General features: G+C 45.6%; 3 protein-coding genes across 6 annotated transcripts in view; all 3 read left to right on the plus strand.

Annotated features, from left to right (window-relative positions):
* Positions 1 to 2836: 2836 nt before the first annotated feature.
* Positions 2837 to 123412, plus strand: GAB3 (GRB2 associated binding protein 3). The gene is made up of 10 exons (XM_056859661.1): positions 2837 to 2908; positions 75567 to 75870; positions 98091 to 98307; positions 99672 to 100144; positions 107096 to 107151; positions 112433 to 112688; positions 113682 to 113763; positions 116982 to 117084; positions 121899 to 122012; positions 123292 to 123412. Exons 1-10 carry the CDS (start codon positions 2837 to 2839, stop codon positions 123406 to 123408), a joined length of 1794 nt encoding a protein of 597 aa, XP_056715639.1. The 3' UTR covers positions 123409 to 123412.
* Positions 123413 to 174045: 50633 nt separating this feature from the next.
* Positions 174046 to 259243, plus strand: LOC130486577 (phosphatidylinositol-binding clathrin assembly protein-like). 4 transcript variants are annotated; one of them, XM_056859878.1, is made up of 20 exons: positions 174046 to 174184; positions 206500 to 206642; positions 211557 to 211632; positions 215685 to 215787; positions 217133 to 217226; positions 217358 to 217469; positions 218630 to 218736; positions 219282 to 219323; positions 230291 to 230376; positions 231189 to 231312; positions 234499 to 234635; positions 236869 to 236972; positions 239397 to 239543; positions 239932 to 240042; positions 249587 to 249718; positions 249820 to 249850; positions 251451 to 251571; positions 256585 to 256641; positions 257909 to 258016; positions 259105 to 259243. In XM_056859878.1, exons 1-20 carry the CDS (start codon positions 174052 to 174054, stop codon positions 259117 to 259119), a joined length of 1983 nt encoding a protein of 660 aa, XP_056715856.1. In that variant the 5' UTR covers positions 174046 to 174051; the 3' UTR covers positions 259120 to 259243. The 4 variants fall into 4 exon arrangements, with proteins under 4 accessions (XP_056715856.1, XP_056715857.1, XP_056715858.1 ...); XM_056859879.1 differs by having other exon boundaries at positions 249602 to 249718; XM_056859880.1 differs by lacking the exon at positions 239397 to 239543.
* A 12661-nt stretch (positions 259244 to 271904) lies between these two features.
* The window catches only part of VBP1 (VHL binding protein 1), a 17684-nt gene continuing 1230 nt past the window's right edge, over positions 271905 to 288358 (plus strand). The window contains exons 1-5 of the mRNA XM_056858956.1: positions 271905 to 272087; positions 278742 to 278866; positions 281105 to 281171; positions 281533 to 281631; positions 287325 to 287463. Of these exons, the coding sequence (XP_056714934.1) occupies positions 271905 to 272087; positions 278742 to 278866; positions 281105 to 281171; positions 281533 to 281631; positions 287325 to 287463 (613 nt within the window). The remainder of the gene's footprint in view (positions 272088 to 278741; positions 278867 to 281104; positions 281172 to 281532; positions 281632 to 287324; positions 287464 to 288358) is intronic.

Consider the following 288358-nt stretch of genomic DNA (forward strand, 5'->3'; position numbering starts at 1 on the left):
GTTAAGATCCTTGTGCTATGGTGGCAGCTGCTACAAAGGAATTAAAAAAAAAATCTGTACGACCAATTGAATCTACAATAGCCAATCAGAAGCCTTGCTGGGCAAAAGCTCTACCTGGCTCCACCCACTTTCTAAAAACACTTGGCAGAGACAAGGAAAGGTGTTGAAAGGCATCATGTTGGGGACCCCTGCTCTAGACCTCTGATCGGTCTCTGCTATTGTAACCTGTCAAAACCTTCTGAATAAATGCAATGCATGGATGTGCCATTTTAAAGGAAGGAGGTCACATTTAACGGAGTTGGGACTCAGAGGTCAAATTCCATACCGAATCAATTCCTCCGGATAAAACACATAATTTCCACCTCCCCAAAATATATAAACTTAAGCCAAGTTCAATACTAAGCTGTCCATCCCTGTAGAGAGGAACAATCGAAAGTTAGATATTTCGTCTGAAGTTCCGACAAGAAACGTGTTAAACATTTATAGTACGCATGAAATGACAAAATATTATGTGCCCACACATTTGATTGCGTCTGGAGTGTTTGCGTTGCCCAAAAGCTGGCTAGCAAGACATACCTGAAGGCCACCTGACATGCATGGAATTGAACCAGTGAGGAGTCACCCCACCCAAACATCCCCCTTCTGGGGCAAAGCCATCCATCAATGCATGAGGCACGCAGCACTCCATAGCTTACCCTCTCGGAGATATAATCATGGTACAATTTCACTACACGCCTTTAGTTACAAGAATTTTTTGGTTAATGTACAGAATTTAGGCGGCATAAAAGCTGTGGCTGATTGTGTGTGATACGTGCGGTCAAGTCACTACTGACTTATGGTGACCCTACAAACTAATGACCTCCATGATGTAGGTTAGGTTAATGACTGGGCAAAGATCATTCAACGATCTTCTTGATGGAGTGTAGATTTTGAACGTGGGTCCAGCCTAACATTATAATCAGCACACCAGTTGCTCTAGAATATTTATAGGTCTTGATGTGTGTGCCTTGGGGGAGTTGTACAATAGTATTTCCTTTTCAAACTGCTTTCTGGACCTGCCACACCAAGATGCTTAAAATAGATAAATGTAAATTCATCAGTGAATTGCCATCCAATTTATGGCCGGCCACCTGAACTTGCCCAGACTAGGCAGATGGTGGCCATTACCCAGGATCATTTAACCCCTACCTGGAACAAATCCTGGACTTTTGCACCTTGGCTCCTAAATGCTGGGCCAATTTCTTGTGGATCACGGTTTTTAAAAAACGTGCAACCAGACACTTAAAAAATAAGTATTCTGCAGTGCAAAAATTCCTGCTGTCTGCATTAGTGCTCTGTAGGCTTTGAAATGGCACGGAACGTGACTTCAAGCAACAAAACATTTCCACACACACACCCCGGGCAAATAGACAGGCGCGTCGCGACAGCACTTTCCCATGCCATTTGTGCGGCTCCAAATTTGCTTTAAAAATATTTTTTAAAAGCCCTGCGGTGAAGGCACCTGCCGCCTTTGCCTGGCCAGTCCAGCCTTCTCTCTCTCTCCACCCCCCCCCCGTTCCTTCTCGACAACTCGCTTGTGTTCTGATGAAAGCATGCATGTAACACGGATCAGTTATTCCTCCTTCCCTTGGAAGAAGGACATTGCAGCGGCTCCGGCTCCCCCCCCCTTCCAAGGAAGAAAATGTTTGTGTTCTGATGAAAGCATGCATTGAACACGGATCAGTATACTGATCTGTGTTAAATGCATGCTTTTGTCAGAACACAAGTATACTGATCCGTGTTAAATGCATTCTTTCGTCGAAGCACAAGTATACTAATCAGTGTTAAATGCGTGCTTTCGTCAGAACACAAGTATACGGATCCGTGTTAAATGCATTCTTTCGTCTAAGCACAAGTATACGGATCTGTGTTAAATGAGTGCTTTCGTCAGAACACAAACTGATCCGTGTTAAATGCATTCTTTCGTCTAAGCACAAGTATACTGATCCGTGTCAAATGCGTGCTTTCGTCAGAACACGTATACGGATCTGTGTTAAATGCATGCTTTCATCAAAGCACAAGTATACGGATCCGTGTCAAATGCGTGCTTTCGCCAGAACACAAGTATACGGATCCGTGTGAAATGCGTGCTTTAGTCAGAACACGTATACGGATCTGTGTTAAATGCATGCTTTCATCAAAGCACAAGTATACGGATCCGTGTCAAATGCGTGCTTTCGCCAGAACACAAGCATACGGATCCGTGTGAAATGCGTGCTTTAGTCAGAACACGTATACGGATCTGTGTTAAATGCATGCTTTCATCAAAGCACAAGTATACGGACCCGTGTCAAATGCGTGCTTTCGCCAGAACACAAGCATTTTCTTCCTTGGAAGGGGGGGGGGGAAGCCGGAGCCGCTGCAATTTTGCAAATGTGCACACCTATCCAATTGGGGGGGAGGGGAGGAAAGTCAACCCCCCCCCGCCCGCCTGCTCTAGAGGAGCCCCCGTCTGCTGCTCAGCCGGCGGCGGGGGGTGGGGTGGGGGCCCCGGCGGCGGGGGGTGGGGTCTCTCCCGCACGTGCTTGCTTTTGTTTACGGGGCCGGGCCGGGCGTCACGTGCCTGGGCGGGCGGGGCGGGGGGGTGGTGGGGGGCGCCGCCCCTGCGTGTCACCCGTCAATGTCAGGACTTCCTCCGCGGGCGGCGGCGGCAGCAGCAGCAGCAGCAGCAGCGGGACCCGGCTGCGGGCGAGCTGGCCGAGCAGCTGCGGGGAGAAGGGGGCAGCCCCGCCGCCCAGCCCCCCTGCCCTGCCCTGCCCCTGCCGGGGGTGGGGGTGTCCCGGGGGGGGGGCCCACGATGAGCGCCGGGCACGTCGTCTGCACGGGCTGGCTCATCAAATCGCCCCCGGAGAAGAAGCTCAAGAGATACGTGAGTAGCCGTCGTGGTGCTGAATGATAGTGCAACGATGATATTGCAACAGCCCTGAGCCTGGCGAGGGTTGCCTTTTCTTCCTCGGAGGGGCGGCGGTTTGCAGCTGCAGAGGGGGAAATATTGGTCGAAGGCTTTCACGGCCAGAGTTCATGGGTTCTGGTAGGCTATCCGGGCTGTATGACCCTGGTCTTGGTCTTTTCTTTCCTGCAGAAGTAGCAAAGGTAATGTGTTAAACCTTGTCCTGTAATCTGTTCTTGTAGGCTATTCGGGTTGTGGGACCGTGGCCTTGGTCTTTTCTTTCCTGGTGTTTCGCCCGCAGCTGTGGCGGGCATCTTCAGAGGAGGAACACTGAAGGACAGTGTCAAGTGTGTAGGAAGAGTAATCTATATAGTCAGAAGGGTTTGAGCTGAGTCATTGTCCTGCAAAAGTAGCAAAGGTAATGTGTTAGTCATTGTCCTGTAATCGGTTCTTGTGGGCTATCCGGGCTGTGTGGCTGTGGTCTTAGTATTTTCTTTACTGACGTTTGGCAGCAGCTGTGGCCGGCATCTTCAGAAGAGGAACACTGCAGGACAGTGTCAAGGGTGTAGGAAGAGTAATCTATATAGTCAGAAGGGGGTTGGGTTTGAGGTGAGTCATTGTCCTGCAAAAGTAGCAAAGGTAATGTGTTAGTCGTTGTCCTGTCATCAGTTCTTGTAGGCTATCCGGGCTGTGCGGCCGTGGCCTTGGTCTTTTCTTTCCTGACGTTTGGCCAGCAGCTGTGGCGGGCATCTTCAGAGGAGGGACACTGAAGGACAGTGTCGAAGACACTTTCCTTCAGTGTTCCTCCTCTGAAGACGCCCGCCACAGCTGCTGGCCAAACGTCAGGAAAGAAAAGGCCACGGTCGCACACTGTCCTTCAGTGTTCCTCCTCTGAAGATGCCTGGCACAGCTGCTGGCGAAACGTCAGGAAAGAAAAGACCAAGGCCACGGCCACACAGCCCGGATAACCTACCAGAACCAATGCAGAGGGGAAGCTTGCGTGGTGCGCGCGCGGGTGCGCGTTTGTGTGCAGCCGGTGCGCGCAGCCCTGCCCCGGCCCTGCCAGCCTTGGCGCAGGCGGCGAGCCGTCCCAGGCTTCCCTGGACCACCCCGGCCCCACACCCTCTTGCTGTCTGGTGGCACTTATGCAACCGGCCTCGGTGCAGAAAACCACATTTTCTGTTTCAGTTACAAGGTGCCTCTTTTGCAACCGAAATGCGTCTCCTCTCGGCGCTGGGTGGCTTGCAAAGAACTTCTTCCCCGGGGGGAGGGGGAGGCGGCGACAGCCCACCACGACTGGGGGCTTCCCCCCCCCCCCGCGCAGCTGCAGCAATTGAGGCTCCTGCCCCTGGGTCTGGGATGGAAGGCTGCTGCATCCTCTCTTGGTGCATCTGTCGGAATGAGCCGCTGCCGCCGGGCCACAAAGTTCAGCGGGGCGGTGGGAAGGTTGGCGCAGACGAGGCTGGCAGCCGGCCTTCCCCGTCGTGTGGGCCGCACCGCTGTTTTGCACTGTGGGGAACTCTTCTCCTCTCCCCCAAGTACCTTTGCCTTTGCAAAAGTGTTTGCAAAAAACAAAACAAAAAACCAACCCTGCAGGGTTGCACGGAAGCCGTAGCATGAGGCAGAGAACGCGACTTCCCTTTGGCCTTCCTGAAACCTGGGCAGATGCTCCCTAATGGCCCTAAACCCGCCCTGAGCCGGCTTGCTGGTGAGGGAGGGCTACAAATGTGAAAATAAATAAATAAAATAAATAAAGACACACACACACCCCGCGTGCGCGCCAGGCTTCTCCATCAAGCCTGTTCTTCTCCAGGTTTGTCCGGTTTTGCCTCATTTGCCTGTCAGTGCCCTGGGCGGAGGCCATGCAACTTTGGTGCCCTGGGAGTAGGGTTGCCAGCTCGGGGTTGGGAAATACCTGGAGGTTTTGGGGGCGGAGCCTGAGGGGGTGGGGTTTGGAGAGGGACTTCAATGACAGAGTACAATGGTCAACGCGGCCATTTTCTCCAGGGGAACTGATCTCTATCTGCTGGAGATCAGTTGCAATAGCAGGAGGTCTCCAGCCACCACCTGATATGTGAATGACATGTGCAGTGGGATGGGGCTGAGGGACTCCCTAGGGCAGAACACAAGTCTTTCTCCTGGCTGCGTAGTTGTCTGATGAGTTTTGACAGGGGGAGGCGGATGGAAGGCATACATTTTGTCCCTTTCCAAAAATGGGTGCCCCCAGACTTGGCTCTCCCCGCCTTCCCTGTCGCCTCCTCCCTGGGCATGTTGATATTTGTTTCTTGTGCACGCACACCTCTTGTGCAATGCGTTCCCCTTCCTCCCCCCCCCAAAATAAACACACATCATTAACTCTGTGTGTGTTGGGGGGGGGCATCTGAGAATGGTCCTTCTAAGCATTACTCCTTTGCATCTCACCGGGTTGGCTGGGAGGGGGGGGGTGAACATTTCCCTTGGTGAAGCTTTTTTCCTGACTTTAAATAACTGTTCCATCCAGTCTCCAGGGAGCTACGTATAAATAGCAATCTGTAGTGGCTTTGGATTTGATTTCCTAGCTCGCAGAGACATCGGTGGGCCTATTTGGAGTAAGAAATGCAGCATAGAACGATTATGTAGAAGCTCACACACACACATACACACAGAGTATAAAATCACCCTGCTGGTATTGTTAGCAACTCTTCACAGTGAAACCATTTGGATGACTCAGAACGTGATCCACGCACTTTTTTTCATGCTTGCTTTGCATTTCAGACAGCCTGCATGGCTGGGCCCAGTGAGTGATAAACGGGAAGGTTTTCTTCTCCCATTGCTCCACAGCATTGCCTTCTGTGGGTTTCTGGCACCAGAGTTCTGTCCTCTGCAGCTGGACATGCGTGCATTTGCAGCATCCATGTGCATCTAATGATGAGTTTGTCACATTCAGATCCTGTCCTCCCTCTAAAGAGCTCAGGCATCCCATTTTGTCCTCTTCATAACCTTTGGAGATTGAGGCCGCATCGCACAGTCTTGGCTATTGCAGCCACTATTGCACTTGACTATTGCGCAACCAGTTTTTTGCAACTGGATAGTCGTGTCCACACTAGGCAACCCAGTTGCCAGCGACTGCTGTAGTGTACTGACAGTGGCGTATCTGACAATTTGCGAATGCAGCCCTGAGAGAGTGGTTTGTCCAAGTGAGCATCATAGCCAAGCTGGATTTGAATTCACGTCTCTCCTGGCTGACTCGCACATAACAATGATTGCCTGGACTGTGTTATGAGGAAACGCTGAACATAAACAGCAGCTGGGTTTGCTTTTTATCACACAGTCTTGCCCTTGGTTTCCGAAGTTCCTGTGTTCCCAAATGGAATATTTATTTGGAAGGCACATGATCCAGGCATCTTGCAGAAGACCCAGGTTCGAATCCCCACTCTGCTATGGAAGCTGGTTGGGGGATCTTGGGCCAGTCCCTCTCTCAGGGTTGTTGTTGTGAGGCTAAAATGGAGGAGGGGAAAATAATGTTGTAAGCCGCTTAGCATGCCTGTTGGGGTGAAAAGTGGGGTACAATTATCTAAATAAGGCAAATAAAATAAATATGGAGGGACAGTTTCTCAGTCGAAACTCTCCAAGGAATTCTGTGTATGCTCCCTTGAGTCTCATGATGGAGGGAAAGCAGAATGGGTGTTTACTTGACAGCAACTAATGAATGAATTCGCTCATTTCTGTGTGGTTTGGGAGAGAGCATTCGTTTTAGTTCTGCCAGACCTTGGTTCAAATCCCACCTCAGCCCTGAGAATGGACTTTGCAACTTCTTGTCTTTCCTTCTCAGACCCACCATCTGTAGATTAGGTACAATGAAAGAATTAACACACACACACACCACTGCTTTGAGGATGAAAAACATGCAGGAGGGATGCCCTATGATCTGGTAACAACACTTGAGTTAAATTTTGTTGAAGTAAATTACTTGCAAGATAACTTCTGCAGTTAATTGCTTGGATTTCAGTGGCTTTAGCGCTAACTTTTTGGTAAATTGTCCTTGCATATATTTAAAAATTATAACCCTAATCCTGAGTGTGTACTGTTCTCGCGCTGGTGAAAAATGTGTGTGTTTCTGTCGGTTTGCGCAAGCGTACAAAATGGGGCCGCAGGTTTTGTTTTCGTCTCTGATGTGCACTGGTGGTTAACTTCCAACAACAGCCGTCATTGGAGGAAATTCTCGGTTTTTGTGAAAGCAGAAACACTTCTGAGATAAGGAGATGACAGACGGTTGCAAAATTATTCTTTTGGAGCCAAAGTTAATTTCTTGCCCCAGTGGTACCTTAGGCCCGCCGGCAAGATACAAGATACAAGCCGAGGCTGGATTTGGCTTCGCCTCCAGGCTGGCAGTTGGAAGCCAGCGAGGAACAGAATTGTAGCTCCAGAACATTTATTTTTGGGCTGCGCATCCAGCGGGTCGTAGAAGTTGGCTTCTGAGAATCTTATCGGGGCTGAACAAAAGGAGCTAGCGTTGGAAAGCGCGGGATACGCCCACAGGATTGCTTGCATGTTGCTCTGCCAAAACCAGACCCTAGCGTGGAACGGTGATGCAGCCGAATCGCGATATTTCCTTAAATGATATCTCAGTGGATTCACATATCGGTTTTTGATTAAGGGTTATTGATATTGAAGGGTTTTTTTTAATTAACTGGTTCATTTCTGTGCTTTCCACAGATGAGAGGTGTTGCTAATGTTTACCAATGCTCAGGGAAGGTATTAATATATTATAATCACCGCTACTGTTCAGATGGTTAGAAATCAGCTCCTCCATGTTTTGTTTTGTTTTACCTATCCAGAGCTGAGAATTAGGGAGCTAAGCTCTAGCACTCTAGAACCTCTGTTCCTAGTAAGGGAGACAGAGAAGGGCTAGCAAAGGATCTTTGGGGTTCGTGTGGAACCTCTGGGGGTTCAGTGGTTGCTGCTGGAATAGTCTTCATCTGTTGTGGTTGTGTTTTTAAGAATTTGTTTCCTTGATACTTACTACACCAGAACAGCATGATGAAGGAATGGTTCGCAGGTATACACGTTTTTCTTTCGCTGGAAAAATGTGTGGCCAAAATATTGTCGAAGGCTTTCACGGTCAGAGTTCATTGGTTCTCGTAGGTTATCCGGGCTGTGTAACCGTGGTCTTGGTATTTTCTTTCCTGACGTTTCGCCAGCAGCTAGTTTAAGAATGAATAAGGCTTGGCTTCCTGTCTTGAAAACCTCCAAACTAACAAAGACTACAGTCAACAATAGCCATTCAGATTAGCTTTGGATTTCACACGTTAACAGATCACTTCAGGATACAATGGTTCCATATTAACATACCACACCCTCATTAGCACATTATCTTGATACTTACAGGACAATGGTTAGCACATTACCTTTGTTACTTTTTGCAGGACAATGATTCAGCTCAAACCCAACCCCTTTCTGACTATATATTACTCTTCCTACACACTTGACACTGAGAGACCCTGTCCTTCAGTGTTACTCCTCTGAAGATGCCTGCCACAGCTGCTGGCGAAACGTCAGGAAAGAAAATACCAAGACCACGGTTACACAGCCCGGATAACCTACAAGAACCAATGTGGCCAAAATGTTTTGCCGGCTAAAGCTGTACCTGACACATGCACACGTCATGCACAAATAATGCTGTATTTGTAGAAAGTGAAATCTATGGAACGTCCCTTATCACTTTGCCTAAGGTTCAGTCACTGAGCATGCTCCGCTTCTTTGGATTCTTTTGAGAATAGCTGAAATTTGTAGAATGCTATGGAACAGAAAGCCGTTCTGGAAGTATTCTGACAAAGTTGTTGTATCCATGAGTTTCTTTTGACTCTGAGTGCCTGATCCAGCCTAGCTTCCAAGTGAAATTACGGAGAGGAGGGCAAATCTAACCCATCCTGGTTTATGCTCTTCATGGCAGACAAATTTTCCGCTTGTCCTCCGTATGTTTCCTTGTAAACATCCCTCATTTATTTATGTGACTGCCCTTCCCCCACCCCCCAAATTTCAGGTAGCATATATATCAGGTTAGATCCCATAGATCTGTTATGTGAGTGGAGGTGTTTTCATCCGGTGGAAAGAGTTTACCCCTGCAGAAGGCATTGAGTGTGTTGTGTCGGAAGAAGGCTCCTTCCACCAGAGGCGGGTGCTTCCGCTAGTGGAATGATTGCATTCAGCTTTTATCACGTGAGATTGCAATACACCACTGGCATGAACACACATGAAGCTGTCTAATGTGGAATCAGACCATTGGTCCATCAAGATCAGTATTGTCTACTCAGGCTGGCAGCGGCTCTTCAGGGTCTCACATAGAGGTCTTTCATATCAAAGCTGGAATAAAACGGCTATACATTTGGTTAGTGCTTAAGTCTCCTCTGGACTTCTGCTGTGGTTACAGACTAACAAAGCTAACCATCTGGAATCCCCATTTCTAGGAAGAGCCAGGGGCCACGGTGGCCCTTCTCCTCTGTCGGTGCCTCCTGGGTTCCACATTCTTCATTATCTTGGCATAAGCAAGGCTGGAATCATCCATTTGCCAATGTACTGTTTCGCCCCTAAGTCTGAGGAAGTTGGGGTTATGAATTCTTTTGGGCTCAGAAGGTTACAGAGCTTGGCTGGGCAATGGAAGATGCAACCTCAGCTACCCCAATTTGCATTCTAAAAACCAAATACAGGTGCAACCTCCTTTTTTTAATGTTCTGAAATAGCAACTCCAGAAGGACTAGGTCGTTGATACAGTCCAGCCTTCAGCGAATCTACAGTCGAGAAGGAAATATATGCTGCGCTAATTAGCCTAATAATATGCTCAAACATTAGTGAGGGACGCTGTTAATAGACTAGCAAGCAGAAATGGGTGAAAAAGTATGATGGCATTTCCAGTTGTTCTTTGAACCCACCATATACTAGGAATCTACTGTTTATAAACTTCAAACTGCCGGCTTTTCCTGTTGCTGAGGGAATTGTCGTTTTGTACTCTATAAAGCCCTGAGCACATTGATGGGGCCAGGTAAATAATAATTGATAACTGGCTTGTATGCTCACTCAGACAAGCTTTATTAGGATTAAGGGGAAAAATAGTCTCCAGCTCAACTCCTTCTGTAATAGGCAGGAAGCCTTGCTTAGTATGTTGTTTTTGAGGTGCCTTTATAGGACCTGAGTTCAAATCCATTCTTAGCCACAGACCTCAGGGATATCCATATTAGAGATGACTACGGTTGCCAGCTCCGGGTTGGGAAATACCTGGAGTTTTTTTGGGTGTAGCCTGAGGAGGGTGTGGTTTGGAGAGGGGAGGGACTTCAATGCCATAGAGTCCAACTTCCAAAGCATGCATTTTCTCCAGGTGAACTGATCTCGATTGGCTGGAGATCAGTTGTAATAGTGGGAGATCTCCAGCCACCACCTGGAGGTTGGCAACCCTTGATATGATGGCATCCATGGAACTGACCTATGGGCACCATCATGCCTAGTTTGGTCCTCAGCTCTTCATATGTAAAATGAGGATAGTAATAAGCGACCAGGCAAGATTTTTAGGGGGAAAGGGGTTTTATTTTTTTTAATGGACGGAACTTGGTTAATCGAAAGTGTTTTGGGAACCTCTGTTCCAAGGAAATTGTCTTTCAACTGTCAAGAGTCTCAAAGTAAACTCTCCACGTGGCAAGCCCACATAAATCCTGTGAATGACCCATATGCCATTGCTCATGTCTTCTATAAACTCCTCTGGATTAGCCAAGGTTATACAAACCCCATCTAGAATCACGATTAGTGTAAACTGCAGAATCTGCTCGGCTCATCAAACAGCTGTTTCTGCATTCAAAACTGTTGCAGACTCTGGAGTTTATAGATGGAAGAGTCTACAGATGTGGCAGTCTGCTGCCAGGATGCCACAACCTCTCCCTTTCCCACAATCTCAACAAGGCGAGTGCACATAGAAAGCAGCAACTGTACAGCTACAGGCGAGTCATGCTGTGAAAACTGGTATAAAGTTTGTGATATCATAATATCTGCTGCTTGGACTGCTGGAAAAGCTTGTGAAAACTAAGCATTGGTGTTCCAGACAGACACTGTGGGTATCACTGAGCATGTAGTTGAACTTCATGGTAATGAAATTACCAGGTGAGCTGTTACCCAGTGGTCTTTTGGAAGACGCTAAAATCTATAGACTCCTTTTCTACTAATATCGATTGTCCTCAGATGGCTGTATGTCTGTTTCTTCCACCAATGGGTGTTCTTTGGCCATTGCATAGATCCAGTTGGAGGGTATGTTTTGTGGGTTGCCCTGTTCAGAAGTCTGTCCCACTGGACCACTGACTTTCACTAGTACGTGTTTTACCCTGCCACAGTAAATGCTAAATACAATGCCAGTTTAAAACCATACTCTTTTTGGTCTAAGCTGTTAATTACTTTGCAGCCCTAGTAACACGTTCTGCTCTTGGAGAGAAATGATTCTTAACTTTCCTTGGTGTCTTGTGGGAGGAGGTGGTTTATACCTACACAAGGGACTTGTGTGGGCACAAGAGAAATGTAAGATCGTAGTAGTTCAAAATTCCTTCCCAGTTTCTCTTAAGAAAAGAAATGAGCTGAAGTTGCCCACTCTCTCTGTGTCAGCTGCGTCTTGCGTGAGGAGAAAGGAGCCAGTTCTCAGAAAAGGGAAGGCAGGAGATTCTGGCCTGTCATCTCCATGCTCAACATATCATGGAATTGTAGAATTCACTGCTGGTGGACTTAGGGGTGTTCACAAGCATGGATGACTTTAAAAAGGGGTTAGGTTCCCAACCTTTTTTTGACCAGGGACCACTAGGATTTTTTTGTTTGGTGCAGGGACCCCAAGGTTCAAAATAAAAATTCCGAGAATTTGAAAATAAACTTTAATCATAACTGTTAGTTAAACATTAAACTTAGAATAATATTTGAATATATATTTTTATAATAGAGAACTTTTAATTGAAATATTAATTTATTATGGGTTTATAACTTTGTTTCGCGGACCTTAATTTAGTTCTCGCGGACCCTAGGGGGTCCATGGACCCCCGGTTGGGAACCAGTGGGTTAGACAGATTTCACGGAGGATAGGTTCATCAGTGGCTACTAGCAGTAAACCTCTGCAACCCAGTACAAGGAGGCAGCATGGGGGGGGGGTGGACTTTGGCCGCTGCGCCCTGTTCGTTGACTTTCCAGGACAATGGGTTGGTTGCCAAGTGAAACAGCATGCTGGACCAGATGGGTAGGGTTGCTAGGCCAAGCCTGGCAAGTAGTGTGTGTGTTTGGGGTTAGACATAAGGAGGATGTGCCGTGTCCCCAACATTGCTATGCCACTTCCAGTGAAACCCCCAGAAGTGATGCAGGTTAGTGCCAGGAATTTTACCATAGAGATTCCAGTGATTCCTTGAACTGCCCTACATAGGGACATTGGCGACTTCACTGTTTTTTTTAAAAAAAAATTCTCAGAGGGCAAAGAAGGCTACCAGTGTGTAGTTTAGTTTAGTCTACACCATAGTGTAGTTTAGTTTAGTCAATTTTTAGTCTGCCCTTTCCCTGCCGAAGCCAGTCTCAGAGCAGTTAACAACAGTCTAACAACCATATATTACATAGACATTTACAATAAAAAAGGAACAATACAATAAAAAAATCCGTAACATTGCTAGTATCATGGGAGGCCTGGCAGCTCTATAGATGGGCCCCTGATCTGATCCAGCAGGGCTCTTCTTATGCTCTTATGCTTCTGAATTTCTTTGAATTTGCTGGCCATTTTTTGAACCTCCTTTGTCCCCTCTTCACCCCGCACCCAAAACCGGCTGTTTGTTGAAGTGTGTCGGGACTCCTGTGTGCGCTTGCATGCAGCCTGCAACAACAACAACAAGAAGAAGAGTTGGTTTTTATATGCTGATTTCCTGTACCTTTTAGGGAGTCTCAAACCAGTTTACAATCTCCTTCCCTTCCTCTCCCCGCAACAGACACCTTGTGAGGTAGGTGAGGCTGAGAGAGCTTGAAGAGGACTGTGAGTAGCCCAAGGTCACCCAACTGGCTTCATGTGGAGGAATGGGGAAACCAACCTGGTTGTCCAGATTAGAGTCCGCTGCTCTTAACCACTACACCACACTGGCTCTTAACCACTATACCACGTTGGAATAGAACAAGCTCTTTCTTGAGAGTTTTTAGGTTGAATGATGGGGCATAAATATAACAAATAAATAAAATTCTCCTCCCCACCCCGAACAACTACACAGGAGGCTGTCCATAGAAAAAAGGGCCGCCTCTTCAGGCATTTCCTCTTCCCAACTGAATACTTGAGATGAGTTCTTAACATTGATAGGCTGTCTGTCCTTCTTAACATGGATGGAGCCCCGTTGGCGCCGTCGATTTCATTTGTCTGCCGCTTGAGTATATTTCCACTGCTTCTCTGTGCACCGATGGCATTGCAGATTTTCTTTTGCTGCTCTCGTCCAAATGCGTTCTTACTTCCGTCTCCTCCTTCCAGGTTTAATGAATCAAGTGCTTCAACCCCTCTTCACCTGCTCTAATGAAAAGAGAATCCAGGAGAAACACTCCTGCTTGGAGAAATTAATTTTATCCGTGACTTAGAAAGGCACTTAAGAACACAGAAGCTGTTTCTTTTTCTTTGAGAGAACTAGGTTAACACCAGACAGTTCCCACCAAACTCCCCTTAATAGTCTACTTCTGCCTTCAGCTTCTTGGAATTCATTTATTTTGAATTCTGAGGTGTGTTAGGTAACTGTGAACCAGAACTTCCCAAAAGAAAGAGAGAGAATGTAAACTTCAACTGAGGCATTTTGGGGTCCCCCCGCCTCATCTTTGTGTTACTCCCTTTGGATTCCAAATTTCACAGATGAATGATATGTTCAGATCAAGTCTGAAATGTCAGATATGGGGAAGGGTCTAAGAACAGTGCTGAAAGGATGGTGCCGTGCTCCTGAGCTGCTTAACAGAGGGTGGCTTCAATGTGTGTGTTTGGATGGTTTGGACTGGCAGAAGACCAGTCTAGACTGCTTCTGCCTGAGTTTGACCTGGGGAGCTCAAGATGGCGGAGTAAGTCCAGTGTAAAGCCTGAGGTTCCATTTCCTGGCCCGATTAGGCTTGCCAGATGCCCACCTCCCACCGATGCTCAGCTGGCCAGTGGGTGGAAACATCCTGACCAAAGGGGCATCAGCGATTGGCGCCATTGCTCAATGACATCACTTCCAGCGCAACCTGGAAGTGCCGGCATCATGCTGGGGTGACACTCTAGCACAGGGGTGTCGAACTCAATTGTTAACGAGGGCCGGATATGACAGAAATGTCACCAAGCCATGCCTCGCCAGCCCAGGTTGAGGGGGAAGAGTGGCTGGCTCGCGGGCCGGATAAGAGTTCTCATGGGGCCGGATCCAGCCCATGGGCCTTATGTTTGACACCCCTGCTCTAGCACTTGCCACTGTGGTTTCCTGGGATGCTCCTAGGTTGGCAGTCTTAAACCTTTCCAGACCTAGGACTCATCTTTAACCCCCCCCCCCCCATGGCAGCATGGCGCCTCTGAGCTGTAAGCATGTGACACCAGACTTGCATGACAGGAAGAGGAGCTAGAGTATCTGAACTTCCCTGTGCTATAAAGGGATCCTCTTTCCCACTGAGTGGCCTCACCTGGCTGTCCTACTGCTTTGCCTAATGTGTTTGCAATGAGAGATAGGAAGTGTGGCACTCTTTCAGCACATGCAAAGAGCACAGGGCACTTGCCAGCTTTAGGAATGGGGGAAGATGCTTTGTGCTGCTTTGTGATAGCTTGGTGGTCCTGCAACTGGGTGTCTTGGGCGGAGGGGTGACAGTGGGCTGTTTGGGGGTGGTGGCAGCCATCACTGACAGCTGGCAGTAAAAGAGAAAGAAATGGGATAGGTTGGAAATGTGATCTGAGAAATTAGGAGGAAGCAGGAGTATAGGATCTGCTCTGAACGTAAAAAGCTGCCTTGTATTGAGTCAAACCATTGATCTGTCAAGGTCAGAATTGTCTACTCTGACTGGCAGCAGCTCTCCAAGGTCAGAATTGTCTACTCTGACTGGCAGCAGCTCTCCAGGGTTTGAGGCAGAGGCCTTTCATATTACTTTTTAGGTGGAGAAGCTGGGGCTTCAACCTGGGATTTTCTGCGTGCAGAGCAGAGGCTCTCCCACTGAGCCACACGGCCCCTCCCCACTTAAAACAAGAATGAGGATCTGAATGGGAGGTCCTTTAAAGAGGTCCCACCAATCCCTTCAAAGAAGAATCTGTACTTCGAACTACTTGTTTATGTCATTGTTGATAAAGTTAAGGGCCCTATGCATGCCTTCCAGGATTCTTCCAGGAATGGGGCTGAAGTGGATGTAATAGATACATAAATAATGTTGGAACCATTCAAAGGCAAAAGTGGGAAGCTCCTGAATAGTTCGAGAGTAATCACCGTGCATCATGTAGCATGTTTATTTAAAGCATATGGGAGTTAATGCATGTTTAATTGTCAACTGTGCTCTGTACATTCTCGGTGCTTAAGTGTGGACTTAAATCCCATCGATGTCCACCACAGGTGGATGCGCTCGGTATTTTCTGAATTGTATCCAGTGTCAGCAAAAACTCACATCGGGCTCCACTGATGTCCAGCCATGCGGCCATGAGTCATGTTCTCCACCTGTGAATCCTTGTATTGTCTCACAGGGCAGGTGTTGGTTTTTTCCATACAGGTGTCAGTTCTGTGTCTGAAACTGCATGTTGCACCTCGTGTATGTTCCTTTGGGTGTCAACTGTATATGCATGTGCCTATTTAGCAGCAAGTGTGTTTGCTTACATGGTTTTGTACCCGGTTTTCGATGCCATTTCCCTAGAAGTGATGTCTGTGCAGGAAGTGGCGGACGTATTTTGCTTTGTCCTGACAGTGCCCTTTATTAATAAACCATGAGCGTAGTTAGCTAGTCTTTTCTGTCTTTGTGGATAATTGATTGAACTTGGTTGATTAGCGAGCCTGTGCCAGAGGCTCGCGCCTTAATACGAGACTTGCGTCTCGTACTACTAAGATGAAACATCTCTGGCGCCCTTAAAATCCAAATGACTGATGTGTTTGTCACTTTCAGAACCACTTAGAGTAGACAGAATGAAGGTAGAATCTCCCAGCAAGTGGGCAGCAAGGGCCTCCTGAAGATGCTTTCCCTTTCTTATTTAACTCAGCTTTCTTATTTAAGGTGGATTTCTAATCAAATTGTTTACTGCTCCTTATACTATGACTGGTTCCAGACAGAATGAGGCTTATGTGAATTCTGGCGCTTCTGAAGAATCCAAGAGGAAAACAAATGAACCACGTTTCAGTTCACCTCAGCTTCTCTTCCACACACACCCATGCTTCCACCACCCCCCTGCTAGGAATCCCACCTCAGCCCCACATTGCCCTCGATTGCAGGGTCATGAGACTGACTGACTGACTTAGAATCATAGAGTTGGAAGGGACCACCAGGGTCGTCTTGTTTCCTTTGGCTCCAGCTTTTGGTGCATACTAACAGTGGGACGCAGAAGAGGGATGGGTTCCAAGCATTGCAAGGAGCATCACATAATACGGTTGGTAACCATTAGCTTAGAAGCACCTTAGGGCTTGTCGGTTGCACCTTGTGCCTACTGCATTATTTGTTGCTCCTTGCACTGCTTGGAACACGTATCCCTTCTGTGTCCCTCTGTTGGTATGTACTGATCCTCCAGGAATACTTACAGAAGAAAAGACCGAGAACTGGTATCCATTTCTTTCTAAATCTGTCTAGAAAACATAACTCTTTTTCCTAATGCATGTTTATAGGCCAAAATGGAGACCTTTACAGTTTAGGGTAGGTTTTAATTATTATTGTGTTTAAAGAACATTGGGAGGGAAGGCAGCATGGTATATCCCAATTTTGTCAGGTCTTGGAAGCTAAACAGGGTCGGTACTTGGAAGGCAAGGAAAACTCTGCAGAGGAAGGCAATGGCAAATCACCTCTGCTTCTCACTTGCTTTGAAAGCCTCTTGCTGGGGTTGCCAAAAGTTGGCTGCATCTTAACGGCATTTTAAACACACGCAAAGGCCGTTTATGCACGGGTTGTTTTTGTGGCGATCCCCCCCCCCCCCCGACTACTTCAGGGCTTCGTTTTCATTATGCACGTCTTTTCCAACCTTTAGAAGTGACGTCACTTCGCTCTTTCCCTGCGTTTTCTCCTTGTTTTCTGGCAGCCGCCAGAAGCAGCATCCAGGGGAAATGCAGGGAGAGAGCGAAGTGACTTCTAAAGGTAGGAAAAGACGTGAATAATGAAAATGAAGCCCTGAACTAGTCGGGGTGGGGTGGGGGAGTGATCGCCACGAGAACAACCCATGCATTAAAGGCCAAAGAACCATTGAGGTTTAGTTTCAGAGGATACAGTCTGCTGTTTCACAGATCCAAATTGAAATTGGGAGTGGCTGGTTAGATGCAGCTCTTTCTCTGGCAAGCACAGCCACCCCCCCCCAGTGTGGGGGACGTGGGTGCCATGGCACCCGCCGACACCTTTCCTGGTGCCCACCAAGTGTTTTTAGGAAGTGGGCGGGGCCCGGTGGGGCTTTTGCTCGGCAAAGCTTCTGATTGGCCTCTGGCGATTTAAATGACTTGCAGATTTTTAAAAACTCTGCTTGGACAGAAGCTGCCACCACAGCTCAAAGATCTTTTGTGGCCAGCTCCACCTCATGCTGCAGACATTTTGTGGAGGACATTTTGTGTGGTTGCACCTACCATACTGTGTCAAATCCCAAAAGTGTCCACAGGCTGGAAAAGGTAGGGGACCCCAGGGTTAGAGCTTCTGTTACCATTTTTTTTGCTTTGTGTGGTGTATTTATTTGCTGCTGATGTATTTATTTGCTTATCTCATGTACGTCTGCATTAAAAGTAATTGCTTTTCCAAACATATTGGTCCTTGAGGCAGGTAAGAGATAAGAATTGTGAAGGTACCCCGAATGTAGCACAACCTCCTGAAAAAATATGCACAAAAAAGCTGTATGCAAATCTAAGACAGCCCCTCCCCTTTTAATTACATATCTGATGAAAAACCTGGTCTGCCTTCTAGGTAAATATAGAATACAACAAATTGCAAGTATATCGCCAATAAAAATTCTGTAAAACCATAAAAGCAGTGCCAAGACTTTTGGGAGGTAAAAGAGCAAATACCGTCCATTTGTTTATTCTGGTTTCAGAGATCTTCTGGAGTAAGACAGTTGTCCATTTACATTGGAAGGCTTATAGGGACATCATTAATATCACCTTCCGGGAGAGCGAATTCCAGAAATTGGAACTGATTGCTGGAAAAACTCTTGTCCTAGTTTCAGCTAGTCTAATCTTAGATAAGGCCTGTGGCGCAGAGTGGTAAGCTGCAATACTGCAGTCAAAAGCTCTGTTCACAACCTGAGTTCGATCCCGATGGAAGTTGGTTTCAGGTAGCCGGCTCAAGGTTGACTCAGCCTTTCATCCTTCCGAGGTCGGTAAAATGAGCACCCAGCTTGCAAAGTGTAGACGACTGGGTAAGGCAATGGCAAACCACCCCATAAACATAGTAAATGTCGGGATGTGACGTCACCCCATGGGTTGGTAATGACCGGTGCTTGCACAGGGGGCTACCTTTAATCTTAGATAAGGTCCATTTCTGTGGGACGGCACGATCCATTGACTTCAGGTCAAAACTGAATTGGAAGCCAGTGCACTGAAGCAGCTCTGGTTTTATATAGTCGTAACAGGTGCATCCCAGGGAGGACTTGCTTGTTCCAACTGATGATGAAATACAATCCTCATCACAATCACGAGACAGTCACAGCATTTTAAATCTTCCACTCTGTTTTCTGGGGGTGGGGGGTTTGGCCAAGTTTAACAATGCTGCGGCTTGACTGCACAGGCAGTTATTTCTCTGTCATTAATGGACTATTTAGAAGTCTGATCTTGTGCTAGGCTTCTCCTCTCCTACGGCAATACCCTAGATCTTTTCTCCCTTTAAATGTAATGTTTTATTTACCAGAATGTGCACCACACCCAGTATATGGTGGCTTTAGGGAGTGAACGAGTATATCTAATAAATAGATAAATGTGTCCAATAAACATCTGTGCCCTACTGAGATTTTTGTGGGGCTTCCTATTGTGCGTTGTGGTAATTTCATGGATGCCAGCTACAGGAGCTAAACGAATACGGTCCCCACTTTTGAAGACTTCCCAGTTAAATGCTATCTTGGGAGCTCTCACAAAACTAGAGTGGCGAATCATTGAACTTAGTTAAGGCTGCAAAAAATCCATCCTCCCCCCTTTCCCTCTAGTATTACACAAATTTCAGAGTCCACCTAAAATCCTTATTTAAAATCCTATTTCCCCCCCCCTTGCTTCTAGTGAATCGTAATATAATAATATGCACAGTGTCAGAATGAAACTAGGGTTGCCAACAGCTTGAAGAAAGATTTCCTATCCCTTTAATGGAGGCCTAATTCTCTCTCAAGAGCCCCGTGGCGCAGAGTGGTGAGCTGCAGTACTGCAGTCCAAGCTCTGCTCACGACCTGAGTTCGATCCCGACGGAAGTCGATTTCAGGTAGCCGGCTCAAGGTTGACTCAGCCTTCCATCCTTCCGAGGTCAGTAAAATGGATACCCAGACTACTGGGGAAGGCACTGGCAAACCACCCCGTAAACAAAGTCTGCCTAGAAAATGGCGGGATGAGACATCACCCCATGGGTCAGGAATGACCCGGTGCTTGCACAGGGGACCTTTACCTTTTTTTAATTCTCTCAGAACTCTCTCAGCCCACGCGGAGGCAGTCAAAGGCAAACCATCTCTGAACGTCTCTTGCCTCGGGGTCACCATAAGACAGATGTGACTTGATGGCACACACCCACACAATGTATGGAAATAGGCACCTGAAGCTTTCATGGTGTGGAGGTAAATAATGTCACCCGGTCAGTAACACCTCTTTAAGCTTCTGTTCTCCAAGCCTGTTGACAATCCTAGAATGTAATTCCTTAAAACTAACAACCTGAGCATATGTACTTTTTACTCAGGAGTAAGTGCGGTGTTTAGTGGGGCTTTTTCTTTTTGCCATCAAGTCACAGGTGATTTACGGCGACCCCCGTACGGTTTTCAAGGGAAAGAGATGTTCAGAGGTGGTTTGCCATTGCCTGCCTCCGCATCACGCCCCTGGTATTCCTTGGTGGTCTCCCTTCCAAATATTAGCCAGGGCTGACCCTGCTTAGCTTCCGATATCAGGCTAGCTTGTCCTGTCCTGGTCAGGGCTTAGTGGGGCTTAATCCAAGGTAAAGGTGCATAAGAACCTGTTTGTATGGGCATGAGAGGGGACTTGCTAGACTGTAGTAACCCCACCCAGTGCTTCAGCCCCACGAAAGCTTTGTGCTAAGTGCTGTTCCTCTTTTTTTTTTTTTTTTTTGAGCTTCCTGGTATTGAGCTGGTTTGGGGTGTTTTGAACCATTGTAAATTTACCGCGAGTTGTTTACTCATTAGCTGCTGAAGTACCAATGGTATCTTAATTTTATTGAGGGCTTTTATGTATCTCCTCTCTACATAAGAACATACCAGGAGCCCTGCTGGATCAGACAAATGGTCCATCTAATCCAGCATCCTTTCTTGCACAGTGAAAAACCAGTTACTCTGGAGTGCCAACAGCAGGGCTTAGAGGCCGAGGACTTCCCCTGATAACTGCCTCCTGGCCCTGTTATTCAGACTTTTACTGCCTCTGAACATGGAGGTTCTCTTTAGTCACCATGGCTAGTAGCCACTGATAGACCTATCCTCCATGAATCTGTCTAATCCCTTCTCTCTAGAGATCTACCCAAGGCAGCTCTCAGAGTAGAAACAGTACTATAAAACCATAAAACAACATGAATTATCAGTGTTAAAACAAGCCATGGGACACAAAAACAGCATAAAACAACCACTGAGCACCCCGTAGGGCAAAAATGCTGATTAAGGCATTCTCCTTTCAGCTTCGGACCAACTGGCACTCCTAATTTACTCAGCAAATACCCAAGGTACAGTTTGAGGCGTTCTGCAACATGTCAGCCGGCCACTTACGAATCCAGTTATTCCAGTAAGATTGGGTAATTGCTCAGCAGAGCAGAGGATTCTTGTGGCCTCATGGTGCTCCATTCCCCCCTCCCCTTCGCTGGATTCAAAACTTAGAGAGGGCAGAGCAATAGTTTAATTTTCAAATTGACCATAGATGAAGTTGTGACAATGCCTTTCAAGAAGCCGTGCTAGTTTTGCCTAGCTATTTTAATGGAGATGGGAAAGGCTTGTGAAGGAAACACGGGGTCTGCTGGTGGAGTTCCATGTTGTGAGGGAAGCTGCTTATTCCCATCTCCTTTCTGCCTTCAAAATGTACATGAACATAAAAAGTTGTTTGCATACATATGGATTCTTTTAACATTTTATACACCCACAGACACATGCTAATATGCATGTTTCACGGGGCTGGGATTTTGCTCTTGCTGTTCTTTAAGGTAGAACATAAGAAAGGCCCTGCTGGATCAGACCAGGGTCCATCAAGTCCAGCAGTCTGTTCACACAGTGACCAGCCAGGTGCCTCTAGGTAGCCCACAAACAAGAAGATTCTGTTCCACAGCACCTCCACATAACATGACGACTCAAGTCAAGAGTGAGTCAAGATAAGGAATTGGCAGCCGTGCGCCCAATGCACATCAATACATGAAGCTGCCTAATACTGAATCATTGGTCCATCAAGGCCAGTATTGTCTATTCAGACTGGCAGCAGCTCTCCAGGGCAGTGGTCTTTCACATCACCGACTACTTAGTCTTTTCAACTAGAAATGCCGGGGATTGAACCTGGGACCTTCTGCATGCCAAGCAGACACTCTACCGCTGAGTCGAAGCCCTTACCCTATGGCAAGGAATATAAGAGTCAGGCGGATTTCTAGAAGAATGACTCAGTTTCCATGCTCACTTCTCACATGTGAAGTGGCATTAAACCTAAAGCAACCTGGAGCACACACACAATGAATTTTCCATACAGCCTGCCATGTACAATATCATAACCAATTTCGCACCCTGGGTCTGGTAGAAGTTTGTAAGATGCTTTCCTTCCCGGTCCCATCCAATGATACTGTCTCATGAGCCATTTCTCGGACCTGAGCTAGCCCTAGGGAGTGCTGTTTGCCCCATAGGAGAAGCCTAGGTGTACCCCGTAAATCCAGGCAGAGCAAATAGTTGGTTTTCATTTTGTGAGTGTGTTTGTATATCGTGTTTACAACGTGTTTAATACAATATTGCATTGGCTGTATATTTGAGCTTTGTGCTGTTCCTTTGGATTTCAAGTGTGTAATCAAAGGCAGCTCCTAGATAATCATTATGCAAATAAGCATTTAGATGCACAAGGATCAGCCGTATCGTCTGAATTGCTTTGCTGTAGATGGCCAATGGTCTAGGCTTCCGTTGTTCAGTGGAAGTCAACAAGTAGGGCATGATTCTTGTTTGCTCCCAGTGTTTGTCTCTAAATATGGAGGCTCCATTTTGCGAAGGATCAGAATGTTGGCTATATTTTGCTGCTTCATTGGGGGAACCCCCAAATGTTTTATGATTGGTACCACCCTGTGGTACCCACAACGTGTTTTTCCAAATTCCAAAAGTGCTGACAGGCTCAACGAGGTTGGGGACTCATGGGATGTTGCCAAAAATGTCTTTTTCATGGTGACTCTCTGTCTTGCCCTCAGGACCCTAAGCACATGGAACAGAAATTTGGAAATGTGCAGTGCCCCCACTTGTTGGTGGTACCGGAAAGTGCCATCATGTCACAGCTGACTTATGGCGACCCCGTAGGGCTTTCAAGACAAGAGACATTCAGAGGTGGTTTGCCATTGCCTTCTTCTTTGTAACTTAGGTCGTGAGCAGAGTTGGACTGCAGTACTGCAGCTTACCACTCTGTGCCACGGAGCTCTTCCCAACGAAGTTGGTTTCAGGTAGCCGGCTCAAGGTTGACTCAGCCTTCCATCCTTCCGAGGTCGGTAAAATGAGTACCCAGCTTGCTGGGGGTAAAGGGAAGATGACTGGGGAAGGCACTGGCAAACCACCCCGTAAACAAAGTCTGCCTTGGAAACATTGGGATGTGACATCACCCCATGGGTCAGGAATGACCCGGTGCTTGCACAGGGGACCTTTACCTCTTTGTAACAACCTTGGACTTCCTTGGTGGCCTCCCCGCCAAATACTAACCAGGGCCGACACTGCTTAGCTTCTGAGATCTGACGACATCGGTCCATTCCTGGGCCATCCAGGTCAGGGCAACATCATTGTAGACTGGTCTTTTTCAAGAGCTTTTATACTCTTCCTTGCTTTTATTGGCTATGTTTTTATTGGTACTGATTCTGTTTTAATTTGTTCTTATTGATATGAGGGTTTTTGTTTTGTTATTACTCTTTTAATTATGAGCCGTCTCTTGTAGTTGTGTAGAGGCAGCATACACAGTTTTCCTAGATAAATAAATACATTATTGTTATCTCTCCCTGATGACTATTGCCTTATTTTGCTTTTGGGGGGGGGCTACGTTGCTGACATTTTGTTAGTGTGGGCTGCTAGCATTGTTCTTCAGGGTTCTATTGCTTCATCAAGGCTCTAGAAATTGAACATCTGCATTTGTAGATGGGTTAACATCAAGGGCCAACCATGGCTTAGTGTTAGAGCATCTGCTTGGCATGCAGAAGATCCAAGGTCCAATCCCCGGCATCTCCAGTTAAAAGAACCAGGCAGTAAGTGATGTGACCTCTGCCTGAGACCCTGGAGAGCTGCTGCCAGTCTGAGTAGGCAATACTGACTTTGATGGACCAAGGGTCTGATTCAGTATAAGGCAGCTTCATGTGTTTATCTCTAGTGTGCATACGTAGTAATGCGCATGGATGAACTCTTAAGGCGCCATGTAGCACAGCCTGCCATTTTTATACTCTGTAACTGTCAAAGTATGTTTTGAATTAGTGATGATGTATTGTTGAACAGTTACGTTTTGCTGTTTAACCCGAAAGAGCAAATACCATCTTGGCTTTTTAAATCCATCCAAATAAAAGCTATCAACAGGCAGAGTAGAGGCTTCAAGCCGTGCATAATTTTGGAGGGCTGAAGCCACAGTCTTTGGCTTGAGAATCGGGTGTTAAAAGAGTGTCTCTGTATTTTCCTCTCTGACATATTGAGGCCCCTTTGGGGAGTAGGTAATGGCGTACGTATACAGTGTGCACCACTTACCTTCCTCTTTGTAAATAACAAGGAAATATTTGTGACTTTTTTTCCAGGAAAGCACTTGGACAAAAGTATCAGTAAGACCAGACACTCTGAAAGCAGCCAAGTGAAGAAGTAATCTATGAAAAATCTTGTGGCTTTTCATTTTTCTAGTAAATCAGATAGAATGGGTGGAAACATTTCTCAGTATTTGGTGTTCTGATGTCACCTATCATGACAGACCCTCCGCTGGAAGGGAGAAAAGGCACGAAAGCGGTTAAATCCTTGCCCTGAAAGCCACAAGTACATTATTTTTAAAAATTCATAACATGCAAACTTCAGAACCAGCTTTCTATTTCAGGAAGGGGGAAGAAAAAAAAATCCCCAAATTTTAATATACGCTGAAGCGTAATGCTGCCTCAACTGGAAGATGATCCAGGCGAAAGCCTTTAATGTGGTAACATTCAAAGCAGGAGGCTGCTGTAGTGATTATACCAGTGTGAAGCTTTGTTAAACATTCACAAAGTAGAACTCACAGCTAGGTGAGAACTCTTGGTTTGGTGTGTTAGGTGATTTTTTAAAGACCAGGGAGTTAATAGGAAAAGAACCTTGGTAATATTTTGTATACAAAAATGGATCCAAATTTTATTAGTTTTTTTTAATAATGTTTTACTCATTTGTCTTAAAAGATCTCCAACAGTGCTATTCATTTGTTTGTTTCATTTAAACCCTGCCTTTCTCTCCAGTGGGAACCCGAAGTGGCCTATATTAAAGTCAGCGGACTTAGAACGGTATAAGTGTGTTTTGGATGGCACTGCTAGATGCTTTTCTGTGTAAAAAGTGTTTGAAGCAGTGCAAAGTTTGAAAAGAGCATTAAAAGACAGGAAGACAAGTCAAGCTTAGACTTACAGATGAAATATATTTGATTGAGATATTTATTCCCCACTTTTCTCCATAATGGGATCCCCAAGCAGCTTGCAATATCATTCTCCTCTCCTCCATTTTATCCTCACGACAACAATCTTGTGATGTAGGTTAGGCTGAGAGGAGAGTGACGGGGCCAAAGTCACCCAGTGAGGAGTAGTGATTCGAACCTAAGTGACTCAGATTCTGGTCTGAGTACAGCAGAATAATTATATACAACAAAGTACTGGGTGATGTTTTTTGGTAACATTCCATCGTGATCCCTATATTATTAACTTTGAAGCATCTGACTTAAAATGGTTCCTTCACAACCTTTACCAAATTAAAGGAAGGGGTAGCTGCATTTGTCTGCTTTCCCCTTCCCAGCAACGGGCAGAAGTAGCCAACGCCAGAGAAGAAAGGAAATCAGCTGGGTATTTTCTAACAAGAAAAAATGGATGGTGGGCAGCGGGGTTGGATCCTTCCCGCTTTGCTGCTTTAGCTCTTCTGGTTTTCCTTGTCATTTTAGCCACTGTCCCATATGGCTTTTGTTCACATGGGTCCCACAATCCTTGGCACAGCCTTCTTCATACCCTTCTCCCTCTTCAGTGGGGCACATTACAGTGTGGGGGAGAGGGCAGTGGTGGTCTCTGCTCCAGAGAGTATTTGAAAGAGAGCAGGAAGGGAGGTGCTTCGTCCTCAAGGTGCCTGTAGTGTTCTTTGGAAGCGGCAGCTACTGTGGGTGAACGGAGGCTTCAGGACCTATAATACTTCATGAAGTGGTAATATGTGAACCAGATACCGGTACATTCGCTCAGCCTCTGAACGGTCCAGATTCTGTCCTGTGTGTACTAAGGAAGTGATGCTTGCATTTATACTTAGAATAATAGAATCAAAGAGTTGGAAGGGGCCACCACGGTCATCTATTCCAGCCCCCAGCACAATGCAGGAAATTCACAACTACCTCCCCCCCACACCCGCAGTGACCCCTACTCCATGTCTAGAAGATGACCGAGATGCCTTCCCTCTCATCATCTGCTTAAGGTCACAGAATCAGCATTGCTGACCGATGGCCATCTAAACCTCTTCTTAAAAACCTCCAGGGAAGGAGAGCTTACCACCTCCCGAGGAAGCCTGTTCCATTGAGGAACCGCTCTAACGGTTAGAAAATTCTTCCTAATGTCTAGACGGAAACATTTTGATTTAATTTCAACCCGTTGGTTCTGGTCTGACCTTCTGGGGCAACAGAAAACAACTCGGCACCGTCCTCTATATGACTTACTGAAATGAAAACTTTGCTGAGTTTTGTTTCATTTTTGTTCCTGAATCTTCATTAGCGTCATCTTCAGATCCCCCTGAGTCACTCTTTCATTATGTTTGTGTCCTGGTTACTTTAGCAGAAATTTACCTACTTCATTAAACGTCTTCGATTTCATCTCACAAGTTTTTGCATATGCTTTTTCAACTTTTTTCTCATTTGTAGCCAGTATTTTGCTTTTCCAACCGCAGACGTTGCTGTTCAGCTGGTTTCTTTTGATGGTTGTGGTTGCATACGACAAGCATTTTGTTCTGTTGTGGTTTGTTTAAACACGATCCTGTCAGTGCACGAATTTTCCATTTATTGAGTGTAAAGCAAACTTTGCCATTGACTGCATGTGAAGCAGGCTTGGAGGACTTCCATGTTGCTGGTTAAGTTCTTACCCAGAATGAGAGACCATGGGTTGGATCCTGACTACTATCAACAGAAGGAATATGAATCCTTTCTGCTCCTACAGGCCCGACCAACCACCAGGAGGTAGATTTCTGGGACTGCAGGACCCATACGGGTTAACAACCACGTGAGTCGGGGGGGGGGGCCACCAGTGATGAGGGGGTTGGCAGTGAAATTGCCCTCCCTTCCATTATTTATTTATTTTGATTTGTATCCTGCCCTCTTTCCTTGCCGAGGCCAGGCTCAGGGCAGCTCAAGAATTAATACCCATTAGGTACCACTGTTCACATTTGCAACCCTCCCCCCCCCCCGACAATCTGTGTGTGAGTGAGTTCTCGCACTGGGGCCATGACACTCCCACGGCTCATCAGTGGAGCAGCAGAAGCAAAAAGACGAGGGAGCAGGAATCAACATCCTGCTGACACCACGGCATCCCTTCTGGCATGAACCCAGAAGGGATTTCACCACGTTGGCGTGGCGTGTGCCTCAATGCAATGTTCTAGGATTCACCCGAAACCATTAACAAGTTTCTGGTGAATCTTACAACATTGGGCTGACACTGTGATGCTACTTCGGGGTTTGCTGTTCATCGCAAGTCCATCTAATGAGGCAGTCCTTTGGGTGAGCAATCGGCCAGCTGAGGATAACGCTGGACCATGTGGGCTGCAGCCCATAGAATATTCTGGCAAATGGGGTAAAGCCTTAGACTTTGTTGACTTAAGGATGTAAGGTCTAAGCTGTATAAATATCTGTAAAACAAGTAGCTCCCTTCCTCAAGCAAACAACAATATGGGCATTGACATGTTCTGACGGACAACCGTGTATAGCTTAGTAGTTTTTGAGGGTCAGTACAAGAAGAAGATGCCAGAAGGTCTGTGAACCGATCTTCAGTGTGTTTTGTGCTGGTCGTAGCAGCTGTGCCTGAGTAAAGCATCCAGGCAGCCTATTTCTCCCAGTGGGACAAATAGCCAGTGAGAGCCATGTGCTGTTGGAAAAGCAGTGTAGAGAAAATGGTTAGACTCCTCAGCTGTGTGCCATGGCCTCGACCTAAATTAGAGGATCCCACAGTGGCTGTATCCCCCCCTCCAAAAAACAAAACAAAAACCTGCACTGAAGTTCTGGATCTTCCAGCATTTCTTTTGGTTTGACCAGGACATTTCTATGTAAAACCTAGCTGTATTGTGTATATAGTAGAAAAGAGCAAGAGTCTAGTAGCACCTTAAAGACTAACAAAATTTCTGGTAGGGTTTGAGCCTTTGTGAGTCACAGCTCACTTCTTTATATACTTCTTAAGAAGTGAGCTGTGACTCACAAAAGCTCATACCTTACTGGAAGTTTTGTTAGTCTTTAAGGTGATACTGGACTCTTGCTCTTTTCTGCTGCTACAGACAGTCTAACACGGCTACCCATCATATTCTGTATATGAGAAGCACAGTGACCGTTTGCATCAGTAGTCTGAGACAACCCCAGTCTTCCCAATTTTTCTCTGCCATAGTGGTGGAGAAATCTGTGATTTTGTTGTTGTTGGTTTTGCTGTAACAGATGTATCATGCTAGATTCAAGTCCCATTAGCTCCTGAGAGACCAACAAGGTTTGTAGGGTATAAGCTTTCGAGAGTCAAAGTTCCCTTTGTTAGACACGTCAGATGTAACATGGATACTTTCTTTGGAACATTGCAGCCAGCTATAGAAAAAAACTCAAAAACAACCATTGTGCAATATGTCTAATGAAGATCAACAACAGCATCACAGAATAGCGAGCGAGTTTTCAAATTCCCCAGCACTTTCCTGTAAAAGAAAACAAGAACTGGGTGGGGGCAGGGGAGAAAAAGGTATTTTAGGGCATGATGTCAAAACCCTGTGTCCAGCCCAGCTGGCTGCAGTTTTTGTTTGCTGCAAACAGAAGATTTGGGGGTTTTCCATCATGCTCTGAAGCACTTTTCTTTCGTCCATTCCTTTTTACATTGTGTGTGTGTGTGTGTATTAAACATTGGGTTAAAGCAGAACTCTGGGCAACTTGTAGCTCATTTCTTTGTGACATTTTAGTCGGTTCTCTAGTATGTGTTTCAGATGAGGCAGTGGGAATTGTAGAGAACTGAGCAAAGATGCAGAGAGGGTTGGGTTAAAAAAAGGGCTCTGGTTCTGTAATAAACTGTATTTGATAATACAATTAATCTCTTACCTCCTGATACATTCTGGCAAACAGGGACACAATCCCATCTCCCCACTCCTGTTCTGGGTTGGGCACCAAGCTCAGTGGTAGAGCACACACTTTGCCTTCAGGAACGTTTGGTCCCCAGTTGCCTCCGTTAAACGACCTTCAGCAGCTGGACTCAGACAGATTAGAGAATACTGCCCATTTCCTTATGAACCTGCCTGACCTCTGCAGTCATCTTTGGAGGCCCCGCTTTGGGTGCCCCACCTTCTGAGATTAAGTGGGTGGCAACCTGAGGGAAGGGCCTTCTCAGTCATGGCACCAAAACTGTCTCCCCAGGGAGATTGGTTTCCCCTTCTGTTGCCATCTTCCACCAGCAAGTGAAGACTTTTGTTTTGTTTTGTTTAGCATTCCCTCAACGATCCCTCCTTCCTAACCAGTGTTTTAATTGCTGTTTTTATGTTTTGCATGTATTTTAACTTGTATTTAAATTGTTTTAGGGCTGTATATTTGGGAGGGGGGATTGATTGTTATGGTTTTAAAAAGTGATTTTATCATGTTGTGTTTAAATTGTCTGCCTTGGTGGCCCTGGTAAGGGCAAAAAGGCGGGATACTAATTTTGAAAGAAAATAAATACTGAATATGATGGACCAATGGTGTAGCTTGGAAAATGCACCTTTGTGTACTCATAGACGTCCTGCCCCAGACTTTTTATGCAGCGCTGGTAGTATCTTACTCCTGCTTGGAAGACATGAGAACAAGGAGAGCAAGAGGGATTTAAGCAAAGTCAGCAAAATCTTTCCATTGTCTTCACAGGGCGAAAGCAGAAACGAGGATGTCAAAAGAGTCTGGGTTGGAGACTGGTGGGGGGAAGCAGGCCAGAGGATATTGTGTAGCAGGGTAGGCAACCTTTTGGAACCCGCTGCCAAAAAACCCCACAGCTCCTACCTATGAAGGTATTGAGGGGCTAGCAAATAAAGGCAGGAAGGAGGGGGAGAGATGAGGGATGCTCTTGGCCAGGCACAAAGGGGAGCAGTGGTGGTGTCAGCGATTTGGGGGCTCACTTCTGACCCAGGGGGTGGCTGCCCACGTCTGTAAGCCACACCTGTCACCATCCCCCACACTGCCAGCAGTTCTACCAGCGTCGCAGGGGCTCTCCTCCGTTGCTTGGGCACATTGCTCTTTGACATGAGTGCTGGGGCGTTGCCCATCCCTGTTGGAAAGTTCAGAGCCGCACAACTTGATGTAAACAACCTGAACATAGCCTTCTCCGGGCATTTATTGTGGCCTGCCAGGCACTGAACGACCACATTTTCCTGTCCCAGGCAGACAACAAAATCAGCAGATTCATCAAGTTGGACCATTTTCAAGTTGCTGCGTTAATGATTGTTGTTGCCGAAGGTAACGAAAGAACAGATGCCGTATCTTGAATCGGTGTGAGAGATGGAATCCTCCGCATTAGTGCACCGGGGCCGATATTGCTGTGCTATCCGGAACATAAAGTTTTACCCTGAACGTGGTTCCAAAAGCCCCCTCCCCTTCTGCCTGCTGCCAGCTCCAAAGCCACTCTGCCTGGTTTCTGCAGGGAAGCCAGGAATCAGGCGTGGCAAAGCAAGAGTGAACAGAAAAGTGGTATGGGGGGGGGAGAAATGGGGGGCAGAGAGTTGCTTACTGAACATTCTCCCCGCTCAGCCCTCTCTTAACTGCCCATGTTGCTATTGCTGGCAAAGGAGCAGGACTGCTGTTTTTTGACCTTTTGCTCTTCTAGAGATAGAAAGGGGAATTGTCTGAGCCGTGGAATAACTTCCTGCCATTGTGTTGGCCAGGGCTGGCCTGACTGGTTAGATAGCTGTGTCTGTTAAGGCTCGCCGTTGAGGAGAGAAAGTACTTGCTGTGTGACTAAATGGAAAGAAACGTAGGGTGGCCCGAAGAGGACAAATGTATTATCAGGAGCCTGTTGATAAAAGTTCTTCAAGGTGCCTCCATTTCCATACAGAGGTGCATAAGAACTTGGCTATGTGGACACTGCACCAACTATATTACAAGTCTATATTTCAAAACAATACTTAGCATTCCTATAACACATTCAGGGTTCAAAGTACTTCACATACATTATCTCAGTACAACAACCCTACGAGTTAGGCCATTATTATGATAATGCTCGTGCTGATTGGGAACTGGGGACATGGAGAGAATGTGCCTTACCTAAAGCACCATTGGCTTTAGCCTCATTTTCATTTCCTGTTACTGGTGTGGCCCTTTTATTTCTTTTTCCTTACCTAAAGCCACCTGCTGAGTTCATGGCAAACATACATACGTAAGTGCTGTCACGTCTCACCCAACTTATGATCCCAGCAAAGGGCTTTCGAGGCAAGTAAGAAGCAGAGGTGGTTTGCCATTGCCTTCCTCTGCAGAGTCTTCCTTGGTGGTCTTCCTTCCAAGTACTGACCCTACGTAGCTTCCACGATCTGACCTGGATTGGGCTATACCATGTGGCCTTCCCTCCCAGAAGAACATTGTGTGTGTGTGAAGTGCTGTCAAGTCGCAACCAACTTCTGGTAAAACCACCAAGGGGCTTTCAAGGCAAGTGAGAAGCAGAGGTGGTTTGCCATTGCCTCCCTCTGCAGAGTCTTCCTTGGTGGCCTCCCTTCCAAGTATTGACCCTGCTTAGCTTCTGAGATCTGACGAGATTGGGCTGTATCATGCCTACCCTCCTGTTCATGGCAACAATGAGATTTAATTCCCTCCAGGACTGCCGCTCATTTTGTAGATGTTACACTATCCTAATTCCCCACAAGAGAAAGTAACAACAATTTTTTTCAGAATCTTTTTTGGCTGCTTCCCAGTAACTTTTAAGATTTTTTTTTAACTCAGAGTAAAAGAGAAAGTGAGAGAACATTTCCTCACATTTATGGCACTTTTAAAATAGTTTAAAATAAGTTGTCTTAAAGAGTGACAACCGGTTGTCAAACTGCGGCCTCAGCTAACCTCACTTCAGGGGCTGCTATAAGCACGTCTGCAGCTATGGTCAGCTGTAATGTGAGTCTACATGGAGAGGCATTTTATACCACACCCCTGCTTTCCCACTGTTTTACAGCTATTCATGGGACCTAGTAAATGTCCTTGCCCTTAAGCCGGCAACGGGACCCCCCCCCCCCAAGTGGCTATAGCCGCCCTCCAGTGAGTGTGTATTTATTTGTTTAAAATGTTGTTATTCCACCCTTCTCCTAAAAAGGACTCAGGGCAGTTCATTTACTAAGTGTTCTCCTCATTTTATAGTTCCTTTTTATCCACACACAGGCTCGGTTCAGACATGGCACAAACCCACAGTTTAATTAAACTAAATCTAGTTACCAAGATTGTCTAAATGTGGGCCCCTCTACTCTGGTTAGTTTGAGTCTGTCAAACCAGAATCTGAAACTGTGGTTTGAAGTTGGTGTATTAACCACGGTTAGTCTTAACTATGGTTTCATGTGGTGTGTGAATGGCTGTTACCGCACTTTGTATTCCCAGTGATGCATTAAAAGTTTGAAAATGTTATAAAAAACATCGCTTTAAAAGGGTTTTTGGATATCACGGCTAATAAATGGTTGGAAGAAGTCTTCACAGCTAAAGGGGCCAAACAAAGTGCGAACAGTATTTTTTATAACGTTTTCAAACTCTTAATACATCGCTGGGAATACAAAGTGCGGTAACCCCCAATGTGTCTTAGCTTAATCCAGGCTTCTTCTCTGGCACTGCCCTCCCTGGCTGCAGAGTACAGGTGATAAAATGGGCATTTTTCAAGGCCAGTCAGGATATGAATGATCATCTGCAAACTGAATTCTGGTTTCACAAACAAAACATAGTTAAAATAAACCGTGGTTTCATATTTTATTTCTGAAGTGATCAAATTCTAGCAGTGTTTCTATCTGCAGTTGATCTTTTGAGACCACTTCTACTCCAATGTTTTTCTGGTAGCCAATTTTTAGTCTGCTTTTTCTACTGCATAATGTTTCTGGCTGTTACCGCACTAGGTATTCCCAGCAATGTATCAAGAGTTTGAAAATGTTATAAAAAACATCGCTTTAAAAGGGTTTTCGTCTGCCACTGCTAAAAAATGGTTGGAAGATGTCTTCACAGCTAAAGGGGCCAAACAAAGTGCGAACAGAATTTTTTATAACAGTTTCAAACTCTTAATACATCGGTGGGAATACATTGAAAGTGCGAACAGAAATTTTGATAACATGTCCAAACTCTTGATACATAGCTGGGAATACCTAGTGCGCTAACAGCCTGTCAGTTTTCTTTGTCCCATCCACCTCCAGCCTACTTTTCAAAGACTGAAGTGTCGTCATCGTTAAACCACTCCCCCCATGACAAGTGATTTCAGGTTTTTTTTTACAAAAAAATCGGCCCTAAAATATCAGTATATCGCTGTAGTGTTGTAATGATAGTTTAATCAGGTCCCTAGAATCCCCAGATTTCATTTTTTTAAAAATCTCTATCCTATTCCCTCACAGAGATGTGCCTTTCCCCTTATATTTCCTCAAGGGAAGGTGTTAGAGATGTACTTTTTTTTCTTAGCTGTGCTCCCAGGGGAGGGGGGAAGGGAGTGTGCAAACCCAACAATAAAGCACAACGTTTGGTTTGCATGTGGCATCTTACTTGATCCTGTGTCTTCAGGTGCCCTTCATCTTAACTCAGAAAATCCAAATCTACCAGTGAATCCTCAGCGTAGTTGCACCCTCCTAAATGCATGGATTACAATGGATTTAGAAGAGTAAGTCTTTTTTGGTTGTCACTGTTGGAATAGATGTGTATCTCTATAGCACAAAATTCGAGTCCAGTAGCATCTTAAAGACCAACAAAAGTTTCCAGGCTATAAGCTCTTGTGAATCAGAGCTCATTTCATCAGATACAAACAATGTTTTTTTGTATCTGATAAACACATGAAGCTGTGTTGTACTGAATCAGACTAACAGTCCATCAAGGTCAGTATTGTCTACTCAGACTAGCAGCGTCTGTCAGGTAGAGGTGTTTTACATCACCTGCTGCCTAGTCCTTTTTTTTAAACCGGAGATGCTGGGAATTGAACTCGGGACCTTCTGCATGAAAAACAGAGGCTCTATCCACAGAGGCACAGCCCTCCCTTAGTGAGGTTTGACTCACAAAAGCTTATACTCTGGAACTTTTTATTGGTCTTTAAGGTGCTACTGCACTTGATTTTTGCTCTGCTATTAGAGACTAACATGGCTACCCTCCTGAAACTATAGCTTTCTTCTTTCAACAAACATGGATTTCTGACAGGAAAGATTTAGGTCATGAAGAAACAAAACGAAACACATACATTATACAGAAGAAGAATTAACTGTTCGCGATAAGAAGCCAAGGTTCTTCTTTTGTCTCCTATCCTTTACATTACAGTGCTAACCACTGTTGAGTAATCTGCATACCTTATCTGGCTGAGCTGGTTATTTTTCAAGAGTGCTGTCCTCTCTGGCTCACTACAACTGTATGAGGAAAGGACAGGTGAGCCTTTTCTTTCCTTTCCCTTTCAGCTCTTTCTCTCTTGCAAAGACCCGTCCACTCATTGCATCTGAAGAAGGGGGCTCTCATCCACGAAAAGTTATGCTGGAATAAAACACTGTTAGTGTTTAACGTGCCACTGGACTCCTGTTGATTTGTATTGCAGGTGACTTCCCTTTGAGAGCACCTAGATGGCTGCAGTTACTCTTTACTCTTCAGTAGATATGCAGTAGAGGTTTTGGGTGCATTACTCCCACGATAAACATAGGGCATAGTCTTGCACAGCCAGACATTTGTCTGTCTTGCTTTGTACTGTCTACTCTGACCTAAAGAATCTTGCTTCAGCCTCAGGTAGAGGCTTTGCGATCTTTACCTGCTACCTTGAAACACGTTAATTGGAAGTGCCGTGGGTAGAATGCTGGGCCGTATGCATTCCTGCACTCGGACACTGATCTATGGCCCTTCCCCATTGGCTCATGTGGGACTCGAAATCACAGTTTTTGAGCGCCTCGGTAGTTCTGTGGACAGAGCTACTCGGGCCTCTGAAGAGCCTCATGCACTATTATGATCCCATACATATCAGAGTCCCCAAAAGGGGACGTATGCAAAGAAAAGAAACCACATTTAAAGCCTAAATAAGGGCCAAACCAGATCCACGATTGGGTGCAGTAGAAGGGGGAGTTCAGATCTTTCCCAGTGCTGGTTGTCTGAGTTTAGAAAGCCCTCTAAATCTAACAAATGAACCACTGAGATAAACATAAAGTGAGGGAGGGTTGATTAGTGGTTAGGGTTTCGGACGAGGACCAAAGAGACCTGAGTCCCCATCTCTCCTCAAATGTGAAGCTTGCCAGTTGATCTTGGGCCAGCCACTCTCAGCCTAACCTACCTCACGAGGTAATTGGGAGGATAAAATGGAGGAGAGGCAGCCTATGTACAGAGTGGAAGGATGGAATAAAATGTTATGAAAGAAGTGTACAAGCACCATACCGGCAACCTGTAGGTCTAGAACTGCATTTGCAGTTGGGGGCGGGGGGACAACACAGGGGCTTCTGTCATCCATACACTCCACATCCTCTTTCTGAATTATGGCTCTGAATTTTTAACAACAAAAAGTATTGGCAGTCTTATCACAGAGCTTGTACCATCTCATCTGGCCCTAAGTACTAATTATTTAATGGTTATGGCCAATCCACAAGGCATTTTGACATGGTGGAACTATCCACATCATAACAGGAATTTGTTAAGACACATTGGTGCCAAACTGCAAGATGGTAAACAAAGATGTACATATATCCTGTTCCATAGCAATGATTTATCAGATGCAATAAATCTTCACAATCCTTTCAGTGAAGGAGAACCACTGGGCAGTAAGCAATTAAATTTGTAATCTTTTAGGATAAGACGGGCTGCTGGCTCTATCCCTGTTTCGATATTGTCTTCCTCAGGCTTAATCCTTGCATATCCCAGATAAAGTACATCAACAAATTTCAAGCTTCAAATAAGCAACCATAGAGTTTTTGGCAAATCTTAGAGCATTCCCCCTTCCATTATTCTGTCACTTCTGGTTATTGCCCTATTCGGCTGCCATTTTTCTCCTACTGGCTTTTCAGGTGCTGGCGGTCAACATCAGGGTTTGCCAGGAGGACTCCTATCACAGTGGGAGACCTGGCAAGCCTCACAACAATCCTGGATTAAAGCTGGAATTCTGGATAAAGGAATTATCATAGAACCATAGAGTTGGAATCATAGAGTTGGAAGGGACCATACAGGCCATCTAGTCCAACCCCCTGCTCAATACAGGATCAGTCTAAAGCAGTGGTTCCCAACCTTTTTTTGGCCATGCCCCACCTAAGCATCTCTAAAATCCTGATGCCTCCCCCCCGCCCCGTGACATTGTCACCAGCTGGCCGCCGTGTACATTCTGATTTTAATTTTAAAAATGTGTATGTCACAATATATATTTATATACTGTATATGAGGCCCCTAGAACCATAAGAAATGCAAAACCATTCACTGTTAATAACTCATTCTCAAAATGCCCCCCTTAAAAATCAAATTGCCCCCCTGTGGGGCGTGTGCCCCATGTTGGGAACCACTGGTCTAAAGCATCCCTGGCAAGTGTTCGTCCAGCTGCTGCTTGAAGACTGCCAGCGAGGGGGAGCTCACCACCTCCCTAGGCAGCCGATTCCACTGCTGAACAACTCTTACTGTAAAAGTTTTTTTTCTAGTATCCAGCCGATACCATTCCACCCATAATTTAAACCCATTACTGCAAGTCGTATCCTCTATTGCCAACAGGAACAGTTCCCTGCCTTCCTCTAAGTGACATCCTTTCAAATACTTAAAGAGAGCAATCATGTTGTGAGCTCTAGCCCTGCAGCAAACCATAAACAGATTCCAGCAGATGGCAAATCCACGAAAGCAGTTTTATTGGTTATCATCGACAGGTTTCAGAAGCCATATTCAGAAGAACACTAGTTAGGGGCAAAAGGCAAGGGGCATAGCATATATGGAAAAGCAAAAGGAGATAACTGGTAAACTAGGCAACCCCCCTCCCAGAGGCAGGAAGGAGCACTTGGCGATTCCCACACTATGGGAATCTATGAAGACTAAACCCGGGGCACAGACTGGCCTTGGACAGAACAATACAACAGCACCTGGAGGCAGCTCAATCGCACTACCGCATACCATCCTTATGGCATGCTCCTGACACATGTCCCCCTCTCAGCCTTCTCCAGACTGAACATTGCAGGTCCCTCAGCCTTTCCTCATCAGGCCCCTGATCACCCTGGCCACTCCATTCTGCCCACGTCCTTTTTGAAGTGAGATCTCCAGAAGTGCACACAGTACTCCAGGTGCGACCTGACCAGTGCGGTGTACAGCAGGACTATGGCATTTCTTCGGTCATAACCTCTTTTATTCACGAGCTTTTACATATTTGAGCCACATTTCAAGTCCATAATGTAGATCCCTTTTCTGACTTTTGCGTGTCATTGACAGCTTGCTGGCAAAGTTTTGACTAAAGGGAGTAAGAACTGAGTGAGGGTTTGGCCCAGAGGAACTTGCTTGAATGTTGCCATTTTCTCTCATTTCAGAGAAAAATGTATTCAAGAAAGGGCAAACAGTTACATATTAGCTAAAGCTACATGTAAAACAAAACGAAACACTTCCTGTTATTGAAAAGCTCTTCCAAGCCAATGGCCAGAGAAAATAATATGAAACTTGCCAGAGGTGTATGCTACACATCCTCTTCTATATAAGAGCCAAGACGACATGGGAAAGAATATATTAATATGTACTTATATTGAAAAATGTATGTTTCTGCCAGACTGCCTCACAACTGGCTTAATATTATCTGAAAGTTGAGAGTACTCCAAATCCACGTTCTTTTGGATTTCATGCTCAAGGTGAGGCAATTTGTGCCTGTTTTATACATTGCCTGGTGTACTTTTCTCAGAAAGAAATGTTGATTTTTTTTCAGTACTAAAAATAAAATGTCTCACTCCCTGGTCTGCTTTTGCACAGATGTGCCAGTCCTGATGGTAGCCGTCCTGGTATGCATTACAGAGAAATGTAGACATTGTGCACTGGTGTGTCCTTAAAGCATGTTTTATCGCGAGACTAAGTAAATTTCCTTGCCTCATCTCTACCCTCCACCTCTAGCCGTGGCCTGAACAAGTCAGAAAACCCCAGCACAAACGCCCATCTTTATGGCTACGAGACATCTCCCAAACATGACCCATAACCTTGAGGCTTTGAGCAATAACTTGCTTGTTGGGTGAAAGTTTTGTGTCCTCCCACACAACATTCTTTCCCTGCCTCTGAGGCCTGTCTGACCTCCAACTGCCTGCAGAGGCTAAATAATAGCCGTCACCCTGCTACTCTAGCTTCGGCAGGAAAATGACTCATTTGACTCCGAGTTTGGCAAACAAAGTGATTTCAAACTTAGGATCCTCAGTGGCAATTTGTGTATGTGTGCGTGCAGATCATGGGCCCTCTCTTCGCTGACTTCTTACCACTCGCACCGTGTTTTTTATAGACAAACAACACCACCTGTGGCAAGAAGATGGCTGTAAGAAAGTCTCTGCTGGAGCTATTTCTCAACTTAAAAAAAAAAATCTGAGGCAGAATCTGCTTTAGAACATAAGAAAGGTCCATCGAGTCCAGCAGTCTGTTCACCCAGTGGCCAACCGGGTGCTTTTGTACTCCACAAGCCCCACAGTCTGCACATTTATACAAATTAAAGCCTAAAGCGGGCTAAAAGATACAGATCAGCAGAAAGAAGGATAACATCTTCTCAGCGGTGAGGCCTAGCTCCAACCATTCAACTTTGATAAGTTTGACCTTGTTCCCACCCCCAAGTCTGCAGTAACCCTGCTGCCCTTTCCCGGTTGTTCCCTTTCTCAACCCCTTCTCATTCCACCTCTTTCGGGCGACAGATAAGTCCTTGTGCCTAAGGAACCATGTCAGCTTCTGGCTCTCAATGAAAATGTAAAAGATAAACCCTGAAGTACAGTCAATGCCATCTTGCCGCTGCTGTCGCAGCCAGAGTGATCATGACTCATGTCTAGAGCCGCCCGCTATTAACACTTTGCTCTGGCTAGCTATTTCGGGAATTCAGGGGCCCGAATACAAAAAACAGCGCAAACTGCCAGTGTCACTATAGAAATGAGAACAACAAACAACAGCAGGCCGTTCTTGAGGTCAAGGAAATAACAAGCTTGAAATAACTGACCCCCCCCCCTCATTATTCTTCATTGTGTAAAAGTCACAAGGAAAAGAGGAATCCCACAATAATACCAATTACATGAAAGGCATTTCAGCTGTCTACTCCATGCAGTGTGGGCATTCTTTTTGGGCTCATATTGGCCCCCGAAATACCTCAGATTCTGCAACTGAGAGTATCTTCCTTCTCTGTGGTTAAGTAATGTGAAGTTTGCACCCAACGTTAACCAATATGCCCTGCATCTCTTGTTTAATCCAGTCAAAAACACTTAAGCTCAAATTTTAACTAGAGTGACAGTGACAGAAAGTTTGATTGACTTTGTTTTAAAAAGCTGCTCAATGCTTGTTTCAGTCAAGTCTAGGAAATGCTTAGTCTGGTATAATGGTCTTTTCATGGGGCTGCATTGGGAACTGTAAATAGCCTTCAGGTGGTTAGGACAGCAGCAGCTTTCCTTCTGATGGTGGGTAGAAGCCATTAAACATTTGATGGAGCACTCCTATGGAGGTCTGCGCAGGAGTGAGTCTCATTTTCTTCAGTAGGGCTTTAGTGTTCCTAGAACTGTAGCCTGTTTTACCCTAAAGTTTGTACTACCTTCAAAGTAGCTTCAGGGCCCAGTTCTAGCCTTGAGCAACTTTTGCCTTGCATACTTTAGAGACAGTGGGAGAGCTTTGATTTAGCCACTGATAAAATGCTAAAACAGACCAAAAATCACAGGTAGACTTGTTGGTTTATGACTGTGTGTGAGTGTAATAGCAATGTACTGCTTTATAATTTATGACCAACCCAGATGCGATGAAGTATTGACCAAGATTTTGAGCTCCACAGAACTCCTAATCATGCTGGAGGTTTAGTCCAAAAAGGGGAGTGGGGAGGGAAGTAAAAAAGTTGTATTAAGACTTGAAGCCCTTCCATCAAACATCGTTGCCCCTTCCACCATTTTTTAAAAATCGAGCATCCCTTTTCAGGAAAAGTTCTGTAGAATCTGGAAGGTTGCTCAGTGTTATGTAGTTGGTAGAGTATTGGTCTAGAATCTGGGAGACCTGTGTTCGAATCCACATTCTGCCATGGAAGCTTGCTGAGTGACCATGGGCCAGTCACACACTCTCATCCTAACCTACTTCACAAGGGTGGTTGATTTGAGGATAAAATGGAGTGGAGAACAATGTAAGCTGATTGGGTTCTTATTGAGGGAATATGTGGGGTATAAATATCTAAATAAATAAATGAAATGGTTTCTAATCCTAACATGGAAGTCCATGTTGACACTGATATTTTTTTAATTAGGTCATATGGTTCTGTGTTTTTTAAAAAAATATGTCCTTGCAATCCAGATGGACATGTGGGATGCAGTCTCTTATCTTTCCAAAAGATTCCAGCACTGCTTAACTCTTTTCCTTCCCCCTAGTGGATAGCTCTTCATTCTGCTTTGCTTAAGCCAGTATGAGAATAGTTTCTTTGGACCAGTGTTTGAAATAACAAGTTTCTTAGTTTTCAGACTTCACTGGATGTATGTATGACAAAATACTATAGGGAATGCTGTGCTTAAATACTGATATGGTGCATTTTAGGTGTGGAAAGGTTTTGTTCCCCCCCCCCCCCTCTAATAATTTAAATGTTATTTTGTCTTCCTTGGAAACGTCAGAGAACTCTAACTGAAGATAAAATGGTTATCAGAGGTTTTTTTTTTAAAGCAGCCAAAGTAAAGCATAATCAAATCGTATTGATTTCAGCAGGAGAATTAAGCATTTGCTTAAACCTGTTCCACTGAAATCTATATAAAGTTGTCCTAAGTAGATTATTAGCCCATTTTGGGGGAGGAAGAAAATGAGCACCAGGAAACTTATTGGTGGGCACCATGATGCCAGTGTGGATTTCCTGGTGCTCATTTATACTATGTCATGATGGCACCTAATCCCAGAATTCCAGAAGTGCCCACAGGTTCAACAAGATTGAATGCCCTGTGGTATCAACACTGGTCTATAGAACATTGGTCTATATACGTGAGGGGCTCGGGGAGATTGAGGATGAGATTCCAGGGGGGCCTCTTCACTGTGGAGGTCCATATACCCATACTAGTCATGTGACTTGTTTTCATATGATGTTTGGGTTGGGTTGAATGGTGATGGAAGAAGGAGGTAGAATCTTTTGGGGGGACCTGTGATGGGTTTTGGCCATCTCGTATATATGCAGCTTTTTGGTTCTTGTTTTGTTGGGGCTGGTGAGAGCGGGGAAGGATAGGGATGAGAGCTGGAGAGCTTCCCAAGTTGGTCACAGGCTCTCGTAGGATGCAAACCGGCCCCCACTCAGATTAGGTAGCATGACATATTGGCACAGGAAAGGACCTGGGTCCCACACAAGTCCATGTTGAATCAATGGGCTTTTTGGCAGTCTTCAGAAGGTAACCCTTTTGATGAAAGAGCCTGAGGAGACCAACAGATGATACACACAGCTGATTTAAAGGATTGGCCAGTAAAACAAATAGCGCTCATATGGATATTCACACACTGTGTGTTTTTCACAAAAGAATACGACATTTCACAGAGGAATTATACACACACATACACACATTCCCATTTGAAGAATGCGCGAAAAATATGGTGGAAAAGAGACCAATGCCATTTTAAGTGTAGGGAATAAAATTACAGCTAAGAAAAAAATTAAGTTTGTTGAATTCTACTTTTATGCAGGAAATAGATCTCATATTAATAATATATTGATTATATTAATATTAATAATAGATCTCATAGTAATAATTAATATGTAATTCTTACATATTATTTGGTTTACATAGATGATTATCAGTGCGGTTGTAGTGGTTTGTGTATTAGATTAGGACAATTTGATTGCTAACTGTGAAGTCCACCATGATGAGTTGTACTTTCTCTCAGCCTAACTACCTAACAGGGTTGTTGTGATGATAAAATGGAAGAAGTCCATGAGTTTCTTGGAGGAAGAGCAAAATAAAAATGCAGTTGGTTAGATAAATGGCTTAAATACATTTTTGTTCCTTTGTGCCTTGTGTTTTTGCATTTTTAAAAATTAACTTTGTCAAATCAGTGTGGAGTCTATTCTAAGACAGTCTTACAGTTTATAAAGCCCCACCTCCCAGCTGTGCGAGGATAAGATCTCTGTGAAACCTTTACACTAAAGTAGCTACAAGTTACAATTGGAAAATCTTGCCTGTATAAGCTCTTGTTTTTTTAGGTTGAATCCTAATATTACCCGCCCTCTGAGACAGTCTCTCCAGCATGTGTTAGTTTGTAATATACCGGTAGTCTTGTGTTTGTAAATTAAATTAAGTTACAAGCTCTTTACTGTACTTAAGAGCATCAGCTGATCTTTGGTAAGTTTTTTTTTTAATTTAAAAAGATAGTCAGAACTCATTCCTTATTTAAGTATCATAATTAGTGTTACAATTGCAAAAGGAAAAAAAAATCACAGATAATCGTCCTGTGTATTTTTTCTTATGAAGAATCCTACATATGTACTTTTTAGGAAGCAATGCAGTTTATGGCTCTTTGGACGGGAGTTCTGCTTCATTTATATTTGATGGATGCAAGTAAGGCTGAAATCCTGAAGGGGAGGCGAAGCTCCTTAGGAGCCGGCGTGGCCCTGCGCCAGTGTAAGTGCCCCTTTAACCCAGGACAAGGGGCACTTACGCTGTCCCGGGGGCAAACACGCTGGCGTCGGGGAGCCATGGAGCTGCACCAGCAGGGAATTCCTGGCTGGGAAAGCCCATGCCAGCATTGGGGAGGGGCATTCCAAGGGGTGGAGCTGACGTCAGTCAGCTTCCAAACCCCTTTTGCCCTGGGAACACCCCCTCGAGCTGTGGTGTTATGTGTGTGCGTGTTAAGGGCCTTCAAGTTACTTCCGACTCATGGCGACCCTATGAATCAATGTCCTCCAAAATGTCCTATCTTTGACAGCCTTGCTCAGATCTTGCAAACTGAGGGATGTGGCTTCCTTTATTGAATCCATCCATCTGTTGTTGGGTCTTCCTCTTTTCCTGGTGCCTTCAACTTTTCCTAGCGTAATTGTCTTTTCCAGTGACTCTTGTCTTCTCATAATGTGACCAAAATACGATAGCCTCAGTTTAGTCATTTTTGCTTCTAGGGTCAGTGTTTTTATGCCACCTTTTTGGGTGGCGTAGCCTCACTTTGCTCAATGGGGCATTTTTTTCTTTCCTTTTGACGGCCAGGAGCAGCACAGCTGTGCCACCTCTACAGAGGCTTCCTGGATTTACCTCCCCACTCAGGAATGGGCTGTAAATATAAATCTATTGCAAGGCACAAGTCAATATCACAGTAAAACCATAGAAAATACATCTAGAATTCATCAAATCATAATATCACTCAGTATGAAAGTATTCAGCAGCAGGATCTGATTGAGATTTTTGATGTGTACTTTGGCTGTTCTGTTATAAACATGTCTGTTTTAGCATTACTTATTGTAAAACACTTGTTTACTTTCTTGGTGTGGATCCTCACACAAACCTATGAAGCTGTCATAAGTCAGAACAATGGTCCATCTAGATCACTGTTGTCTAGTCTGGCCTGGTAGCAGCTATCTGTTACTGAAAGGCCTCTCCTAGGGGGTGTACAAATATGCCCTTTTTTGATTCTTTGAGTATGTTCTTATTTTTGTTTCAACCATTGTCATTGCTGGTAGCAATGATTTGTTTCTTTTATGGCATTTCCCCCCATTTTTATGCGATTTATATGCAGTCAGCCCAAAAATAAACATTAAAAATGGTGTAAATTTAATGGGAAATTTTAATGTAAATAGTGTAAATTTAACAGGAAACATTTGGCACAAGGAAACAAAATGTGGGGGGGAAGGATAAATGACTCCACGGCTTGGTTTGCACAAGGGAAAAACAAAAATGAAACGTGGATTTTTGAGTTGAAAACACTGGGACTTCAAAAATCAGTTGCACCAGTGGTCTTGCCCTAGTACCTGCTCCTGGAGATCCTTTAAATCAGGGCTCCCCAACCTTTATGAGCCTGTGGGCACCTTTGAAATTCTGACACAGCATGGTGGGCATAGCCACAAAATGGCTGCTTCAGGAGGTGGAGCCAGCTACAAAATGATTGCCCCAGCTTACTTTCAGTCATGTAGTGAAGGTCCTTGTGCTGTGGTGACAGCTGCTGTCAAATCTTTTTTAAAAATCTGCCCAACCAAAGTGGCCCAACCCACGTTCTAAAAACACTTGGCGGGCGCCAGAAAAGGTGTTGGCAGGTGCCGTGGCACCCACAGGCACCAGGTTGGGGACCCCTTCCTTAAATGGTAGAATGGTGCCAGGGTTGAACCGAGAATTGCCTGCATGCAAAGCCTCTCAGCCACAGGCCCGCCTCGCAGGCTCTGCAAACCAGTTTGTTCTTAAATAAGAGTCATGTGGATCTGCCGTGCTCTGATTTATGAGACATTTGCTTTTTTAACAAAAAAGTAAATATACATGCCCTAACACAGAGACACCTAGCTTTCACTTAGCTACAAGCTGTATTCAATAGACGTTACACTCCAACAGTAGGCCAGAACAGAATCCCAAATAAAACAATAGAAAAGCAACAACTTAAAGATAGACTGTCAAAAGGTGTTTAATGTCTTATTGCAGAAGAGTGACATCTAAACATCATAAATAAGCACTAAGTGACATGGGGGGGGGGGTTCTACGTAGATGAGATCCTGCTGTTTCCAGCTCAGTAACAAGTTTCTAGGAAAGCTATATGCGAGTCCAGTAGCACCTTAGAAACCAACAAAACTTTCAAGAGTCACAGTTCCCTTTGTGGTATCTGACGAAAATTTGACTCTCAAAAGTTTATACCCCGCAAATCTTGTTTTTCACTAAGGTGCTTCTGGACTCGAATCTAGCTGTTCTACTGTTGACCAACACGGACCACCCTCTGAAACAAGTTCCTTGGGCCTATATCATATGGTAAGGACACCATCCAGTTTAGAACACACCGGGTTTAAAATAAGTGACTCCATAGAAGAAGAGTTGGTATTTATATGCTCATTTTCTCTACCTTTCAAGGAGAATCAAACTGGCTTACAATCTCCTTCCCTTCCTCTCCCCACAAGAAACACCTTGTGAGGTAGGTGAGGATGACAGAGCTCTAAGAGAGCTGTGACTAGCCCAAGGTCACCCAGCTGGCTGCGTCTGTAGGAGTGGGGATACCATCCCGGTTCACACATTACGGTTCACGCCCGTAACCACCACACCATGCTGGCTCTCATAGAGTGGAAGTGGTGGGGTGCAGGAACTGCTGTCAGAAGGATTATCATATTAGGACCCACACATCTGTCTAGAGAAACCTTGGAGGAATGAGTGGGTGGCAGAGTAAAAATCAGCTTGACAGCAGGATCTTGTTAAGGTCACTCACTGTTCTTCTACCGTTTTTCTTTTTTAAGAATAGTATTTTGGGGCTCCTACTGACAGAATCTCTTTGCCCAATTTCCTGTTTATGTTCCTTTTTGTTCGGCACTTTTGCATCATGTGAGATGAGACAGTTAAAATGATGAGCTGTATGTATGGCCGTTGATAACCTTACACCCCATGCTCATTTAGGGTGGTAAAACGGTAAAAATGTGTTTTGTTTGAAGGGAATCAAGTGTGGGAATGCTGGAACAAAGCGAAACTAAAAGCGAGAGAGCCTGATTAGGGGTGTGCATATCAATATGCCAAACCAAAAAAACCCAAAAGTACCTTTTTGGTATTTGGGGGGATTTTTTCCCCCTGTACAAAAATGGCGGCAATTAAAGGGAGTGAAAAGTGGATCCCCGAATAATGCCAAACTTATTGGAGTTTGGCTGGGGGGTGGAGAACTTAAGCTCTCGCTATAGCAGGGGATGAGGAGCTAAGCTCCGGGCTGCAGCTCGAGGCTTAGTTCCCCCTCTCCTGCGTCCTCCATGATTGGAGGATGCAGGGGATGGGATCTAAGTGCCAGACTGCAGATCCCCCATTGCCCCCCCCCTGCTCCAGACTAGGGGGCAGCATGGATCTGAAACAAATCCATGCCGCCCCCCTGCTCCAGAGTCTGGAGAAGGCAGGCAGCATGGATTTCTTTCAGATCCACACTGCTGGCCTTCTCCGAAGTAGAGTAGGCAGGTGGGACACAGCGTGATCTTAAGTTGTCATCCCCCCCCCCCCCAGCCAAACTCCATGTGGCGTTTGCTTGGGAGGAGGAGAACTTAAGATTGTGCTGACACGGGAGGGGGAGCTAAACCCTGGCTGCAATCCAGCGCTTAGATCCTTCCCATCCCCTCTGCCTCCATGATTGGAGAACGCAGGGGACGGGATCCAAGTGCCAGGCTGCAGATCCACGCCACTCCCCTTCTTTGGACTCTGGAGAAGGGGGGGCGTCGTGGATCTGAAACAAATCCATGCTACCTGCCTTCTCCAGGGTGTTGTGTTTTAAGTGGCAAAAACTGTAGCCAGTAAGACACATCTTTACAGGAAAATGAACGTTAACCAAAACATTTCAGTTAAGAGTGTGCCCAGACGGGCAGTTTTTCTCTGAAGCTGCTGCTGATGCATTAGGAAGCTTCACTGCATTCTGGGATCTATTCTTATTTTTGCTCCACTTCCTACTTTTTATTGCTCAGAATCTTGTACCCCGTTAGGAAACCAAGCAACTGTTTTTCTTCTGCTATTCCTACCTCCTCTCCCTGAGAACAGTCAAGTAATTGGATCCAGGGGCTCGTTCATCTAGACAACTTGATAGTAAATGCTAGGATCCAAAGAAATATGACAGTAGTCTGTACACAATGTGGGGTCTTTGGACATCAGTTTCACAAGCGACTTAGGAGATGTGGTGTGGAAATCCACAGAGTTCAGTTCTAAAGAAACCGTTGGGTGTTGCCTTAGATTAGCACCAACTGAAAATCAGACATTGATGAGCAAGCATTTGAATTCCCTAGAACTCTTAGGCTGAATATTACGCAAAATGGGACTGGGTCGGTGGGAGGGAAGAGAAAAAAAGATAGAGAATGTTGCCTAACTTTTGGAAGAACATGAATTAGCTATTGCTGTGGTGCACATTGCTCTGCTGGAATCAATGCGTCTCTCTTCTTGAACCTGAAAAGCAGGTTGTGTCAGCGGTGGGGAGTGATGTGTGTACCTTTATTTTATAGGGCTCCTGCACCCTTTTGCAGATAAGGAGGACCTCAGAACAGTTATCCATGCTTTTGTAACTCCAGGGATTGAGTACTACAACACATTCTAAGTGGGATTGCCCTTGAAGATGGTTTGGAAGCTGCAGCCCATTCTGTTGATATGTAGAAGCAAGAGTTAACACCCGCAGCACCCCCTTAAGAATTTTGAAAGCAATTCACAATCATAGTCAGAAAAGGCCCCGGGCTCAGGTTGATGCCAGGCAGGCCATCTTGTAGCTGGCGCATAGGGACATATGGAAAGATGTGATAGGATGTGTTGCTTTGCCATTATAGTGCAGCAGCTAAAAACTGTGATCTTGTGTGAAGTCACTTGGGGATAAATCCCATTAAATTCAGTGTTTGTAAAGGAGACATGGGTGATTTGAGTATGAATCAGGAAGTCTCTGGTTCAGCCCTGGTTTTACTAGGGTGTTTTATACACGGGCGCTTAACCCTCCTTTATTCCCTGTTTCAGCCAGGATCAAATTTTTGGGAATGCAATTTCCCTCATTCCTTGGAAGCTCAATGCAAAATGAACCCGGCTTTTCCCGCTCTGAAGGAAAGGCATCTTGATCTTTGGGTGTTTTTCGCCCATTGCTAGGGGTAGGCAGGACTAAACTAACAACTTCCTGTCTCCTGGCGAGGAACACCTCCCCTTCCAGTTCTTCTCCTACCTTCGCTGGGGTGAGAGCATTGCAGCCATAGCTGCTGTCTAGGTCTAGTGAAATTAGGTTAGAATAGATTCTTTTCCTTACCTTGCCATATCCAATTGTTTTCCCTCCCTACCCTCCCTCTCGTTTGGGTACGTTTTTTTTTTTTTTATTTAAGCTCCCGGCTTTGCCGACCATCAGCTGAGCTGCGGGAGAACCAGCTAAGACGCGGGAAAGACGCGGCAAACAAAATGGCTGCTGGAGAAGCTGCATCGGAGGACGTCGAGCTCCTTTCCAATGCAGATCAAGAATTGGCCTTAAAATCGGCTCCCGCCGTTAGCCGCCCTGGCGGACTATCGGAGAGGGAGACCAGAAAGTCGCCGCTGCCATCTACTTGGGCTGGAAAATCGCTGAAGAAAAACAAGTCTAATGGCGGGGAAAAAGGCAGCAGCTGCAAGCGCCAGCTTAAGCAGAGTTCCGCTTCGACCTCTAAGGTCCCCGCCGGATCCTCTGCGGTGCCTTTGGATGTGGAGCCCAGGATACCTACAGAGGGTAAAACCCACTCTTCTGAGGAAGGGGGATCCCCCAAGAACCCCATGTTTGAACAGGTACATAATATGATAGAAGGCTCCATGGAAAGACATTTTCAGAGGCTCCAATCTCTTATCCTACCCTTCCAGCAGGGTTACCCTCCTCAAAGACTCCCTCAGCCACTTCCTCAAGGGTTTTCATATAGTTGGACATCTTCCCCTGGGTCTTCAGTCATATTTGAACCCATGCAGGAGGAGCCTGGCTACAGCCAAAGTGCACCCTCTAGGCAGTGGCCCAGTAAGGCAGCTATGAAAGCCGTGCCAATTATCCAAGAGCAGAGAAATGAAACCTACCAAGAGCAGAGAAATGAAACCTACCCTGTGGATAGGGATTCTGGGGCTGATGATAAGGAGGAAGGAGAGTTCATTTCAGACGAAGAACTCCCCATTGTTCAAGAAAAGCAGCCTTGGCTGTTCTGTTCTCATGATTTCCAGCCTCTTTTGGCCAAGGTACTTTTTGCTTTAAACCTATCTGATGAAGCTGAAGCTCCTGAGAAATCTAAGCCTATACCCAGATGTAAAGGTTCCAAGGAATATTTCCCACAATGTGAGGCCCAGACTATTAAGGTCCCCTTACCTGAATACTTTGAGAAAGTTATTAGAGCTGAATGGGACAAACCCCTACATAATAAACAGTTCTCTGGCAATGCCAAGAAACTATATGATATGGCCTCATATGCACTGGATATGATGGAATTGCCTGTGGTAGATGCTCCTATCTCTGCCCTTCAATCCTCTGACTTCCTGGCGGAGGATGGAGTGGGCTTTATTAAAGATCAGCTCAATAGGAAAATGGAATTTCTTTCCAGAAAGGTGCATGAGGCAGCTGCACTGTCTATTCGGGCCAATACCACAATAGCACTGATGGCTAGGGCTTCAAATGCCTGGATAAAAAAGCTCACTCAGCGTCTACCCATCGCAGATTAAAAAAATAGCCGAGGGCCTGTCTCGAGTGCTAAAGGCGTCCTCCTTTATGGCAGATGCCTCCTTGGACGCAGTGATCTTCGCTGCTAGAGCGGTCGCCTCCAATACGGCCATTCGCAGGGCCCTATGGGTAAGGCCATGGTCGGCTGAGTACAGGTCCAAGACCATGTTAATGGGTCACCCATACAAGGGTGGAAAGTTATTTGGAGAGAGACTAGATAAGATCCTAATGAGGACTCAGGAGGCAGGGCTTGGGGGGATGGGCCAAGAGCCAGGCCTACAAAAAGGCCAGTGGAGCGAAGGCCGGGGAAGAGAGCAGACCTAGGTCTCACGTCTGTGTAAATAACAGGATAGAGACCTGGCTGCATCCAAGGGAAAGGTTGACTCTGACTCCCTCGGAATGGTCTGAGGCCGAGGAGGCTCCTTTGGCTCGGCCCCTACGGACATCAGAGGAGATAGGGGTGGTCGCCGCCAAGCTCCCAACCCTTACTGATTCCACCACCAATTCAGTATTCCTCCCAACAGACAAGGCCCACAAAATTGCGGTGGTGGCCAAGTCCACTGTAAAATCGTCACAACATCGACTGATGGCTCTGACAAGGCTCCTAGGCCTCATGGTATCATGTCATGGCCTGATTCCTTGGGCTCGCTTCCACTCGTTACCACTTCAAGCAGCGCTGCGTCCATTCCAGCTGTTCATCACACACAAGATAGACAAGACCCTCTCCCTCAATCCGGTGGCCAGGATGAGGCTCTTATGGTGGACCAAAGTCGACAATCTAACAGTCGGACAACCGTATCTACATGAACAGCCAGTCCAGGTGTTTACAGATGCCAGCCTCGAGGGATGGGGAGCCACTGTGGCAGACTCCTTTGCTCAGGGCATATGGAGCCAGTCAGAAACATCTCTCCACATCAATCTCCTCGAACTCAGGGCAGTACACATAGCCCTCATCAAATTCCACAACCTTGTCAGAAACAAACATGTGCTAATCAGGACAGACAATGTGGCGACCAAGGCCCACATCAACAAGCAGGGTGGGTCTCGCTCCTCTCGCCTGCACCAGGAGTCATCGGCCATCATGATCTGGGCAGAAAAACACCTTTTGTCTCTGAGGGCAGAACATGTACATCCACAGGCAGATTGGTTAAGCCATCAGACCCTCCAGGAAGGGGAATGGATGCTGAATCCTCAAGTCTTTCAAGCCATCACCAGCTGGTTTGGAATGCCCACGGTGGATCTGTTCGCCTCAGTCCAGAATCGTCAGGTGGATAGGTTCTTCTCCCGGTTCTACCATCCGGAAGCACAGCAAGTGGACGCTCTTCTGACTCAGTGGCCTCCGGGTCTCCTATACGCCTTTCCACCACTGCCTATCCTTCCGAAAGTCATCAGGAAGATAAGGGCGGAGAGAACAGAAGTCATCCTGATCGCTCCCAATTGGTCACGCTGGCTGTGGTTTCCGGCACTCACGGAGCTCTCCACCAGGGCACTTTGGCAGATTCCGACATCCTCAGATCTCCTTCAACAGGGACCAATGATTCATCAAGATCCTGGATGGTTTCAATTGACCGCTTGGAGGTTGAAAGGGCAAGGCTCTTAGCCCTTGGGCTTTCCGTGGAGGTGGTGGGGACCATCCTTAAAGCCAGACGTCCTTCTACTACAAGTATATATCAATACACCTGGAAAGCCTTCTTCAGGTGGTGTCACCGGAAGATGATCAACCCTATCTCTCCTAAGCTACCTCAGTTACTGGACTTTTTACAGAACGGTGCGCAGCAGGGCCTTAGAGTGGCAACCTTACGAAAGTAAGTGTCTGCTATTTCTTTAGTCTGTCCGGATATTGATGGGATTCCTCTGTCATCACACCCTCAGGTTAAGTCTTTTATTAAAGGAGTAGCTCAGTATACCCCTCCGGTGACTCACCGCTTCCCTACCTGGAGACTGAACACTGTACTTTCTGCTCTAACCAAAAGTCCCTTCGAACCTATGAGAGAAGTTCCCTTACGATTAGTAAGGATGAAGACCTTATTTTTAGTTGCCATAACCTCTGCCAGGAGGGTTTCAGAACTGGGTGCCCTCTCTATTCGCAAAGACTTATGTATCTTTCACAAAGATAAAGCTGCGGCCGCAGCTCAGCTGAGAGAGAGGGAGGGGCTTGCCCCGGGTGCAAGGAGAGGGAGGGCACCAGCGCAGGCTTGGGGAGCATGGGCTTGGGAAGTAGGAGCACCGCCCTTAGCACCCTCACCACGGCAACACGGCACAGCCCTAGGCAGACGCGACGGGTCCGCGAGTGCCCACAGAGAGGGCTCGGCGTGCCGGCTGCGGCACGCATGCCATAGGTTCGCCAACACGGCACTAGGAGAAACGGAATTTATCTCCATTTCTGCACCCAACAAGGGACTTCGCATGTCCCGACATGCACAAACATTAGACAATGCATCAGAGAAGCCTACCTAGCCAGTGGTCTCCAAGTTCCCAATGGGATCACAGCCCATTCACTGCGAAGCGCAGCCACGTCGGCCGCATTTTTCAAACAAGCCTCGACTGAAGAGATCTGTAAAGCGGCTACTTGGTCCAACCTGAATACCTTCATTAGACATTATCGAATCAATACTATGGCATCCGCCAAAGCGGCATTCGGCAGACGTATTTTACAGCACGTGGTGGAAGATGAGAGGACTAAGTTCCCACCCGTTATTTCATTGCTCTTGGAGATCCCAAAGATCATGATGCCCTTCCTTCAGAGCGGGAAAGGTACATTGTTTACTCACTGAGAAGGTCCTTTCTGCTCTGAAGTAGAAGGGCATCTTGCCCACCCAGAGATGGCAACATCATTTTACAAGGGTGGACTGAAGCACACCAAACTGGCCTACGGATTCGATCGGCCTAATAATATTGTAGCAATACATATAGAATGGTTCTAAGTTTATCGTTCAGTTTATTGTTGTTTGTACTCCTTGTTTGTGAGTGTCTTTCCCTGTTTCTTGAGCTTGCTGTAGAATAACTGGAAGGGGAGGTGTTCCTCGCCAGGAGACAGGAAGTTGTTAGTTTAGTCCTGCCTACCCCTAGCAATGGGCGAGAAACACCCAAAGATCAAGATGCCCTTCTACTTCAGAGCGGAAAGGACCTTCTCGGTGAGTAAACAATGTACCTTTCCCATTCCTCTTCTGGACCGAGTCAAACCTTTCTTCCTGGCTCATTCCAGAGCCACAGAGCGAGCGTACACCTGTCTGGGGTTGAGCTTCGCCCCACCCTTTTCCAAACCCTTCTTCAAGGCAGTCAAATGGGAAGCTCAGAAGATTGGCTTCTCTCACAGCCAATCACAAAGCAGTGTGTGAAGAGGCAGGGATTCAAGTGCTTCCTGCTACCTCGGAGCTCTTTCTGAGCAAAAGAAAGGCTTTTTAAAAACGAGGCTTGGATTTCTCCCCCCCCTTCTTTCGGATTGTGTCGTTATTTGTTTTCGGTTCTTAAAATGCTTTTTTATACGACAGTTGGGTTTGGGGGGAAGGAAATTTTCTCTCGTGAGGTGAGCCAATTACAGAGCAGCATTTAAAGGGGTGGGACTTGATTTGAACTTGGAAGCCTGCTTTTCTGTATTCATGCCTCCATTAGCACACAGTTTCATCCCTGATCATTCCAGCCAATGCATGCAGTTTACCCCAACCTGGGTTACTTTGATCCTGGCTGAATGGGGGGATAAAGGAGGTTAAAGCGACCATGCATAAATTACCATAGTATCCTTAAGCAAGCTGCTGTTTCTCAGCTATAGCGCCCCCTCCCAAATGTGGATTGATAAGAGGACTGATTAAGAAATTTGTTTGAAAGATTACTAAAATATATCATTTGAATAGATATTTTGCATGACTGTGCTCTTCATGTTGGATCTGAATCAAAAAACCACCCAGTGGACTTCTTCAGGGGTGGCCCCACCCTGGTCTTTGCCAGCTATTTGATGCAGGCAAATCTAGGAGAATCTGAATAAATTCACCCAAAACAGGGACCTTAGGGGAGGGACAATTTCTAAATATTCTCATTTTGGGGGATCCTTCAAGATCAGTAAGTAATAGCACAGAGCCCACATTTTAAAATCGTGATTAGTTCATTAAGGGAATTGAAGAGTGCTTTCGATCTGTGCATCCATCTGTATGGGAGGAATGTATGTATACACATATATTTCCTTCTCTGCGACAGCTTGATGTGTGCTTTTCTAAATAGCCTTTTCAAAAACAAAGACTCGAACCGCTTTCAAATCCATTTGAGTAAGATGTGCCCAAAGGAATCCATTAGCCTAACAGCGAATTTGCAAGTTTATTAAATAGCAGCAGTGACTCATCTGCTTGCAGCTGTTCCTAAGTGTGCATAAATATACATACACTGCTATAGATTAGGGTCTGCAATTTGTGATGGAAATTTGTTGGGGCGGTGAGGGGGGGGAGACATTCAGTTCGCTACAATTTTATTCAAAGCGTGGCATTTTTCTTTTCTTTTTTTTACTGTGTAGATGCGATCTTTGTGCGAAGAGCAATGGGAAAGAGACCCTGCTGTTTTTGAAAAATGTCTGCCTCCATGTGCTTTTCTATAAAACATTCATCACACAGCTAGCACAAGACATTTCGGGTCAATTCTCTTAGCTAATAATGTATGTGTATCAATTGCCTGGAACAGGGTGAGGTATTTTCCCCACTGATAAATTTACTGCCCGGTAAACATAAAACTGCCCTGTAAAATTAAATGCTTGAGTTCTTGGAATAAACCAGTGACATGGTTTGTTCCTTTGGGTGGTAAAGGAGAGCACTGCTGCTGCATTGAAGGCAAATCCCTGGGATTTTTTTTAAAAATTATTAAGAGGACTTTGGAAAAACTGCTCTGGTAGAGATACTTAATCACACCTTTTAAAAAAATAAAGGAATAAATACAAGAGACTGAGAAAGAAGTGCTAGTCTGTCACAGCAAGAGCAAACAGGAGTCTTCTGGCAACATAAATACTAGTATGGTTTTATAAAGGGCCTTATTAATCACATTGTGTTTCTGCTGTTAGTATATTCAGACTTGTTGGTTAAGGTTTGGGTCCTGTGGTCAAATGTGTGAAAGGATGCACTTTTGATCTCACATGTGGTGTGTGATCTTTCCCCTCCCCATGTGCAGAATTTGGACTACAGACCAATCCTCAAAACCTTTCTAGGGTTAAGGGACACTCCAAAGCTGGTAGTGATACAGTGTGGGAGGGGGGGCTAGTTACGCAAATGGAAGCAGTGCATGAAGAAGCCAGGGGTGAGCCAGCACCCCTCCACAGCACTGCAGACTAGGTCTGAACTAAGTTGTCCCTGCAGAGCTAGTTTGTAATGCTGCGGGGGTCACTGCAGAGCGAGTTTGTAATGCTGTGGGGGCCATTCAGCCTGTCTTGTTCCTGAACCATTTTAACTTCCCAGCCCACCCCTGGAAGGAATTGTCAACAAATTCCCTCTGGCATTTTTTAATAAACCAAATTGGGTTGTAGGAGCTTTCCTTCATCATAATGAATATGTTAACGTTCCTTCACAGGTCAGTTTCCTAAGAAATGAAGCTATTTCCTCAAGGACCTTTGAATACAAATGCTCTTGTTCTGGCACTGGAGCAGTGTCGTTAAGCACACAAAGCTGCCTGATACCGAGTCCTCTGGTACATCAAGTCCACTGTTTTCTACTTTGCCTGACAGTGGCTGTTCAGGATCCAGGTCTTTCATGTCACCTGCTACCTGACTTTTAAAATGAGAGATATTATGTATTGAGCCAGCACAGCTCTGCCGCTGACCTGTAGTCCCTCATAGGTCTCTTGTCTCTGATATGGCAGAGGAGCAAGCTTAATAAATCAAGCTAAATGGTTCTTTAACTAGCTTATAAAGCCGTGCATTGAAAACGCTGCCCCTCCTAACAGCTTCAGGTTGTTTCCTGCTTTTGTTGACATGAAATTCCTACCATGCCAAGTGCTGTAGAGTGATGCAGCATTTTAAGCATGGAAGAAGCTTTGGTTTGAACACAGACTTGCTGCATTCTTGGCTTTCTGGGTAGTAAATGTGTGTTCAAGTCACTTCCATCACAATTGCTGCATCTAAGGGCTAAAATACATGTTATGTTTGACGTATGTCAGGACGTGGGTCCCCGACATGACTCATACTCAAATGTTAGAGTGGGTAGTAACCTTTAAAATCCCCTTTGTTGCCCTGTGTGGTCCCAAATGCTACAAGGGGGAAGGAGGGGCTTCAGGCATTCCTCCCGTGATATTTTCTCCAGCGGAAACAGCCTGGGGGGCAGGGGCTGCTTGGCCCTTCCTCTGGCTCCATGAGTCCATTCTGCTCTGAGGCTCCGGCATCTTGAGCTGTGGGTTATTTCCTTCCATCTTCAGGGTAGGCAGGACTAATATTTATTTATTTTTGCTAACTTCCTGTCTACCCTTGGCGGGAAATAGCCTGCAGACCTCAGTTACAGTTCCGTCCTGCCTCTAGGGGGTAGCAGGTCGCAAAGAAGAAAGCTCCGTGCTTCTGTGTTAGGAATTAGGATTTGTCTTACGTGTGTGTCCAGTAAGCGTTCTTACCTTGTGTCCTTGTTCCGTCCTCCGTTTTTACCCTTCCCAGTCGCCAGTCCTGTGTATACTGTCTGCTGTAGTGAATTGTTTTTTGTCTTTCCCTGGAGTCTCCTCCGGAGGGTTTTCAAAATGGCGGATGCCATCTTAAAAAGGGAGGATGACCTCCTCTCCGAACAGGACTACCACCGGGGGCTGGTCGCACCCGCCCTGAAGGAGCCCGCTTCCCCCAATGACCGCAATTGCGGATCATTAGGGGGAAAGCAGCAGGAGGGCTCTCCTCAGAACGCGGGGAAGGCGCCGGCAGCACCGAAGACAAAAAAGGCGCGAAAAACCGCGGCGCCATTCCTGACCGCAAAAAAAGCAAAAAAGCGCCTCAAAACCTGGAGCAGGGCGAGAGCTGGGAAGAAACCACCTGCCTCCTCGCCAAAGGTTCGTAGCGTGCCGCAGGCGGCCCCCACGGTTCCATCCATGGAGGTCAATACGTCTCTCCCAGCGGGAGCTGGTAACTACCCCCCCTTTGTCGTCGGCAGGCAGGAGGCTTTTAACACAGGAGGAGGCCGACGGCTGGGTTAACCTAGCCCTCCAGTGCCAATGGCAGGCCTTTCAGGCCTTTCAGATGAGAATTCCACCCTTTCCCTGGGCGGGCCCTACAGAGTCCCCCCACTCCTCCTCAGCCCATTCCAATACCTTTGAAGAAGGAGTAAGTTCCCCAGTAATGCAGGGACCTTCTACTTTGGCCAATGGCCCACCAAGGCGGCATTAAAGGCGAACACTGGGGAGACCCTTCCCAATGAATCACATGAGTCCACTATGGATTCTGAGGATGAAAGGGAGGAAGGCGAGTTCGACTCAGAAGATGAGTCACCTCCTCCTGAGGAATCTCAGAACTGCCTGTTTAGTGGGGAAGATTACTAAGGCCTCCTAGCTAAAGCTATTCTGGCCCTTGACCTGAATGAAGAGGATAGTGAACCCACTGATGTTCCTACTCCTAAACTGAAACAAGGGGTGGCAGAGTGTTTTCCTAGGAGGCACTCTCACAACCACCTGGTTCCCTTTCCATAATTCTTTCTAAGGGCAGTTCCTGAGGAATGGGACAACCCGGCCTTTAATAGACAAATGCCACCTAACGTTAAAAAGTTGTACAACCTAGCCCCCCATGCCATGTCTTTACTCAAAACACCACTAGTGGATGCCCCAGTAGTGGATATACAGACCCCAGGCCTCATACCTGAGGATAGGAAGGGATCTCTGAGAGATCAATTAGATTGAAAATGTGAAGCTTGGACCAGAAAGGCCCATGAGTCTTCAGCACTAGCCATTCAGGCTAGCGCAACCAAGTCCATATTTGCCAGAGCTTCGTACTTGTGGATAAAGAAGCTTATCCAGTTGATACCACCAGAGAATTGTAGAGTGGTAGGAGGCCTAGACAGAGTCCTGAGTGCCGTCACCCTGATGGCGGACACTTCATTGGACACTATGTCCCTGGTGGCACGATCCATGGCCCTTGGTTACATCCGTAAGAAGGGGATTATGGCTGAGAGCATGGCCTGTGGATTTTAGGGCAAAAACCACACTGATGTCCTACCCCATTTAGGAGGGCAGACTTTTTGGTGAAAAATTGGACAAAATTCTTATCGAAACCAAGGATAAGAAACAAGCCCTGCCCAAACAGATCAAAAAGGAGTCACGACCCCCGTCATACCAGTCCTTTCGGACATCAAGGGCCCCATTCAGAAACCGATCAGAGTGTAGAAGGGGATCATGGAATTCCTCATGGCCCTTTCGGTGGGGAGGGGGCTGTAGATTCCAAAGATCAACAAACCAACTGTCCCTCCCCGATAAAGGGGACAAATTTCCCAAGAATAATCCCCAATGACAACTGCACACTAGAAGTGGGAGGAAGGCTTCAATACTTCCAGGAACAATGGGCCTCCTCATGTCAGGACCAGTGGGTGCAAAAAATCATATCACAGGGATACCTACTGGAATTCACATCTCAACCAAGAGACCGATTCATTCGATCTCCCATCTCCTTCAAAAAGGAGAAACAGACCAGGACAATCAGTGCAATCCAGCACCTGCTAACAATCAAAGCCATAGAGCCAGTTCCCAAATTAGAAAGACAACAGGGAACATATTCAGTTTTCTTCACAGTCCCAAAAAAGAACGGGGACTGGAGGGCCATTCTCAACTTAAAATACCTAAACAGACGGATGGCCCGCAAACATTTTCGCATAGAAACCATCAAGTCCATTGTGGAATCACTCCGTCCAAATACATTAATGACGGCAGTGGATTTGACGGAGGCATACCTCCATGTGCCCATCCATCCCTCACACAGGCGTTTTCTTAGCTTCGCATATGGCCACTCACATTTCCAATTCAGGGCCCTACCCTTCGGTTTAACATAGACACCGAGGGTGTTCACAAAAATTCTGGTGTCAGTCATCACATCTCTCGGACAAGAATGTGTCCAGGTACACCCGTACCTGGACGACAACTTGATCTGTGCAAAATCCAAACAACAATCCGATCAGCACACAACATGGATAATCCAAGTTCTCCAGGAACACGGCTACTTAATCAACTACAACAAAAGCAATCTCAGACCTTCTCAGTCCATGATTCATCTGGGGGTCAGGATAGACTCAAGACACAATTCACTATCCCTACCCTCAGAACGCATACAAAAAATTATAGGCTTAGCATCAACCATAGCCAAATCACGAATATCCAAGCTCATGACATTAGCAAGACTGTTAGGACTCATGATCGCATGCATAACCGTGGTTCCCTGGGCCTGTTTCCGATCCAGACCACTTCAGTGGCAACTCCGACCTTTTCAAAAGGATATACGAAGAAGAGGGACAGGGTTGTCACACTCTCCCTCGAAACCAGGAAGAGTTTGCGCTGGTGGTCTCTGCAGTCAAACCTTACCAAACCCACTCAATACATTCACCAGGAACCGGTACAAATCTTTACAGACACCAGTCTGGAAGGGTGGGGAGCCTCCCTCAACTCACACATGACACAGGGTCGCTGGTCAACACAGGATACCTCTCTACACATCAATCTATTAGAGTTGAAAGTGGTAAAACTCGCTCTACGAGCCTTTGTTCCGCTACTCCAAGGTTCACACATTCTTGTGAGAATGGACAATATTTCCACCAAGGCTCACATAAACAAGCAGGGAGGGTCCAGATCGTCAGCCCTCCACCGTGAGTCAAAGCAGATTTTCCTGTGGGCCCAAACCAATTTGAAATCTATCAACATGTCATCTCCTTTTTAAAAGGGATCAAACAAAGTCAACCTCCTGTCATACATCGCTTCCCATCCTGGAATCTCACCTTAGTGCTCAAGGCTCTTACAAAACCACCGTTCAAGGCACTTCACTCGGTTTCCCTAAAATACCTTCGCATGAAGGTCCTTTTCCTAATTGCAATTATATTGGCCAGACGGGTTTCCGAATTAAGGGCTTTGTCTATACGTAAGGGGCTTTGTGTGTTTCACAAAGATAAAGTGGTCCTGACACCTGATCCCACATTCACTCCAAAGGTAAATTCACCTTTCCACAGATCACAGGAAATCAATCTCCCATCATTTTGTCCAAGGCCATCCTGCCCCAAGGAGTGTTCCTGGCATTCCTTAGATTTGCGCAGAGCCCTACGCATTTTTGTTAACAGAACAGAAAAAATCAGAAAAACGGATTTCATGTTCATTGGGATAACTAACCCCAACAAAGGGGAAAGAATGACTACCACAACGATTAGTGCTACTCTTAAACTCTGTATCTCCAAAGCCTATAAGGCATCGGGAGTTCCTGTCCCTGAGGGTATCACCGCTCATTCGCTGCGTAGTGCGGCCACCACAGCAGCTTTTGATAGACAGGCTCCAGTAGAGGAAATCTGCCGTGCTGCAACCTGGGCATCAGTGTCGACCTTTATAAAGCACTATCGAATAAATACTTGGTCATCTGCCCAAGGGAAGCCCCTTTTAAACAGATCTGAGCCTCCCGGCTGGGAGGCACAGATCTGTTTAAAGGCCCCCCCGCACACCTTCAGGGAAGCCCCCTGAAGCTGGGCGGGGGGCTCTTGAAACAGATCTGCACCTCCCAGCTGGGAGGCTCAGATCTGTTTAAAAGGCCCCCGCGCGCCTTCAGCGAAGCCCCGTGAAGGCGCGGGGGGGGGGGAGCCGAACCCCAAATTTGCCGAATTTCTTTCCCAAACACCCCAAAATTCGGCTCCCCCCGTTTCCCACCTTTTTTAAATTTGGTTCATCCCGAACCGGAAACCGCCGAATCGGGGGAAATTCGGTGGTTTTTCGGTTCGGGACGAACCGAATCAACAGCCCCAGTAGACAGGAAGTTAGCAAAAATAAATAAATATTAGTCCTGCCTACCCTGAAGATGGAAGGAAATAACCCACAGCTCAAGACGCCTACGCCTCAGAAGAGAAGGAGCCGTCATGGTAAGTAATCAAGGCTCCATTCTCAGGGCATGTGGAGCCAGAGGAAGGGGCAAACGGCACCGGCAGCTTTTTCTGCTGTCAAAAACAGTGTGGAAGTTGGAGGGAAATTTCTGAGAATGTTCCCAGGGCCTAAAATCTGTTGGGATCTGATTTATCACAGGGGTCCCCAGTGTTTTCCAGTCAACAGGCACCTTTGGACTTCTGACACAGCATGGTGGGTGCAGCCACAAAATGGCTGCCACAGAATGTGGAGCCAGCCACAAAACGAGTTATCTTCTGTTACACAGTGAAGATCCTTGCGCAGTGGCAGTAGCCACTCCCATAGCAGTGTTTTTAAAAATCTGCACAGCCAATCAAATTTCCAAAGGCCAATCAGAAGCCTTGCTAAGGCAAAAGAAACATCTGGCCTTGTCTAATCTCTAAAACACTTGGTGGGCGCCAGGAAATGTGTCAGTGGGCACCACGGCACCCTTGGGTACCCCGATTTACCATGTTTATTTACCATGTTTAGTAAAGTACAAAAAAGCACACTGTCTTAATTTTGCATGCCAAATAAATATCTCAAATGGGTTTTTCCTCCAATAACCACAGGGAGCGGAACTGAAATATTTTAGGAAACATAATGAAAGCTCACTTAATGTGGCTTAAAGGTTAGTTTGAGGCCACATTAAGTGAGCTTTCATTATGTTTCCTGAGAGCACCGTGGCTGAATGTGTTGTGATGACAAATCTGCTTCTAGCAACACTCACCTGAAAAAAGGTAATTGCAACTTTGAAACTGCCCAATTTCACTGGCTTTGTAAGTGTTCACTAGGGTAGTAATTAATTTTATGAAACAATGCATTTGCAGAAATGAAAGGCTTTCCATGGAAAAATACATTAGCACAACATTTTCCATCATGGACAAATTTCCATCCAGTCTTCACCCTAGTGGTCCTCATTTTGTTTTCACAAAATTACTATGAGATCATCAGATTGGGGAGGGGTGGAGCATGGTGGAAGTAATAGTCCTCCCCCCCTTCCATACCACATTCTAGAAAATGATCTTTCTTTTCAGCAAAACTTGGGCCTTTGTAATTGTCAGTAGCAGTGGGTTAGGTGACAACAGCAGAACCCGCAGATAATGACCTGCAAAATGTTTGGTGGGCTGGGTTCACACCTCTGTCACTCTGTTTATTCCTCCTGGGCATGTGGTTGTGAAGCTGCCAAGGGGCTCAGTCTACTGTTTGCAAGATGGAAACTTCACTTCTGCAGAGACCAGCCAGACTATAGAAAGCACAGTAGAGCTGCAGCAGAGGACATGGGCCTTCTTTAATCTTCTATGGTTTCTTACTGCTTGGCTGCTTCAAACCAGCCCTTTGGTTTATTTAGTAGCCCCAGATACACAGAGCTTCATGTTTTCCTCCTGCTGTTTATGCTCTTGGTTTTATCTGCTCTTGGAGTGTTGGCCTTCCTGGAAGAGTCCTGGGCCTCCAGTTCTTGTGCACTACATTCCTATTTCACATGCACGTGGCTTTGCATTACATTTGCATTATTTCCCCCTATTAACTGGTCAGCAGCATCCTTCCTCATTGCTGCTGGCGAACCCTATAGATGACTGGTACTCCAGTCTGCAGCTTGTGGAGAGCCGCTTTCATGATTACCCTCAACCAAAAGAGCCACATTTCCTTCCATCCCTGGTCTGAGGTCTGCACCTCTGGGAAGTTCACAGCTTACCTATCCCTCTGGCAGCGGGAGCCATTTTCCAACCACAAGCTCCCCCCCCCCCGGTCAAGGTGCTTGCCAACTTTCCTGAAACGTGACAGGTGCCATATGGGGGAACAGTGCTCAGAAGAGCCACAGATGGCATGTCAAAGAGCCATGCATGGCTCTCAAGCCGTTGAGGGAGCATCACAGCCATAGATTATCGCTCCAGGTTGAGTTGAACACATGAAGCTGCCTTATACTGAACCAGACCCTTGGTCCAACAAAGTCAGTATTGTCTACTCAGACCGGCAGCGGCTCTCCAGAGTCTCACACTGAGGTATCTCACATCACCTATTTGCCTAGTCCCTTTAACTGGAGATGCCGGGGATTGAACCTGGGACCTTCTGCATGCCAAGCAGATGCTCTGCCACTGAGCTACAGCCCCTCCCAAATTTTGAGAGTTTTGGAATCTCTCTCAAGCTCTCACCACACTACCAGTGTTGGGGCATTAGAAGATGCTTGGAAAGTTTGCAAAATCTCAGAAAGTTGCAAATATAAGAATATATAAACAAAGCTACCCTCCATAGGTCTGATGTCTGTTCTTTCAGTTGGGTCTGGCTGCACAATACATTTTTTCCAGGTGCGTGCCTGGGTCTGAAAGACAGACTTGATACGGGAGTTCTACACTTGGGATTTCCATGCTCTGAGCTGAACTTCCAGGTGCATAGAGGCACAATTTGGATTGGGACGGTAGTGCACGCTACTTGCCCCAACCTGAAATAGACCCAGTGGATCATAAGTTGTCCTGTTGGGGAAACCACATGGATTGATGGGCTACATTTCAGCTTTCCCAGAGGTGCAAATATTGCTACCCCCCCAATATCTGAAGAAGTGAGCTGTGACTCACGTAAGCTCATACCCTACCAGAAATTTTGTTAGTATTTAAGGTGCTACTGGACTTTTGCTCTTTTTGCTGCTCCACCTCGTGCTATTTCAGGGTGGGGTGGGGCTTAACCCCCCTGTCCCCTTATGCTGTGGTCCTGATCTCAGTTGGGCCCATGCATGCCAGGGAATTAAGTTCCCAGCCCAGAACTTGCAGTGCACCTCTGATCGCCTGGGCCCAGGGAGGTTGCAAGGAAAGCATAGTGCGTTGCTAGGCTCCCAAGGTGGCAAGAATTGCAAATGTTTATGATGTGCAGAAATTTTAACTGCCTTATGCTGTAGATTGCCTTGCACTGATATTCACTTACAGTGAGGGAAAAAAGTATTTGATCCCCTGCTAAATTTGCCCGTTTGCTCTCTGACGAAGAAATGACCAGTCCATAATTTTAATGGTAGGTTTATTGTAGCTGTGAGAGACAGAACAACAACAGGAAAAACCCCAGAAACCCAGAAGACAAAAGTCAGAGATTGATGTGCATTATAATGAGTGAAATAAGTATTTGATCCCCTATCAACCAGCCAGGTTAGGGTTAGGGTTAGGGTTAGGGTTCTGCTGTCAACAGAAGCATTCAATCCATCAGATTCCAAACTAGCCACCATGACCAAGACCAAAGAGCTGTCCAAGGATGTCCAAGGATGCACAAGGCTGGACTGGGCTACAAGACTATTGCCAAGCAGCTTGGTGAGAAGGTGACAACCCTAACCCTAACTCTAACTGTCAACCTCCCTCGGTCTGGGGCTCCCTGAAAGATCTCATCTCGTGGAGTTGCAATGATCATGAGAACGGTGATGAAGCAGCCCAGAACTACACGGGGGGAAGTTGTCAATGATCTCAGGGCTGGGACCATAGTCACCATGAAAACAGTTGGTAACACACTACGCCATGAAGGACTGAGATCTTGCAGAGCCCGAAATGTCCTCTTGCTCAAGACAGCACATGTACAGCCCGTCTGCAGTTTGCCAATGCACATCTGAATGACCCAAAGGAGAACTGGGTGAAAGTGTTGTGGTCAGATGAGACCAAAATCGAGCTCTTTGGCATCAACTCAACTCTCTGTGTTTGGAGGAGGAGGAATGCTGCCTACGACCCAAGAACTCCATCCCCACCGTCAAACATGGAGGGGGACATGTTATGCTTTGGGGGTGTTTTTCTGCTAAGGGGACAGGACACCTTCACCGCATCGAAGAGACGATGGACAGGACCATGTATCGTCAAATCTTGGGTGAGCACCTCCTTCCCTCAACCAGGGCATTGAAAATGGGTTGAGGATGGGTATTCCAGCATGACAATGACCCAAAACACACGGCCAAGGCAACTAAGGAGTGGCTCAAGAAGAAGCACATTAAGGTCCTGGAGTGGCCTAGCCAGTCTCCAGACCTTAATCCCATCGAAAATCTGTGGAGGGAGCTGAAGGTTCGAGTAGCTACACATCAGCCTCGAAATCTTACTGACTTGGAAAGGATCTGCGGAGAGGAGTGGGACAAAATACCTCCTGAGATGTGTGCAAACCTGGTGGCCACCTACAAGAAAGGTCTGACCTCTGTAATTGCCAACAAGGGTTTTGCCACCAAGTACTAAGTCATCTTTTGCAAAGGGATCAAATACTTATTTCACTCATTATAATGCACATCAATCTCTGACTTTTGTCTTCTGGGTTTCTGGGGGTTTTCCTGTTATTATTCTGTCTCTCACAGCTACAATAGACCTACCATTAAAATTATGGACTGGTCATTTCTTCGTCAGAGGGCAAACGGGCAAATTCAGCAGGAGATCAAATACTTTTTCCCCTCACTGTAGGTATTAGAGAGACATTTTCACACATCATTCTAAAGGAGACAATCTCCCCCCCCCCCAACAGGCCTTCTGATCTTTAGTAGCTGCTTTGTCATGCGGGTCCGATAACAGCCCTCCCCACCAGAATCCCCTTGTCTGCTTCACTATTCTAGGCATGCTGGCATTTGGTCATGCAACCAGAGTTTTGTTCTAAGCTACAGTCTATGGCAGGGGTGTTAAACTCATTTGTTACAAGGGCCGGATATGGCATAAATGTCACTTAGTGGGGGCCGAGCCGTCTCTCGCCAGCCCAGATCGAGAGTGTGGGGTGGCTGCCTCGGCTGGCTTGCGGGCCGGATAAGAGCTCTCAAGGGGCCGGATCCGGCTTGCGGGCCTCACGTTTGACACCCTTACACCAGGCATCCCCAACCTTGCTGAGCCTGTGGTCAGTTTTGGAATTTTGAGTACAGTGAGTCAATGCGAAATGGCTTCTGGGGGTTCAAGTCCAGTCACCATGCATCAGTAGGTCCCAAGATGAGCACACTCGTGTGATAAAAATTTCTGTTTCTGGATGAGTGCCCCCTGCAGACATAAAAATGATGCCTCCTGGACTCTTCTGAAGCACCTTTGGCTCTGAAGAGATGAAGGAAAGCCAGGATTCATGCCTTTGCGTTGGGGGAAATGTGCTTTGGGGAAGAAGGAAGTGGGCCCCAGGAAACATGAGGGGACGTGGCTAAGTGGCAGAGCATCTTCTTGGCATGCAGAAGTTCCCAGGTTCAGTCCCCAGCATCTCCAGTTAAAAGGGACTAAGCAGGTAAGTGATGGGAAAGACCTCTGCCTGAGACCCTGGAGAGCCGCTGCCAGTCAAAGTAGACAATACTGACTTTGATGGACCGAGGGTCTGATTCAGTATCAGGCAGCTTCATGTGTTCATGTGATGGTGACCATGGGGCACCACTTTTGGGATCACTGGTTTACACCCTGCAGTATGACCCTAGTGGATGAGTGTCGTGTAAAGTGTATGTGCTACTGTGTATGTTCTACTGAGATCATTGAGTCTCCCTGATCCCTTGTGCATTTGATGATGTGCACTCTAGTGCACAAAAGCCTGTGCCAGGATAAAAACTGGGTCGTCTTTAAGGTGCCCACAAGACCCCTGTTTATTTTTGCTCCTTCTTGCCGCATTGCATGATATTAGTTGCAAGCATCCAGGATCCTAGGGGGAGGGGGTAGCGGATGCATTGCTCCGAGCAGGCGAGAACTGCAAACCGTATAGCCGCTGCCGTCTGTTTCAAACAGCCTTGCAGTTGTGTGGGTTGGGGCTTGGGGCCACGAGCTGATTTCAGAGGCCTCCCCTCCCCTTGGCGAGTCTTTTAACTGAGCTTTATTGCCTGGCTTTTCCTCTTCTTGGTGTGGGGGGGGGCGCTTTGCATTTTAGCGGAGCTTTCTTTAAAGCACAGAGCGCTTGAGGTTTCTGTGCCCCTTAGCAAAAGCATTCCTTGTGGGCATCTCCTTCCCGAAACCTTTGGGTTCTGGAAAATAAATTGTGTTGTGGGGTTGGGGGGAGAAGAGCTACTTTGAGTAGCCTTTTCTTACAAAGCTGACACATCCCCTGCTTTTAAAGAGGTTGAAATTTAAACTTCCTCTTTCTTCAGACATTTATAGGAAATGCCAATAAGTTCCTCTTAATAGTCTCCCCCCACCCCGCCCCACCAACAATGGGCCTTTTGAAAAACAGTCACGCCTTCTTCTTAGTGTCGAAAGCATCCCTCTCCAGTGTCGATTCAAACACAGGCCGGCCAGTGTGTGCCCGGGGTCCTCAGAGCAGTGCAGAGCTGGCCGTGAATGACAGAAAGTCTGTTCCAATCTTGCCTTTCAGTCAAGCTCACCAGGCAGCTTTGGGCAGGTTGATTTCTCTCAGTCTAGCGTACTTATCAGGTTTGTTGACTGGCTAAAGCTGCCCAAAGCTTCTTAGCGGATGGAGAGAATGCCAGCAGAACAAGTAGAGCATTGGATAAATGTCCTCCTATCACTTTGTTCATTTGCTCCCTGGCATCTGAAATAGTAATCTTTATTTATTTACAGAACTCATACCCTGCCCCTCTGCCCAGTTATTTCATTTATACCAGGGGTGTCAAACATAAGGCCCACAGGCGGGATCCGGCCCCTTGAGAGCCCTTATCTGGTCCGCAAGGCAGCCACTCCCCCACTCTCAATCTGGGCTGGCGAGGCATGGCCCGGCCTGACCAAGTGACATTTATGTCATATCCGGCCCTCATAACAATTGAGTTTGACACCCCTGATTTATACTCTAACTTTTACCACGGAACTCGGAAGCATTCATGGATTTTGTAGGAGGTCTTCCATCCATTTATGGTCCAGACCTAATCCATTGATAATAACAACAGTTGTAGTAGTAGGTTAGGCTGGATTAAAGGGAGCTGCAGATACAAGGAAGGAGAGACTTCTACCTCCGTTGTACATGTCTGAACTATTCATTTTGTCCTCTGCTCGTGCTGGAATGTGAGTTTTGCGGTGTAAGCATATTGGACCAGGATTTGGAAGGCCCAGGCTCAAATGCTCACTGGGCCCACCTGTCTCAGTCATAGGGTTGTTAGGGTAAAATGGAAGAGGGGAGAAGTGAGTATGCCACCTTGGAGGAAGGGCAGGATAAAAATGTGCAAGTAAATAAAAATTAAATAAACTTTCAGCATGTGGCAGGATGGTCATCTGTTTCGTTCATCACTGTGCTGGTTTGCTTCATGTCATCAGCTGAGTTAAGGAGTTCCTCCCAGAATGGTAACGTTGGCGCATTGCTTGACACCGGGTGCTGAGTGCTAGAGTTAATCCACGTGGCTCAGGGCATGGCCTGAAGGCACATGATGCAGCAGCCTTGCTGAAGCCAAGCTGATTTGGGCCTGTTCAGTGCCTAGATGAGAAGCTGCCGGAGAACTCTGCCTGTCTTTCTAAACCCTCTATTAACTGCCTTGATTCTATCAAAGGAATTTGAGATGTCAATGAAATAGACTGTATATAACTTGACTCAAAAAGAGGATTGTGTGGGGAGCCTCCAGGAAGGCCCATCTGACAGTTTGCATACACCAGTAGTAGATATAAACTAGCTCAGGGTTCCCCAGTGTGGTGCCCGGGGCACCACAGTGCCCACCAGTACTTCCCTTGGTGCCCACCAAGCGTTTCAGAAAGTGGGCGGAGCCATTGTAAGGCATGGTTTCTTATTGGCCCCCCCTCATTCAGATGAAAGAGTGCCCCGTGGCTGCAAAGTGGGGAGGGAGGTGTGGCAGCCATTCTAGTATTTGGCTCTGACTCCTGCGGCAGCCGTTTTGGGGTGGTGCGCTCCACTCCCTCTCAAAATGCCACTGGTGCTCCCAGGCTGAAAAAGGTTTATATGCAGTCTGGATCTCCAGACTCCTTCTGAAGGCAGCTTACAAGTCAAAACACCTTAAAATCATAAAATCATATTAAATTATCCATATAACAAACCAACCAAGACGTTAAGCATGCTTTTATTACATCCCCGTAATATGTATGGCCTGACATTGTGCTTCCCATGCCGGTGCAAAAATTCACAGAGATTTTGCACAAGGTAGGGTTAAGGTTCATCCGTATTCAGTGGGAATCGAGAGAGAGGGGTGTCTGTCTGTGAGAACATGGGTTATTTTAATAAGAGCTCTATTGTAAGGGAAATGGCAGATGGCCTCATAAATGAAAAATGCTGAGGCTGATAAGGAAGCATGAAGGGATCAAGTTGCCCTAGCGCATCTGCCCAGGAATAAAATTCTAGCTCTCTGGCCATGGCTTCGTAGAGGACGAAGGGAAAGATGAACAGTAATACCGCGACTCTTCATCTGGGCGCGACCATGGTTTGTTGTAGAAGACTGTTCCCGTGCTAATAGAAGCGAGCACCAGAAAGCAGATAAACATCAGAGAGTATATAAATGTACAGCAAGAGTCCCCGAGCAATTAGGAACTCGTTTCCAGGAACCCAAAAATAAATGTCATGTTTCTCTTAGCAGTCAGCTAAACTGAGCTCAAATTGATGTGTTTATCTGGGTGGCTTTGACAGTGAGACACAATCTAAACACTCGCACGCACACACCCCTCCGCTGAAGATAAATTTGAAATATTTTCAGATGGATTTCAGTTTTTGTGTTGACAAAATAGAGCAGGGTCATTTCTCACGCTGTCCATCTGCTGATTCTTAGTCTTTCTCTCATATAGTATCTCTAGCTTATCAAGGTCTCTTGAAGAATGGGCATACTCTGACTTCACAGTGTTGTTCAAAAGACTGTTCAGCTGCTAACTGTTTTAGGAGACTGGATTTTTTAAAGGTTTTTTTACTTTTTTTCAAGATGTTCAGATCCCAAGCTTCGTTAGAAGTCCACGGGAAATAGGGGTCTTTGAGCAATACCACATTCACAAGGAAGTGTGTTAGTTGGGTGACAGCCTGAGCATGCAACAATACTTGTGTATATAGTGCAAATGGACGTGCTTGAAGCTGCCTTATACAGGCCATGAGTCTATCCATTATTTATAACCTGCTTTTCTCCTGATCAACAGGAGTTGCTATCAAGGTCAGTGTGTGGTGTGCTCTGGCTGGCAGGAGCCCTCTAGGGTTTCAGGTGGGAGGTCTTTCACATCACCTGCTACCATGTCCTTTTAACTGGAGATGCCAGGGATTGAATCTTCAATCTTCTGCACGCAAAGCAGAGGCTCTTCCACTGAGACACAGCCCCTCCCTACCTCTCTATACAGGGGAGATGCCCGAGTCTCAAACGCTCAAAATCAAGGAGTGCAAGTTGTTTCTACTTTCTCTCCCCTTCCCACCGCTTGTTGTAGTGTCTGAATCCACCTGTCTGCGAGCTCTGATTCTGTCTTTCCAGATAGATCCGGAGCCACTGGCTCAATTCAGGCTTCACACCAAACCATGGTTTGCTCTAACCATAGTTTAGAACCCAAGCTATGGTTGGAACTTCTACATGACAACAGGCAACCCATGGTTTAAGACCCACATGTCTGCTTTCACTTTCCACCTTCTCAGAGTTCAGTTTCGTAATATCCATTCTGTCATAGTAGCCACTAACTTACATGATGCATCTCTTAAACATATGCTTGGCCCTGTATGGTTATTTGTCTTTTTAGGAGGAAGCAATTTCTCATATCAGTTTTGTGTTAGAATATCCACTGATCTTAGAGGATGCTTATGTCCTTTAAACTATTTGCCTGGAGGCTAACTGATGGTCAGTGAAAATGAAGCCTCCATGCCCTTACTGTTGTTAAGACTTATATTACAACACTGGACAAATGCCCATCTCCTGTAATACAGTGGAGTGAGGTTCTTGCAGCTTTGTCAACATTTATGGCTCTTAGACAGCAATTGTGTATGGCTATACGTTTAGGTATTTGGAAACCTTTTATAGATAATTATGTGTAGACTTGCTACCACTGTTTTTATATTGTCTATTTCTTTTCTGTTTGGGGATTGTAATTATTAAAAAAAATTAAACATTAAAAAGCAGCAGCAATTAGAGTGACAGCTGTCTCTTTGGTCTGTAGATTCATGCAATGTGCCAAATCATTGTTTGCAAACCCAACTTCTGATTGGTTTGCTGGCTTATTAATAGCCCATGCTTCGTTAGTTTGGACATCACACCACGTGGACCTAGATGGGCCAGTGGTTTGACTTGGATAGGGTAGCTTCATATATGATACATAATGCAGCATGGTACCCTCATTCCACCCCCTCCACTGAGCAAAGGTCAGCTCTAATAATGTGGTTTAGAGCAAAGCTTCTTAAACTGTGGGTCACAACCCCATATGTGGGGTCATGTAACTAAATGTGGGGGTTGTGGGATTTTTTTAAATTTTAAAATAAATTTCTTTATGATTTATTATTAGTAAATGTTTGATTTGTAAACCTATTTTATTTGCCTACGTACCTGGGGTCGCGTAAAAATTTCTCAGGCGAAAAGGGGTCGTGATTGGAAAAAGTTTAGAGCAGGGCTGTTTGTTGTTTTTTTAACTTTTGGTGATTGGCAGACCATCACATACAGATTTGGATATCGCATTTGTTTTTCCCTTCCTAGAAAGTGTGTAGAGAGGACCTGATTTTGAAGGACTAAGAGGATGACTTGGCTAATTGGGAATTCTAACGATTCTGCCTGAATAACAACCAGCTGGCACTACCCTGACATTTTTAGGGGAAGGGCAGTGCTCATCGGTAAGAGTGTCTGCCTGGCATGCAGAAGGTCCCAAGTTTGATCCCTAGTCTGTCCAGTTAAAAAAATCTAGTAGTTGATGTGAAAGAGCTCTCTAATGTGAAAGAACTCTGGAGAGCCTGCTAGTCAAGAATAAATACTGACCTTGATAAACCAGCTAGTTTTGTGTGTTCATGGCAAGATTGTGTTGTAGGAATCTTAAGGAGCCAGTGTGGTGTAGTGGTTAAGGGCAGTGGTTTGGAGTGGTGGACTCTGATCTGGAAAACCACATTTGATTCCCACCTCCTCCACATGAGCGGCGGAGGCTAATCCTCCTTGGGCAAGTTACAGTTCTATTAAGAGCTCTCTCAGCCCCACCTACCTCACAGGGTGTCTGTTGTGGGGAGGGGAAGGGAAGGTGATTGTAAGCCGGTTTGAGTCTCCCTTAAGTGGTAGAGAAAGTCGGCATATAAAAACCAACTCTTCTTCTTCTTCTTCTTAAGCTTTCTAGAGCATGAGGCAAGAACATCGTGTGCACAGCCCTGTGTAGGAAACTTGGGCAGCCAGGGATGAGAAGCTGATAGCAACGGAAGAGAGGAGAGATGGCCAGTAAGTCCCTGGACAACCAGGGTCCAGGACAGCAACTTGTGAGAGGAGGAGAATTAGATGAAGTTGATAATTATTCCCCCACCTCCGCTCAAAAAGTGCCTTAAAGATTTGCTGGTGGGAGCGATATAATTGCCAGCGTGTGCCACATGAATTCAATTTCTTCGCCAGCTGGATCTGTGGGGTTTTTACTAAGACAAAATGATTACAGAAGAAAATCCATTTTGAGGTGGTAATAGCTGCTTTCTGCTCCTGTTATTTACTGCAAATGCACCATTAGTGCGTATTATGAATTTAGTAATCTCTTTGATTGACAGGGCTGGGATTAGTAGGAAACAAAGGCCGGATTGCTTTTTTGCTGTGTTTGCTTCACACAATTTTCAAGAGCTGAGGTCTGGAGCCAGGATTTTAGGGCCCCTCTTAACCACCAAAGGGCAAAATGGGAAAATAATATGCAAATAGAGCAAGTGCAACCATAGAGAGCAAAGAAGTCCCATGATATTCAATACAGCTTACTTCCAGGATAGTATCTTTAGGATTACAGCCCTAGTTTGCTACTTCTCAGGTAATGATAAATCCAATTTGCACTGACCAGGAGGTAACAAAGTGAATCATAAGGTGTAAGGCAGGGGTGTCAAACATGAGGCCTGTAGGATCCGCCTCCTTGAGAGCTCTTATCCGGCCCGTGAGCCAGTTGAGGCAGCCACCCCCTCCAGTCCCAATCTGGGCTGGCGAGGCATTTGAACACATGAAGCTCCCTTACACTGAATCAGACCCTTGGTCTATCAAAGTCAGTATTGTCTACTCAGACCAGTAGCGGCTCTTCAGGGTCTCAGGCTGAGGTCTTTCACATCACCTACTTGCCTAGCCCCTTTAACTGGAGATGCTGCTGGGGATTGAACCTGGGACCTTCTGCATGCCAAGCAGATGCTCTACCACTGAGCCTCAGCCCCTTGTATCCTCTCCTTGTAACAAATGAGTTCAACCCTTTGTTACCCGAAATGCTCTTTGGATGGGGAATTAGCTAACCAAATCGGTAACTTTAATATTTTTATAGCGAGATCAACCAACTATACCAGAGCCCATTAGCTGTGACCTTAAGAATCAAGACAGACAAGGGAATTCCAAATTAAGAGAGTTTATGTCATTTTCTTTCAAATCAGTGATGCATACACACATTCAGAGAAATCTAAGAAATGCCAAGAGAGTAGTACAAGCACAGGTCCCAACGTGGCAGGGATCGTTGATGGGGGGATATTTACCGTTCTTGAAGAGGAGTTGTCCAAGTTCACGTAGACTAAGATAGAAGAAATTAAGAGCAAAGGCGGGGGCAAGGGGTTCCCGTAGACTTGGCCAGCAAGGCGGGAGGGAGTGTGGTCAGGCTGCGCAAAACCAAACCAGCAGAGTAACGGCAAAGATCCCAGGAAAGACCTAAGGTAACATTGTGGGCTGGGGGCACACCAGATATACTGTTTTTCTGGGGGCGGGGAGAGGGGATTTACCCCTCCTAGGTTCCCAGGTGACAAAAGGTGACAAAAGGATTAATCTTCGGCTGCCGGGGTGGTGTGGTGAAAATTTGGAACTCTATTCTGATTCCAATAGCTTTTGCAACCCGGGAGGAACCGGGAGATCTCTGCTGAAGTGATTAATGTTCTGGAACAATAGGTGCGATCTCTGCAAACGTCTGGGGATCGCTGCTGCATAGCTGGAGGAATGACTCATCGCTAATATCAGGATCGCTGCTGATTGCCCATTAAGCTGCTGATGTTGCAATGGGAAAGGGGGGGTGTTGGCTCTGACTACGTGACTGTCTGCTTTCCACAACATGGCTGCGGCTGGAACAGAGTTTGCACAGGAACATGGAGTCTCTCAGGTTCACTGGAGGTGGCCCTTGCTTCTGTTTCCTAGCTGGCTGCACGGAGCTCGCAGGAGCGGCCGTGTCAGTTTCAACGGAGCGCGCAGCTGCCGTCCTGTAGTGTTTGGAGCGGGCGCGCCGCTGGGACAGTAGTCGTGTGCCTGCATATCGGGTTGCCAGGTCCAGTCCGGGAGTTTAGGCGGCCCGTATGCTTACACCTCCGATCTAAGGTGAGGAAACTGAGAACAAGGCCTATCCACACAGTGCCATGGTACTCCTTGCTGTGCCACAGAACATAGTTATTTTTTTATAGGTCGATGAGGCTTGTGGAAAAATAACATTTGTGTGACTAACAGGGCCATCCTAAGCAGAGTTACACTCTTCTGAGGCTGTTGGAATTAGAAGGCTATAACTCTGCTTCAGATGGCACTGTAAAGAAGACCGCGTTCTCACTGAGGTAGTAATCTTGACTGCAGTTGGGGGCCAAAAATAACTAGGGCTGCCAGGCCTGGCCTGGTAACCGGCTAGAGATGTTGGGCGGTGGGTACTTACCATTGCAGAGGGCAGCGACCTGCGTGATAGTGTGATGATGTCACTTCCAGTGCAGTGCAGAAGCTCCGGCATCGCACCAGGGGGATATGCTCTAGCTCTTGTCCCCAAACCATAAAGTTTTTGAGAGAGTGAAAGAACGTCCCCCCGGTGCAATGCTGGTGCTTCTGCATTGCGCCAGAACGGATGACATCATGCGATGATGCAGATCGCTTTTAGCTGAGTGTTGGTGGGCAGCAGCCGAAATCACCGGGAGATTGCCCACCATTAGCAGGCACCCAGTAACTATACAATCAATCAATCAATCTTTAATTTACGGTCATTTGACCAAATCAAAATAACATACGATCACCATAAAACAATATTAATTGCTCCCGGTAACTATACAGATAACTGAATGTCCCTCTGAGTCTAAAAAAAAAACTTCAGTGAAGTCAAAACCATGTGTGTAACAAAGATCTCTTGTCTCTGTGAGTTCTTTATGCGGTGGTTATTTTTTGGTATGGAAAACCTTCTGTCATGTGAATCCCACCTGCATTCTGCAGTATCACATCTCAGAAATGTGTTTACCGCCTCAGGGCAAATTCTAACATTTTGGTTATATGCAAAGGCAAAGTAGGAATGGGCTGCACTGGTTCACATCTGGCTAAAAAGATCTAAAATCAAAGGTGACGAAACTTCTTTAGACAGTTGTCTCAGCAGAAAAGAGCACGAGTCCAGTAGCACCTTAAAGACTAACCAAATTTCTGGCAGGGTATGAGCTTTTGTGAGCCACAGCTCAGGTATTTGAAGAAGTGAGCTGCGGCTCACAAAAGCCAGAAATTTGGTTAGTCTTTAAGGTGCTACTGGACTCTTACAGCGCATTCCTGAGATTTGGCGTGGGGGAATGACGGGGAGGAGGCGCAACCTCCTAAAGCCATTCCCCGCACGCTGAAAAATTAAAAAAGCCTTTAAACTGTTTTTTTCTTTTTGTAAAACAGGGCCTTTTCGCTCCGTAGAGAAAAGCGAGGCTGTGCCTGCAAAAAAACAGGCGTAGCCTCGCTCTTCTCCGTGCCAGCGTTCACGGCAGCTCCTCCCCCCGGCTTGCCCCGGGAACGCCTTCCGGGACCCTGAAACGCCTCCCGGGATGCCGGTGCAGCCTTCTACGCCTTCCTGGCCTCCTAATTATTCTGATTTACTTATTGCAATCTTCAGGTAGTCTTATGGCAGTAAGTTCTCCCCTTTTCCATGTTATCCTCACAGTTGTCCTGTGAGGTTCGTATGCTGATAGACCCGAGATCATTTGAGCCCAAGCCTCCCCAGTCCTCCTTGACAACAACCTCTACAACACTCTGGTTTTCTAGAGCTGTAATATACAATCTTGCAGGTGAAATTTTGGTTCACCTCTTTCACTACAACACAGATAGGTGACCTCTTTTGCTGTCAGTAATGTCAAATGTATTATTTCCTCAGGCTTGGCGAAAACGCTGGTTCGTCTTGCGCCAAGGTCGAATGAGCGGGAACCCCGACGTCCTGGAATATTATCGCAACAGCCATTCCAAGAAGCCCATCCGGGTGATAGACCTGAATGAATGCGAGGTAGGGAAGCACTCGGGGTCTAACGTCATCAAGAAAGAGTTCCAGAACAACTTTGTCTTCATTGTGAAAACGACGTACCGCACCTTCTATCTGGTGGCCAAATCCGAGGAGGAAATGCAAGTGTGGGTACACCACATCACCCAGATCTGTAACTTCGGACATTTGGAAGATGGAACAGGTAGGAATGTAAAGAATGACAATGAAGATATTTGTGTCCCATTCTTGGATTAATCCGCAAAGTGGCAAATAAACAATTGTAAAAGCCAAACTGCAAATTAAAACAAAAATTAGAAATGTAAAACAACTTTGTAGACAAATAAAACATAGACCAAACAGTCCTCAGATCCAGTACCTCCCAAAGCCCTGTGAAATAAAACCATCATGGAGAGCCAGCATGGTGTAGTGGTTAAAGTGTCGTAGCAGGACCTGGGAAACCTCGGTTCAGATCCCCACTCTGCCATGGAAGCTCGCTGGGTGACCTTGGGCCAGTCACACACTCTTAGCCTAACCTACCTCACAGGGTTGTTGTGAGGACAGAACGGAAGAGAGGAGAATGATATAAGCCGCTTTGGGTTCCCATTGGGGAGAAAGGCAGGATATAAATAAAGTAAATGGTGCCAAGTTGTTTTCTGTTGCCCAAGAAGGTCGGACCAGAACCAACGGGTTGAAATTAAATCAAAAGAGTTTCCGTATAGACTTTAGGAAGAATTTTCTAACAGAGCTATTGCTTAAGTGGAACAGGCTTCCTCGGGAGGTGGTAAGCTCTCCTTCCCTGGAGGTTTTTAAGAAGAGGTTAGATGGCCATCTGTCAGCAATGCTGATTCTGTGACATTAGGCAGATGATGAGAGGGAGGGCATCTTGGCCATCTTCTGGTCACTGGGGGTGTGGGGGCGAAGTAGTTGTGAATTTCCTGCATTGTGCAGGGGGTTGGACTAGATGACCCTGATGGTCCCTTCCAACTCTATCATTCTGTGATTCTAAATAATAATAATAACCATGTCCGAGTAACTGAAAGCCATTGACAGTTCACTGTCTCAGTGAGGATGCCCTGAGTAACTGACCCCTCTACCTCAGGTGGTGAGGAAAAGTGGAGCAGAGCTTCTGAGGAGGATCTAAACATGTAGGTCTGTTCCTGTGAGTGAAGGGTATTGTCGATTGATCAGATGGTGTGACGTAGTTAATGCCTTACGTGGGCAATGCTTGGGGTGAGTAATGGCCTGTCACAAAATCCATTAGCATACTAGTGACTTCCTCCCCCTCCTCCGTCCCTCCAGGCCCTCAGATGACACAACCACCTGCCAAAAGGCATCTTATGTCCTGTTGGGTCCCGTGGGGGGCTTATGTCATCATGCCCCCCGCTAGAGAGTTTCATCCTGTAACTCAGAGGGCTTTTTTAGTCCTGACTCCCATCACTGATGATGACAAATTCAGGGTTTATGAGCTGTTTTGAGCAATTTATTGGAAATCTTTAGAGGCAAAGATTATCGTGGATTTCAGCAGCCGTGGCTTAGTAGCAGAACATCTACATCATATACTCAGCTCTCACTTTTTAAAAAGAAATTTCTACCCCTGATCATTATGGATAAAAATCTAGTTGAGGACTGCCATGTTGCATCGAACCAGCGGCCTGCCTGGCCGAACGTACCAGCAGCTATCGCAAGTAGGGTGTGATAGTCACACGTATCCCCTAATTCTGATCCTGGTGTCTAGTCAAGCTCTTTCAGTCAGCCCAGAATGCTTGTTCATGCCCTTGTGGCAGAAACAGCATCCTGAAGAGCATTTTGAGCTGTAAAAGAGGCGGGGGGGGGGGATCCTGCTGTGAAAGTGAGGATGAAAACCTGGTGCATGAACATACGAAGCTCCCTTATATTGAAGCAGACTCTTAGTTCACTGAACTCAGTCATGTCTGTTTTGAAGAGCTCTTCAGGGTCTCAGGATGCTTCTGCCCAGTGGTGGTTCTCTATGCAGCGGCAGCAAAGCGACCACGTGGTGGTTTTTCCTGCACTTCCCCCAGCCCACGGTGGCTGCCATTTCCAGCCCTCCAAAGGTGCTACCGGAAAGCAGCTTCAGGCTTACAAAAACACCCAAAAACTCAGTTATTGACATATTCCGACCTATAGCATTCTATAGCAATAAGTCCATTGCTTTTTTTAAAGCCCTCAAGAGGTTCAGAGAAGGGGAATGGCAGCTGCAGGAGATGGGGGGGGGGAGGATAATGGGTGGGATCTGAAGCATGGATTGGCTGAAATCTTTCAAAAAAAGATTGGTCCAAAGCAGGTTTAGGCAAGATTGGGGGGCAGAAAGGGCACAGGTGCAGCATGATGGTTGTGTGGCCACTGGGAAAAAATTGCTCTTATTTTAAGAGCTGCCAGCATGGTGTATTGGTTAAGAGCGGTGGGCTCTATTCTGGAGAATTGGGTTTGATTCCCCACTCCTCCACATGAGCGGCAGACTCTAATCTGGTGAACTGGATTTGTTTCCCTACTCCTACACATGAAGCCAGCTGGGTGACCTTGGGCTAGTCACAGTTCAAACTCTCTCAGCCTCACCTACCTCACAAGGTGTCTGTTGTGGGGAGAGGAAGGGAAGGAGATTGTAAGCCGGTTTGGTTGTCCTTAAAAGATAAAGTTGGCATTAAAAAAAAACACTTCTTCATGGAGGATGTCTTGTGGAAGCAGCCACAGGGAAAGAAAGGCCTTGTCCAACACAGTTGGAGATGATGGAGTGTTAGCATGGGATATTCAGCATACATGTACCTGGAGGACCACAGTTTCTCTTTGCATTTCTATCTTGTAATGTAAAATTTTGCATGCCCACTTCTAGTAGGTCTTTCCTGATCATCAGCTTTTGATTCATTGACTGAAAAAGCTATAGGCAGGAAGGCAAGGATGAAATTTCCAACAGGAACGAGAAATTTGATTCCCATCTAACTCCACTTAGAATAAGCTATAGTTTTTCAAATAAACAAACTGACTCAGAAAATCAATATTTAATGGGCCCGGTATTTCTCTTTGTCAGCTGGGTGATCTGCAGAGGACTAAAGAAGGTGGGGAAATACAGGGGCTCGATTTTGGAGCCTGTATTTTGGAACTGGGTCATAAAGCTGCACAAACTCTTTTCAAACACCATCTGATGGTTTCTGCTGTTGAGATGCCCCTAAATTCTGCAAGTGGCCCAGGTTTAAAAAAGATTTCCCATTTAAAATGTAGCCGCACGTGCATCTTTGTTTTTATCTGCGTTAAAATTAGTTCAGTAATGAGTCGTCTTGCACAAAACTTGACAGTTAGGACAAATGGTTGTGTCCCGCTTCCCCGGGCCTCCGGGCCCCTTGGAGTCTCTGCCCTGGGGAGGGTCTGGGCCAAGGGATCCTCCTCAGCCTCAGACCAGTCCGAGGGAGAGTCAGAACCTCCCTCGGATGCAGCCAGATTGTCACAATTTCAGCTCCTACAAACAGCTTGCTGCCGGTAGCCCCCACCTCCTTCCCTGGGGTAAGTGACTCGGTCATGGGTAGGGCCCAGGTGGGCAGTGAGGAGGCCCGCTCCAGGACAGGTTCAGTGTCTTTAAAAAAGGAATTCTAAAAGCCAATTTTCTGATGTTTTGAACTGATCATACCAAATCCATGTACTGCTTTAATTTGGTTTTAAAGTTTGGAGGTACAGCATTATGCCCAACTCATGTTGCCCGCTGCATTTGTTTATAAATCAGCACTTGAGAAGCTTTTCCCTTGGTCGGTGAAATACAGCTACGAATGGAGGAGGGGATGGGTTGTTACAAAGACTTTTTTTGCAGATATCTGTGTTAAAGAATCACCGAACTGGCAGCAGGTGGTCTAGCTGTACCTGGATCGGATGCTGACTTGGGTCCTATGCTTTTATTTCACCTGTGCTTCTCTGTAATCCTGGGGTCCCCAACGCCATGCCTATGGGCATCATGGTGCCTGCCAACACCTTTCGTGGTGCCCACCAAGTGTTTTTAGAAAGTGGGTAAGGCCAGGCGGGCCTTTCACCCATTAGTGTTTCTGATTGGCCGCTGAAGTTCTGATTGGCCATGCAGATTAAAATAACATTTTTTCAGTGGCAGCTGACTCCGCCTCCTGCAGCAGCCATTTTGTGGCTGTGCCCACCACACTGAGTCAGAATTCCCAATGTGCCGACAGGCTCAGAAAGGTTGGGGACCCCTGCTTTAGTCCATTGTCAAGGCAGTAGTCAGTGCAGAGCAAACTTCCTCTGGTATCAGGGTCATCAGCTTGTGCAAGATGGATGTTTTTCAAGGAGTGGAAAAGTGCGTCGTGCGAGAGCTATGTGCTCTGCAGTGTGGAGGGGGACCTGCCTCTCGAACAGACAAAGAGGAGCACACACAGAACAAGGTAGTAGGTTTTACTGGCTTTGCCCATGGAGAGCAAAGCCAGTAAAACACAAAGCCATTTAATGGACAGGTCTCAGGTCTTTTATGCATGGTTGTTTCACTCTCCGTCACCCCGCTTCAGATCTTTGTGTTGATTATGCATGCCGTTTCCGACCATCAGAGGTCACCTCGCCCTCCCCCTGCATTTCCCCCGCGTTTGACCTGCGTTTTGAGGGACCTGTTTTATCTCTAGTTTGAAAACGCGGGCAAAACGTGGGGAGACGCAGGGGGAGAGCGAGGCGGACCTCTGACGGTCGGAACCGGCAGACATAATCCAAACAAAGATCTGAAGGGGTGACGGCAAGTGAAACAGCCATGCCTAAAAAACCTCAGTTTGTCTTGCAGATCTTTTTAAGCAAATGAATGGGATGTGAGAATACATTTTTGTTCTTTTGTTTATTATTTGTGCATAATTAGGGAGACCATTTTCATGCTGCCTATGCTTGGTTGGCCGATATCCTGTTTTCATTTACTTCTTACAGGGCATTTTAAGCCATTTGTACCATATAAACTAGACAGGGATATACAATGGATACAAAAACTGGTGTCAATTTTAATGGCAATATTTCGATTACCTGTCATTAATTCGGTTGAGGGGGAAAGGGTGAGTGCAGTTTTGTCCTCTGTGAGGAGAAACCAAAAAAGAACCTTGGACTGACAAATCAAACTGGAGTTCACATAAAATTTGGTTAACAACCAACATATAATCAAAGGCATCTGCCTTTTAGAAAAAAAAACCCAAAAACCTCTGTTGTATACAGTTCAGTAGCTTTTTGGATCCTGGCCTAAGTATCCACAATTCTTTCAAAAGCAGGAGCTGGTGAAAACAAATTCCAGAGGGGTCACTGGGTTTGTCTCTTGGAGCAAAACATAAGCGATTCTTGTGGCATCATTATAGCATAGGTTTTGCTAGAGCTCAGAGAAAGAAAAAAAAACACACACACACACACACACACATACTTGCTGTCAAGTCACAGCTGACTTATGGTAACCCCATAGGGAGACGTTGGGAGATGGTTTGCCATTGCCTGCCTCCACGTCACACTCCTGGTATTCCTTGGAGGACTCCCATCCAAATACTAGCCAGGGTCAGGGCTGAGCATGTGTGACTGGCCCAAGGTCATCCAGCAAGCTCCCAGTGGGGATTTGAACCTGAGTATCCCAGGCCCTAGTCTGACACCTTAACCACTATACCACGTTGGCTCTCTCTCTCTCACACACACACATGTAGCAGGTAGAAATGGGGGGAAGTGTTCTTCAGAGGACATGAAATGGAAGAGGTTCAGTCTGTGACATCTCTGTGCAAAATCTAAAAATATGCAGATGACAATACACAGCATCAGTAGCTGGGAATATAACACAGTCTTCCAAGACACAGTGAGCTAATTTAACACTGCATTCATAATAGGGTTTCTTGGAAAGCAAATACCCATGCCGTTTGGTTGGCGTAGTCATCAATATTCATACTTTGCCATAATAAATACAGTACACAAGGTCACATATGATGACTATGACAGGTAAAATCAGATGTTTCTCCACCCACAATGGACACTGGTTTGATGAGATTATTAGTTAGAATTATACTAAGTTGCTTTTCAATTCAAGTTTCATTTTAAACCAGGTTATTTTTAAAAAGTGATGCTTGATATAATTGCTTTTAAATATATATATATAAAAATATGTATATTGGTGTCAGCCCTTGGCCCACAGAACCAGAAATCACCACAAAGTCATATAGAGTCCAAACAGATGGCTTTTACTGATCAAATAGGCATACAGTGCAAACGAATAAAATGACAGCTATGAGAGGCTCACTAGCTGGGAGATATTATAAGGCAGGAAAGGCGGGAGATTACACGCATGAATACAGTTTCCCAGGAGCTGAGTTCCCAGGCCTAGGTATGCGACCTTGGGGGGCAGACAATACAGCACAGAGACAGAGGCAATAACGAAACCGAGATAGCGGCCTGACATTCTGCTCCCCTCAAGGCCCCCTCCCAGTTCGCAAGGGGGCTGGCCTGTCCGGGTAAGCAATGTGAAAGGCGTCGACGAGGTCGGGGGCGGAGACATCCCGTGCGCGCACCCATTCGTCATAGGCAGGGGGGAAATGTTTCCAACGAACTAGATATTGCAGATTGCCATGGTGAATACGGGAGTCAAGGATCTTGGAGACTTCGAAGTGTTCTTCCCCCCCCACCATGATGGGTTGCGCAGGCGGTGGGTCCGGATGCCACCGTGGAGAAGCAACATGGGGTTTGAGGAGGCTTATGTGGAAAACAGGATGCACACGCCTCAAGGATTTGGGGAGAGCCAGTTCCACTGTGACAGGGTTTATGACCCGAGTAATGGGGAAAGGGCCAATGAATTTGGCGCTGAGCTTATGGCACGGTTGGGTGGAACGGAGATTTTTGGTGGAAAGGTAAACCAAAGCACCCACTTGCAGATCACCCCCGGGGGAGCGATGTTTGTCAGCTTGCGCTTTGTATTTACGTTTGGCCCGGTCGAGGTTGCTAACGAGCCAGGGCCAAGTGGTACGGAGGGCGTGTGCCCAGGAGGCAATGTCGGGGTTCCCCTCCCCCTCTACATCATCTGTAGGAGCGATGGGACTGAAATCTTGTCCATACACAGCAAAAAACGGGCTAAAACCTGTGGATTGATGCATGGCATTATTGTAGGCATATTCTGCTAAAGGCAACAGTTCCACCCAGTTATCCTGGTGGTAGTTAACATAACAACGCAAATAACATTCAAGTACAGCATTGACACGTTCAGTTTGACCATCAGTTTGAGGATGGTATGCACTAGACAATCCCTGTTCCACCCCCACCAACTTGAGGAAAGCTTTCCAAAACTTAGAAACGAAACCACTTCCGCGGTCACAAATTATTTTACGCGGAAACGAATGTAAACGAAAGATATGCGTCACGAAGAGGCGGGCCAGTTTCTGAGCAGAGGGGATCCCTGCGCATGGAATCAAATGTATTTGCTTAGAAAACAAATCAGTAACAACCCACAACACAGTTTTACCCCCACTGAGAGGGAGATCAGTCATGAAGTCCATAGCAATCACTTCCCAAGGTCTGCTGGGCGTTTCAAGAGGTTGTAGCAGTCCCGGGGGTTTGCCCTGCGATCGTTTCGCAGCGGCACAAACGGGACAGCTGCGGATGAAGGAGTCAATGTCGGAACGCATTCCCCCCCACCAGAACTGTCTGCGCAATAAGTGAAGGGTCTTCAGAAACCCAAAGTGCCCAGCTGTTTTGGCTCCATGAGCTAAATGTAAAACGTCCTTCCGGAGAGCTTTGGGTACATACAATTTTGAGTCTTTGTACCAGGACCCCCCTTGTTCCAAAACACCAGGAGGTAGGGTATGAGCGGAACGTTCTAAAAGGCACTGGTCCCGAAGGACAGTTAAAAAGGATTCGGAGATGGGGATTTTGGAGGGAGCCCCCCCGTCGGTCATGGAGATCTGAGAAACAGTTATAGGGCTAGTGCTTACGTGCGGCGGCGCGCAGACTGCAGGCGGCTGAGCGGTCGGAGGGGTAGGAGGGGCGGGAACTCCGGTCTGTTGCGGTGGCGGCTGGGCAGCCGGTTGGGCTGGCGGAGCTTGCGAGTTAGGGAAGGTGTGCTGATGCTGGGATCGGGTTTGCACAGCCAGCATAGGTAGGGCCCCACGTTGCATAGGGGTGAACAGAGAGTTGGTGGGTCTTTCGAGTTTTACCGGATATTGTGGTAAACGGGAGAGGGCATCCGCGAGAACGTTCTGCTTCCCAGGGACGTGCTTCAGGGTGAAACGGAACTGAGCAAAGAACTCCGCCCACCGTTGTTGTTTCGCCGATAGCTTATGGGACCCCGTGAGGGCAGCTAGATTTTTGTGATCGGTCCAAACTTCAAAGGGTACTTTAGACCCTTCCAAGAATTGCCGCCATAAAGTCAGTGCATGATGAACTGCAGAGGCCTCTTTCTCCCAGATGGGCCAGTTTAATTGAGCGTGCGCAAATTTTTTTGAAAAGTAAGCGCAAGGGTGAAGAAGACCGTCCGGTCCTTGCTGGAGGAGAGCCCCTCCCATGGCTACATCGGAAGCATCGACTTGCACAATGAACATTTGATTTGGGTCTGGGTGCCGTAGCACCGGCTCCGAAGTGAAGAGGCGTTTGAGGGCCAGAAAGGCGGCTTGGCATTGCTCAGTCCATAGGATTTTTGCGGAGGGCAAGGCAGCCGAGCTTACTTTTCCCTTAGTTTTCAGCAGGTCCGTAATGGGTAGAGCCACTTGGGCGAAGTTAGGGATGAATCCCCGATAGAAGTTTGCAAATCCCAGAAATTGCTGTACTTGCTTACGGTTGGTGGGGGGAGTCCAATCGAGGACGGCTTGGACTTTGGCGGGGTCCATGCGAAGACCTTGGTGGGAGATGATGTATCCCAAAAACGTGAGTTTGCTTTGGTGAAATTCACACTTAGCTAGTTTAGCGAACAGTTGATGGTTACGCAGGCGTTGTAGAACTTCCCTGACCAGAGTCACATGCTCGTCCACAGTTTTCGAATAAATGAGAATGTCATCTAAGTAGACCACCACCCCACGATATAGAAGGTCATGTAGGATTTCATTGATGAGTTGCATGAAGACCCCCGGGGCCCCTTTTAATCCGAATGGCATTACAAGGAATTCATACATTCCGAAACAGCTAGAGAAGGCAGTGAGGTGTTCATCTCCTTCGCGGATACGGACTCGGTAGTAGGCTTCCACCAAGTCTAATTTAGAGAACACACGGCCTTCCTGTAATTGTCCCAAAATATCCGATATTAATGGGATAGGATAGGCGTTGGTCTGGGTAACCGCATTGAGCTTTCTGAAGTCAATGCACAGGCGAAGGTCGCCCTCTTTTTTCCGGACGAAAAACGCGGGGGCCGAGTTTGGGGCATTCGAAGGGCGAATGAACCCTCTGGCGAGGTTTTTGTCCAAAAAGTCCCGGAGGACAGTGCGCTCGGAAGCGCTCATAGGGTAAATCTTACTTTTGGTTAATGTGCAGTCCTTTACTACTTCAATCGCACAGTCTGAGGCCCGGTGGGGGGGTAAGGCATCACATTCCCTAAGGTCGAAGACATCTTCAAAGTCCCGGTATACAGCGGGTAGAGCCGGTGGTACTGGGGCAGTAGAGGTTAATGCTGGAACGGGCGGAAATGGCAGAGCAAAGTTTTGCCGATGCTGGTCGCAGGTGGGACTAGCGAAAGAGATAGTGTTTGTTTCCCAATCAATACTGGGACTATGTCCTTTAATCCAGTTAATTCCCAAGACCACTTCAAATCGGATAGGGGCTATAGTGAAGTCTATTTGTTCCCAGTGGGAACCAATTCCCATTGCCACCCCTATGGTGCGGTGATCAACTGGACCCCCCTGGAATTGGCTCCCGTCCATTTGAGCAAATTGGACGGGGGCGGGTAAAGCCTCTGAGTCGGCTCTGAGTGCAGCAAACGTGGCTTCGCTTATGAGAGTGCGACAGCAACCGGAGTCAATTAGTGCTTTGACGGGGATTTGTGGACCTCCGTTAAGTTGTTGTAAAACTGCATCCACGTAGACGGTGGAGTCCACTTCTTTGATTTTGGTAGGAGCATTCGGTTTGATAGGAAGATCCTGAGAGGTCTGTGGAGATGCTCCATTCACCACAGACCGGAGCCGTTTTTTGACAAGTCGAGGGGAGATTCCAGGTTTAAGGCTGGAGAAATCCAAGGGTTTTCCTCATCCGAAGAGGGAAAGCTGTCCCCCAATGGGGCACTTGTAATCCGAGACCCGGCGGGGTCGTTGGAAGCAGGCAGGGAGGCTGGGTCCCCGGCATGGAGTGCAGAGGGTGTGGGCCTTCCCGGAGCTGCGCTGCGGGTGGCCGCGGTGCCTCTGCGTGGTGGACGACCTCGGGCGCGGGTTGTCGTGCTGGGACGAAATAATTCCTGGCGGCGTGGGCAAACGGCTGCAAAGTGGCCCATTTCTCCGCATGTAAGACAGGCACCCCTCTGAAATCGGGCTTCACGTTCCTGGAGCGGACGTGGGGGATTTCGTGGGACGAGCAGTGGTGCCTTGGGTTGAGGCTTTTGGGTGCCCTTCTCCTTGTGCTTTTGACGGACGAGAGAAATAAAGCGGCGGCGGCTTTCCACTTCCTCGGCTAATAGGATCCAGCCTTCGAGGGTATCGGGATCGCCCCGCATGTAAGACCAGTTCAGAATGTCAGGATGCAAGGCTTCCCTGAAATGATGGATTAGGGTGGTCTCGGGCCAACCTACAATTTTACTTGCCAGTCGCTGAAATTCATCGGCAAATTCCCGAACTGTAGCAGAGCCTTGTTTTAATTGTAAGAGTTCCGTTTTGGCTCTTTCCCCCAGGAAGGGGTCCTCAAACCTCCTTCTCAGGGCAGTCATGAAGTTGTTGAGGGAACGAATCGCACGAGAGCGGGTGTCAAACTGGAGGACCATCCAGTCAGCCGCTTTGCCTGTCAGGAGGGAAGCTACGTACCGTACCCGGCTATCTTCCGTGGGGAAAAGTTGACCTTGTTCTCGCATATAACTGTCCACTTGATGCAAGAAACAAGGCAAAGTCTCAAGAGATCCGTCATACGTAGTCCTCAATTTGAGTTGCTTCCAAGGGCCGGGCGCGGGTTGACCCGGTTGCACGGGTGGTCCGGGCGGAGGAGCAACAGGAGCTCCAGGAGGCAAGGGTGGAGCAGGCACATTAGCAGGTGGTTGCACGGGTGGTCCGGGCGGAGGAGCAACAGGAGCTCCAGGAGGTAAGGGTGGAGCAGGCACATTAGCGGGTGGTTGTACGGGTACCCCCTGACCCGGTATCGGAACGGGCTGTCTCTGAGCTATCAGGGTTTGTTGTAATTGCCTGTTCTCTTGAAGCATAAGTTCCATTACTTCCTGGAGTTGATCAACACGGTCGGAGAGCTCCCGATTCTGGGCTCGTAAAAGATGAACCTCCTCACTTGGGCCACCGGTAAGATGAGGCTTACTGGTTCGGAAGCTCGTGGCCCATTGAGAGCTATCCCCATAAAAATCCTCGTCTTCAGACTCATCTGAGTCTCGACGTCGGTCAGCCAAACGGCGTGCGCGTTGGGTCGCACGCGATGGGACAAACGCCGGGGAAAAAGTTAGACCTGATAGTCCCAGTACATAGTCCTTGGGGCGCGTGTCCACGTTCGCCTGATTCCTAATCCTTGCTGCAGCCGCCCTGGCTGCTTCCGCCGCCTCTCTCTCTCTTGCGACCCTAGCCGCTTCGGCGGCTTGCTGATCCGCAAGAACTTTGGCGTTCTCAAGTCTTAGGGCAGTCTCTGCCGTAATGCGCGGCAAAAGTTCTGTCTCGAGGAGCAAGAGTATGGGGTCAGGTTCCCCGCCCAGCAGAGGTTGTACTCGAACCGCCAGTGCGGATGCCTCGGCTCCAAACGTCGGGGTCAAAACTTGAGCCAAGGTGGCTACCGGGGTGTCCTTTGTACATTCCACAAGGAGAAGAGCGGTGCTAATAGCGACTCGCTTGGCCTCAGCCTGGCAGCTGGCCGCATCCGGGATCAGGGAAAAACCCTCCGGCGGGGCTCCCGCCATGGTAGAAAGAGTTTGTCGAGAAATAAGATTATCCAAAAGTCCAGTTAATATTTGTAAATCCTCAGTCGCCAATCGGGCATCGTCCAGTAATTGATCCAAGTCCTGAAGATCTAAACGAGCATCAGTATCCTCCGATGTTAACATCCAGAGACGTCCTGTAAGAGATTGCCACTGCGCCTGTACCAGTCCCCTCAAGCGGCAAACCTCTCGGGTCGTCCGGAAAAGTTCAGCGATTAAGTCTTGTAACAGAGTAGGGTCCTCTGAGAAGGGTTCCAGGGTAGTAGATCACCTGGAGAGCTGCACAGCTCCCATCCAAGTGGCAGGCGAACCCCCCTGGGCTCCAGCCTGGCTAGGAGAACGGTGAAGATGAGTCATAGCTGTCATAATGTCAGCCCTTGGCCCACAGAACCAGAAATCACCACAAAGTCATATAGAGTCCAAACAGATGGCTTTTACTGATCAAATAGGCATACAGTGCAAACGAATAAAATGACAGCTATGAGAGGCTCACTAGCTGGGAGATATTATAAGGCAGGAAAGGCGGGAGATTACACGCATGAATACAGTTTCCCAGGAGCTGAGTTCCCAGGCCTAGGTATGCGACCTTGGGGGGCAGACAATACAGCACAGAGACAGAGGCAATAACGAAACCGAGATAGCGGCCTGACAATTGGATGTAAATACATCTTTATTTTAAAATCCACCCTGAGCAGCAGCTTCATTTCCAGATCCACATTTCCAGTATATTGTGCCAAAAGCAGACTGGGGACTGGGCTCAGTGGTAAAGATCATGCCTTGTGTGCTGAAATCCCAAGTTTAGTTCCCAGCATTTTTATCTTTTCCTTCCACCTAGGGTACATTTTACCTTAACAACAGCCCTTTGAGGTAGATTAGGCTGGAACGTATGCCTAGCTCATGTTTACCCTGGGAATGTTATGACTCTGTTGAACCCGTTTCTCCCTAGTCACAATTGAGCATTCTAGCCACTACACCCCAGTCTCTCCAGAATTGCTAGTTAAAGGAGGTCAGGTAACATGGGCAGGAGAGACTTCTGCCTGAAAGCCATTGCTGGTCAAAGTAGACAATGATGGCTTAGGTGGACCTATGGTTGCAGCAGTACAACTAATCTCCTGACTTTTTTTCTGGAGAAAATGGCAGCTTCAGAGGACAGACTCTACGGCATCACATTCCTGCATCACATTCCTCCTCCCGCCTCAAACTTCACCCTTCCCAGGTTCCACCCGCAAATCTCCAGGACCATATTGTCCAGTCTTCTCCCATACGTTCCTGCCCATGAACTAAGATCATGTCCCATCGACCAAAAAAGCTCATCTAGTGGGTACACAAGAGAGAGCCTTTTCAGTGGCAGCCCCACAACCATAGAACAACAACCTCCCCAGGAAGATGTGCTTGGCTCCCTCACACTTGACCTTTAGGAGGCAGCCGAAGACGGTTTTATTTACAATGACATCTGATTAGTTTTCGCTCTTCTGAATTGTTGATGGGAGCCAGCGTGGTGTAGTGGCTAAGAGCGGTGGTTTGGAGCGGTGGACCTTAATCTGGGGAATCGTGTTTGAGTCCCCACTCCTCCACATGAAGCCAGCTGGGTAACCTTGGGCTAGTCACAGCTCTCTCAGCCCCACCTACCTCACAGGGTGTCTGTTGTGGGGAAGGGAAGGTGATTGTAAGCTGGTTTGACTCTCCCTTAAGTGGTAGAGAAAGTCAGCATATAAAAACCAACTCCTCCTCCTCCTCCTCCTTCTTCTTGATTTTAATTTGTTGTCTTTATGTATTTTTATGTTCGTTGGCACTGTAAGCTGCATTGAGTTCCAGTAAGATAGAATGGTGGATGATGATGATGATGATGATAATTTCCCATCCCGGAGTTGGCAACCCTAGGTGGACCAATGACTTGATTTTATGGATTAGATCCGGCGCTTTTCCACTGCCAAACGAGGTTTCCTTGGTTGTGGAGAAAATAGCCCACAGATCGCTTTTTGGCTCGGCGGTGCTTCTATTGGCAGCATTTATTTACCAAATGACACTGTATCCTGATAGTGAAGGCAGACTGCTGTCTTGGTGGGTGGAGGGTGGGGGGAAGCGGGCCCATCTTTGCTCTTTCAGGCATGCATAATTCATCGCCTGCCGCTCCTGCAGGACACTTTTAATGGACGCCACGCTCACAAGGAAATCTGCCAAAGATGCCTGCCTTCTGTCCTCGGGGCCCGGCTGCAGATGTCGGGCGCACCGTTTTTGCTATCAGTCCAGCAGCGTCACTAAGCAGAACATTTGCTAATGGGATGGAGAGAGTGCCAGGAAGGATGAGTGCTTGTCAGCCTCTGCAGGCAACCCCTCTGCCCGTTCCCTTCCTCCGTACACCGTGTGTGACGGAGTTGTGGGGTTGAAACCCCCAACGTGTCCAGAAAGGAGCCACAAAGAGAGAAGGGATCAGTGTGGATGCTGAGGAAGGCAACTAAAGGGAACCTCCACATTCAGAGGCAGTCTACCTCTGAATGCCAGTACCAGCAGGAGACCTCAGGGAAAGGCCTCGGCCTCTGTGCCCTGTTGTTGGCCCTCCAGAGGAATTGGTTGGCCGCTGTGTGAGACACGATGCTGGACTAGCTGGAGCACTGGTCTGATCCAGCAGGGCTCTTTTTATGTTCTTGTTAACCCCTCCCTCTGTGCTGTTTCCCAGATTGCAAGTGTCCCCACCCCAACAGCTTTTAGTCTTTGTAGTTCTTCCCTAAAGGTGCAAGCACCGGTTCGTTACTGACCCATGGGGTGACATCACATCCCGACGTTTCCTAGGCAGACTATGTTTACTGGGTGGTTTGCCACTGCCTTCCCCAGTCATCTACACATTAAACCCAGCAGCAAGCTGGCTACTTTCTTTACCAACCTCGGAAGGGTGGAAGGTTGAGTCAACCTTGAACTAGCTACTTGAAACCGACTTCCATCGGGATCAAACTCAGGTTGTGAGCAGAGCTTTCGACTGCAGTACTGCAGCTTAACACTCTGCACCACGGTGCTCGGTAGTTCATCCCTGCAGGGGCTTAAAAAAGCCCCGTGGGGGGGACGGGGACATTTTCAACCAGGGAAAGATCACAGTGGAAGGGGTGTAAACCCCCAAGCTTTCCCAAGCATCACATCACATCTGCCTCAGTGGGGGGGGGGGTGCTCCTGCTAGGGCCACAAAAAGACCTTGGGAGTAGGCCAGCATAAATAGGAAACGGGAGGGGCCGTGGCTCAGTGGTAAAGCCTCTGCTTGGCATGCAGAAGGTCCCAGGTTCAGTCCCTGACATCTCCAGTTCAAGGAACCAGGCAAGTAGGTGATGAGAAAGACCTCAGCCCGAGACCCTGGATCCCGTTGCCAGTATGAGTAGACACTACTGACTTTGATGGACCGAGGGTCTGATTCAGTATAAGGCAGCTTCAAGTGACCAAACCCTTCCACTGAGAATTGAAGAAACAAATAATAGGAAATTGAAGGGAGATGGATGTCCTTTTCCAGGGCTACATTCCTGCCCGTTTCTGCTCTTGAACAACATTTGTAAAACGCTCGTTCTTGACAGCAAAGCTTGAGCTCATGTCCCCCTCCATGGCCATCTGGCAATCACTCAGAAGTCAGCACCTCTGGAGTTAGGCCCCTTCTGAAGGCTTAGACTTGTTAAGCACTTAACACCTCAGTTTGGCTTGTGCTGGTGACGAGCCAGCCCTAAACATCTGCTCAAGCAGACCCTGGTCTTTGGTAAGAGGGTCGTGACTGTTTGCAGCCATGGAGGCACCCCAACGTTAAGCGTTTCCTGTTATTTTGTTATTGTTAAGGTTTTCAAGGCTCTGACCTGGATGGCCCAGGCTTAGCCTGACCACTGCAGCGCAGGGGGGCATTCCCAGGGCGAAAGGGGTGAGGAAGCTGGCTAACAGCAGCTTCTCCCCTGTGAACACCCCTGGAATGCCCCCCCCCTTGTCAGTGCGGGCTTTCCCTTTTGGGAAAGCCCTGCCGGCATGGCTATGCTGGTGGTAGGGGCCGGCGGCAGCCAGATGCTGCCGTGTTTGCCTCTGTGCTGGGGTAGGTGCCGCCTTATTCTGTGATAAAGTGGTACCTATGCCGGCACTGGGTCACGCCGGCTCCAAAGGAGCTTTGCCTTCCCCTTCAGGAATGGGCTCTGAGGCTGCAGGTTTTAGGTGTATTTAAGAGCCCATTCCACTTCCAGAGTGTTGGTATTGACATAGAAAGCCTTTCACGTTCCTGCGAAGGCCTCTCCCATAGGAGCCTCTGCCCATCCTTTCTGATACTCAATGCCTTGCTGGGGTGGGGGGGAGAGGCAGTGGGCCAGGGCTGGCGGAGGTGTGGCAGTGTACCCGGCTGTCGTTGTGGCTTCACTTCCATCCCTGAAGGGGCACCGCCAAGAGGAGATGAGCCCCGACTTGGATGCGGATTCCAGCCGACTCTCCATTCTGTGTCTCCCGTCCAAACTCCTCTCCTGCTCGGCCGTCCCTCTCCGCTCCCCTTCCGTTCGGTGTCTGGCCATTTATTCATGGAAGGTTTTGCATTGGATTTGTCACTCTATAGATGTACATTTTCCCCATCTGAATTCTCAAAACTCTGCATGGCGGCTTATTGTTGAGTTTCGAGAATATGGATGGGGAAAAAGTGCATCTAAAGAGTGGCAAATCCAATGCAAAACCTTCCATGAATAAATGGTCTGTTAATATGCAAGTCTTGAGTCTTTTTTCCCATTGATGTGCTGCACCTGCCAGCAGCATTGTGTCTTGAATTTTAATCATTCTGGCCCATGTTCAGGGACAGTTTGTTAGTTTGTCGTCTGAAAAATGAGATTTAAATTTTTTTTAGCCCCACCCATCCTCCAAGGATCTTGGGATGGTGTGCAGGGTTTTTCCTCCTCCCTTTTTGTCCTCGCAACAACCCTGTGAGGTTGATTAGGCTCAGAGGGAGCCGCTGGCCCAAGGTCACCTGATGAATTTTATGGCTAGCATAACCACTACGTCACACAGGCTCCGCAACGGAAAGGAGCCAGATCAGGGGTCCCCGGCCTTTCCGAACCTGCGGTCACCTTTGAAATTCTGACACACTGTGGTGGGCGCAGCCACAAAATGGCATCCACAAAATAGCTATAACAGGAGCCAGAGCCAGCCACAAAACGGCTACTGCAGCTTACCTCAGTCACAAAGGGAAGATCCCTGTGTTGTGGTGGCAGCTGCTGCCAAAGCAATGTTTCTAAAAATCTGCACAGCCACTCAAAAGCCTTGCTGGTCAAAAGCCCCACCTAGCCCCACTCACTTTCTAAAAGCACTTGGTGGGCACTAGGAAAGGTGTTGGGGGTGCCATGGTACCCATGGGCACCATGTTGGATACCCCTTGGCTAGAGGCTTCCTTTACAAAAAGTCAAGGTCAGAGGATCATGGCCACAGATTGCAATAGCCGTTACCTTTTTTTAATCCCCTGGTGGCATGGCGGGGGAAAATGCAGAGAAAATGGTAGCCGGCAGAGTAAAACGCTCACAAAAGAACGACTTGTGTCATTCGTGGCGGTGAGGACAGGGAAACAGAATCCTTGCTGTGTTCGTGTGGCCTAACTCTGATATGGTTGCAGAGCGTAAGGGTTGCTTATGGTTTCCTGGTTCTGTGAGTTCCTTTTGTTGCTTGCGTGATAAATTTATGTGAGTAATCTAATCAGATTTGGAAGGGTTTCAATATTTGTCTCTTGGCACCTGATCTGACCCACTGCATATAAAGGAAGACTGGCCCTGGCACTTGGAGTCTCCCAGACCCTAGTCTGATCCTCTAACCACTGCACCACACTGGTTCTCTAGCAAGCACATTCCAGGACAGTGACCATAGAGCCTGGCCTGATAAGAGGTCATTTCCTGTTTCCATGGATTGGTCATAATCTTGGAGCTCCCTTGAGACAAAAACATCGCCTGTAGAGAGCTACCCCTGTCACCCAGTTGCAGAATATCTGAAATATGAGATTTTAATCTTTTAGCCTTGGAAATAGCAGCATAAAAGGAAGCACCAGAACTCAGAACTTGAAAAGCCATCATGTTTAGGGTTGAGTCAGAAACTAATCAGTCACTTGACTGGTCAAATATTATCATGTAATGATCAAGTACTTTTAAAGCATGTTGTTCATTTAGAACAACAAAGAAAAATACCATTGACACTTATGCTAATGACCAAAACGGTAATTGAGAAACAATGACATTGCATGTTAAAAATATTGTGAATTATTAGAAATGTTAGCAATGCTAGACAAAGTTTCCATAAATATTATTTAAACTGTGCTTCCCTTTTGGTGTTTATACAGTTACATAGAGGTTTGGGGTTGTGTGTGTGTGTGTGTGTTTTAGAAAAATGTAATTAAAACAGAAATAATAACAATAACAAAACTCAGCTTTTAAAGGCAGCTGTTTTTGCTAAAAAAAAAAACAGCATCATGATGAAATTTAAAAAGGAAATGCCACCGAAACAGTGGCATTCTTGGCTTTGTAGAATAGTTGCCAATATCTGATCTCAGTCAAATAAGAATCAATCAACAGTATTTTGCCTGCATCTCAGCCCTAGGTTTAATTGGCTCGCATTTATGAAATGCGCAGTCTTTAAATGGCCCTGATCTTGTCGATGCATACCAGATATTTTCTTTGTTGGAATCAATAATGCATAGTGAAAGCCTTTTTTAAAACGTGAAGGCTTTAGGCAGACACCTTGTGGGCAGTAGACGCTTGACGCCAGTATCCCGAGAACTTATCATCCGTAACCGCATACGGTACTTTGGCTGTGGAACAAGACTACTGCCACCTGCTGGTTGGTTGTGAGTTGTACAGCCTTGTTTAACTTGCTATTATGTTAAGATTGAGAACCTGGCAGGAAAGAGGAATGCGTTGCGCTCAAAAAAAAAAAAAGATTGAGAACCTGGTTTTAAATTCCGAATATGTTGTTTTATATGGTGTATTTTAAATTGTTGGAAGCCGCCCTGAACCCTGCCTGGGGGGGAAAGGTGGTTGGGGTAGAAGTTGCATAAAAGAAATAAATATCCTTCCTTTAATGGTATAGCTCCTAGCCAATAGGCTGTGAGCTAACCACACTAAACTGCTGGGCAGGGTTTTCAAAGTTATTTTATTTTATATAATTTATTTAATTGTATATATGTTCTTTAAATTCTCCTTGTGTCCCTTAAGTTCAAATAAACTCAAAATAAATTTTACTACTGGAACTGTGATTGCTGGATCACAACCACCCAGAAGAAAATATTGCTTATTAGCCACAGGCATGTCTATATCATGAATTGCTCGTTATAGGAAAATAAATAAATAAACAATAGAGTTAATTTCTCAGGTGAAAGTCAGTTCTAAAACTGAAGTTAAAAGCATGTATTCATAGGTTTAATAGTTTAACGGGGAGGGGCCGTGGCTCAGTGGTAGAGCCTCTGCTTGGCATGCAGAAGGTCCCAGATTTAATCTCCAGCATCTCCAGTTAAAGGGACTAGGCAAGTAGTTGATGTGAAAGACTTTTGCCTGAGACCCTGGAGAGCCGCTGCCGGTCTGAGTAAATATTGACTTTGATGGACCAAGGGTCTGATTCAGTAGAAGGCAGCTTCACGTGTTCAAGGTTCCATAAATCAGCTAGTCTGTCTGTGTCCTTTATTTTCCTTTTACAGTCCATTTCCCTAATTTGGATTTGGGGGAAGAGAGGCTGCATTGTCTGGATACTGTAAGAGCAAAGATGACGTGACCGGGCAGGGGGACGGCCTCCGTGAGACAAATGTCTGGCCATTCACATTTAACTCAGAGGGTGGGAAACAGTCTGCATTTTAAACAAAAATGGATCTCCTGAAGAGGAGAGCTGAATCCTACCCTCACCTTGCCTCGGTGCTCTGTGCGGCTTCGATCAATTTACGTCTAACATGGCTGCCTTCTGATGTCAGAGTCAGTCTTGAAGAAGGGCAGAAGGCAGCGAGTGCAGTGAGATAAGAAGTGGGAAGGTGCAGGGTTTTAGTTCCCTTCATCCATATGCTCTGTTCTTGGTAAAAATAAAAGTAGGCCAACTCCCCTGCTTTTGATGTGAAAGCAAAGTACGTGATGTGAAAGACCTCTGCCTGAGGCCCTGGAGAGCTGCTGCCAGTCAGAGTAGACAGTGCTGACCTTGATGGACCAAGGAGCTGATTCATTAGAAGGCAGCTTCATAGATGTTCAAAGAGGTAGCCTTGTTAGTCTGTTACAGCAGTATATTAAAAGTCCCAAAGCCCCTTAAAGACTAACTACACTTCTTTTAATATGAGCTTTTGTGAGTTATGGCTCACTTCTTCAGATATGTGAAGGGAGAGTTTTACGGATACCGTGTACTGCCAGAAAGACAACTAAGTGAGTTCTAGATCATATCAAGCCCAAATTCTCCCTAGAAGCTAAAATGACTAAATTGAGGCTATCCTACTTTTGGTCACATTATGGGAAGACAAGAGTCACACTGGAAAAGACAATAACGCTAGGAATAGTTGAAGGCAGCAGGAAAAGAGGAAGACCCAACATGAGATGAATTGACTTAATCAAGGAAGCCATGGCTCTCAGTCTACAAGACATGAGCAAAGCTGTTAACAATAGGACGTTTATAGGACGATCACCCCTTTACACAATCTGAAGTAAGCTGTGACTCACGAAAGCTCCTATTGAAATAAATGTGGTTAGTCTTTAAGGGGCTGCTGGACTTTTGTCTTATTTTGATGTGAATGGGCAGACACGTGTCTGTCCGTCCCCCATCCTTACATCTAGATTAGCCTTCCGTGTGGTTTTCAAAGAGCTGTGCAGAACACCTGTGGGAAAGAGAATTTGGCTCCACATTTTGCAGACTGCGACATCGTCTCACTGTATAAACATTTTACTTCTTGGGAACGTTGCTTGAATTAATATCTTGGCTGTCTTTCCTTGATATTGTTTATGGGTTAGGGAAGTACTCAGTATAAACACCTGGTGCTCTCCAGAACTGGAACGTGATGTTAATTTTATTGTCAGTCTGATTGCTGGGCATTGCAGATAAAGTAGCTTTTTGTTCAATTTATTTTGTAAAAAAAATCCAAAAATGGAAGGCATGCAACAGCTTCCGTAAGATTAACCAAAACAAAAAATGCAGCGTGGCAGCTTTCGAGTTCTCCAGAACTCTGCATAAGGCTGGGTGCGGTTTTTTTGTAAAGGGGAGAAAGAAGATCTCTCAGGTCATGGATGTGAAGACCTATTTCTCACCATCCTTTATAGACTGTTCGGTTGACTTCCGTGGCCACATGATGCACGCTCGGCATGCTGGGAACGAGAGGCAAAATAAAAAGGGAAGCCATCCAACTGGAAACATAACCAGTAGTTGCTTAAACTTCTCTCCCACGTCAAGCAAGACATAAAAGTCCCTTAAAAAGACAAAAGCAAAGAAAAAAAACTAGTAGCTCTTACATGAACATTTCTGAAGATTACTTTTAGCCTGGTTTCATGTGGGTTTTTTCCTCTGCGTGGAAAGCAGGAAGCTTCTCCCCCCACCCCACCAAGTTAAAGGGGAAAATGTCCACATGACACTGTGTTCATTTCCAGCCTGACTCACGGCTAAATTGGGGGATTCCCAAAGTAGATAAAAAAGTGAACAGCTGCATTGGTACACAGCAAAATAAAGGCCACATAATACCTCTTATTACATGAGGCTACATGTCTTTTTGCTGTGGACCAATGCAGTGCCTACTTTGGGGTAGATTTTTTTAAAAATATTTCCCATAAAGGAAATGACACACAAGCACAAACTCAGCTCTAGCACTAACTGTTTTGACCCATTTGGCCTGGGTGGTTTTGGATCAGCTGTTTTCCAGCACTGACCTTGTGGTTTTTGCTGTTCGGGCAGCCCTGAATAAGCAGGTAGCAGCTGTAAGTGATAAGGAATGCCCTGGAGGCTGCACATTGCTGTCACATTTTTGGGCAGAATCAGCCCTTTGGAGAATCAAGGCCCTGAAGAGCCCTGTCGAGGTCTTAGGCCATTTTTGCATGGTAATTAGCAGCACGTTCCAGGCTGAATTGCTCCACATGTTTTCTTGAATTTTTCATGCTGAACTGTCATTCTGGAAGTGATTGCGAAGCCGGCGCATACCTGCCTCGCATTACTAAAGAGCCCATTTAACGTGACCTTTGGTGATTGCCGCGAAGAACCCCCCTGAACCATGCAAAATAACAGCGGCGGGTTAGCTATGCACATGCTAATTGCTGTGCAAACAGGAACAAAGGAGCAGGCGAGTGGGGGTGGAATTTCTCCTTTTGCTTCGGGATCATGAATAGACATTTTTAAAGTCGCATTTTAAAAAAGAGCTTTGAGCGAGCATGAAAATTGACTGTGCATAAATGGCCTTAATGTTTTCCTTCTGTTTGTTGCAGATTCAGGGGACAGCCTGTCCCACACCACTTCATCCCCGCAGCCCTCGCCAGCCGCTTCTGCCCACGCCTTGAGGATCACAGACCCATCTTCATCTGCCGATCAGGCCGCCACCGACACCTCTGCAGCGGAGGAGACTGCCAGCGAGTCCGAGTCTGTCTTCCTGCCAGACTATCTCTTCTTGTCCAACTGTGAGACTGGCAAACTCAGCCACGTCAGGTATTCTAAACCTGTGTGTCCCGAGACGGCGGTAGCCAGCCCTGCCTTGGGACTTCCCCACCCAAGCACACTCACCCAGAGCTGGCTTGAGATGGTCAAGATGGGTGGGAGAAGGATGCCTGGTTCCCTGGCGGGTGCGCGGGAGCAGGCCCATGAGAGCTGGGAAACCATGAGGCCGGCCCCAGCAGCCTCTCGCTGAGACACAGCAGGGAGAAATGCTGCTGCTGCTGCCCAAAATAAGCAGCCCCAGTTCCTCGCCACCTCTCAGCTGTTGGGCGGCGAGAGGAGGGGGAAGACGCTCCCGCAGAAGCATACATGTGGAGGTCTTTTATAGGTTAGGCCTTTTATAGACTTTGGGGTTGGGGACTGGAAGGGCGCGGCTAGAGGGGCCTGGCTGCTCTATATAAAGGCCATAAATGCTGAGGCCAGGGAGGAGGAAGGCTGCTGAGGTTGGAGCAGAACCAACAACCTCTCAGCCAAGGGATCAAGGCAGGAGCTCTGGAACTGCCTGCTGCCTGATTCTGAGAAAGCACCGGCCCAGAGCGTCAGGGGGAAGGTGGAGGGGCAACGGCCAGGTACCCTGGGGTCATATCCGCACACTGTAACACTGCACCATCTTTTGAACAGTCTTGCATAACGGACAGCCTTGAGATGAAATGCAACCTTGCTTGTTTGATTTTAGAGCCAAGATGGTATATTGGTGAGAGTGTTGGAATAGTATCTGGGAAACCCAGGTTCAAATCTCCATGTTGCTATGGAAGCTTGCTGGGTGACCTTAGGCTAGTCCTCTATCTCTTAGCCTAACCTACCTCACAGGGTTGTTGTGAGGATAAAATGGAGAAGGGGAGAGTTGTAAGCAACTTTGGGTCCCCACAGGGGAGAAAAGTAGGGTATAAATTAAGTAAGTAAGTAGAGCCTGCAAGAGAGTTCTTCTGGACCACCACCGCCAGTTATTTATGTCTCACTTTCATTTTTTTTGCACTCCTGGCACTGTACGTAACCAGAGGTACAACCAGCACTGCTGGTAATATTGCCGGGGATATGGGACATGCCTACAGGCTGGCATGCAGATTTGTTTCCCAGCTGCTGCTAAGTCATAACAGGAAAACGGACGTTTCCAGATGCTGAGCACATACACACACACACCTCCCAGCTTCTGGATCAGCTGTCCAATTAAAAAAAAAAAACACCCTGAAAGAAACTTCTATTTGATGTTGCTTTGAAGTAAAGCGAGAACAAAATGTGATAATACAATAAAATGGCGTAGAGTCATTCTGCCAGTGTGAGTGTGTAAGTCCTCCAACTGTCACTGTCCCAGAACAGCAGCAAGAGGCAGATGACGAACCTCTTTGTCTTCCTTCCAGATGCCACAGTTGGTCCAATTCTGATCGATCATTGGATCAGACTTCATCGGATGATGTCTTTGTTGACTTTGTGGCCTCTCAGCCCTCGCTGTATTTGCAGCCATCGGGTAGCCTGCTGCAGGAGATGGCCCCGCCAGCCAGTCAAGGGGTCCTTTCCAGGAGCACAGACACAAACAGGCCTCCTTCCAGCGACTTCTCCTCTTCCTCTCCCTTGTCAGGACCTCCCTTAACACCGACCCTTCTAGGTGACAAAAGCCAGACCGCCCTTTCTTGTGGCATGCCTGAACTCGACGTTCTGGCCAACACTCCACCACCGAGGCCTCCGAAGCCGACACACTTCTCAGACAGAAGGGCTGAAGAGCTGGCCAGTGGGTTTCTTCACAACGGACACGTGAGGATCTGTGGAGCTCAGGGGGCCTTGGTGCCAAGGCGGATCTCCTTGTCTGGTTTGGACGCCGTGCGGAATTGGAGAGGTAAGGATGGTTATGCTGCTATCATACGGCCCTTGCACAAATCTATGGTGAGACCACACTTGGAATCCTGTGTACAGTTCTGGTCACCACATCTTAAAAAAAAAAGGATATTGCAGAGCTTGAGAAGGTGCAGAAAAGAACAACCAAAATGATCAGGGGGCTAGAGCAACTGGCCTATGAGGAGCGGTTAAAACACTTAGGGCTGTTTAGCTTGGAAAGAAGACGGTTAAGGGGAGACATGATCAGGGCTGGATTTAGGTTTGATGAGGCCCTAAGCTATTGAAGGTAATGGGGCCCTTTATATGTCCAGCTGTCCTTTGTCAACAACAAATTGTCGCTGTTTTTTTGTGTTGAATATATGCTATATGGTAATTTATGGACCTAATAGGTATCTAAAGCCATTTGCACATAACAAAATATGTATTTTATCAAAGTAATTGTTAAACTGAAATACAATTTAGATAACCAGTGATATTTTAGGGAGCAAACCAGTGATATTTTAGGGAGCAGGCTAGCAGGCGGGGCCCATTACTTACATTATAGGAGCCTACACAACACAAAACACTGTTGCTGTATGTAGGTTTTATTTTATTTGTTTTTTATCTTATATTTTGGAAATGTACATCCAGTTTTTTTTTCCTTTAAATTTTTTTTTGGGGGGGGCCAAGAGAGTGGGGCCCTAAGCTATAGCTTGTTTAGCTTATACGTAAATCCGGCACTGGACATGATAGAGGTCTATAAAATTATGCATGGTATGGAGAGAGTGGACAGGGAGAAACTTTTCTCCCTCTCTCATAATACGAGAACATGGGGTCATCTGCTGAAGCTGGATGGTGAGGGATTCAAAACAAATAAAAGGAAGTATTCACACAACGCATAGTTAAATTGTGGAATTCCCTGCCCCAGGATGTGGTGATGGCTGCCAATTTGGAAGGCTTTAAGAGGGGAGTGGACATGTTCATGGAGGAGAGGGCTATTAATGGCTACTATTAAAAATGGATACTAATCAAGATGCATACCTATTCTCTCCAGGACCAGAGGGGCATGCCTATTATATTAGGTGCTGTGGAACACAGGCAGGATAATGCTGCTGCAGTCATCTTGTTTGGGGGCTTCCTAGAAGCAACTGGTTGGCCAGTGTGTGAACGGACTGCTGGACTTGATGGGCCTTGGTCTGATCCAGCAGGGCGTTTCCTATGTTCTAGTATGTTAGAGTTGGTCCCTCTTGTCCAATTCCAGATTTGGAAGGCCCTCATTTGAGACACACACAAACACATATCCAAAAGATTATGCCCAAGTAGGATAATGTGCCAGATTGTTGTACGTTATCTCTCAAGCCTACCAGCCTGCCCACTCAGGCAACATCAAACATTTCTTGTAGCAGTTCCACACATGCTTGCCCTTTATCCATCTCCATATGAAGCTGCCTTATACTGAGCCAGAGCATTGGTCTGTCAAGGCCAGTATTGTCTACTCTGACATCTAGTGGCTCTCCAGGGTCTCAGGGAGAGGTCTTTTCTGTCACCTACTACTGATCCTTTTAACTGAAGAATCCCTGGGATGGAGCCTGGGACCTTCTGCATGCAAAGCTAGTGGTCCACCACTGAGCCACAGCCACAAGCCCAGGTAACCTCATAGACATGGGATAGCCTAGTAACAGTTTGTACTAGTTTGTTTGTTAGTTAGTTTGTTTTGCATTGCATTTCTAGTTTAAAGGTAAAGGTAGTCCCCTGTGCAAGCACCAGGTCATTACTGACCCATGGGGTGATGTCACATCCCGACTTTGCTAGGCAGACTATGTTTGCCATTGCCTTCCCCAGTCATCTACACTTTACCCCCAGCAAGCTGGGTACTCATTTTACCAACCTCGGAAGGATGGAAGGCTGAGTCAACCTTGAGCTGGCTACCTGAAACCAACTTCCGTCGGGATCGAACTCAGGTCGTGAGTAGAGTTTTTGACTGCAGTACTGCAGCTTACCACTCTGCACCACAGGGCTTCTTACTGTTTACTGTTCCATTAACCAACTTTCAACAGTTGTTTTCAGGGTAGTTTACAGCAAATAATTTTTTATATCCCTGGTAATAAAATTCTAAAAAAGATTAGATACAAATATTAAAAATCAGTAGTGAAACAAACCAGCAGAAGGCCTCTAGTAGACAACCCCTGGTTCTCCCATCATCCCTTTTGACTGATACAGCTGTTTTCCTAAATCCACCTTAGTGGAAAAGCTCAAGCGTGCCCATGGAATCGGAACAGTTGTATTCTGGCAACAGCAGTGGCAGCCTAAGGAGCTTGATTTGTTAGTTTTTTCTGGTTGCCTCTCAGCTTTCTGGCTCAGATAATTGTGACGATTGTTATTGAAAATGCCTGCCTCCTGGTGCTTCCATATCAGTTCTTTAATGAGAACTGCTTCTGAGTAATCAAAAGCCCGCCCCATCACCCTTCAAGGAAGGGAGAGGAGGGATGTGGTTTGGCTGCTAACGCAGAAAGAAAGGCAGCTCAAGGAAAGGGCATATAGGAGTCTGCGTCAGGCTGACCCTCCTGATCCCGCCTCTGTGGCAGGAGCAGTGCTGGAAAATATGACCTCAGTGGTACCCGGTACAACACAGGTGAGCACCCTGAGGCATCAGTTTGGAAGATGAAGGGGTAACCCTCAGACCAGAAGCCAGGGCCTCTGTGCCTTGAAGTGACTTGGGACAGGAACCCCTTGAGGGATATCCTTGATCTATAGATTTTGCGGCTTGGGGAATTAGATGTGGCACACCTCCCTCAAGTATTAAAGGCTTGGCAAGGAGGAGCATGAGCCGTACCCCATGTGATGGCTCAGAGCTCCGAGCCAGGGTGGCCTCACCCTAACATTTGGGGTGCACATCTGCAGACAAGGCTTTTGGATTGGCCCTTGGATTATCCCAGCTCTGGTGTTGGCTCTCTTCATTCCACATTTGCGGACAAATATCCCAAACTACATCCACCCTCCCAAAGTTGGAGGGCCTGTTGAAATGAGCACTCCGCAGCGATGGATGCTCTCTTGGAGGAACAGAACATAGATTAGGAAGAGTACCAGAAAGGAAACTACCAGATAAGCACCACAGAAAAAAAATCTTATAAAAGAAAAGCTTCTTTAAAAAAAATTCCAGAGCAGATATTTTTGCAGTGTTTTCCTGGGTCTTCTTGGGGTCGCACAAACTACTCTGCGAACAGCTGGCAACTGCCTTGTAGCTCATGAGCTCCCTGTTGGAGACCCTTGGCCAAGATGTGCATCATTTGCACAGGGGGCAGCTGCTGGAGCACATGGCTCTCTGAAGCATTTTTAACCTATTAAAAATGTGATGGGCTTTAAAAGATAATGGTTTAAAATATAATGGTTTAAGGGTGCCTGGATTTTTAGGTTAGGTAATAGAGTTAATTGTAAATTATGGTTTATTTTAATTGTGTTGAAAGAGTTGTGAGCCGCTTTGAGCCTGACTTGGTCAGGAAAGGGCAGCATAAAAGTCCAATAAATAAATAAATCCTAGCGGAAGTGTTTTCCTCCACTCTGAGCCTCTTGCGTCAGGATAAGGCACTGTCCACTGGAGAAAAGTCACCTTGACAATGAGCAAGAAAATGGGGAGGCATGGGAGGGCATCAGACAGATGACGTGATGTCACTTCCAGAGAAAACCTGGAAGTGATGTCAAGCCTCTCTAGGAATCACTCTCTAGGAAAACTTGAATTGTTTAGCTTCTGTCGCAAATGACATTTTTTCCCCAGAAGTGTCTTTTTGTTATAAAGCCAATGAGGTGCATCAATCAACAGCAGTCAGAAGTTTCCAGAAGCGGTCAGAGTTTCCATAAGCACGCGTTCCGTAAAGGATTTCAGGTCTCAGGGCTTGGAAAGACTCTGGAGAATTCTTGGGAAAGATCTAGGAGAACAGACTGGGCTGAGCTTGATGGACCAGTGGGTTGACTTGGCCTGAAGTGGCTTCGTATGTAAAGGGACCATGATTCAGCAGTAGAACGCCCACAAAAGGACCACGGTTTTATCTCTGGCACTACCAACCCAAAGCTCTCAGGCTGCTGGTGCTGGGAAAGACCTTTCTCCGACTGAGATGCTGGAGAGCTGCTGCTGATCAGATCGCACAATGCAAAGGGATAAGGCAACTTCAATCAGCTTCTCAGTAACTGGGAGGCATAGGTTTTCTGTGCCACATGAGCGCTAAGAGAACCCCGTCTTCAAGGCTGTTGCTTTCAATGTTTTGACACAAACATAGGTCCAAGGATATCATTTTAATGGTTGTGTGAATGCAATACTGTCTAGCACTCTAATTCCGCATGTGATGTACCTGCAAAAAAGAAAAGGCATGGATCCTCAAAGAAACCTGTGTAACAAGGCTGAGAGCAAAAGGACCCTAAATCGAATATGTGTTCTTGAGAATCAACCACTGTACAAAAATGTTCACTATTTAATAACTTGTATGTGTACAAGCCACAATAGTAAATAACAAAGTGAGTCATTTATACAAGCCAGATTAGTCAATAACAAAGTACATTATGGCCATTTATGCAGGGTCAGTTTTGATGCTTGCTCAAAGCTGTTTTTCTAAATGCGACCTTTAAAATGCTTATTCACGGCCCCGATGCAAAAGGAGAAATTCCACCACCCCACACTCACCTGCGCCCTTGTTCCTTCCATTAGCAACCTCCGTTTGCATAGCTAACCCCGTGGCTGTGAATTTTGTTTGCTGCTTTGAGGGGATTCTTCAAGGTGAGGGCAGAGCAAACACAAAAGGTTGCGTTAATGGGGCTCTTAAGAAATGCGAAGTAAGTATGTGCCGGCTTTGCAGTCACTTCCTAAATGACGGTTCAGCGTGCAAAACTCAAAAAAAGCTGCGGGGCACTTCAGCCTGGAACGAGCTGCTAATTACCAAGCATAAATGGCCTAAGAATTCTGCAGGTTTGTGCCTTTCATTTAGATCGAAGGTATAAACATTGAATGTCCATGATGGACAAATAAAATCTGATGAAGGTCAGGAAATTAGTTTTTGATCCTGGGTTACGCATATTGTAATTGCTATCCACTGTGTGGGTTTAGCGTCCTTTTGTTGTTGGTTTTGTTACACAGGCATCTGATCAACAGCATTATCGAGAGAGTGGTGTTGTGCAAATATCCCCGAAGTCAACAAGAACAGGTTTTAGAATGTACAAATTATGACCACTGCAGCCAGCGGCAAAGGGTGGCAAAGTTGGTCATCTGTTGTTCTCCTCTCCTCCATTTTCTCCTCACAACAACCCTGTGAGGCAGGTTAAACTGAGAGTGTGTGACTGGCCCATGGTTACCAAAGGAAGAAGGGGCCCCAGTTATACCTGTGGCGCAGGGCCCACAAATACCTGGAACCGGCCCTGATGATTACTACAAGGCCATTTCTGCACAGGCTGTCTGCCCTAGGTACAGAGCTCCTGGGAAACAGTTCCTCCCCCCACCTGCTTCCCCACAGTATCATGGTGCATTTGTGAACCCCCTGGGGTTTTTCTAGCTCTTCTCCAACCTGGTTTATTAGGACTAAACAAAAACATCATAAAACAGTGAGTGGCTTGCTTACTGTCAAGTCAAGTTTATTAATACAGTCGACTGACCAATCACGTGCCAACACATCAAAATTTCCAGACACAATAGTTTTGTACCGCAGAATCACAGATGATATAAAAGGTGTAAGGCCAATAAAAGCAACCCCTGGTTAAAATTATCACATTAAAATTGTAAAATATTCTAACATTCTCTAATAAAGCTATGCGTATTTTAATAGCAACAGCGCAGAACTTGGCAGTTTGGAGCATAAGCCAAGGGTCTTCTCCTAATAGGAGCTTCTTTGCCAAAAGCTCAACTGACTCCTCAGGGAATTTACCAAGTAGGGGGGAAATAAGCATGCTTCGTGGTAGAATGGGCAACATATCAGTGCATGTTTGATGGTTTCAATGTCCCCTGTTCCACATGGACATAACCTCTCTGATCTAGGAATCTTCTTATATTTCCCCTCTAAAAGAGCCAATGGTAGGGCCTGGCATCTGGCAAGGGTAAAGATAAAGACCTTCCTATAATTAATAGACTCAAGGTGATTAAAAATAAGCTGCAGGTAAGACCCAAGTATGTAGATTTATCAGGTACTAGGAAAAATGGTGGTTTTCCAAGGTCTGTCTGTCGTTCAATGTCTTCCACCCTTTGCTTCAAGAAACTTGATGCTCGGTCTATGTCCATGACTAACAGGGTAGGTGGAGAAAAGCCCAGGCAGGCCATTTTATTAAGGGCCATCTTTAGCCACGTTGACTGGAACTTATCCTGTAGAAGCAGGGGTAGCAGTCCTTGAGGGATAAGATTTAATTTGAGCCAAAGGATAATGGAAGCAGTACAGACCCTTGCCTCCACCCTCGCCAGTCCTGCCTCCAGTCTAGCAGTAGCATTTGATACACAACGAGGTAAATGGAGGGCTGCTCTCAAGAATTTAGATTGAACCCACTCCAGTGGGACAAAAGTAGATGAAGGTGGCCCAAGTAAAGTCCCATATGTCAGTTGTGCCAGTGTTTTCGCTTGGTCAAGCTTAAGAGCGTCTGGATACTGATGCCCTCCCTTAGTTCTTAAAAATTTAATTATGTTTTGTGGCATTTTTGTTTAGTCCTAATAAAAAAGGTATTATATTGGCATTGTTGTGTTGGGAGTTTTGTTATGAACAGCCACAGATTCCTAATGTCTTGTTCAGGAATTTATCCTCTCATACAGAGGTATAGTATAGTGAAGAAAGGGAGGAATGATAGACCTGAGCCCTTCCTGATGTGAGACCCTCCACCCAGTTCTGGCATTGTTGGACAGAATAGTAATTTCCTTCAAGCCACATGCTATATGCAATAATTATGCTTCCTCTTTTATGCTTATCAGTTTCTTTTTAATCACAATGTATTGACCTTTTAAAATTTTTTGCAGCTGACATGGAAGAAAACTCCTTAAGAAGCAGGGATAAGCGGCTTAGCTTGAACTTGGTAAGTGCTCTTTCTTGGCAATTTGAATTTCTCTAGGAAGAGAAGCAAGAGGGATGCATCATAGATTAATTTTCAGGCAGCATTTATCGGTTTGAAAGTGGGATTATTTATGCAGGGCTGTTTCCCTCACAGTCACCCCGCCGACTGCTTTGGGGCTTCCTTTTGATTATGCGTGCCTTTCCCGACCGTCAGAAGCCGCCTCGCTCTCCCCACGCATTTCTGCATGTTTTGCCCATGTTTTCTGGATGCTGTTTTAGCCAGTATCCAGAAAACGCTCAGGGCAGTGCTCAAGGCGAGCTCTGATGGTTGGGAAAGGCATGCATAAGCTTTTTTTAAAAAAATAACACTATATTGTCGAAGGCTTTCACGGTCAGAGTACATTGGTTCTTGTAGGTTATCCGGGCTGTGTGACCGTGGCCTTGGTATTTTCTTTCCTGACGTTTCGCCAGCAGCTGTGGCGGGCATCTTCAGAGGAGGAACACTGAAGGACGGTGTCTCTCAGTGTCAAGTGTGTAGGAAGAGTAATATATAGTCAGAAAGGGGTTGGGTTTGAGCTGAATCATTGTCCTGCAAAAAGTATCAAAGGTAATGTTCTAATCATTGTCCTGTAAGTATCAAGATAATGTGCTAATGAGGGTGTGATATGTTAATATGGAACCATTGTATCCTGAAGTGATCTGTTAATGTGTGAAATCCATGCAGATTAGCGAAACGTCAGGAAAGAAAATACCAAGACCACAGTCACACAGCCCGGATAACCTACAAGAACAAATAACACTATATTATTATTTTTAAACTTACAATTACAAATACAAGCCATACAAAATGAAATAAAACATACATCCTAACTACATAACATAATACCAAATGTGCCTTACTTTATCCTAGATTGACCATCTATTCAAACAATTTTATTTTCTACCATCTATTCATTATTACTTCTTTACATTCTTCTATATGAACATTTAAGATTAACCATTAAACTAATATTTAAATCTGCATTAAAGTAGAAAGATTTTCTTATCACACCATGCCTAATTTTCTTAAACGTCTATGTTAAACTATCAGTATTGTTTCTCCAAGATATTACACCTATATTTTAATCTATATTACTTATTATTTCATATGAGTTATATGTATTTAATCTATCTTTAGAATGCTAAATAAGGTTTTTCTAGAATCATAAACTTAACTGCTATAGCTACTGATTAACAGTAATATTTAGAAAAACAGGGCCTGCCAGTTATGAGTTACATATTTGTATATTCATAATATGGCTTCTATTTTCTTTCCGGTTCTTTCATCGGTCTTTTACTCAGTAGCTGTGTTAGCCTGGCCAGGGAAAGGCATGCTTAGTTAAAGGAAGCCCTGAAGCAGTTGCAGGGAGTGACCATGGGGAAACAGCCCTGCTTAAATGACCAGACAAAGGGTTGAGATGACTTTGTACCTGTTTTCAACAGAGGAGAGCCAGATAACTTCCAGCTCTTTGTCCCTGTAATGTCTGGTATTCTGAGATGTAGAGCCTTTTTGCTGCCATAGCAAATGGCCATTGGTAGACCTATTCCCCCATTCCCTGGGGAATTGGCAGGTGCGATAGTCTGAGGGCTACCCTACGAAAGCCAGTCCAGCCTGATTTAATTATGTGATACAGGGAAACTCCTGAATAAATGGTGGTACAAATTGCACAGCTATACACTAACATGGAGCATCTTGATGCTGGGGGGGACGACGACAGGGTGGGATAACCCAGGGAATCGGGTTCAGACAATGGCTTTTACTGAGCATAACTCATAATTTACTGTGCCATTTGCTATATAAAGAGGTACCACAAAACGACCCCCCCCCCGTATGTAAAATGTGCAGGGGTAGCCTTTGCTATGAACAGCCACAGATCCTAGCTGTCCCAGTCTGTGATTTAATTCCACCCTTTGGCCATCCAAAGTTATGCAGGCCAGAGACATGGATTTGACCCGCTGTATATTGGATTCGAAAGAGGATTTGGGGGGTACATGCAGATTTAAAACCCTGAATCAGGAACTGTCATGACCCCCACTGGGGTGGCTCTGGACTCAGAAGCCTCCAAGGAGGAGCCAGAAATGTAAGAACATAAGAAAAGCCATGCTGGATCAGACCAAGGTCCAGCAGTCTGTTCACACAGTGGCCAACCAGGTGCCTCTAGGAAGCCCCCAAACAAGATGATTGCAGCAGCACCATCCTGCCTGTGTTCCACAGCACCTAATATAATAGGCATGATCATAAGAATGTAAGAAAAGCCCTGCTGGATTAGACCAAGGCCCATCAAGTACAGCAGTCTGTTCACACAGTGGCCAACCAGGTGCCTCTAGGAAGCATTCATTCACCTTATGGGCACGGGATGTGCAAAAAAGCCACATGTGAAAAATGGCAGAGGTTTCCTCCTTCGGCAGCGAGGCCTAGAAATAGGCCCCTGAAACAGAACTATGAAAGCTGCAGTTTTCCTCATTCTGGAAATTTTTTCATGGTGCTGAGCTGCTAATGTGCAAACTCCTACCAGTCACCTAATCTCTTTGGTTTCATATTCTTCATTTTCAGATATCTCACCTTTGGTATGTAGAAAAGTATGGGTATTGCGTCTTCAGAACGCAGAGGAAGCATGCTCTGGCAGTGCACCATCTATCTTTCACATTTTTTGCATTTTTTAATTTCGCTCTTCTGAGATCCCTGGGTGGCATTCACAGCTCGCCCCTCCTCCATTGTAGGTTGCACTCCTCACCAGCCTTTGGCCATTTATGCGTGGCTGTTTCCTCATGGTCAGCCTGCCCGGGGCATTGCTTTGATTATGCATGCATTTTCCCACTGTCAGAGGTCTCCTCACTCTCCCCCACCCCCCGCATTTCTATGCGTTTCCCTGTGTTTTCTGGATTTGTGCTTAGCCAGCATCCAGAAAACGTGGGCTGGGGGAGCGAGGTGACCTCTGACAGTGGGGAAATGCATGCATAGTCAAAGCAAAGGCCCGAAGAAGTTGGCGAGAAAACAACCATGCATAAATGGCCTTTAAGTGCTTGCAGTCTGGCCCCTGTGTTTATGCATGGGAAAGGCAACCCCACAACCTTTGGATTTCGAGGCAGAAACAGATGGCTCTGTCCTCGGAGACTCTGGGAAGGTTGCATTTCCCATGAAGTCCGTCTCACCCTCTGAACATGGTGTTACTCGAGCCTCTGCTCTGCACACACACTGTCTGGAGTGTTCCTTAGGTGATTTCTTAAAGGGAATGCAGATGCCACAAAGCTTCTTTTCATTTGCCTCTGCCGTGAGCTTGGGCGGTGCGGAAGGACAGGAGAGCCACTCGTTAGCGACCGCTTGCTTCCTTTCAGCTTGCTTTCCCATCTGAACTTCTTTCCAGGGCGTGTGGCTTTGGAGCCGGGGTCCCCAATCTTTTTGAGCCTGAGGGCGCCTTTGGAATTATGACACAGCACGGTGGGCGCAGCCCCAAAATAGGCGCTTCCACAGGAGGTGGAGCCAGCTGTGAAATGGCTGCTGCAGTCACACAGCGGCAGTCCTTCGGTTGTGGCGGGAGCTGCTGCCAAAGCAACGTTTTTAAAAATCTGCACAGCCAATCAGATCACCAGTGGCCAATCAGAAGACTTGCTGGGCAAAAGTCCCACCTGGCCCTGTCCACTTTCTAAAAACATTTGGCAGGCACCGGGAAAGTTGTTGGCGGGCGCCTTGGTGCCCATGGGCACCACATTGGGGACCAACGCTTTACATTCTGCCTGAAATGGGTTCCTCTCAGTGCTCACATTAGGTTGCCCTCGGGCCACGAGTCAGAGCGCTTGAAACCCACTTGCCGGAAATTAGGAAGATCTGGGTGATTGGCTTACTCAATGGGTGGAACTGACGGCAGAGCGTTATGACCTAGGCATTAGGATCGAGAACCCTGGAATAAATTGCCCACGTGAGGATTGTTCACTCACCTGGGAGCCTAACCAGATGTACGCATGTGTATGTTTATGGGGGTAGTGTTTCTTTGCTTAGTGCCCTCTGCCGTTTGGTTTAGGGTCAGTAGAGTCTAGAAAAAAGGAGAGGACCAGGACCGCTCTTGGCTAAGGCCATACTTTCAACCATATCAAGTCTCCACTCCAGATCCCAAATTACTTACAGTTCCTTCTGATAATAAAGTGGTTGCATTTGTGAAAACAACACACAGGGGCATCAGTAAAGAAAGCAGGGATTTACACATACGTGGGAAGGACTCCCTGGGTATGCTGAAAAATATGTAAAGAAGCAAAATAAATAGCCAGCAGGCACAGAAAGTTGAGATTAGCTGAGAGATCGTAAAAGAACAAAACCAAGGGCAGAAGTTAGCCTGTTCAAACACCCGACACTGCATTAATCTTAGAGGGGAGAGAACTCCAAATGCTTCTCCCTCCCCTCTGCAGTTCTTTTGGAGGCCTCCAGCTTGTAGTAATAACGCTAACAATATTCTGAACAAGTCTTCTTTTTCCCGCTTTAGCCTCCGTTCCTCAAATTTGGAGGTCCTCCATGTTCACAGTCTTACAGTGCAATCCCAAACACCCTTCTAAATTAATTGAAGTCCTTATGGGGTGTTTTTTTTTTTAATGTCAGAATGTGAGAGAGGCAGGTGTGAATCAGTAGTTGGGATGAGTCGGCCCGCCTGTTTGGAACAGGATGATTATCTCCTTACCTTGACAGTCCAGGGGTTGTATCTCCCCATTGCATTATCCATCTTTCTTGATTTTTATTTTTTATTTTTTGAAATGAAATGCTCTCTAGCTGAAGTCTGTCCAACAAGCCTGGTTTTACTCGCATATTCCCAAGACTTGTAACCAAGTCTGGTTGGTGGCCTGAAATCAGTTTTCAGAGTTAATATAATTACATGATTAGCCTTGATTCACGAAGGGTCTCCTGTACTTTCCCCCCATCATTTGAAAACTAACTGGGGGAGAACGATCTAATTGGGCACCACCACAGAAAAGGCACTGTCTCTAGTAGTTGGCACCTGATTTCAGAAGATAGGAAGCAAGGCCTGGGAGAACAACCTTAGGGGACAGGCAGGTTTACCTGGGAGATGGTAGTTCTTCAGAAAGAGGTCTCAAACAGCTGGAGAAAACCTCTGACAAAGCAGGGAGAGGTGGGAGGGTTATGATAATTTCTGTCAGAGGCTGAACAGCTGAAAGATCTCTCCATATACCCAAAGGGAGCGACATTTGGGCTTCTGACCTCAGATTTGGAGCCATCCTGTTGACTGTGCCTCTTTTCCTGTTCTTTCTTGTTTCCGCAGCCGTGTCGGTTTAGCCCACTCTACTCCTGCCAGTCGGACAGTTCTGAGGACAGTTACGTGCCCATGCACCCCAGTGCCTCCCCACCCATTGCAGGATCAGATTGCACACCCGACGGCTACATTCCCATGAGCCCAGGCTCAGCGACATTCACTTTCCCTTCAGTCACCTCTGAAAAACGCTCCAGCCCTTTGCCGGAACTCCCTACAGACCTGGAGCCGCCACCAGTAAACCGGGATCTCAAGCCTCGTCGAAAACGTAAGGGGTTGTTTTCTAAGGATGGGTCTATGAGTAGATTTTGGGGACTTGGTGGGGTTGTTGAAGAGATTCTCAGAAATGGGTTTGGGGGCCAATGAGCCGAAGGAGCTCAGAGTTTTTGCATCTAGGTCAGATGAGTCCTGAGCAAGAATTCAGGAACTGGAAAACAAGTCCTGACTGCTTCACTCACTGATCACAAGCTACTTCCATGTAGGAAATCGTGTACACCATGTTACATATATGTTAGATTTACAAGGTTGCCTACACAGAAGGGGCTTCTGTGCGGGGATTTTGTTATATGCGAAGTGTTCTTTGCAATGCCTCTGAACTAGGGTTGCCAGCCTCCAGGTGGTGGCTGGAGATCTCCCGCTATTACAACTGATCTCCTGGTGACAGAGATTAGTTCCCCTGGAGAAAATGGCTTTGGCAATTGGGCAGTATGGCATTGAAGTCCCTCGCTTCTCCAAACCCCGCCCGCCTCAGGCCCCACCCCCAAAATCTCCAGGTATTTCCCAACCCAGAGCTGGCAACCCTACTCTGAACTGAATTTTTCCTTCTGGAGAAAACCTGCAAGCCAGACATGTTCTGGAACAATGACCTCTGCTGCATTCAGGTGATCTTCAGCTTTCATGAACGTAAAGAACCAGTCAGGAGCACAGAGAGAGCTACTGCAGTGTAGTGGTTGAGACAGTCATACTGGCATCCAGGAAACCTGGTTCAGATCTCCACTCGTGCCATGGAAGCTTACTGGATGACCTTAAGGCAGTCACACTCCCTCAGCCTAAGCTGCTTCACGGGGTTGTTGTGAGGATACAGTGGAGGAGAGGAGAACAAGGTACGCCCTTTGGGTCCCTACTGGGGAGAAAGGCGGGATACAAATGAAGTAAATAGAGAACTCTTCCAGAATGCACCTGTCTGTCTTTTCTTGCCAGCACTGAAACAAAAAGTAGACTTCTCTCTCTCTCACACACACACACTCTTCCTTTTGTCCAGCACGACCACCTCCACTGGATCTGCGAAACCTCTCCACCATCAGGGAACATGCTGCCTTGACCAGAACGTGGACTGTGCCTTAGTAAGTGCCCTGACTGACTTTTTTTAGCCGGTTACCCTTTAGAAGGGGAAATGTTTGCAGAAATTGTGCCGACCAGCAGCTTTGCACATTGCTGAGCTGGTCGTTCAATATTCTGGGGACGTTTCCAAACAGGATCCAGCTGTTCAACTGGAGTGGGGTTTCTCAGAGCAACCACGTGATGTAATCCTCTGCCTGTGCTCTTCCTGTCATGCTCAATAATTTCCAAACGTTTGCCCCAGTGATTCCCAAACCTGCTTTGCTCTAAGCAATTCAGAAAGATCAGAGTCAAAACTGGCTTTCCCATATCTGCAGTGCGAGCAGGAAGGGGTAGTTTCCAAACCAACCTGCCCTGTTGGGCACCACTTGCCCTCCTGGCTCCCTTGTGCCTGCCATTTTCCCCACTGTCACTAGAGGGCCTTTTGCCATGTTTAAAATGGTAGGTATATCACTATAATGATGTATCGCTGTAGCACTATTGAAATATACCTACTACCAGTGGCAGGATAGAAAGCAAAAAGGGAAATTGCCTGTAGCTGATGCAGCCTGAGACAATTGGATGAAATACCATTTCAGTGCTGATTTAAATTGAGGACATCTTAAGTCATTGTTTAACATTTCTAGCGATTCTGCACGCTCTGAATATTTGTTTCAAAATCTGTAATTCTTGAAAACAGATGTTTGCACTTTCGATTGCAAACAGGAAGAATTTATTAGTAAGTTGCTCTGAACATTGCCAGAAAATGTCATTTTAGATTTTGTAAGCTTTTTATTCTGGCCACTGAAGAAATCATCAGTCAAAACATTTTGAAGTGACAGGCATCATTTGATGCATTGATTTTATTGTGCTAGTTTGGTGACTTCTTTCCCAATAAATTGTAAGTTTCATAGTGCAGTGTGGACTTAGTTTTAGTTATTATGACAACCTTTTTAAAGCATTTAAATTTCCAACAGGAAAGTTATAGATATCTTCTCTCATTCCCCAAGGAATAGTCTATGGGCAGAGTCTTCATTTCTAAACAGACTTCCAATATGAATTCTTTAGAACTCATCCCAGCCATTTGAAAAAGCTTTTCCTATATTCCAGTCTTACATTGTCTTTTTTTAAAAGGAAGAATTTAGCAACACACTTCCTTCCAGGCTGCATGTCTGAAGAATCCTGCATTTTGTGCCTCTTGCAAATGTAAAAATCAATCGAAGAGATTCTTAAATCATTTATTACCCTCCCAGGGTGTGAATCAAGTACATGGCTGGGATATACACCTGAATCTAAAATGGCTTCCTCCAGATTTTTTATTGTCAATGTGAAAATGCCCAGATAATAGATTTTGAAACATCCTTCTGCAGATCCTTGCCTAATTTAGAACCAAATTACATAATATGTTTTTTAACAAGTAGGTTTGGGGTTCCCTTGACTTGGCATTTTCCTGAGTCAAAATAGCCCTTTGGACGGGAGTATTTACCTAGTTGCAGAGCTTGGTGTGAATGATTTTGAGGAGAAAGATAGCGGGAGGAGAAAGGGTTCAGCAGCCTTTCCCCACCACCACCACCACCACTCCTTAGTTCAAACAGGAGATGTGTCTCACACTTGGCTTCTTCTGAAATGGCTTGTGTTCCAGTCCTTTTTATGAGGGCAGTTTCTCTCTGGATTAGTTAGTAGCCAGGTGTGGACATGGTTTCTTGCGTTGCCCATTGTTAGAAGCAATGTTTTCTTCCCAAATGCTGGTGTTCTTGCCAGTATGTCCTATTGTGGTTCAGTTGGCCTGTTTGTTTCAAGACTTCCGAGAAGAGTTGGATATATTCTGTGTCTGCAGCATGGCAGCCACAGGAAATTGTCAGGTGTACTTGGCTGCCACAGTGGGGAAAGAGTCCTTCTGGTACACATTAGCAGTTTTGTGGTGCAGGCGTGAATCAGCTAGGTGGGGAAAAACCGCATGTGCATGCACTTTACAAAACCAGAGATGCTTTCTAGTTCATTTGGAAAAGGGCTTGCTGAAGAACGCTAGTTATTTCTACCTAGCTGGCTTTCCTCTGGAGTAATTTTGCAGTGGGGCCCTTTGTTTAGAATACTTTTGGCTCTTTGCATGTAGACTCTCAAGGCAGTTTCCAATTAAATGATTAAGCAGTGATACAGCAATAAAAGCAGCAATCTTTAAAACCTTCTCTTAAAAGCACATTGCAGTAAAACCAGTTTTCCAAAGTGTTTTTTCTTCTTCTAATAGCTAGAGCAGTAAAAGAAGGGGGGGACCATAAACATTTTTTTGATCAACCAAAAGCTTGTGGAGAGGAGGCATGACACTCGGCACCTAAAACTGAGCCAGCATGGCACTGGGCAGGCAGCTGAAGGCAGGGAGTTCCAAAGTTAAGGGTGCTAGCATAGAGAAGGCCCTGCCTTTTGTAGCTTCCCTTACCTCTGGGAGTGCGAATTTCCAAAGAGGATCTTAAGGGACAGGCAGACTCAAGTGGCCGCGTGGGGTCTTTTAATTATTTTAAGCCCAGACAATTTTGAAAGTGATTAACCAGCCCTTTGAATTGCACCCAGGTAATTGGCAACCGGTGCTGCCTTTTCAGCATTGACAAAACATCCTTAACCACTTACGGGCCTCACAGTCTGACTGCTATGCTTTGCCCCAGTGGAAGCTTTTGAACAGTTTTCAGAGGCAGACCCAAGGAGGTTTGAAAAAGAGGATGTGGTCAGTATCTGGCAATGGACTTGGCAACTATTTCCCCCCCCCCTTTCAAAACAGCCAAGTAGCAGACCTCTCCCATGTGCCGAATGCCTCTTTTCACAGGGCATTGCAAGCACAGCGCGTGCAGCCGCCAGAGCTAATTAACTTATTCTCGTCTCCAAAATGTCAGTGCCCATACAAGCAAGTGAGCACAGGCCCCAGACGTGATCGATGTCTGTCTCCATTTATGTGCCTTACCTGACAGTTCTTTGATGCCTGCTGCTTTCTTCGCATGCTGAGGCTGGCATTAAAAAAACCCAACCCTGTCAGCTTCAATAGCAGAAGAGAATAATCCTCCAAGGTGACACTGATGAGAACATAACCTACTTTGTAGTTCAGATAGCTGCCCTAATAGAGCTGGGCTTGGGTTGGGCCTATTCCCCACGCAGGCTGTGTCAGACTTTGGCTCAGCTTCAGTGCATCTGCAGAAACTCTTCCTTGACTGTGTCTATGTTTCTGTGTCTGTTTCCCCCCCCCTTTCTCCCCCACCAGCAATCGAACAAGCTTTATCTCTCCAGAAAGAGACGGCATTAATTCAGCCAGGGTCTTTGCCAGTTCAGTTTCCGGAGAAGAGGAAGAAAGCTACATTCAAATGGTAATCATTTTTCCTATGGCTCTTCGCTCCTCTCTTGTGATGAATCACGTGAACGGAAGGCTCAGGAGTCCAAAACGTGTGGCAGGCCTTCCCTTTGCCCTCCTAGAGGAAAAAGAAAGGGGGTGAATAATACAAAGCCCGATTTACAGGGCAATAAGGGAAGTCCTTCCCCCCCCCCTTTGCCAACCCTCAGCTGTTTATGCAAATGTCCGTGGCAGTTTCCCAAGCAATCACAAGGATTGGGCATATTGACATGACAATCCGTGAAAGGCAAGGATCCAACTCTGGCTGCCATTTTAGACAAGGCCTCTACAGAGTCTCCTAGGAGCACACAAGAGCTTCTTTCCTTCTTCTCCCTCCTGTTTTGGTCCAGGTGCTACACAGGGCAGGCTTTCTTCAAGGGGAGGTTGGGGAAGGAGCACACGTCGAAAGAATGATGGCTGGAGCTAGGCCAAGGGAAAGCTGCTGTGGCGTGAACCGAGTTGCCAAGCACGTGGGGTTAGGGGCTGGGGACAGGAGAAGAGTCTGGGGAGGTGAGGATGGGGGTGGTAGCAATTGGGAAGCTTCGCCTCTGAACCTTTGCACTGGATCCCAGCAAAAAGAGAGGTGGGAGGGGGCAAGAAAAGAAGAAATTGTTCTGCAGAAGCTCTGAGCATTATCCCTGCATGTGTTCCTTCTTTAGTAACACTTTTAGTTGCATAACTCATACACAGTGGCACCTCGTGGTTTGCTGCTAAAAGCAGGGCTGATTCTCCAGCTGAGCCACTCTGATGATTGCTTGGGGTGGTACAGGCAGGAGGATGCTGATGTCCTCCAGGGGCTCACCCACCCATCAGCAATATGGCAGGTGACCAGATCCCCTCCTTGCCACTGCTGGCTGGGTCGAAGCCAAATGGCTTGGCTCGGCCCCTGCTGGTGGCGGTGGAGGCACCGTATGTGTGTGTGTGTGTGTGTGTGTGTGTGTGGCTGCATTTTGGTTGGGCAGACCAAATACCTTGAACTAGCCCAAGCGAATAGAATAAGTCTGGAAGGCGTTTCAGGCTTTCTGGCGTGATCGCCTCTGTGCCTTGCCTACTGCAACCTAATTACTTCCTGATACTTCTGTCATGCAAGCTGCCAAACTGTGGCTTGTGTTTGCTCTGTAGACCAGATTGCAAACCAGGGTCGTTTATGCATGGGTACTTGGACTCACGTTCACCCCCTGTCTGACTCAGTTGTTCCTTGAAGTTCTGCATGAGTTTTCCGTCCATAAGAAATGACCTCGCTGCCTGCCCTCGCAATGTCCGGGTCTTCCCATTCCCCTGTTAACCCGACTCTTCCTTCTCCTCTGAGCTCAGCCCAGCTGAAATTTCCGTGCAGAAGTCGGAGCACTGGAACATAAGCTCACTTTCTCTCACAGCCAATCACAAAACAGCGTGTAAAGAGGCGGGGACTGAAATACTTCCCGGTTCCTTGGAGCTCTTTCTGAGCAAAAGAAAGTCTTTTTAAAACCGTGGCTTGGATTTCTCCCCCCCTTTCTTACAGATTGCTCTGGTTTTTGTTCTTTAAATGCTTTTTTATGCAGCAATTGGGTATTTGGGGGGTTCTCTCACAGTGATCACTACGAAGTAAGCCAATTACAAAGCAGCATTTAAAGGGGCGGGACTTGTTTTGAGCTTGGAGACTGCTGGTGGATGGAATCCCAACAGGAAAGTGTGGGTCCAGCCAGCAACAAACCTCAGGTAAAACTCCCATGCATAAATGACCCAAGTTTACTACCAGCTTGCATATGCAAAAACCATCGATGGCCCGCTTGGAATGAACGGCCTAGTGTCCTGACCAAAACCAGCTAACATGTGGCATGAGGGGGAAGGAGGTCACCCTAATAAGTACAAGGCTACCTCTGATGCGCAGAGCATTTGGCTGGAATCAAACCAGTAGCATCTTCCTTTGGAAATAGGGGTGTAAACTTCTTTTCACTGACATAAGTAGGACATGGTATAAATGGTAGCTGCTGCGCTCTTTGGCAAATGTCTGCTGTAAAGCTTTTGCTAACGCACTCAACTTGGTGCATTCACCAAGAGCTGACTCTTTGCTTTATGGTTGTAGTCTTCTAAATGCTCCTGTCTAGCAATTTACTGCAAGGTGAAAACTAATGCGAAAAGGACACGGTGAATGGAAATGCTTCTGCTGCCCTTTAACGTTCTGGTTTTTGTTGTTTGAGAAATGGGAGTGATGTGTGCCGTTCTGGTAAAAGATGGTTAAAAGTTTCACAAATTCAAAAGGCCACCGTGAGAAATACCCACAAAACAAATGGTTGCTGTGTTGGTTTGGTCTACTTTGCTGCCAGTCAACTTGGCTAGTGTAGAATTAGCACTGTGAAACCCACGATCCCTTCAGTGGAGATACCACAGGTTGAGCCTGAGACATGCGCACAAAGCAAATGTTCCACCAGTGAGTCTTAGGCTGTTTCTGGGGTAGGATGCTGTCAGGCCTAGCCTGTGCAGGAAATGCCAGGCATGGTCTGACTGAGGGTGTTACGCTTTCTCCAGGTGCGGTTCCAAGGTCGGCTGGAACAACTGCCAACTATGTGTTTTCACTCTGGACTCTGTGAAACTCTTGCCTCAAAGGGAGGGGGGTTATCATAGCCTCCAATGCTTTTGATTTGTTCTATGCCCTTTCATATATACCCTGCACCAGGCTTTTAGTTCTCATTGGTGCCATCTTGCTTCTAGCTGCTGTAAACCTATGGATCTTCCAATAAATCAACTCTCTTTTGGACTACTTGTCTATGGATGTTGTTTATGGGATTGTCATGGGACAAGTGCTCACAGATGCTGAGTCAGACAGTTGCTCCAACGAGTCCACTGTTGTCTACTCTTCCTGACTGGAACTCTTCAAGTTCTCTGGCAGATCAAAGTCATTCCCAAGATCTGTTCTTTGAGGACCCTTTAACTAGAGATGCCAGGAATTGAACTGGGGACCTTCTGCATGCAAAGCAGGTGCTTGACTCCTGAACTCGTGCCCGCTCCTTTTGGCTTTGGCTTTACCCAACCACTAGAGTTCTTTGCCCCCTGGCCTTTCACCTGCCTCTTCACTGGTCCCTTTTTTAAAAATGCAGCTGAAAATGTGCGGGCCTACGTCCTACCACTCTGCTTAGCAAAGTTTGAAGCCTTCCTCTGGGCTAAAGAGCTTTTCTTCGGCAGCAAAGGGTGACCCTTTCAGCCTTAAAAGGGAAGGGCTAGTGGGTCACAGAGTTGTGTTGCCCCTTTCAAGACCTGAACTGCTCCTTAAGCAAGCACAGCTTTTATTGAAAGGCGGGGAGAGCCAGGAGTATCAAACTGGGAGTTGTGAACAAAACGGTTAACAATAAAATATATTGAGTAGTTCCAAAACCAGGGTTCCAACTCAGTCACTCCAGAAAGGACCGGATTCTTGGCAAGGTGAATCGTCTGCTCTGAGAAGCATCGCTTCCTCACAACAGTGGGGAACACTCTGGAATGGGGGGGGGTCCCCAACCTTCTTGAGCCTGCGGGCACCCTTGGCATTTTGAGAGGGGGTGGTGAGCGCCACCCTTAAAATGGCTGCCACAGGGGAGGTGAGCAGCCAGTAACAAGCCCTGCCTTGCAAAGCCCCCTCCCACTTTCTGAAAAGCTCAGAGGGCACGAGGGGAAATACTGGCGGGAGCCAGGGTGCCCATGGGCATCATGTTAAGGAACCCTGCTCTGAAACCAGAAAATTATCACTCTTCTGCCAGCTTCCATTCTCACCGCTCACCAAACTGTCTTCTCTGCAACTCCATCTTATACAGGAATCTGCACACACTCAAGAACAAAAAAAAAAAACCCACCTCACCTTTCTTTCTTCAACTGTCCGTTTTTCTCTATCATTCATTTGAAAATTCATTGCTCTTTAAAAAATTTTTATTGGAATATAACAATGAACAATAACAGCAACTAAAAGAAGTGGGGGGGGAAGGCAATCTTCATGATTTAAAATACAATATATCTATATACACAATGAAATAACAACAGGATTCCTATGCTACAGCTTATTTCTTTGTCTTCATATTCATCGTTCTGACCTGACTGAGCACAACGCATTCCCCTTTCTCACCCTCATTTATAAAATTCTCTATCTTATTTACAGTTTGTGACCATACTTCATCTAAACTTATTGTATCTCTATTTTTCTGAAATGTTGTTAGCTTAGTTAAAACATATATTTCTTTAACTTTAACCAGCCATTCCTCTATCTTTGGAGTGAAAATTCTAAGCTCTTGATGCCTTCCAGTTGTAGGAGCTGCCAGCAAAGGCCTGCAAAGGCCTTACACATCAGAGGAAGGCTGTTTGGCTGGAGGAAGACTTTGTGGGGTGGAGGATACAGGCCGACTCCAGTCCCCCTCACTTTATGTCTCCCATTTTTCCCTCTTCCCTGCTTTATTTCTCCATTGTGTGTGTGTGTGAAGTGCCTTCAAGTCCCAGCCGACATATGGTGACCCCTTTTTGGGGGTCTAACAGAGACTAACAGAGGCGGTTTGCCAGTGCCTTCCTCTGCACAGCAACCCTGGACTTCCTTGGCGGTCTCCCATCCAACTACTAACCAGGGCTGACCCTGCTTAGCTTCTGAGATCTGACGAGATCAGGCTAGCTTGGGCCATCCAGGTCAGGGCTATTTCTCCATTACTTTATTGTTATTTTCCTTGTAATCTGGCTAGGAGGTTTGTTCTTTCCTTTTATCTTTGTTAACATATCTGCTGCATTGCTTAGCGACTTTAGGCCTTTGAGGAATTCCTGTTATTTATGATGGTTATTGACTCTGGTCCCCCCCAACAGGAGCACCGGCAAGCGACCTCTCCGTATAACGGGGCTTTCCAGTGGCCAAAGAAGTTCAGCCTTGATTACTTAGCCTTGGATTTTAATTCTGCTTCCCCGTCGCCTGTACAAAAGGTAAATCTGCTTCAAGGCGGTCCGGTCCGCTGCTCCCTGTCATTGGTGGCAGGCAGGGAAGTCTGGTGTCTAATCGTGGCACACGGCTGGCCCTCCGGTTTGGTTTTGAATTCAGGACCGGAGAAGATATTTGAAGGAGACTCTTCAAGATAAAAAAAAATAACGCTGGTCTTGCCCCTCACTGAGATAAATCTATCTCTAAGGGCAGAATTACATATCGGGTGGAGTTCTGTGAGTGTTTGTAGGAAAGTTTGTGGTTTTGGTGTGGGAACAGAATGCAGCCCTACAAATGGGGAGGCCAGCACAGGGGGCTACTTAACCCTTTCTCTTCCCCTCATATTACTTTTGGCACCTATTTCCCCCCACCCTCCACACACACACACACACTTGGTGTTGGCCCCACTGAGGACCAGGAGATTAAAAAATAAGACCAAGGCCAATGGTGCAAAATAAGATAAAAATATAGTTTATTTTTTTAAAAAGGTAAAGATCCCCTGTGCAAGCACCAGGACATTCCTGACCCATGGATGACATCACATCCCGACATTTACTAGGCAGACTTTGTTTATCGGGTGGTTTGCCATTGCCTTCCCCAGTCATCTTCCCTTTACTCCCAGCAAGCTGGGTACTCATTTTACCAACCTTGGAAGGATGGAAGGCTGAGTCAACATTGAGCCCGCTACCTGAAACCAACTTCAGTCGGGATCAAACTCAGGTCGTGAGCAGAGCTTGGACTGCAGTACTGCAGCTTACCACTCTGCGCCACGGGGCTCCTACTAGTTTATTACTGGTTTATTAGTCAGTTAAAATCCCCCAAACTCCCTATATGTTTTACCAAGAGGCTTCTTCATGGGAATCAGTAATATACAATATGACTTCTAGTTTAGAACAGTAATCTGAATAGGGCCATAGTCTTTCCTCCCACCTCCCCAATTCTTTTCTTTGTCTGGAAATCCCATCCCCAGCAGCTGCTCTGTATAAAATAGAACTGGTTAAAGAAAAATCCAAAATACAACTCAGTTGCATTTCTGCCCCAAAGAGAGTAGCGAGTCCCTTCATAGATGTTTTCCCAGGTCTTTCTGACCTGTCTTGGGTGAGTGACAGATGGGGGATTAAGCCGATAGACCCTCCTGTCAGCTGATGCCTCTCTCAGCATCAAGGTAAAAATGAAAGACCAGCTAAGGGTGGCGGGGGTGGGGGGATCAGCATAAGCCCCACTTCGTCCCTGTTAAGGTTTTTGCTCACAGCTTTGTTCTGTTCTGTTGTCATTTTTGGGCAGAAACCCTTTCTCTCTGAAGAACAAAGAGTGGATTACGTCCAGGTGGATGAGCAGAAGACTCAGGCACTGCAGAGCACTAAACAGGAATGGACGGACGAAAGGCAGTCCAAAGTGTGAAGGGCGTGGGGGAAGCCAGTCTTTCGCTTGGTTCAATTTTGCACATTTAAATCCGGAAAGTTTCATTATTCCTCTGCAACAACGAAGTGTGGAGGATTCTGGGGGCCCGCGAAGGAACCACTATTGAGAAACAGAACGTTTGTTGGTTTGGAAGAAGCATGTCTGTGTTTTTTTTAAGGATTGATCTGAAGCCTGTCAAAATGGCACTGTCTTCATCTTGATCAGCCCTTCCCAGAAACATTCATGGTACCATTTCATACCGGAGTCTGGGCCTCTTCAGACACTTAATGGGAACAAAAGCCTCGTTATGTCGAATTGAACACTGCAATTACGTATTACTACTGTGGTTTTTTGTTTTGTTTTTAAATTCCTATCTATTTAACAGATGCTTCCGCTGCTGTTGCATCTGATACTGACAGGTATTGGGGAAATAAGGGCTAAATGATAGAGAAACAATATAAAAGACCTTTGGGGAGGGACCTCCCTGGGTGTCCAGTACTTGACTTTCATTTACCTGCTGGGAAAGTGTAAATAAAGGGGACTTTATACTGGTGAAAACAGGACTCCTCATCTGTCTCAAGCATTATCTTTACAGACAGGTAAGTGTCACCTGGAACACGCTCCTCTCTGCTGCGTCCACCTTCTCAGTTGCACCTGGCGCTTTTTGTTTTGCAGCCTCAGTGCTATTCGGAGCTGTTTTGACTGTAGCATCTGCACCTTTGCGCTGGCCACCTGCCGACTCCCAAGTCTTTGCTTTCAAAAGAAATAAAGGGAAGCAGCAATGCCACTTTCACAAGGCTGCAAGTGATCAGCAAAGGATCAGAAATGCGCCGTTTGAACTGCAAGAGAGAAACATGCCATTGGAATTCCCAAGGACTAACCCAGTTTCTGGATCCCAGTCAATGAAACTGTTACAGGTTGCAGTTTGAGGAGCTCGTAAGCATTGCAGAATGACTGGAACGAACCTTATTTAGGCCTTTAAGCACTCAGTTATTTTATTTCACAGTTAGCCTTCTCTTAATAAAATAAAATGTGGCCTCACTTAGACCTCCCTAATGTATGGATGCCCTGACCTGGATACCCCAGGCTACCCTCTCGAAAGCTAAGTAGGGTTTGGCTCTTTCTTTTTCTGGCAAGACTCTTGTGCCAGCAATAGCTGTGTGACCATTCCAGATTCAGCTGGTAAAGCGTTGGTTTCCCACAGCACCTTCCTACTTGGGAAAACTTTGCCTGTTACATTTCTACCTGCCATGTAGCTGTACAGGAGCTGTGCCAGAAGGGGGGGTGGGGGAAGCAGCAGCTGAAAAGTTCAGATCCAGGAGTCTGCAGAAGAGGCACAATTTTAGTAGTTCAGCCCATTAGATTGTCTTGAGGGCATAGTGTGGTTGAAATGTCTTGTTGATTGACAAAGACTTTGTTAGAACACGTTACAGAGCTGGAGCACTGAAGGAGAGTTGATACAAGGAAGCTGTGGGCTCTGTGTTCCAGTTGCGTCTTCCACTCTGAATGCTGGGTTTTTTTTTTACTGGTACACAACGGCTTGGTCTGTAGCCAGTAGCTTCCCCTGTGGCTAACTGCAGAGCAAGGTGCTCTTAAAGGCCAATTTGGGGTCATCGCCCCCTCCACCCCCATCAATTACTACTTTTAATAATCAGCTGGTAAGATAGTCATCCCTTAATGAACAGCAATTGCACCAACCCTATTTGGTTTGGGGGGCTCAAACAGTCCATCCCGTTGACCTGGTCATTGCCAACAGAAGTTTGATTTTATGTTCTTTGTGCCTGTTTCATCCATTCAGGGCAGAATTTGCAAGCAGGATCTGTACAGAGTTCAGCCTTTATGGAAAGCCATATTCATATTGATGGACTCGTCCACAGGCCTTTCCTTCTTTAACCCTGACACCATGGTCAAATGGAATTCTTGCTTGTTGATTTTGGCGCCCTGCGTCGTGTATTGCTGGAATGTGGCAGGATACAGTTTCTGTTTTGTTGTGTATTCCGTGGTATCTTCTTAGAATATCACAAGCTGTGTTGCTATGGTGTAAGCCTCTACGAATTGTTCATGTTCAGTTTCCAAATGTTGCCTAGCAAATGGCGCTCCTAGAGAGAACAGGGCACATCCCCAAATAAAAACTCAATTACATATTACGACTTTTAAAAAAGAATTTGCAAATGAAGTCTCCGGGATTCAAGGGCTAGAATGTTTAGGAACACTTTAACACTTCCCTCTCCTGCTAGTGGAAACCCTCCAACCTGCTTTTATGCCCACTGGGAGAAAAATGCAGGTATCTGTAAGTATCCCCAGTAAGGGGAGAAAGAAGACCCAGGATTGCTTTTTCCAGCAAGAAAATGGCCAGGGAGTAAAAAAGTTAGTTTCCGTATACTTTCTCCTCCTTGATAAAGCAATCTTGGAGGTTTTACTTGCAAACTGAAAAAAAATCCAACCTAATGTTTCCTAAATGTGTAGCTGAACGCGAAATGTCTTTGCAATCTCAGATCTGGCACCTGCCTTCTGGAGCATCTGTGCTATGACCTCTGGTGGATGCATAATCACAGGGTTACAGCCCACCATCCTTGGCAACCATACAAGAGGTCTTGGCATGTTACTCTTCGAAGGAGCCTTGATTTGTGTCCTTGAAAACAATGTCCACCCCAAGTTACTTCAGTCAGGCCCACCTTCTATGTCTCAACATGTTTGGAATTGTATTAAATGGTCAAAAGGTCCAGTATTTAAATCTTCAGATTCTATGATCAGGCCAGTGGAAAAAAATGCCATTGTCTAGTTTTCTGCTTTGCAGACTTTCTCAGGTTTCCCTCAAAAAGTGGTCGAGGGATGGATGTTAATAAAATTACAAAAAGTGTTTTTTGTCAAGTTGCCACATTTTGGGGCTTTTCTGGCCAAGTTCCTTGTTGGGGGAGGCCAACATTTCTGCCTGGTGAAGCTTTTCCCATCACTCCATTTCCATTCTGGAAAAAGGTTCAGCTTCTGAAGTTTTGGACAAGCACCAGTTAAAACGACAGAAGAACTTCCAGAAAAAAAGGCCTCCCCCACAAAAAAGTCCCCCTGAATGGAGAGTGATGGTTGGGAAAGAGATTGCCCTGAGCGAGCATTAAGGCAAACCCCTCTCTGTGGTACAAAGGTTTCACATGATTGTGCTGGGGGGGCATTTGAGGGGGGGAGACTGTCATCCTCTTTTTTTGTTGTAACAGTTGTTGTATATACTGTGTGCACATGAAGTCATGTTCCTTTTTCTAATAAAGCCAAATGCTAAGGGGTGTCTTTCTTAAGCTTAACGAAACAGAAGTCCAGGGGCACCGTGAAGACGAACTACATCTTATTCCAGCATGAGCTTTTGTGAGTCAGAGCTCACTTCCTCAGACGCAATGGAAAGAAAGGAAATAATTTCCCTCATTTTCATCCAGAAAATTGTAGAAGGGGAGGGTGGGAAAGGGAAGAGTGGAGCAAAGAGAGGTGTCATGACATAAATCAGGTGTGAGTGAACGGCATAGGTTGTTACACAAAAGGGATGCTGAGAGAGATCAGAGGTTTTAGGCACTCCTGCAGAGAAGGTAAACAAACGTGCAGTCAAATACTAATAAGGAAGGAAGTAGTCAGAAGCATGAGAGAATCAATTGACAGCAGCAAAGGGTTATAGTATGATACAAGATATTAAGAAACAGCCTGTTATTTTATTCATTTCTACCCCACCTTTCTCCCCAATGGGAACCCAGAACAGCTTACCTCATTCTCATCCCCTCAATTTTATCCTCACAACAACCTTGTGAGGAGGTAGGGGATTCGAACCTGGGTCTCCCAGATACTAGTCCGACACTAACCACTGCACCACAGTGGATGTGAAATCAAATCTGTCAACGTTTCTAAAAAGTGGGTCCTGTTGGGTAAGGGGTAGCACCTTGATTCAGGTCTTGGCTTTTCATGATTAGCGTCTGACCTTTGCTGAGAGCAAAATATATACCACAAACAGACCAAGCTGTCCTGCAACTAAGAGTCAAAATACCATGGGGGGAAAGTACACAATGGTAGGGCCATTCATTATTGTCATCCCACCCCCCAGGGGTTGGTTAGGCCCCCAAAAGGTCTCCTTCAAAACCTCAGGCCTACCGAAACATCAGATGGAGAAACACAAAGGAGAACCCATCGTGAGAATCCAGGAGTTCATCTGCGTGGCTTCTATGCAGTCCCACATTGGGGACTGCGCAGCTGCAGGCCAGCCACAGATAAGATTTGTCAGCTTCTAGCAAAATCGAAAGTGACAGTGCTCCCCCTCCCCTCGGGGCATGCAGCCTTCCTGCCCAGCGGTCACATGACCCAGGGGAAGGGAGCACTCTCCCCTCCAGTTCTCTTTCTGCTGCCACGGAGAGAGAACGTGTCTATAGCTTCTCTTCTACTGTTATTACTGAATGGAGTCTAAGAAGGCTCCGCTTTTCAATCAATGTCATTCTTGTGGCACCTAAATGTGAAGACTTATTGTCACAAGGTTTGCCTCCTTTGCATGAGGAAACGACACATTCATTCCACCCTCAGAGCACTGAAGGCTCGTACTGATCGTCTGAAACTCTTCGTCTGGAAAAAAAGGTTTGGCCCTGCAGGACAGACTTCTGCGGAGCCCCAGAAAAAACCTCTCCTCAGGACGCTCGGCTGGACGCTGGAGGTACGTCTAAGCATGCTAAATCCTCCCTTCGGTCATCAAGACGTCCAAGTCGATCATTCTACCAGCCAAGTTCCTTGCCCCGGCTCCTTCAGACCATCATCAATCTCCGTCAAAGTCAATCTCCATCGAAGTCGCCTCGATGCCATCAGTCGAACTCTCCTCAACAGCGAGGGCCTCGACGTCATTCGACATCGAACTTCCCTCGGTGCAGAGCGCCTTCGACCTCCTTGGCAGTGAGGGCCTCGATGCCTTCGGGTGTCGAACTTCCCTCGGTACAGAGCGCCTCAGCGTCGGTCTTCCTTGAAGTCTCCTTGGTGCCGATCGGGGTCGTCATCACCTCGGTGCCGTTCGTCGTCGGTCATCGACGTCTCCTTGAATCACGATTGTTATGGAGGACTCTCCTCCTCCTGATTCCCTCTGTTATAATTCAGGGCGGATCTCAGGGTGACCGGCGGTTCCGCATGCAGTTCCTGATGCAACTGTACAGCGATGCGCCTTTGCTGTCACCGGGCCCGAGGGTTGCTGTCGGCTTCATTACGCCAAATCCTCCCAGCCCGCAGGCAGAGGTGTGAGCGCTGATTCAGACATCCACGTCATCTCAATGCCTAGGCTCTCGGCACTGTAAGCTCTAGCCCTGCGGCAAACCCATAAACAGATTTCAGCAGACGGCAAATCCACGAAAGCAGTTTTATTTGTTATAATCAACAGGTTTCAGAAGCCATATTCAAAAGGACACTAGTAAGGGGCAAAGGCAAGGTACACAGCATATATGGAAGAGCAAACTCCCCTCCCAGAGGCAGGAAGGAGTACTTGGTGATTCCCACAGTATGGGAATCTATGAAGACTAAACATGGGGCATAGACTGACCTTGGACAGAATAGCACAACAGCACCTGGAAGCAGCACAATCAGACTACCGCATACCATCCCCATGGCCTGCTCCTGACAGGTGCCTAGGCTCTCGACGCCTACGCTCTCGGAGCCTACGGTCTCGGCGCCTAGGCTCTCGGCGCCTATGCCCTTGACGCCTACCCTCTCGGCGCCTAGGCTTTCGATGTCTACGCTCGACGCCTAGGCTTTCGAAGCCTACGCTCTCGGCGCCTAGGCTCTTGACGCCTATGCTCTCAGAGCCTACGTTCTTGGAGCCTACGGTCTCGGTGCCTACACTCTTGGAGCCTACAGTGTCGGCACCTACGTTCTCAGCGCCTAAGTCCTTACCAATCCAGTTCGCCATTTGTCAACCTTTTACTCTGGGTCCAGGCGGCATAGAGGGACCCGTCATAGCAAAGACTCCCCCTGGAGTTTCCCCCAACCAAGATCTCCTTCTACATTAAAGGATATGGTCCATTCTGAGTCCAATGCGACGGCTACTCAGGTCTCTGACTCGGAATTCCGCACCTCGCAACCCTCACCTGGGGACATTGCGGGGAATACTAAATCACATCCCCCTCGGGGTGATGCGAGATTATATGTAGAACTGATCCGTCTGGCTAAGGTGCTAATATATATTCCCTCCCTGACGTCTCGGATGACGACCATCATGGGTATATTGCACTCCTCAGAGACATGTCTTGCGGCCCTTCCAATGATTACAAGCATTTGGAGGTCATCGATTCTAATCGGACCAAGCCAATCTTTTGTTCCCTCTTCACAAAAGAGTTGAGAACCTTTACAAGATCCATCGTGAGGACACTGAGTCCGTACCAGTAGCCTGTCCCAAATTCTATGGTGGTCGAAGCCCTGTCGGGCAAATATGGTTCGTCTTCACTTTCCTTGCCTCTAAACCAGGAGGGACGCAGGCTGGATGCCTCACCCAGGAAAGTCTATACTTCCAGTGCCATTGGCCTTCACATTTCTATTTCATGGCAATCATGGCCAGATACCAATATGCCTCCTGGGATGGAATTCATCCCAAATTAGTATCCTACCAGAGGATCAACGTCCATCAGACTAAACTGTTCAGAGCATAAACATGACCCTTGGCAGACAGCAGTTTATTGCGGCGCGTCACGTTTGCACTATGTCGCCGGCTTCCGCCCAACCCCTACAGGAGGTTCAGGAACTTCTAGGGAAAGGGGCCGTCCAGGAGGTCCCCTCTGAGGATTGGGACTACAGGTATTGTTCCCGTCTCTACCTAGTTAACGAAAATAGCGGGAGCTCCCCTTTTTAGACCTGGGGAATTGACGACGCTGTCGAGATCCACAAACTTATATGTTGCTCATATGTTAAATACCCAAGGTCCTACCATTCTCAGATGAGCAGATGCGGTTTGCCGTTGGGCCGGCGTGATGCACATTGCACATTGCAATCCACAAACACTGCGGACGCTGTTGCGTTTTCTCTGCAAAGGCAAGCACTATGGATATGCAGTGCATCCTTGGTAGTGCTACGGCACCTCACGCCTTCAAGAAGTGCTTATCTTGGGAGTTACACACCTTGCCCTGCAGGGCTGTGTCATTTTCCATACTTAGACGACTGGCCAATAGCCATTTACTCAGAGCTTGCCTTTGCTAGTCAGGTGGAAGTTTTATTCTCTGTCCTAATCGACCTGGGCCTCCTGGTCAACTATTAAAGTCTCTGTTGACCTATTCTAAGGCCATAGATTTGTGGTACCCACCTGCACTTGGCCACAGCTAGAGCTTACCTTCCAATACAGGGAATACGCTCCATTGAAAGTTAGTTAACCTGTTCTAGAAAAGGTTCCAAACGGCCCCTAAAATTCACTACTTGAGACTCATGGCTTTCTCCACTGCAGTTGTTGCCTTTGCTCGTTCGCGAATGCTCCCCTTGCAAGTTTAGTTTTTCTGACAGCATTCCAGTCGAACATTGACCATCAATACAAAAAGCTGTCGATCCCTACATCGGTGATTGCCTCGTTGGACCGGTGGTCCTCATGGCCGGTGTTGCCTCTCAAGCACCTGTTCCACAGGCTCATTGTTCCTGAAGCCTCCTTATCAGGATGGGGAGCTCATTGTACGGCCCATGGTGTATGGCCTGCTGAAGTGTCTACCCTGCACATTAACTTCTTGAGCTTCTTTCTATTAGATTTGCTCTCTGTTACCTTGCAGGGGTCCTCAAGGATCGACATGTTCAGATCACAACGGACAGCACCGCCCAGCACAAACAGGGCGGCACGAGGTCCATTTGCTGTGCACATAAGCCACGCAGTCTCGGACTGGCCATAACACATGGCTCCACTGTCACTGCCATTCTCATCGCAGGCACAAGTAACATTCTCGTAGACTTCGTAAATTTTCATCCTGACGATTGTCACAGACTCTCTGTAGACTCACGTTGTCTCCGTTATCTCTTTCTAATCTGGGGCACCCCACAAATGTTTCTCTTGTGACTCAGCACAATTCAGTGTGTCCTCAATTGTGCTCCAGAGCAGGGGTGGGCCCAGGCTCCATGGGGGACGCATTCCAAATGACTTTGTGGGTTCCCCCCCCTTCCCCTTGCTGGGCAAGGTTCTGGCCAAGATCTGTGTGGACAGGACAAGTGGCATCCTGGTAGCACCATCCGGCCCAGGACATCTTAGTTCACTATTCTAATGCCCTTGACTTAAGGAAGTACTGTCCCTCCCCAAGATATTTCTCACATTCCTTCCAGAATCAATCTGGCAGCATGAATTCTTTGTAATCTATGGTCAGATAGGGTGGCTCAGGTGCCGCTGCACCCCATTAAGTTGTCCACGAGACGTTTTTCCTGATGCCGAGCGGAAGCGGTTTTCCCTGTGGGCTGCTGACAATGGTTTGTCCAGAGCTGCTTCTCTCCTGTCGTCAATTTTTGACTACCTCGTATGTTTAGCGTTGCTTGACTGTCCAATCCCTCGACTACTGTTCGGCCTTCATGCTGAGTTGGACTCTCTTTCTGTGTTTTTTCACGCCCAGACTCACAGAAGTTTTTGTACGAGGACATAATCAACCTCTATCCCTGGGTATCTCCACCTGTTCCTCAGTGGGGCTTTCCCTTCATGTTGTCCTAACTCATGAAACACCGTTTGAGCCTTTGGTCACCGGGGGCCTCTCTTGCTAACCTTGAGACTGCCTGTCTGGTCACAATCACCTCGGCCAGTCGTGTCAGGGATTTAGCGGCTCTTGCCGTTCCTCACCGTTTACTAAGTTTCACGCTGATCAAGTGGTGTTGAAACCCAAGCTTTCTTTCCCACACAAGGTCTCGTCTTACCCGTGTCATTGCCAACCCCTTCTTTCGATACGGAGGGGCTCTATTACAAAGAACCTTGTTTACAGGGAAAACATTAATATGTTATTGATGTAGTGACCACCGTAGGGGGCACCAAGCTTCCCAGCAGACCCTGTCCAGGTGGATTGCCCCAGCCATTAGACTGCCTTATGAGAGAGCACATGTGGATTGCCCAGACATGATCAAGGCGTACTCCACAAGAGCTTACGCTGCCTCCGTCGCCTGTTCGTCTAAAATTGACCTCTGAGACATCTGTCGAACGGCGACGTCATGAAGCACTATGCGGATTCTTCTAGAGAGGCAGTAGTGGGACTTGTAGTCATGGTTTCGGTGACTGTCCCACACCCACCATCCGGGGAACCGAGCTTGCTACTCTCCCAATGTGGGACTGCATAGAAGCCACGCAGATGAAAACAGAGTTTCACTTACCTGTAACTGTTGTTCATCTGGTGGATCTTCTATGCAGTAACACATCCCTCCGTCCTTCCCCGCTGTGGGACCTCTCCGCAATCATGTGGTTATTGGTTCCGTGGTGGCAGGTTGGAGAACTGGAGGGGAGAGTGCTCCCTCCCCCTGGGTCACGTGACCGCTGGGCAGGAAGGCTGCATGCCCTGAGGGGAGGGGGAGCACTCTCACTTTCGATTTTGCTAGAAGCTGCCAAATCTTATCCGTGGCTGGCCTGCGCCTGCGCAGTCCCCAATGTGTTACTGCATAGAAGATCCACCAGATGATCAACAGTTACAGGTAAGTGAAACTCTGTTTTTGCTGCCATTCCTTGGTCAGCTTCAGTCAAGCTGCAGGCTGCCAAAGGGGACTTCCAGTTCATGGCTCAATCTGGTTGCCCATCCTCTTCCAACAAAATTCCCACCTCAGTCCAGATGTCTTTTCCAATGGTGGTGGTTCACTGACAAAGGCACTCTGCAGACGTTCAGAGGTGCTCTTGCATTAACTCTATTCACATAATTAAGGTTGCCAGCTGCCTGGAGACCGAAAAGAAGAGTTGGTTTTTATATGCTGACTTTCTCTACCTTTTTAAAAGGAGTCTCAAACCGGCTTACAATCTCCTTCCCTTACTCTTCCCACAAGAGACACCTTGTGAGGTAGGTGGGGCTGGGAGAGCTCAGGGAGAACTGTGACCAGCCCAAGGTTACCCAGCTGGCTTCATGTGGAGGAGTGGGGAAATCGAACCTGATTCTCCAGATTAGAATCCACCGCTCTTAACGACTACACTACACTGGCTCTCAATGCCCCAATACTTTTAGAGAGGCTGAATATGACATCTCCATGCCATGAAAAACTTTCACATATGAAGCTTCTGTTAAACAGGTAGTAAAGAACATCAACATGTTGCTATAGAAATCATACAAAATATACAGCGTAAGCATCTGGCCATAATCTGAAGTGACTACACTTTAAAGTGTTTTTTATTCTAAGAACTTCAATACAAAGCGGTACTGGCAGGTGGCCAGGAAACAAAGCCAGCCTAGGATTCTGCCTAACAGGCTAGTTGTCTATGGAAGGTTAGTATTTTTTTTAATTCAATCCTGTCTGAAATGATACACCCTGACAGAGGCTTCTCTCCTTCAGGAGAGTTAGGCCAATGGATTACCTTGCTCAGCTGGAACCAAAAAAAAAAAAAAAATGTTTGTACAGCAGGTCTGGTTTCTTCTGCATCTTCTGACCTGGAAAGATTTTCGCCATTTCAAAGTACTCTTCCAAAGCTGGATGAAATGAAATGTTCGTATTGACTGAATATAATTCTTTATCTGCATTTTTTATGACAACTGAAGTGTCCTTACTCAAATTTGCGATGATCTTTTTTTGAGCGGGGGATAAGTTGGAAGGAACAAAACAATGGAGTTTCCCCATCTTTTCTACTTCTTCCATAATCAATTTTTGAAAAGATTGTATGAGACAATTGGAAGAGGATGGATTGAAGGTAGAATTGCCACGGAACATGGTGGGGGATGTTCCTGCCCCTTTAAAATAGTTCCGTAATCTAATAGCTCTAAACAATTTGAAAAGATCAATCCTGGTTTGAAAGGCCATTTTCTCCAGGTGAACTGATCTCTAACTGCTGGAGATCAGTTGTAATAGGAAAACTCCAGCTAGTACCTGAAGGCTGGCAACCTTAGTTCCAGTGAAACATCCTCCTATGATGGAGATGGCTGTTTCCAAATGGGTACTCCCAGCAGACCCTTTGGGGATGCCTCCTGGGATCTTCTGAAGCACCTCTTTGTCCAGTGAAGTCAAGGCATGCCAAGATTGGCTCTAGGAAGAACAGATGCTCTGGAAAAGAAGTAGGCACCAGGATGGAGCCTGGGGAGGACAGGGACCTCAGTGGGGTACAATGCCACAGAATCCTCCCTCCAAAGCATACATTTTCTCCAAGCGAACTAATCTCTGTAGTCTGGAGATGTGCTGTAATTCCAGGGGATCCCCAGGTCCCACCAGGAAGCTGGCATCTTTAGGGTCCTGCCACTTTTATTCAAATTAACCCTCAGGTATACTGGGCAGATAAATATGCTGGCTGATATACTTGGGGCAATCGTGTAAATTTTGCCAAGAAATGGAGGTTAAAAATGATTTAGGAGGTCGTCAGAGGTTGCCTCACTCTTCCCGCGTGTTTCCCCTGAGTTTTCTGGATGCTGGCTAGACACAAATCCAGAAAATGCGGGCAAAATGCATGGAAACACACGGGGAGAGCAAGGTGACCTCTGTTGGGAAATGCAAGCATAATCAAAGCAAAGCCCCAAAGTAGTTGGCGGGGTGACCGCGAGGAAATAGCCATGCATAAGTGGCCAGTCTTTTTGCTCTCGTGGAGCTTTGTACAAATCCCCCCCCCCCGCCCCAGTCCCAGCCTCTGCAGAGTATACGTGCTTTAATGCTGAACTGAGACAGTTGTCCTGCTGGATGCCTCTTGCCAGCAGCTTCAACAGAAAAGCTGACCAGGCCCCAAAGGGGTTTGATTTGGGTAGTAAAATATACACCACAGCCCAGACCCCACCCCTGTCTGGATCAGAGCCATCGTGTGCAATCTTCTGCCAAGCCACCAGTTTACCCAGGGAAATGCAGAAGCCTCTTCCCCCAGTAGTGCAAGTAACTGTGTGCAAACAAGGAAGGGGGAAAAAAGAATTTCCAAATACATTTCCTGATGACTTATGTTAAAAACGCTGAGCAAGGCAGATAGAAGAGCAAAGAGCATCTTTTCTCTGTAGATGTTTTTTCCTGCTCAGGTCTTCATTTGAAATGTGTCACATGAGGCCTCCCCCGCTGAGCCGGACAAGCATTCCCGCTCAGGCGCAGCCTGCAGTGCACAGTTGCATTCCACGGTCAGCACCAGGGACCACTCTGAGGGCTTCTGAACTGAGTGCTAGGGCAGTGGTCTTCAGCCATTCCAGACCCAGGAGCAACTTGCAGGGTTGCCAAGTCCAGGTTGGGAAATTCCTGGAGATTTGGGGATAAAGCCTGGTGAGGTTGGGGTTTGGGGAGGGGAGGGACCTCAGTGGGGTATAATGCCATAGAGTCCACCCTCCAAAGCAGCCATTGTCTCCAGGTAGGGTTGCCAGATCCCTCTTTGCCACCAGTGGAAGGTTTTAGGGGCAGAGCCTGAGGAGGGAAGGGTTTGGGGAGGGGAGGGATTTCAATGCCATAGAGTCCAATTGCCAAAGCGGCCATTTTCTCCAGGTGAACTGATGTCTATCTGCTGGAGATCAGTTGTAATAGCAGGAAATCTCCTGCTACTACCTGGAGTTCCAAAACAGCACTATGACAATTTCAAATGCAAAGAGTAAGTGAATTTTATAACGGTGAGAAAGTGAAAAAATATATGTACAAAATATATACAAAATGGTACGAATTTGAAGTACAACAAGATACAAAATTTACAATATGCAATTCAGTAAAAATGACCATTAGAAGGATATCTCAGATCCTAATTCAACAGGTAAGTCAAATTGTATGGTCCATTAAGGTATCTTTTGATATAGTCTTTGGTAATTCCAAAATTTTGTTTTGAGGTTCCAAACAACTGAATACAATACAACTGGAGCAAAGCCACGAGGGGAAGATGTCAGGACGTGTCGTCTAGATCGGGACCACGTTTCGCTTATGGTTTCATCAGCTACCTGTATCAGTAATAAATATATGTAAATACCCTAGTAGGTGACGTCTCATGAGGACCGCAAGTAGTTTGTATGTAGGTCCTGACATCTTCCCCTCGTGGCTTTGTTCCAATTGTATTCAGTTGTTTGGAACCTCAAAACAAAATTTTGGAATTACCAAAGACTTTATATCAAAAGATACCTTAATGGATCATATAATTTGACTTACCTGTTGAATTCAGGAGATCTCCAGGCCGCACCTGGCAGTCAGCAACCCTACCTTTGACCCTCTCACGAGACATAGTCACAAGACAGGAAGAACCCAGCCTTTGTAAAAAGGAATCCTCTCTAGGATGCCTAGTGACCTCACCTCACCATTCTACTGCTCCTCTCAATGTGCATATAAAGAGAGACCGGCAGCCTTTATAAAATTATGCATGGAGCAGAGAGTTGACAAAGAGAACTTTTTCTACCTCTCCCAAAACTCTAGAACTCGAGGGCACCCAATGAAATTGATGGGCAGTAGATTCAGGACAGACAAAAGGAAATGCTTCTTTACACAACAATTGATTAAAATGAGGAATTTGCTGCCAGGGGATGTAGTGATTGTCACAGGCATAGGGGTTACCGCACTTGTATTCCCAGCCATGTATTAAGAGTTTGAAAACGTTATAAAAAATAGTGTTCGCACTTTCTATGTATTCCCAGCGATGTATTAAGAGTTTGAAAATGTTATAAAAAATACTGTTCGCACTTCGTTTGGCCCCTTTAGCTGTGAAGACGTCTTCCAACCATTTACAAGCCGTGGTATCCAAAAACCCTTTTAAAGCGATGGGGGTTACCGCACTTTGTATTCCCAGCAATGTATTAAGAGTTTGAAAATGTTATAAAAAACATCACTTTAAAAGGGTTTTTGGATACCACGGCTTATAAATGGTTGGAAGACGTCTTCACAGCTAAAGGGGCCAAAGTGCGAACAGTATTTTTTATAACGTTTTCAAACTCTTAATACATCGGTGGGAATACATAGAAAGTGTGAACAGTATTTTTTATAACATTTTCAAACTCTTAATACATCGCTGGGAATACAAGTGCGGTAACCCCCGATGTTTTTTATAACATTTTCAAACTCTTAATACATCGCTGGGAATACAAAGTGCGGTAGCTTTAAAAGCAGATTAGACAGTGTAGGATAGGTCTATCAGGGGCTACTAGTCATGGTGACTAAAGGGAACCCCCAAGTTCAGAGGCAGTCAGTCTCTGAATATCAGTGCCAGGAGGCAACATCAGGGAAAGGCCTTGACCTCTATGACCTGTTGTTGGTCCTCCAGAGGAACTGGTTGGCCACTGTGTGAGGCAGGATGCTGGACTAGATGGATCACTGGTCTGAGCCAGCAGGGAGCCAGCGTGGTGTAGTGGTTAAGAGCAGTGGTTTGGAGCGGTGGACTCTGATCTGGAGAACTGGGTTTGATTCCCCACTCCTCCACATAAGCGGCGGAGGCTATTCTGGTGAACTGGATTTGTTTCCCCACTCTTCCACATGAAGCCAGCCGGGTGACTTGGGCTAGTCACACTCTCTCAGCCCTACCACCTCAATGCCATCGAGTCCAATTGCCAAAGCGGTCATTTTCTCCAGGTGAACTGATCTCTATTGGCTGGAGATCAGTTGTAATAACAGGAGTGTATGCGCCACTCTAGCCCTTGGAATCTCTCCCTCTACCTGCAAGTCTCCCTCCATATTTGAAATACTTTACTGTTCCTAGCAATCGCTGCACTTTTACGTCGGGTAGACTGAATGCTTTGCCCACAGCCAAACTGAAAGGCTGCTTTGCTATTATTCCCATCTCTGGACGCCTCTGTTGTTGTACTTCTGGCATGATTAAGACAATTTATCACGTTTTGTTATTCTGTGACAAAAGATCCTCATTGTGAGAACTTTGGATTTCTCCCATTTTGAGCAAGTATCAACTTGCCAATGAACCACAGGTATTTTCCTTCTTGTTGGCTTCCAGTTAAGTCCAATCTGTGGCCAAATACTTGTCTATTGTAATATCTTTGAGACACCTGCTAAGTATTCAAGTGACAAACTTGTAATTTTACTAGTGGCATAGTTTTCTTTTATTATCATCCTGTAACTGTTATAGGGGCAGTGGCTCAGTGGTAGAGCATCTGCTTGGCATGCAGAAGGTCCCAGGTTTAATCCCTGGCATATCCAGTTAAAGGGACTAGGCAGATAGGTGATGTGAAAGACCCCTGCCTGAGACCCTGGAGAGCCGCTGCTGGTCTGAATAGACAATACTGACTTTGATGGACCAAGGGTCTGATTCAGTATAAGACAGCTTCATGTGGTCATGTGCACTGTGATTTTATTGTATGGCTCAAGACCTCCAGCCAAAGGAGCTTAAAGAAATGGATTCTATGTGGAAGCTCTGATGCCAACACACATGCAGGCAATTGTAAAGATTCCTTGTTAATTTATTTAGGCCCAGTCACAGTTCTCTCAGAACTCTCTCAGCCCATGTGGAGGCAGGCAATGGCAAACTACCTCTGAATGTCTCTTGCCTTGAAAACCCTACGGGGTCACCGTAAGTCAGCTGTGACTTGCCAGCGTGCACACACACACTGAATCAATTTGGATTTTCCTGTTTGCAAGTGGTTCTTATTCACTGGTCAATTGGAAAATCCTAACATTGTTGGCCAGGTGGGCTTTGGATGGTGTCTGAAGTTGCTGTCATCAAAGTTTCAAGAGTCAATTTATCTGCAAAAGATGTTCGGTCTCAGTTTGACTGTGCACCATGCGGGGGGGGGGGAGGTCATGCAAACAATGTGGCAGGATGGGGGCCCACTCATCAGCCAAGCTGAGTTGTTTTCAGCTAGTTTCTGCTCCAGTTATGTGTTTAGCAATAACCCTATTGCCTAACCACTTCCTGATGTGAGCTTCAGTTCCTTTTTCCTAATAAAGACGAATGTCTAAATTTCTGGCAGGTTCATGCGAGATAACATTGAAGAATGGAGCAGAGTGCTTGGTAGGCAGTGTGGTGCAGAGATTAGAAACTCAGGCAAGGATCCGCGAGATCGATGGGCAAGGGCCCTGCTCAGACAGCAAGTTCCCTGGGAACTCTCTAACACATTCGACACGGTGGTGGTGGTGGTGGAGGAAAGTGCCATCTTGTCACAGCTGACTTATGGCGAGGGTTGCCAGCTCCAGGTTGGGAAATACCTGGAGATTTTTGGGGCGGAGCCTGAGAAGGGCAGGGTTTGGGGAGGGGAGAGACTTCAATGCCATAGTAGTAGCAGAGAAGTAGGATTTCTTCTTTTGTCCTTAATGATGGGAAAAAATGTCATTTTCAGGTGCGCCATATATTTCAAGTCAGTGGGTCTTTTTAACAATGTGGTTTGATGTATTTGTCAACCAGATCAAGGTTCACCAGTAACCCCCCGGGCCAGGACCACAACTGGCCAGTTCTAAGCCAAGTCGATTTCCCAGTGCTGGCTTGAGAAAGTACTAGAGATTTAGCATCAGAGTCTAGGGAGGGAAGAGTCTGGGGAGGGGACAAAGCTGAGGGGTGTGTGATGTTATGCTAGGACTTCTGTTTCTCCTGGACTCTGGTACACCACAGAGTATAGTCTAATATAATCTATGGTAAACCACAGAGTCTGCCCTCCAAAGCTGCCATGTCCTCCAGTGGAACTGATCTTTGTAGTCTAGAGATCAGTTGTAATTATAGGCGAACTCCAGCCCCCCCACCCCCGAGTTTGTCAGAGGCTTTGCTGGGACCCGGCTGGTGGCAGTGTGGGCCCAGGAGGGGATGCCAGTGTGGGGCCCAAGAGGTAGGGTTGCCAGGTCCCTCTTTGCCACTGGCAGGAGATTTTTGGGGTGGAGCCTGAGGAGGGCAGGGTTTGGGGAAGGGAGAGACTTCAATACCACAGAGTCCAATTGCCAAAGCGGCCATTTTCTCCAGCTGAACTGATCTCTATAGGCTGGAGATCAGTTGTAACAGCGGGAGATCTCTAGCTAGTACCTGGAGGTTGGCAACCCTACCAGGAGGAGTTGCCAGCCACCTCCCATGCCACTAATGCCTGGGAACCAACTGTAGTGCCCTGGTGGCCTCCATATTGTGCCACCCCAAGCAGTAGGGTTGCCAGGTCCCCCCTCTCCTCTGGTGGGAAGTTTTTGGAGCAGAGCTGGGGCGGGATTGTGCACGCATGACTGCGCGTGACATGATTACATCACTTCCGGTTCACACCTGGAGGTGCCGCATAGCGAAGGGCCGCTTTACCACTCAAACATTTGGGGGGTTTGAGTGGTACAGCTGCCCATCGTGATGCGACACTTCCGGGCATAAACCGGAAGTGACGTAATCATGTTGCACAAAGCCACGTGCGTGCACTATCCCCGCTTCTGAGCCGGCCGATGGATTGCCCGCCAAGCCAAGTGACCCAGCAACCCCACCAAGCAGTCACATGGGTGGCTTGGCTGGAAAACTAGTTATTTCTTTTCACACAAGGGTATAGGATACTTCTATGATTTTTAAACAATGCTCAGCAGTCATGGGGCTCAGTGCTGGGAATATTGGTATATCTGAACCGCTGACTCATTATTTTGGTTTCTCCAGTGCTGGCCGGGTCCAGAGAAAAGAGAGAAAGGAGCCCCTGTTTAGCATAGCATTGCTGTGTAAAAGGTAGAATGGAGATGTGGATATTCTCTGTCTACACTAGAGAAACATTTGTCATTTGCCATGCAGGTGCTAAGTAAGCACCAAAAAAGGAAGCTGTGAGCCACTCACCAATTCCATGAATTCCTGGCAGGAGAAAGAAAGGGAGACGCTGTTAAAACGTATCAAGAATGCTGATGTTCAAAATCTCTCTTGTATTTCCCCCCTGCTGCCTGGAGGCTTTTATTTTTTCATTTTTTTTTTTTACTCTGCTCTTTGGCTGCCTCCACACGGCTGTTTAGCTCTGCTTTGGCTCCCAAACTGGAGCGGTGTTAGAAATGTTGTTTTTATGCACAGAGGCTCTTATCAACCAGACTTTTGAATGCAGGCATTTCAGCCAAGAGCCAACTCCCATGCTCCAATTGTCTGGAAAGGGCTATGGTGAAAGTCTAAAGAAGGGAGCATGAGATGCCCACAGGTTTCATAGCAACTGCACATCTCAGTCTGAATGGGAATGTAAGCTCTGTAGAAACTAAGGTAGCCTGTAAATTGATTCGGAATATTCAGATCATCTTAGCAGTTTCAAACTGTCCTTATTTTTTCTTTGCCTCCCTCTTGACTATTCCCTTTTTCTATCCTAATTTTTATTAAAACATTGGCTTCCAAAGACACTCACAAGAATAAAAATCTAATATAAATTATGATTGCACTATGTGGTTTTCTGGAAGGGGGATTTGTGGCTGAACTAGAATCAGGAGGAGGAGGAGGAGGAGGAGAGTTGGTTTTTATATGCTGACTTTTTCTACCTTTTTTAATGAGCATCAGCCCAGTTTACAATCTCCTTCCCTTCCTCTCCCCACAACAGACACCCTGTGAGGTAGGCAAGGCTGAGAGAGTTTGGAGAGAACTGGGACTCTAATTCAAGGTCACCCAGCTGGCTTCATGCGGGGGAGTGGGGAAACGAACCTGGCTCACCAGATCAGAGTCTGCTGCTCATGTGGAGGAGTGGGAATCAAACCCGGTTCTCCAGATTAGAGTCCACTGCTCTTAACCACTACAGCAAGCTGGCTCTCCCTTCCCCTGGCCCCATCAATAGCAGCTTGAGAAATGGGGAGGGGGCTGGATCCAGGTGTGATCAAAGGGTCTCTGACTGCTTCCTGACTTGCCTCTGATGGCCCAATCACTGGTAGAAATTGGGAACTGAAGGGAGAAAGATCCAGGCACAAAAAAGGGAAGCTTAGTTGCTTCCTGTCCTCCCGCTCACAGTCTCAGCAATACACAGACACCGCTTCTGTACATGCGTATCTTTGATTCCCTTCTTGGAGCAGAAGCACACTGATATTTTGGGTAGCATTTTCCTGGGATACTTTGGCTTGGAGAGATAGGAGAAAGGGTCTTATCTCGCTGCAGGCAGTTGCAGAACAGGGTGCTGCCTGATATGGTGATAACATTGGCTCTAGAATTCATACCAATGAACATATGGAGGAGCCAAAGTGTTCTTTGGTTTGAGTGAGTGAGTGACTATATTTACTGGCCGTGTTCCTCCCAAAGCGGCTTACAACAAATGAAAGTACAGCTTAAATATGCAAACAATGGCAACAAGAACAAACTTATCTTGGGGCTACTCCAGAATCCAAGGCCACAAATCACGAATCATAGGCTAAGAGCCAAAGGCCAAAAGCCCTTGGCTCATTCCCAAGGGCTCATGCCTCCTAGCCACACCAGGACAAGAAGAGCAAGCAAAGGCACAGCTAAAATGTTGCGGCTGGTGGCAATGCTGTTCCTCCCAGTCTAGGGTTGGCAACCTCCAGGTACTACAACAAACCACCCAATGCTGAACAGAACTAAGTTGTGAGAGAACAAACAGCACACTGGCTCAAGGATTGCAAAAACGTATATTAACCTTCATAACAGCTAAACACCAAAAATGAAACTTACTGAACCTATATCTCTAAATATCTACTAAACTACTGGCTACAATCCTATCTAAACCCTTTAACCAAAAGGGAAAGAAAGTCCTGGAGCCTTCCGGCTCAAGTCCAAACCATATGTGCAAAACGCTGCTAGGTGTAACCAACAGTCAGTCAATGTAACAAGAATGTAAGTCCTGCAGGTAGATGCTCAGTCCGTTCAAGAAGCCACAGGAAAGGTACGCTGACACGGGAAGAAAATCTCCATGAGACATAAACAGTACTCCAAGAGAGAGAACAGCATCTACCCTGTTGAGTTCTCTTGCCCAGAATTATCTTCTCTAACTGTCCATAGCTCTCTAGGGCAGGGGTGTCACACTCATTTGTTACAAGGGCTGGATATGACATAAATGTCACTTGGTTGGGCCAGGCTATGACTCGCCAACCCAGATCGGGACTGGGGTGGGGTGGGGTGGCTGTCTCGGTTGGCTCTTGGGCCGGATAAGAGCTCTCAAGGGGGCGGATCTAGCCCCCGTACCATATGTTTGACACCCCTGCTCTAGAGCCTCAGGGACAGAAGGAGCTTTCCTGGCATCTGCAGTCTGAAGCCTGGTTTAGACCTGCCGGAGAATGAGGTGGTCATGAGGTGGCAAAGTTCTAAGCAGTGGAATGTACCACTTTGGACTGCAGGTAGGGGATCACATTTTAGAGTGTTCCCCTGTATTACAATCTCCCTGAAGAAAGAAAAGCAGCACAACAAAGAAAAAAGTATATTTCTTCTTGCTGTGTGGATTTTCTATTTGCAGGGAGGTTTTTAAAAATACAAACTGGAATCCCCCCCATGGTCTGAAATGGTGCACTCCATTCTATCACATTTAGACTCACTCCCTTTCATGTTTACAACTGATCAGATCTTGCCAGGGGTTGAATCTTGGACCTTGAACACGGTCTGGCATTGAACCTCAACCTCTGTCTTATTGCATTTTAGCCTGCTGTTAAATCATGGGTTGACAATCTCCTGATTATTTGAAAACTCACAGTCTGTATGAGTGTTGTAACTAGTATATTCTCTGAAGATGACCACCTGTTCAACTCTTTGACGTGTTTTAAACAGAGTGCTTTTTAAGGGCAGAAGACTTGGTGTTATGTTTAATGAGGTGGCTTTTTAATGAGCAATTTGTCAGCCAAGAGAAAAGATCCCGTTCTTAGCAGTGCTACTGCTCCAGGGCAACCGTTCCAGATACAACCCTGCTTCAGAAACCTTGTCAAAGCCTCCATTGTCGTCTTGAGACAAGTGTGTTTGTGTGTTCAATGCTGTCACCAGTGGCACATGGTTGGAAACGCAGCCCAAGCAGCTGTGTTAGACACATTTCAGTGCTGTAAAGCACATACATGCTTATCTATATACATCCATGCACACTCATAAATATATACATGTTGGGGGCATTGAAGAATTTATGGAAGGAAGAATGGGTTCCAAGGATGCATTTTCTACTCTTGCAAAAATTAAAATAAATGCTGGGATTTATTCTTGGAGGATGTGTCTGTGAGAAACAGCAGTTTTGCAGTTTAAATATGCATCATTTGGAATGAGTATTTGGAATGAGCCTTGACGTGGATGGCCCAGGCTAGCCTGATCTCATCAGATCTCAGAAGCTAAGTAGGGTTAGCCCTGGTTAGTACGTGGGGAGGAGACCACCAAGGAAGACCAGGGTCACCACACAGAGGCAGGCAATGGCAAACCACCTCTGATAATCTTTTGCTTTTAAAACTCTAAGGGGTTGCCATAAGTTGGCGGCACCTCTACAGCACTTTCCAGCACCAGTATTTAGAATGAAGCTGTATAATCTATCTAATAAACAGTATAAAGGGGAAAAGAACTCTCAATTAATTTTGGAAATTAAAACTAAAGTCCTATTTTTACGAAAGCGCCCTCTTGAACAATTCTGTTTTACTGAACATTTCCATTTTACTACCATTGTATTCCCTTCATTAAAATGCCCCCCCCAACCACAAAGAGTTCAATTTTGTGAATTTTACATAACACGAAAAGCACAGTAGCCTTCTTGGCCTCATCAGGCAGGCCATTCCACGTGGCAGAAGCTACTCCAGAGAACTCTCTGGTGTAGGTGGTTGTTGATCATACTCATCTGATGTCACTAGGCCATCTGTGTCTCACATGAACACATGAAGCTGCCTTATACTGAATCAGACCCTTGGTCTGATCAGACCCTTGCAGGATGTTCAGTCCTGATGAAATCTTGGATACTTGTGCTTAATATGGTGTTCATCCATTAACCTCCACTTTGTGACTAATTTCATATAATAAACAAGCACTTTATCCCAGCTCAGCTAAGAGCAAATGGAGCATCCTTTGGAGTAAAGCTGCACTCTGAATCATTATCTCCTTCAAACATACACCCTCTATCGTATCTGTTCCAGCAAGTTCGTTATCACCTCCACCCTTCAACGGTATTGAGGTTATGGGACACAGCCTTCCTCTTTGGATAAGACTCCACTCATTCATTCACTCGAGCTTGATCCTCCATCCCACCACTAAAGCTGTTCCATTTTCTGGGAGTTTTGAAGGCAGACATATTCAGATTCTCATAATTTACATATCTCTTATTTCATGCAATCATCAACTGGTCTCTTTTAAAAAAAATGACTGAAGGCATCTTCCAAATACAGCTGCAAAGCACAATAAAGCCAAAAAGAAGGGGAAATCATAAAAGCAGAATAGACGGCATGAAAAGCATAAAACAGCATTAAATGTCATACAGAACAAAACCAACCCAGAAAACCAGCTGCAAGAACTCAGTTAAAACAATGTGGACTTAGAAGACAGCAGACCACCCCCCTCCCCACTGGCCCAAATCAACAATTCAGAAATGCTTGAGAAAACAAAACTGGATGTCTTTACAAAACGATGCTTTGTTTTATTTATGTATTACCTTTTTGCTCTACTGTCACTAACCAGAACCTCAAGCCAGATTGGGTTGCAATCTTGTTCATGCTTGCTTGAGAGGAAGACTAATTGAACATGAGATGAAAATTGAGCTATTTTTTCTTTCAGGGCCATTTTCCTTTTCTTTGCATGGCTCTGCCCTGTGCTCCATTCCTTGGTGTGATGCTAAAATTTGATAGAATATTAGGAATTCAGATAGGTAGACAGACCAATAGCTTACATTAGTATATCTAATTCTCAACATGGCCCCATCTGTAGATACTTAAATCTAGAGACCGGAGCCACAGACAGACATGACAGATCTTTCTACAAACCTGAGAAAAGTGCCAGGTTTGCAGAAAAGTCTTAACTTTAACAAACAAATACAAATTGGGAGGTTAACCCCCATTACAGAAACAGCGCCTGTAGCTTTAAGAAAGGAATGCCCTCAGTGGCCACTGCTAGGCAACCACAACAGTATTGCCAGCCTTCAAGCCTTGGTTTCTACCAGTAAAAGCAGGGGGTGGGTGTGAAGAAAAGCCGCCTTGCTCTTCTTCTGATCACCAAACACTGGTTCAGGCTGTGGCCTTCTATGTCTTCAATGTCTTGATATCAGACTCTGGGAGCTGATGACCAGCTCTCTCACAAACCATTCCCGTGGGAAACAATTTCCATTTCCCGTGGGAAGCCACTTCAGTTTGGGGAAAAGGTGTGGAGACCGGAGGCACCATCACCTCCACTTCAATGCACCTCCATTTCAAAGCCTTCCTATTGTAAATCAGCTATCTGTTCTTTTGGTGACAATTCTGTTAGACGTCCGGCATCTCTAGAAGCCTGAAAAGCCCGGGTGTTTTGCATTACTGCAGAAATGCAAATACATCCTTAGCTTCAAAGGGCATGGAGATGACATGCCAAATATTTTACAAGCTTACTGCGTTCTCAACAATTCCATTGGGTGGTCGGCCGTCACCTGACGCAATTGAGGAGATAAATATGAACTCTGTTCTAATCAAAAATCATGAAGCTTGGGGGGGGGGCATGCTGGCCATGTCCCCGAGCTATCATCACCTTTTGACAACCATGGAGGACTGACACTCTGCGTGTTAGGACCAAACCTTGTTCTTGGTAACTATAAATAAACTAAAGCATTTGTTACTCTCTTGGAAACTTTGCCTATTTTGCCTGAAACTTAAGAATTACTGTGAAGTTAGAGATTGCTAAGCTTTCTTGTTTTATGCTACCTGTCTCACGGATAATTTCCTTTTCTGTAACGAGCACATTTTATTAAAATAAACTTATAGACTTTATATTGAAGTCTGAGAAACCTTTTTTGGGTCTCAGGGCTAAATCCAAGTGCCTGAGTGTGTGTGTGTGTGTGTGGGAAACCACCTACCTTAGTGTTTTGTGGCAACAAGCCTCCCCTGGCAGAAGCTCTACTCTGCAGGGACGGTTTTTGCTTGTTTTGACTTGGGAAATTGGCTGGGGAAGAGTAGCTCTCAGCTCATCCCTGGAAAAGCCAGCCTTTTGGAATTGAGAGCTGGTGGCAATATACCTGTACTGCGCTCAAAGGGGGAATCCTGGAGCTCAGTAAGGAATTTGGGTTTTCTTAGGAAAACATTTGGTGACTTTGAACTAAAGAGGAACCGGCCTGCTGGAGAGCAGACCGGGTCTCCTCGACAGTGGGTGCGAGCCCTTTCTAAGGCTGATTTGGCCTATGGGGGAGGACTGATCAGGACTAGACCTGGCAGCAACCTCCAGTAACTTGCTACCATGCAAATTGCACAATTTACCCAGGCACAGCTGCTTACTACTGTTGAACAGCAGCCACCCCATGAAAACCAGTGTGGTATAGTGGTTAGAGTTTCAGATTAGGATCTGGGAAACCCAGGTCTGAATCCTTACTCTGCAATGGAAGCTCACTGGGTAAACCTGGGCCAGTCACGCAGTTTCATCCTAACCTACTTCACAAGGTTGTCATGAGGATAAAATTGAGAAGAGGAGGGTGATGTAAGCTGCTTTGGGTCCCTGCTTTATATGAAGTAAATAAATAATAAATATAGCTGCAGGTGGGGGGGAAATAAAAGTTAAGTTAGTGGGTGTGAAGAAAAGAAGAAAATAGGGAAAGCTGAGGATATGGGGGCTGCCAAGAGGAGAGAAAATGGAAATAGAGTAGGGAGAGGGATAGAGGGAAAGTGGGGTGTCCCTTGTGGGTTTCCCACTGTACAACTATATTAGTAGTGAAAGTTCTGCAGAATTTTACAGGCATGGTGGTAGTAGGGATGGTGGTCCTTCAGATTCCCCTCAGTCCTTGATTCCCCCCCCCCACTTATCACCTGCTCATACCCACTTCCATTCCCACTCCACAGCCTTTACCCCTCTCTGTATTTTATCTTTTCTTCTTTTCCAGTTTTCCCTTACTCTCAGTAGTATGGGAAAGGCCTCCTTGCTACCAAGGTCTCCTGCCCTGGAGTTAGTTCCTATTTGGGGTGGATTGTAGGAGAAAGGCATCTTCCGTCCCGTGGGTTCCCTCCCGGCAATTGGCTCCCTACATTCTGTCTCTTAGTCACACGCGAGTGTGAAACAAGTAGAATGTTGAGAATTCCTTTTCACGCATGCATAACAAAAATGACTTTCTGCTGAGCACCATGCACCACTTTTGGGGCCATTTGTGTAGGGTTTACTTGGGAAAGCCTTTCAAAATACCTTAAGCAAACCTTTATTGTCCTGGATTTCAAAATATCCAGCAACCCTCTTGGACCAAACCTTTCATAGGCCTTTTATGCATGGCTGTTTCCCTCGCCTTCAATCCCTTCGACGACTTTGGGTCTTGATTGTGCAAGCCGTTTCCGACCATTAGAGGTCACCTTGCTCTCCCCCTGCATTTCCCTGAATTTTGCCTGTGTTTTCAGAGACCTATTTTATCTTGGACACATGGACACATGAAGCTGCCTTACATTGAATCAGACCCTTGGTCCATCAAAGTCAGTATTGTCTACTCAGACCAGCAGCGCTCTCCAGGGTCCAAGGCAGAGGCCTTTCACATCACCTACTTGCCTAGTCCCTTTTACTGCAGATGTCGGGGATTGAACCTGGGATCTTCTGCATGCCAAGCAGATGCTCTACACTGAGCCACAGCCCCTCCCCTTGAATTCGAAAACATGGGCAAAACGAGGGGAAATGCAGGGGGAGAGCAAGGTGACCTCTGATGGTTGGAAACGGCATGCATAATCAAAACAAAGACCCGAAGTCATCGGAGGGGTGACCATGAAGGAAACAGCCATGCATAAAAGGCCACAGTCATCAAACAGTGAAAGCAAGTTTTTGCTCTTGTATATGCCCACGGCAAGAGAAAGCCACACAGCTCCACACATGTGGCTGTAAACATGCATTTGCCACAGGACGTGCTTCAGTGCTTTTACAGGCACACTTTTCATGTACCCATAACAAGTTCAGTGTGCAACATTACCTTCATTCTTCGTGGAAAGAGTGTACACACAGAGATCAACTTCACTGGGTTCAATGGGACTTACTCCCAAGCAACAGTGCCTAAGATTGCAGCCTTAATGCCTTTCTTCACTCCTAGAAGGAGAAGTTAGCCATATTAGTTAACATCCTGTTTGTCTTTCCAGGGTCAGGGCCTAGGGTTGCCAATCTTCAGGTGAGGCCTGGAGATCACCCAGAGTTACAACTGATCTCCAGACTACGGAGATCAGTTTCCCAGGAGAAAGTGACTGCTTTGGAGGGTGGACTTTATGGCATTATGCCATGTTGAGGTCCCTCCCTTCTCCAAACCCCACCCTCCACGGACTCCATCCTCCAGGAATTTCTCTACCCAGAGCTGGCAACCCTGTCAGGGCCCCTTCTTACACCAGGTACAAAGCCACATATGGAAAGTAAGTCAAAACTCAAAATACACCTACTCGGTTGTGTTTTGGTGCTTTAGGGCAAGTTTACAGCAGTCTTCAGCACTGTGTCTTGTTTTCAGGAGTTGTCAATTGCTGCTTTCTCACAGAAAGGACACAAGAGGAGCTAGGCTCACAAATGACGAGCAAGAATAAGAAAGGTGGTTTGTTGCTTGGTTATAACTTCCAGTCATCTTCTGTAACAATCTCGGGCAGATTCTGGAGAGTAGGGAATATACGGTAAATCTTCTAAAAGAAATAATTAAAAGCTTTCTTGTTAAACACACAGGCAGTTCAGATTGTATCTGCTGTTCCTGTAAAACACTATGCTGTACTAGTTGGGGAGGTTTGGGTTCCACACCCCTCCATTCTTACCCCTGCTAGGTTGGAGGTTAGTATTCTGACTTACTCTGTGACCGATAACATCCAGGCACAGTCAAGCCACCGTAGATTGTGACGGGAGCTACAACTCTGAGGGACAAGGCTACATCATGGTGTTTCTACATCTTGGGGATTATGAGGACAAGAAGATTACTCTGAAGTATTTTATAATGTTCAGGGGGGAAAACAGATTTAAGCACTGAAAACAATTGCTTAAAAGCCAGAACTCAAGGCTTCCCTGAGGGTAGTTTACTAGACTTGTGAGGGAATTTAATTTAAATTGCCTAAAGACACAACCAATTCTACAAATTATCTTTAGTCATGAGATTCTGAACCTGTTGCTTCCTACAGATCCACAGATCTTGAGTTCACACACGTAGGGTGTTTTCTAGTCTTTCTCCCACTGGCTGTGTTCACAACATGAAAAACAGAAAGGCAATTGTAAATGGGTTTGTATTGAGTTTCTTAATGATTAATACTCCATAGGGCTGTTGCAAGAATCACAGGTTAATGTTTGTGAAGCACTCTGATTGCAAAAAGTGCTATATTTTGTTTCTTCATTAACTGCTTTCCCACCAAGCTAGTGTTATATAAATAGTGTTACATCTTTCCTTCCTCTTTTGTTTGTGATGTTCAGTTACATTCTAGAGGCTTTACAATGCATGTACGACTTCATGTGCAGACTCCCGTTAAAGTTAAAGGGAGAATTTCCTCTGGAATGCTAACCAATTATCTTCACTGTTTATTTTATATCCCTCCCCCAACTCTTTCAAGCAACTAGCAGCACAATCCTAAACAGAATTACATCTTTCTAATCCCTTTGGCTTCAATGGATTTAGAAGGGTGTAACTCTGTTTAGGATTGCATCGCAACGCCCCTACTTCAAACTCTGTGGGGTCATTTTGTAGGGAACAGCTCCATGTTGGAAAATTCTTGGAGATTTGGGGGTGGAGTGGGGATGTGAGGCCATAGAGTCCACCCTCCAAAGCAGCCATTTTCTCCGGGGGAACTGATCTCTGTTGCTTGGAGATGCATTGTAAATCAGGAAGATCTCCTGGCCCCTCCTGGAGGTTGGCAACCATACTATTGCTTATGTAGGCATATTTTATACAACACAGAACGAATTACAGTAATAGAACCGTGAGGTTATATAAGTGATTGGTTGATTCTAAGAAGCTGAGAGTTGGCCAACCTGAAGGGCTGATTGCCTTTCTTTTCATATGAATTCACATGCCAAATAAAAGCTGGGAGTGGTGCCTGCCTTTGCCAAGTGAGGGTGATGAGGGCTAGAATCAGCACTTTTTGAGTGGTGGCCCCTACTGTCTGGACTTGTGTGTGTGTGTAAAGTGCCTTCAAGTCACAGCCGACTTATGGCGACCCCTTTTTGGGGTTTTCATGGCAAGAGACTGTGGTTTGCCAGTGCCTTCCTCTGCACAGCAACCCTGGTATTCCTTGGTGGTCTCCCATCCAAATACTAACCAGGGCTGACCGTGCTTAGCTTCTAAGATCTGACGAGATCAGGCTAGCCTGGGCTAGAGGGTGTGGAACTGGCTTTAATGGTAGCGTTGCCAGGTCCCTCTTCGCCGGTGGGAGGTTTTTGGGGCTTAGCCTGAGGAGAGTGTGGTTTGGGGAAGGGAGGGACTTCAATGCCATAGAGTTCAATTGCCAAAGTGGCCTTTTCTCCAGGTGAACTGATCTCTATCAGCAGGAGATCTCCAGCTACTGCCTGGTGGTTGGCAGCCCTTTTTAACAGAAGAGTTAAATGTTTTCTCAGCATTCACCTGTGATGATTTTTCTGGCTATTCTGAATGATTACATCAGGAATGGGCTGTTGTTCTGTAGTAGAATGCAATCCTTGCATCAGAAGCAGACTGAGAAGTGAAACATGCCTGGAACAAGTCAAACTGAGTGGCCCCTGGCGTGCTCCAAGCCAGCACTGCAGGGCCGCTCAGCTTTGTGGGCAGATTATGGGCATTAGATCACTCACTCCATCATCCCTAAGGTTGCCAACCTCCAGGTGGAGATCTCCCACTATTACAACTGATCTCCAGGCGATAAGAGATCAGTTCACCTGGAGAAAATGGCCGCTTTGGAAGGTGGACTCTATGGCATTATACCGTTGAAGTCCCTCCCCTCCCCAAACCCCGCCCTCCTCAGGCTCCGTCCCCAAAACCTCCAGGTGTTTCCCAACCTGGAGCTGGTAACCCTACCTATTGGAAGCAATGCAGAAGGAAACAATCGATGAGCTGACAAAAACCTCCAGGGCTGATGGAGGGGTCTGGGCTAAGCAGCACCTGAGGCTCAGGCAGAGTTATTGGGGCTTGGCTCTGCATGCTCCTGGCCACCAGTGGCCTTCTATGGCCGTGGTCCACCGGGGAATCCCTGTAAGTTAAATGGGCAATCTGTCCTTGCTTTCCATGCAGAAAGCTCCAACCACATCCAGTGTGGTGTAGTGGTTAAGAGTGGTGGTTTGGAGCAGTGGACTCTTATCTGGGCTAGTCAGTTCTCTTTGAACTCTCTCAGCCCCACTGACCTCACAGGGTGTCTGTTATGGGGAGGGGAAGGGAAGGTGATTATAAGTTGGTTTGATTCTTCCTTAAGTGGCAGAAAACATTGGCAAATAAAAACCAGCTCTTCTTCTTCATCCAGGCTCTAGCACCTCCAGTTAAAGGATTTGAGGTGTTGGGATAGATTCTGGAGAGTCACAGCCAGAGTACATAATGGGTTAGGTCGGCTTCAGATGTTGATTATTGCTATTGTCTTTTTATGATTTGGTTTTATTCATGGTTTTATTATTCATGGTTAAACTACCTTGAAAAACACCCTAAATACCATAAAGGTATAATAAAAAGCGAAGCACAATTTTAAGTCCCTCTGATTTCAGTCTGAGTTATCTGAGCATAGACATAGTTCTTCTGTTGCAAGCAAAATGTTTAACTTTGGTTGAGTTGTGCCTAGTATATTATGAATTTAAAAACAACAACCCAAAATAGTGTAGTAATTTAATAAAATGTGTATAGGAGGGAACTCTAGCTGGCTTGCAAAAGAAAAACTGATTTATTTACTTCGTTTATAGGCCGTCTTTCTCCACTAGTAGTGTTTGCATTAGGACTAACAGACGAAGGGAACTTGCAGTTTGGGGCAAATTGTTATTAAGGGAAAAAGAACAGAATGGTTTCACAGTTCAGGAAAGGTGAACTGAAAGAAGGAAAGGACGGATGAGAGAATGGGGGAAGGAATGAGATTTCATTTGGAAGTGGTATGCTTGACATGACTAATGAGTTGTGGAAAGGTATAATCTCATTAGTACATACCCAAGCTATTATGTCTACAATGGGAAATGATAATGCATTATACAGCTTGTCGTTTCTTGACTGACTGTTTAAATCTAGTTTAGTTACTGCCAAATGTCATTACCATCTGATTTGTAATCACTTGATGGCCTCAGTCCTGGTGCTAATGGACCAGACCCCACATCATAAAGCCTCCATCACTCTTTGCTGCGTCTAACCTGTTTGTGAGCTAGCTCAGCAAAGGGACTGAATATATAGGGTTGCCAACCTCCAGGTGGTGGCTGGAGATCTCCTGCTATTACAACTGATCTCCAGCCGATAGAGATCAGTTCATCTGGAGAAAATGGCCGCTTTGACAATTGGACTCTATGGCATTGAAGTCCCTCCCCTCCCCAAACCCCACCTTCCTCAGGCTCCACCCCAAAAAACCTCCTGCCGGTGGTGAAGAGGGACCTGGCAATCCTATGAATATAATATGCATTCAACCATTGTCATTCTTTACTTTTGACATGTACATGCGCGTGCACACACACACACACACACACAAACTCCTTTAGGACTGGTTTCTTCTTTCTCAGGTGGTGGCAACAATAGTAAAGAAGAGAAGCACAGAAGACCAAAAGTAGATAGCATCGTAGGAACAAACCATGTGATGCCGGGGGGGTCCACATTCAGATCTCAGATGTACAGAAAACTGCCATAAGGTCAGGATTTGAGGTGGACCAGGGCCATGGCATTGAAGGGGGGGTCAATTCTGTCTACCCTCTGGAGTCATTTCCCTAACCAAAATGGCCCCACCAGGCTACTTTAAGAATGGGAAAATAAGGTACCCAGGAATTTTTTTTTTGCCATCAAGTCACAGCTGATTTATGGAGACCCTGTAGGGTTTTCCAAGCAAATGACGTTCAGAGGTGGTTTGCCATTGCCTGCCTCCGCATCACTCCCCTGGGATTCCTTGGAGGTCTCCCATCCAAATACTAGCCAGGGTCAGGGCTGAGAGTGTGTGACTGACCCAATGTCACCCAGCAAGCTTCCATGCCACAAGTGGGCATTTGAACCTGGGCTTCCTAGGTCCTAGTCTGACACCATAACCACTACACCACGCTGGCTGACATAACCCAGGGATTGTACCTGTCTTATTTCCCTCCCAATGCTTAAAGCCATGATGGGAGGGAAGGAGGGAGCATTTCCTGCTGAGGACATTACAAGGGAGAAGGACTTAACCTCCCCTTGCACAGTGATACAGCTCCATTACATACCCCCCACCCCGACTGCTTTTTGAAGTTCAGTTGCATTTCTGGTGCGATCCATCACAAATCCTTAGCACTGTGCATAGTTTGGCCCATGGACTCATTTTGGCACAAGGTTTTGTTGGCTTTTTGAATGGGCTGACATCTTTTTTAATGTTCTCAGCACTTGAAAGATTAATATTTTCAGTGAAGCCGCTGAGGTGCCCACTTCCCCACACGTTCAGAATGCATTTGCAGCCATCTCCACGTCTCATGTACAAGACACAAATCCTCATGTTCAAGGTGATGAAAGCAGTTTATTCTGTGGTTACGGGGTGTGCTTCGGAGAGGTTAAGTATGGGATATTCTCAAGTTCAGATGCATTCTGAAATCAGCTTAGCTGCATTTACATTTCAATGTGGTTAAAATTGTACAAAAGCCAGTCTTTAAAGTAGCCCTCAACTTGAAGGCTATGTATTATGAAAACTATAAGACATTATCTCAGGAAGGAAAAGGTAATGTGGAAATGTGAATGACTCTCATGACGTTCTACAACAGAATTGCTCAATATGTGGTTTTCAAGTCATGGGTGGTTTTAATACCTCTTTTGTAGCTCTTGAGCACTTATCTAGAAGGAAGAGGCAGGACTAGAACCCACACCTCACACACTGTGTATTCCTCTAACCACACTGCCTACTGGATGTATAGGAAAAGGTCACATCATGTGGCATTGGGGTTGCCAACCTCCAGGTACTAGCTGGAGATCTGCTATTACAACTGATCTCCAGTCGATAGAGATCAATTCACCAAGAGAAAATGGCCACGTTGGTAATTGAACTCGATGGCATTGAAGTCCCTCCCCAACCCTGCCCTCCTCAGGCTCTGCCCCAAAAATCTCCAGGTATTTCCCAACCTGGAGCTGGCAACCCTATATGGCATTTGGTATCTTCCTTTGGTCCTGGTGTCCATATTTCTGCAAGAAATACTGCAGAGGAAGGTGTAGCGCTATTTAACAGCATACATTAAGCATGCCTAAAGTCCCTGATCAATCCCTATATGAGGTTAGCTACCAGATAACCTTAGGAAAGAGTCCTAGGCTCAGCTGAGATTTTGTATCATGAGGAAACGTTATTGAGCTAATACACAGTAAGTACATGAGTTTTTTTTTGGGGGGGGGGTAGAGCAGTCAACATTTCAGACAGGAGATCCCCCTGCCTTGTTTACCTGTGTGGGGTGCATTGTCCTTGCAAGGGTGGAGCACTTGGAAGGGTTCTGAGCAGCACACTGTGCTGTAATAATGTTTGTTTCTTCCTTGGCTGTTTGTGCATAGCGGTACCTTCTAGTGCAAAGGGTCCTTTCTCTACTGTTCAGGTCACCAATGTGTGAGTTTTGAAGTGTAGCCTTACACTGTGTGCCCTGGTATATGAGATATGGGTGTCTTGGCTGGGGTGTATATAGTGCTTGGCTACAGTTCGTATTGTAGGCTGCATCCTGCTACTTCCCTGGCTGATTTCTGGCTCCTGTGCTGGCACAGTTACGCCTGTGCCAGGTTTATACAATCTCTGTTACATTAGCTTAGAAAGGTTGCCATCCTAAGAAGGTTTCAGATGGCCTTAGGATTGTGCCCACAGTCTTGCAAAAAGATCCAACACACTTTTCAGCTTCTGGACTAATGCACGGAAATAAATAAAATCCAGTCAGCCATTCTGTTGAGGCCAAACATCTCATAGGACCCTTTAACGAGGTGGAGCCGTTTGTGGCTCTCACAATTCTCCATCTGCAGAAATTTACCATGATTTTGAAGACAAGCACAGTTACCCAGAGAGAATTTCAAATTATCTGTAGTAGTAGATAATATGATTTGAGCCTGAATTGATCTCTTTGGATTAAAATGCCCCCTGTGGGTTTTGCAGGATGGCGGGGGATTTGGCAACAAGTTGCCCTTTTTATTTTCACCGCAAAGGAAGTGGGTTTGAGTCAATCAGGGCTCCTTGGATTTTCTAAATCGCTGGCTGTGGGTTAGCAGCTCAGCACGGAAGGAGGGTTCAAGGATTCAAACTGAGCTACACTTTAACTTAGAGAGAGAGCAGGCGTTGCTGGGACTTGGCTCTAATATTCCCTTTTAAGGAGGGTGAGCCTGCCTTAATAGGGGAGATGTTACCTTGCAGATCCTCTAAGGAGAACCTGCTTTTTTTCTTTTTCCAATGTGGTCATGGTAGACCTTGCACTAACTTTCTGGCAGATATCCTAAGGGAAACTGCTGGTTTCAAAACTGGGAAACGCTCCTGGCTGTCCCTCTAAGGAAGGAGAGCGCGTTTCTGTGCTTACGGGAGAAGGTTCCGGCTCGCTTCCCAAGGGAAACGGGCTCCTCTCAGCACATTTGATTGGTGCTTGCGGGAGACGGTTCAGGCTCGCTCCTAAGGGAGACGGGCTCGTCTCAGCACATGGGGACAACCTTTATCAGAGGAATGTCCTTCAGTCGCGGTAGCGCTCCTGGCACTCTCCTAAGGGACGGGTGCACGCTCCACTCGGGAACCCTTCTGTCGTGGGAACGCTCTTGGCAAACTCCTAAGGGACGGATGCACGTTCCACTTGGGGACCCTGTATTAGTGGCAACGCTCCTGGCACGCTCCTAAGGGACTGGTGCGCGTTCCACTTGGGGATACTCCTGGCAGAACTCCTAAGGGAAAACTGCGTATCCCAGCCTAGCGGGAGTGGCCACTCCTCCGTCCTAGGTCTTTCTGGGTGATTTTAACCCTATGCGGGGGCGCTTCTACTCGCCCAATAACCTCACTCCGCGTCCGGGGTGAGTGAAATAATATTCAGCAGGCAAAGCCTGGTAAGGGTGACGTGAGAGAGGAGAGGAGAGATTGTTTCCTCTCGAGCGATTTCTCAAGGAGGGGGGGAATATTATATTGGCCTACGTGTAGGTGCAGATGTCTACGTGCAACCCTACTCTGCAACACCCAACCCAGACAGCCGTTCAAATGGGGAGTCTCCGAAGAGAGGTGGTTCCCAGGGCAAAGCCGTTCAGTCTCCTTGCTTTGCTGAGAAGATAGCTCAGCTGGCGGCTAGACTTAGGGCTGAAAGAATGAAGGGGGGAGAAGCCAACCCACAAGATAGCGCTCACTAGAGCCACACACTCAGACACACACACACACTGTCGTTTTACGTGACAATTGATTTTTTGTGAAAAACTGGTCAAGATTCAAAGCGTCTCAAAAACTTTTTCCTACGTCAACACGCTAAATACACACGTGCCGACTCGCATGTATTCAGACGTGCAGGAGTGCCCGCATTCTCCACCAGTAATCTGTTAGCCGAATTGCTCCTTTATATGGGGAAATTAGCTGAGCAATCGGTAACTATGTATTTTTATAGCGATCTCGCACTCAACTATACCAGAATCCGTTTAATGAGACGTTTGAATAAAGACAGAGACTAGGAGTTCCAAATTAAACAGTGTTTATGTATTCACGCATTCAAATGGTGCATTACAAGCATACAAGAAGCTAGTAAATAAAGGCAGTAGTACAGAGAAATTTGCCAATTTGGCAGGATATCGTTGACCCAATATATTTACCTTATCTGGATGAGGTGTTGTCCAACTCACGTAGACTATAAACAGATTGAAAAGGAAGACCGAGATGGGGGTAGGGGTTCCCGTGGGCTTGACCAGCAAGGCGGGAGGGAGCGTGGTAAGGCTGCGCAGACCAAACCAACAGAGTAACGGCAAAGGTGCCAGGAAAGACCTAAGGGTGAGATGAATGGGCCAGGGGTATCCTAATTATACTGTTTTCTGGGGGCGGGAAGAGGGGTTTGACCCCTCCCAGGTTCCCAGGTGGCAAAAAGGTGGACAAAAGGATTAAGCTGTGTCTACCGGGGCAGGGTAGTGAGAATTTGGAAATCTATTATAATTCCAATGGCTTTCACAACCCGAGATGGTCAAGAATCTTTCTGCTGATGGGATTTACATTCCGGAACAATAGGTGCGATCTGTGCAAATGTCCTGGGGTCTCTGCAGCTGGACAGGAGGGATGACTCATCTGGATATCAGGATTACTGCTAACGACTCATTGAGCAACGGAGGAAGTTGGGAGGGGGGAGCAGCTCGCATTGGGTACGTGGCTGTCAGCTCTCTGCGAAATGGCTGCTTCTAAAACAGAGATGTACAGGAACATGGCTCCTCTCAGGTTCACAAGAGACAGCCCTTTGCATCTGGTTCCTAGTAGCTGGTTGCCCGGGCTGGCAAGAGCAGCTGTGTCAGTTTCAAATGAGTCGCGCCGCGACTGCCCAGTAGCGTTTGAGGCAGGCGTGCGGCTAGAAAGCAGTCTGTGCGCTTGCATACCGGGTTGCCAGGTCCAGTCCTGGAGATTTAGGCAGGCCCGTATGCTATCAATTCCCCTCCTTGCCGCCTGAAGACAACGTCTGAAATGGCGGCACACCTAACACGTGTTGATTGAAGTCTTGATTGGAGACACCGGGGTCGGGTTGCATTGGCCAATGGAGGTTTGGGAACCATTTGTCCTATACTAAAACCTTAGATTAAAAACGGGGCCGCCTAGTGAAGTTGGACAACCTCTCAAGAAGGGTGCATTGTTAAATTTGCAAGCATATTTCAGGGCGGGTGCATTTCATATATCAAAGCATCTGGTTCATCTTACAGTACAAAATAAAACATTGTTTTCTAAACTCAAGCTTACATTGCTAAACTATCAAACTGAAAACATATACATTGAGTCATAACAGTATACATAGGATACAAAGAAAAAACCTTAGGCAAAACTGCCGGATGTAAAAAGGAAAAACTTTGTACCCTTTTTAAAGTTACAGATAGACAAAGATAGAAAGACATACCGCTGGTTTACAAGCATTCGTTTTAGGATCTGGAAAATCTCGTTCCCCTCCTAGTAGAAGGGTGAAGGTACACATAAACGCAATGGTTTCCAGTTCGCTCCTCCCCATGGTAAAGAGAGGGGGGGGGAGCTAATTAAAAAAAAAAAGATCTTCTTTGCCTCTTCCGTTGGCAATCGGCTGGGCTCGGCTATCTTCGTGCTTCTTCGGTAGCACTCTTCGGGGCCTCGCCTGTCTCGGGGGTTGGTATGGGATGGCCTGACTAAGGGGGCGTGGGGTGATTTACATACAGCCTTGCAAGGCATTCTGGTTAGATCTAGGGCCATGCTAGGGGCACAATAAGATTACTATACCATTTCACTCTGGCACCTCTGCCTGTCATTAAGGGGTCTAGTTGTCCGGGACCCTTCCTACGCACTGGTTTTGTGTCCACTATATCCTTTTAGGGTTGATCTACTGTAGTGGATGCCCTCGCCTTCCATAGCCATCCATCAATCATGAAGACTCGCGCTTGCGCGGTCTTTACTATGGTACCTCTCGGGGGTGGCGCCTATCTGGCGGGTCAACAAAGGTGACCTTGCTGGCTTACACTCGCGCCATTCTGGTTTCGGGCCGGATGATCCCGCCGGGCGAACCGTCGAGGCTCTGACTAATGAAGCGATTCCATTTGGTCAGGCTGGAATCGCTTCCTCGGGAAGGGCCTCAATACTCTTGGTAAAAGACAGATCAGACAAAATATACACACAACACACGCATTAAAACATATATGCATAACTAGAGCCTTAGGGTTGGAGGGGCGGTCGTATGCAAATGGCGGGCATACTGGCATGTTGGGTAGGGGCACCTGTGGGGGCTCCTAGCGCGACTACACATCAGGTGCTCCGTTTGGAGACCTGTAGGGGCACGTGCGGGGGATTAGGTCTGTCTTTGACCTTCCTAGTATGGGCTTTTTGCAATTTTGAGTCAGTCGCCATGTTGGGCGCGTCTACAGCTGTCGTGGACCCGGAGGACTTTCTAGCCTCTACTCTTTACCGAGCCGGCCTAGTGCTGGCCGTGGGCTGGTGGTCCAAAACCGGCCCGACAATAACTGGCATGGGTCTCCAAGGCAAAGGCCAGATCAGACAGTTCCACTCCTGCGAGTGCCATAGTGAAACTGCCATCAAATTCCTGACTGTTCCCAGCCAATTTTTCCAAAGGGGCAAGCCGAAAAGGGGTAGCCCCGCCTATGAAGGTCAAAGAACAGACTTAACAGATGGGGGAAAGGGCCCGGATGCGGTCCTATCGGCAAAGGCCGGCCTTTCTCGGATTTCTCCGTAAGGGAGAGGTGTCAATCATTCCTAGTCTCGCGGCCTTTTGTGCTGCGGACCTTCGTTTGATATCACGTTGGAGGCGATTTTGGGGGAGGAGAGGCATTTTGCATAAAGCGCAGGGTATTATGGTACACAATACATTTACACATTTCCTAATAAAACCTTTGCAATAACATTTCTATATCCAGGTGTCTGTAAGGCCTTTCCTGGTTTCCTATTCTTATACATATGAGAAAAATACTAGATGAGAGGTTTAGCTGGACACAGTCTGCAGAAGGTAACCGGGGCTAGGGGACCAAGTTAGACCGAGGTGCAATCCATTAGCTTTAAGCTAATTTTCCCTGGTGGCATGTCCTCACACCCACCAGTAAATGTGGTCCTTCACCACTAGGCCCAGGTGGGCCTTCTGGATTGCACGCGGATCATTCTGGTTTTGGATAGTCAGCCCACTGAGCGGGCTAACTATGTAACCAGGACCTTGAGGTCTCTTCCTAACAGGGCGATTCTACAGGAGCCGGAATCGCCTTCTCGGGGGGAGACCTCTCCTATACTGGTAAAAGATAGAATTCCAACTAAACAAAGCAGCATATACAACAACATTTCCTATACTTGACTTGGTACGCTCCAAGGGGAGGGGGCGAGGGGACTTCATGCTAAAACTGCGCAGACTCGGTCTGCACCAAAGGGTCCGGCTTATGCAAATTTTTGAGTCCAGGGGCTTGATGGGTAACTGACTGCTCCTGGTGTTCAGACAGGTATTCAGCCTAGGTGCTGTCCGTTAAAGGGATAGCAACAGGTTCTCTAGACTAAGGGAAATGTTGGCCTTTCGTGGGTATACTTGTTTTTCGGGAGGAGGGGGCCCCTGTGATCTCAAGGTGGGTGTCTTTAGGAGACCATGCGGTGGCAGTGGAAGCCCTCCTGCATTGGTGGGTGGGCCGTCCAAAACCAGGATGGCCCGAGTGCCTGCACACCCCACCGTTGCAAGGCTCCACTGGTTTTCCCCAGGGTCCCCCCTCCGCTCCAGCAATTGGTGTGTCCCTCCCTCAACAGCCCGAAATGGGCAGTTGCACGGAGGTTCCCGCCTTTACGGTGGGTGTGATGACACGCCATTAGCGGAGCCAACTTTAGAGAAAAACCTTTTCAATTTTTGTGCCCGGGGTTTGGCCAATAACAACCCCACTCTAAATGTTAAAGAATAGATCTTGAATTGATGGAAGGGGGAGTGTTCCGTCCTTTTCACTTATGGGGGCTTTGCGATGCTGGGGGTTCTTTCTTTGGGGGGGGCTGTCTCACCTTCCCTGGTGAGGACTAAAATTCATAACATTCACATGATGCAAACAACAATATGACATTCATCTAGGTGTGCGCGCACAGCATGCTTTGATCTTGGCAGACCTCCGGAGGTGGGGAGGCCTCTGCACTTAGCACTAGGCATTACAATCATTCATATTTACACCTTTGCAAAATTAAAACCTTTAAAACTTAATTCATCACCTTTTCCATTTGAGTGGCATATCTGTGTCACACACTTTTACTTGCCACAATAATAATGATAAAATTGCTAGACGACAGAGAGAGAGAGAGAGAGAGAGAGAGAGAGAGAGAGAGAGAGACAGACACAGACACATAGGAGGGGGGGAGTGGAGAAGTGGAGAGTTCCATCTCCTCCCCTCCTTCCTTCCTTTTAGAGCGGCTTATATGATAGTGGGGTGGTGCGATTTACGACCTCCAGCTTGCTGAGCTGCCGTTTCACCCAGCACCCCAGAAAAATAATCAGCACAGTTAAGCAGGCTTGTGTTACCAGGATCTGATGCTTAATTGGCTGCACCTTTCAGTGGTTTAGGCTGGAGGAACTACTTTGTTCTGATGGTTAGATCACAATAGTATAAAACATATGGGGGAGTTCATAGACTTAAACATACAGGACATCATGGCTCCAAGGGGCTGGCCCTTGCAGCCTGTATTGTACATATTGAAGAATACACATATGAAAATCACCCCTCTCCCTCTTTGGCGAGAGCCCCTGAAGCAGCAGCGGCTGGATCAGTTGTCAGATATCTTCTTTGGGGATGTTCGGGTCTGACCAGGAGGTTGGCAAAAGGGGAGCCCTGGATATAAATATCAGTGCGGGGTCCCACTTGAACCAGTTACCTTAGTGCATAGATACTAGGGTTGCACAGACTTGAATGCAACCCTGGCTATACTGGAGGGTGATGCACTTATTTTTAAAGCAGAAATCCAGTTTCTAATTATGCCCTGTCAGCAAGGAAAGATTTCTTAGTTGTTCCCTTCCCTGTGCATTCTCGCAAGCCCATTGTTGACTACCCTCCCTCCTTTGGCGACCTTTGGGGCACCTTGCCAGCAGGCTGGCTTGCAGCAGGATTGTTGCTGACCAGGAGTCTCCTGCCTGGAGGTGGCATAGAGGAACAAAGGAGCATACAGCAGGGAGTTCCAGCAGTAGTTGCAGGTGCCCGGGAGTAGAGGCTTGCATACTTAACAATATTACTTAGACACATTGATGGCTTGGGGGGGTGCTTTGCATTTGCATTGCACCTTAAGGCAAGGCAAACAATCAAACAAAAACACTGAGGCGGAGAGAGCTGAATGCAGTCAGCTCTTCTGGTAGAAGGGTCCTTGCAGGGAGAAATCTAGCAAAAAAAGGCTAGCAGGCATGTATATAACTAGCATTGATTGCTGAGAGCAGAGTTGCAAGGCTAAAATAGAGCATTAAGACTTTTTGTTCCTCTTCCCCTTGTTTCCCAAGGGGAGGGAGTACCTGGTTGTTTATTAAGTTCTTACAAAGCAGGCAGGTATTCATATGATAGAGACAAGTGGCGTTTGAGCAAGTTAGATCAGGGAGCAGCCTTATGCAGGCTGCCATTAATAATCAAAGACAGTACACATTGTAGTATGCATAAAGCATTGAGGTTTCTTAAAGGAGAGAAAGTTGAACACTGTAAACAGAACAGAATTGGTGGGGGGTTACTCTTCTTCCCTGTTCTCCTGGTTGGTTGGCATGGATCAGGAAACAAGACTGTTAATGAATGCCAGGTAATTGTATTACAAGATCACAAGAGGGGAAGGAAGAGACCCTTCCAGTGGCGGTTTGCTTCTCCACCCCCCTTCATAACCCAGATAGCCTTGTTAGCATGCCAGGGAATGAAGGAGCTAGGTTGAAACAAACAAAAATCAGGACTTTTTCAAGATTTTCAAAAATAAATTCAAAAGAAAATGAACCCAGCTTAAAATCTGATATTTCTCTCTTCAAAAAAAGGTCCAAATTCAAAACTTCAAATCAACTTCAAATCGAGTAAAAACTCCACTCGACTTCAACATTAAAAAAAATTGATTATATTTCTTTCCTTTAAAGAGTTCCAAATTCAAAAATAACAGTGCTTCAAAGATTGGATATCTTCTCCCCCCCCTCCTTTCCTCTGAATGCATGAGGAGGAAAGGATTGTTTCCATGAGGTGTACCCCGCGCCAGAAGGCTTTGCGGCACCACTGGGCATATGCAGAGTGCACTTTGGAAGCCGGGGTGGGTTCCAGTTTGCCTAAAGAGCGAGAGGAGGGAGAGCAATGGGGCTTTCCCTGTTCCTAATGAGATTTTGGTGAGTCTTGATACTCAGGGGTTATCCACACAAAAATCAAATTCAAAACTGTTTACCAAATTAAAGCAAAAATCCATCTTTTAAAAATAGAGCACCTGGCTTTCTCGTTTAGTGAGGTCCTGGTGTGAGTTTGCTAAAACTGAGCAAATCATAAGGTTCCTGCAGGGGGAGGAATCCAAAAAAGGGACACAAGGCGATGGTGCCTTGGTGCTTGTGCAGAGCGCACTATGTACATTGAGCTGCATTAATGGGATCTGCCATGACAGGCCAGAACCAAAACGTGCAACTAAAATGAGAGCTTGGGGGCTGCTTCAGGGGGCTAGAGAGAACCCGGGTTGCCGTTTTCCTGAAACAACCCTAACATTTTGGAGGAACAAAAAGATAAAAATGGGGGGGGGGAATCCTATTGCTTGGATTACAGATTATTACCATGTTGGATGAACTCATTCAGCTGCTGCATCATTTAGGATTGCAGCCCCACCTTATTTTTAGTTACCACTCTCGAGACCATCTTATTCATGTACACTTCAAAACTCTTCACTGACCTTCTTATAACAATACAATCCTTTTTGGCCGCTGCTTATGGGCTGCAGTCCCAAAGCATTAGCCATACCATTCTTTTATCTTTTATATTCTAAACACCTTCTTTCCTCACACCATGTCAACATACTTTCACCTTCATGTTTCTCCAACACAGTAATAATAGCTATAAAACCGAATGAAGAGGGGCTGGGAGCTGTGGGGGGAGGTTGTGGGGGGGGGAGGGGCAGAGCACACGGGGCTCTCCCCTTCATTATTCACTTTTCACATATTTACACAGACAGCATCGAGGTTGACAAATATACTATTATGTAAGACTTTTACTGCGCAGTAAAATTAACTTTATATTTATTCTACGAGCACATGGAAATAATTTCCTCTTACTTTCCCAGGTACCTTGGGAAAGCATTCATACAGACACACATGCTAGTTTCACTTGCAAACATACAGGCACTTGGGGGAGCGCACTCCCTTGCATATTTCCATTTGGTGCCCCATGCCAATTTTGCGCAAACCGCATTGTACTTTTGGGGAACCTAGGCAGATGTTTCTGTGAGATTGGCCGGATCTTCACAAAAGCATGTAGCCTGAATATCGATTTATCATATTTATCACACACACAACTCTATTTCCTGTAGGAGAAAAACATGTTATATCATTATCCTTTTCCTGTGCCAGATAGACTTCTCTGACCCAGGGAGGCTTTATTACAACTGCACATCATGGCTACTTTTTACACATATTCAACATTACATTAGAAAGACCAGGAGATAAAGAGTCCTCCCTGAGGAGGCTTGCTTTCCTTTATTAACCTGCGGAGAAAGGGTTAAACTTGGGCTGGTGCTGGTGCCCTTCTATTCCCTACAGAGGGAGCAAAAATGATTTACTTTACCATTCCCTTAGGATGGGGAGGCAGCATTTTCTTTGAACATGGTCTGGACTTCTTAATTCTTACTCAAAATATAGGGGGGGAAACATTCACACATGCATTCACTCACACAAGGGGGAGAAAAGGAGGGATACTCAAGAAGCTTGGAATATCCCAAGTTAGTTCCAGCGGCTGCTTGGAACAGCATTTTCCTTTAGCATGAAATTCAATGGTGTCTGATCGTACTTTCAAAGCTACTTGAGCTCAGCCTTGCATTCTGGTGTTCCTGGGGCTGTAGGTCAGTTAGTAACTTTGCAGCGAGTTCTTCTCAGTTGGGGAAGAGGCTGCTGGTTCCCTTTGTCAATTGAGGGAATGGTGATCCTCTGCTGTCTGGTCATTTTTTTGGGGGGCAGACAGTAAGGTTTTAATAATTTTGTCTTGGGTCAGAAGCTTCTGCTGGAGAGACTGAATTTTGGCTCCTGAATGGTCTAGTTCCTGTTGCAGCGAGGTGATCCTGCTTAGAGCAGCAATCAGCACTCCTTTTACCTGATTTAATTCTTTTTGTGTTTCGAGGAGAGCATGAGATAACTCATTCCTCTCTTTTTCTAGTTCATTTTCTACTGATTTTAGTTTTTCATTTTCTTGTGTGCTGGTTCCTGATTTCTCACACATTTCCTGGTACTTAGGTTGAGAGGTTTCACAGCGCTTACTAAAAGCACCAGTTGCCCGGGATCTAACTGGGTTGCTGTTGCCGATACTGCACCCCGAAAGACCACCACGGGACCCACCCAATTTTGGCAGCCATTTCTTTAATTTGTTGTGGCTGGGGTCACTGTTCAATTTCTCTGCCATGGTAAACTATAGCTCAGGGAAGGGCAGGATCACTCTGGCTGATCCGTGTAAGGCAAAAACAATGCTTCTCAGTGGAGAAAAGGAGGGGGGGGTTGAGCCTGAATTGATCTCTTTGGATTAAAATGCCCCCTGTGGGTTTTGCAGGATGGCGGGGGATTTGGCAACAAGTTGCCCTTTTTATTTTCACCGCAAAGGAAGTGGGTTTGAGTCAATCAGGGCTCCTTGGATTTTCTAAATCGCTGGCTGTGGGTTAGCAGCTCAGCACGGAAGGAGGGTTCAAGGATTCAAACTGAGCTACACTTTAACTTAGAGAGAGAGCAGGCGTTGCTGGGACTTGGCTCTAATATTCCCTTTTAAGGAGGGTGAGCCTGCCTTAATAGGGGAGATGTTACCTTGCAGATCCTCTAAGGAGAACCTGCTTTTTTTCTTTTTCCAATGTGGTCATGGTAGACCTTGCACTAACTTTCTGGCAGATATCCTAAGGGAAACTGCTGGTTTCAAAACTGGGAAACGCTCCTGGCTGTCCCTCTAAGGAAGGAGAGCGCGTTTCTGTGCTTACGGGAGAAGGTTCCGGCTCGCTTCCCAAGGGAAACGGGCTCCTCTCAGCACATTTGATTGGTGCTTGCGGGAGACGGTTCAGGCTCGCTCCTAAGGGAGACGGGCTCGTCTCAGCACATGGGGACAACCTTTATCAGAGGAATGTCCTTCAGTCGCGGTAGCGCTCCTGGCACTCTCCTAAGGGACGGGTGCACGCTCCACTCGGGAACCCTTCTGTCGTGGGAACGCTCTTGGCAAACTCCTAAGGGACGGATGCACGTTCCACTTGGGGACCCTGTATTAGTGGCAACGCTCCTGGCACGCTCCTAAGGGACTGGTGCGCGTTCCACTTGGGGATACTCCTGGCAGAACTCCTAAGGGAAAACTGCGTATCCCAGCCTAGCGGGAGTGGCCACTCCTCCGTCCTAGGTCTTTCTGGGTGATTTTAACCCTATGCGGGGGCGCTTCTACTCGCCCAATAACCTCACTCCGCGTCCGGGGTGAGTGAAATAATATTCAGCAGGCAAAGCCTGGTAAGGGTGACGTGAGAGAGGAGAGGAGAGATTGTTTCCTCTCGAGCGATTTCTCAAGGAGGGGGGGAATATTATATTGGCCTACGTGTAGGTGCAGATGTCTACGTGCAACCCTACTCTGCAACACCCAACCCAGACAGCCGTTCAAATGGGGAGTCTCCGAAGAGAGGTGGTTCCCAGGGCAAAGCCGTTCAGTCTCCTTGCTTTGCTGAGAAGATAGCTCAGCTGGCGGCTAGACTTAGGGCTGAAAGAATGAAGGGGGGAGAAGCCAACCCACAAGATAGCGCTCACTAGAGCCACACACTCAGACACACACACACACTGTCGTTTTACGTGACAATTGATTTTTTGTGAAAAACTGGTCAAGATTCAAAGCGTCTCAAAAACTTTTTCCTACGTCAACACGCTAAATACACACGTGCCGACTCGCATGTATTCAGACGTGCAGGAGTGCCCGCATTCTCCACCAGTAATCTGTTAGCCGAATTGCTCCTTTATATGGGGAAATTAGCTGAGCAATCGGTAACTATGTATTTTTATAGCGATCTCGCACTCAACTATACCAGAATCCGTTTAATGAGACGTTTGAATAAAGACAGAGACTAGGAGTTCCAAATTAAACAGTGTTTATGTATTCACGCATTCAAATGGTGCATTACAAGCATACAAGAAGCTAGTAAATAAAGGCAGTAGTACAGAGAAATTTGCCAATTTGGCAGGATATCGTTGACCCAATATATTTACCTTATCTGGATGAGGTGTTGTCCAACTCACGTAGACTATAAACAGATTGAAAAGGAAGACCGAGATGGGGGTAGGGGTTCCCGTGGGCTTGACCAGCAAGGCGGGAGGGAGCGTGGTAAGGCTGCGCAGACCAAACCAACAGAGTAACGGCAAAGGTGCCAGGAAAGACCTAAGGGTGAGATGAATGGGCCAGGGGTATCCTAATTATACTGTTTTCTGGGGGCGGGAAGAGGGGTTTGACCCCTCCCAGGTTCCCAGGTGGCAAAAAGGTGGACAAAAGGATTAAGCTGTGTCTACCGGGGCAGGGTAGTGAGAATTTGGAAATCTATTATAATTCCAATGGCTTTCACAACCCGAGATGGTCAAGAATCTTTCTGCTGATGGGATTTACATTCCGGAACAATAGGTGCGATCTGTGCAAATGTCCTGGGGTCTCTGCAGCTGGACAGGAGGGATGACTCATCTGGATATCAGGATTACTGCTAACGACTCATTGAGCAACGGAGGAAGTTGGGAGGGGGGAGCAGCTCGCATTGGGTACGTGGCTGTCAGCTCTCTGCGAAATGGCTGCTTCTAAAACAGAGATGTACAGGAACATGGCTCCTCTCAGGTTCACAAGAGACAGCCCTTTGCATCTGGTTCCTAGTAGCTGGTTGCCCGGGCTGGCAAGAGCAGCTGTGTCAGTTTCAAATGAGTCGCGCCGCGACTGCCCAGTAGCGTTTGAGGCAGGCGTGCGGCTAGAAAGCAGTCTGTGCGCTTGCATACTGGGTTGCCAGGTCCAGTCCTGGAGATTTAGGCAGGCCCGTATGCTATCAATTTGCTTGTGGAAATACTATTAATACTGCTGAGTAACCTATTTGCGGAAAAAGACAGATGGAGATGCTATACGTCAGGGCATGAGAAATTTTTGTAGAGAACAGATGCTGTTTCATTTAGGGAGCATGTACTCCTGAGCTCATGATTACAATATGCGAGATGTTACTTAGACAACTTGGTAAACAATGGCTAAATTCTGAGGAATGTAAGAAAACATTTACATACACTCCTGAATTATACACTATCTATTCCTGCCTTTGCAACATGAGTATAGCGTAGGGTTCAGTTCCTGGTATCTCCTGTTAGAGGAGCTTGAATAGCAGGCGTTGATTCTCCAAGGTTTCCTGAGAGCAACTTTCAATAGAGTAGACAATACTGTACTAGATGGATGAGTGGCTTGACAGGTGAACACAAACACATGAAGCTGCCTTATACTGAATCAGACCATTGGTCCATTAAGGTCAGTATTGTCTACTCAGACTGGCAGCAGCGCTCCAGGGTCCCAGGCAGAGTTCACATCACTTATTACCTGGTCCTTTCAACCGGAGATGCTGGGGATTGAAACGGGGGCCTTCTCTATGCCAAGCAGATGCCGTACTACTGAGCTACAACCTGTCCCAGATGTCGTCTTGTTTCTCACATAACTGCCGATATCCAAATAAGTGTTGATTGGTTGTATGTAAAAGCCATCACAGATGGTGGTCCAAGTTTTCTAAGGCTGGTTAGCTCTACAAGTGACCAAAAGAGGGGATGAGGATTAACTATGGATATTGATTCTACAGAGCCCCGTGGTGCAGAGTGGTAAGCTGCAATACTGCAGTCAAAAGCTCTGCTCACAACCTCAGTTCGATCTCGATGGAAGTCAGTTGCAGGTAGCCAGATCAAGGTTGTCTCAGCCTTCCATCCTTTCGAGGTTGGTAAAATGAGTACCCAGCTTGCTGGGGGTAAAGTGTAGATGACTCGGGAAGGCAATGGCAAACCATCCTGTAAATATAGTCTGCCTAGTAAATGTCATGATGTGACATCACACAATGGGTCAGTAATGACCTGGTGCTTGCATGGGGGACTACCTTTACCTATTGATTCTATCCCTGTGGTAAACTGGGACAGAGCAGAAGAGTAAACACAGAAGTTTTGTAAGTCAGGATGCACTTTTGTGATGTGAGTACGATTAAAAAATGATGTGTGTGCTTGATGGTGAGAACCAGGACAGACCTCTTATGACCGCATCAGTAGCTGGGGCAATAGCAGCAGTGCTTGCAGAGAAGTTCCCTTGCCTTTCAGTGTGTCCAAACTGGACTCCCCCTCCTTGCACCACAGTTTTGAGCAAAAATCAAGATGTTGAGGCTGAGGCTGATACCAGGATAACTTGACAACACTGGATAAAACTGTCTTTGTGTTACAGATAATCGGGTAATGGTAGATGTCAAAGTAAAATGTTAGTCTGTTTCCTCTAAAACTTCCTGGCTTTGGTTTGATGGGATCTTTGACATTTTAAGGTTGAATTTTGGAGTAATTGGTCCATGATGTCTATCTTTGAAATGAATAAACTATAAATATTAAAGTATTTAATACCTTTGAGTATCATTGGTAGGTTCTGAATTATAAGGTGTTTGGACATCTTTGGGGACCATGTATTATGGAAATTGCTCTTGAGGGACCTATGTGTGGAATGGTGCCCCTTGGGATTTCTCTCTTCTAGGGAATATAATGAGAACCAGCATGGTGTAGTGGTTAAGGTGTCGGACTAGGACTTGGGAAACCCAGTTTCAAATCCGCACTTGCGCTATGGGAGCTTGCTAGGTGACCTTGGGCCAGTCACACAATCTCAGCCCTGACCCTGGCTAGTATCTAGATGGAAGACCTCCAAGGAATACCAGGGTCATGACGCGGAGGCAGGCAACGGCAAACCACCTCCGAATGTCTCTTTGCCTTGAAAACCCTATGGGGTCAGCTGTGACTTGATGTGGGGGGGGGGAATATAAAGTAGAAATACTGTACAGAGTATTTGATTGCATACACACCCACACCTATTTCTCCCTGATATTTTATGGTCTTTGTGATAGATGCTGTAAACTGTTTTGGAGCTAAAGTTGCCTGGAGAGTGGGACAGAAAAATAGTAAATAAATCTTATTGCAGTTATTTTGGAGCAATTGCTATTTTGTATGAAAGGGTTGGGGGGAGGGGAGAGGGAAACATCCAGGAATTGCCAATGCATTGAAACTGTGGATGTTGCAGAGAGATTTTCACAGAACTCCCAATTTGTGAGGGAAAGGAGACAAGGAGACTTCTTAAGGGGCTTGGAGTGATAGTGGATTCTTTATAAGTTTATTTCAAATGTGTTGATTTGATATTTACAAAGAGCTTGAAAAGCGAGGTTGTGTATTGTTATTTCAGGTGTCTGTGAATGTGTGCATGTGGAGTATTTTTCTGGCTTAGGGTGGTGCAACTCCTTGTCTGTCTGCAACCCTCAAACTCACCCTCCTCGTATTTTCCTTCATGGATTTGTTGCAATGGAGCCAGGAAAGTGTCTGCAGGGATAATTCTGCAAGGTAAAAGGCCAATTCACACATTATGAAGTCCACATATCTGCCACGTGTCCTTTCAACAAATATGTTCTGGCAATTCCATGCTCAGAATTTAATTTCTGGGCATGCCACAACACCAATCCAAACTGGAGTTGCAGGTTGGGAAATACCTGGAAATTTTAGGGGTGGGGCTTGGAAAGGGCAGGGTTTGGGGAGGGACCTCAGCAGAATATAATGCTATAGAGTCCACCTTCCAACCCTCCTCCAGGTAGGATTGCCAGCTTCGGGTTGGGAAATACCTGGAGATGAGAGTCCACTTGTCAAAGTGGCCATTTTCTCCAGAGGAACTGATCTGTCGTCTGGAGATCAGTTATAATAGCAGGAGATCTCCAGCCACCACCTGGAGGCTGGCAACCCTAACTCCAGGGGAACTGATCTCTGTAGTCTAGAGATCAGGTGTAAAAGTGGAATCTCTCCAGGTCCCACCTGAAGGCTGGCAACATTAGCTCTCCAAGGTTTTGATCTTCTGCCAAACTATAGTGAAGAATGCTTTGTATTGAATTAGGTTATCTGGGCTGTGTGACCGTGGCCTTGGTCTTTTCTTTCCTGATGTTTCGCCAGCAGCTGTGGCCGGCATCTTCAGAGGAGTCACACTGAAGGTCAGTGTCTCTCAGTGTCAAGGGTGTAGGAAGAGTAATATATGGTCAGAAAGGGGTTGGGTTTGAGCTGAGTCATTGTCCTGCAAAAAAGTATCAAAGGTAATGAGCTAACCATTGTCCTGTAAGTATCAAGATAATGTGCTAATGAGGGTGTGGTATGTTAATATGGGTCCATTGTATCCTGAAGTGATCTGCTAATGTGTGAAATCCACAGCTAATAGTCTGTAGTCTTTAGCATGGCTATTGTTGACTGTAGTCTTTGTTAGTCTGGAGGTCTACAGTCAACAATAGCCATGCTAAAGACTACAGTCAACAATAGCCATGCGGATTAGCTTTGGATTTCACACATTAACACATTTTGCAGGACAATGATTCAGCTCAAACCCAACCCCCTTCTGACTATATTGATTACTCTTCCTACACCCTTGACACTGTCCTGCAGTGTTCCTCTTCTGAAGACGCCCGCCACAGCTGCGGGCGAAACGTCAGGAACGAAAAGACCAAGGCCACGGTCCCACAGCCCGGATCACCTACAAGAACCAAACCAATCTATGTTAAGGTGCGTTGGGGTGTGTGTGTGTCCCTCCCGTTGTGCTACTTTTTGAGGTGTCCTAGATATAACAACAACAATAATAGCAACACCCAAACTCCTGCAGTCCGCATGGCCGCGGCCTCTTCCCCCTCACGGTGCAATAGGCTCCTCGCCGAGTTACTCCGGCGTGAACCCATTCCCAACTAACGGGGTCGGCCTGGAGCAGCCACCCTCCCCTCGCACGTGTGAACGGGGCCCTCGGGCTCACCCAGACGCTGGGGTAGAGAGAGGCGTTTCATTCCTTTCCACACCCCCCCCTGGGAAGCAGCCCCCGGGCCTGAGGGGGGTCGGGAGCCCCGCGGTCGAGGCCGCCGGTGCGGCTGAGGGGAGTGGGGGAGGGGCCGGTGCGGCTGAGGGGAGTGGGGGAGGGGCGGGCGGGCTGACTGGATTCCTGACTGACTGGCTGGCGGCGGGGCGGGAGAGCGCCATGGCGGCCGCCGGGTCACCTGACGACGCCGCCCCGCCGCCATTTTGTCTGGGAGTGGGAACGTGAGGAGGGAAGGAAGGAGGGGAGAGGCGAGCGTGGCTCGGAGCGGGGGCGAGGAAGGGGCTCCCCCCAGAAGCCGGGCAGAGCCGGGGGAGGGCGGCAGGCCGGCGAGAAGGGGAGCCGGCGGTGGAGGGAGGCGGCGTCGCTGCCGCCCGGCCTGCCCTGCCCGCCCGCCGGGGGTGGGCTCCGCTTGGCCTGGCCTGAACCCCTCGGCAGTGCCCGCGGGCGCCGGCAGGGGCCGGGCCGACTGGGCCGGGCCTCGGCGGGGCGGCGGCCGGCGCTCCTCCTCCTGCTCCCCCTCCCGAGGGGGGGTTGTGCTCCGCTTGGGCGTCGGGAAATCCCTCCTCCTCCTCCTCCTCCTCGCCCGCTCGCCTCTCTCCATTGCTGGGGCCCAGAGGGCGACGCCGGGGCCGCGACCATGATGTCGGGCCAGTCGATCACCGACCGGATCACGGCGGCGCAGCACAGCGTCACCGGCTCGGCCGTCGCCAAAGCCGTCTGCAAGGCCACGACCCACGAAGTCATGGGCCCCAAGAAGAAGCACCTCGACTGTGAGTCGCCGCCGCCCGGCCCGGCCCGGGCTTGACAGCGGTGGGGGGGGGGCGGCAGCCGGCACCGCCGCAGCGGGATTGGGGGGTGGGGGGAGTGCGTTGCTCTGCTCGTGACCTACCTGGCTTTGGGGGGGGGCGGCGGGGGAGAAAAGGAGGTGAGCCAAGCTGGGAGGGGGGGGTTCACATGGGGGAGGGGCAATAGCAGCCCCTGCTGCTTCATTGGGGAGGGAGCCCTAAGCATGCCCAGGCAAGCTGGACAGGTACGGCTAGTTCACAGTGGGTCGCCCTGTTAGTCTGTCTGCAGCAGTAGAAAAGGGCAAGAGTCCAGTAGCACCTTCAAGACTCACAAGAATATTTTCTGGTAGGGTAGGAGCTTTAACTTGTATGGGAATAATTCACTGTGGGTCGCCGTGTTAGTCTGTTTGCAGTCGTAGAAAAGGGCAAGAGTCCAGTAGCACCCTAAAGACTCACAAAAATATTGTCTGGTAGGGTAGGAGCTTTAACTTGTATGGGAATAATTCACTGTGGGTCGCCGTGTTAGTCTGTTTGCAGTCGTAGAAAAGGGCAAGAGTCCAGTAGCACCCTAAAGACTCACAAAAATATTGTCTGGTAGGGTAGGAGCTTTAACTTGTATGGGAATAATTCACTGTGGGTCGCCGTGTTAGTCTGTTTGCAGTCGTAGAAAAGGGCAAGAGTCCGGTAGCACCTGAAAGACTGACAAGAATATTTTCTGGCAGGCTTTCGTGAGTCACAGCTCACTTCTTCCAAGTCATTCTGGCTGTATCTGAAGAAGTGAGCTGTGGCTCACAAAGCCTGCCAGAAAATATTTTTGTGAGTCTTTCAGGTGCTACAGGTACAGCTAGGAAACTAAGGAAGGTTTTTTTTGTTTTTTTTTAGTTGGGGGGCTTGTAAGAGGTAGGGGTAGTTTCAGTTTTGTGGACTGGAGTTCACACGCGCGCCCTGGCAATCTGGATTCCTTAATGGGGGGGTGTAAGTATACAACGGTGGGGTGGTTTGGATGGGTTCAGTTTGGGGGTCAGAATGCGACTGGCGAACCAGGCAGGACGGGCTCGTGTGAGGGGTGGGTGTTGAAACGCCCTGGGCGACTGGGGTTCATTGTATCTTGGCACACCGAGCTGAGATTGAGTCATTGGTGGAGATGAAGAAACACGCACTGGCGAGCTGGATGGTTTTGTTTGGGGGTTGAAAACAAGCACATTGGCTAGCGGGGTAATTTAAGTTTGGAGTCGAGCATTTGCCTGCAAACCAGGCAAGGTTTGTTTCAGCCCCACTGAATCGAAGGCTAGCAAGCAAGGAAGTTATTTTTCTTTCTCAGCCAGGAGTACTTCTGTCCTGCTGTTTCAGGATGTTAGTACTTATGGGCACAGCAGCTCTTCTCCATAGTGTTCCTGGAGGGGATGCAGGCTTGTCATCTTTGCCACTGTCTGACATTTTTTGATGTTACTGGATAGCTCATTGTGGCTTTACTTCTTGCTCATATAAGAAATGTTTCCAGCAGGAGTGGGACTCTGAAGGCATTGCAACAGTTGTCAAAAATGGTGGTTGGGTGTGTGTGTGGAGGCTCTGACAACTGATAAATTTGGTAACAGTAGTCCACTCTTATCTGATTTGCTGCCCACTTTTAATCCCCTTCTGTGACACAGGATCCAATTTATATTCTTTACTGCCCATTTCCACCTTCCAGTTTTGTACCACCTTTTGCCTGTTCCCTCCAGGGTAACCAGAAGCAGGGCTCCTGCAGTTTTGTGCCAGAAGATAGTGTTTCAGGGGGTGCAGCTTGTCACAGTGGGGTGAGGGAAGGTGCACCTGCTGAAACATCCTCTGTTGAAAAACTGAGGCATTGGAGCTGCGACTTTCTTTGCATCTGGTAATTCACTTTTCTTCTGTTTTTTGATGTCAAGGCAGGATCTGCATGTAGGTGAAATTGAAGCCCAATATTCTGCAGGGGGATAAAGGAAAGGTGTGAGGGAGGTTAGTTTTTTCCCCATTGTCGTGTAAAAGCTGTCCATGGAATAGGATTTGTCTGTGCCATGTCTAGTCCTTGGAGTTGCCTTATTCATTACTAAAAGCACAATGTATAAAGCAGTCTAATGGTGGTTCTTCTTTTGCTTCTAAAGCAATGAGTAAAACATCAATAATCTCTTCCTCCCTTTTCACTGCAAAATTTTTTTACACTGTTTCTTACAAATAACCGAATTTAAAAGTGTGTCTGGTCTTAAAAGGTCAGTTGAGTGAACACTCAGCCAAATGACTCTCATCCTAATGGAATTTGCCTCCAAATAAAGAGCATTCTTGACCTGATGCCTCTGAGGTCTGAAGCCTTTCTGTTAACACTTCGACCAGATAAGATACTGGGTCTGGTTGCTTCTGGCTTAGCAGCAAAAAATAATCTCTAACATTCAGCTTGTTTTTTATATATGGTTAAAAACGGCTGTCTTGAAAGAAGAAAGTTTTCATTCCAAAGCTGGTTTAGAAAGAGCCAGGAATCCTCCGGTTAAATTTTTATCTTAGCTACAAGTGCCCTGGGTGGCATTTGGCAAGCCACTAAATAATGCAGGGCTAATACTGGCCCTCCTTCAGGATTGTTGCAGGGTTTATGGTGATAATGTCTGTGAAGCACTTAGCATTTCTGCAGCACTTCAGGGTGTTCTAAATGCAGCTATTGCTATTTCATTAGTACATCTTGTTTCTTATTTCATTAGACAAGGTGCATTGCAATAATCTGACTTCTCAGGAGGCTGATGGTTGTCTCTTGACACAGAGGAACCATGTTAATGTGAAATTAAGTTGTCCTTGTGAGTATAGTAAAATGTTAGTTGGCCCTTCTGCTCTTCACTGGGTATAATTCTGTTACTGTGGAGGCAGACTCCTCTCAATTAGGATCTTATCCCCCTGGCTTTCTGCTGGTACTCCTTCCTACCATAGAATGAAGGAGCCATGTGCCATTTACATGGATTTTTATTTTGCAGTGAAATAATTCTGTGTGAATGTCCTTCTTTACTTATGCATTCTTGGATCCTATTTCTGCAAATAGATAAAGTCAGGTAATGGCTGTAGCCACAGAACTTCAGAAGGCTGGACTTCTCTGGTATATTCTAGCACTCTTCCCTCTGTTTTCAGCTTTCATTTAAAAACAAACAAATGAAAACATCATTGTCTAGTCTTTTTTGTATTCAGATGTAAATGAAAGCAGGCTGGCAGTATTCAAGCCAACTGCTTATTGAACAGTAATACAAGTTTCCAGCATTCTGGCCACTGAATGTAAGGGCACTGTGGCTAATATCAGGCACTTGAGCATTCATTAATTTTGTTGACATTATTTACCAAATATATTATTTAGCATTTTCGGGTTTTGTGTTGACTTAGGATGCTTCCCACAATGTCCTCTTAGTCCATCCACTCCAGTAAGTTCTGGCAACCAACCTATAGTGTATAGCTTCATTCCATTATTTAACTATCTAGTCCTTATTTATTTCACCTCTACTCCAAGGAGCTCATGGTTTTTCCTTCTCCTATTTATAATCACTCTGTATGTGAGATTAAGAGAGCGGGCCAAGGTCACCAAGGAAGTTTAATGGCAGAGTGATGACTTGAATCTTAGTTTCCCAGATTCTAGTCCAACACTCTGACCACCATACTATGCTGGTTATATCATATGTGACTTCTCATGAAGACGAAGGTTCAAAAGCGAGGTCTTCTATAGATGAGCGGTTTATGAAGCTTGAGGAATTGTGCAGTTGTTACTGTAGCTAGTGGTCTAACCAGTGCTAATGTGAGGTTGCTCTTTGAGTCCTTTGAATACTGCTTTTTGTTATTTGGACAATCCACCTCTCTGATCCACTTTTTTATTTGTAACCATGTGTGTATTTAATATATATACAAACACACACCTGTCTACCAACTGCAGGTAACACTTCATAATATGATGATATTAGCTTTCTATCACAAAAGCTTCTGAGAAGTTATGCTAATTTTAGATCAAAAGTTAGCTTGCCTGCTTGCTTTTGAAAAATGGTGTTCAGGATAGTTTTAAGCATGAAACGGAGTGAAAATTGACTGGAACATCAAAATTGCCTGGTTCCAGAGGGACAGCCACGTTTAGTCTGGCAGCAACAGCATCAGAGATCTGGCTGACACCTGACAGGCTAACAAGTATATTGTTTCTTGAGTTTTGGGGAGCTGTTCGAGTGTCTCATCTTCAGTCATCACAGCCTCAAGATATTTTCTATCTGTGATCAGAAGTTATCTCTCCCTCCCCCCCCGCCTTCTGCTGCTACCTATGATAGACTAAAGTTCAGATATGAGCTTAAGATCAGTAAGCTAAAATGTACCAGGATACAGCAATGCAGTGGCAGCACAGCATTACTCAATAGTTTTGGAAGTATCAGTAATCAAAACCCAGTTAGTTGACTGCATGCTCATTTGCTAACATTCAGTCTGTGATGTAATCTCATGACATTGCGAAAAGCAAACAAGATTTCTTTCTTCAGTTAAGAGTGGGCATCTTAGTGTCCCTGGACACTTGGAAACATACTTGTTATGTTCCACAGAAGACGTTTTAAAGGGAGACTCCAGCATGAAACTATCAAACTTTAGGTTACTCATAGTTAGGGCTGTATACTTTGCACAATGTAATTTGCTTTGCCAGCTTTTACTGGTTGTGAGTGGTCTGCAGTCATTGTGATAGAAATATCTTTACTCTTTCAATTGGATCATATTTTCATATGCGTTTTGCATATACCTGTCTTTGAATTGCTTTTATAAACCCACCCCCACGCTTTTTTCTTTGTAGCCATGTGTGTATATAACATATATACAAACACACACCTGTCTACCAGCTGCAGGTAACGCTTCATAATATGATGATATTAGCTTTCTATTGCAAAAGCTTCTGCTACAATAAACCTGTTAGTCTGTTGCAGCCTTAACAGAGTAACAGACTAACCCCCCATACAACTGTAATGAGGCTCAGTAGGAGCTGTTATGTGTTGTTATGCCTTCTTATACATCATGCATGGGTTTCAGGGTAGAAGAAAATAACTACAAAGTGTTTAATTTTCTCTGTTTTCTTTCTTTGGGAAATGCCATTTGTTTAAGGACAGCTGTATAAGGGCTGTTGATGCTCCAATCTGGTTGACTGAAATCAGTGGGAAATTTGTTGCAAAGAGATTACTAAGCAGTTCTGTGCTTTCCCCCATAGATACTGTATAGTTGTTTTTCAGACTTGTTGCTTTGGTACTAACGGGGGTAAAAAAAAGCCTCACAGCTGATACACGTTTGTGGATCACAGGTTCTGAATTTATACAAAGATTTCCCTTGTGTTTGCTTCCACCCTACAGCAGGGACTAAGCTGTATGATCATCCTTTCATTTTTTGAACCATCTAAAGCAGGAGTCTGCCAGTTGTGTATCCTTGTGGTAAAAAGAAAAGTATTGAACTAGCGAAGGCTATTCTGATTTGAATGCACAAGAGAGGACCTGATCAGAAAACCCAGCAAAATCAATGAGAAGTCTTTGGCAAACTTCAAAGTGCTGTGGCTGAAACCCCATACATGCACATCATGAAATTTCCATACCATTTGCAGTAAGTGGTACTTGGACACAGCAAGGTTCTTGGGGCTTAGTTTTGTTAAGGATTACTTCGTATAAGAGAATCAGTTGGTTGACTGCCTCCCAGGTTGAGAACAAAATCACGATTTTGTCAATCTTGAATGCTTTGAAGAATGACCTTTTATTTTTGTTATCTACAGAGAAGCTTTTCAGTGTCAATTGCTGCTATTTTTTCAGCATGCGTCTTAAATGTAGAACATTGGGGGTAGTTTGGCCTTTTCCCAACCTTTATCTTTTAAGAACAAAACTGCCAGATTCATTGTGGCTGTATATGAATTTATGCTACATTTCGAAGACTGTGTACTGCTCTGGTTACCCCACCCCCAAAAGGAGGTTATAGTAGATTTAGAAAAGGGAAGGCAAAAAGATTACGGAATTGGAGCACCTACGCTACCAGGAAGGGCTAGAGAGTTAGGGTTTTAGTTTAGGAAAAAAACACCTAAGGGCCAATGTGATACAAAAATATGCATGGATAATTGAGAAAGTGTGAAGCTTTTACCCATCTTCCTACAATGCAAGAACCTAGAGTATCAAATATAATCGATTAGCAGTAGATTCAGAATAAATAAAAGAAAGTACTTCTTCACTCAATGCAGACTTAATTGAAGAAATTTGCTGTCACAAGATGAAGTGATGGCTACTAGTTGAGGTGGCTTTAATGGGATTAGGCAATTCATGGGAGGTTAAGTCTGTCAATGGCTATTAGCCATCCATGATGGCTAAAGTGTCCTGCATGATTTCATGGCCCATTCAACTTTGTGGTTCTCCAGGAAGCTGAGGGCAATTAAACCGCAGGGACCGTGACTAGAGTGGCGGGGAAAGACTTGACCAAGTCTGGCCATTTACAGGCTAAAGCCCATTTGAGGGCCTACATTGCCACGGTGATGGCAGCAGCAGAATCCTAGTTATCTGCCACTGTTGTGTCTGATAGATGTTGTGCAGTAGAGCTTTTTTCGAATGGTTAGCGGTCTGCTTCATATCGGTCCACCAGGTTGGGGGAAGGGGAGATGTTGAAAGCTAACTGTGATTGTGACTAATCTGATAAACATTTCACAGCTAAATTTACTTGCATCTTCTGCTTGAATGCCACATTAGGTACAAAGTCAAATCCACAGCTTCTGCTTGTCTGGATTTGAAGGGAATTTTTTGAGTATGTACAACTTGAGAATGTGGACAAGATTTTGGAGAAGTGAGGCCAACCACAAGTGTGTTTGACTCTTGTACCACCTGACTGCTGGGAACATCCCGGGAAACTGGCTCCTACAGTGGTGGAAGAAGGGTGGGGCTGGTACCAGATCCACTTAAGGAGGCTTCTTGACTGCAGGATTTATTGGATGAAACATTATCTTGATCCTTCTTAAATATGGTTTCAGGCCTGGGTTTTGCCATTGAAATAGAGTACTGTTCTCCAGCTGTGGTCGTTCCTAAAAGTATGACCTGGCCACTCTTACCCATGCTCCAGTGACTTCTAGAATGGACAGTTGAAACATGCTATGTGTGGATTTCCTTTGAAAAGTTCTTGTGAACCTCAGTTGGATCAAAATGGGGACTAGTTGCTATGAATATCTTATGCCAGACTTAATGCAACTTCAGCAGCTTCCTGTTTGTTTCTGGGCCCAGTTCCAAGTGCTCTTTCTGAGCTTTGAAAGATCTTAACAGCTTGGGACTGGGGTACCTTAATGAACCTACATAGTAAGGTCAGTTGGAGAGACCCTACTTCGCATTTTGCTCCAGAGGTTCAAAATGCAGGCACTTATTACAGAGCTTTCTGATGGCTGACACCAAGACTATGGAATTCCTGCTCCTGGCATATGTGCCTTATCCTCTACCCATTGAATTTAGAATGCAGGTAAAGCCTATTATTTTTTTGTGATACATTTGGGCTGAACTGATGACATAGGGATTAGTTTTTTTAACCTGTGTTTTTCTTATCTTGGCTGTATCCTGTACTTGCAGATGAAAACTAATATCTATGTTAAAATGTGCTTATTGCCTTTTACTTTTTGTCATTTCAGGTTGGTTTGTTTGTCAGTCAGTTGCATAAAAGTACTGTATTTTCTGGCGTATAAGACTACTTTTTAACCCAGGAAAATCTTCTCAAAAGTCGGGGGTCGTCTTATACGCCGGGTGTCGTCTTATACGCCGGATGCTGAATTCCGAGCCGGACTGGAGAATCTGCCTGGGGAGCCGCCTCCGCTCTGTCCATGTCCGGCAAAGGAGGGAGGGGAGGCGAGCCCGGTGAGGGCGCTCACTGCCCAGCTCGGAGTCAGAGCCAGGTGCGCCAGGGTGCACGAAGGGAAGTGCTCAGCTGTGCTCCAGCGGCAGCGCAAGGCAGGCATGCGGCTGGCTGGCCGGGGCTGGGGTGGCCACTCTCTTCTCCCGGCACAGGGTGTTTTGGCTGCCGCCTAGCACACCCAACATGCCCCCTTTCCTCCCCAGCCTCCGCTTCAGCTTCTGTCCTTATGGGCTTCCCTCCCCTCCAAACCCTCCTTTAGCCCCGCCCTCCACGGGCCGTCGGCTCAGTCCTCCCCTTGCCTTTAGCCTCGCCCTTCTCGAGGGCCCTTACTCTCGCCCCCGTCCCCCTCTTCTTCCCCGCCCCAGGAGGACCGGGGGTGGCCGTGGGGTTGGGGCGCAGTCCCGAGGGCCGGCCCCAGGCCGCGGACTCGGGACAATCCCAAACTCTGTATTTTAACTGTAAAAATGGGGGGTCGTCTTATACGCCCAGTCGTCTTGTACGCCGGAAAATACGGTATTCTGTGAGCAGCCTTGAGAGTACAGAATACATAAATGTTAAGGGGCAACGTGCCACTACGTGCTAGTCACTGGGTGATAGTGCAGAAGAGCTATTCCTTCTTGCCCTACAGGGGCACTTGCTGTGGGCAGCTGGTGGTCCACGGTGGGGGGGGAGGATGTGGACACTATGGTGTCGTACCACACAGGCCTTCTTTTATACCCTGGAGTTACAATGTTAGGCCCTGGAGTTACAATTTTATATAAAGTTTATGTATCTGAACAGATCTGTTTTCTAATAATATCAAGTTCTTCGAACAACACAGTGTTTTAGTTCTTTCGCACATAACACTATGTTTACCATGTTTCCCTATTAATAGCTGTTGTAAGGGGTGCTGTGGTTTGGAATCTTACAGAATATCTGAAATAACCACTCAGCCCTGTTCATCAAAAACTGGGCTTTGATAAGTATCGAGGTTCTGACTGTGTGTTAATGATCAATTTGGCAGCATGAAAAACATTACCAGTTAACACACCGGAAGACTTAATTCATGCTGATTCTCATACATTTTGCAAATGTATGGCTCTTAGGACTCAAAGATTGTAAATTAAGGACTGTTGGATCAGACTGGTGATCTGTAGAAGTCAGCATCAGTATAGGTCAGCATCCTGTTTCAACCGATGGCCAACCAGTTCCCCTGGAGGGCTTACATATAGGGTGTAGAGATTAAGGCCCTGATGCTTCCTCCTAGCACTGTAGCACTAGATCTTGTTAGAGGACCTTAACGCTGATACAAAAAGCCCTGTATGTGCAGAATCCCTTTGGGACTGTATTAGGTCATTGTTTTCTGTATGTGGCAAGTCAGCACTGCTAGGCCTATTTAAAAATATCTATCATTATGTATGTTTTAATGTCTTGCAGCCAAAATCCTATAATAATGAAGCAGGAAAAAAAAAGGTAAAGGTCCCCTGTGCAAGCACCAGGTCATTCCTGACCCATGGGGTGACGTCACATCCCGACGTTTCCAAGGCAAACTTTGTTTGCGGGGTGGTTTGCCAGTGCCTTCCCCAGTCATCTTCCCTTTACCCCCAGCAAGCTGGGTACTCATTTCACCGACCTCGGAAGGATGGAAGGCTGAGTCAACCTTGAGCTGGCTACCTGAAACCGACTTCCTTTGGGATCGAACTCAGGTCATGAGCAGAGCTTTTGACTGCAGTACTGCAGCTTAACACTCTGCGCCACGGGGCTCCTTGAAGCAGAAAAGACAAGCTGAAAAAACTCAATGTATTGTTAATCAAAACCCAGTGAAAATCATTCAGAGATCCTTATGTGAATAAGGATTTAAGTATGTGTGTGCGTTTTCATATTCACTGATGCTTTCTCTGTATACAATATTGGAGGAATTCTGAGGATCCCCTTGTATTTAGTTACCATTTGAGAAGGGTTAGGGCAGGGATCCCCAGCATGATGCTCATGGGTGCCATGACACCTCTTAAAAGCTTTCCTGGTGTTTTTAGAAAGTGGGTAGGGTAACAGAGCTTCTGATTGGCCACTGGAGATATGACAGATACAGCCAGATGATTGTTTCTTAGCTAGCTTAATACCTGTGTATATGCAAGAAAATATTTTAAAGAATATGTTCTTCCTGTTAAATGAAGTTTCTGCCTGAAGCTACAATCAGAGTTATGCACAACCTCACTCTTTGAAATTTTGTGGTTGGCTCCACCAAAACCATTTTGTTGTTGTGCCCACCACCCTGTGTCAAATTTTCAAAGGTGCCCACTGGCTTCAAAAGGTTGGGGGGGCTGGGTTAGGGTTATTCAGCATCCAAAAGAGGCTGGAGTGTGTCCCTTTCATAATTTTGGGAGCTCTGCGGATTTTTTTGGAATGGATAATAGAGGTGTCATTGTCACTTGCATGCTAAAGGATTTGGCAGCCAGTGTTTTACTTACTGTGTTGTGTGTCAGAAAGCGGATATATACTGAAGTGCCAGTATTCAGAATACATATGGAAGATTCAGATGCTTACCTTGAATCCTTAATGTCACTGGAGTTAATTATGTGAAGGAGATAGTTTTAAGCATCTTAGTTTTTATGAATTTTATGTTGAGATGTGTCTGAATTTAGAGAGAAAATGTCATAACTTTAAATGATGATTTAAAGAGGAAGAATTTGGACCACAGATAAAGGTAAAGGTAGTCCCCTGTGCAAGCACTGGGTCATTACTGACCTATGGGGTGACGTCACATCCTGACGTTTACTAGGCAGACTATGCTTACGGGGTGGTTTGTTATTGCCTTCCCCAGTAATCAACACTGGCTCTCTGAAACCCACTTCTGTCGAGATCAAACTCAGGTTGTGAGCAGAGCTTTTGACTGCAGTACTGCAGCTCACCACTCTGCGCCACGGGGCTCTAAGGATACAGATACAAGGGTGAAATTAAACACTGAACTTATTTCTGAACTTTTCTTGAGTTTTGTTCCAACCAAAAGGCAACACTTTCTACCCTGTTCATGTTGGGCTTTGAAATGTTATTGAATCTTTCTGACAATAACTGCTCTTGGGAGAAAATATTGCTTGACTGATGTTTTCAGAATTTAAACCAGGATTGGCTAACTCTTGCCATTTCCCAGATGTTGGCATCTTGCATTCAGACAGGGTGATCTGCCTCCAAGCCGGCACACAGAGCATACAATAAATAAATAGACCCCACAGAGTGGACTGGGGCAAAGGTCTCTTAGATATCCTCTCTTTGTGCAGAGAGAACTGCCTGCCAAACCAGAACTAGGGCACAGGTCTTTCTGGTGCTGCTTTTGACCTGGAGAGAAATTGTTTCACTTTTGCTTTCTGCTGCCATCTCAGGAGCCTTTGAAGCTTCCCTGTCATTTTGTGCAGGATCTGATAGCATAGATGAGGCACATCTCCTTTGTGCATATTATGAAGCAAATTTATGCAGGAATACTTGTCAGACTTCAGGGTACTACTGGACTCCTGTTTACTTGTGACAGACTAACACAGGTGCCCCTCTAGAAGAAGCAGGCTGGCGGGTGGTGTTCCCTGCGTAGAATGAGAGGCCATTGTGATGACATTCCCTTGCTCTTGCAAAGGAAGGGATGCCTGCTTGGTGGTGGTTCAGCTATGTATAACACATCTAGCATGTATCCAAATTATTTGAAATTCTAATAAAAGAAGTTTTTATTTATATGTCATGTCTGAACAGCCTGTAACTCACCAAGCTGAAAAATGTCCCCTGCATGTTTTTACGTAGCCTGTCCAGTAATTAATAACTTCCTGTTTGGGCGATTTCTTATGGAGCAGTGAAGTGAATGGCCAAATGGGACTTGCCCTATGGTGGAGATAATCCGAAGACAATCCAGTTTCCTGAATGTGATAGATTGGCTAGTAGTTAACCCAGGTTAGAAACAATGTGTTTCTGTCTAGCTGTTTGGAAAGTCTTGGGGTTCAATCCAGCCATTTGGGTTAGATCCAGTTGTTTTCTGCTCAGAGCAGAGTCACTTTCTCACTGGGGGACTTGCCCTGTGACCAGAAGGGAGTCTTTGCATCCAGTCCTGGTTTTTAAGTAAATGCTTTAGGAAGTAGTAAATATCCAGTGACCATAGTTGATTATTATGCCCTTGAGGATTCATTCTCAGCTCTTATTGTGAGCTTATTTGACCAGCATGTTTAGTTGACTAGATCAAAACAATGTATGTTGGTTCTTTATAACAAATTTGTAGGATCACTGAAACAATACATTTATTTGGATCAACCAATGCTTACAGTATACTAGGTAGATATTTGAGCTACACAGAACTTTTCCTTAGGCTGGATTTTCAAGAATCATTTTGAAAGGGTGGAAATGGATGTTTCTCTGCATGGAGATAATGTGAGAATGTTGAAAGTATGCACATATGTTGGCACTGCCTGCTCTTGTTCTGTACTAGTGCTGGTAGCCAAGTCTTCACATTCTCAGGTGAACGTAGAGTTGGGAGACTATATAACCCAGATGATGTGTAACAACTATGCTGTAGCTGGTAGGCATAGTTCCAACATTTTCTACCTGGGGTGTAGGGTAGAACAGCCTTGTGGCTTCTCTCTGGTGGCTGTTGTGTTTGTCACAATAACATTGGTCGCTATAACATTGTTGGGGATTGCACAATATCTGAGTCACTATTGGGCTGCAGGTATGCCGGGGTTTACAACAGAGCACCCCAAACAGCTTTGTAGCACTGCAGAGTTGTGGATGGGTTTTAATGGAGAAAATCAGAGTTCATGGAAGCCTGAGCTTGCATAGATGCGTTTTGGGACAAAGATGTCTTTGAAGAGCTCTCTTTGGAAGTATGAAAAACAGTCATAAGTGAAAGCTGTTTCTAAGTACTGACTGGAGCACTCTGGTCCCCTGCAAGGCAGATGATGTAGGGTAAAAATAAATAGCATTCCTTGTATTAGCAAAGCTGGAGATTAATTATAGAGAGCATACCAAAGTGCAAAGGAAAAAGAAGCCGAACTGGGAGAAGTTACTTAGTGTTTTCTGATTGTTGGGTTTTAGATCCCCATCTATCTCTGTTGGAAATGGAAAGTATGCATACAATTCTTTTGACTAGTACCATCTTTCAGTTTTACAACGATTTTTCTTCTTGCTCTAGTCTAGAAAATGATTCTGCCCATTCCCCCATTGCTGCTTCTTAGGCCTAGAAGCCCTTCCCAGAGGGATATGGAGTGCCTGCTTCAAATTTCTTCCTCAAAACCTACCTTTCCTGTATCTTGGCTGCTATCCTTCACTGAAAAGCAGCCAAAGTCTATGTAACTGTAGTAGCTGATACTCATTCCATTTTTTTAGTACTTCTCCTTTTCCTTCTATTTGATAGTCTTCTCTACAGTTGAAATTTAGTTTGAATGTTTCTTTGTTTTGTCATTCTGAAGTGTGCCATTCACGTTAGCTATGCTGTAATAATGATAGAAATTCACCAATACCTTTTCACTGGATCAGCTGTTGGACATTCTGGAAGAGGGTGTGCTGTCCATGCCACATCCCATAATCCGTTGCCTCCCATTTCCTGATTATGTTGCACAGAAGTGTATTCCTCTTTCTTAAAAAAAAAAAAGAGTGTGTTTATTTTATTACACTTTATCCTATTATTTGTCCATCATGGAACTCAAGTATTCAGTATCCTGGAGCTGACAAAACTCATTCTTGCAGCTGGTTCAGGAAATGTCTCTAGATGTTCACATCTAACCAAGAGTCTGGTTCATACAAATTGCTTGGTGCTTTTCTCTGTGTGAGTGTTCTTGAGCAAGCTTGCGCATGTTATCACGTAGGGAATACATAACACGTGATCCATCATGCACTTCAGCGTGCAGTCCAGCAAGTTATTTGGAGACGGAGCAACCATATGGACTGCCAGAATGCATGAGTGTACTGTTGCTAGTTATCAGGAAAGATTACAAGGTACATTGATGTGGTACAGATTTGAAAGCATCTCCTCTGGTAATTTCATAACTAGCCCAATAATAGAACTCTGTTGTGTTTCTTGTGAGAGGAATGAAATGGAAAAACACATCAATGCTTGTTTCAGTCTAGCTATCACATTCACAGATTGAGGTGGGCAAAGCCTGATTCTTCACAAAGCCTTGGTTGATTTATCCTATCTTTTAGCTAGTGGAAGAATTTGCTTGACTGCTTTGGATTAGATTCTGAGCTCAACTGTAGTCCAGAGTGTCTGTCCTCATCATAACGAGCCTTCTCAAGTCAAGAGGCGAATCTTTGAGATAGACAATTGATGTGGTGTGAGAAACACGTAGAGGAAACAAAGCCAGATGAATTGACAGGGATGACTCCAGTAGGATCAAGTTACTAGCAAAATTTCTTTCATTGTTGTAATTTTGTTATTCCTCTTGGAAGTATAGATACCTGTATGTATAGCAGGAGCTCCTGGATACTTTCCTTGTGGGGCAAATAGCAACTCTGTGTGGGTGTGTGTGAGACTTGTTTTGGGGAAATGGTTCAAGGAAGTTTGGATCCTGAACTGAACCCCTGCAGTGGCTTTGAAGTGTAAAAAAAACTTCTGTGGGAGATATTTATGTACATTCAGTCATGGTGTCTACTCTTGGTCCTGAGACTGGTACCTAAAAGTCATCTTTTCGTAGCCTATCCCTGTGCAGGAGGTTGGATTAAATTATTGTGACTATAGAAAAATACCTTGGGGACAGTCTGAGATGATCACACAAATGTGTTCTGATCAAATCCGGTTCTCCAGATCAGAGTCCACCGCTCCAAACCACCACTCTTAACTACTACACCATGCTGGCCAGGACTTGGCATTTTTGAGGGACAGTGATTTTGGTTGATCAATCTGCGAAATTGCCTCATCTGCTTGGTGTCAGGGCATGTGAATGGCATAATTAGACTAGGGAAATCCAAGGGCAAACCATGGGGGTGCAGCAAAGTACCACCAATATGTTCAGTTTAGGGCCATATTCTGATTTTGTAAATACTCAGGCACAAATCCTCAGAGAGTGCACCAGCCCAAAGAGAACATCTACTGATAAGTTCAGCCATACTGGAAAGAGAGTCTAACAACCATTCTGTACAGATGGGCAAAAAGGAAAAAAGCTCTCTGCCATGGATTTACCACGCCCTAGCGTTCCCCATTGGAAGGGTTTCATCTTTTTAGCTGTTTTTATGGCCTGCTTAACTGTGACTTGTATTTAGTGTTTTGCTCTAGACAACTTACGGAGTGTATTTTAAAAGGTGATTTGCTGAGAAATACAAAGTGTTACTCTGGTTTAACTGGAACTTCTGTATAAAGACTTGTTTGTTTTCTTAGAACTCAGGCTTTTTTTTCCTGGACCTGTTTGCGATTAATCTCTTTCTGCCATACGCAAAGAATTTTGGTTGAGAAATGAATCAAGAAAAACCCAATTTGTAATGGGATGTGATTGTAGTATTATTGTCTGATACTCAACCGATTTTCAGAAATGCCACTTTTTATTAACTTCATTTTTTTCATGATTGTTGTCATTTGGGGAGAAGAAAGGAATATGGTCATAAATGGAAAAAAGTATTTCCAGATTTCTCCACTATTGTTTCATGGCATCATACTTTAGTTTGGAGAATTTTGTTAAATAAATCAGATTTTTTTTTTTCAAATGGTGTGTGACATTTCAGAGAAGGATCAGGTCCTGAGAAAGAAAGTGCCTTCCTCTTCAGTCTCCCCCTCCCCAGCTGGGACCTGTGAAGACTAAATGATCGCCTGTGTGTGTGTAATGTGCCGTCAAGTTGTAGACAACTCATGGCAACCCAGCAGGATTTTCAAGGCAAGAGACTAACAGAGATGGTTTGCCATTGCCTTCCTCTGCATTCCGACCCTGGTATTCCTTGGTGGTCTCCCATCCAAGTACTAACCAGGACCTACCCTGCTTAGCTTAGCAGAGGACTTTTTCTGATCTGTACTGGATTTGTCAGTGTGTCTGCATCTTTATTATCCCATTTGGAAAGTTAGGGGATTGGAAAGAGTTGCTGCTTTATGCTTTCTTTATTTTCCTAGGTGTGATGTTAAGAGGGTGTCCAATGTTGGGTTAGTGTCCTTAGTCATCCATGCGATACTAATGCACAGTTCTATGCAAGGACTGCTGTACATTCTTCTGCCCTTGGTTGAAGAGTAAATAGAAGGTGGTGTAAGTTTAGGAGGGGTTCAAGTTCAAATAGTTTTCATAAATCACTGAAACAAATTCTTCTGTTTTTGGCCTGGGCAATGGCAAACATCAATCAATCACCACTGTTTGGAACCCACTCTCCCTGGTAAATTGATCACCTTTTGCCCCACCCAGGCCATGGTCTCCCAAGATAGTTCATTGCTGTGGTAATGGTGCTTTGGGCTACAGTGGGGACTTTGATCTTTTGTTCGAAATCTAAAAGGACAAAACTGCTGCTGTTGTAAAAGGTTTTAACTCAGCTGCCCACCGGAAGGTTACTAGTCTTTCATAACTGCTAGGCTTAGGCAGGAATTATTTTTGAAGGTCATCTGTCAGGTTAATATATAACTAGGCAGTTAGTACCACATATTTGGAAATCGAAAACTTCAGGCTAATTCAGGTGAACTGCAACACAGCTCCCACAAGTTCTTTCTAAACTAATCCTTAACTAACCAACTCGCACTAAGACCTCTGATTTTATCCAAACTGTATCTGTGTTGCAGGTGAACTGCAACACAGATACAGTTTGGATAAAATCAGAGGTCTTAGTGTGAGTTGGTTAGTTAAGGATTAGTTTAGAAAGAACTTGTGGGAGCAGTCTTAGTTCAGATTGTGAAATCTGCTTAAATTAGTATTTAAAAGAGAGCAAAATAACGTGCAACAGTAATGCACCGTATTGTTTTAATAAAGAGTCTGTGTTCTTTAACTGGGTTAGTAAGCATGACAGATTGTGTTTGGCTGTTGTCAGTGGTCCACAGTCTTCCCTAGGCAGCTGTTCAGTAGAGCTTGCTAGGGGCAACAACGACCCTCTTTTATCAGCTGATGGGGGTATGGTTCGGCTTTTTCATCCTCTGGTGTTTTTGAGATGAATTTTTGTATTCTCTCTCCCTTCTGCCTGGTACAAAAATGAGAAAAAGGGAAACAAGCTCATAGTTTGTGGTTTGGACTTGGCATTACCCTCTAACAGTATGGGGAGAAATTGAAGCCTGTGTCCTTCCCCTTAAAAAAGAAAAGAAAAAGAAATAGTAAATTCCTTAACATTCAGACTGTAACTAGGTGAGATGGGAGCTCCAGTGGTGATGTGTTGTACATACTCTCCACTTAGACATTACTGGGGGTGAGGGAGAAGATGAAATGGAGCTTCTGTTTTCAGAAGCTTCCATGCTTCTCTTATAATGTCTAGTTCTGGTCTCTAAAATTGAAGTCTGAAGTTCCTGGTGATGATATCTCTCCTGCCATACAATGGCCTTGTCTTAGAAATAGGGCCTGTCAAATTTCCTCTTCCCTTCTAGCTATCATCTCTTGAATACTGCATTTCCCAGTCTTTCTTTGGTCGCTGGGTATTTTTTAATGCAGGGTTACCTGTAAATTTAGCTTATCTCCAAGTGTGACACTTGTCTTCCTCTACCTACTTCTGGAAGCTCCGTCTCCTGTTGTTGGCTCTTCCTTTGGCTCTTTTTGGTCTTCCCCAAACCCTACCTGGTCAGAATTCTCTGCTCTGGCTAGTTGGGCTATAATTTTGGATTACTCTTTAGCTTGGTTTTATTGGTTTTGCTCTGTTGGCCTGAAAAGTTTGAGTAATGAGTTGGGAAGTTCCTAGTTTGAATCTTGCTTCTGCTACAAAGTGGCCTTAAGCAAACATCCTGCTTTTGCTTATCCTTAGCTTTCCATGTTCAATATGGGATAAGAATGCTGATCTGCCTGACAAGAGCACAACGATATAATGTTCGAGAAGTGTTCTAGAATTTACATTACCATACAGTTACTCTGTATTATTCAGCATTTGCAGGTCCTAAAGTTCTTCAGAGAGGCATAGGGAAGAGCAAACATCATGCTTCTCACATGGTTGTTTCCTCCAATATCCTGTATACAGTAATAGCATGTCATAGCCTTCATTTTAATTGGGGGCTGCTGGGGGGGGGGAGGGAAATGACATACGTCTCTCTTGATATATACTAGAATACAGTCACTGTAATAGACCTTCATAGAGTTTTCATGCCTAACAGCATTTTCTGCATGTATGATGCAGAAGAAATGATTCAGAACAACATAAACATGAGTAGACACCCTAAGCTGGTTGACAAAAGTCAGTGGACACCATTTTCCAAAATGGCTGCCTTCAGCCTTCCTCAGCATCTGTCTCATGAACTTCCATCTGCCAAATGTGGATCCAGTGATACCATTTGAACTGTAACAAAGCCAGTTGTGATATCCTCAAAGCTGTACCAGTGATCCTTTTGAAGTCACTCTGCAAGTTACCAAAACACATGTGAATCATGGGCATTCTGATTGCCTAGCCCTAGAATCTTCACAAATGGTTTTTAGCTTTGCAGCACACTCTATGAAATTTTGAAAACGTTGGTGATTGCCTGTAAGAGGGTTGGATTTCGATCTGTTCAAGACCTTTGAGTCAAAAGAACAGTAAAATAAGTGAAGTGAAATTTCAAAAATGTACTTCTAACAATGCATTCCTAAAGAGAGCTACTCCAGTCTAAGCCCATTCATTTCAATGGGTTTAGAGCAGAGTAACTCTGCTTCGGAATGCACTGTTAAACAACTATCTGATAAGAACTTATGTGATAGCTACTACTTTTTGCTTTCCAGGGTGTGTACTCTCGTAATTGTAGTTCCTGTTGGATCATCAGACAGAAATCCTTTTTGTGCCTCCACAACCATGCTGTGACAAAGGCTGTTACCGCACTAGGTATTCCCAGCGATGTATTAAAAGTTTGAAAATGTTATAAAAAATACTGTTCACATTTTCTGTGTATTCCCACCGATGTATTAAGAGTTTGAAACTGTTATAAAAAATACTGTTTGCACTTTGTTTGGCCCCTTTAGCTATGAAGACGTCTTCCAACCATTTTTTAGCTGTGGCATCCAAAAACCCTTTTAAAGCGATGTTTTTTATAACATTTCCAAACTCTTGATATATCTCTGGGAATACCTAGTGCGGTAATAGCCAAAGACTGAGGCCTCAGCTGTATTCCAGCCCAGGGCAGAATTGTTTAGCAGCAGACACAATTATGAGAAGCTCTAATCTTGAGGGGCTGGGTCATCAATCTTCTCATTCTCCTACTGAGGCTACGGCGTCTTGGATTTGTGGGTTATTTCCTTCCATCATCCGGGTAGGCAGGACTAAGATCTTTTTTAACTTCCTGTCTTCCCTTGGCGGGAAATAGCCTGCAAACTCCCAGTTCCGTCCTGCCTCAGAAGGGTTGGCAGGTCGTAAGCGCAGCTCTTGTGCTTACTCGTTTGTAGACTGAATTTATTTCTTTAAAATTTAGCTCCTTTGTATGGTGTTTCGTTTTTCTCTGTGAGGTTAGTCTCCCCCTGTCCTTGTCTCATTCCCTCTGTGTTTTTTCTTGCGGGCTTTGATCCCCGGAGGTATCCCTCTGGAGAATCAAGATGGCGGACGCCATTGTAGAGAGGGAGGACGACCTCCTCTCAGTGGACGACTACCAAGTAGGCTTGGTTCAGTCGGTCCACAGACAGCCCGAATCTCCCAATGCTCGCGATTGCGATGCCTTAGGGAGTGTAGAGCAGGAGAGCTCCAGCCAAACCGCGGCCGACGCCCCGCAGGGGAAAAAGGCGCGGAAGTCCGCGACAATCAAACGAGCCGCGCCGACCTTACAGGGCGGCAAGAAGAGAAAGCGCGGTCACAGAGCCGCCGCTTCTCCGAGGGCCGGGAAAAAAGCCCCCGCCGTCTCGGAGTCGCCGGATAGCGCAGAATACTTCGCCCCCAGACCGATTTCGATGGCGGCTGGAACGGCGGTGGTTTCAGGAGCCGGTAATGTTCCTCCCCTGGTGGGCGGCCATTTTACCTCCCCAGCGGGCGGATTTTTTCCCGCCTCCTTCCCGGCAGGCGGCCATTTTAGTGGATTGCCCTCACTAGCAAATAGTTTTCCCCCCACCTTTTTTCCTCAAGGTTTTCAGTCGGCGCAAACGGGGGTTCCCTTTCCTCCTCCTCCTCCTCCTAGCAGTCGCATGCTGTCTAGGGAGGAGGCCGATGAATTAATTAATCTGGCCCTACAGAGGCAGTGGCAGGCTTTTCAGGCCCACCAATTGAGAACCCAGTCCCTAGCTGTTCAAGGGGGGGGTGAGTCACCCTCTACATATTCCAGCAGGTCTCTCTCTACTCAAGAAAGAGCCACTGAAACCAATTCTGAGGGCCCTTCAACCAGCTCCCAGTGGCCCACAAAGGCTGCATTAAAAGCGCAAAGGGTGGAACAGGAGAAAAACCCTGGATCCAATTCCCATGCCTCTTCCTATGATTCTGAGGAAGAAAGGGAAGAAGGCGAATTTGATTCGGAAGAAGAGGGCACTCTAGGCGAAGAGCCACAGGTCCGTCTCTTTAAGGGAGAAGATTATCAATCCCTTTTGGCTAAAGCCATTTTGGCCTTAGACCTCAATGAGGATTCGGTTGAGTCAGAGGTGAACAAGTCCAATTTAAAGCAGGGAGTTGCTGAGTGTTTTCCTCGCAAAAGAACACAGCATAACCTGGTTCCCTTCCCTGAATTTTTCCTCAGAGCTGTTCAGGAGGAATGGAGCAACCCTGCCTCTAATAGACAGACTCCGCCTTCTATTAAAAAACTTTACACTCTCGCCCCTCATGCAATGAACCTCCTTAAGCTTCCCCTGGTGGATGCTCCTGTGGTGGATCTGCAAACCCCGGGCCTTGTTCCCGAGGATGGGCTGGGATCTCTTAGAGATCAACTAGATAGGAAGGCTGAAAGTCTCACTAGAAAAGCACACGAGAATGCTGCCTTGGCTATTCAGGCCAGCGCCACTACTTCTATTTTTGCGAGGGCTTCCTTTCTGTGGGTCAAAAAATTGATTCAATTAGTGCCCCCTGAGCAACAAAGAATTTTGGGTGGTCTAGAGAGGGTCCAGGCGGCTATTACCCTGATGGCTGATGCCTCCCTAGATTCTATGACGTTCACAGCCCGTTCCATGGCCTCAGTGACGTCAGTTCGGCGGGCCCTCTGGCTTAGAGCTTGGCCTGCTGATTTCAAGGCTAAGACTAATTTGATGGCTTATCCCATCCAAGAAGGACGGCTGTTTGGTGACAAGTTAGATAAAATTCTAATCGAAACAAAAGACAAAAAGCACGTTCTTCCAAAACAGTTTAGAAAGGAATCAAGAAATCCATCTTTTCAGCCCTTTCGTGCTTCTAGGCCCCAATCTAAATTCCGCTCTGACTTCAGAAGAGGTTCCTGGAATTCTTCCAGGCCTTTTCGAAGGGGAGGAAAGTTCTCTAGAACTCAGGGACAGCAGCCACGTACAGAGAGAGGGGATAAGTTTCCAAAACCAAATCCCCAGTGACTCCGATCGGGTTCCGGTGGGGGGAAGACTTCTGTTTTTCAGTTCCAGATGGGCTGCCTCCGGACCGGACCGATGGGTATCCCAAGTCATCAACGAGGGATTCAGGCTGGAGTTCACCTCTATCCCGAAGGATCGTTTCCTACGGTCTCCAGTTCCCTCCAAGATAGAGAAGCTCAACAGAACTGTAAGAGCCATCCAACACCTGCTAACCATACACGCTATAGAACAGGTTCCCGCTCTCGAGAGGGGCCAGGAAGTATATTCCATATTCTTCACAGTCCCCAAAAAGAACGGGGACTGGAGAGCCATCCTGGATTTAAAATATCTGAACAGAAGGATGACTCGGAAACATTTTCGTATGGAAACTGTAAAGTCAATCCTGGATTCTTTGCTCCCTGGCACCTTCATGACAGCGGTGGACCTGACGGAAGCGTACCTGCATGTGCCCATCCACAGCTGCCACAGACGCTTCCTCCGTTTCACTTTCAGGCATTCCCATTTTCAGTTCAAGGCCCTCCCTTTTGGATTGGGCCCTGCTCCCAGAATTTTTTCCAAGATACTTATAGTTCTCATCGCCGGGCTCAGACAGGAGGGCATCCAGGTGCATCCGTACCTGGACGACATCCTGATCTGTGCTCCCACAGAGGTACAATCCAGACTACACACAGCCCGAGTTCTACAGGTTCTTCAAGATCACGGTTTTCTTGTAAATTTCTCCAAGAGCTCTCTAATCCCATCTCAATCAATGGTACACCTGGGGGTCCACATAGATTCGGTTCAGAATGCTATCTCTCTTTCCCAGGAGCGCTTGCAGAAGCTGAAAAAGGCGGCTTCTTCAACAGCCAGATCCAAAAAAGTCAGTCTGATGTTCCTAGCTCACCTTCTCGGGCTGATGATTTCAGTAATAGGTATCGTCCCCTGGGCGCGTTTCCGTTCCAGGCCCTTACAGTGGCAGATCCGTCCCTTCCAGAAGGACATTGCCAGGAAAATGGACAAATTAATTACAATATCCTTAGAGACAAGGAGGAGCCTTCTATGGTGGTCAGATCTGAAGAACTTATCAAGGCATACTCCTTATTTTCACACAGAGCCCATTCAATTGATAACGGATGCCAGTCTTCAGGGATGGGGAGCCTCTCTGCTAACCCACACAACCCAGGGCAAATGGTCTTCCAGGGAGTCTTCTCTTCATATCAACATATTGGAATTGAGGGCTGTAAAGTTAGCTCTCATGACCTTTGCCCCCCTTCTCCGAGATTTGCATGTCCTAGTCAGAACGGACAATATTGCAACGAAGGCCTACCTGAACAAACAGGGAGGGTCTCGGTCTGCTCCCCTTCATCGGGAGGCGGTGCAAATTTTTTCATGGGCACAAACCCATCTGCAGTCAATTCGTGCCGAGCACATCAGGGGAATCCAAAATGTACTGGCGGACAACCTAAGCAGGCAGTTCGCCGACGAAGGGGAATGGTCCTTGGACCATGCAGCCTTCTCGCTGGTTACAGATACCTTCGGTATGCCCCTGGTAGATTTGTTCGCCACCGTAGAAAACCGTCGGGTGAAAAGATTCTTCTCTCGTTTTCTCCATCCAGAAGCAGAGGGCGTAGACGCTCTGTTAAGCCCATGGCCTCGGGGACTGCTTTACGCATTCCCTCCCCTTCCCATTCTTCCCAAAGTCCTGAGAAAGATCAGACAGGAACGAGCCGATATCATTCTAATAGCTCCCTACTGGCCTCGTCGTCCCTGGTTCTCCTTCCTTCGTCAAATGTCGATTCAGGACCCGTGGCCCATTCCAACGCAGTGGGGAACCTTACGTCAGGGCCATCTAGTGCATGCAGATCCCCAGTGGTTCTCTCTGACCGCGTGGCGATTGAAAGGGGAACCCTTTTAGCCAAAGGGTACTCGAGTGAGGTGGTAGACACCATCCTAGAGGCACGCAGACCTTCCACTAGGCGTATTTATAACACGTCATGGAAGGCTTTTGTCCGATGGACTAAGCGTAAGAAAATTGACCCTTTACATCCAGGCACCCAGGGAATTCTCCAATTCTTGCAGGAGGGAGTAAAACAAAAGCTTTCTGCTTCCACTTTAAGGAGACAGGTAGCAGCTCTAGCTACCGTTATTCCTGAGTTGGAAGGCATTGCCACTTCAAGACACCAGCACATTCTTTCATTCCTTAAAGGAGTTAAACAAACTCAACCCCCAGTTTCACATAGGTTTCCGTCATGGAGCCTTAATCTAGTGCTTAATGCACTTACAAAGGCCCCCTTTGAGCCTCTTCGTACGGTGCAGTTGAAGTTCCTCCGTATGAAGGTTCTGTTTCTAATTGCCATTACTTCTGCCAGACGTGTATCTGAACTCAGAGCCCTTTCTATACGTAAGGGGCTTTGTACTTTTCATAGAGACAAGGTAGTTTTGGTTCCAGATCCTACTTTCCTCCCTAAAGTAAATTCATCTTTCCACAGGACTCAAGAAATAAATTTACCTTCTTTTTGTCCAAGTCCATCAAATCCTAGAGAACAGGTCTGGCACACCCTGGACGTTCGTAGGGCCCTACGGATTTTTATTGATAGGACCAAAGATTTTCGTCTCTCGGACTTCATGTTCATAGGGGTTAGCAATCCCGGCAAGGGCTTGAGAATGTCGGCAGCAGCTATCAGTCGCTCCCTCAGAATGTGCATTATTCAGGCTTACAAGGCCATGGGAGTCCCTGCTCCGGACGGTATAACTGCGCACTCCTTACGCAGTGCAGCCGCCTCGGCGGCTTTTGACCGTCAGGCTCCTGTAGAAGAAATTTGCAGAGCCGCAAGCTGGGCTTCGGTTTCTACCTTTAAGAAGCATTACAGGATAAATACATGGTCATCAGCTCAGGCAGCCTTTGGTCGCAGGGTTCTACAGAACGTGGTTGAATAGAGTGCTCTGCCCACCCAATTGGGAGCTCTGGTAGGTCCCACAAATCCAAGACGCCGTAGCCTCAGTAGGAGAATGGAGCATTGTTTACTCACCGTGAATGCTCCTTCTCTCCTGAGGCGAAGGCGTCTTGGCCCGCCCGGCACAGTTTTTTATAGTTATTCTGAGTTTAATATATGTTTTTTACCTATTAGGGTTTACGAATGGCATGTTTGTTGCGTGTTGTTTTTTGTTAAAGGAGCTTTTATTCCTATATTAGTAGCTTTGCAAGTTTGAACTGAGAGTTTGCAGGCTATTTCCCGCCAAGGGAAGACAGGAAGTTAAAAAAGATCTTAGTCCTGCCTACCCGGATGATGGAAGGAAATAACCCACAAATCCAAGACGCCTTCGCCTCAGGAGAGAAGGAGCATTCACGGTGAGTAAACAATGCTCCATTTGTGCTGCATCATTCAAGAACCCAAGCTTCATAATTCCCCCACAGCAAGAAGGCATTGCACTGATGAGTTACTGAGATTTCCCGCCCCCCCGCCCCCTGCAACTCAGATTCACTACAAAGGAACTTAAATGGAAAAGACAGAGATTCTTGATAGCAGCAATGCAACTGCAAGGTGAAATGTATGAATATGCAGCTGACTTGGATTATGAACCTTGTGTTTTTGAAGCTGATTTCTTCTATTGCAAGTCCTCTTGAAACATACCTTTAAAAAAGTATAATTGCCTGGAAGATCAAAATGAAATGTCAGTCATCTAAATGTGAGACTTTGGAAGAAATAAGACCTAACCTTCAAAACCTTATTGTTGCATATTTATGGTACAAATGATGCTGTGGGAGATAATGTAGTGTCAAATGAAAAGGTCGAGCTTCTTGAATCCTTTATTGATGCAGTTGTATTTTGCTTTTCAGAACAGAGAAAAAATTGTTATTGTGCTCTTTTGGGAGCTGCAAAAATTATTTGCATTTGTATGCTTCATTGAGGCAGTGAAACATGCTGCTGAGACAATCTGGTGACCTCTTATGAACGTTGTCTGTCGTTTGGGCGACAAGTTGTGATGCACAGGAGTTGGGGCTTTGTGGAAAAATGAAATTATACCAGATATATTGTTGGAGGCTGCTCAATTTGCAACAATCTGCTCACAGTTAACATGACCTGGTCTATGATGCTGACATTTGTTCCAGGTGACATGCCTCTGAATATGCATGTGATAGCAATGAAGTAACACGTCCAAGGGCGAGCAAGAGTCTTCACACAAGACTGTCTCCCTTGTTTCAAATTATCTACTACAGTGTTCACAGAAATGAGAAAAAAACACATTTGCATGTTATGACTGCATGTACTGTGTATGTCGAATGCAAGATCAGAGCGTTATTGGCATCATTGAATAACACAGGCACTCATTTTGGTTGTACTGATATCCTGAATATGTGGGGCCAACTATTATGTACAGTGCAATCTGCTACAGATGGGTGACACCCCCCCCCCAAATTACTAAGCCTCTGCTCCAAGGATGAATTTACTTTGGCTGCACTGGACAACTCAGACCATTCAGCAGTTTTTGTAACACTGAGTAATCATGGCACTATTCAAACCCTTTTCCAAGTGCGACATACGTCTGTTATATTGTGCGCAGGTTCAGTAGGTCACGATGTTCAAGGATCAGACCATTTGTCAAGCCTATAGCAGTGACATTTTACCACCAGAGTTCAAGGGAGAGGATTATTTTGTTTTGTCTTTGCAAGGATGTTAAAGAGTTTGTGAAATCAGGCTTCAACTTGGATGATATCCTTGTACCTTTGTGGACTGGTTGTTGTGCACTAATTTCATGTGCAAGTGTGGTGGTAATGTACGTTGGAATCCATTCATACACTCCTCACCCCATCTTGCAGCATTTATGCATAACTTCCTCAGAGTTCTGTCACATCTGAAACAGTCTCCACTTCCGTCATCACAGAAGGTAGGGATTTCCATGTTGCTGTTGGTATTGTAAGAAGTTCATAAGGGCTTGATGGCCAGATTCCTCTGATTTCACAGTCAGTGGCTCTGAGGAAATGGGAGTTCTACTGATGCTTTGGTGGAAAGAGGAGTTTTTGTCATCAGTATGGTGGAGCCAGTAATGAATATTATACCTCTGTGAGGTCTTTCTGGATTGTTACTCTTAGCTGGTGACACAATGCATGAAATGAGATGCATTTTGAATGGCAGTAGACATTAATAAATATGTGGACTATCTTAATGCAGTTAGGCGTATGAGGACACTTTCAGGAAAGAAATGATATACAATGACAGGCACAGTTTGTAATTGTTGAGCTGAAGCATGACTTCCAATGATTCCTAAAGGCTTGTTGGGAGAAATCACTATTGTGTACTTACCAGGGTCAATTTCTTGATCTTTTTTGACAGTTTCATACCTGTGATTATTCCTGTAGAGTACTGGGCAGAAATGCAGCTGTAAACCTCTGGAATTGTCACTCCAGGGCTGTGCAGTTGATCTAGAAATAGGTTGTTCGCTAATACTTTCCTTTAGCATGTCCTTAGAAGCCTCTCTATTATGGTAATTCCTTAGGCACAAAAAGGATTGCTCTCTGGGGATCTAACAAGGGGTGCATTTACGGAGTACCCCTTAGGTACCTTTTGCTTTCCATCTCATAATTTCTTATCAGATAATTGTTTTAGAAGTACATATTTGAGATTTCATAGAGTGTACCACAAAGCTAAAAACCACCTGTGAAGATGCTAGGTAATCAGTTTGAAATACCTATATTCCATATATATTTTGATACTTCACTGTGTAATTTCAAAGGTTGAACTTTGATACAACTTTGGAGATTTACCATTGACTTTGACATACATTTTATAATTGGAGGTGCAATGGTTCCTGAGACAGATGCCTGCACTGGAGTATGAGTGGTGGCCATTTTGGAAAATGGCACCCACAGACTTATGCCAACCTACTGATGATATTTATCCAAGTTTTTCTTGTTCCAAACTGAGCCTTCTACTTCATACAGGCGAAAATCATTGTCAGGCATGAAATTCCTATAGAGGCTAGCTAGAGTGAGGACTATTAAATTTTCTTTTGTCTAATAATCCCTTTGATAATTATCAATGGAAGCTTAACAATCATTATTGGAATTTTTTTGCTATGGTTATATGACCTATTTTGAACCAAAATGCAAGGCTAGGAAAAAAGGATGCCTGAGAAGTCAAGGGCTGAACAGCTACAAATCAGAGAAGACTGGTTATGGTGAGATAACAGAAAATGTATTTCTGACAAAGTAGGGGTTGAGTCCAGAGATGCATGTGGAAGGCGTCTCTTACTTATGGATGGGTTGCTTTATGCTTTGTGTTGGAATATTATGTGAACAGAGTGAAACTAAATCTAAAGATGTTCTTTGGCTTGTGCATATGGTAGTGTAACTTTGCATAGAAGTAGTAGGCTGAGAATAGCTATAGAGCCTACTTACAGCACTCTGTAAAATAGTTGTATTCATGCACTGAGACAGTGTTTGTGGCTTACAGCTACTTGTATCCAATCAATTCTGAAGTAAAATTGATGAAGGAAGACAAAAGTTTGGATCCTATGGCTGAGTTCCATGCAGGCTGGACAACCTCTGCTGTAGAACATGCTTCCTTTGTCTCCGGCACTTCCAATCATACAAGATCAGTAATCCCTTGAGAGATCAGAAGTGCTAGCAACAGAGGAAGTGTTTCTGCGACTGAGGCAGTCCATCATGTGCGGAACGCAGTCAGTGGATCCAAGCCAAAGGAGACCTTCCTTCATTTTGATTCAGCTGAGCTGGGGACTACAGGCAGGGGTGAGTTTAAACTTTGCCTTTCTTAAAACGCTGGGAAGCCTAACTAAACTGAGAATTTAATTGAGGTTTGCTGGGAGAGGCTCTTTCCCTGTGGATCGTGACTGGGGATCTGTAGGTGAGTATAAAATCTTTTTATCTTAGCAGAGTAACTCCATCCGGTTGGAGTATCGAGCAACTTGAATATCTATGTGAATTAGCAGCAGATAGCTGCAGGGCAAGGAACTTCGGCACTCAGTTCTTATTTGGTATAGGAAGAGTGCAAGAGAGTAAAGGGCAGGGTTACAACACCAAAGAATAATATAATAATAAATTAATTAATAAAATACCAGTTATGAAGGTAGAAAGCCAGCAGGGATCGGGGGGCTATCCAGTGTACTGCATGGAGTGTCACATGTATGATGATCTGCCTGCTGGACAGAAGTCGTGGGTGTGCACTCGGTGCAGGGAGCTCCTGGCTCTCAGGAAGCGAGTTCACTTCCTCGAGGCCAAGGTAGCTCAACTGGAGGAGCTGAGGCAGGCAGAGAGAGAGGTGACTAAGGACTCCGGGGATGAAACAGTCACATCCCAGTCCCAAGGTGACGGCAACCTGCCAGTCACGGATGATGGAGCCCTTGGCGAAGGAGGCCATCTCACTGAGGTAGGGGAATGTGGTACTTTAGAAGGGACTTCTTCCTTGGTGGATGAACAGATATCCTCTCGTACCGAGGATATACCTCAGAGCAGAGGGGGGCTTCTTGTAGTGGGGGATTCAATCCTTAGGAATGTAGATAGCTGGGTTTCTGGTGGGTGCATGGACCGCATGGTGACTTGCCTGCCTGGTGCGAAGGTTGCGGACATTACCCGTCATATAGGTAGTCTGGTAGGTAGTGCTGGGGAGGAGCCAGTGATTGTGATGCATGTTGGCACCAACGACGTGGGGAAATGTAGTCCGGAGGTCTTGGAATCCAAATTTAGGTTGCTAGGCAGGAGGCTAAAAGCCAGGACCTCCAAGGTAGCTTTCTCAGAAATGCTACCTGTTCCACGTGCAGGACCAGCTAGGCAGGCACAGTTGGTGAGTCTCAATGCTTGGATGAGACGATGGTGCAGGGAAGAGGGCTTTAGATTTGTAAGGAACTGGGTAACATTTTGGGACAAGCTGGGCCTATACAAAAGGGATGGGCTCCACTTGAACCAGGATGGAACCAGACTGCTGGCGCATAATATAAAAAAGGTGGCAGAGCAGCTTTTAAACTGAACCTGGGGGGAAAGCCGACAGGAGCGGAGAAGCATCCGGTTTGGGCAAACTCAGTGCACATGGACAAAGGGAAAATTGCTTCAGATTGCCCACATGAGAATTACTTGGACATGAAAGGGAATGGGGAAAAATGATGAATAGCCACATAAAGATGCCCAAAGGCACATGCCAGGCAAGTCGAAAGAGAGAAACAGTTTGGAGGTGTTTCTATGCTAATGCTAGAAGCCTCCAAGCAAAAATGGGGGAGGTAGAGTGCATGGTTTTAAGGGAAAACATAGATATAGTGAGCATTACAGAAACCTGGTGGAGGGGAGAGAACCAGTGGGATACAGTCATCCCTGGTTACAAACTGTATAGAAATGACAGGGAAGGGTGTATTGGAGGGGGTGTTGCTATGTATATCAAGGAAGACATAGTGTCTAATAAGCTAGAGACCATAAAAAGGGCAGACTCGTCCACAGAATCCTTATGCGTGACGATTCCAGGCCCCAAAGGAGATTTAGTACTGGGACGTTCTATCGGCCCCCTGACCAAATGGCTCAGGGTGATCTTGAGATGGAGAATGAAATTAGGGAAGCATGTAAAGGTAATGAAGTAGTAATAATAGGAGACTTCAACTTCCCTCATATTGATTGGATAAATGTATGCTCCAGTCAAGCCAAAGAGATAAAAATTTTAGACATCCTAAATGACTGTGCCCTCGAACAGTTGGTCATAGACCCAACCAGAAGGGAGGCGATCCTGGATTTAATACTCTGTGGTGCTGCCAGTGATTTAGTGCGGGATGTGGATGTAGTTGAGCCAGTTGGCAATAGTGATCACAATGGCATCAAATTTAATGTATATGTAAGTGGAAAAGTGACTGGGAAATCTCACACAATTACCTTTGACTTTAAAAGAGGAAATTTCTCTACAATGAGAAAACTGGTAAAGAGGAAGTTGAAAGGAACAGTTAGGAGGGTTAAATCTCTTGAAAAGGCTTGGGGGTTACTCAAGTCCACATTACTAGAGGCTCAGCTAGCTTGTCTACCTCAGGTCAGGAAAGGTAGTAATAAGTCCAAGAGGTCACCAGCATGGCTAACAGGTAAGGTGAAGGAAGCAATTAGAGAAAAAAAGTCTTCCTTCAGAGGCTGGAAGGTTTTCCCAAATGAGGCGAACAGAAGCAAACACAAACTTGCACAAAGGAAATGCAAGCAGATAATTAGAGATGCAAAAAAAGATTTAGAGGGGCCTTTTGCTAAACACATCAAAACAAACAATAAGAAATTCTTTAAGTATATTAGGAGTAGGAAACCAGCAGTGGGGTGCCTCAGGGATCTGTGTTGGGACCGATGCTTTTCAACCTATTCATCAATGACCTGGAGTTGGGGTTAAACAGTGAAGTAGCCAAGTTTGCAGATGACACCAAATTATTTAGGGTGGTTAAAACAAAATTGGACTGTGAAGAGCTCCAGAATGATCTCTACATACTGGAAGAATGGGCATTAAAATGGCAAATGAGATTCAATGTGAGTAAGTGTAAAGTGTTGCATATTGGGACAAAAAATCCCAACTTCACATATACACTGATGGGATCTGTGCTGGCAGCAACAGACCAAGAAAGGGATCTTGGGGTGGTAGTGGATAGCTCAATGAAGATGTCAACCCAGTGTGTGGCTGCTGTAAAAAAGGCAAATTCCATGCTGGCTATAATTAGACGAGGAATAGAGAATAAAACTGCTGATATCATACTGCCCTTGTACAAATCTGTGGTGAGACTACACTTGGAATACTGTGTACAGTTCTGGTCACCACACCTAAAAAAGGATATTACAGAGCTTGAGAAGGTGCAGAAAAGAGCAACCAAAATGATTAGGGGACTAGAGCAACTGTCCTATGGGGAGCGGTTAAGACGCTTAGGGCTGTTTAGCTTGGAAAGAAGGCGGCTGAGGGGAGCCATGATAGAGGTCTATAAAATTATGCATGGTTTGGAGAGACTGGACAGGGAGAAGTTTTTCTCCCTCTCCCATAATACTAGAACACGGGGTCATCTGCTAAAGCTGGAGGGCGAGAGATTCAAAACAGATAAAAGGAAGTATTTTTTCACACAACGCATAGTTAAATTGTGGAACTCCCTGCCCAAGGATGTGGTGATGGCTGCCAGCTTGGAGGGCTTTAAGAGGGAAGTGGACATATTCATGGAGGAGAGGGGTATTCATGGCTGTTAGTTAGAATGGATATTAGTCATGCTGCATACCTATTCTCTCTAGTATCAGAGGAGCATGCCTATTATTTTGGGTGCGGTGGAACACAGGCAGGACGGTGCTGCTGCACTCGTCTTGTTAGTGGCTTCCTAGAGGCCCCTGGTTGGCCACTGTGTGCACAGACTGCTGGACTTGATGGGCCTTGGTCTGATCCAGCAAGGCTTTTCTTATGTTCTTATGTTCTTATATGAGACCTGGTGTATCATAATGGCTAAGAGACTGAGCAGTAGGCCAAGAAGCGCCTCCCTACCTCATGCCTCGGATGACTGCACTGAGCATATGAGGCCAGGCACTAGTGGCAGAAGAACTGCCCACAGCTTGGTTCATACTTGGGTTGCCGATTATGAGCAACATCTGTGAATGCTACCAAATAAAATCACTTAAGAGAGCCAGTGTGGTTTAGTTCAGGGTTTCAGACTAGGGATGCAGAGACCCGAGTTCTCTGGTGTTCACTTGGGCCAGTTGCTGTCTCATAGCACAACCTGTGTCACAACCTGTGTTGTGAAGCTAAGACATGGGGTGGGGGAGAGGCGATGTATGTCAGTCTCATCTCTTGGAAGAAAAGTGAGATAAAAGTCTAATAAATACACTTCTAATGAGAGGTTTCAGAAGCACATTTCCTATTCTTCTACTATGCCTACAAAGTACTTATTGAATTATATACTCAAGTTGTTATTTCTATGAAACTTTCCATATTTGTCTTTACTGAACCCTCTGACTGCTTATTTTTTTAGATCTAATTCAGTGCACAAACGAGATGAATGTGAATATTCCGCAGTTGGCAGATACCCTTTTTGAGAGGACGGCGAACAGTAGCTGGGTTGTAGTATTCAAAGCTCTAATTACAACGCACCACCTCATGATGTATGGAAATGAGGTAAGGCTGCAGTCGTTTGTCATAGAACATTGTGTTTAATGGTCATAAGAGAGTCTTAAGAATGAGACATAGAGGCCAAGGCCTTCCCCTGATGTTGCCTCCCGGCACTGGTCTTCAGAGGCTAACTGCCTCTGAACGTGGAGGTTCCCTTTAGTCACCATGGCTAGTAGCCACAGACACACCTCTTCTCCATGACTCTATCTAATCCCTGTTTAAAGCTGTCTGTGTCTGTGGCCATCACCACATCCTCTGGCAGTGAATGCCACATTGTAATCACTCTCTGTGTAAAGAAGTATTTCCTTTTGTCCATCCTGAATCTACTACTTTGTTGGATGCCCTTGAGATCAACTATTTTGGGAGAGAGAGAAAAAGTTCCCTTTGTCAACTCTCTCCACCCCATGTGTATTTTATAAACCTCTATCATAGCCCCCTTAGTCGTCTCTTTTCTAAACTGCAAAGTCCTAGAATCTTCAGCCTTTCCTCATAAGGAAGGTGCTCCAGCCCCCTAACTATCTTGGTTGCCCTCTTTTGTAATTTTTCCAGCACTGCAATATCCTTTTTAGGTACTATGACCAGAACTGTACACAGTATTCCAAATGAGGGTGCACCATAGATCTATACAGGGGCAGTATAATATTGACTGTTTTATTTTCAGTCCCTTTCCTAATGATCCCTAACATAAGAGTTTGCCTTTTTCATTGCTGCAGCATACTGGGGTGACATTCTCATTGACATGTCTGCTATGACCCCAAGATCTCCTCAGTCTCAGCAAGTTCAGACCCCATTAGCCTAAACCTGAAGTTGGATTTTTTGTCCCAATGTGTATTACCTTACATATACCAATATTGAAATTCATTTGCCACATTTTTGTCCATTCACCCAATTTGTGGAGATCCTCCTGGAGCTTTTCACAAATCGTTGGTTTTCACCATCCTGAATAATTTTGTGTCATCTGCAAACTTGACCATTACACTACTCACCCCTAGTTCCAGATATTTTATAAACCAATTAAATAGTACTGGCCCCAATACTGATGCTTGTGGGATCCCACTGCTTACTTCCCTCCATTGTGAGAAATGTCTATTTATTCCTACACTTTTGCTTCCTGTCATTTAACCAAATTTTAATCCATAAGAGGACCTGTCCTCTTATCCCAAGACTACTAAGTTTACTCAAGAGTCTTTGGTGAGGTACCTTGTCAAAAGCCTTTTGAAAGTCCAAGTATATAATATCTACCTGGTCACGGTTATCTACATGCTTGTTCACTTTATCAAAGAACGCCAAAAGGTTGGTGAAGCAGGACTTCCCTTTGCAGAAGCCATGCTGATTTTCCCTCAGCAGGTCTTGTAATTCTATGTACCTAATAATTATTTCTTTGATCACAGTTTCTACTAATTTGCCGGGGACAGATGTTAGGTCAACTGGCCTGTAATTTCCTGGTTCCCTTTTGTATCTCTTTTTAAAAATTTTTGCTACCCTTCAGTCTTCTGGTACAATGGCTGAATTTAGTGATAAGTTACATATATGTATTAGTAGATCAGCTATCTCACATGAGTTCCCTCTCTGTAAGGACTTGGAAACTTACCGTTTTTTAATTCCCCCAGTAGGTCTAGAACTTCATCTCTCATCACCTCAATTTGATTCAGTTCTTCAGATTGCCTTCCTGAAAATAGTGGCAGTGGCATGGGCACATGCCCCACACTTTCTACAGCGAACACAGAAGGAAAAAAATCATTGAGCTTCTCTGCCATCTCCCCATCTTCCTTCAGCAATCCCTTTGTTCCTTGGTCATCCAAAGGCCCAACTGCTTCTCTGGCTGGCTTCCTGCTCTAGATATATTTAAAGAAATGTTTATTGTTTGTCTTGATGCTTTTAGCAACCTGTTCCTCAAATTCTCTTTTTGCATGCCTAATTGTTGACTTACATTTCTTTTGCCAGAGCCTGTGGTCCCTTCTGTTCAATTCACTGGGGCAGACATTCCACTTTTAAAGAGAAGCCTCTTTACTTTTTATAGTTTCGTTGGCTTGCATTGTGAACCATGCAGGCGTTCTTTTAGACCGGGCAGTGCCTTTCCTAACCTGTGGAATATGTTCTATCTGGGCATCAATTAGTGTGGTTTTAAATAGCTTCCAAGCATCCTCTAGGGATCTGACTTTCTTGTGTTTCCCTTTCAGCTTCCTTTAAGATGTGGTGATGGTTGCCAGCTTAGATTACTTTTAAAGGGAACTAGACATATTTATGGAAGATTTAACTGCTAACCGTGCTGACTAAATGGAACCTCCAGGTTCAGAAGCAGTAGGCCACCAGCCCAGTTGCTGGGCACCAATAGGGGGCTTTCTGGAAACATCTGGTTGGCCACTGTAAGAAATGGTGTGCTGGACGAGAAGGACCTTTGGTCTCATCCAGCAACATTCTTCTTATTTTGTGACGAGCAGGGGATGAAGTCCTGACTTTACTGGTTCTTGTAGGTTATCCGGGCTGTGTAACCGTGGTCTTGGAATTTTCTTTCCTGACGTTTCGCCAGCAACTGTGGCAGGCATCTTCAGAGTAGTAACACTGAAGGACAGTGTCTCTCAGTGTCAAGGGTGTAGGAAGAGTAATATATAGTCAGAAAGGGGTTGGGTTTGAGCTGAGTATTGTCCTGCAAAAGTATTGTCCTGTAAGTATCAAGATAATGTGCTAATGAGGGTATGGTATGTTAATATGGAACCATTGTATCCTGAAGTGATCTGTTAATGTGTGTAATCCAAAACTAATCTGTATGGCTATTGTTGAATGTTGTCTTTGTCTGGAGGTTTTTCAGGGCAGGAAGCCAAGCCTTATTCATTCTTAAACTCTCCTCTTTTCTGTTAAAGTTGTGCTGATGTTTATGAATTTCAATGGCTTCTCTGTGCAATCTGACAAAATAGTTGGTAGAATTGTCCAGTCTTTCAGTGTCTTGGAATAAGACCCTGTGTCCTGTTTGTGTCAGTCCATGTTCAGCCACTGCTGATTTCTCAGGTTGGCCAAGTCTGCAGTATCGTTCATGTTCTTTTATCCTTGTTTGTATGCTGCGTTTTGTGGTCCCGATGTAAACTTCTCCACAGCTGCAAGGTATACGATATACTCCTGCAGAGGTGAGGGGGTCTCTTTTGTCTTTTGCTGATCGTAGCATTTGTTGTATTTTCTTGGTGGGTTTAAACACTGTTTGTAGGTTATGTTTTTTCAAAAGTTTCTCCATCCTATCAGTGATTCCTTTAATAAATGGCAAGAAAACCTTTCCTATGGGAGACTGTTTTTCTTGAGTTTTCTGATTTTTGTTTGGTTCAATGGCCCTTCTGATTTCATTCTTGGAGTAGCCGTTTGCTAGCAGTGCGTGATTTAGATGATTAGTTTCTTCCTTGAGAAACTGTGGTTCACAGATCCGTCTTGCACGGTCCATTAATGTTTTGATTATTCCTCTTTTCTGTCGGGGGTGGTGGTTGGAGTTTTTGTGTAAGTAGCGATCTGTGTGAGTTGGTTTCCGGTAGACCTTGTGACCTAACTGAAGGTTTGATTTACGGATGACAAGGGTATCAAGAAATGGGAGTTTACCCTCAATTTCCTTTTCCATGGTAAACTGAATGTTTGGATGGATATTATTAAGATGGTTTAGAAAGTCCATTAATTTTTCTTCACCATGGCTCCAAATGGTAAATGTATCATCTACGAACCTGAACCAGACTGTAGGTTTGTAAGGTGCTGATTCTAATGCTGTCTTTTCAAAATATTCCATGTAAAAGTTTGCTATTACTGGACTGAGTGGACTTCCCATAGCTACTCCATCAATCTGTTCATAAAATTCTTGATCCCATAGGAAATAACTTGTTGTCAAACAATGTTCTACCAACTATTTTGTCAGATTGCACAGAGAAGCCATTGAAATTCATAAACATCAGCACAACTTTAACAGAAAAGAGGAGAGTTTAAGAATGAATAAGGCTTGGCTTCCTGCCCTGAAAAACCTCCAGACAAAGACAACATTCAACAATAGCCATACAGATTAGTTTTGGATTACACACATTAACAGATCACTTCAGGATACAATGGTTCCATATTAACATACCATACCCTCATTAGCACATTATCTTGATACTTACAGGACAATACTTTTGCAGGACAATACTCAGCTCAAACCCAACCCCTTTCTGACTATATATTACTCTTCCTACACCCTTGACACTGAGAGACACTGTCCTTCAGTGTTACTACTCTGAAGATGCCTGCCACAGTTGCTGGCGAAACGTCAGGAAAGAAAATTCCAAGACCACGGTTACACAGCCCGGATAACCTACAAGAACCAATGAACTCTGACCGTGAAAGCCTTCGACAATATCCTGACTTTACTGCTGGTAGAATCCCAAAGACTGGGTGAATAGTCCCATAGGCCTGTTTCTTGGTGGCAGATATGATTGTTGGAGGTGATATAAATGGGGAAAGCATGTATGAACCTGTAATCGGAACTGTAAACTTAACAGCAGTATCTTTTTTTTGTCTTTATCCAATATAGGCTTAGATTTTATTTTGTGTCTGAGATTAGCTGTGTGTGTGTATATATGTGTGTATCTTTTCTACACCCTTTATGGGATAGCAGCCACATGAACTAAATTCTGTATAGTGGTACAGTCAGTTCTGCTGTTTTCAGCACCCAAGAGTTTGTAAGATGTACTGTTTGCAGATGCTGTTACATTTTGAGGTGTGTCACAGCTCGTTTCCTTTCCTGCATATCAATTACACAGTCTGTAGTTTTTTACTGTATCTCATCTGCTTTCTTTAGTATTGAGTATAACTTGAGTAGTTTAGGTGTGACCATTAAAACAGCTTAGAAATCAGCTTCTCTGTTTGATTAAATGTATGGAAAGAAAATAATTGGAATATTAACTCTTTCACCAACAGCGCTTTATCCAATACTTAGCATCTCGAAATACACTGTTTAATCTAAACAACTATCTGGATAAAAGTGCAATGCAGGGTAAGGATCTTTTTTTTTCTTCTTTGGAGAGGAAATTTGCAGTATGTATTATAATTGGATAGACTAAAGAAATGCTGGGAATTCAACTATATTAAGTTGGTCTGTTGAGCTGTTCTCTATCATATTACTCCTTAATTTGCCTATCCTGTAGTTTCATGTGTGTGATTTGAAATATTTATTTGGAAATGAATTGTATTTGTTCAATATAATTTGCTCCAAAGAAAGAATGACATGGAATGCACTCTTTAGGCTTCTTTCAGGAATGTGAATGAGTACTGTAAAGTGTATTGCTGCTTATAAAAAAACACAACAGGTTGATTTAATTCACAATGATGTGAAGTAGTTGCAATTAAAACACATTAGCTTCCATCTAAATAGAACCTTTATGCTGTGTAGAAGCATAACAGCCCACTGGCACTGTAGAAATTGTATTTGGAGATGAGAGATACTCTTATTTGGCTCTCTTTGAAATCCTATGAGGATGCAAAGCAATATCGCTTATTTAAAGACTGAATCTGCCCTTACCTGGATAGCCCAGGCTAGCCTGATCTTGTCTGATCCCAGAAGCTAAGCAGGGTTGACCTTGCAAGTATTTGGATGGGAGACCTCCAAGGAGGTTTAACGCATAGTTAAATTGTGGAACTCCCTGCCCCAGGTTGTGGTGATGGTTGCCAGCTTGGAGGGCTTTAAGAGGGGAGTGGACATATTCATGGAGGAGAGGGGTATTAATGGTTATTAGTTAGAATGGATACTGGTCATGCTGCATTCTCTCTAGTATCAGAGGAGCATGCCTATTATTTTGGGTGTGGTGGAATACAGGCAGGACAGTGCTGCTACATTCGTCTTGTTAGTGGCTTCCTAGAGGCACCTGGTTGGCCACTGTGTGAACAGACTGCTGGACTTGATGGGCCTTGGTCTGATCCAGCAGGGCCTTTCTTATGTTATGTTCTTATGAATACCAGGGTCGTGACACAGAGGCAGGCAATGGCAAACCACCTCTGAATTCCTGCCTTGAAAACCCCACCAGGGGTTGCCCTAAGTCATATGTGACTTGACGGCCAAAAAAAAAAAAAAAAAAAGACTGAATCTGCAGTCCTGTTCACACTTACTTTGGTAAATCTTATTTAACAAATGGAATGTCCGTCCAAGGAAACATATATAGGGAGCCCACAGTAATAAATATGTGTATGTCATAATTGTGTCACTTATAACCTCAGAAGTCAGACTTCTTCCCATGGTTCTTCAACGTTGAAAAGCAGTCTTGAACTCCATTGCTACACTCAGGTATCACAATAAACTGTGGTTTTTACAACAAATTCTGGTTAGTCTGATGGGCGGGGTATAAGTAAACCTAGGTTTGTGTGTAAACCCTGGTTCTTCTGCTTATTGCCTCTTCTATACTTCCCACCACAAAAGACATCTACCTTGTACTGCTTTGCTGTGACTAGGTGGCTGCGAAAGGCAACACTGCTCAACAGACTATGGTTTATGAGTTCAGACAGTGTCCATGATGCAACAAAGCACTACCAGTTCAAATTATGAATAACGATCTAACTATATACCCCTGTTTGAATACCCAGTTTGACACTATCCAACAAGCTCTGGTTTCATTGGACTATCTGCATTCGGACTTCACAGCTGATTGATATTTGATCAAACCATTTGTAACATTTTACATCTTTCTGAGACCCCTTGTATGTAACACCTTGTAATGGCACCTCTCCGTGGTGTTCTGAGAGGATGTATGTTATGCTGCCTCCTTGTCTTCCTTAGCATTTCCTACTTATTTTCACTGTCACCAAAGGCTCTCACCTTAGAAATCTTAGTTGGATCCAAACAACAGGATGACTTAGTTATATTTGGTAGAATGACAGAACAGTCAGTGCGTGGGGATGCCTGGCTCTGAGGTAAAAGGAGATTGATCCTTTACTCTAAATAAAACAGTTGTTTTCACTTAAACATAAACAGAACTTATATAGAAGTATAACAACATAATGGTTTTAGTATCATTCATAAGCATAATGGTTTCAAATAGGTATACCGTATATACTAGAGTATAAGCCGACCCGAATATAAGCCGGGGCATGTAATTTTACCCCAAAACCTGGGAAAACTTATTGACTCGAGTATAAGCCTAGGGTGGGAAATGCAGCAGCCCTAACATGCGTTCCCCCGCCCCAGCCACACCCCCTCATCCTTCGCCATTCGAACGCTCCCCCTCGGTGTCGGGCGCCTCCATTCTTCCCTCCCCCTTCTCCTCTTCCATCCTCGTTGCTCCGTCTTTTTTTGCCCTCAGCGGCAGCGGCCGCTGGAATTCTCTGAGGAGGAGGAGGGGGTCGGAGGCGCCCCTCCCCCACGCTGCTTTCCCGCCTCATAACCGCCGAAGCCCCCCCCTCCCAGCCGCCGTCACTGAGGGGGGGCTCGCCAGTCCGCCCTCCCCCCGAGGGACCCTCCTGCGCCCCCTCGCTTTCCCCCCCACCTGTGAGGCGGGCGCGCGGCGCATGCGCGGAAGATATCAGCAGTCATTGGACCACCTACAGAAGCTGCAGGCGCCCGCAGATGAGCGGAAGAGAGCGGAGAACACTTGCACTGCACCTGAGAGCAGGTAAGTTGGACCCTCATTCGAGTATAAGCTGAGGGGGGCTTTTTCAGCATTAAAAATGTGCTGAAAAACTCGGCTTATACACGAGTATATACGGTACTTCTTTCTCTAAAATTCCTTAAATAGACCTAGCCACAGAGGCTTATTTTCCTCACTTGCCACTTAGGCTAACAACTTCATCAAGAATACAGATTTCTCTCAAACTCCACAGCATCTTACTCAATCTCTTCACCACCTCAACTCTCTTCTTCACTCTCACACCCCAACCCTCTCTCCTAACCAGTCAACTCTGCCCCCTCAGGTACAGCTCCAATGCAGTCATAACACACTTCAGCCACCTATCCACTTAAATCTCACAAAATATTTACATAGGAAAACACTACACCATTGTTTGTTGTAATGTATGAATCCAGCCAATGGGTCAGCTCAATCTGGATATTGTTCCAAATGATGGTTAAGGAAACTATGTGCTTGATGTATTCACTGACTTGACAAACAGCAGTTTGTTGTTGACCAGAAAACTAGAATCAGAGACCATGGTTTGCTTTAATTATGGTCAGGCTAATGTCTGAATTGACAAACCATGAATATAGTCAGTACTCTGCTTAAAGATCAAGCCGCACCACGGAGATGATAGTGAACATACAGAGCTCAATGATGAGAGGACCAAAAATGGAGGTAAACAAGTAGCTGTAAACTGTGGTTTCCTTGTTCATATATTTTTGGGAAACTTGAACCATGGTTTGGGTTCTGTGCTTGGGTTAGAGCAAGCCATGGTTAGCTGCGATGTCTGAACTGAACCAATTTGTTTACTTCTATTAAGAGTAACAGTTCGATCCTTTGCAGAGTTAATCCAGTCTAAACCCAGTGATCTCAGTGACTTAGGCTATAGTGACTCTACATAGAATTGCACTGTTATGGTGTGTAGACTTCAATGTGTTGGTTTGTATTAGGATCCTATTTTTAAGTCTGGTTATTTTTAAATACATACACTATGGTTGAAATAAGTAACCAGTTTAAAACGACATCTATAAGTGGTGTGTGTGAGTGTCTGAGAGAGAAACGATGAAAATTTATCTTCCTAGTATAATGGCCCATGATAGTGTTAGTTGTTAAATGATCAGTTTATTAGTAATCTTGCTATATTGGCTTAAAAACCAGGCGAAAGTAAATCATATCAGTTTAATTACAAAGCATAAGCTGCAAGAGTTTTACAAATTCTATCCATATTAATCGGAGATAGTATCACCATTCAAAGAAATCTCACCTAGTTGCCAATTCCTAAAAGAATGATAGTTGTACTGGAAACTCCACATTTGTGTAATTATGGTAAAAGTGAGAAAGTGGCACTCTGCAAGTAATAAAGTGTGTGATTCACACTGAATAAAATTTGACAGTCATGGTAGAAAAATGTCTGAACTCTTTAACTGGAAGAGTGTTTTATTTCCAGGCTATGATATGTCTACCTTCATCAGACGATACAGCAGATACTTGAATGAAAAAGCACTTTCTTACAGACTTGTAGCAGTTGACTTCACCAAAATGAAAAGAGGGTGAGGATTTCCTTGGTGGTATTTTCTTGCTGTTCTGTTCCTTCAAGTTGGGGCCTGCATAGAAGGTGGGAAGGTTAAGCTATTTGGGTACCGTATATACTCGCGTATAAGCCGAGTTTTTCAGCCCAAAAAAAGGGCTGAAAAAGCCGAACTCGGCTTATACGCGGGTCAATACGGTAGAGGAAGGAAGGAAGAAGGGAGGGGGGGACTTACCTCCGCCGTCTTTTCCTGGCCGGGAGCGGCCTTTAGAGGCGCCCTGTGGCCGCGAGGAGCCCAGCTGCCCCCGCCGCCTTTTCCAGGCCGGGAGCGGCCTTTAGAGGCGCCCTGCGGCCGCGGGGAGGCCGCCCAGCCGCCCCCGCCACCTTTTCCAGGCCGGGAGCGGCCTTTAGAGGCGCCCTGCGGCCACGGGGAGGCCACCCAGCCGCCCCCGCCGCCTTTTCCAGGCCGGGAGCGGCCTTTAGAGGCGCCCTGCGGCCGCGGGGAGGCCGCCCAGCTGCCCCCGCCGCCTTTTCCAGGCCGGGAGCGGCCTTTAGAGGTGCCCTGCGGCCGCGGGGAGGCCGCCCAGCCGCCCCCGCCGCCTTTTCCAGGCCGGGAGCGGCCTCCAGAGGCCCCCTGCGGCTGCAGGGAGGCCGCTACGCCGGCCCCGCCGACAGGAGCCCAGAAGGAACGGTAAGCCTGCGCGCGGGGGGGGGGGTTTATAAGCCGACCCTCGGCTTATACCCGGGTGCCTAATTTTTCCCCGTTTTTGGGGAGAAATTAGGCACCTCAGCTTATACATGGGTATATACGGTATATCCCTTTCCAGGATTTCCTAAGCTCTCAGGCCAGTTTTCTCTCACCCCTCCCTCATTCCAATCACCACCACTTAAAACTGACCGTGTGCAGCATTTCATGCTTCCAGGAACATGTTCCGTCTTCATCAGGCCACTTTTGATTTGTTTTTCTTTGTGATTAATTTAAAACGTCCCTCCCCCTCCCACACAGGGAGCCCCTCAGGAGCATGGGCTAGTCACAGTTCTCTCTGAACTCTCTCAGCCCCACCTACCTCACAAGGTGTCTCTTGTGGGGAGAGGAAGGGAAGGCGATTGTAAGCCAGTTTGAGACTCCTTTTGAATGATCTTGTCAGGGATTCAAATATTTGTTGAGACAAACATATCAAACTTGATGAGCAATTTGAAAAATACTGGTTTTCATGCAGCTCAATTCCACAACACGTTAATTCAAAAGAAAGTCCCACTGACTTCAGTGTGGCTGACTGCGTAGCCTTTGCATGGTAGTCTGTAGCTTGGCTTGGTGCCCTCTGTTTGTATCCTTCTGATTAATCTTTCCAATGCATTCTTTAAAGGATTGATGGCGTAATGAGAACAATGAATACTGAAAAACTTCTGAAAACCCTTCCAATTATTCAGAATCAACTTGATGCACTTCTGGATTTTGATGTAAGCCCTGGAAGTGTCTTTTATTGATCTAATCCAGTTTTGGTTTTTTTGGAATGGGAAAAAATGTGCTGCAATTTCATTCCCTGGTGCTTTTATTTATTTATTTTTTAATCTCTCTGCTTTCTACACAGGCAAACCCAAATGAACTAACAAATGGTGTAATAAATGCTGCCTTCATGCTCCTCTTTAAGGATTCCATTAGGCTGTTTGCTGCCTATAATGAGGGGATTATTAACCTGTTAGGTATGTGGAACGCTAAATAGAAATTCTTTAAACATTTACAAGTGGAGACTCCTGTGAATATGCAGATCTGTTTTTGTGAGTAAATACCTGCTGCTTCCATTCTCCCTTCACTCTCTCATGCACTCGCCCATTCAAGTATTCATAATACTCATATACACCACTACTCTCTCCACCCTCCTCCCCACAAATATGCCACTTGGAGTGTTCATGAATATTCTGTAACATGTCAGCAGCTAAACTAGTGTCTACGGAGGGCTCATTTCACTTGAAGCCAGAGCTGTCTCCAATCGTGGCTGCAGTAGTTTAAAAAATGGCAGTACAGTTTGGCCAGTGATTCTAATGAAGCTTTTGGCTGTGTGTATGAAGTGGTACCTTGACCTAAAGGGCATTTATGTTGGTCATGGAGCTGTGCTCAGAATTTGTGTCAGTGAATATTTATATTACGAGTGTTGTCTGATATGCATGTTTACCTGGGTGGGGGGAATGCCCTAACTTACGGTTGATATTTCTGTGCTGTTAACTATAATCAAGGCATCTATAAGGTACTGGGACATTAGTCTGCGTTGGAGTGTTGATCTCGATCTATGGAAACCACCACCACTGTTGGTGCCCATGTGGATATGCATTCACGTCCAGCGGCAGATTGCTGTTAATAGAGGACGATGGGTGGCATGTAGCAGTTCGCCACTCAATCTGCACTGGTTCTTGTGGTTGCTGTGCAGGTTCCGACACCAAATTATGCATGCGGAGGGCTGATTTCTGAATCAGCTCTCTCAGCCCGGTCTGTAATCATTGCATGGGGATTGCTTTGAATAAGGCACCACATTGTCATTTGCATAGAAAATGTTAGTATGGAGTAGTAATTAAGCATTTTTTAAAGTTTGGAAAACAGTGGCATCTAGCCCAAACACATTTGTGGTCTGAAAGTAATTCCAACAGCCCAATTAAGTTTTAAAAACAAAATGCAGAAAATTCATGCTGAAAAGCATCAGGCATTCCTTAATTATCTTAAGTAGCAGGAAAATATATTGGGTGTTTTATATACTGATACACACTTATGAAACTGTCTTTTAAATGTAAAAGTAGTCTGTCTTTCCAATAGTCCCATTTTTAATATTATCTTACGAATGCTTTTTTCCCCTTTGAATTTCATGCTTCAGAAAAGTATTTTGATATGAAGAAGAACCAGTGCAAAGAAGGTCTGGATATTTACAAAAAATTCTTAGCCAGAATGACCAAATTGTCAGAATTCCTCAAAGTGGCAGAGGTAAATAAATCTGGTAGCATCAATAGAATTTCATTTAGCTCTCTGTACTGGTACAGTAATAAATGCATATAATTACAATTCTCACTTCATAATTTCATATAAATATGGTAATATATAATTGTTGTTGACTGTAAATATCAGGTAAAAAAGGCATATTTAAAAGGGGGTATTTTGAAAGCCTAGTTTTGACTATTAACTTTTATTAACAAATGTAGGCAACTATGTAGGTCCTGACCAAGATTTGTAAACATTTAAAAAGTATTTATTGAAAATAATTTATCAAAATTGTACCAAAGTCCTCTATTTGTGGCTATTTCTAGTAACTAAGAGAGATCAACTCTTCTTACGACAGACCTTGCAAGATCTGCATGTGAAATTCTGCTTATGGTGCTACAAATGGCATTTAGAATTGTACCAGTTCAGAAAGCTCTCCATGTCCTCCTTGGTACCTTAGCTTCTATGTAGACATTCAGATCCACAGTTCTTTCTTTTCATTGTCACTGCATGTAGTAATGTACATTTTTTTCCCTTTTTTGTGAACCCAGCAAGTTGGAATTGATCAGGGTGACATTCCAGATCTTACTCAGGTCAGTGTACATTTCATATTAATTTAACCCAAGTCCTTTGTGATTTTAACAGTTAGTGTTCCATTATATACATCATGAGATTTCATTTCCTTCCATATATGTTATATATGGAAATACACGTCATTTTTCCTGTGAATTGTGTTGTTTGCATTGTAGTGCTTATATTCAGTATCCTCTTCACTTATTTTTTGTCTGGTTTTAGAGAATATTCTTACTGAAGCTTTGAGGTTTTATTTTTAAAAGAAACCTCTGAAATGCATGGGATAGCTTGCTAAGAATTGGGATAACTGTTGCTTTGCTGAAATAGTCAGCATTTCCCCCAGTTTAATTGGGCAAGATACAAAGATTTGCTGCACCGCTTCCATATGTCCAGCAGGGTCTGTTTTCTCAGACATCACCCCCCCCCCAATTTCATAGTTTGTTTCATGACAAGAGCAGGGGTGGGTGGGCTGCTGTTCAGAGTCATAAATCCCTCTTGGTGCGTCTAAAATAATTCTTTGGATGCTGGAGTAAGTGTGAATCATTGGTTATGAAAATGGTTTGGTTTGTTATATGTTTCTTGTGCTGATACTCTAGGCTCAGAATGGAAAAATTAAAGGCTTGGTTTAGAAGTGAGTATTCCCATGAAAGAGCCCAGTGGATCTTCAGGCTCTCTCTTGCACCTGACAAACCACTGATGAGAGTTCTAGGTTTGCTGCAAACCATAGTTTGTGACCAAATCCAGAATTCTCAATGGCATGAACTGTGGTTTGAATCCTAGAAGCAAACTGTGTATGGAAACTCAGAAATCTCTGATTAGCAAGCCTAGCCATGCACAAGAGAACAGGAAGATATGAACCCAGACTCCTTCATATGAACCCAGACTCCTTCACCAAATGGCAAACCATGGTTTGCTGTTACATCCGAGCCTAGCCTCAGGCATCTTGCACACAGGTTGCTTTCTCCAGCTTGGATGCTCTTGGGAAGAGGGTTCCCCCCCTGCTGCCCCACAACATCATGATGCTTTTGTGCCCCTCCCAAGTTTCCCCCAGCATTTCCCCCTAAAATCTGCTTTACTCTGATCATTTTAGGGGGAAAAAATTGCAGCAAAGCTGGTTGCTGTGTAGATGGGAAATTGTGGAACTTTCCCAATTCTGCACACATGGGTGCCATTTCCCCTGTCCCCTCCAGTTGCCAGTTCCCCAGAGAGCTTTTTTTAAAAATGTGTATTGTCAAGATCACTATAGCATTACAATGATCTAGTGAATCAATGAACTAGTTCCAGCATTTAAAAAAACAAACTAGCTCTTTTCATTTCAGAATTATAAAGGGGGAATATACATCTTGCACTTCCCCTTATAGCTCTAGAGACTTTTTTAGAGGAAAAGTGGGAGTTAGTATATTGTTTCAATAAATCTTGATAATGTTATATTACTATAGTGCTCTAGCAATACCCAATTAAAAAAAATCCATCCGCTGTGATGGGGGAATGATGGGTATGGGAGGGCTCGGGCAGGGGAAATGTGGAAAAACCCACAACATGGAAGCCTGTTTGCTGCTGCGCTGAATCAGCAGCTGCAGCAGGCAAACCACAGGAAATCATCTTTGTGTGGAAAACCCCGAAGTCGCAGCTATGAAGGGCTGTAAAGGTTGATACATCAAAGACTGCCCTTCAGACAGAATGAAAAATCTTTTATGTGCCAGCTCAGAACAGTTTGATAGTTGGCATTTTCCAGATGATAAGACATCCTGCTGGACGCTGATGGTTTTTGTTACCCTGCCAACGTGTCAGTGCCACACCCAGCTGCTGCACCCCTTTCTTTCTCCCTTCCTGCCCCTTGTATGCTTGGCTTACTTGCGTCCAGGCCTTGCTCCATGCATGTCATCCTGTCAGACCTATCATATCACTCTTGCTCCCAGCCTCTGCAGCTGTGTGGCTCCTTTTGTTCTTTGCCTGAAACCATCCCTTCCAACCAGTCCAGTTAACTACTGTGGCCTTCAGTGTGGGTAACACGGATTGCCGTGTCAGCTGTTCGGGCTTCTTGTCTATGCTACAGACTGGGATTTGGTGCCTGAGAACCCTGTGATTTGCTTTGAATTTCTTTTGTCTGGACACTTTTTTTTTAAGTGAGTAAACATGGCGATCACAAGACGCACACCATGTGCTATAAGATTTATGCATTTGTTTAACCTCATACACCAAGAGTGACTGAATTACTGTGGGGTTGCTCATTTGTTTTGAATTCAATTGGGAAAAGATTGAAATAGGAAAGGATCTTTATTATTAGACTGTCTAGTAAATGCCACTGGAACAGGTTTTGCAAGGTAGAGCTTTTATGTGATAAGCAAACACCTGAATAGCTCACCAAAAACATATCCTCCTTTAAGTTCCTGATGTAAAAACGTCTTTCCTGTAACCTGTGTTGTCACTTAATTTTTCCTTTCATGAGTGCTTTCCATCTTACTTGGGAGGCATAACTGGAGTCTGAGACAAATTCCCTTCTGTATGGTACATTAATGTCTAGGGTGCATCCTTCACCTTTCCTGGCTATTTGTTTTGCCAACTGTATAGTATGCCTTGCAAAGCTTTTCTCCTTTACTTTTTCATCACTAGTACAGGTACTGGATCGCTAATGTACAATTAAGGGTACATTATTTTCTATAAGGTCTTAGCTGAAACCATCACTTTATTTCTTTTTTTTAATTGCTATATTTTGCCAAGTTCAGCTAATTTTTTCCATTGTTGCTGTTCCTTAACATAACTAGTTATGGTGAGTTCTTTGAAGGGATTAGCTCAGGGAGTGTATCGGTAAACAATTTTTTTTTGTCAGATCAGCTAGGGAACACGGGGAACACGGTCTCATTTTACCTGGGCAGAAACCCTGGGAGGCAGGGTGAGTTTGATGTGAGGGGCGGGCTGAAATATCCTAACTCAACTTTGTTCTGCTTGGGGCCGAGCTAGACACAAGGGCAGGAGATCTTGTTATCACTTCTACTTTTTCAAAATGTGAAATTTTCGTAGTAGGTGAGGGGGAGGGGGCAGTTGCACTGGGGCAGCAGAGCCGGGAGGTGGGGTCGTTTAACCCTTTCCCTTCCTTCCACACTATCCTAATTTAAATTATTTCCCCTCCCCACCAGATGTGTAAGGTGAGTGTTTTATTGCATCTATTCTGGTTGTCTGTCTAAACTGATATAACAGATATTTTTAAGGCTGTTTTTTAATGTAAGCTTTGATGCCACTGGCACATTTATCGTAAGCTCCTTGGCCTTCCAGGGGAAAGTATGGATTTAAATGAATAAACACTGGCCCCGGGTGGGGCAAACTGTTAGGTACCTTTGAGTTTCCCCGCAGAAGAAATAGCAGCTTGTTGAAGGGAGGGGATTTAAAAGCTGTGCAGGGGAAAGGGTTAACACTCCCCAGTGCTGCAGTCCCAATCTGATCACCCCCCCCCCCAGTGCAACTGCTGTTCACAACTTTAAAAGCTGTAGGATATCTGATCACAAAAGTCTTGTCATGTATCAGTTGGCCCTTTTTCAGAAGAAGAACACTTCAGTTACTCCTGGTGCGCTGGCAATAGAAATGTTTTGTCCAAAACCTTTGTTTTCCTTTCTCTCTTACTTCCCGTATTGCTTTTATTTATAAGGTGTTTATCCCACATGTCAACTGTAAATCATACTCAGTTTGGCTTACAAATACAGTAAAAAAATCTACAATATAGCAAAGCCAAAAACAAGAAAGGTTGAAGGAGCAGCAGCAGCAAAAGTACAGCTGATATTAGCACAGCAATAAGGCTGCAGCCTTAAACACACTTATTAGGGAGAAAGTCCCATTGAACTCAACGGGATTTACTTCTGAGTCTACATGTTTAGGGATTTCACTGAAAAACAGCTATGAGAATAGTGATGATAGCACCTATATGGTAGTAAAAAAAATATGAATGCCATTGTCAGGGAATCAGGTGACTTCACACATCAGTGAATATGCTCTGGAGTAAAACAGTGCAGTATAGTGGGTTAGAGTGTTGGACAAGGGTCTGGTAAACCCCGGTTCGAACCCCCACCCTGCCATAAAGCTTGCTGGGTAGCCTTGGGTCAGCCATTCTCCTCTGAGGCTCCAGGCGTCTTGAGCAATGGGTTATTTTCCTTGATTCATCCGGGGAAGGCAGGACCAAATTCAAACTTCCTGTCTTCCTGGCGGGAAAATAGCCTGGAGCAGCCCAGTTCCTCCTGCCTTCGTATGGGGAAAGTAGGTCTCTGACGTAGCTCTGTGCTTAGTCAGCATAGTTTAGTATTTGTTTCTCTTCCTTCCTGTCTAAAAACTTTATTTCCTATCTTTCCAATCCTCCTTACTCTCTACCCTCCCAACCTTCCCCGTGTGTGTTTTCTACCTCTCGGTGGGGGTTTGTTTTTTGTAAATGGAGGGGATCGGGGGAGCGATCCAAGATGGCCGACGCCATTAAACCCCGGGAGGACGATTTGTTGTCCGTGGAGGATTACCAGCTAGGTCTGGTACAACCTGGCAAAGCTCCTCCCGATTCTCCCAACGGCCGCAATAGCGAGCCCTTAGGGAAAGAAGCGGAGGACGCGCTGGAAAGCGCGGCGTCCGAGCCGATGCAGGCAGCGCCAAAAAAGGCGCGAAAATCCGCGCCAGCCCGATACGGACCCGGGAGGAAGAAACGCGGCCCCAAGCCCGTCGGCTCTTCAAAACTGGTCGGCCACAAGGTGAAAGGGGGAAAGAAGCCTCATTCTTCCCCTATATCTGCGCCAGTGAGAGCACCCGCGACTCCTCCAGTGGCTGTCTCCCCTGTTCCAGTGGATGATCCCTCCAGGGCTGGAGTTGGTAACGTACCCCCCCCTCTCTTGAAGAGGCGGGAATTCGCCATTTTACTCAGCAAGAAGCTGACGATATGATTAATTATGCTTTACAAAGACAATGGCAAGCCTTTCAAGCTTACCAATGCAGGATTCCCCTCCCCTTTCCATGGACTGTTCCCCCCCTCTTCCCCCTCCCATGGGTTCTCCTCCCAATCCCTCTGCTCAGGCCTATACAGACATTACAGGGGGACTTCCAGGCCCAAGTCAGATGAACCCTGCCCAGGTTCAGCCTCAGCCCCCTGCTACAAAGCAGTGGCCCACCAAGGCTGCATTAAAATCTAGGGGCCCAGAAACCCAACCTACACAATTGGAATCTACCTTGTCCACTGAGTCAGATCCAGAATTAGAGGAGGGTGAATTTGATTCCGATGAGGAGTCCTCACACTCAGATGAACAGACTAATAGGCTTTTCAGTGGGGATGACTACCAATCCTTGCTGGCCAAGGCAATTTTAGTCTTAGAATTAAATGAAGAGGACCCCTCTCCTGAGGAAAAGGGGCCTAAACTAAAACAAGGGGTTAAGGAATGTTTTCCTCGTAAGAAAGCACCCCACAATTTGGTACCTTTTCCAGACCTATTCTCCAGAACGGTCAGGGAGGAATGGGATAATCCTTCAGCCACTAAACAGGTGCCTCCGGCAATTAAGAAGCTGTATTCCTTGGCACCACATGCCATGTCTTTACTTAAGGTACCTCTTGTGGACGCACCAGTAGCCGATCTGCAGAATCTGGGCCTGGTGCCAGAAGATGGTATGGGTACACTGAGGGACCAACTTGACAGAAAGTCTGACTCCCTAACCAGGAAAGCCCATGAGGCTGCTGCCTTGTCTATTCAGGCTAATGCAACCATGTCTATTTTTGCGAGAGCCTCCTTTCTTTGGGTCAAGAAATTGATCCAATTGGTTCCTGATGATAACATCAGGGTTATTGGCGGCCTAGGAAGGGTCCTAAGCGCAGTCAGTCTAATGGCGGATGCCTCTTTAGACTCTATTTCCTTCTCCGCCCGTTCCATGGCTTCAATCACCGCTGTCAGACGGGCCCTATGGTTAAGAGCGTGGCCAGCTGACTTCAGGGCTAAAACCACCCTTATGGCTTATCCTATTCAAGGGATAAAGCTATTTGGAGAAAAATTAGAAAAAATCCTAATAGAGACAAAAGATAAAAAACACGTCATGCCCCGACAGTTACGTAAAGAACAGAGGTCTGCTAGTTACCAGCCCTTTCGTTCCTTTCGCCCCTCTAATAGGGGCAGGGCGGAGTATAAAAGAGGATCATGGACCACGAACTTCCGTTCATTCCGCAGAGGCGGCCGGTTTCAAAGACCTCAATCCAACAGGGTTGACAAAGGAGACAAGTTCCCCAAAACTAACACCCAGTGACGCCCAACCCATGGGCATAGGGGGGAGGCTTCAGTTTTTCAAACAGGTCTGGTTGACCTCCAATCCCGACAACTGGGTTTCCAGGATAATAACCGATGGTTATCTTCTGGAATTCTCAAGCAAACCACGAGACCGATTCATTTACTCCCCGATCTCCATCAAAAGGGAGAAAAGAGACAGAACACTCAGGGCCATTCACCATCTTCAACATATCAAGGCCATCGAGCAAGTACCCATGCAAGAGAGACATCAGGGAGTCTACTCTATATTTTTCACCGTCCCGAAGAAAAATGGGGACTGGAGAGCTATTTTGGACCTCAAATATGTAAACAAAAAGATCATTCGCAAACACTTCAGGATGGAAACGCTCCGTTCTATTGTGGAATCCCTACGTCCAAACACATTTATGACTGCAGTAGACTTAACAGAAGCATATCTGCATGTGCCTATCCATCCGCACCACAGACGCTTTCTGAGGTTTGCAATCGGACAATCCCATTTTCAATTCAGAGCCCTGCCTTTCGGTTTGGCTTCCGCTCCGAGGGTCTTTACGAAAATCCTCGTCACCATTGTAGCGGCCATCAGGCAGGATGGAATCCAGATACATCCGTATCTGGACGACATCCTGATCTGTTCCCAATCCAGAACCCTGTCTCTCCAACATACATCTATAGTAATGCAATCTCTCCAACAGCATGGGTACTTGATCAATTTAAAAAAGAGTTCCATCACACCATCCCAATCTCTGATCCACTTGGGGGTCAGAATAGACTCTCAGACAAACACCTTATCGCTCCCATCAGAGCGAATTTCCAAGATTACCACCTTGACCTCAGCTCTTATCAAATCAAAGTCAGCTTGCCTAATGCGGTTGGCGAAACTTCTGGGACTGATGATCTCGTGCATAGCAGTGGTACCATGGGCACGTTTCCATTCAAGACCTCTTCAATGGTTATTAAGGCCCTTTCAGAAAGATATAACCAGGAAAAGGGACAAACTGGTTCCCCTTACCCACAAAACAAAACAGGGTCTGGTTTGGTGGACACGCAAGACAAATCTGCAAAGGTCCAGTCATTACATTCACGACGAACCATTACAGGTGTTCACAGATGCCAGTCTAGAGAGATGGGGAGCCACATTCAACAGATGCATAGCCCAGGGGCGTTGGTCACCACACGAGACAAAACTACACATCAACATTCTGGAACTAAGGGCGGTCAGACTAGCCCTGCTAGAATTCTCCGAGTCTCTCCGAGGTCATCATGTCCTCGTGAGGACCGACAACACCACTACAAAGGCACACATCAACAAGCAGGGAGGGACAAGATCATCCTCCCTACACCAGGAAGCAGTGGCACTGTTCACCTGGGCACAAACACACATTCGATCAGAGCGGAACACATAAAGGGAGCCCTCAACGTCCAAGCGGACTGGCTCAGCCGCCAGACTGTAGACGAGGGAGAGTGGTCCCTAGAAGCAGATGCCTATCAGCTCGTTACTTCCAAATTCGGCGTACCGTTAGTAGACTTATTCGCCTCAGGCGAAAACAAAAGAGTCCCAAGATTTTTCTCCCGTTACTTCACCAGATGGCGGAAGGAACGGATGCACTCATCAGTCCATGGCCAACGGGACTGATGTATGCCTTTCCCCCACTACCAATAATTCCAAAGGCGCTAAGAAAGATTCAAAAAGAAAGAGCCAAGGTCATATTCATTGCCCCCTTTTGGCCGCGCAGACCGTGGTTTGCAACTCTCCTACAAATGTCAATACAAAAACCATGGAAAATTCCATCCCAATGGGGAACTCTCCGACAGGGGCCACTAGTTCACCCAGACCCCGAGTGGTTTTGCTTAACCGCATGGCTATTGAGCGGGGACTCCTTTTAGATAAGGGTTTCTCACAAGAAGTCACAGAAACCATTATGGAAGCGAGGTGTCCAAGCACCCAGCGCATATACAGTGCTTCTTGGAAAGCTTACGTACGCTGGGCATGGAGAAAAAAGATCGACCCATTGAACCCAGGCGTGCAAGGGGTCCTCGAGTTCCTCCAAGAGGGAGTAAGGCTTAAATTATCAGCTTCTACCTTGAGGCAAATAGCTGCAATTGCTACGGTAATTCCCAACTTAGAGGGGTGTTCCACATCCAGACACAAACATATAGTAGCCTTCCTAAAAGGAGTGTCACAAATCCAACCACCGGTCTCTCACAGGTTCCCCTCATGGAGCCTTAATCTGGTTCTTAACGCACTGACTTGTGCCCCATTCGAACCCTTAGATTCAGTACCCTTAAAGTTCCTGCGCATGAAGGTTCTATTTTTAGTAGCCATCACCTCCGCTAGAAGGATTTCGGAAATTAGGGCTTTGTCTATCAGGGAAGGTCTCTGTGTTTTTCACAGAGACAAAGTGGTCTTAAGATCGGATCCAACTTTTCGCCCAAAAGTAAATTCTTCCTTTCACTCATCTCAAGAAATTAATTTGCCTTCCTTTTGCCCAAAGCCCTCCTGCGCAAAAGAACGCGCCTGGCACTCCTTAGATCTTAGGAGAACGCTTAAAATTATCCATAGAACACAAGAATTCAGGGAATCTGATTACCTGTTTATAGGTATTTCCAACCCAAATAAAGGTAAGCGCATGTCAGCAGCGGCAATCAGTTATACTCTCAGACTCTGTATCATCGAAGCCTATAAAGCCACTGGCACGCCAGTCCCAGAGGGCATAACCGCTCACTCCCTGCGTAGTGCGGCAACCACGGCTGCATTTAACAAACAGGCTCCACTAGAAGAAATCTGCAGAGCAGCAACCTGGTCCACAGTTTCTACCTTTATTAAGCACTACAAGATCAATACATGGTCTTCTGCACAAGCATCCTTCGGACGAAGGGTGTTACAGCAGGTGGTTTAAAAAGTTTATTTCCCACCCGTTTGGGAGCTCTTGAAGGTCCCATTGCTCAAGACGCCTGGAGCCTCAGAGGAGAACGGAGCCTTGGATACCTACCGTGAAGGCTCCTTCTCTCCTGAGGCGAAGGGCGTCTTGCCCACCCAAAAATATATCGGGCATTAGAAGTATCAGGCATTAAAGGTAGCTCTCAGTCAAATAGGATACAGCTTCACGAGGCTGACATTAACGACTGTTCTGATTCCAGTTACTGGATTAGGTTTTCTCTTTGAGGGATGGTGGGTTTTCTTACCTTTCCTATCCCGTATATACTGTTCCAATTATTTATGTTTCTGTACTGGTTGATTATGTTATCAGTTTTCGGTTATAATTACTATCCAATGAGCTAGGTTAGTCGGGAACTGGGCTGCTCCAGGCTATTTTCCCACCAGGAAGACAGGAAGTTTGAATTTGGTCCTGCCTTCCCCGGATGAATCAAGGAAAATAACCCATTGCTCAAGACGCCCTTCGCCTCAGGAGAGAAGGAGCCTTCACGGTAGGTATCCAAGGCTCCGTTCTCTTTTAGCCTGAACTATGTCACACAACTGTTGTGAGAATCAAATTGAGGTGGGGAGAGTGATGTACTCTTTCCTAAGCTCCTTGGAAGAAGGCCAGGATAAAAATGTGTTAAATTAAATAAATATCCCTGGAAATCTAAGAGTGAGAATGACAGTGAGAGTAAGAATGAGAGGTTAGTGTTCCAAAATCTAGGATCCACAGCTGAGAAGACCCAGTTCTGAGTGTCAGCTCTTTTCTTCTGTTTTCATACTAAGAGTAAACCTGAGCCACTGATTTGCCTGCCTGGTGTTACCTCTCAGTCTAACAAAGCTTGCAGGCTGTAGCCCCCCACCCCCAACTTAGGGAGGCTTAATTTCAGATCGCTTGGTAGACTTTTAGAGCCTCCAAAAGGAAGTAGAACAGGGCCACTCAGAGATGACAGCTATCTCTGAAAATATCCACATTTGTCACATTTTGAGGAAAGGTGGGCTATCCCATATAGCTGTATATGGGAGAGTGTGTGCAAGTGTCCAGTAAGATGTGAAAGGATGTAGAAATTGTCTTGATGCTGAAAATATGATGCCTTTTGCTGTGTATATCACATCTTTGGTTTCTCGTCATTCCTGTGCTGTTTTAAAGTTAATGAACTGTGTGAGCTGATTATTCTTGTTTTGCAAGTATGGGCACATTTAACTGAGAAGTAGAGTCCAAAATAACCAGCATCATAAACTGAAAGTTTTACTGTGGGATTGCATGGCCAACTATGACCTTGACCAATGGCTTCCAGATAGATAGCTTGCCTTCAGGCAAGAATCACCATGTTCGAGACACATGCTCCACAGACCGCTTGTGGGTTCTAGAGGATCACCTGCTCCGTATCCAGTGCTGGCCTTTTGGGCCCATGTGAACTGAGAGTGCACCCTTTGCCATGGTCAGCTGCATCTGAAATGCTTACTGTGTACCTGTAGGAAGTGGTAGAGGAAGTAGCTGCTAGACTGTGGAGAGGAAGTCACATGAGTCTCTGGTGTGTTGACTGCAGATCTTTCCCCACAGTGAGCTCCCCCTCATTGGCAGTCTTTAAGCTGTTCAGTTCAGTTTATTTACAGTCATTTGACCAGCAAGGGCAGTCTTTAAGCAGAGGATGGACAAACACTTGTCAGGGATGCTCTAGGCTGATCCTGCATTGAGCAGGGGGTTGGACTAGATGACCCTAGTGGTCCTTTCCAACTCTATGATTCTAAATGTAAAAATATAGTTGAAATTTTACTGTTGTGACCATACATTTGACCAGAATTTTAACTTTAGGCTCCCAGTAGTCTGCTTGAAGCATTGGAGCAGCATCTGGCTTCTCTGGAAGGAAAGAAGACCAAGGAGGTTTCAGCTGCTAGCAGGTAATCGGCAAGCTGGTGGCAGAGTGGATATTGATTCTTGTCTAGTTAAGAGCATCTGTGTAATCAGGAAGCTTAGGCCGTTCTCAGTGATGCGGCAGGCAGAAACAGTACATAAGGGGTGTGTGGCTTCAAGTACGGATGCAAGGCACAATGATGGTTTCTAGACTCACAGATATCCTATCTCAACACACTTGTTGCCACATATCACTAAGGGAGGGGGAAAGAAGCAGGAAGGAGCTTGGTGAAAGAGGGAAGAGCCAGCATGGTGTAGTGGTTAAGAGTGGTGGACTCTAATCTGGAGAAGCAGGTTTGATTCCCCACTCCTCCACATGAGTGCTCTTTGGGTTCTCTGAGGCCAGTCATTTTCTCTTTGTCTGGTGCATTTTACCGGGGGAGGAGGATTATAAGGGGGGAGGAAGAAGCATGGAGGAAAGTCAGGATGCAAATGAAAATAACTCTTATATCCTGGTTCTCGCTAACTTCAGGGGGGCTGCATAGGACTGCAGCCTTAGTGCTCTTTTGCTGTGCGGATTTGGAAAACTGGTTAAAAAAAAAGCAGCCTTGTGGTGCCTTAAAGACTATCAGCTTCAGTTGAAGCAGGCACTGTGGATTCTTCAGGGTTCCCCAAGGCTTTGCTTCTGTTCTTGCTGCAACAGACTATAACATAGCTTCGCTTCTAGTATTTGTGTGATTGAGCTCTGTCTTCCCTTAGCCAAATATCTCAGCAACTTTTGAGGCTTCCTTCTAGTCGGAAGATGATCAGATGATGGTTTCTTGGATGTGCAGTTCTGACAGAGCTTCTTCTATTTTAGAGCGAGCACGCTGTCTAGCGCTGTCTCCACACTTGCCAATACAGGAATGTCCTTCAGCAGAATGGACGAGAGAGAAAAACAGCAGGCGTTGGAGGAAGAGCAAGCTCGACTGCAAGCGCTAAAGGTGCTGCCCTGGGGTTTCTCTGACTTGAACAAGCCTTTACATGGATCTGCTGGTTTAGGAGCCACTAGAGAAACCGATGTGTGCAGCTTGCCTTGTGATTTTAAGTTGAATACTGCCTCTTAATGGAGCTGTATCAGGGAAGGCGGAGAGGTTGTTTTTAACAATTTCTGAAACCATATGGCACAACTGTAATCTTTGTTTATATTGCAGCATGCAATTTTTGTCCTTTCTTTAAAAAATCTGGCCCTGACCTGGATGGCCTAGGCTAGTCCAATTTTTTCAGATCTCAGAAGCTAAGCGGGATCAGCCCTGGTTAGTATTTGGATAGGAGACCGCCAAGGAAGTCCAGGGTTGCTGCGCAGAGACAAACCACCTCTGAACATCCCTTGCCTTGAAAACCCTATCAGGGTCACCATAAATTGGCTTCAGCTTGATTGTACTTTCCACCACCACCATCTTTTTAATGATCTAACTCTTGTCCTGTCACTTTATCTAAATGCTGTGGGTTTCACTCAATTGTTGTTTTACTATTATTGTCATTTTAATGGTGGAACTCCCTTCCTAATGACCCCAGGGAATTCCGCAGGACCTGTAAAAAGAAACTGTTCCGCCAGACCTATAGTTTAGGACAGCTACGATTTTCCATCAATGCTGGCCTCCCTGTTCCCTGCTACTCTCCCTTTTTGTGCTTTTATACTGTTCCAAATACTTGTGGGGGCCTTCTACATTGTCTCAACTATCATATGGGGGCCCACAGCGGCCTTTATGTATCACTAACTGAGCGCCACTTGTCTGTTAATGTATTGATGTTTTATGGAATGTAAAATTGTTTTATTTATACTGTGATTTTATCATATTTTATAGTATTTTATTGTACGGTATTCAATATGTTGTTGGTTGCCCTGAGCCCGACTTCAGCTGGGGATTGAGGGTGAGGCAGAAATATAAATAAATAATTGCTGGGAGCTGCCTCAAAGACCACTATGGTCATAATTGGGGTATGAATCATCCCAGCAATTATTAAAATGACAATAATAGTAAAACAATTGAGTGAAACCCACAGCATTCAGATTAAAAAAACCAACAAAATTAAAAATGTAGGTGCCCACGATTAGATCATTCTGCAAACCAGCAGCAAAATCTAATCATAAAGTGAGAGGCACACACAGAGAAGCAACACACAGCAATGTAACCAAACAAAAAAAAGCCTGGGAAAAATGAGAAGAGTGGGGTTGGTGTCAGTGAAGTGACCTGGAGTGGGAATTCTGTAATCAGGGTGCCTTTGAGCCCACCTGCCTTATTTCAGAGAGGGACGGAGCAGGCATCAGGGCCTCCTTTAACTGTTGGTTAGGTTTGTATGGGAACAGATGGCCCCTTGATTCTTGTGACGCTTGGATCAAGCTTTTAGTGGGCTAATGATTCAATCAGTATTCAGAAGACTGTTCCATTTTCAAGACTCCTTCACATCTGAAGGCGTGGTTCAGCCACTTTCAGGTCCTGCTGATTCTTGTGGAAAAGAGCCAAGCACAGTCTTCCCTACTGAAATCAATGGGACTTGAAAGTACTTAAGTTTTGGGTGTGTGATCTTAAAGTGCTGTCATAAACTGTGAAGTCCTACTGATTTTCATGGGGAAAGATTAAACAGCGGGGTTTGGCTGGATCGCTCTCTAACTGGCAATCCGTAATTCACTATGGAATGGAGAAGTGGGATAATTATACAAGGTAGTTAAGTTGCAGTTTCAGCGTGTTTGCGTTCTGCTCACCAGAAACTCTGGAATACAACAAGACAGCTGCTTCCTTTTATTCTTTTTATATGCTGACCTCTAGAATTATTCGGAGATTTTGCCTAGCTAGAATTGTACCACTTTCCCCCCCATTTGTAACAAAAGACTTGGTTTTTTCTGAATGAATCATGTAATAGAGCGCACTATTTTGTGCTGTCCTCATTGTTCGCAGCTATGATGGGCCAGTTTGGACATGAATTATGGCTGTCATTCAAGTTTTGGGAGTAATCCCTGCCTCTTATATCACATTCAAATGTGCAGGTCAAGCCTGTTTTTGTTTTGTTTTTTGCTACAAAGGGCTATTAAAGGGCAATGTAGCATTTGTATATTTGTTTATTTTAGAATATTTCTACTCCTCTGCTTATGTCCAGGATTCTCAAGGCAGCTTATAGAGAATTAAAAACAAACTACAATCATCAAAATAATAAAATGACTAACACACAATTAAAGCAACCAAATTGGCAAGCCATGGCTTAGGTAAAATTAGTAGAAGTAAAATCAGTTTTGGGTCTTCCTAATAGCCTGGGTAAACGTAAATGTTGTCACATGGGTACCAGGGGAATGGGGGCAGTAGAAAGTACCATCAATGAAATGCCACTAAAGAGGATGCCATTTCTCTGTAACAAAAGGCAGATGGTTTGGCTGCTGCAAAAAACCTCAGCTGTCGTGCAGGTTCATTCGGGAAAGGTGGTCCACTCAGAACAGACGTCCAGTGGCACCTTAAAGACTAGAATGATAGGGTTGGAAGGGACCACCTGGATCATCTAGTCCAACCCCCTGCACAAGGCATAAAATTCACAACTACCTACTTCATGCCCAGAAGGTAGCAACAAAAACCCTCCAGAATCCCTGGCCAATCTGGCCTTGAGGAAAATTGCTTCCTGACCCCAAAGTGGCAATTGGCATTACCCTGGGGCCACGAGAGCCAAACACTGAGCCCTTCCTGTCCTCCCTCTTATGACCTACCTAAGTTCACAGAATCAGCATTGCTGTCAGATGGTTATTTAGTCTCTGCTTAAATACCTCCAAAGAAGGACAGCCCACCACCTCCCAAGAAAGCCTGTTCCACTGAAGAACTGCTGTAACTGTCAGAAAAGTCCTTTCTAATATTTAGCTGGAAACACTTTTGATTTAATTGACTACCAACACTTGTTTCGGCCTGAGCTTTTGTGAGTCAGTGTTCACCATCTGGTCCTTCAAATCATGGGTATAATTTATTCCTTTGTCAAATTTTAACCTGTAGATGCTGCGGGATATGACGTAACTAGTTTGTTACGAAGTAAGGGGTGCTGCGTGTGTGACCCCCTAGAGAAAATTTCAGATGTGGAAGGCCTTCCGCAAAGCACGTTTTAATTCTCTTGCCCCGTATTGCCTTGCCTGACACTTTTTTTTTTTTTGGTAGGAGCAACGACTGAGAGAGATTTCCGTTGTCCCAAATTCAACTTCTACGTCTGCCTCTCCAAGTACTTTATCAGGGAAGAGTGTGAATACCAATGCTGCTGTCGACCTCTTTGCAACACCTGCCCCAACCACAAATAGGTGAGGGGGGGTTTCAGTATCAAAGCAAGTACAAAGAGCCCACAAACATGTGCGGAATTCTTCATGTTAAAAATTCTTGGCACTGGAGCAGACACCCGAGTTAAACGTTACCAACACTAATTGACTTTTTCTAAGACCAAGGTTCAACCATAGATTTTTTGTAGTTGTGTGAGGAAATTGGAAGGGGGCATTTCCTATGCATAGGCACTGGATAATTAAAATAGTCACGTACAGAAAACAGAAAATATTCACTCTCCTTAACCTCACCATCATCTTCTCAATCAGTTTGATTTGTTAGAATTGAGTCACTTATTCCCTTCAGAGCGTTCATTTGTATCAAAACATTTCCCATTCTTCTGTTTCCATCCATCCATTTCCCATGTGAGATTCTGATTTATCAGATCCCATGTGCTGTTTTTGTTAAAAGAAACCTTCAGAAAATCTGAGTATTTTCTTCTGTATTTCTTCTCCCCCGCCCCACCAAGGTTTCAGTGGGAAAAAATGTGATCGGTTGGGGACCCTGCTGGCCCAGACTGATCCTGGAAACCTGAAAAGAAACTGAGCCAGGCCTTGGTTGGGGATTGAGGGTAGGCTAAAAAATTTGGAAAAAAAATGCCCAAGGCGTGAGGGTTCCTCAAACTTGAAGCTGCATTAGGACTGGGATCTCGAGGTTGGGTCTTGAAGGCTGAACATGGAACCCCCCCCCCCAACGCCCCAGTTCCAAATTGTGGAGGAGGGGTGGTGCCTGCAGAAGGTCCCAGGTTTAATCCCTGACATCACCAGTCTAAAGGACCAGGCTGAGCCCTGTGTTGTTCAACATCTTTATAAATGATTTGGATGAAGGAATAGAAGGGATGCTTATTAAATTTGCAAATGATACTAAATTGGGAGGGGTAGCAAATATGGTAGAAGACAGAGCCAAGATGCAGGATGATCTTGACAGGCATGGGCTAGAACTAATAAAATGCACTTCAACAAAGACAAATGTAAAGTTCTGCATTTAGGTAGGAAAAATCAAATGCATAATTATAGGATGGGGAAGACTTGTTTGAGCAGTAGTGTGTGTGAAAAGGATCTTGGGGTCTTAGTAGACCAAACACTGAACATGAGTCAGCAGTGTGATGCTGTAACTAAAAAGGCAAATGCAGTCTTGGGCTGCATCAACAGAAGTATAGTGTCCAGATCACGCGAAGTGGTGGTATCGCTTTACTCCGCTCTGGTTAGACCTCAACTAGAGTACTGAGTTCAGTTTTGGGCACCACAATTTAAGAAATGTAGACAAGCTGGAACGTGTCCAGAGAAGGGCAACAATGATGGTAAGGGGTCCGGAAACCAAGTCCTTTGAGGAAAGGTTGAAGGAGCTGGGTATGTTTAGCCTGAAGAGGAGAAGACTGAGAGGGGATATGATAACCATGTTCAAGTACTTGAAGGGCTGTCATATAGAGAAGGGTGCCGAGTTGTTTTCTGTTGCTCAAGAAAGGTCGTACCAGAACCAACGGGTTGAAATTAAATCAAAAGAGTTTCCGTCTAGACATTAGGAAGAATTTTCTAACAGAGTGGTTCCTCAGTGGAACAGGCTTCCTCGGGAGGTGGTAAGCTCTCCTTCCCTGGAGGTTTTTAAGAAGAGGTTAGATGGCCAACTGTCAGCAATGCTGATTCTGTGACCTTAGGCAGATGATGAGAGGGAGGGCATCTTGGCCATCTTCTGGTCACTAGGGGTGTGGAGGGGGGAGGTAGTTGTGAATTTCTTCAATGTGCAGGGGGTTGGACTTGATGGCCCTGGTGGTCCCTTCCAACTCTGTGATTCTAGGTTAGGAGGTGAAGTGAATGACGTCCTACCTGAGATCTTAGAGAGCCTCCACCAGCCAGGATAGACAATACTTACTTTGATAGACCAGTGGTCTGACTCAATATAAAGCAGCTTCAGGGGCTCATGTGATGCACATGAAGCTGCCTTACACTGGACCAGACCACTGGTCCATCAGAGTCAATATTGCCCACTCAGACTGGCAGCGGCTCTCCAGAGTCTTAGGCAGAGGTGTATCACATCACCTGCTGCCTGGTCCTTTTTAAGTGGAAATGTCGGGGACTGAACCTGAGATGTTCTGCATGTAAAGTAGAGGCTCTTCCACTGAGTCACAGTACGTCAATTCCTCCCTGGGGTCAAGCTCACTGTTTCCGCACAGACCTTGTGTTGCTTAATTATAACTGAACTTCTTCTTGAACCTTTCAGCATGCCCAACCTTTCAACAGATCTCTTTGACCTTCAACCTGCATTTGTTCCAACTGTACAGAGTACTCCGGCCATAGCAAGTTCAGCAAGCAGTGCCTGGGGAGGTAAGTTACTGTTATGGCAAAATAAAGCTGATCCAGCCCCTGAAATTTTAGGAGTTCATGATATTCACCTAGCTGAACTAATTCCTACATAATGGATTGCCCATCGAATCCTCTGCTGCCAAGAAATCTAGACTAGACTTTTTTACCTTCACGCAGAAAAACACAAAGCATCTTATACCAATTATTGTTACACTCCTAAAGGGGTTTGTCTTCAAGGAATTTGTCAGGTTAGCTTTGCTTTCTTCCTACTGGCCTGTTCATGTGGCATTGAAATGTGTTTATAATATTTACAGGGTTTGCATACTGCTTTGCGGTTATTATGATTCTCAAAGTGACATTCTTCTTCCTGGTTTGATTAACAGAGTTATAAACTTTCTAGAATTTTTTTCCAATGGAAAAAACCTTTGATGTTTTAATTCAAGAAAAACACACACAACAGAAACAGTGGGGAAAATTGAACTTTCCAATCAAACCCTTAGTTTACTGCTTTATTGACATAAAACACATCATTTATAACTTAGCAGGTATAAATCGTGCTATTTGGTATATTGCCAGAATAAATGCCTTAGCTTTCTTCAAGCAAAACTGCAGATATTCCAGATAATGAAGAGAGAGGTGCAAAGTGCTGCACCTTATGCTACCTTATAGCGTGTGTCTTAATTTTCCCTTTTGAGAGGAAGGGAATCAGAAAAGTTGAAATTAGAAAGCAGACAATGTAAACAAAGGAGAGTGGGTTGGATCAAGCTGACCTTTTCATTCGGCCTCACCCAGTTCCCGTCCTTTCTATGGCTCCCTCCCCACATGGCTTTTGTCCATGCCATTCCCATGATCCCCAGCATAATATTGTCGAAGGCTTTCACGGTCAGAGTTCATTGGTTCTTGTGGGTTATCTGGGCTGTGTAACCGTGGTCCTTCACTGTCCTTCAGTGTTACTCCTCTGAAGATGCATGCCACAGTTGCTGGCGAAACGTCAGGAAAGAAAATACCAAGACCACGGTTACACAGCCCGAATAACCCACAAGAACCAATCCCCAGCATAGTTTGAGTAGTTAGAAACCCCTTCCTTCCTTCTTTAACCAATGGAAAAGCTGGCTAGATCCAAACCTGTGCATTATTGGGGCAGAAGCAGTCACATACAGGTCACAATAGGACTAGGAGCATTTTTAGCTGTCAGGTAAACTATAAAATTAATTGTAATACACTGTTGAAGAATGTAGTGTTTTTAAGCACAGTATAGCACATTAGCCGTGACCCAAGCTAGCCTGATCTTGTCAGATCTCAGAAGCTAAGCAGGGTCGGCCCTGGCTAATATTTGGATGGGAGACCTCCAAGAATACCAGACTGGCAATGGCAAACCACCCCCAAACATCTCTTGCCTTGAAAACCCGTAAGTCAGCTGTGACTTTGTGGCCAAAAAAATAATAATAGTATGTTAATTGTTGCCCAAATTGCTTGCATTTAAACAATAAATACCACCTTGAAAAAAATTTGTAGGATTTTTTCCCCAGCGGTTCCCCCAAATTTCCCAATTTTTCCATGGTGAGGGGGAAGAAAAACTGGTTTTCCAGTTTATGTCCGGGACTCCGTATCTCTTCTCATGGCTGAGAAGACTTGAAAAAGATCATGCTGATCCACTGTAGCTGCTGCTGATTGCTCTGAACTGCCAGAAAGTTATAAACTTGTTTTCCATAATAAATGAAACTCTTGTAATCATGAGGCTGAGGACAGTAGCCCAAATCCAGTCTGTGATTGGGTGTAACTTTTCCAGTTTGTGTCCCAAACCTTGGTGTATCTGACTGTCATCAGAACTGCCTAGAAGAAGTAGTTTGGGGTATGGGGAATTGTACTTTGAGGGCAGTCCCTTCTCTGCCCATAAAATCCTACTTGAATGGGTTTGGTTTGGTTTTTTTGTTGTTACTGTCGAGTCACATCTGACTTATGGCAACCCCTGGTGGGGTTTTCAAGTCAAGTGATGTTCGGAGGTGGTTTGCCAGTGCCTGTCTCCATGTCACCCTGGTATTCCTTGGAGGTCTCCCATCCAAATACTAGCCAGGGTCGGGGCTGATAGTGGGTGACTGGCTAGTATATCTAATGTATATCTAATCAACCCAGGTGGAAGACCTAGAAGTGTATTCTCATGTCAGGATTCAAAGTTCTGTAGTATTCCTGCCTCTTTCTGCTATCACAAGTAATAGCGGCTTTGCTAGGGTGGGGAAATAGTGAAGGGGGAAATGTGTCATTTGGCATTAATGGGGCCACACCAGTGCAGAAACTTGCATGAAGGGAAGTGTTGTGAAATCCTTGAAGCTTTGTTTCTGTGAACTCCCAGGTTGTGCCTGTGCAGTGTCTTCTTCCTTGACTACTACTTGTCTTCTGGTTTTTCTTCTTTCCCTTTTTCTTGTTGCTTAATGCTGTGTCTGAAAGGACCTTTCTCATCCACAAATGGTTGTGTTGGGTCTCCACCCCACCTGGACCTCTTTGATATGAAGCCGGTTGAAGAAGCTGTAAAAAGTACCACCCCTTTTGTGACATCCACGTTAAACTCCAAACAAACAGTGGAACTATTTAGTGGTAAAGCATCCTCTCTTTTCTTTCAGAATAGTTACTGTAATGATAATCACAATATGCCTTAATTTCAGCTCAGAAGTATATTGCAGTTCCTCATTAGACAGATGGTTGCTCAGTTTTAATTTAGAATAAAAGTAGTAAGTTTGCAGAAATGCATGTTTAGCATTTGACAAGTCTGACCTTCTTAAAAAAATGGTAACTGGTATTTCTCAACGTTTACAATCCATTAGATGCTCTCTCTTTCCTTCAGTTAAAATGATTTTAGTGATCCTTTAAAGTTCCTTCTGCTTTTCATGCTCTATATATTTATAGTAACTCATCTTAAACAATTTTAAATGTATTGTTGAATGCTAACAATTCTACTTCTGATTGTTTTAATTAACTTTTGTAGGATATCCTCTCCATTCCGCTTCCCAGAAAACTGCCTCTTCAACAATCAATGTGGACTTTGATGCTGTATTTGGCGGAAAGTCAGCAGTGCATGAGTTTAGAACTGCAACAGGTAAAGCTACTTCATGTGTATTGAATTTCTTCATCTTTAAAAGAACTCTTCAGTGGCATGTGGCTGTCTATTTATAGTGTTATAGTTCAGTAGGTCCATCGTTACTATTTTTGGAAAATGTTTTTTAAAAATGCACTGTATTTCATCTGTAAGAATATCCTAGCTGGACCAGTCCAAATGCCCACCTAGTCCATCATTCCGTGTCCAGGAGGGGGCTAGTCAAGACACCTATGTAAATTCAGCGGTGAGGGTTGAAGGTGACCCTCACCCCACAGTATCTGATACTTGGGAGACATGTCTCTGAACTCAGAGGTATCATTTAGTGACCCTGGCGAATAAGCCAGTTTCAGAATTAATTTTTTTCTAGCTCGTCTAATGTTTGAAAATAGACTTTCAAATGTTAAAGAAACATGACCTGAAGATTCAGGAACAAAAATGAGAAATTTATGAAGTGCATTCAAATCATGTGACCTGCAAACCCATGGCCTGATTTGGGCTCTGACCTCTTATTTCTTAAAGATCCTCTGTTGATATGATTGTGGAGCAAGTTCATCAATTCCATTTTGTGCAACGTGCATATTGAAAGATAGGCTAGCTTTTTTGTGTTAATATTTTCATTACTGTTCTTGAGACTGAATTGATCTCTGTTCCTGTAATCTAATGCTTTATGAACAGCCATTTCTAATGTAATGAACAGAATTGAAGTGTGATTGTAGCCATCTGCTGTGACTCAGAAGCCATCACATATTTTAAGCAAGTTTGCATGTGCCTGTTGGAATAGGGGAATTTAGCTGTTATCTTTCAGCTTTATGGTGTGGTCCTCAGTGCTCCACAAATGTTACCTTTCCCTTGTGCACATGAGCGCACCAAAGTTCTACACATACAAGGTCAGGAGACCAGCTGGTGAGGGTTTTGGTGTAAGGGGGTAAGCCAGTTTGGTGAGTTTTCCCCATACCTCTTCCCACTCAGCAGTGATGCCCAACATAATTACTCCTCTTCTGGCCGATCTATTGATAGTGGCTCTTGGTGTACGTAGCCTGTACTGGGGGTTTGCTAGATGCCCACATAGGAATGTATCTCTCATGCCCTATAGATGAGCAGCAAGAATGGAGAAGTAGGGGAAATAATTTTGGCTGACCTGTCTCCTGTCTGATGTGCTAGTCAGTTACCCCTCACCTGTCCTGTCTTCCTCTGTATTCCATACGTGGAGGGTATAGATTATATTTAATTTGGCTCCTGGGTTGAAACGGCTTTATATGCTGTCCTGCTAGTGACAGACTAACATGGCTACCCATTGTGATCTGTGCTGTACTATGTTAGCATTTTTAAACTTAACTAAATCAACTACAAAAATTCACCAGTTTATAACTAAAAGCTTTCAAAATGCACAGATTAAGTGGGCTGTTAAAAATACTTTCCCCTTGGGGTGGGGGCATTTTGCACTCTGCTTTATTAATTTAATACAAATTTTAATTATTCTTTTATTTTATCTTTTGGGTATAATTTTTCAATATGGCCTTCTGGATCTTATTTTGTTATCCGGTAAGTTTTTTTCCAAAGTAATTTCAGTCTTGTAGTTTAAGTGCAGGCTCTCTGAGTTTTCCTGTTTGATGTAATGGTGGTAAAAATATTTTGGAAAAATGAAATACACAGTATGTGTGGAGCTGAATTTCTAAGGTTTGGAGCTGATCTACTAAATTTTATGTAGTCCAGTTTCACCCCCTTAAGAAAAGTTTGAAGGAAGGGGAGAGGTGAAAATTTTGAAGACTCAGATTTTTATTTCATCTTTAAAGCTGGAAATGGGGGTGGGGTGGTAATTACATGCAACCAATACCTACAAAATATATACTGCAATTCTGAACAGAGTTATACCCTTCTAAGTCCATTAAAGTCATTGGGCTCAGAATGGTGTAACTTTGCCTGGGATTGCATTGTTAATGATCTCATTTAAATATGTTCTGTGAAATGGCAGAAACGGTGGCTACCATATATTAAATAGTCAGCTCACGGCAGTGCTAATTGTTTAAGAACTCTTGTTTCTTTCCATTCACATACTGAAGTGACAAATGCATTCGACCGTTTGATGAAGTTACCATAAAACAGCCCCCGGGGGGTGCAGCTCAGGCACTGGAGTCCAGGGATTCAGGATCCTGCTCCTGAACGATGGGAGATGTTGTTGCAGCGGCTTGTGTAAGGCTGGCCGGCCAGTTGGATATGTGTCACTTCCCCACAGGAGAGCTTTATTCTCTGCGTCCCTTTCAAGGCATTTGTGTCCAAGGTGTTTGTGTTGACTGCACCATCCAGGGAGCTTCTCTTGCCCTGCTGACATGTAACCTTTTGTGTGCTTGTGCAGTTCTGTAGATTTCAACGGAAGAATCTGATCCATGAGCATGAAGGAGTGCACACTCAGATCGGATCCTTCCATTGAAATGAATTGGAGGGAAATTACACACCTGAGCTTATTTGAATTTCCTGGCTTGGATTATACTTCCTTATAAAGAGTCACCTCCAGGATAAAAGTTGCCTGAAGAAGGCAAGCAACAGCCTCTCTTGTCTACTGTCACACCGTGGGATTGACACAGGTAAATCCTGTGCCTCGAGCTGATTACTGTTATTATCTTTATAATGCTGTAGATACTTAAATGAGGTGTCTTAACCGTGTGTGTTAAGTGCCGTCAAGTTGCTTCCGACTCAGGGCGACCCTATGAACCAGTGTCCTCCAAAACATCCTATCTTTAACAGCCTTGCTCAGGTCTTGCAAATTGAGAGCTGTGGCTTCCTTTATAGAGTCAATCCATCTCAGGTTGGGTCTTCCTCTTTAAGTAACTATTCCTCCAAAAAGCTCAGGGCAGCATATGTGGTCTTTCTTTCCTTTTCCCCCTCTATCCCATTAAGCCCAGTGAGTTAGGATAGGTCTGAGTGATAACAGCTGGCCCAGAATCACCCACTAATCTTCGTGGCGGACCAGGAATTTGAACCCACGTCTCTCCAAACTGTGTCCAACAATACTGCCTTTGGTTTTAAGTAATGAAGAAGCCTGAAGGGCTGAATAAAAATATTTGATATTACTCTAAGTGTTTTCACTGTTAATTGTGATAAGTTTTTCGTAACTGTAAGTTCATCTTCTGTCTTCGGTGCAGCCCCACATGTGGGACTGCGCCTGCGCGCAGGCCTGCCGCCGGAAAAAATTCAATAGCCTTAGTCCTCAACCGGGGGATGCCCCTCCCTCACAGGCGGGGCCGGACTTCGCGTCGTGCAGCCCGCATGCTTCTGGGCGGGGCATCCCCTTCCCTCCTCAGTTCCTTTTTTGCCGCCGCCTGGATTGGAGCTCCTTGCCTTACCTCTCCGAGTTCGTAAGTTCTGTGGGCCGCGTCCCCGGCCCTTCTTCTCTTCCCCTACAAAAAAAAAAAAAAGAAAAGGAAGAAGAAAGAAACTTAAAAATAAAATAAGTAACTAAAGGACGTTAACAAATAAAGCTGAACTACGTGATGGTCTCTAAGGCCCCCTTTAAGATCTGTAAGAAGTGCCCGGCCAAGATACCGCACTCAGATCAACATGAACTCTGCTTAACTTGCTTAGGCGAAGGGCACAACGTGTCTAAATGCTCCATATGCCAAGGCTTCTCTACCCGGTCTCGCAATGCTCGCGCGCACCGGCTGAGTGCCGAATTGTGGAAAAAGGCCCTCTCGGCCCCCTCCCCTTCGACGGGTTCTAGGACCCCGGGAGATACGCAGTTGACCAGATCGGTACCGATCCCTGATACCAGTTCGACACCGAGACCCTCGGATCCGATCTCCTCGGATCCGTCCCGGGGCCATAAGAAACACAAGCGCAAGACGAAACATCTTGAGAAGCAATCTAGCTCCAGCCATCCAGTGCATAAGAGGCCTGCGGAGACACCAAGACCTCTGGCACCGGACGTCTCCATCTCGGTACCGCCCTCGGTACCACCCTCGGCACCGCCCTCGGTACCACCATCGGCACCGCCCTCGGTACCACCCTCGGTACCGAGGACGCCCTCGCCTCACCTGGACTCTCCGTTCCACTCCTACTCTGAAGCAGACCTGGATCCTCTCGAGGACCCTCTTTTGATTACGGATCCGGACCCGCTAGACCCAGCTTCCATGGTACCGACCCCCTCGGTACCACAACAGATTTTCCAACCAGCCCCCTCCACTTCTGGGCCCACAATTTCCCCCGAGTTGGTCAAGGACTGGATTGAATTCTGCCGCTTTAGACAGCTCTCCATCAGGGGCGAACCGGTGGTCCTTCACACACCTCAACTGCCCTCCCCATTTACCCCTCTGACTCAGCGCACTCCTAGACCGGAGTCCGAACTAGAGGAAACAGGGTCAAAGGATGAAAGCTCTGAAGATGTATCAGAACCCTCACCAGATGAACTGGTGGGGGACACAGATGCTATTTCACCATCTGAAGACCTCAAGCTCCGGACGGAGCAAATGATAAGGATGGCTGAAGCATTGGACATTAATATTTCCACAACGGACAATAGGCCCAAGGACAAGATCCTTAGTCGTCTCTACCCCGATACACCGGGCATTGCTGCCTTCCCCATACTGGAGGGCCTCTCAGAGATAGCTACATCTCTCTGGAAGAAACCTGCTTCCTTACCAGCTTCTTCTAAGAAGGTGGAAAACCTGTATAGGACAAAATCTGAGTCGGCTGAATTCCTCACAATTCACCCTCCGCCCTCCTCCATAGTGACCACGGAGATGCAATCTCGACAGCGCCAGGGACCACATTCAACCCCTGCCGACAAAGAGAGTAAACGACTGGATCAGCTGGGCAGACGGACATACACCTCCTCTGCTCTGAGTTTCCGTATATCCAACTATCAAACCATCATGGGGGGGGGGGTACCAGCTTTTCTTGTGGGAAAAGGCTGCCCCTCATATCGACCTGCTTCCAGAGGAGTCTAAGAATGCCATGCGTCTTATCCAAGCAGAGGCCACTCGCTTATCGAGACAGCAGATCAACGCAGGCAAACATGCAGCAGATAGTGCAGCTAGAACGATGGCTTCAGCAATCACTCTACGCCGCCACTCCTGGCTTCGCTCTACTGCCCTTCCGTTGGACACGAGATCGCTCATCGAGGATCTCCCATTTGAAGGCGATACCCTATTTGCTTCGTCAACCACAGATTTCCTCACGAATCTCAAGAAGGACCGCCAGACCGCCCGTTCTCTAGGGGTGGCTCTTCCTTTTCACCAACAACAAAGGGACAAACCTCAATACCGTCAGCAATCTTTCGGCCCCTCCTTCAACAGATACCAGAGATTTCAAAGATTTCACCCGTATCCTCAACAGGATAAATTCCAACATCAGCAACCCAGACCAAAACACGTTTTCAAGCAACGCTCTAACCCTAACCCCCAAAACAAGGATCAGAGACAATCCTCACAAGAGTTCTGACTATTTCCGCAACCTTCAGAGGAGGGGCTACCGTTCCTGAATAGGTTGGCTAAGTTTTCTGAGGCCTGGCAGGCTATCTGTTCTGATACCTGGGTTCTCAGGGTTATTTCCCAGGGTTACCACCTGGAGTTTAAATCCATTCCTATTTGTTTCTCTGCCAGTTCTGCGGCAGATAACCCACTCCCAGAATTTGCACCCCAACTAGGTGAACTTCTCCTAAAGGGTGCTGTTGAAAAGGTTAACCTCCCATGTTTGGGATTCTTTTCTCGTATCTTTATGGTTGATAAGAAGGATGTGGGCTCTAGACCCATTATTGATCTCAGATTTTTGAATAAATATTTACGAGTTTCCAAGTTCAGAATGGTTTCCCTACCCTCTGTGATGGAACTTATTTCACCTCATACATGGTTCGCAGTTTTGGACCTGAAGGACGCTTACTTCCATATTTCCACCCACCCTGAACATCGACACTGTTTAATGTTTCGCTATGGGTCTGAATTTTTTCAATATTCTGTCCTCCCTTTCGGCCTTGCCACGGCCCCCAGAGTCTTTACGAAATGCATGGCGGTAGTTATGTCCTTCCTCAGAGATCAGGGATGCACGATTTATCCCTACCTTGACGATTGGCTGCTCACGGCTTCTAGCCCTGAGTCTCTCTCCGTCAATTTGCAGCTGGTTCTCTCTACCTGTTCAAAGTTGGGACTGATGGTCAACTTGAAAAAGTCTAAACTAAGCCCTTCTCCCAGAGCTCAGTTTATTGGTGCTGTGTTAGATTCCACAGCAGGTCGGGCATTCCTCCCCACTGAGAGGGTGTCCTCCATTAAGAGGCTAGTTCATCTTTTTATGAGATATAGACACCAACCAGTAGTCTCTATACAGAGATTATTAGGCCTAATGGCGTCGACCACTGCAGTGACCCCTCTAGCCAGGCTTAAAATGAGGGAACTGCAAAATTGGTTCATTAGGTCCTACGACTGCTCTCGCCACTCCAGGTGGTATAGACTGTCTATCCCTAGGCCTATTCTGCGATCACTACAATGGTGGCTCTCTGAGCCTAATCTTCTTAAAGGGATCCCTCTGGGGTTTTGGACTCCAAGTTTTACAGTCACCACAGACGCCTCTATGGAGGGTTGGGGTGCTCATTGCGGGAGTCACTATGTCCAAGATAGATGGTCTCCTAGTGAGTTGTCGATGCACATTAATTTTCTAGAACTGAGAGCCGTGCGTTATGTTCTTACCTCATTCTCAGATATCCTCCAGAACTCGAGAACACTTTTACAATCGGACAACTCCTGCACAGTGTTTTATGTAAACAAACAAAGGGGCACAGGTTCCATTCCTCTCTCCAGGGAAGCCCAGAGGATCTGGGCAATAGCTGGGAGACACAACATAGACCTGCGTGCCATGCATATAGCGGGGATCCACAATACCTGGGCAGACTCCCTGAGCAGGGTTTTTACCACAAACCACGAATGGGAACTACAGGATCAGTTTATCCTCCCCATTTTCCAAGAATGGGGCACTCCTCAGATAGACCTGTTTGCGACCAGGGGCAACAAGAAAGCGGTAGAATTCTGCTCTCTGGCGGGGAGCGACCCCTTGTCCCTGGGAGACGCTTTCCAGCTCATTTGGTCGAACCGCCTGTTTTACGCCTTCCCCCCATTCCCCCTGCTTGCTCGGGTTCTGGGGAAAATAGCTGCAGACAACACCGACTGCATTCTCATAGTACCCCGATGGCCGAGACAGATATGGTTCACCCTTCTTACACACCTGGCGGGGGGGAATTACAAACCACTTCCAGACCACCCGAACCTACTTCGCTGGGGGGAACTGGCCCACCACGATGTACAGAGACTACACCTCATGGCGTGGAGAATCCTTCCCTCTCATTAGTGGGTTGTTCACAGTCGGTTCAGGAGGTCCTTTTGCAAGCTAGAAGGCCCTCTACTCGTTATTCGTATGACAGGAAGTGGGATAGATTTCTAGCCTGGGCGAATCAAGAAAGTTTTTCTCCCTTTACCTGTCCTGTTCCTAAGATCTTGGATTATTTGTTGGAATTAACCAAGAGGGGACTGGCAGTCTCATCCATAAGGGTACATTTGGCTGCGATTTCAGCCTTCCACGATAAGGTGGAGGGTTATACAGTTTTCTCCCATCCCCTTGCAAAACGCTTTCTGAAGGGTCTTAATAATTTATTTCCTCCTACTCCTATACTAACGCCCCAATGGTCACTCTCCCTGGTCCTAGCCAAACTGATGCTAGCACCCTTTGAGCCTTTAGCTCAGGTACACCTGTCGTTTTTGTCAGCTAAGATAGCTTTCCTGGTGGCTGTGACATCAACTAGGAGAGTGGGGGAGCTGGCAGCCCTTCGTATTGATAGCCCCTTTCTCAGGGTTTATAATGAAAGGGTGGTCCTCCACCCTAGTTTTAGATTTAAACCCAAGGTGATCTCTTCTTTTCACCTAGCTCAAGATTTAGTTCTACCAGTGTTTTTCCCCAATCCTTCCTCTCAGGCAGAGAGGACACTACATACCCTTGATGTAAAAAGAGCTCTCCTTTATTACATTGACCGTACCAAACAGTTTAGAAGGTCCAAATCCTTGTTTGTATGCTATCAGGGTCCCAAGAAAGGTAAAGCCGCCTCGGCCCAATCTATAGCGAGGTGGGTGGTCACGGCGGTTAGAATAGCCTATAAACAGGCGAAGGTGACATGCCCCTTGGGCATTAGGGCGCATTCCACCAGGGCGCAGGGCTCTTCTGCTGCTCTCCATAGAAAGGTTCCTGTTGGCGACATCTGTAGAGCGGCGACGTGGTCTTCAGAAGACACCTTTGTGAAGCACTACGCTCTGGACCTGCAGGCCAGGAAGGATGCAGCAGTGGGTAGAGCAGTTCTGCAGACCCTTTTCTCCTGAGTCGACCCCACCACCTACTGGGTAAGCTTGCTAATATCCCACATGTGGGGCTGCACCGAAGACAGAAGATGAAAACAGAGTTGCACTTACCTGTAACTGCTGTTCATTGATGTCTTCGGTGCAGACACACATCCCTCCCTTCCGACCCCGCTGTCGACCTAGAAACAAAGAAACAAATTTTTAGTAGAAGGATTAAGTTATAGCTGGTACGTGTATGCCAGTCTTGGTCGGCGGCGGAGAAGGAACTGAGGAGGGAAGGGGATGCCCCGCCCAGAAGCATGCGGGCTGCACGGCGCGAAGTCCGGCCCCGCCTGTGAGGGAGGGGCATCCCCCGGTTGAGGACTAAGGCTATTGAATTTTTTCCGGCGGCAGGCCTGCGCGCAGGCGCAGTCCCACATGTGTGTCTGCACCGAAGACATCAATGAACAGCAGTTACAGGTAAGTGCAACTCTGTTTTCCTGGGTTCGGATGTGGGGGGTTATATTTGCAGAAGGGGTAGTTTTAGCCATCTGGTTGTACATCTCCAAGGAATAGCAGGTTCCATTTAGTAAAATACATAGGAGAAGCTGAGATTTGTGCGAAAGGTTTTAAATGCTTTGATGACAGTTTAAATATTTGTAGGTTAAGGGAGCTTTTAACCTATGGGAAGCAAAAATATTACGTTTCAGCAACTTGTTAATATTTTGTCTGGAATCCTTTTTTTGAGGAATGATGTTAGGATTAATTTATGTCTTGACTAAGTCTTCAGCTCCTAGGAACCAGAAATTATGCACACACATACTTCAACAACAACAACCCTGTGTGGCACCTTAAATGCTATAATAGATTGTGATGTAAACCTTTGTGATCGAAAGCCCACTTCATCAGTTGGCAAATACACACATGCACCAACAAACAGAATGTGGGGTGGGATTGATTGCAAAATGAGAAGGTCAAGCAATCCCAGAAAGGGGTATTTTGCATTGTTCTGCAAAGCCCTTGTGTGTTCAAACCATTTGCTGAGTATTGTAATGTGGATGCAAATATATAGTTAACAGGAACCTGTGTATGCACACAGATCTCTCCCTCCGTTGGGACATGCACGTTATTCAGAGTAGGGAATTTCTGGATGATGGTACTTTATCTGCTGCATTTATCATTCAAAATCCTAGCTGAGAACCAGTAACACTGTTTTCTATTCTTCCTTCCTTTGTACCCAGTCTTTAATTTTGCAGATGATGTATTACAACCATCTGTACCACCACAAAGTCAGAGAGGAGCTTTAGCTGGTCAGCAAAGTGGAAAGATTTTGGCCAATGACCTTGACTCTTCGCTTGCTAATCTAGTAGGAAGTAAGTAACAATGTCTTCATTTTTTAAAAGTATATGTATTTATTATATAAAGCATTCCCACTTCTTAATTAAATCATTTTGGCTTGTGATTTTTGTTACAGATCTTGGCTTTGGAGGAACACCATCCAAAAAGTGAGATTTATTTGTGTGTTTACAATTTCCTCAACTCACGTTTGTTAAGTCATAGTGATAAAAGAATATTGTAATGTTTCATAGTTTCAGAAGGGTAGCCATGTTGGTCTGCAGTAGAATAGCTAGATTCGAGTCCAATAGCACCTCAGATACCAACAAGATTTTTGGGGCTTTGAGCCTTTGAGAGTGAAAGCGCTCTATCTGACAAAGGGAGCTTTGACTCTCAGAAGCGTATGCCACCCCCCCCCAAAAAAAATCTTGTTAGTCTCTAAGGTGCTTCTGGATGCGAACCTAGCTGTTGTAATGTTCCATTTTATTACTGAAAGATGTAGGCCAAGATTGAAAGATCAGGGTTGTAGCCACACCTCAGGCTGTGCACACTTCCTCCAGACACTCCCCTCAGTTTGAAAAGTGAGTTGCCTGCTAGCCTGGGCGCGGGAGGGCTACTATTTGAGGAACACAAGCTCAAAACCTGGTTTGTGGGCTTCCTAGAGGCACCTGGTTGGCCACTGTGTGAACAGACTGCTGGACTTGATGGGCCTTGGTCTGATCCAGCAGGGCCTTTCTTATGCTCTTATTTAACCTCGAATATGCAGAATTAGCTGAGTGGTTTTCCCATGCTTTAAGGAGCCAGCATGGTGTAGTGATTAAGAGTGGTGGACCGGGTTTGATTCCCCACTCCTCCATATGAGCAGCAGACTCTAATCTGGTGAACCGAGTTGGTTTCCCCACTCCTCCACATGAAGCCAGCTGGGTGACCTTGGGCTAGTCGCAGTTCTCTCAGGACTCTCTACCCCATCCACCTCACAAAGTGTCTGTTGTGGGGAGAGGAAGGGAAGGTGATTGTAAGCTGGTTATGTCTGAACCATCCCGCTTGCTGGGTCATGTTGCCAAGAAGGGGGAGGGGGAGGTTTTTATATGCCGACTTTCTCTACCGCTTAAGGAAGAATCAAACTTTCCCCTCTTCACAACAGACACCTTGTGAAGTAGGTGGGGCTGAGAGTGTGTGACTAGCCCAAGGTAACCCAGCTGGCTTCATGTGTAGGAGTGGGGAAACCAACCCCGGTTCACCAGAGTAGCCTCCGCCACTCATGTGGAGTGGGGAATCAAACCCGGTTCTCCAGTTTAGAGTCCACCGCTCCAAACCACCATTCTTAACCACTACACCACGCTGGCACACTGAATGACCCTCTGGTTCAAGCAAACTTTAACCACGCTGTCAAAAGAGTTCTTTTGAGTCAGGCTGGAATGGGGCATTTTCCTTGTCTGGCAATAGTCTTCCCGAACCACTTGAGAGTTTCTGCCTACAAAGGGCAGTCACAGCTGCAGCTTAAAAACTAAGTAAGGGAGCAGTTCTGTTACTCCTCATGCTTATTCAATCGTTGCTAAGGTGACCTAGAAACAATGGGGGAAGAACTGCGGGAGGTGTTAATATTAAGTAGACGGTGTGTGCCATGTTACCTGCAAAAATCCAGGGGCGAGGAACGCGAAGGAAGTTGGAAGAAGCGGGTGGTTAATGGAATAGTTTTACATTTGGCAGCAGCTTCCCTCGGGGGCTCTTTTGCCCTTGTGACCCCTCAGCTGTGCCATTTATCTTTAGATCCGACATGCAATGGAATCAGCCTACAGAGAAGAAACTGACTGGCGGAACCCACTGGCAAGCAAAAACGAGCACCTCGACCACATGGAACCCAGTCCCTACTCCTCCCGCTCCTCAGATGGTAATGCTTGAATCATGTGTGTGTTTTGCTTTTTTCCTGGGGTGCTGTAATCTTTTGAACCTACTTGGAAGTATTCTGGCTTCAAAAAAAAAAAAATGAAGTGTGTCCCGGCATGAAATTTTATAGAATTGCAACAGATAGACACAAAATAAATTGGAGGTTGTGTTGCATTATATATAATGTCACCATGAATCATGGCTGTGAAAAGCCTGGGGAGCTGCTGTAATGTCTTCTAAATGAAATTCAGTGATATAAACATTAGACCACCTCCTTGTCAACAGAACCCACAAGGGTTGCTTAGGTTCATGCTAGAGTAGGAGTCCCCAATGTAGTGCCTGTGGGCACCATGGCCCTGCTGACACCTTTCCTGGTGCCTGCCACGTATTTTTAGAAAGTGGGTGGGCCAAGGTTTTTTTTTGTCCATTGAGGCTTCTGATTGGCCACTGGAGATTTGATTGGCTGGGCAGATTCTTCACTGTGCATCTGAAGGTAAGCCGCAGCAGCCATTCTGTGTCTGGCTCTGCCTCCTGCAGCAGCCATTTTGTTGCTGCACCCACCATGCTGTGCCAGAATTCCAAAGGTGCCCGCAGGCTCAAAAAGATTGGGGACCACTCTGCTGGAAGTTTGTGGTGGCTGTGGGAAACTGTCTCCATGTGGGTAATTGTCTCCATGCCTTATCACAGATTTTTTTGGAGGCTCCCGTTAGCTTCAGATATAAGTGGTTATGTGAGAGAGGGGTGCCATTGTGTCTACTGTTGATTGATACACACAAGTGTAAATCCCTCTTGGGTTCACAGAACTAGTTTCATCATTCTTGGGATCTTAGCCACTGTTATTTTTTATATTCCCCATGTCCTGAGAAGGGGAATTCCCAGTGTGTGTTTCTGTCAAAGCCCATTTGGGTGAAGGTCATTGCATTCTCCTCCTTACTGCATTCTGTGTGCTGAGATTAAAATGTGGAATATTTTGAACACACATGAAGCTGCCTTATACTGAATCAGACCCTTGGTCCATTGAAGTCAGTACTGTCTACTCAGACCGGCAGCGGCTCTCCAGGGTCTCAGGCAGAGGTCTTTCACATCACCTACTTGCCTAGCCCCTTTAACTGGAGATGCCGGGGATTGAACCTGGGACCTTTTGCATGCCAAGCAGAGGCTGTACCACTGAGCCACGGCCCCTCCTTGGACTCTGTCACTAACCACTTGATCCTGTGCTCTGCTGTGCAAAAACTGTGGCGCAATGGGTGCTGGGCTCCCAGTACAAGAGGCCACTGTCATCAGGGCCAGCTGAAGCAGTTTTGGCACCCTAGTCTATGGCACCAAAGTGGTCCACCCCCGCCAGGCTGCGGGGAAGCGAGAACCTGCCACCACTTGCCCTACTTTCCCCTCTGCAGATGGGCACGGCATGGCACACCCTGTCTTTTTCAACCCCCTCCCCTTATCAAGCTGAAGGGAAGCAAGAAGCGCTTCCTGCCTGCCTTGTCCCTGCCACAGGCAGTAGACAGGGAGCATCTTGTGGTGGGTGAGCAGCCAGGCTGGCTGGTACCCCTCCAGCACTGAACACACACATGAAGCTGCCTGAAAGCGAATCAGACCATCAGTCCATCAGGATCAGTATTGTCTACTCAGACTGGCAGCTGCTTTCCAGGGTGGTAAGTAGATGACTTTCACATCACCTGCTGCCAGAACATTTAACTGGAGATGCCAGAGATTGAAACTGGGGCCTTCTGCATGCCAAGCAGATACTTTACCACCAAGCCACACCCCCTCCACTGCCAATTGTCTAGGGCTGCCTAGTATATGGGCCACCCCTGGCTCCCATTTTTCTGTGTTGCAGCTATGCCACTGAAGTGGTACTTTTGTGACTAGGGTTTTAGATTTTGTGATTCACTAAAAACACATTACCTTATTTAACCAGCCACTTGCAAATGATGATACAACTTATTTTGAATTGTTAAACAATTCCTTTTTATTGTAAATACTACAGAAAATAGTAAAATGAAAAGATATATACACAATATATTACAGATTACAACAAAAGAATATAGATCTGAATAGAATACAGTTACAAATCAGTTACCACCAGTAACCGTACCCATCAATGATCATGCCGGGGATAATTTCCCATACAGACTGTTAAGAACGTGTCTGGGGGACATTTTCCCAAATAGATAGCATACAAGCATGCCTGGGGGAAAAATTCCTAATTTCTCTCAATTTTGGAGCCCTTTTTATACATTTTTGGAGGCTGGTGCTTCGAGAACCTATGAGATATTGTTATGAGAATATTTCAGTTTTCCCAGACTTCAAAGGGACCCGTAAGGTATGAGATCAGATTAAATGTCTATTCTCAAGCATGTACTCTTATCCTTGATGTCATAAATTGATGGATAGCATCAGAACCTTTCATATCAACAACACTTCTCATAGCATTTCCAAGTTTCACATATATGTCTGCTCATTGTCTGGCTAATAAGACTAAACATTCTAAAATTAAAGTTATATATAATTGCATCTTGATTATACTTCTAAAGCAAAGGAATATCTAAAAAAATTCATCTAGGCAGAGATCTCCCCCCCCCAGGCAGAGATCTTCCCCCCCCAAGGGCAGAAAAGCCGAATGCGAAAGGTGTTTCATAGTGCTGTTCCTCTGTTATCTAGTTTGTTATCTAGCTGTTCGCTGAGCCAATTCTTTTTGTGGTTACACAGCTGTGTTTCTTTCCCAGACAGCTGTTAGTTACATAGCCTAAACAGAATTGAGGACTAGACCAGTGGATGAAATGCCTTAATATGTCAGTACCTGAAACTAATATATTGAAAACTACAATACCGTGCAGTGGCTTTTGGGATGGGGACAGGGCTCCTGCCAGCACTTCCCACAGAAATCGTAGGGCCATCACAGCTGCCCTCTCAGAAGATTAGAACTCAGGGTCGCCCAACGAAATGGATCGATGATAGATTCAGAACAGACAAAAAAACTAATTCCTTGTTCACTGCATAATTCACTTGTGGAATTTACAATTGCAATGTGCCACGGTGGACACCGGGGCTGTGGCCTTCAGAGGTGATCAGACAGATTCCTAACAGATATGTCTCGCAGCAGGTATGAACTAAATGAGTTCCAGATTCTGGAGACAAACGGGTGTGCGTGGAAAGCTGTTTGTGAATTGCTAGTGAGCTTCTCAGAGGTATTTGGATGGCTGCTTTTGGAAACAGAGCATTGGATTGGCTCTCAGTCTCTCCTTATTTGAAGATATATTGAAGCTTGTACTATTCTAATCAACACAGACTCATGCATATAGCCACATAAAGGCAGCATGGTGTAGTGGCTAAGAGCGGTAGACTCTAATCTGGAGGTTTGATTCCCCACTCCTCTACATGAAGCTTGCTGGGTGACCTTGGGCTAGTCACATTTCTCTTAGAGCTCTCTTAGCTTATCTACCTCACAAGGTGTCTGTTGTGGGGAGAGAAAGGGAAGGAGATTGTAAGCTGGTTTGATTCTCCTTAAAAGGCAGAGAAATCGGCATATAAAAACCAACTCCTCCTCTTCCTTTTCGTGAAGAAACCAGATCATTAACATAAATATATTTCCAACAAGTCCTATATGGTATTGTAATTCCCCATTCATAGCTGAGCTTTCCTTTTTCTTTCTGTCATGGAAAATTAATCACATTTGATGTAAAAATATTTCCCCCTGGTTAGGCTGTAATGACAGATTATCTGAGAACGGTTACCAAGACAAGACACTCACCGAGTGAAGCTGATTTGCAAGCCATGGTGTGGAAATTTCGTCCAGAGCCTTGGGCAGAAAGGCAGCATGCAAATTTTATGAATAATAATAAATCTGGAAACTCTCCTGAGCATTTACTTAGAGCACTCCCTCCTTCACCCTGGCTGCAGCCTTGTCTCGATCCCAACTTCCACTGTTGCTTTTAAGGAGGGGCTGTGGCTTAGTGGTAGAGCATGTGCTTGATACACAGAAGGTCCCAGGTTCAGTCTCCAGTTCAAGGAACCAGGCAAGTAGGTGATGTGAAAGACCTCTGCCTGAGACCCTGGAGAGCCGCTGCTGGTCTGACTAGACAATACTGACTTTGATGGACCGAGGGTCTGATTCAGAATAAGGCAGTTTCATGTGTTCAATGTGTTGTTCAAGACAGTTTCCATGGGGTGATCCCACCAGTCGTCTGCTCCGACACGCATGGTAACATAGATGCTTTTCATGTAGGTCCCGGGTTCAGCCCCCGGAATCTCCACTTGAAGGTTTTTAGGTGGCAGGTGATGGGAAGCATCTTTTCACCTGAGGCTCTGGGGAGCTACTACCAGCCACAGGAGATTAGGACTGAACTAGAGCTGCTTAATTAAGGCAGCTTCATATGTTCAGATTGATGCAGAATTGCTCTGTGTACATGAATGGCAACTCTCCTCTTCAAATGTGCATTATTCTTTCTGGTTGCCTCAAAGGGATCACAAAATGCTTGAGCCTAATAAATGAAAATAGACTCTGTAGCATGGTTTCATTTCTCCCTTGTAAGAGCAGGCTGGTAATTTAAACGGCCATAGGTTTTGAAGCCACTCTGATTTTTAGCAAAGTTCTAATGGTGGCTTCAGATATTATGCCACGCTCCACTTAAGCTGACCTGAACATAGCTTGTGGTTGGACTTATGTGCCTCCCTCCCCCTTACCTTCTTGTGGGGAACAAAGAAATTCCCCTTGCCTTTGTATGTAATGGGGGAGCAGGAGTTTGCTTCTAATCCGGAATCCTTAATCCTGCCCTGTTTGACATCATTCGTCTCCAAACTAGTTTCTCTTGTTCTCATAATTCCCTGTCCTTGCTCCTTCTGCCAGGCTGTAATGGGATACCTTATCCTAGTTATGCAAGTTACTATAGGGCTGGCATCTATGTTGAATACTCCACACAATGAGATGTGCCTTGTACAGTTTCTGGGTTATTCGCATAATTTGTAGCCATCTTACATGTAACCATCTTTTTTTTTTTAATAAAAACCATCGAAGGTACCAGCTCCAGTAACCTACCCAGTGAATACACCTCAAGTGCCTGTGTATGGAATGGTAAGATCATCTCTGTTTATAATCTGTGTATCACTCAACCGTGGGTGTGTTTTTAGTTGTAAGGATTTGATGTTTGAATGTCATTTAATTGCCTGTTATTTTTATAGGCCACTTGGTTAGCAGTGGCTAAGTAGGCCTGAAAGCGTATTCTTTGATAGGCTTTCCTGTTGCTCACATCCTAGTCTTGTCCGATGTTGTCCTGCTGTGCACCATGTGTGTGTGGGCTGGAGCCAGAGGGCTCCTTGGTGGCCAGCAGGTCTAATTTGGCCCTGAAGTAATTTTGTCCTTGCCAATTTTTAATTGAGTTTTACTCACTGGGCTTGGCTGGTTAGGCTGCATTTTGTAAGCACTGACAGATGTTTGCAGGCGTCTGGTTTGTTGTTAGGCACCACATGACCAAAGTGCTGACTTTAAGCTTAGAAGTTCTAAGTGGCTTGGGCTTGCTCCTATACAAACCTATGAGTCTTTTGAGATGGTTCTCAGAGGCCCTTCTCCGAGTGTCTTTGTCTTCCAAGGTTAGGCAGGTGGTGATCGGGACAAAGTCCTCTGTTGTGGTGGCCCCCTTTCATTCAATACCTGCCCCAGGGAAATCTCACTGGCACCCACTTGGTTACTTTTTAGGTTCCAAGTCCAGAAGTGTTTTGACCGCTCAAGCATTTTGATAATCAAAGTGCTGGGATTGCTGCATTTTTGTGGCTGGTTATTTTGTAGATGTTTTCCTGATGTGGTTTGGCGACTGTGTTACAGTTTTCTGCCTTGTTTTAACTGAACATTTTAACTTTGTTGTACCCCATCTTAAAAGCTTTGTGGAGAAAGGTACAGAGCAGAAATGTTTTAAATTAATAAAATGATAAATAAGGGGCAGGAGAGATGCTTATGAGTTGTGGTCTAGTCCACATTGAACATTACATGTGACACCCAAACAGAGATGTAGCGCCGAGGCTGTGCCTGAGCTCCTGTGCTCCAGAATGTGGCCCTTGGTGCTTGGTCTCCTTATAGAGCCTGACCACCTCTTGTGGGGTGGAGGTTAAATTACGTAGCAAAATATTCTCCTGGTCCCTAAACAGAAGGCTTCAAATTGGCCACTGTTGCACTAGAGATTCTGCACTCAACTTTGCTGTTGGTTTCACTTGAGCAAGTCTTATGCACTTTGACAGTTGATTGTAGGAAGCTGTTAAGACCTCTGGTGTGCACATGGCATCTATGTGGCCTTTTGAAACATGGCTGTGGTGTTCAAGCTGGCACTAAACAGCTCTCTTATATACAGGTACCTACGCAGATTGGAGCTACTCCTATTATGGCACCCCAGCCCATGATTTATACCCAGACAGGTCTAAGGCCAACCAATCCCTTTGCACCTATCTCTGGAACACAGGTGAGTATTTCCATGAAGTGAGCCTGAAACATTTTTAGAATTCCTGCATCTCAGTATCTTACACTTGGCTGATTGTTCCTAACATTTCAGGTGTTTGAAAGATTGTCCCATTCTTGTTAGTAGTTCCTGAGGTACTTTATTGCTGTTTTTGTCTGTCTACATGGGGTGTACAGAGTAGCGAAAACACTGGTCCCTGTAAGGCTGGTAAGGTAAATTCTGGTCCGTGTCCTGAGGACCTTGCAGTCTAAATTTCTACAGTGACCACTAAGTGGGCAGGGGAAACAGAGAAGGAAGGGTGGTAAATTTGGAATGGGAGTTGTGTGTAGAATGGGACAAGCAGAGGTACGAAAGAGTGGAAGGAAATTACATGTACACATACTTATACCTTGTTGGGAGTAAGAAGCTAGGCAAAAATTCGGAGGAGACATTGTAAAGAGGGGATGTTATGGTGTTCTGTGAAGGAATTCTTTGCAACAAGGGAGAGTGGGTGAAAAAGGAGACAAGTATGAATCGGAGGTACAAAGGGGCTGGAGGGGGGATAGAGAGGTATAGCTGGGTGCCATCTATATATACATGGTGTATAGGTGGTATAGAAGCCTATAGGTCATCACGGGTCATTATTGAATGCTGTTGTGCTTGGATTTGGACAAGGCATGGAAGATGAATTCCAAAAACGTTGGTTATAGTAACATCCTTATGAAAGCCACTGTTATCGGTTCCTTCAGCCACAAGTCTGTAGGCTCCTGAGTGTATTTAGAATAGTGGCTAGCAAGAAACAAATCAGCTTTCACTAAGTGGAAGTTCCCGATTTTGTCTTATAGCTGAGAACACAATGGTAAATAGACTTATTTGCATCTAAATTCACTGGAGTCAATTCAGTGGTGAATTTTTACTGTGACGACTGTTCAGGGGTTAAGATTGGATTGCTTGTAACTCACAGTGTACCACCAAGAAGTCTGTGTTCTTCGCCCACACCTCCATTTGTGTGATTCATGTATGTCCGACAGGATGCTCTTTGAGCAAGCAGAGCCATTCTGTGTTGTATTTGTTTGTTGGTTTGACTTACGCTTGGTTTTCTTGCATTGCAGATACAGTTTATGTAGACCCGCCAAAGCAGCAAGATACTTTGTCAACCAAATATTGGTAGAAAGAAGACAGAACTTTAAACGGCAGTCTTCACCAGGGCACATACCTGCTCCCCATACAATATAAATTACTTGGAATTGCTGTGCTGTAGAGATTCTTCTTATAACAGTCACTATGGTATGAAATCATGTTTGGTTTTGAACTGCGCAAGACTGTTTTCAGTGGAAAACTGAAGTATTGTGAAGCTGAAGGTCAGCAAAGAGTAAAAAACAAAAAAGTCCCGACTTTCCCTTATTGAAGAGGAGAAGCTTACTTAGGAATCCCTTGCAGCCTTTTTTCATCCAGCAAGTAGATAGCTCATAGTAAGCTTAAAGGGGGGTGTAATGCTTTTTATTTATTTATTTTTTCTCCCTGAACTCTTATCATGACACCACTTAAATGAAGCTGAGCAATAAATCTTTCAGGTACCCTCCAGCAGTACCTGATACAATAACTACTCATGCGTTATCTTAGATGCCAATATCATATGAAATCCGCACTGCTTCCCCCACCCCCCCACGTAAGGCAAGCTTCTTCTAATTCACAAGTTCTGTACTGTGAGTTTTCAATGCTGTGAATCTACTTAACTAGATGTAGGCTGTTAGCAGGAAACGTAGTCCCCTGGCGTGGCAGCAAAGTCTTCTCGTGCCAAGTGACAGAGATATGCTTTGGCAGAAGTGTGGGGTCTGACTCTGGGCCCAGGACAGTTGTACATTTCAGAGGAGTGAATGTGGCTCTAGTTTGGATGGCATTTAGCTGCATTTCCTCACACTGATTTCCCCCCCCCACCGGCGTACAGATCGCAGGATCATTCCTGACTCTAGCAAGAGAGATGCCTTCATGTCCCAGAAAAAAAGTCCACATGCAGCCAGCAGCAGCAAGTTTGGCCAGCTTGTTGCCCTTTGTTTAAGATATGTGATATCAGCATTTTCTTTCTTAGTAGTCTCTCAGTTACAGTGCTGCACTTTAAGAACTGGAAAAAAACACATATTCCTGAAATCTTCCACCCTTTGTGCATAGCGTGAGGCCCTTGTTATGGAACAAAAGGAAAAAAAGAAAAGAAAGCCTATTCACTACATAAAAGAAACTGAGCAAGGGTGTGTGTGCGCATGTAAATATTTATAAATCTTTAAACTGCAAAACTTTGTTGCTGCAGAATCCCCCCTCCCTTTTTGTAACACGTACAAAATGCAAATATTATATTACTTAAGAAATTTAGCTCATTTTTTTCTGTTTTTTTTTTAAGCTCAAACTATTTCTCCTTGGAGACGCACACAATCTTATTGCAGTGTAGGAGAGCTCACAGTAAGTGGTGCTGATGCAGCCGGATGGTCCATGATTTTCAACCGCCCCAAATTTGATACGAGGATTATGTTCTTTAAATTACAGTGTAATTTGACACATTCAGTTCAGGAGACACTTAGGAGGGGAGATTGAAAGAAAAGGGAAAAGCATTGAGCTTGTAACAGAAGGACAGACCCAAGTCATACAAAGACCCTGCTTCTCCTTTCACACCTCTGCAGTGATTTATTTTCTAACCTTGAAGCCCCACTGCAGTACCAATGATGGCAAGAAGGTTCTATATCGATGCCAGCATGGCTGTCTTCCTGAAGCTGGACCCTTTTGTCATTTAAAAAAAACATCCTTTTTGAAATGCAGTGCTTGTGTTTGATTTTCCAAACGTTTGCCAAGGTGCCGCTCATGCACCTGGAAAAGGGGGTTTACAGAAAAGTACTTTGTGGATCGAGCTGTGTCAAAGTCAAGAAAACAATTCTTTTCTCTCTAAGTGTCTTTTTGTGTTTGTTGATATTGTGCCAAGAATGTAAAAACAACAACAAAAGCTTGCTTCAAAAAGGATATACTTGTTTTGTCAAACTAAACATGATTTTTTAAAGAAAGAATCATTTTTTACATATGTGTTTGGAATTTGTAACCACTAACTTTGTATGGATTAAATGTTGCAAGTGGAAAAAAAAGTTTTAGACCAAAATCTTGGACATGTACTGGCAAAGACATAAACTGGATGCATGTATAGTAATTAAATGTGGAAAAGTGAATTTTAAAGGGCTTATGGCTTTAATGTATTCTTCAGGTTTGTCCAAAACCAATATTTATTGTAGCCCTAACAAGCTGGAGCAGCTGATTTACAGGCCTTGTTTTAGTGGATATTCTAGTGAATTAATTCAACTAATCCTCATTTAGGATTGTATAATCTCGCTTCCAACCAATTTTCAGTCTTTGATCCAGTTTAGACCAGTACATGTGTTAAATAACATGTATTTTATTATAACCAACTAGAAATGTTTGTTCTTGGAAACTGTGACCATGTGATGTGTGGGACTGTAAAATAAGCAGCAGAGGTCTTTTTTTAATCACCAGAGATTAGTTTCTAGTCCTATTGTTTAATTACACTTAATTTATTCAATTTGCTGGCTGCAGCCCTACAGCAGGGGATTGCATGGAAAGAGTGCAGCCTTGACTCTCCAGATGAAATTTCTTTTATTTATATACTTCATACAATCAATTATGTAATTCTGTAAAGTCAGACCCAATGCATATTAATCAAATGCTTCACATCTAAGTAATGCATACACACACACACAGCCTCTTTTAATATATTTTAATATGTAAATACCCAGATATGAAGACCACATTTCATTATATTTCTTGGTGACCTGTGCTAATCATGCACACATTTCTGGAGAATTTATAAATTTGCGTCTCTTTCACATCTTCATGGTGTATGCTAGTGCACACATTAAAGAGTGATCTCTTTCTGTAATATACACTTGCTCCATGATATCGGAATACAAATTGTTGGAGATAAAGGGTCATTCCTTTAAATGGTCATAAAGGTGTCCAGTAGACCCTATGAACGGCCTAATTATTCTTATAATCAATTTATAATTATGGAAGAATAGAACAGTTTCCATATTGCATTCTAACCTTTTAAGGTTGAAATTTGGAGCTTGTCTGTTCAACAGTTAATCTAACTGATGAGTTAGATTGTTTGACATATGAACATTCTCTGGGCAATATTTGATTTATTCAGTTTAATCAGAATATTTGGTCCAATAATATAGGCCAGTAGGTGCACCAACCATATTACCATTGAAACTCTGGAGCAAATGCATATCAAGTCTGTAATTATCTATGTTCTATTTAACAGCCTTGCTCTCTCCTCAGATACAGAGGGTGGGGAAGGCCCCAAGTTTTACACCCAGCAGTTGAATTCCAGAACGCTGTCTCAGCTGTTTTCAGCCCCGTGTTGAGAACAACTATCTAGGTGGGCAAAATGGGGAATAGCATCATAGTGGTGAGGTTGGAGGATATAGGATAAAGGCAGAGCAGCATCTAATAGTAGCTGATCCCCCCACCAGTCAAAATGGGCTAGGAACTGTGTCAGCAGAGCAGTTTAGCTATGAGCACAGGCCTCTTAACTTCATGTTGCATCTGAGATTAGGAGCCAGCTTGCCTCCGTAGAGATGGATGTAGCACACTGTTCCTGGATGCAAGAATGCAGCAACAGTTTTTATAGCTGACCTAGCAGGTAGATGGTCACTGTTAACGTCATTTGGAGTAGCTGTGGCTGGAATTACATGTGTATTGTTCTTGCCCAAAATGACTGAGTACAGGTGGCTGTGCTCCATTCAACTTCCAGTTGGCTAAAGGTTGTTTACAGTGATGTTAGTGGATGTTATTGAACTGTTGGAAGATGTTAGATATATATATGTTTCTAAGATAAAAAGCCAATAAGATATGCATTATACATACTTAACAGTTCCTCCCTTCCTATTCTCTGAGCGTTGATGTATTGACAGACTAAATTATGTCCCTGAGTAGATGTACTTATAAAAAGAAAATGCTGCCCAGTTTATTCTGCCGTCTTAAAGATATCAGTTTTGAGTAACTTTTTCTTTATGTACATTTTGGAAGGGATAATATGTTTTAGCACCATTCCTCATTCATTAAGAGGGGTTTTGTAAATTAATCTTGGACTGGGGATTTTTGCCTGTGGTCCTAAAACTTTTGCTAGTGAAGCAGTGTAGTTTGTGTTTGCACAGATGCTTTTAGGGCCATTGGCCCACGCAGGAATTTTTAAGGTGATCCTTCATCCTTGTCAAAAGTTATTTTGGCTGCTAAAATAAAAATTAAGCCAGAGTAATTTAGATATAACCTGATTTAGTTCCATTGTTTGCAGTTGGCACAAATCTTAAATTGGCATTTCCTTCTTTAGCTGGGTGGCAGATCAACCCCCCCCTTTTTTGGTTGCCAAGTCAGCCAACTTATGGCAACCCTGTAGGGTTTTCAAGGCAATAGACGTTCAGAGGTGGTTTGCCATTGCCTGCCAATGCGTAGCAGCTCAGGTGTTCCTTGTTGGTCTCCCATCCTGATTAGTTTCCAAGATCTGACAAAATTGGGCTATCCTGGGCTATCCAAGTCAGGGCCAGATCAAATCCTAGGTTATGCTATTTTTGTAATTTTCCATAATTGCATTGGTAGGGCAGGGCTCTAATTCCTATTGATATAGAGAAATGATATTTTACAAAGTGAAGGAGGAAAGAGAACATGTTCATGCGTTAATAAGGACTTCTGCGTTAATAACGTGTTCTGCATTCCTTTTAGAAATAGTGTTGGGATTGGCCCAATCCCAACACTTTATGGCAATTCAGGATTTTTAAAAGCCAGCAGGATATTAAAATTCCAGGAAGTCAGAGTGCTTCAGAAAGTAGAGATAACTGGATTTTAACTTGTACAATTCTTGCTTTCTGAGAGGGATGACAGTTTTATTATATGCACGCATGAATTCAAGGAAGAGATGGGAGATTTCAAGAAGCTGGGGCTGAACTTCTGTTATTCAGAGAATGCTCTCTAAAGAGGGTGGCCACCATGCTTCTTTAAATATGTTTCTGTCCTATTTGTTTGTAAATAGGGGTGTGCAGTAAAAGCAATTGATATTTCTGGGGAGAAAAGCTAAATCCCCATAGTGGTATGTTTTTTTTTTTTTTTTTAGCTTTTTTAAAATATATATATCTGAAATTTTTTTGCTTCATTATACTTTATGGGAAATCTTTGTGGGATTCTGGGGGGCTGTTTTTTTAATGTAGAGGCACTAAATTTGCAGCATAGCTGCTGGTGACTCTCCTTAGAAGAACTCCCAAGTTTGGTAACGATTGGGCTAGGAGGTCAAATTTTATTAACCCTCATCCCCCCCCATTTGGAGGCTAATACAATTGGACCCCCTAACCCAATCATTCCCAAATTCGGTGGTGCTAAGGAAAGTCACCAGCAGCTATGCTGCAAATTTGGTGCCTCTACCATAAAAAACAGCCCCACCCCAGAGTCCCACAAAGATTCCCCATAGGCTTCAGTGGAGGCATTTTGCCTCCATTGAAGCCTATGGGGATTCCAGAAAAGCAAAAATTTTTCGGCTTTTTCGGCTACAGTCAAATGGCGCCTTTTTTTGGTTTGGCGTATCTACATGCACACCCCTACATGTAAAGCAGAGTGGATGAGTGGGGCTGCAGTCTTAACACAGAAAGAAGTGTAAGTGGATGAGTGGCACTTGAACCCGCCCTTTATTATCTTTCTGCAGGCGGTCACTAAACACCTTCTCTCCCCACCCCCATCTTGACAATGTGACAGGTTGGAAGGAAGAGTGAATGAAAGAGGAATGGCTTGTAGAGAGATTCGGGTGAGGGTGGGTTCATCTCCCTTTCACTTGCAGACCTTTTTCTGACAAAGTTGGTTTCAGCCCCCACTGCCCATTATATGTGACACATGAAGAAACTGATGTGGCTGTCGCTGTTTCATCTTGTTTGACCCAAAGAGGAAAACAGGAGGAGCTGATATTAATGGGTTAACTCATTTGGAAATGTCTCTTCTAAAGCATTTGTTCCCTTTTCTATTTACTCGTTTCTACTTTCAACGAGTGGAACAGGTTTGTTTGTTTGTTTGTTTGGCATGTGGTAAAAACATATAGAAGTTACGGTGTTTTTTTAAGCAAGCATACCTTTAAAAAATACATAGTATTTCAAAATTAAATACAGGGTGTACCTGGGTCAGTTTTGGGTTCTTTGACATATGTTAGGGAAAGGTGGGTTACAAATTTAGAGTAGAACGCACTGTGGATCAGTGCTTTATTTGTACATAAAAGGGAAAACTTTTTTTTTTGGAGTAGCTTGCATTTTGAAGACATTTCAGTGCTCTGTATCTGTCCTTTTTATTTCCATTATAAAGATTATATTTTTGAGTAATGGACACTGTACATGTTGTTGCTACAGTTACTGAAAATTACTTAGAAATAGAAATGTTACTCTGAATATGTCATTTTTGGAAAGTCATGGACAGCTTACATATGTACTGTGTAGCTCATTTCCCCCTGTAACAATCTCATACACATTTATTTTAAAAGATTGTAATACCTAGTGCAGTCTCCTCTCCCACCTCATTTGTAATTGAATTTTCTTTCTTGAAAGCAGTTACATCATTGATGCAACCATGTTCTTTTACAGAATCATTTGCTGGAATTTTGTTCAGAGTACTGAAAGGAACCAAGGTGCTAAACACTTCTGTTGACTTGGGTTGGTTCTTTTCAGTAGGTCATTTTGTCATATATTGTCCCTCAACCATAATAAGTTTGTGCCTTTTTTAGGATATTTATTTGGAAGGAGCTTACTGTTTGTCGGGTAACTTTTAAAAATCCTTACGTACCTCTTCTCAGAGCTGGGCAGTATTGCGAATACTTGTGTTTGAAACTGAGACGTCAAACACAGTTTAAATTGCATAGTGTTGGAATTAATTATATAGAAAATGTATTGTTTTGTATTGGAATAGTTCCCCCCCCCCAGTTGATGTATTTGGTATTTTTGTATTTCGTGTCCAAATAACACCATCTTGATGATGAAAGTCAAGCTACCCTGATATGTTTGAGACTGAACAGGGCTTTCAAGCAGAAATCCAGGCCCCCTGTGCTCACTGAACCCACAACACTGAGTCTGGTGAGCCAGCTTCCTGTTTGCAATACAGAAACACTTGCGGTTCAGGGTGCATACTTTCTCTTCAGCCTCCTTTTTCCATGGAAGGTGCTGCAGGTCCAGCCCTTTTCTGCTGCAGAACAAGTCACTGCCACAGTCAGCGTCCCCCAGCTTCGGAGAGCTGATGAGAAAGGAGCCCAAAAGGTCGGTGGAATGCAAAACACTGATTTAGGTAAGGCACGCACCCACATTAGACTGAGAGCTTTTACCTTGCACCAATTAGCATTCAGTCTACACAGCCCCGGGGGTGGGTGGGTGGGTGCTAACCCCCAGTATTGATGTGAGGTTTAATTTAAAGGTGTCCTTCTGCTCCACTGTAGTATTAACTAATATTTTCACCCTGGATTCCAAATGGGAAGGCTTCTGGTTGCAGCACCTTAAAACATGCATTGCTTGGAAGCTGCTGTGGGAGGATCGGCTGTGAGACTTGCATCGTTTTATGAGTTTGGTTCTCACATCAGTTAAGCCTCAATGCTGCCTTGCACTGCTTCATCTAAGCTGTTGGCTGTTCATTGGCTGGGACAAAAGAGGCAAGCTAAATTAAAAACAAAACAAAAACAACTAAACATATTGCATGCTGCTAAAGAGTTCTCCCAACCATGTCAATGTACACAATAGCAAAAAGTTGTCTGATGTAGTTCTCTTTGAGAGTGGCTGCACTAAAATTTTGAGGCCAGTATTAGCTGCCAAAAAAGAGCTGTTACATTGCTTCAGTGAAAAACTGCCAAATTTTAGAATGCTGAATGAAGAACACCCAGTAGCCAATAAGTTGTTCAGCCAATAAAACCCAAATTATGGTCAACTGACTTGCAGGGAAGCTCTTTTCATATGTTGCTGTGATTAGGCACCTAGAATGCAAGATCTTCGGGATCGGTGTTTCAAGCAATTAGTCTTCAGTTGGTCAGGATGGATTCAGTAAATTCTGCATAATCTGTGTTTTTAAATAAGGCACACTTAAAATCCTTGTCCAACTATGAAAAAAGGACAACTGTGTTTACTTGTCACAGTGTTAATAAGAGAAACATTATTGAATGAATGTATTTTAGTATTTTGTTTTGGAAATACATTATGGATTCTGTAGATATGTTTGTATTTTGTTATGTGAAATGCTTCTCAGTTAAGTTTTTATTTCTTATTTGAAATAGCGTAATGGCTTAATGGAGTATTTTTTTTATTATTCGGACTACTCAGAAATATGTGTTTTGCCCAGCTCTTCTTCTTCTCATTTAGGATAATGTCTATGTACTTTCCCTTCAAACAAGTTGCAGAATGTGAACATAATTCCATCAGCCATCAAAAAGGATGTTTTAAATTGTTGTGTCCTGCTCTCCCCCACCCCCCAAGTAAAACATCTACTTTTGCTGAAGCACAGGATTTTCTTTGTTGACATTTAATGATTTTGGAACTTCATAGTTTGGCAGTATACAAAACAGGGCAGAGGTTGAGACTGTTGCTTAGAGTCCTCCATTTTGTTAATGAAACAAGTTTTGGAAAATAAACTTTGGCACAGAGTGTCTCAGATGTGTGTTTAATAACTTTGAAATTGGCAGTGTGTTAAATTTTGGCAACTGCGTTGAAATACAGGGCAACAAATAACATTAAATAACGACCATTTTCCTTTCCCGAAAGCCACAATTCATAGATCCTTTGGTGTGAGTAAAAGGTTTTTTTTTAACCTCCCCTGCTTCTGTTGACACACAAAAGCGACATCGTAATTTACCCCCCAGTACTTTGCCAGCAGTTTGGGGGGACTACAGAATGATGGGTAGGAGGAATGGCTTTCTTCTCATATAATAGGATCTTTGGATCCAGCCTGTGGTCAGTGGAAGGATCCAAATGGAACCGCCTTTTCAAAAAGGGCAATATTCAAAAGGCATGTTCTTGGCTGTTCTAATCACTTGTTACTTTCCTCCCTAAAGGCTGCCATGGATTTGACACACCTTATTCTCCTGTATCAAAACACACACCACCTACCACTCCCAATATGACCAGGTGAGAGAATACACCTTGCCAGGAAGACTGGCCAATGAAATATTTCTGAGGCTCTGGCCACATGGAGGTTTTATTCTGCCAAACCGTTTTCCTTGTCTTGCCCCTACAGGGCTCTGGGGACTTAACTCTTTTTTAAAATGAAAGCTGGAGATTCAGAGGAACTAGAAGATTGTGGCAGTAGATGATTATAGTTGCACACACACACAACCCATGAGAAAAATGCAGTGGAAATGGCAGGTGGCAGAGGAAAATGTGCACAAGTACTATAGAACACACACATACAATACATTATAATACATTAAAGGAAATCACCTGTTGGAGGTGGAGACTCAGAACAGATAACTCAGTTCCAACACTACAGTTGGGGTTGACTTGAATAAGAAGTAGTCTATATACTTGAGCAATCGGTGTGAGAAGGAGAATGCCGGAGTGCCCAACCAATGTTTCTCTTCTGCATGTAGCAAAATCCCAGTGTGCAATGTTTCTTTTTACAAAACAAGAGATGTGAATTCATGGATCCTTTGTTTCACAGCTCATTGGAGTAGTATTCATTAGAACAATTGCCAGATGATGCACTCAGGTATTACTTTTTTTTTTTTTTTTTTTTGGCTACAGTCCTTCCTGCCCCCTCCCCAAAGATACTTGCATATTGGAGGTGGCTGCCCCTGGCATTCTAGAACCACAAAGCTTAGTTTCACTTTATGGTTAGGCCCTGAAGATAAGCAATGTTCTATGAGATTCCTCCTCAAACTACTTACAGGAGTAGTTCATACAAGCATTTACAGTGTGAAGTAGTGGTTAAGAGCGGTGGACTCTAACCTGGAGAGCCGAGTTTGATTCTGCACCCCACCACATGAAGCTTGCTTGGGCCAGAGTTCACTCAGAACTCTCTCATCCCCATCTACCTCACCCGGTGCCTGTTGTGGGGAGAGGAGGAGAATGTGATTGATTGTAAACCACTTTGAGATTAGAGAAAAGGGGGGTACAAAACCTACTCTTCTTACATGTGAGATTAATAGAATGGAATAGAATCACAGTGTGGTCCTGAGCATTGAGAAATCCCTGTGTAACCTTTAGCATTTCTGAGCATCTGCCTGAGGACGAGAGAGAGAATCATACAAATGACAAGGCAGCAGGAGACAGTGGTGAAATTTTCACAGTGGGGGCCATTACAGAAAGTGGGAAATAAATTTTTTTTGTCTGGTACCTTAAACAAATCAAATGGGATGCCAGGAAAGCCTCTGTGTGCTTGCCAATCTGTTTTCTGCTCTTTGGTACTTAGGGTTGAATTATGCTTGGTAGCAAACCAAGCCATCAAAGACTTTTCACAACTGGCCCCAGATAAACCCCTCTTCCATTTTCCAGAGCAGGTATATTCCATCCCCTTTTCTAATTTCTGGTATCCTATATATACGGCTCTAAAGGTATATCGAGAAACTCTTTATTTTTGCCCTTTGTGGTGACTTGGCTTGTTTTCTTTATGCAGTACCTCTTCAACTATTGACAGTTTTAGGAATTAAAATCTATCTGGTAGCTATTTCTTCTGTCACCCTTCCTTCAAGAAGCTCAGGGTAGCACATGTGGTTCTCTCTTCATGTTATCCTGGAAGCCCTACAAGGTAGGACAGGGTGAGGGCGAATAACCTAGGGTCGCAGCAGTCCACTTGAGTGAATTTGATCCCAAGTTTCCTAGTCCAACGACTGCAATCTTATCTCACCAGCTCTCTCAGCTCCCCCACAAGCTTTCTTAACAGTGTCCGGTTTCTGATGTGCTGCACTTTTACAATGCGTTAATGTAAAAAGGTGGGACTTTTTGGGTGTGACGCATTATCGTGTTCTGTCTCCCCCTCCCCAAAATGCTTCAAATAGATGCATCATTCAGGTGCAAACCCCACTGCGTCCAGTAGGTATTGTTCTCCGATAAAAGAGTGCGGCTTACTCATGAGTAAGCCCTGCTGACACCAGAGGGGCACATTTCTGAGCAACCGCAGTCATGCTAGGAAAAGTTGAGAGCAGCAGGAAAAGAGGAAGACCCAATGTGAGGTTCTCCAGCCAATCTCGGCAATCCCAAAAAGTCACTCGCTCAGACAGGCAGGTCTAAAGCAGGTAAACGTTTATTCAGGAGCCACAGATACAGCATAAGCAATCCACAGATCCAAAGCTGCTAATGGTGAACCAAACTACAAAGCATAACTTTAAGCATAGAGTCATCCCAGGTGCAAATCCAAGAGGCCTGGGAATTAGGAGATAACGGTGCCTGGTAGGAAGTAGGGAGTGAGCAGGCCATAATACTGAAGTTGCCTGCTAGAAGCTCAAGGTCAGAGCAGAGGGGGGAGGAAGGAGCGGGGACAGTTTGAGAGCTGTTCAGAGAAATAAAACTAAAGGATGACACTTGCACAGAAATGGGCCTAACTCATGTCAAGAGCCTGCCTGGACTCCTGGCAGGCTGAACAGCAAAACCAATAGATACACTTGCACAGAAATAAGCACGACTCTTTAAAGCATGACACTGGAACAGAAAGAAGCATGACTCTGACACCCAACATGAGATGGACGGACTCCATCAAGGAAGCCACGGCCCTCAATTTGCAAGACCTGAGCAAGGCTGTCAAAGATAGGACATTTTGGAGGACTTTGATTCGTAGGGTTGCCATGAGTCGGAAGTGACTTGACGGTGCTTAACACGCATAGCATGCTGTCAGGCCTGCTTCCCACTGCTCTCAGCAGCCTGTGAATGTTTTAGTTTCGATTCCACCAGGTGCCTCTCAAGGTCGAACTTGCTAACTACTGAATCCCTGTTCCAGCGCTATCTCCCGTGGGAACGGCCCCTCGTTATGGGGGGGGGGCTCCCACCTTCACCCGTTGTGACGAATGCTTTCCCTTATAGGCCTGCACTGTGCTCCCAATTGCCATTCGTGCCACTGTACCTGTAAGCTCTGCATACCTGTATGTTTTCCAATAAACCAGCTCTCTTATGGACTCCTTGTCTGTGGATGCTGTTTGTGGGATTGCCATGGGGACAAGTGCTTCCATTTTGGTGGGCGGGCAAGCGGACTGATGTGGATTCATTCTGATGTGGTAAACAAGGGTTCGTGGGGGGACAGAGAGAGACCTGAGATCGTTATTTCAAGAAAACAGTTTATTTGCAGCTGCTGACTCAGAGGCCCTAATGGGCAGAAATCTCTGAGCCCCGATTGTACTGAGGGAGAGATATTTATCCAAATTCAAGATATGACAACCCATCAACATTCAGGGTGAAGCTGATAGCACTCCAGACATCGAGGCGGCAGTGGAGTAACAGTTTCACCCAGTTCTTGTTATGGTTTACTGTAACCCTCCATGACTCTTGCCCCAATTCCTTAGCACACAGACATACACACACAGAGATATCCTGCCCAGCAACAAGCTATTCCCTTGCTGTCCTAGTACATTTCAATACATTTACAGAAAGGAAAAGAGATTATTACAAATTGCTAAATCAGTGGATCTTCCATAGTCAGGGGAAGTCTACCTTGCTGTCTCAATTCATTCGCAGTTGCCCAACCGAGCCTCGGCCCTGACGTCACCATCTTCCCTCGAACGCTAAACGCCGCTTCTCGCCCCGCCCCAGTCCTGACTGACGGACGGGCGGACTCCGCCTCCTTTTCCTGCCCCTCCTCCTCGCAGTCCATCGGCGCCTTTGTCAGCCAATGCCCGAAGCCCTGCGGTTTGGCCCCGCCCCGCCTCGGCGCGGCGATGACGTCACGGGACGGCGGCCGCTCCTTCCGCGCCTGCGCCGCCGACGTGCGGGTGGCGCGTCGCCTCTCTCCCCTCCCCCTCCCCAAGATGGCGGCGGCCACCAGCGGCGAGGCGGTTTGCGGCGACGGCCCGGCGGGCGCCAAGAGGGCTCATCTGGGGATCCCCGAGGCGGTCTTCGTGGTGAGTGAGGGGCCGGAGGGCGCTGCGTGGGTGGGCCGGCGGCGGCTGTCCGGAGCTCGGGGGCTGGAGAGAGCGGAAAGGCCTTTCGGAGGGGGAGCGAAGGCAGGACTGAGGAGAATCTGGCCTCGGGGTCTGACTCCGGAGTGGTGGCCCCGGGGCTCTGCCTCGGACCACTCACGCGGTGTGGCGATCCGGCCGAGGAGACCCGGGTTCGAGTCCCCATAGAGCCGTGACACTCGTCGGGCGACCTCGGGCCGCTCAGGGACTCAGCCTGGCCTGCTTTACAGGGGTGTTGTGCGCATCAGAGGGACGGTCGCCTAAGGAAGGGTGTGGGGGGGGTAGCTGCTGGCCTTGCTGGGTCCCACCAAAGCCTGCCTAGTTCAGCATCCTTAGGGTTCATTGGGAAACAGCTCGAGAATATTTGCGCTTAATAACTCTATATCCTGCTCACCCCCTGACAGACGCCTGACTGAAGCTTCCATTATTGTAAAACCTTTATATGGTATGAGTGCCCTTGGAATACAGTGCTTAAGACAACAAACGGGGAAGGATGCAGAAACAGACTGTGATGTAATGGAGGTTTTGGGGCATCTTTTCTTGCAGGGATGGCTTATGAATCTGCTGTGCCAAGTCAGGCTGCTAGTCTGTTTAGCGTAGGGGTGTCGAACTCAGTTGTAATGAGGGCTGGCTGCCCCGTAAATGTCACTTGGTTAGACCATGGCTCGCCAGCCCAGATCAAGAGTGGGGTGGGGGGTGGGATGGCGGCTCGTGGGACAGACAAGAGCTCTTAAATAGCTGGATCCAGCCCACAGGCCTTATGTTTGACACCCCTAGTTTAGCCTGTACTGTCTAGCCTGAGCAACTATGGTTCTTGATTTCATGTGGAGAAACATCAACATTAGCCAAAAAGGGCAAGAGTCCAGTAGCACCTTAAAGACTAACAAAAATATTTTCTGGTAGGGTATGAGCTTTCGTGAGCCACAGCTCACTTCTTCAGATAGCTTCTTCAGAAAGCTCCTACCCTACCAGAAAATATTTTTGTTAGTCTTTAAGGTGCTACTGGACTCTTGCCCTTTTTGACTACTGCAAACAGACTAACACAGCTACCCACTGTGAATTATCAACATTAGCTTCTCAGATAATTTTATTTATAGATGCCAGGGACTGGACCTGGGCGTTGTGAATAAAAAGCATGTGCTGTTCCTCTGAACCACTCCCCTTGTGATACATGTGTATGTCTGGTTATTTTATTATTAACAGGTGAAGCCGCTTTATGCTAGTGCTGTATTGTCTGCATAGGCTGGCAACAGCTCTCCAGGATCTTAAGCAGAGGAAAGCAATTCCCTGCTTTTCTATCTGATATCTTCTTTTTAAACAAGATATTCTAGAGACCAAATCTAGGACCTGCTGCAGGCAAACCATGTGCTATGCCACTGAGCAGTGGGTCATAAGCAAAAGTGTTTGGAGGCCTTATTTAGCTTAGGAAAATATAACTAAAAGAACATAGAGTGTGAAACTATGCATACTGTGGGGGAAAAAGAATAATTTTCCCCTTTCTCACAACACCAGAACTTGCTGACGGATGATTTAGGATAGAAAAAAGGAAGTGTTCGCGAACAGTTAATTTATGGAATCCCGCTGCCATAAAATGCAATGATATACACAAATTTAGGTAGCTTTTAAAAAGGATTAGATACATATCTGGAGATGAAGTCTATAGTGGCTGGTGATCAGGATAGTTACGGTAAATGGAACCAATTGCTGGGGGTGGGGGTGAAGCAAAAAGAGGGGAAGGCCTTTATGTCTGTCTTGTGGGCTTTCTAGAAATATTTGGCTCACCACTGGAAAATTAGGGGCTGCACAAAGTGACTTTTGTTCTGATTCTGGAGGTGTCTCACACCCCAGTCGTGACCAGTTGCATAGTTCTAGGAAGCCCACAAGCAAGCCATGAATTCAACGGGTATAGGGTAAAAGAAGATGACTGCCCAGTCACCCACAGAACTTAATGGCTGCGAGTTGAGCCTTGGTCGTCTTGGTTTGCATTAAATACCTGCAAAGAATGAGTGGCAGAGTGTATCCTTAGTTTGCAGAGAGTCCCAGGTTCACTGCCCAGCATCCCCACATAAGGATCTCAGATAGCATAGCTGGGATAGACCATATGGTGAGACCCTTGCTGCCAGGCAGAGGAGACCAGGCTAAATAAAATAATGGCTTGACAATGTAAAGCAGCTTCCTGTATTCTGCACACTGTCAACTCAATCAATGCCCCCCACCATTGCATAGTAGAGAAGATCTAAGTATGTTCTCAACCTTTTAATACCATATTTACCCAAAAGGAAGGAAAATGGTTACGGTAAATTTAAAAAAGGTAACCCTGGAGATGACTTTTGCTCTCCTCTCTCTACCTCAATACCACTGTTAGTTCTGACCGTGACATTTGATTTCAAGTATTACGTGCTTTAAACTTATTGGTAATTGACAAAGAGCAAGTTCTTAGGGAGGTTTGTTGTGGAACAGAATGCAGTTGTCTTGGTAGGAAGAGCATTGGAAAGACCCCTTGTAAGACTATAGGAGAATAGCTGGGGGAACTATGCGGATAGTCTTTTTAAAAATAGAATTTAAATGGAAGCTCTGTAGAACATTCAGATGGTGTTGGCTGCACTTGTTTTCTCTGAGGTACTGTGTACATTTTATTATTTAGTTACAAAATTTATACCCAGCCTTTCTGCCCTCATAAGGGCCACTAAGGTGACTAACAAATTTTTTAAAATATACATAATAAAATTACATCTTAACAGCTATCAAAACCAACAAAAAACACATCATTAGAACAATTAAAACTAGATCTAAGATACTCATGGATCATACAAAAACACAAGAACAATTAAAACATTGCCCAGGAAGGAGGGATCACTGAGGGAACTCCAAACCGGAAAAAAAGTCTTCACCTGATGGTGGAAGTTGGCAGCAGAAGGGGCCATGGGGAAAGAGATCCTCCATGGGGAAAGAGATCTGGAGTTTAGGTGCCATTACTAAGAAGGCCCTCTCCCAGACAGCCACCTGCCTAATCTCAAAGGCGGGAGCACCCAAAGCAGTGCCTTGGAAGAAGACTGGAGTGGTTGGGTATGTTCATAAGGGAGTAGGCTAGGGGTGGGGAACCTTTTTTCTGCCAAGGGCCATTTGGATATTTATAACATCATTCGGTGGCCATACAAAATTATCAGCTTAAAAATTAGCCTGCTATATTTGGTCAAACATTTAGCCAAGAGGCACGACCAGAGACAGCTCCAAGTGTCTGCCACATAGAGTGACTTGCTTTTGAGCTCTGCTGTCCCCAGCTGGGCCCAAGAGATTCAGCCAGGGCAGCATCCTTCTGAGTTAGAGATCTGCCAGGACCCATGAAGGGCCAGACCAAATGATTTCGAGGGCCTTATACGGCCCCTGGGCCTGACGTTCCCCACTCCTGGAGTAGGCGGTCCTTCAGGTATGTTGATCCCGAACCATATATAGGTCTTTAAAGGTCAACACCAGCATCTTGAATTGTGCCCAGAAACAGATTTGGAATCCAGTGTGGATGGGCCAGGACTGCAGTGATATATGGTCCCTACAACCCACTCCAGTCAACATCCTGGCTGCAGCATTTTGCACCAATTGAAGTTTCCAAACACCTCAAGGGCAGCCACATGTAAAGCGTATTGTAGTAGCCTAATCTAGATGTAACCAGGGCATGCACCACAGTGGTTCAGGAAAGTCCACAGCTGGTTAACCAGTTGAAGCTGGTAAAAGGCACTCCTGGTCACAGCTGCCACCTCGGGTCCCAGAGCATCCGCAGACTATGGAGCTTTTCCTTTAAGAGGAGTACAACTCCATCTACAACTGGAGACACCTAAATCCTGGGTCAGACTTTCCACGCACCAGTACCATATTTATCGTGTTGGGGGTTAAGCTTCAGTTTACTATCCCACCTCAACTCCAGAACTGCCTCAAGGCACCGCTTAATGGTTTCTACAGTCTCCCTGGGATCTACCTGAAGTGCAAGATATTGATTGATTGATTGATTTGATTTCCATCCCACCAAAGCTGGGCTCAGGGCAGCTCACAACCAAAAATACAACAAATTAGGTAATATAGTGCCTCTTAACAATATAATGTAAATTATGTTTAAAGCCCTATTGTTTAAAATTGTAAATTTTTTGTTTAGAAAATTCTAAAACAATCCAGATGGCGCCTTTAGACATTGATAACAATGACAGGGTAACCAGTCATGGAGAAGGGAGGAAAAAAGGAGGGGCAATGAATAGGAAAGGAAAAGGAAGCACCAAGAACAACTAAAGGAATGGGGCTAAGGGAGGGAGGCCAGCTAAGACTGAGCCATCGCTGTCCTCAACCATAGGTCTGGTGGAACATCTCAGTCTTGCAGGCCCTGCGGAATTGACCTAAGCCCCATAGGGCCTGGGTTTCACTTTACAGAGAGTTCCACCAGGCTGCAGCCAGAGCTGAAAGAGCTCTGGCCGAGGACAATCGGATACTACTTGGGCTGAGGACCACCAGTAAGTTGTTACTAGATAAGTGTAGTGCTCTTTGGGGGGTATATCAGGAGATGCAGTCCCATAGGTATGATGGTCCCAGACAGTTTAGGGCTTTGAAGGTCAACACCAAAACCTTGAATCTGATCCAGTGTTCAACCTGGAGCCAGTGCTGCTGGTGGAGCACCAATTGAATATGCACTCTCCACGAGGTCCCTGTAAGGAGCCTTGCTGCTGCATTCTCGACCAGATGAAGTTTCCAGAGCAGCTTAAAGGGTAGCCCTGCATAGATCAATTACAGTAGTCCAGCCTGGAGGTGACTTGCATGGATCACTGAGTGCAAGAAAGAGCTGAGTGTCATCTGCATACTGGTGAGAACCCAGCCCAGAACACAGTGGTTTCCTGTAGATGTTAAAGAGTATAGGGGACAAGATGAAGGGGACAGATCAAAGGCCAAGTGAGTGAGCAGCAGTCCCCTAGCACCGCTGTCTGAAGCCTGCCCTCCAGGTAGGACTGTAACCACTGCAAAACAGTACCTTCCAGCGCAGAAAGGTGGTCCAGAAGGGACCCATGAACAATGGTATCTAACGCTGACAAGCAGTATAGGAGAATCAACAAAATTGTGCTCCCTCTGTCCTTCTCCAGGCTCATGTCATCCACTAGGGTGATCAAGACTGTTTCAGTCCCACAACCAGGCCTAGAATCAGATCACAAAGGATCCAGACAAACTGCTCAATCCAGAAAAGCTTGAAGTTTTCTGTCCACCACACATTCAAACACCTTGCTCAAGAATGGAACATCTGAGACTGGTCAATAGTTACTGAGATTTTCTGGGTCACCTTCTTTAGAAGTGGATGCACCACAGTCTGTTTCAAGGCAGGGGAAAGCACCCCATCTATCAAGGAGCACTGGAACCAGCTAGCCCCGCCCCCCCGGCAGATTTAGGTAGCCAGGAAGGGCAAGGATCATGCAAGCAGGTGGTAGGCCTCAAACTTTCAAGGATCCATATCCTCAAACTGAATAAATGGAAAAGTATCCTAAACAGAAGTTGGCACCCTGGCACCGTCTGGCCCTGTCACTGCTAATGTAGAATCCAAGTTGGAATGTAATATACAAGAGAATTTTATCCGCAAAGTGTTGCTGGTGGATACTGACATGTGATGGATATCGAAAGGAAAAGCTGTGACTCCTCGTTTACTTGTCAGATTTACTCAAAAGAAAGAGGATAGTCCTAAAGAGTAGGAAGGAGGCAGGAACCCCATGAGGATCGATATTGGTAGTTCAAACAGATTTTATACATGTGTGTAGAGGAGGGGATTAATCAGCTTCAAGTAGCCAAGGAAGGAGTCATTCAAAGTTGTCTTATTTTCCTTGTAATTGAGGTGCTGGTTCCCTGCTGGTCCAAATGATTTCCTTGGTGTCTCAGGTCAGAAGACCACCTGAGTAAATCAAGGGGTTCATATGTGGACTGTGGTTTTGACTCTTGGGGGTCTTTTGTACTACATCTGGATGATGTTCAGTCTCTGTATCATGCAAGAAATAGAGGATAATTTTCTTCCACATCTTCTTAAGACTGTCTTCAAGTTACTTTAAAGTTGTTTGCATTCCTAAACATGCAACAGATTCCAATGCTTGTAACTTTGAATGTAGTAGTATAGGTAATAGAACAGGCCTTGACAAATTTTCTTTGGCCATAGGAGCCCGTCAAAAAATTTGAGAGCCAGACTTATTTTTCAGCCATCAGGATTTTGTTTTGAAGACTTCTTTCCCCAGTTGTTGCTGCCACAAAACACAGAAACAACAGCCACAGTATGTTTCTGTATTTCTGCAGCAACGTGGTGTGCTGTCATGGTACCTTTGTGCTTTCTTTTCAAACAACAACTAGCTTGGGAGTTACTTAATTTGCCCCAGATCCTTGCGCTTAAGGTCTCAAGGAAGGGATGAAGGCATGAAAACAACCACTTCCTGACTATGGTGGGGAAACACAGTGCACCACTGACTGGCCAAAGGGAATAAGCCAAAGGAGAGTAGGGGGTTGACTAACTACTCCTGACTGCCCGAACTAATGGAGTTACTAGCACTGAATGGAGCTACTAACACTGAATGTTTTACATGTGCCTCTTTGAAGGAAGATGTCGATTCTTTCATGAAACAGCCAGGAAACGAGACGGCAGACATAGTGCTCAAAAAACTGGATGAACAGTATCAGAAATATAAATTTATGGAGCTTAACCTTGCCCAGAAGAAAAGAAGGTGAGCTTTGTATCTTTTCTGTAGGCTGTTCTAATGCTTAAAGTTTCCCGGGTTATCACTAATTAGCTAATTAGCTCCAGCAATTTGAGCTATACATGCTGTACTCTTTTCCTACGAGCCTGTTACCATAAAGGAGTCTGTGAGAACTTCATTCTAGTTTGCAGTAACAGAAGCTCAGACAGCTTGGTGTAGCCCAGGGGCTCTTAATGTTTAATACACAACTACCCACTAAGTATGCAGTGGAAAAATTAGATTTGAGTCCAGTAGCACCTTAAAGACTAACAAGATTTCCAGGGTATAAGCTTTCGAGAGTCAAAGCTCCCTTCAGCAGATATCTGACAAAGGGAGGTTTGACTCTTGAAAGCTTATATCCTGGAAATCTTGCCACTAGACTCAAATCTAACTCTTCTACTGCAGACCAGCACTCCACACAAGACAGCTTTATATGTATAGCCACAATACACATACCATAAAGATCTCAGCTGGGAAGCCATACATTCAATTATAGCCTTGTGCTTGAGGGCCATCAACCAATTCATTAATGTTCGCTTTGATTCCTATTCACAGTGTACTGCTTTTTTTAAGAATCTGGGGGAGAAACCTTGGGATGGTATAATTGTGGCAAGGGTCAACAGTATAAAACAACTCTCTGCTGGCTGTCACAAGCCATTGCAAGTTGGGAGGAAGGTCTGGCTAAAGTCCCTGCTGTTCTCCATCTGCCCCCCAAAGTTATGAATGCCCCTCAAAATTTGTGGGTGACCTCCATTTTTGATGTAGTTGTGTTTTTGTTTTAAATCTGAGCTATGCTTTTCTTTCAGTCAACCATGTATGACAGTCATAGACCAGCAGAATAAAACACAATATGCTCATGCTTTTGTTTAATTTTAGTAAGCCCTGACACACCTCAGGGGAGGTTGCTTATTTTGCCTCTCTACTGCTCTTCCCTTCTCATTGGACACCGCACCCAGTTCAGTGACAGAGATGTAAGCGCGGGGTGTCATCTCAATTTAAAGTATGTCTTGTCTGATTTTGACATGCTCTTGCACCTTAGTGGGTGCAGGAATAAAATATGTCTCCAATTTTAATGCAGGGGGGAAATGCCAGTGGTTTAGGGAGCAGCACACTAACCCGTCTCTCCTGTTTTATATGCCCATCTGGCAGTGAGTTTGCAACTTAGTTCCCACCTCATCACTTCCGCTATCTCCAGCATCCACAGCATCCCTGTTCTGTCTGTCCATAAACTAATGACTCTGTCTTTTCTGTCCCCTTCCAAAATATACCAAACTAATTTTTGCACTCGTTCCTTTTAGACTGTGATTTAAAAAAAAGAAGCCCTTGAAGTGACCTCCCCCCCAAATCCTCCCAAAGACCTCTGAGGCATTTGCCACCCTTAAGGGTCAGCAGGCAGCTGTAGACAACCACTTGCAAACATTTTCCCATATGAAAGAAGCAATGACTGGGTTGTTCTTGCAGTCCAGCTGTGGTCAGGTAAACGGCAGGGATAACTCTGGAAAGATGTTTGGTCTATATTAGAGATATAAAATTTCCAGAAAAAATGAAGCCATGGGGGGAAAAAAATTTTCCTGGTTTTTTTTTGAGGAAAATAGCAATTTGGGGGAAAGTGGCAACATTTGCACTTTCCTGTCAGACTTAAACTACTTCTGTTGATTGGACAACATAAAATGCATAATTTGTAACTTGATCAACCAACATTTTGGATTTCTTTGTGAAAGTGAACAAGCAGGTAATAGGGACCAAGTAGGCATTATACCCTTGGACTTTCAAAAGGCTTTTGACAAGGTACCAAAGACTCCTGAGTAGACTTAGCAGTCATGGGATAAGAGGACAGGTCCTCTTATGGATTAAATTTGATTAAACGACAGGGAGCAAAGAGTAGAAATAAATGAACAGTTCAGTGGAGGTAAGCGAACGGTGGTGTCCCACAAGGATCGATATTGGGGCCAGTACTATTTAATTGGCTCATAAATGATGTGGCACTAGGAGCGCGTAGTGCAGTGGTCAAGTTTACAGATGACACAGAATTATTCAGGACGGTGAAAACCAAGGATGACCATGAACAGCTCCAGGAGGATCGCCACAAATTGGGTGAGAGGGTAACAGTGTGGCAGATGAAGATGAAATATGCATATGTTGGAATAAAGGTGTTTTCCGTTAAAAATAGACATGATCATATTTAGCTGTTGTAGAAAAAAATTTACATCTATATTTAATTCACAGGTTAAAAAATCAAATTCCTGAAATTAAGCAGACATTAGAAATCTTAAAGCACATGCAGAAGAAGAAGGTAAATGATTGTTTATTGCGTGTTTGTATGTGGGTATAGAAAGCTCTAATATCTGTCTTGTCACAGGACAGATTAGATTCAAGAGTCCTCTCATGCCTAATCTTACTCATGAAATTAATTGGAACAAATAACTTTGAAAGAGGAAGGGAAAATAACTCCCATTTGAAATCTCATGGTACGTTAATAGATATGTTCAGCGGGCATTTCTGTTTCGCATCTGAGAACACATCATTAATAGTGGCAATAAGTACACAGTTCAGTATTGGAACTGTAACCTTTCTTGGTAGTAGAAAGCCATGCTAGTAGCCATGTTGTTGGTATATCAGTTCTGTAGCCTAATTGTCATCTGTTCTTTCTAAAGGAATCCACAAACCCAATGGAAACCAGATTTTTATTGGCGGATAACCTGTACTGTAAAGCGTCAGTTCCTCCTACAGATAAAGTTTGCCTGTGGTTGGGGGTAAGTAAGTTTTTAGAAAATGTTAAGAATTACACAGTTGTAGAATTCAGCACCGCGGATTGGGATGCTGGAATTATTCTAGCCACCAATCCAATTGGAGAATCATTCTGTTCATTGTTGTATTTCATGTTGGGTTTTATTAGTCACACATGTGGAATTCATGAAGCCTTTTTCCTCTCACGTTCTGAAGGCATCGTTGCTGTTTTTGATCAGTGGAATGCTTAGGCATTCTGTGTGTGTGTAAAGTGCCGTAAAGTCACCTCCAACTCATGGCAACCCTATGAATCAATGTCCTCCAAAATGTCCTATCATCAACAGCCTTGCTCAGGTCCTGAAAAGCGAGGGCCGTGGCTTCCTTTATAGAATCAGTCCATTCCTCTTTTCCTGATGCCTTCAACTTTTCTTAGCATTATTGCCTTTTCCAGTGAGTCTTCTCATAATGTGACCAAAGTACGATAGCCGCAGTTGAGTCATTTTAGCTTCTAGGAGGCAGTTCAGGTTTGAGTTGATCTAGAATCCACTTATTTGGGGGTTTTGGGCATTTTTTTTGGCATGTATTTGTGTGTGTGTGTTTTTTGCATTCCACAGTATCTGTAACACTTTCTTCCAACACCACATTTCAAAGGAATTTACTTTCTTCCTGTCAGCTTTCTTCATTGTCCAGCTTTCACACCCATACATAGTAATAGGGAATACTATGGCATGAATTAACTTGATCTTGGTTGCCAATGACACATCCTTACACTTAAGAATCTTTTCTAGCTCCTTCATGGCTGCCCTTCCCAGTCTCATCTCCTGATTTCCTGGTTGCAGTCTCCCTTTTGGTAGATGATGGAGCCAAAGAATAGACAGTCTTGAACAATTTCCATTTCCTCATTGTCCACCTTAAAGTTGAGTAATTCTCCAGTAGTCATTACTTTTGTCTTCTTGATGTTCAGCTGTAGTCCTGCTTTGGCACTTTCACCTTTAACTGTCAGCAGTAGTTGTTTTAAGTCTTCGCTGTTTTCTGCCAGTAATGTAGTATCATCGGCATATCCCAAATTGTTAATGTCCCATAGGTAGATAAAATACATAGTTGTCTAAAACCTTTGCCAATTGAAAACCATTCTGTTTCTCCATATTCTGTCCTAACAATCAAAAGCTTTGCTGTCAATATGTGTGTGCCTTCGCCCCATATATATGTTCTCGCATAATCTAGCTGTAGAGCCAAGGTTAGAATCGGTGGTGGTATTTTCTTATCTTTCTTGCTATAAGATATGTACTGTTGACACTCAAGCAATTTCTTCCTTATTTTTTCCCTTAAAATTTTTTCATAGGGAAGCTGCACGTCTCCTAGAGCTATTCTGACACTTGACTGTATGCCAGGAGTCCCCAGCATGATGCCATTGGGTGCCATGGCACTTGCTGACACCTTTCATGATGCCAACCAAGTGTTTTTTAGAAAGTGGTTGGGGCCTCGTGGGGCTCTTGCCCAGCAGGGCTTCTGATTGACCTCTGGGATCTAACTAGCTGTGCAGATTAAAACAGCTGCACTTGTTTCAGTTGCTGCCACCGGCACAGTGTTCATTTTATTCTCTCACTCCTCTTTCCCAGAGTTTTTTTTAGATTTCCCAGTGTGTTTTTAGATTACCTCTCTGCTCTGCTCTGCTCTGTGTGTCTGGCTCCACCTTCTGTGACAGCCATTTTGTGATTGCGCCCACTGCCTTGTGTCCGAATTCCAAATACTCCCACAGGCTCAGAAATGTTGGGGACACCTGTGTACTTCAAGAAGTTGTATACATGGGCTATTCGTGGGCAGGACCTCTTAGTACAGAGTCGCATGGTACAGGGTCAGTTGTACAGTTCTGCTTGACTAAGGAGAGGGACTTCATAGCGAATGAAAGTTGTGGTTGGTCACAAGTAGGGAAGGAAAAACTTGAGGCAAAAATAGCAGTGGCTTTACGCTGAGCACAGTTTAAGAAAATTAACCATTTATTTAAGGTTTTTCAGTTGGCCAGCAGTCATCCTTTGGGGATACGGCATCAGTATTTTCCCTTCATTTGGGTCTGAATATAATTTATGTTACCAGGAAGATAATTTCGATATCATGAACTAGGATTAGGAGTTGTAGTATTAACAATATATGATCTACTCTAGAATAACAGTGAAATGTACTGCAGAAGAAGTTGAAAATAATGCTAGAGGTTTTCCCTTTTCCCTCTTTCTCCTTTCCCCTTTGTCCCGTTTCTCTTCCTCTTTCCTTCCCTTTCCCTTTCCATTTTCCTCCCACCCCCCTTTCTATGTTGGACCCACCAATAAGCACGGGTCCCTGGTCATTAGTTTTTGGGTCTCCCATTTTCACCCCTTCTGAAACTTCTATCTGAACACAACACTGAGGGTGCCATATTATTGGACAGATGTAGAAACAAAATGCTAGTTTTAATTAGAATGCAATTTTATTATAAAAGTAAAATTATTGTAAATTGTTGGAAGCTGCCCTGAGCGGGGGAGGGCAGGGAATAAATTGAATAAAATAAATAAACGAAGAGGCTTGGTTTTCAGGTACAGCACAAAAATAAATTATTACGATGCATAATGCCCCTCTGGGACAGGCTGTGGCTCAGCAGTAGAGCACCTGCTTGGCATGCTGAAGGTCCCAAGTTCCCCGGCATCTCCAGTTAAAAGGATCAGATAGTAGGTGATGTGGAAGACCTCGACCCAAGAGCCTAGAGAATCACTGCCAGTTAGAATAGATAATACTGACCATAACAGACTAATAATCTGACTCAGTATAAGGTAGCTTCATCTGTTCAGAACAGAATATACAGTGAGGGAAAAAAGTATTTGATCCCCTGCTGAATTTGCCCGTTTGCCCTCTGACAAAGAAATGACCAGTCCATAATTTTAATTCTATTGTAGCTGTGAGAGACAGAATAACAACAGGAAAACCTCCAGAAACCCAGAAGACAAAAGTCAGAGATTGATGTGCATTATAATGAGTGAAATAAGTATTTGATCCCTTTGCAAAAGATGACTTAGTACTTGGTGGCAAAACCCTTGTTGGCAATTACAGAGGTCAGATGTTTCTTGTAGGTGGCCACCAGGTTTGCACACATCTCAGGAGGTATTTTGTCCCACTCCTCTTTGCAGATCCTCTCCAAGTCAGTAGGATTTCGAGGCTGATGTGTAGCTACTCGAAACTTCAGCTCCCTCCAGAGATTTTCGATGGGATTAAGGTCGAGACTGGCTAGTCCACTCCAGGACCTTAATGTGCTTCTTCTTGAGCCACTCCTTGGTTGCCTTGGCCGTGTGATTTGGGTCATTGTCATGCTGGAATACCCATCCTCAACCCATTTTCAATGCCCTGGGTGAGGGAAGGAGGTGCTCACCCAAGATTTGACGATACATGGTCCCATACATCCCTTCGATTCGGTGAAGGTTTCCTGTCCCCTTAGCAGAAAAACACCCCCAAAGCATAATATGTCCCCCTCCATGTTTGACGGTGGGGATGGTGTTCTTGGGGTCGTAGGCAGCATTCCTCCTCCTCCAAACACGGCGAGTTGAGTTGATGCCAAAGAGCTCGATTTTGGTCTCATCTGACCACAACACTTTCATCCAGTTCTCCTTTGGGTCATTCAGATGTGCATTGGCAAACTGCAGACGGGCCTGTACATGTGCTGTCTTGAGCAAGGGGACCTTGCGGGCTCTGCAAGATCTCAGTCCTTCACGGCGTAGTGTGTTACCAACTGTTTTCATGGTGACTATGGTCCCAGCTGCCCTGAGATCATTGACAACTTCCCCCCGTGTAGTTCTGGGCTGCTTCATCACCGATCTCATGATCATTGCAACTCCACGAGATGAGATCTTGCATGGACCCCAGACAGAGGGAGGTTGACAGTTATTTTGTGTTTCTTCCATTTACGAATTATTGCACCAACTGTTGTCACCTTCTCACCAAGCTGCTTGGCAATAGTCTTGTAGCCCAGTCCAGCCTTGTGCAGGTCTACAATCTTGTCCCTGACATCCTTGGACAGCTCTTTGGTCTTGGTCATGGTGGCTAGTTTGGAATCTGATGGATTGATTGCTTCTGTCGACAGGTGTCTTTTGTACAGGTACTGTAACAAGCTGGGGTTACAGGTAAGACCTCTCCCTTACAGCAGGTGCTTCTAATCTCAGCTCGTTACATACAGTGAAGATACCAGGTAGCCTGACTTCTGGCTGGTTGATAGGGGATCAAATCTGGCTGGTTGATACAGGATCAAATACTTATTTCACTCATTATAATGCACATCAATCTATGACTTTTGTCTTCTGGGTTTCTGGGGTTTTTCCTATTGTTATTCTGTCTCTCACAGCTACAATAGACCTACCATTAAAATTATGGACTGGTCATTTCTTTGTCAGAGGGCAAACGGGCAAATTCAGCAGGGGATCAAATACTTTTCCCCCTCACTGTATCAAGAAGTACCAGCTGGACTCAGACTATAAAAATAAGTGACTAATCGCAGGCTTTGCTGAAAGGTCAGCAGGGAGACTGCTAGAACCCCTTGCCTCTGATCCAGAGATATCTCCTAGAGAAGAGGAAAGAGCAGAGGTGAATTCCAGATGTAGTTGACTGGAAACACGGCCATGCTTGCAGCAAAATATGTTGAGGCGGTGGTCAAAGCACAGCTGTTTCTGGTTGGGAAGCTTTCTCTCCATGCAGTAAAACTAAGCCCACCAAGGATCTGTATTGGGACCAGTGTGAGGGGAGTCTGAGTTGAACAATGAGGTACCCAAGCTTTGTGGCTGACCCTAAGCTTTTTTTTTTTTCTTTTCTTTTTGCCGTCAAGTCTCATCTGACTTACGTTGGCCCCTGGTGGGGTTTTCAAGGCAAGAGACATTCAGAGGTGGTTTGCCATTGCCTGCCTCTGCGTCACAACCCTCATGGTCCTTGGAGGTTGACCATCCAAATTTTAACCAGGGCCAACCCTGCTTAGCTTCTGAGATCTGACAAGATCAGGCTAGCCTGGGTCTATTTAGGTCAGGGTGACCCGAAGTTATAGGGTTGTGAAAACCTAGAGACTGTGCAAAGCATTTCTCCAGGCTGGATGAGTGGCAACAAAATGGCAAAAGGTTCAACGAAGTGTAAAGCGATGCACATCAGAGCAGAAAATACCATAAATGACATATTTTGAGGCAAAGCCTACTGATTAGAAAAAAATGTTACCTGTCAACTAATGTTCATTGGGAGTTGCTGTCAAATTGCACCCATCCCCAAAGTGCCCGAGAAGTCCTAGATCAGCCACAACTGTATTGCACGATCTGCAGTCCATTTAATGAGGAGTCTCTGAGCTATTGCTGTTCTTAAGTATGTAGGCCTACAATGAGATCAAAGCTAAGAGAATAACAGAGCTGTGTCTTGGAGCGGCAGTGGTTCTCCGCTAGAACATTTGCTTGTTAGGCAGAAGGTCCCAGGTTCAATCCCCAGCATCTCCCATTAAAGGGATCAGGTAGTAGATGATGTGAAAAACCTCTGCCTGAGATACTGGAGAGACGCTGCCCATCTGAGTAGATGATATTGGTCTTGGATGGATCAAAAAGTCTGATTCAGTATAAGGCAGCTTCATGTGTTCAAAAGAGAAGGTGTTGGAGATGGATCCATAGCACTGTTTGTATTAATTGATCTTCTGTGACTGCTTAAAATTCTTCACCTTAAATGTTATTGTTCTCAGGCCAATGTAATGCTGGAGTATGATATTGATGAAGCCCAGGCGCTGCTAGAAAAGAATCTCTCCACAGCCACGAGGACTCTGGAGTCTCTAGAAGAAGATCTGGATTTTCTTAGAGATCAGTTCACTACTACAGAAGTCAGTATCCTTTTTCTTTTAAGGGCTTGTTCAGGGTATTATTCACTGTGTGTGTGTGTGTGTACTTGCTGACTGGCTTTGAGTTGGTTTGCTTTAGAAACAATTGCAGTTAAGAAAGAAAGAATCCAAAACTGGCACAGCTCAGCTGGCATGTTTTGGGTGGTTTTTCTGGGGGAAACCTTTAGCGTTACCGCACTTTGTATTCCCAGCGAAGTATTAAGAGTTTGAAAATGTTATAAAAAATACTGTTCGCACTTTCTGTGTATTCCCACTGATGTATTAAGAGTTTGAAAATGTTATCAAAAATACTGTTTGCACTTGTTTGGCCCCTTTAGCTGTGAAGACGTTTCCCAACCATTTATAAGCCGTGGTATCCAAAAATCCTTTTAAAGCGATGTTTTTTATAACATTTTCAAACTCTTAATACATCGCTGGGAATACAGTGTGGTAACCCCCCCTTGTGTTAATTAAAAAAAAAAACATTGTCCCGAGACTTGTGAATTTCACATACCATTTTCCCCCCGTACATCTATATATACCTATGCATTAGGCTAGTTTACTCCTTTGCCCCTATATTGGTTACAGCTGCCCTGTTGTGCTTGTTGAAACAATTAGCTGCTTTCTTTGGAAAGGAAATGAGGTTTGGATAATTCTCATGTACGTCTTGGTAATTTGGTAGTCTGTAGTGTCCTACCACATCTTGAGGCGAGAATTGCTGTGCATCTCTATCAGATCAGAAATCTGGGGAAGAAGGGGGTGAACAATATTTTTCTTGCAGTTTAAATAACTAGACAACAAATTTACCAAGTGGTTATGCGCAGGCTTTTGTTAAGTACTGTGGTAAATGTTTATGAAGGGCTAGTTTACTCAAATAAGCACTGCTTTATTTGTTTTTTTAA

The sequence above is a fragment of the Euleptes europaea genome, chromosome 13, assembly GCF_029931775.1.
Source record: "Euleptes europaea isolate rEulEur1 chromosome 13, rEulEur1.hap1, whole genome shotgun sequence".
NCBI lineage: Eukaryota > Metazoa > Chordata > Lepidosauria > Squamata > Sphaerodactylidae > Euleptes > Euleptes europaea.

What these genes read in the sequence shown, in the direction of transcription:
- GAB3 (XM_056859661.1), top strand. Translation starts at nt 2,837, where the DNA reads ATGAGCGCCGGGCACGTCGTCTGCACGGGCTGGCTCATCAAATCGCCC. An exon ending in AGAAGAAGCTCAAGAGATAC is followed by an intron (nt 2,909 to 75,566) that starts GTGAGTAGCCGT and finishes TTATTTCCTCAG; the next exon opens with GCTTGGCGAAAACGCTGGTT. An exon ending in AAGAAAGCTACATTCAAATG is followed by an intron (nt 117,085 to 121,898) that starts GTAATCATTTTT and finishes CCCCCCCAACAG; the next exon opens with GAGCACCGGCAAGCGACCTC.
- LOC130486577 (XM_056859878.1), top strand. Translation starts at nt 174,052, where the DNA reads ATGATGTCGGGCCAGTCGATCACCGACCGGATCACGGCGGCGCAGCAC. An exon ending in TCATGATGTATGGAAATGAG is followed by an intron (nt 206,643 to 211,556) that starts GTAAGGCTGCAG and finishes TTTCACCAACAG; the next exon opens with CGCTTTATCCAATACTTAGC. An exon ending in TTCACCAAAATGAAAAGAGG is followed by an intron (nt 215,788 to 217,132) that starts GTGAGGATTTCC and finishes CATTCTTTAAAG; the next exon opens with GATTGATGGCGTAATGAGAA.